This window comes from Hippopotamus amphibius, chromosome 11 (genome assembly GCF_030028045.1).
Source record: "Hippopotamus amphibius kiboko isolate mHipAmp2 chromosome 11, mHipAmp2.hap2, whole genome shotgun sequence".
Lineage (NCBI taxonomy): Eukaryota > Metazoa > Chordata > Mammalia > Artiodactyla > Hippopotamidae > Hippopotamus > Hippopotamus amphibius.
The window spans coordinates 8,014,892-8,303,249 of record NC_080196.1 but is presented as its reverse complement, the minus strand read 5'-3'; the positions used below and the strand labels follow the sequence as shown (position 1 = coordinate 8,303,249).

The 288,358-nt window shown below is 43.3% G+C and overlaps 1 protein-coding gene, 1 long non-coding RNA gene and 2 pseudogenes across 5 annotated transcripts; 2 read left to right on the top strand and 2 right to left on the bottom strand.

Annotated features, from left to right (window-relative positions):
• Window positions 1-12,498: 12,498 nt before the first annotated feature.
• On the bottom strand, window positions 12,499-22,274 carry LOC130831049 (uncharacterized). 3 transcript variants are annotated; one of them, XR_009047947.1, is made up of 4 exons: window positions 21,428-22,274; window positions 20,645-20,828; window positions 20,375-20,471; window positions 12,499-14,309 (listed from the first exon to the last, which is right to left on the bottom strand). It is a non-coding gene; the product is annotated as an uncharacterized LOC130831049 (long non-coding RNA). The 3 variants fall into 3 exon arrangements; XR_009047948.1 differs by having other exon boundaries at window positions 21,574-22,272; XR_009047946.1 differs by lacking the exon at window positions 20,645-20,828 and having other exon boundaries at window positions 21,574-22,248.
• A 5,768-nt stretch (window positions 22,275-28,042) lies between these two features.
• On the bottom strand, window positions 28,043-29,257 carry LOC130831580 (52 kDa repressor of the inhibitor of the protein kinase-like; annotated as a pseudogene).
• An 84,136-nt stretch (window positions 29,258-113,393) lies between these two features.
• On the top strand, window positions 113,394-114,718 carry LOC130831579 (tubulin alpha-1C chain-like; annotated as a pseudogene).
• Window positions 114,719-116,071: 1,353 nt separating this feature from the next.
• Window positions 116,072-288,068, top strand: NEDD9 (neural precursor cell expressed, developmentally down-regulated 9). Of its 2 annotated transcripts, XM_057699912.1 has the most exons (8): window positions 116,072-116,263; window positions 181,640-181,827; window positions 260,595-261,044; window positions 279,325-279,426; window positions 279,914-280,015; window positions 280,806-282,035; window positions 283,414-283,503; window positions 285,774-288,068. In XM_057699912.1, exons 2-8 carry the CDS (start codon window positions 181,816-181,818, stop codon window positions 286,281-286,283), a joined length of 2,496 nt encoding a protein of 831 aa, XP_057555895.1. In that variant the 5' UTR covers window positions 116,072-116,263; window positions 181,640-181,815; the 3' UTR covers window positions 286,284-288,068. The 2 variants fall into 2 exon arrangements, with proteins under 2 accessions (XP_057555895.1, XP_057555894.1); XM_057699911.1 differs by lacking the exons at window positions 116,072-116,263; window positions 181,640-181,827 and adding an exon at window positions 241,738-241,879.
• The last annotated feature ends 290 nt before the right edge of the window (window positions 288,069-288,358 follow it).

Genomic DNA, 288,358 nt, shown 5'->3' with positions numbered 1-288,358 from the left:
GACTTCTCACTTCAGATGTAGGGTTGAAGGAATAGCCGCTCTCTGGGTTCATGCTGTCATCATGGTACAGGGCAGGAACCAGGATCACCAGTGGGGCACTTGCCTTGGGTGCAAAATTTAAGAGGACTCCAAAAAACTCAGTGATCAAGATAAATAATTTTCTAATGCAATATTTTTAAAAATCAAAATTAATACAAAATCCATGATGAACAAATATCAAAAATTTAAAGTAAAAACAGAATCTAACCCTGCACTTGCATGACCCTCCCTCACCCACCTCACCCACATTCTTGTCCTGGTAGCAACAAGAGTAGCAGGGCAAAACATGCAGGTGCATTTAAAGTTTCTGCTCCGATGTGGTCCATGTCACATATACTCACATTCCTTTGGCCAGAGGAGGTTGCATGGTCAAAACCAAACTGGACAAGATAAAGTATTCTGCCTGCAGGAAAGGATGGCAAAGGGGAAGTGGTGGAGGCAACAAATAACTTGAACACATAGTGCAGTCTAGCACAGGCTAAGTGAGGTCGGTCTCCTACAGAGGATATATTTGTGCCTATTTCTCTTTTTTTTTGGCGGGTGGGAGCTTTATGAACTTTGATTCTGTATTTTTTGATGACTAGATATTCAAGTATGCTGGATTTTAATTATGATTCTACTTTTTAATTTTAAATACCTTAATATGTATCATAGAATGCTTTATAAATTTAATTTAATCTCATCGAATGTAAAGGCCATGACTTTAGAAGAAATAATAACTTTCTGTTTGCATTAGCCAAATATATCTTGGTTCTTTCTTTTTTCAACCTTTCTGAATCAGTTTGTTTTAGGGATTCTCTTACTGAATTTAACTTTGTGATCCAATATGAGATTCTTATTTTAATAGAAGAATTTATACCATTTCTATTTGTTGATATAATGGGTATGTGGTAGCAGTTACATCAAAGTTATATTATTATTTATATTTGTGTTGCTTCTTTTAAAAAAGTAATTGGCATGGTTTATGTTTCCTTTGCTTGGTTATGTGTTCCTTATAATTTGAAAGGGTTGGTTCTGTTTTTATTTTTCATGGTAATCTCTATCACCAACAGTGCTAGACACTTCATCCTCTGTTTTCAGTGTCTCTGTTGACCCACTCTAAGCAATTCTAAAATTGTATACCTTCACTTCTTCACATCTCCTCTTTTCCATCAAATTCTTTCTCCTCTTCTCCATCAGGTTGTAGTAGATTATATATTTTTTCTACTCTTTACATCTACTACTAAATTTCCTGGGCCTAATCCTAGCTTGACTGCTTTTCCAGAGGTGAACATTTAACATTAGGCAATTTATATAACCTCTCTAATCTTCCATTTCCTCATCTGTAAAATGGGAAATATATGCATTTCATATGCATTAGATATTTCATTTTAATGCTTCCTTGTGCTGATGTGAGAATAAGTACATGGTATGATGTCTGGAGCCATAAATAATAAATGCTAGCTCTTATAATTGTTTCACTTAAATATTAATAGATATTTAAAACCAGTGGGAATGCCAACCTTCTGATGAATATTTTTTTCCAAAGAACAAGCAAAAAGGACTTGTGAAGGATTCTCTTGACAGTCAAGCATCTACCTCTTTTTTTCCCACTGGTTTTGTTTAATGTAATACATTCACATGGCTAGAAACTCTCATCGTATAAAGTGTGTTCAATGAAAAATCCCCCTCCATCCCTGTTCCCTAGAAACTGAGTGCTTCTCAGGCAACCATCATTATTAGCTTTTCTGTGGATGCTTCCTGAATTTTAGCCACATTAAATATCTTTTCAACCCCAGCTCTGAAAGATGAGGAAATCAGCATATTTAAACTTCCTCCCCTTCTCCCTTTCCCCTGTTAGTTACAAGATATTATTTCATCAACGTTCAAGGCAACTATAGTATATTCCTTGAAGTCTTTGGTTGTTCCTTTTCCTTTATACCTGAATCTAAATTTTAGCAAATATAAAATTAATAAGTCAGGGTCCAGTTCAGGGTAAAATGGAGTAAATGTCCCTCGCCCAGTGTCTATTGTGGAATGTAGCTACTGAACTTGAAGGGCAGGGAAGACTTTGAAAATTAAAAAGTAGTGGACAGGGACTTCCTAGGTGGTGCAGTGGGTAGGAATCCGCCTGCCAATGCAGGGGATATGGGTTCGATCCCTGCACCAGGAAGATACCACATGCCGCAGAGCAACTAAGCCCGTGCGCCACAACTATTGAGCCTGCGTTCTAGAGCCTGTGAGCCACAACTATTGAGCCCATGTGCTGCAACTACTGAAGCCCACGCACCTAGAGCCTGTGCTCTGCAATGAGAGGCCACCGCAACAAGAAGCCCATGCACCACAATGAAGAGTAGCCCCCGCTTGACGCAGCTAGAGAAAGCCCATGTGCAGCAGTGAAGACCCAACACAGCCAATAAAAAAAAAAAAAAAAAAAAAAAGTAGTGGACAGATTGGAGAAGATGACGAGAATTTGAAATGCCACAAAATAGATCATGAGTTTCCCATGTTTTTCCCTCTGGTGTCCCCTGGCCTGACCTCAGGACAGCACAGAACCTGGACATGGACCAGATACCAACAGAGATTGCTCTAGAAGTCCTCCTGTTTTTGGAGATCAGGAAAAGAGTCTTCCAACACCCAGGTAGAGTGACAGAAATCCCCTGCTTTCTTTTTTTTTTTTTTTTAGCTCTTTATTGGAATATAATTGCTTTACACTCTTGTACCAGCTTTTGAGGTACACCAAAGTGAATCAGCTGTATTATACATATATCCCTATATCCCCTCCCTCCCACAACTCCCTCCCGCTCTCCCTGTCCTGGCCCTCTAAGGCATCACCCATCATCGAGTTGATCTCCCTTTGTTATACAGTAACTTCCCACTAGCTATCTATTTTACAGTTGGTAGTATATATATATTTATGCTACTCTCTCATTCATCCCAGCTTCCCTTTCGCCCCCCTCCCCCCACAAACCTGTGGCCTCCAGTCTGTTCTCTGCATCTGCATCCTTCCTCTTGCCCTGTCACTGGGTTCATCAATACCATTTTTTTTTAGATTCCGTACATATGAGTTAGCATACAGTATTTGTTTTTGTCTTTCTGGCTTACTTCACTCTGTATGACAGACTCTAGGTCTATCCACCTCATTACATATAGTTCCACTTCATTGCTTTTTATGGCTGAGTCATATTCCATTGTATATATATGCCACATCTTCTTTATCCATTCATCTGTTGATGGGCATTTAGGTTGCTTCCATGCCATGGCTATTGTAAATAGTGCTGCAATGAACATTATGCTACATGTTTCTTTTTGGATTATGGTTTTCTCTGGGTGTATGCCCAGTAATGGGATTACTGGATCATATGGTAGTTCTATTTTTAGTTTTTTAAGGGACCTCCAAACTGTTTTCCATAGTGGCTGTACCAACTTACATTGCCATCAACAGTGCAGGAGAGTTCCCTTTTCTCCACAGCCTCTCCAAGATTTATGGTTTCTAGATTTTTTGACGATGGCCATCCTGATTGGTGTGAGGTGAAACCTCATTGTGGCTTTGACTTGCATTTCTCTAATAATTAGTGACGTTGAGCATCTTTTCATGTGTTTGTTGGCCATCTGTATGTCTTCTTTGGAGAAATGTCTATTTAGGTCTTCCGCCCATTTGTGGATTGGGTTATTTGCTTTTTTGGTATTAAGCTGCATGAGCTGCTTGTATATTTTGGAGATTAATCCTTTGTCAGTTGCTTCGTTGGCAAGTATTTTCTCCCATTTTGAGGGTTGTCTTCTGGTCTTGTTTATGGTTTCTTTCTCTGTGCAAAAGCTTTTAAGTTTCATGAGGTCCCATTTGTTTATTCTTGATTTTATTTCCATGATTCTAGGAGGTGGGTCAAAAAGGATCTTGCTTTGATGTATGTCATAGAGTGTTCTGCCTATGTGTTCCTCTAGGAGTTTTATAGTGTCTGGCCTTACACTTAGGTCTTTAATCCATTTTGGGTTTATTTTTGTGTATGGTGTTAGGAAGTGTTCTAATTTCATTCTTTTACATGTTGCTGTCCAATGTTCCCAGCACCACTTATTGAAGAGGCTGTCTTTTTTGCATTGTATATTCTTGCCTCCTTTGTCAAAGGTAAGGTGCCCATATGTGCTTGGGCTTACCTCTGAGTTCTCTATTCTATTCCATTGATCTTCCTTTCTATTTTTGTGCCAGTACCACACTGTCTTGATCACTGTGGCCTTGTAGTATAGTTTGAAGTCAGGAAGCCTGATTCCACCAACTCCATCTTTCCTTCTCAAGATTGCTTTGGCTATTCGGGGTCTTTTGCATTTCCATACAAATCGTAGGATTTCTTTTTCTAGTTCTGGGAAAAATGCCGTTGTAATTTGATCGGGATTGCATTGAATCTGTAAATTGCTTTGGGTAGTACAGTCATTTTCACAATGTTGATTCTTCCAATCCAAGAACATGGTATGTCTCTCCATCTGTTTGTATCGTCTTTGATTTCTTTCATCAGTGTCTTATAGTTTTCTGCATACAGGTCTTTTGCCTCCTTAGGCAGGTTTATTCCTAGGTATTTTATTCTTTTTGTTGCAATAGTAAATGGGAGAGTTTCCTTAATTTCTCTTTCAGCTTTTTCGTTGTTAGTGTATAGGAATGCAAGAGATTTCTGCACATTAATTTTGTATCCTGCTACTTTACGAAATTCATCGATTAGTGCTAGCAGTTTTCTGGTTGAACCTTTAGGGTTTTCTATGTATAATATCGTGTCATCTGCAAAGAGTGACAATTTTACTTCTTCTTTTCCAATTTGGATTCCTTTTATTTCATTTTCTTCTCTGATTGCTGTGGCTAAAACTTCCAGAACTATGTTGAATAATAATGGTGAAAGTGGGCACCCTTGTCTTGTTCCTGTTCTTAGAGGGAATTCTTCTAGTTTTTCACCATTTAGAACGATGTTGGCTTTTGGTTTGTCATGTGTGTTTTTTATTATGTTGAGGTAATTTCCTTCTATGCCCATTTTCTGGAGAGTTTTTATCATCAGTGGATGTTGAACTTTGTCAAAAGCTTTTTCTGCATCTATTGAGATTATCATATGGTTTTTATCCTTCAATTTGTTGATATGATATATCACATTGATTGATTTGTGTAAATTGAAGAATCCTTACATCCCTGGGATAAACCCCACTTGATCATGGTGTATGATCTTTTCAATGTGCTGTTGGATTCTGTTAGCTAGTATTTTGTTGAGGATTTTTGCATCTATATTCATCAGTGATATTGGCCTGTAATGTTCTTCTTTTGTGACATCTTTGCCTGGTTTTGGCATCAGGATGATGGTGGCCTCGTGGAACGAGTTTGGGAGTGTTCATCCTGCTATATTTTGGAAGAGTTTGAGAAGGATAGTTGTTAGCTCTTCTCTACATGTTTGATAAAATTCGCCTGTGAAGCCCTGGGCTTTTGTTTGTTGGGAGATTTTTCATCACAGTCTCAATTTCTGTACTTGTGATTGGTCTGTTCATATGTTCTATTTCTTCTTGGTTCAGTCTTGGAAGATTGTATTTTTCTAAGAATTTATCCATTTCTTCCAGGTTATCCAATTTATTGGTGTATAGTTGCTTGTAGTAGTCTCTCATGATCTTTTGTATTTCTGTGGTGTCCGTTGTTACTTCTTCTTTTTCATTTCTAATTCTGTTGATTTGCATCTTCTCCCTTTTTTCCCTGATGAGTCTGGTTAATGGTTTATCAATTTTGTTTATCTTCTCAAAGAACCAGCTTTTAGTTTCATTGATCTTTGCTATTGTATCCTTCCTTTCTTTTTCATTTATTTCTGATCTGATCTTTAGGATTTCTTCCCTTCTGCTAACTTTGGGGCTTTTTTGTTTTTCTTTCTCTAATTGTTTTAGGTGTAAGGTTAGGTTGTTTATTCAATATTTTTCTTGTTTCATCAGGTAGGACTGTATTGCTATAAACTTCCCTCTTAGAACTGCTTTTGCTGCATCCCATAGGTTTTGGGTTGTTGTGTTTTCATTGTCATTTGTTTCTAGATATTTTCTGATTTCCTCTTTGATTTCTTCAGTGATTTCTTGGTTGTTTAATAGTGAATTTTTAGCCTACATGTGTTTGTATTTTTTATAGTTTTTTTTCCTGTAATTGCTATCTAGCCTCATAGCGTTGTGGTAGAGAAGATGCTTGATATGATTTCAATATTATTGAATTTACCAAGGCTTGATTTGTGACGCAAGATGTTACCTATCCCAATGTTCCATGTGCACTTGAGAAGAAAGTGTATTCTGTAGTTTTTGGATGGAATGTCCTATAAATATCAATTAAGTCGAGATGGTCTAATGTGTCATTTAAAGCTTGTGTGTCCTTATTTATTATCTGTTTGGATGATCTGTCCATTGATGTAAGTGGGGTGTTAAAGTCTCCTACTATTATTGTGTTACTGTCGATGTCCCCTTTTATGGCTGTTAGCATTTGCCTTATGTATTGAGGTGCTCCTGTGTTGGGTGCATAGATATTTACCATTGTGATATGTTCTTCTTGGATGGATCCCTTGATCATTATGTAGTGTCCTTCCTTGTCTCTTGGAATAGTCTTTACTTTAAAGTCTAATTTGTCTGATACGAGTATTGCTACCCCAGCTTTCTTTTGACTTCCATTTGCATGGAATATCTTTTTCCATCCCTTACTTTCAGTCTATATGTGTCCCTTAGTCTGAAGTGGGTTTCTTGTAGGCAGCATATAGAAGGGTCTTGTTTTTGTATCCATTCAGCCAGTCTGTGTCTTTTGGTTGGAGCATTTAATGCATTTACATTTAAGGTGATTATTGACACGTGTTCCTATTACCATTTTCTTAATTGTTTTGTTGTTGTTTTTGTAGGTCTTTTCCTTCTCTTGTGTTTACTACTTGGAAAAGTTCCTTTAGCACTTGTTGTAAGGCTGGTTTGGTGGTGCTGAATTCTCTTAACTTTTGCTTGTCTGGAAAGCTTTTGATTTCTCCCTCAAATCTGAATGAGATTCTTGCTGGGTAGAGTATTCTTGGCTGTACATTTTTCTCTTTCAGGACTTTCAGCATCTCCTGCCATTCCCTTCTGGCCTGCAGAGCTTCTGTAGAAAGGTCAGCTGTTATCCTTATAGGTTTTCCCTTATATGTTGTTTGTTGCTTTTCTCTTGCTGCTTTTAATATTTTTTCTTTGTGTTTAGTTGTCGTTAATTTGATTAATATGTGCCTCAGTGTATTTCTCCTTGGGTTTATTCTGTATGGGACTCTCTGTGCTTCTTGGACTTAATTAATTATTTCCTTTTCCACATTGGGGAAGTTTTCCACTATAACCTCTTCAAATATTTCCCCAGACCCCTTCTTTTTTTCTTCTTCTTCTGGGATGCCTGTGATTCAAATGTTGGCGCACTTAATGTTGTCCGCAAGGTCTCTGAGACTGTCTTCCTTTCTTTTTATTCTTTTTTCTCTTTCCTGCTCTGTGGCAGTTATTTTCCCCATTCTATCTTCCATCTCACTTATTCGTTCTTCTGCCTCAGTTATTGTGCTGTTTATACCATCTAGAGTATTTTTAATTTCGGTTATTTTGTTGTCCATTACTGTTTGTTTGCTCTTTAGTTCTTCTGAGTCCTTATTAACTGTTTCTTGTATTTTCTGTATTTTGTTATGGAGATTTTGGATCATCTTTACTGTCATTACTCTGAATTCTTTTTCAGGCATTTTTCCTATTTCCTCCTCATTTATTTGGTCTTGTGGGATTTTTTCCTTCTCCTTTGCCTGCATGGTGTTTCTTTGTTTTCTCATTTTGTCTAATTTATAGGATTTGCTGTCTCCTTTCCCTATGCTGCCTAGTAGTCATTCCTCTTGTTTCTGCCCTCTGCCCCCTGTGGTGGGGTTTGTCCAGTGTCTTGAGTAGGCTTCCTGGTGGGGCGGGGCAGGGGGTCTGGTGTCTGCTTTCCGGTGTGTGGCTCTGTGTCTTTTCTCTCTGATGAGCAGGGCCGTGTCAGGTGGTGTGTCTTAGGGTATTTGTGAGGTGAATATGGCTTTAGGTAGTCTGTGTGCTGATGGGTGGGTTTGTGTTCCTGTCTTGTTTGTAGTTTGGTGTGAGGTGTCCAGCACTGGCAGTTGCAGACAGTTGGATGAAGCCGAGTCTTAGACTCTGAAACAGGGCTCTGTGAGAGTTCTCTGCAGTTAATCTTCCCAGTGTCTGAGGACTCCCTAGTAGTCTAGCATCCTGGATTCAGTGCTCCCTCCGCAGAGCCTCATATTTGACTTCTGATGGAGTAGTCCAGACTTCAGATGTTGCTTGCCCCGGCAATAAAGGGGTTTAAAAAAGACTGTCCAAGCCCCAGACTAATGGCAGAGTGTTGAGTCAAACATATACTAAGTCAAGGAAACACATACATGTATAAGACACACAAATACTGAATCCAGTAGAACATCAGGCACTAGAAAGACCTGACAGAAGAACCCCAGTATGCCATCAGACAATCAAAGAGAAAACCAACAGAAATTCAAAACCAAAAAAAAAAAAAAAAAAAAAAACCACACAAACACAAATCCAGAGAGATTTTGAAAGCTAGGATCAAATATACTAAAGAGCAAGAGTACCACCAGGCAGACTGAAGATTCTCAGAATGAAATCAGACAATTATACTTAGAACTAAGATAAAGACAAAACCTAATAATAAAAACCAAAGCAGTGTGTCATCTGGAGAAAAAGCAAGGAAACAGAGCAGACCGGTAATATTGCTTATAAGTATATTAAGATAAAATAAACTAAAAAAGGATAGAAGACAGGGTAACAGAAGAGCGTAGTATGACTGGAAATATGAAAGAAAAAGAAAAGAGAGAAAAAAATAGAAATGTATAAAAGATAGAGAAGGAAAGAGGGTAGAAGAGATAAAGTTAGCACTACAAAAAACTTAGATAGAAATAGAAATATGTAAAAAGTCTAAAAATAAAAATGGAAGAAAAAAACAGAATAAAAGAATAAAAAATATATTATAATACATGTAGATCCCTTAGGACTAAGATTGTAGTTAATTAAAACACACACACACACACACACAGCACATATCCAGGGAAATTTTGAAAACTAGGATCAAATATAATAAACAGCGAGAGTATAATCAGACAGACTGAAGATTCCCAAAACAAAATCAGACAATTACAATCAGAACTAAGATAAAGACCAAACCTAATACTAAAAACCAAAGCAGTGTGTCATCTGGAGAATAAAGCAAAGAAACAGAGCCAAGCGTTAATATTGATTATAAGTATACTAAGATAAAAGAAACTAAAAAAGAATAGAAGAAAGGGCAACAGGAGAGCATAGTGTGACTGGAAATATAAAAAGAAAAAGAATGAAATATAAATGTATAAAAGATAGAGATGAAAAGAAGTTAGGAGAGATACAGTCAGCACTACAAAAAATTTAGCTAGAAATAGAAATATATAAAAAGGCTAAAAATAAAAATAGAATAAAAAATAGAATTAAAAAATATGTTATAAAACATGTAGATCCCTTAGGACTAAGATCGTAATTAATAAAATTAAAAAAAAATACAAAAACCTAGAACTGACCCAAGAATGGACCAGATCAATAGAATTAATAATAATATTTCTGTTTCCTTGGGGTGTCAGCTGTAAGTGTCCTTCTACCCGCCTTGGGCATTTTGTATTACTCTGCGACCAGCAGAGCTTCCTTTATGGTTCGTCTGTAAGTGCTGGTGTGTGGGGAGAGAGAGGGTACAATAGTGACTCCTTCCCCTGGGGGAGAGTGAGCAGTGGCACTCTGCCTAGGTCGCAGTGGCTCGGGCGGCTTGGGCGGTGCTTGTTGCAGAGGGACACAAGTGGCTCAGGCCAAAAGAGCGACAGCAACCGTGGCTCCTCCCCCCACTACGGCTCCGCCGGGGTGCCCTGCCTGGGTCATGGCAGCTCGTTCGGCCGTGTTGGTGCCTGTTGCAGAGGGTTACAGGTGGCTCAGGTGTAAACAGAATGTCTCCAGAGCTGGGCCACTCTGTGGACTTTTGGCTCTCGGCTGCAGGCACTCTAGGCCAGCCCTGCCCGGGGGCCTTTGTTATCCTTGAGTGCATTAGCCAGGCCCAGAGGGGTCCTTCCTTTGTCTGTCACAGGTGCTGAGAGGGAGAGGCTACACCCCCGGCTCCTCCCCGCTGCTTGTGAGTCAGCAGTATCGAGCGGCCGCCGTGGCCGCCCAGCTTTCTGTGGTAGGCATTCTTTGCTGCAGATTTCTTCCCTCCTGTCCCCTCAGTCCTTCTCCCCAGTGCCAACATGTTTCTCACCCTGAACCAGTTCTCTGGTTCCCACGTTCCAGCTCCCAGACCTCCTATTCAGCTGTGAACCCACGTCTCAGTCTGGATATGCTGAGCCACGGTGCAGACCCTCCTTGTGTTTCTCACTCTTTCCCATCTGCCACAGATCGGTCGTTTCACCCTCTTTGAACAGTCCCAAATGCCTTCCTTCTGACCCAGGGAAATTCCCTGTTGGAGAACGGGTTTCCCCATCAGATAAGGGACATTTCCCCGAATTTGGCAATCTCCCCTCTGTTTCATATCCCCCCACCCCAGGGTGTGGGACCTGTCCCTTTCCTTTCTTCTCCTCCTCTTTCTCCTCCCCCCCCCCCCCCCCGTCCTACCCAGTTATGTCAGGATCTTTGCAGTCCTTTCTGGTGTCCGAGGTCGTTTGCTGGTGTTCAGCTGGTTCTCTGTGGGAGTTATTGCATCTTTTGGTGTATTCCTGATGCATCTGTGGAGAGGGATGCATTCCATGTCCTTCTACTTCGCTGCCATCTTTCTTCTCCTTCCCTGCTTTCTTTTCTCTTTTCTTTGTGCTCTCGGTCCCATCCTCCAAGGAATCCTGTAGCTGTGGCAGCAGCAACAGCAGCCCATAGAGGTCTGGAGGAGGCCAAAATCCTGAGGGCATTTCTTCTGTGGTTGAAGGAGCTGTGGTCCCAAGAGCATGGGACCAACCCTTGTGCTTTCTTTCTCTCTGTTTGTCCTTCTGCCATGTGGCAAGTGCAGCCACGGGAAGTTTGCTACAAAGCAGGATAAATAAAACTCCATGCTTTGGCCAGAGGCCCAAAAAGGGGAGGCCCAAAAAGGGGAGCCCCAGGGAATCAAAAATTTGGGGGGAGATCACAGAGAAGGAAGTGCTCATGAAAGCAGTTCCATAAAGTTGCTAATGAACTTCTGGACTTCTGGAGTTGTGCATGCATGTCTCTGACACTAAACAGCATGCAATAGCCTTGGAGAACTGAACTGCAGGATAGACCATATTACGGGCTATGCTTCTGTCCCCCTAAAATTCAGATATTGAAGTCCTAATCCCCAATGTGATGGTATTTGGAGTTGGGGCCTTTGGGAGGTAATTAGGTCATGCGGGTGGAGACCTCATGAATGGAATTAGTGCCCTTATAAGAGGAGGCAGAAGACAAATGATGTCCTTCAGCCATGTGAGGACATGGCTGAAAGGTGGCCATCTACCTTGAAGAAGCCCTTCCCAGACATGGAATCTTGCTGGCACCTTGAGCTTGGACTTGACAGCCTCCAAAACAGTGAGGAATAACTGTTTACTGTTTAATCTGCCCAATCTATGACATTTATTATAGCCACCCTCGCTAACTAACATGACCACCATCCAGGTACCAGAGTGACACCTGGTTAGTGTGCATCTGGGAAAGCTCCAAATAGCACTGCAAAGGACTTGAACTACAACCCTCAGAAGGCTGATCTGAACTTGTGACCTGAACTAGGCCACCTTAATTGCTTACTTTGAAATTAAAAAGTCAATATTATCCATAAAATTTAAACAAAATGCAGAGTCTTACAGTATTAAAAATACCCAGGAAACAATCCAAAATTACTGGACATATGAAAAGCCAGGAAAATTTCCATTCTCATGGGAAAAGACAATCAACAGGTGTCAACTCCAAGATGACACAGATGCGGGAATTATCTGACAAAGACTTTAAAGCAGCTCTTATGAAAATGCTTAAGCAAGCAGTTGCAAACAATCTCAGCAAAGAAGTGGAAGAGTATAAAAAAGAGCTAAGTGGAAATTTCAGAACTGAAAAATATGGTAACATTCATGGGTTGTAACAAGGGCAGCAAGTGGGGAAGGCTATGGTGTGTGGGGGAAGGGAACACATAGAAACTTCGTACTTTCTGCTCAATTTTGCTGTGAACCTAAAACTGCTCTAAAAAATAAAATGTATTAAAAAATATATATATATATCCAAAAATACAATAGCCAAAATTAAGAACTCACTGGATGGGTTTGATAGCACAAAGCTTACAGCAGATCTGTTCCTAAGCACCCAAAACTGGAAGCAACACAAATGTCCTGCAGTGGCTGAATGGATGAACCAGTCGTACCATACATGCCGAGACCAGCTCGGCGACTCGAGGTGAGTGACGGGTGCCGCAAGCTTGAAGAAGACACAGACACAGACTGAAGAGAAAAGTGGGACCGGGGGGCTCAAGACCTCTCGGATCAAGAGCCCTGCTGACTCATCCCAGGTTGCTTTTATTGAGTTCGTGGGCTAACATTCTCAGGTTACACTCATAAACAATCAAAGGCCTCACATGACTGAGGCAATTATCTTTGTTTACTTCCTGGGTCCGAGTTGAGCAGGTGTGGATTTGAGCTGGGGGTGGAGAGCAAAACAGCCCTGGGGGCAGGAGACCTCTCTCAAAAGGATTAAGGGTCTGTGCCCCACCCGTGTTGGCCCCTCTGCGACTGTGCCTGTCTTAGGTTGTTCCTCCCTTGAGGAATCTTACCCGTCTCTGGCTAACCAGTCATCCTCCAGGGCCAAACACGGTGATATAAGGAAGGTTCTATGCACCACCCCTGTTGGCCCCTCTGTGGCTGTGCCTGTCTTAGGTTGTTCCTCCTCTGAGGAATCTTACCCGTCTTTGGCTAACCAGCCATCCTTCAGGACCAAACAGGGTGATATTAGTCTCCACGCCCCGCACCCTCAGCTCCTCCACTGCTCAAGCAGGACATTCTGAATCCCATCGCTCGGCCCACATACTTCAACATTTTCAATGTTTCAAAAAGGTTCCAGAATGTCTTCCCACACATACACTGTGCACAAACCAGACAGTCAACTACTACTCAGTAATAAGAAGTAATTAAAAAACCACTGGTGCACTCAGCAACTTGGATAAGCTTAAAGGCATTGTAATTGTGTGAGTGAAAAAAAAAAGCCAGTCTCAAAAGGTTGCATATTGTATGATTCCAAACCTCCATGCTTTGCCCAGAGGCCCATAAAGGGGAGCCCCAGGGAACTAAAGACAAAACTGTAGTGACTGAAAACTGATTTGTTCTCAGCATTTGGGGTAAAGGGTGGGTTTGACTAAAAGGGGACAACACAGAGTATTTGGGGAGGTGATGGACTTGTTCTGTATTTTCATTGTGGTGGTGCACACATGAATCTATATATGCATTAAAGTCCATAAAAATGTGTATCAAAAAGTTCAATTTGAGTGAATCTTAAAATACAATTTTTTTTAAATCAGTGAGCCACATTTTCTTCACTGAGGAGTTTCAGATATTTCTCTACTGTCCTGGAATGGACTGTGGCTAAGAGCAGCTGACTTTCTTGTTTTTATAGGTACCCAAGTTTCTATTTCAGATAAACCCAAGTTTATAATTTTCATCATTTTTCTTTTATTATACTAATCATATGTGTTAAAAAATAGAAAACATCGTTCCTATCCTTGAAGACCTTAGCACTGGCTTAAGAGAATAAAATATACATTAGAAACAATAAGAAGACAGTTAACAAACAACCTGTGACTGAGGATACATTAATGTTATACAATTACATATACATATGTATGTATGTGTAACATGTATACATGTGTAATATAATACATAATATGTGTTATTATACATGTGTATAATATACAATAATATTATTTTAACATGTATTATATGTAACACGTATAGTAATGTGTATAATCATATACATTTATGTATTGTATATTATAGGGATAATATATATTTTATATATGTTATATAATATATGTGTGTACTCAGTAAATATATATGTGTATATATATATATATACATATAATGTAAGTGCGTACTCAGGTACAGACATACATATATACATACCATAAATGCTGAGGGTATTAGGGTATCATAAGAATAGAATAGGATGAATCAGAGCCTTCCTCATAACCAAGGTCACGTGACTGAATTCCAAGTTTCAGAAAAGGTTGTATCAGCTAGGGCACTCAGCTCCCACTCTTAGTTTCCCCATAGCTCCTGAAGACAAGAAGAATGGAAGACTCTGTCTTAAAATCAGATTAATAGATACTGATTGAGCGAGGAGTGAGTTGGGCAATTGCTGAACAGATGTCATCTCTCAGGATTAGACCAAGAGTTCTGTGTAACCAGCAAGTTGCACAACAAAATGCAACTTCCTCTCTGCAACTGGGGCACGTGTTTTTGTTTCTCAGAGTCGTGGCCTCCAAGGGAGCCCCCTCTTTTATTTCAGCCTCCTTGTATTTGTCCTGGATTTGCAAGCTCAAATAAAGTACAGGTTAGTATTTCACTGTGAAATATGATGCACAAAATACAATAGGAAGATGAATAAAGAATTTAATTTACTCCAGGGTGAAGATTAGGCAGTGAAAAATGCATGGTTCATGTGTACTAATAGGCCCATTTAAAAAGACCTCGTTTCAGACTCCAGGAGGGCTCACACCAATGAGCACTTCCCAGAACCCCCACCGCCAGTGTCCCCATCCCTGAGGTGAGCCACAGCCACCCCCCACCTCTGCAGTAGACCAACACCAGCAGACTGAATATTCGTCTAATCCAATACTTGGACATTAGTCTGAGGCTTGGACAGTCTTCTATAAACACCTCTATCACCAGGACAAGCAACCCCAAAAGCTTGGACAACCATGAGGAAACAAAGAAACACCATGCAGGCAAAGGAGCAGGAAAAAAACCCACAAGACCAAATAAATGAGGAGGAAATAGGAAAAATGCCTGAAAAAGAATTTAGAGTAATGATAGTAAAAATGATACAAAATCTCGATAACAAATTAGAGAAAGTACAAGAAACAGTTCATAAGAACTCAGAAAAACAAACAGCAATGGATAACAAAATAACTGAAATTAAAAATACTCTAGATGCTCTAACCAGCAGAATGACTGAGGCAGAAGAACGAATAAGTGAGTTGGAAGATAGAATGGGAGAAATAAACGCCACAGAGCAGGAAAAAGATAAAAAAATAAAAAGACTAGAAGACAGCCTCAGAGACCTCAGTGATAACCTTAAACGTACCAACATTCGAATTATAGGCATCCCAGAAGAAGAAGAAAACAAGAAAGGGTCTGTGAAAATATTTGAAGAGGTTCTAGTGGAAAACTTCCCCAACATGGGAAAGGAAATAATGAACCAAGTCCAAGAAGCACAGAGAGTCCCATACAGAATAAACCCAAGGAGAAATACACCAAGACACATATTAATCAAACTAATGACAATTCAACACAAAGAAAAAATATTAAAAGCAGCAAGAGAAAAGCAACAAACAACATATAAGGGAAAACCCATCAGGATAACAGCTGACCTTTCTACAGAAACTCTGCAGGCCAGAAGGGAATGGCAGGATATACTGAAAGTCCTGAAAGAGAGAAACCTACAGCCAAGAATACTTTACCCAGCAAGAATCTCATTCAGATTTGAGGGAGAAATCAAAAGCTTTCCAGACAAGCAAAAGTTAAGAGAATTCAGCACCACCAAACCAGCCTTACAACAAGTGCTAAAGGAACTTCTCTAAGTAGGAAACACAAGAAAAGGAAAACACCTACAAATACAAACCCAAAACAATTAAGAAAATGGTAATTGGAACACACATGTCAATAATCACTTTAAATGTAAATGGATTAAATGCTCCAACCAAAAGACACAGACTGGCTGAATGGATACAAAAACAAGACCCTTCTATATGCTGCCTACAAGAAACCCACTTCAGACCAAGGGATACATATAGACTGTAAGTGAAGGGATGGAAAAAGATATTCCATGCAAATGGAAGTCAAAAGAAAGCTGGAGTAGCAATACTCATATCAGACAAATTAGACTTGAAAGTAAAGACTATTAAAAGAGACAAGGAAGGGCACTACATAATGATCAAGGGATCCATCCAAGAAGAACATATCACAATGGTAAATATCTATGCCCCCAATATAGGAGCACCTCAATACATAAGGCAAATGCTAACAGCTATAAAAGGGGACATCGACAGTAACACAATTATAGTGGGAGACTTGAACACCCCACTTACATCAATGGACAGATCATCCAAACAGAAAATAAATAAAGACACACAAGCTTTAAATGACACATTAGACCATCTCGACTTAATTGATATTTATAGGACATTCCATCCAAAAACGACAGAATACACTTTCTTCTCAAGTGCACACGGAACATTTTCCAGGATAGATCACATCTTGGGTCACAAATCAAACCTCAGCAAATTCAAGAAAATTGAAATCATATCAAGCATCTTCTCAGACCACAACGCCATGAGACTAGATATCAATTACAGGAAAAAAACTGCAAAAAATACAAACACATGGAGGCTAAACAATTCACTATTAAACAACCAAGGAATCACTACAGAAATCAAAGAGGAAATCAAAAAATATCTAGAAACAAATGACAACAAAAACACAACAACCCAAAACCTATGGGATGCAGCAAAAGCAGTTCTAAGAGGGAAGTTTATAGCAATACAGTCCTACCTTAAGAAACAAGAAAATGATCGAATAAACAACCTAACCTTACACCTCAAACAACTAGAGAAAGAAGAACAAAGAAACCCCAAAGTGAGCAGAAGGAAAGAAATCGTAAAGATCAGAGCAGAAATAAATGAAAAAGAAAGGAAAGAAACCATAAGAAAAATAAATAAAACTAAAAGCTGGTTCTTTGAGAAGATTAACAAAATTGATAAACCATTAACCAGACTCATCAAGAAAAAAAGGGAGAAGATGCAAATCAACAGAATTAGAAATGAAAAAGGAGAAGTCACAACGGACACCTCAGAAATACAAAACATCATGAGAGACTACTACAAGCAACTATATGCCAATCAATTGGATAACCTGGAAGAAATGGATACATTCTTAGAAAAATACAATCTTCCAAGACTGAACCAGGAAGAAATAGAAACCATGAACAGACCAATCACAAGTACAGAAATTGAGGCAGTGATTAAAAATCTCCCAACACACAAAAGCCCAGGACCAGATGGATTCACAGGCGAATTCTATCAAACATTTCGAGAAGAGTTAACACCTATCCTTCTCAAACTCTTCCAAAATATTGCAGAAGGTGGAGCACTCCCAAACTCATTCTATGAGGCTACCATCACCCTGATACCAAAACCAGGCAAAGATGTCACAAAAAAAGAAAACTACAGACCAATATCACTGATGAATATAGATGCAAAAATCCTCAACAAAATACTAGCTAACAGACTGCAACAGCACATTAAAAAAATCATACACCACGATCAAGTGGGGTTTATCCCTGGGATGCAAGGATTCTTCAATATACGCAAATCAATCAACGTGATACATCATATCAACAAATTGAAGGATAAAAACCATATGATCATTTCAATAGATGCAGAAAAAGCTTTTGACAAAGTTCAACATCCATTTATGATAAAAGCTCTCCAGAAAATGGGCATAGAAGGAAATTACCTCAACATCATAAAAGCCATATATGACAAACCAAAAGCCAACATTGTTCTCAATGGAGAAAAACTGGAAGAATTCCCTCTAAGAACAGGAACAAGACAAGGGTGTCCACTCTCACCACTGTTATTCAACATAGTTTTGGAAGTGTTAGCCACAGCAATCAGAGAAGAAAAAGAAATTAAAGGAATCCAAATTGGAAAAGAAGAAGTAAAATTATCACTCTTTGCAGATGACACGATACTATATATAGAAAACCCTAAAGACTCTACCAGAAAACTGCTAGCACTCATTGATGAGTTTAGTAAAGTAGCAGGATACAAAATTAATGCACAGAAATCTCTTGCATTCCTATACACTAACAATGGAAGAGCAGAAAGAGAAATTAAGGAAACTCTCCCATTCACCATTGCAACCAAAAGAATAAAATACCTAGGAATAAACCTGCCTAAGGAGGCAAAAGATCTGTATGCAGAAAACTTTAAGACATTGATGAAAGAAATCAAAGATGACATAAACAGATGGAGGGATATACCATGTTCCTGGATTGGAAGAATCAACATCGTGAAAATGACTGTACTACCCAAAGCAATTTACAGATTTAATGCAATCCCGATCAGATTACCAATGGCATTTTTCACAGAACTAGAGCAAGAAATCTTACGATTAGTATGGAAACGCAAAAGACCCCGAATAGCCAAAGCCATCTTGAGAAGGAAAAATGGAGTTGGTGGAATCAGGCTTCCTGACTTCAAACTATACTACAAGGCCATAGTGATCAAGACAGTATGGTACTGGCACAAAAATAGAAAGGAAGATCAATGGAACAGAATAGAGAACTCAGAAGTAAGCCCAAAAACATATGGGCACCTTATCTTTGACAAAGGAGGCACGAGTATACAATGGAAAAAAGACAGCCTCTTCAATAAGTGGTGCTGGGAAAATTGGACAGCAACATGTAAAAGAATGAAATTAGAACACTTCCTAACACCATACACAAAAATAAACTCCAAATGGATTAAAGACCTACATATAAGGCCAGACACTATCAAACTCCTAGAGGAAAACATAGGCAGAACACTCTTTGACATACATCAAAGCAACATCCTTTTTGACCCACCTCCTAGAATCATGGAAATAAAATCAAGAATAAACAAATGGGACCTCATGAAACTTAAAAGCTTTTGCACAGCAAAAGAAACCATAAACAAGACTAAAAGGCAACCCTCAGAATGGGAAAAAATAATTGCCTATGAAACAACGGACAAAGGATTAACCTCCAAAATATACAAGCAGCTCATGCAGCTTCATACCAAAAAAGCAAATAACCCAATCCACAAATGGGCAGAAGACCTAAATAGACATTTCTCCAAAGAAGACATACAGATGGCCAACAAACACATGAAAAGATGCTCAACATCACTCATCATCAGAGAAATGCAAGTCAAAGCCACAATGAGGTATCACCTCACACCAATCAGAATGGCCATCATCACAAAGTCTGGAAACAACAAATGTTGGAGAGGTTGTGGAGAAAAGGGAACTCTCCTGCACTGTTGGTGGGACTGTAAGTTGGTACAGCCACTATGGAAAACAATTTGGAGGTTCCTTAAAAAACTACAAATAGAACTACCATATGATCCAGTAATCCCACTCCTGGGCATATACCCAAAGAAAACCATAATCCCAAAAGAAACTTGTACCATAATGTTTATTGCAGCACTATTTACAATAGCCAGGACATGGAAGCAACCTAAATGCCCATCAACAAATGAATGGATACAGAAGATGTGGCATATATATACAATGGAATATTACTCAGCTATAAAAAGGGATGAGATGGAGCTATATGTAATGAGGTGGATAGAACTACAATCTGTCATACAGAGTGAAGTAAGTCAGAAAGAGAAAGACAAATATTGTATGCTAACTCACATATATGGAATCTAAAAATGGTACTGATGAACTCAGTGACAAGAACAGGGAAGCAGATACAGGGAATGGACTGGAGAACTCGAGGTATGGGAGGGGGCGGGGGGTGAAGGGGAAACTGAGAAGAAGCGGGAGAGTAGTACAGACATATATATACTACCAACTGTAAAATAGTCAGTGGGAAGTTGTTGTATAACAAAGGGAGTCCAACTCGAGGATGGAAGATGCCTTAGAGGACTGGGGCAGGGAGGGTGGGGGGGAATCGAGGGGGGGACGTCAAGGAAGGGAGGGAATATGGGGATATGTGTATAAAAACAGTTGATTGAACCTGGTGTACCCCCAAAAAAAATAAAATAAAATAATAAAAAAAAAAAAAAAAAAAAGACCTCGTTTTAAGCAAAGTGACTTTTTGATTAGTGATCTTATTTTTTCCTGTCTGGAAACTCTGGGAAAGTTAAAATGGGGACAAATTAAAGATGACCCCTTTTCCCCTTTGCACGTCCTTCCTTTCTGAAAATCTGAACATGATGTGAATAGATTATTAAGCATTTTGAAATCATTGTTTATTCCTTTCTGTTCTTTGTAAGTCTTTGAAAAACAAGGATATTTCCTTCTCATGCACACTGAGGTATAAGATACAAGGAGGAAAAAAATAAAGCCATGTGTTTAAATGTACTTACTTAGAAATTGCTGAGTGGACCTCAGACGGAAATTCACCAGTAAAAATTTCATCATTGCTTCAGTGAGTAGCCAGTTAGGGCTTAACTATTGAACTATCTGGGAAGAAAAATTGGTATATAACATGTACTTTAAAAAACTTCTGTCAAAAAACTTACCTGGTTTGAAGTCATCAAGCATTCATACCAACAAGATTGATATCCTAATTGAAATCAGAATGTTTTCTTTCACATTTGGGTATTTAAGATTACTTTGATAAATATTTGGCATACCTTTTAAAAATGCCCTCAGTGGTGCTAATGTTTGTAATTTAAGGGTGGACTTGGCATTTGGAAATAGTCAGAAGTTGCTGGGTGTCATGTCAGTTGAGTGGCCAGCCTGGGAAGATATGTCTTTTGATCAAAAATGAGATGTGTCGTAAGTGGTGAAAGCTTTGTCTGTGTAGTTTGGAACTACCTGGTTTGGAAGAAAATTAAAATGTATTTAAAGTAGTGGCAACACCAGTAGAATAACAATCTACCTTCCAGAGTGTCTTCTCTGAAGGATACTATCATTTTGAACTATAAATAGTAGTAAGTCATTAAAATATGTTGTCTATTACTTTATAGTCACATCTCTTGAAATCTTTCATTTGCACTGGATCTGATCTTTGACAAAGGTATATATTATCTCCAAATTCTTTAGTCTGTCCCTCTCTCTGGAGATTTTATTTATTTTCTGTGTTTAAATATGCACACATAACTCCTATTTAAAAAGAAACAATAACAACATTTACTTCACCACGTGTGGTTTGTCTAGGACCACTTTTTCCTTTCTTCCGCACCAAATTATTCAAAGAAAAACATAATATATAACAACACATTAACTGAGCTCTTCCAATGGGGCAGACACTGGGCTAAGCGTTTTTCATATTATATTCCTAACCCTCCCTATAAGGAGAGTGTTAGTATCCTCACTTTAAGGATGAGGTTAGCAAAAATATTAGTTTACTGGAGCTGCCATAACAAAGTACCACAAACTGGGTGGTTTAAAACAAGAAAAATGTATTTTCTCACAGTGCTGGAGGCTAGAAGTCCAAAATCAAGGTGTCAGCAGGGCTGTATTCTCTCATTTTTAGGAGAGAATCTGTTCTGTGCCTTTCTCCTAACTTCTGGTGTTACCAGGCATCCCGAGCTTTCTTTGGCTTGCAGCTACATGTTACCTCCAGCCTCTGCTTCCATCTTCATGTGGTCATCTTCCCCATGTATGTCTCTCTCTGTGTCCTTCCCTCTTCTTATAAGGTCATCAGTCGTATTGGACTAAGGGCCCACCCTACTTTAGAATAACCTCATCTTTACTATCTGCAACAACCCTATTTCTAAATAAGGTCACATTCTGAGGTTCTGGGAAGGATGCTATTCAATCCAATGCATGGGAACTTAGGTCAATTTCTGCGTGTTAAGTTGCCCAGTCTGGGTGGAGCCAGGATTCAGGTAGAGCTGCCATCAGAACCTGTCCTCCTAACTGCTTCATTGTTCTACCCGTGCCCACTGGCTCATCGCATCTGGTTTCCCATCCCAGATCATTATTAACTCTTCCCCTAAGGTCCTCATCTTCTCGCTGCTTCACCTTCTTCCAGTGCTGGTGACAGCGTCCTCCTCCTTAACCACTCTACTGCCTCAGTTCCCTGGCAACACTGTCTAAGTCTCGCCCACATCCCAGGCCATGTGTTCCCTCTTGCATTGGCTCATTCTGTTTGTCCTGTGCCCTAAATGTGGGTGCTTCCCAACTTTCAGTCCTCTGTTCTCTCCTTCATATTCCTTCTTGGGTGAATCCTCCCTCATTCTCTTGGTTTCAGCTGTAACTTCTATGTCACTGACTGCTAAATCTGCATCAGTGTACTTCTTCATGCTGTCCTTTTCCCTAAGCTCTAGCCTCATACCTCCCAACTCCTTTAGACAAGAAATTCTGCCATCATCTCTGACTCAGATTGCTCAAGATCAGATAGTTTTCCTTCTTGGAATGCTCTTATCGGTCCTTCCTGTTTACGATGACACTGCCCTCATTGCCTCATGGAAGGATCACTACAGCAGTGACCTAGTTACCTTGCCAGATGCCAGTCTCTACCCTTCCCAAGCACCTTTCATAACCTTGCCTAACTAATCCTCCCAAACCAGTTTTCATCCTGTTATCCCTCTGCTCAGCAATCCCCTATGTTCTTCATGTTTAAAATCCTTTGACTTCTCTTTTTCCACCATGTTCACCCAGTATTATTTCCTATGGCTTCCAACACTAGTAAGGTTAAGTGCTCCTCTGCAAAACTGAATGTATCCTCATCTCCATACTTTGGCTTATGTTGTCTACTTAGCCATTTATCCTTTCAAATCCTATCTTTCCTTCAGGTCCCAAATCAAATCCAACTCTCTGGGAAGTTCTCTCTGACCATTTCAGCCTCATTTCATTTCAGTAGAGCCCCAAGAAAGGAGTGACAAAAAAATTGTCATAAGTGCAAGATGTACTCTCTCTCTGTATCCTCTGTTCTTAGTGTCTTTGTTTACTTTTTTTTTTTCCATTTCTCTCTCCTCCATCTCAGAACTTCTAAAAATCAGCATACATATCACTCTACACTGTCTTATTTTATTACTGTTGCTATCTCTTCCCAACTACTTTACCAGGTAAAGGAGGGCAAAGGCCACATCTGTGTGTGTGTGTGTGTGTGTGTGTGTGTGTGTATAACACTCATATCACCTAGCAAATGTTGAATATTTATTGAATAATTTTTGTTTGATTCACTTAATTTAATAAAGTTTCACAATAGTTTGAGAGTGTGAAGAAACCAAGTTTCTAAAAGCTAATGTGTTCTACAACTGGTTTTCTAAGCTAAAAATATTTCAGCCAAGGTAGAAAGAGTCTGCAATATGAATAGTAAAGATAATTTTCTAAATCATGTGATGAAAAATTAAGATTAGGACATTTTAGGGTTGTGTTAATTCTCTGCTGTCTTTGGTTTTCTAGACATGTCCTTAGAACTACACTACCAATACAAAACATATTGGTAATACTGGAACTTTTTTATTTAGCAATGTGAGTGAATTTTGCCTTAGTCACTAAAATATGTCATGTAAATTTATGCTTCACCCGAGGCCAATTTCTGAAAACAGAACTTATTGACATTTGGAAGCCAGAAAAATCAAGTGCTTTATTCTCACAGTATTAAAATTATTGACTACCTTGGAAATAATAGTAAGACAAATAAAACTTGATTTCCTTTCTAAGAGCAACACAAAGGAATTTGAATTAAAAACTCATCTGAAGGAGTCATTGAATATCAAATCCTATGCATTTTCTGACAATGTGATCTCTCAGATCAAGAAAATATACATAAAAGTTTGACATTGATATTTCAGAAGAGCAGAGATGATCTAGGTAACTCTATAGGCAGCACCTTAGTGAGTGAGCAGGGAAAACTACAAGTTTACAGCTAACATGGACCCTCCGATGGAGGGAATACTTCAGAGAAAGGCCCTCATCCATGGGCAAAGCCAAAGGATATACTGATCATGAATATGTTAGTTGTTTACGGAATAAAACTTCCCATAGTCTGTATTCATTTCTGTGTTATTTGGGCGTCTTTAACAAAAACTTGATTTGACAAAAAACAAACAAAAAGACCAAAGTTAGAAGTTAGGTATTACACTGATTGAGGGGTTTCACAGAATCCAGAGGCAGGAATGCAACTGGAGTTCTGGAAGGAAGTGAAACCAGCAATTAACAGCTGGCAAAATCCAGGAAATGCTCTTGGTCCATATCTGCTTCTCCTTTTTGCATTTCTTCCTGTCATCTTTCTCTTCTGAGACTCCATTTTTCTGGCTTTCAGTCTACAATGTGGGCTGTAATTGCAGGCAAACTTTATTCTGTACTTAATTTTGGAATTCCTGGGTGAGAGCATAATTGGCCCATTTAGTTCAGGTTGCCAGAACTTTAACAATCACTTGTGGCCTTAGAACAGATTATCTACTGTATATTTGGCTGCCTGGAGATTGCTTCTGTGGTTTTTCTTGTAACAGGATACTTAAAAATAATTTTGAAATGCTCAGTTTTGTGACCTGCCCTAAATTTCATCAGGGGCAAGAGAACAACTAAACATACAAAATGAATTTAAAGTAACAGTTTAAATTTAAAATAAAATGTGTTCCAGGGTTGCTTTCCTGAGTCATGCTTGTTCAATAGTACAGGTACATTTTAGGTAGAGGATTGTGAAATAGGCGATTTCCATGGAATAAGAGTCATTATGAGTTTGCCAGATACTCCAGAAATAGATGTCTGTTGGGAATGCATTTTGGATGTAGCTTACAGTTAAAATTTATGTCTTCAGGAAATGAAATTACAAGTGTCATAAAAATATGTTAAAATGAAAGCTAATATTGTCATATTACATGCAAACAAAAATAATAAAATCTCAGAGTCTTGAAAAAAGAAAATTACATGCAAAATAATATTAGGTTAAAAATGCATTACACAATTTTATGACACTATATACAGAAGATTAGAAAGACCAACCCAAAAGGTCAGTTTGGGTGATTTCTGGGTTGTGTAATCATGGATATTTTTTGTTTACTTTATACTTTAACATGAGTTGTCATAAATGAAAAACTATTGCTTTTATAACTCAAAAGTTACTTTTATAAAAAGAGAAAGAACATTTTTGCAGTAGGAATGTTATTATAATAGTGGAAACAGTGTTTGGTTAGCTGATGCTACATTACTAATGTGTAAATAGAAAAGGACAACACATCAGATTAGTGTACTGAACAAGAGCAATGCTGAAGAACGTCTAGGTGCTTTTTGAATAAACATCTCCCAGTTGAATATCTAATTATTCCAGTACCTTTCATTGAAAAGGTTTTTCTTGCCCCCCTGTATTGCTTTGATACCTTTGTTGGAAATTGATTTTGTGAGTGTGAGTCTATTTCTGGGCTCTCTATCCTGTTCCATTGCTAGTTCTCAGTCCTTATGCCAGTATTACACTGTCTTGATTAATGTAGCCTTAGTAAATTTTGAATTCAGATAGTGTAAATCCTCCAACTTTGTTCTTTTTCATATTTACTTGAGTCTTCTAATCCTTGAACATGGTACATATGTCTATTTATTTGGGGTTTTCCTTAATTTCTCTCAGCAATGTTTTGTAATTTTTAGTGGAGAGGTCTTGCATATTTGTTTAATTTATTTCTAAATTTTTGTTTTAGTTGCTATTGTAAATGAAAATTTTTAATTTTGTTACCATCAAACCAGTAAATTATAAAAGAATAATTGATTTTAGAATATTGACAGTGTATCCTGCAACATTTTCAAATTTGCTTATTAGTTCTCATAGTTGCTTATAGGTTCCCTCGAATTTTCATACAAACACATTATGCTCTTTATTTCATTTTCTTGCCCTAGTCCACTGGCTGGGGCTTCCATTACAACATTAAGAGGAGACATCTTTGCTCTGTGTCCAGTCTAAGAGGAAAAACACTTATTCTCTCACAATTGAGCTTTTTTTTTTTTTTTCCCCGCTGCACTGTGTGGCATGCAGGATCTTAGTTCCCCTACCAGGTATTGAACCCATGCCCCCTGCATTGAAAGCATGAAGTCTTAACCACTGGACCACCAGGGAAGTGCCCCATAAATATCCTTTATCAGGTGGAGGAAGTTCCCTTCTATTTCTGATTTACTTAGAATTTTTTTTTAATACCATGAGAGTTTTTTAATTTGTCAAGTGCTTTTTACACATCTATTGAGAAGATCCTATGGTTCTGTTCCTTTAGTCTGTCTGTATGATGAATAATGTTTTATTGTTGTTGTTGTTGTTGTTTTTATGAATAATGTTGATTGACTCTTGAATGTGAAACCAACCTTGCATTCCTGGGATAAACTCTACTTGGTCATAGTATATCATTCTTTTAATATATTGCTGGATTCCACTTGTGACTATTTCATTAAAGAGTTTTGCATCTATGGTTATAAAGGATTTTTTGTAATTTTCTTTAAAAAAATAAAATTTACATTTTATTTAGATTAAAACACGTACAAAATTTTTCTCATCAAAATAACAGCAATAATTTCTGTATTATTTTTATATAAGCAAAAAAATCCTGTTTTTCCCAGGTAATTTTTATAAATCAAAACAAGGCAGTAGATATGGTCATGGAGAGAAAATAGTCAAATAGATGGTCAGTAGCCTTGGCTTCTGATTCTATCTTGACCATGAAACAGAAGTGTTCAATGTACACCTGCTAGAAAGACTAGACTCAGTTAAGGTGTAAATTCAACAAATGATTCTAAATAATATTCAGAAGTAGAACCACAGTGGATCACTTTCTAGTCAAACTTCAGTTTTCTCTTTACACTCACTTAATGGAGACAAAATCTACACTGCAGTCTCTGTTTGGTGAGCTCCAAGTTTATTGTACTTCTTGTAATTTCCGTAACTGTGTTACAGATTTTTAACCACATACTAGAACACCTACTAGTCAATGGGCAGTGCTGAGCTTCATTGCAGTATTTTATGAAATATATTCCTTCTCCCCACACCTCTCCAACATTTACTTCCCCAAAGAACTGGAAACTAATACCTAATAATTTGATTCATGGCAATAATAATGTTCTATTTCAAATGACTCAACTGAAATGTCCCCAGAGCACCACCAAGAGAAATCACAGAGAAATGAAATGTTCTTTCAATGCTGTCTTCTGAAATGAGAGGTCTTCAGAGAATAAAAGTTCAAACAGCGGCCATTTAGCAGGCAGTTTATCAATGTTTAATGCATTCACTGGAAGGCCCAGAAGCAAATATTCAGTGATTAAATGGCCTGTATACACCTTAGAGCTTTTCCTCCAAATATCAACTGTAAGGATAAAACCAATTTTTAAAACTTCTCTTAGGTATTTTCAGTGTTTTTTTTTTAAAAAGTGCTTGTAGGAAACTCTGGCTTAAATTCATAGTTTGATATATGTGTCTACCATTAAGATCATAGTTTATGTCAAGATTTATGTTAAAGTAATTTGACCTCTGGTCTGTTGAAATATTTCTTAATTATGCTTAAGATGCTTTCATCTAATTTCATTGCTCTCATTCTCAAGCTTCATCAAGGAAGAATATACAGGACCTTCAGCCATGCATAGACATCAAGAAAAAATTTGAAGTGAGACAGATAGGGAGCTTTGTACATCATTAATGGAAGCTCTATGTCCTTTCCTCTGTGTTTTTTGGTTTATTTTTGGTTTTTAGCTGCATTTGGTCTTCTTTGCTGTTGCACAGGCTTCTTCTCTAGTTGCAGCGAGCTAGTCTTCATTGTGGTTCATGGGCTTCTCAGTGCTGTGGCTTCTCTTGTTGTGGAGCATGGGCTTCTAGGTGCCTGGGTTTCAGTAGGTGTGGCACTCAGGCTCAGTAGTTGTGGCTTGTGGGCTCTGGAGCACAGGCTCAGTAGTTGTGGTGCACAGGCTTAGTTGCTCTGAGGCACGTGAGATCTTCCCGGACCAAGGATCGAACCAGTGTCCCCTGCACTGGCAGGCAGATTCTTAACCACTGCGCCACCAGGGAAGTCCTCCTCTGTGTTTTGTTTGATCCCCCAACAATGAAGGTTGGCATAGTGTGTTGGAAATGGATAAGTCACTTTGGTATGTGTTGGGATGGTGTTGAATGTGAGCTATTCCATGGCTGGGGCTGTAAGAGATAAGCGTTTAAGAACTGTGAGGTGCTATTCTAAGAAAATATCCTTAAGGTCCCAAATAATGTGCTTCATTGTTGGGATACTAAGGATTTGTTTATAGTAATTCTCAACGGTTAGTTGAGATTATCTTGCTGAGCCCAGAGGAATTTATAGGAAATTCCATTTAAATATCAAGTTAGGTACTGAATCGTGGCTTTCTCAAATCAAAATTTATGATAAACATAAATATTTTCCATCTCTTCATACAATGCAACTCTGCTGCAAAGAAATATCAGAAATATAGCCCTGGAAATTTTTTCCAAAGGCTATTTTAAAAAATAGGATATTTTCATAAACAACAATAATTAAAACAAAATCTGTTAACACACTACAGAGAACAAAAGCTCAACCAGCTATAAAGTTATTCTAGCTAACATTTGTATAAATTATTTATACCATCTAAACAAAAAACAAGTATTTACAGGAGTTCTGCAAAAATTTCAAAAGCATCATACCTGCCTATTCATTGAGACTGGCAAATTTCCTTCAATTCATTTGCCTTTTATCCTTCACTGTTCTGAAAGAGGACAGATACTACATTGTTAAGTTCTAACGTAGTTGTGATCAACAGAAAAAGGAACAAACACCTTTAATTTCTCCCAAAGCAACAAGTACTCCCATAACAGACACTGCTTTTGACAACTACGTATTTAAGGCAGAGGAAGAATAGACTGTGTAGATATCTTGGGGTTATTTCTCTAAAAGTCTAGTTACCATAAGTTGCATTTGAGAGAAAGCCCACTAGACATAATCTAAGTCAGACTATGTCAGTGCTCCATATTTGTCCCCCACTCTTCCCATTATCACAGTGTGAAATTTCACAGCCAGAATTTCTGCATCAGCTTCAGAAAGTAGAAAGCCCATATTCCTCTCTCTGGCCTTGAGATTCATTGATGAACCTCAGCAATCCTTGTTCTTCCCCTTCTATGTCCATCTTATTATCAGTGATAACGGAAGAGATGAATCTCTCACTTTCCTGTTTCTCTCCAGTGCTGCTCTTGCAGTCTCCAGCGCCTGTTTCTGCTGTGTTTTCAAAAGGCTGGATGTGTCAACTGCTATTGTCTCAAAGCACTTTCTCAGAACTGCCTCACCAGAATATCCTCTGCACTCCTGCAGGAGAAGAGAGATCTTTTGAGATCTTGTCGGCTTCATGTTAATCCAGACATGTGCTTTATAAGAAGCAAACTTCTGGACTTCTTGGGTGGCGCAGTGGTTGAGAGTCCGCCTGCCAATGCAGGGGACGCGGGTTCGATCCCTGATCTGGGAGGATCCCACATGCCGCTGAGCAACGAAGCCCGTGCGCCACAACTGTTGAGCCTGTGCTTTGGAGCCCGTGAGCCATGGCTATCCAGACCATATGCTGCAGCTGCTGAGGCCCGCGCGCCTGGGGCCCGTGCTCCGCAACAAGAGAAGCCACGGCAATGAGGAGCCCACGCGCCGCGGCGGAGAGTGGCCCCCACTCACCGCAACTAAAAAGAAGGCCCGCGCACAGCAAGGAAGACCCAACACAACCAATGAAATAAATAAATAAATTTTTTTAAAAAAGTGTTTGTTTAAAAAAAATAAGAATCAAACTTCAAATAAAGAGTTGAGGCGCTCCTTACTTTCATTCTGTGCAAAGTTTAAGGATCAAATGCCTTCATCTTGTTCTTTATCTTCCTCTGCGTTGGAGTTGTGAGGATTGCTATAGTTTCTTTATTTCTGTGTTTGTTCCTGTTCAGAAGTTTTACCATTTCTTTTTGTGTTTGTGTTCTGATCTGATTTCACCATCACTCAATTATTCATTTTCATTGTCTCCATGCGGATTTTTGAGATGACTGGTGAAATCAGCCACTGCGGGTGTAGCGTAATCTCAAAGAACTCTCTTTAAATACTCATTCTACAAACCATAATTTTCCTAAAGCATTGGCAATAATGTTTGCATAGCAGATCAGGTGTTTTATCTTCGAAGTCACATATCTTACATTTCTTCGTAAGTCAGATTGGACTGCATCATCTTCCATGTTCAGTTAAGGGTTGTGCGCAAGTTTGGTATTGTTACCCACTAGCCAGCCAGCCTGCTCTTCCTTCCCCTCCCCCCAATTCAGTGAAGCTTGTCTGCCTGTTCATAGTGGGGAAAGGAAACCAAACTAGGTGGAAAGTTTAACATGACTGGTGTTTTAATTTTCTTTTTTTAAAATGTCTTTGTGAGATTTAGTATCAGGGTCATGCTGGCCTTGTAAAATGCATTGCAGAGTGTTTCTTCCTCTTCTGTTTTGGAAAGCATTTGTGTAAGATTGACATCTTTTCTTACCTAAATGTTTAACAGACTTTAGCAGTGAAACCATCTGACCCTGATGTTGTATTTGAGCAAAGATTTTGATAACAAATTCAATTTGCTTAAAAGATATGGGGCTAGTAAAATTTCCTATTTTTTTCTTGTGTCTGTTTTGGTGAGTGGCAGTGTTCAGAAATTTCATCTAGTTGTTGAATTTATTAACATAAATTGTTTATAATATCTGTAGCATCTATAGTATATTCACACATTTATTCCTGATATTGGTAATTTTTCTTATTTTTTTCCTTAATCAGCCTATGTAGGGCTTATCAACTTTGTTATTCTTTCAAAAAGAAAAAAATTTCTGTGTGTTAATTTTCTCATTTATCTGTTTTCTATTTCATTGATTTCTCTTCTTTATTATTTCCTTCATTCTACTTTGGATTTACAGATCTTCCTCAGCTTACAATGGGGTTATGTCCTGATAAGCACATCGTGAGTTGAAAATATCATGTCAAAAATGCATTTAATACACCTAATTTACCGAACATCATAGGCTACCTTGAACATACTCAAGACACTTAATAATAACCTACAGTTGAGAAAAATCATGTAACACAAAGCCTATTTTGTAATAAAGTGTTGAATAGCTCATGTAACTTATTGAATACTGTACTGAAAGTGAAAAACAGAATGGTTGTAAGTGTATCAGTTGTTTGCCTTGTGACTGTGGTGCTGAGTGGAAGCTGCAGCTCGCTACCACTGCCCAACATCACAAGAGTATCATACTACATACTGCTAGCCTGGGAAAAAAACAAAATTGAAAATTCAAAGTCTGGTTCCTACTGAATGCACATTGCTTTCACACCGTTGTGAAGTCGAAAATTCATAAGTTGAACCATTGTAAGTTGGGGACTATCTGTGCTTTGCTCTACTTCCTCTAGGTCTTACTGTAGAATCTTAGGTCGTTGATTTTATAACTTCATCCTTTCCTTACCTAGGCATTTAAAAGCCATAAGTTTCCGTTTAGCTGTAGCTCACAAATTTTGATGTGCTATATTTTCATTATAATTCAATTTGAAATATTTTCTGATGTATCTTGTCATTTTTTTCTTAACCCATAAATTATTCACAAGTATGTTGTTTAATTTCCAAATATTTGGTTTTATCCTTCCTACATATCTTATTGTTGTTGGTTTCTAACTAATTGCATTGTGGTCAGAAAACACAGTCTGTATTATTTCCATCCTTTAAAACGTATTAGGATGTGTTTTCTGGCCCCGCATATGGTTTACCTTGATTCATATGCCATGTGCACTTGAGAAGAGTGTCTGTCCTGCAACAGTTAGGTGTAGTGTCCTATAAATGTCAATTGGGTGAGGGCAGTTATAGTGTTATTCAGATCTTGTGTCTGTTTATTCTGTCAATTGCTGAGAGGAAACTCCAACTATCAGTGTGGATTTGTCTCTTCCACCCTTTAAATTATGTTACTTTTTCATCTAATGTATTTGAACCTCTTTTATTAGGCACATATATGCATGATTCTTATGTCTTTTTATAAATTTATCCTTTTTTATTGTTCTAGTATGTCTCTATCTTTGGTAATACTCTTTGCCTTGGCATCTGTTATATCTCATGCTAATCTACCTACTCCAACCTTCTTAGGTTTTCTGTTTGCATGATTTGTCTTTTAATATCATTTACTTTCAATCTGTTTGTATTTTTATATTTAAAGTTGATTTCTTATGGAGAGATTATGTTGGGTCTTATTTTTTAATCAATTCTGAGACTTTCTGACTACTATTTGGAGTGTTTAGTCCATTTACATTTAATCCAGTTATTGATATGGTTGAGTTTGTACCAATCATTTTACTAGTTGTTTTCCTTTGGTCCCATTTGTTTTCTGTGTTTGTATTTTGATTCTCCGTTCCTACTTTCTGAATTTCTTTTGATTTAATTGAATCTTTTTGAGAATCCCCTTTCAATGGGTTCTGGCTTTTTACTTATATTATTTTGCATTATTTCAAGTGGTTGCTCTAGGGACCACAATATATATTCTTAGTTTTTCACATTTTTCTTACATTTAATGTTGGATCACTTCATACAAAGCATAATAACTTTTCAAAAATACAGGTTTTTAAGTTCCTTTATTTCTTAGTTGTCATATATTTCATCTACAAATATCATAAATCACACAATAATGTGTTATAATTTTTGCTTTAAACAGTCATACATATTTCTAAAAAACTAGGGGAAAATCTTTTATATTTAGCCACACATTATCATTTTTGTTGCTTCATTTTCCTCTGAAGATTTGAATGTCCCTCTGGTATCAATTCTTCTCACCTGATGGACTTCTGCATTTTTTTGTACTGCAAGTCTGCTGATAAAAAATTCTCAGTTTTCAACTATCTGAAAATGTCTTTATTTTGCTTTCATTCTTGAAGGTTATTTTCACTACATTGAATTGACTGTTCTTCTTTCAGCATTTTAGAGTTGTCATTCCATTATCTTCTTGTATCCATTATTTATGACAAGAAATCATTGATAAATCATATCATTCCACTGCATGTAATAAATTAATCTATAGCTAGTCTGCAGTTGCTTTCAAGAGTTTCTTTTAAACTATGGTTTTTAGAAGTTTGACTCTGATGTGCCCAGATATGATTTTCTTTGTATTTTTCCTGCTTGGGGTTTACTGGGCTTGCTAGATGTGTAAATTTATGCCTTTTGCCAAATTTGGGGAAATTATCACCATCGTTTACTTAAATATTTTTTCTCTCTTTCTCTTATTCTAAGACAGCAAGTACATATATTAGACCTTTCTATAGTGCCTGCATAGCTCACTGACACTCTTTATTTTCTCCAATCTTTTCTTTCCATTTTTCAGCTTAGACACTTTCTATTAATCTGTTTTCAGATTTGCTCACTCTTTTCTCATTTCAGTCTGCTGTCAAGCCACTTTGTAAATTTTTAATTTTAAATATTATATTTTCCAATTTTAGAATTTTCACCTGGTTCTTTTTTGTACTTTTAGTTTCTCTACTAAGATTTTCTATTTGTTAATCATAAGCATGTTTTCCTTTAAATCCTTGAGATAGTTATAGTAGCTGCTTTAAAACCCTTATCTGCTAATTCTAACATCTGGGTCATCTCAAGGTCAGTTTCCACTTATTGCCTTTTATCTTGAGTTTAGATCATATTTTCCTGTTTCTTCATAAGTCTAGTAATTTTAATGACTCGGACATTATAAGTAATTCATTGTAGAGACACTGGATTCTATTATTCTATTATGTCTCTCTGAAGAGTATGTTTTCATTGTTTGTTTTTATTTTTAAGCAGGCAGTTAATTTGACTTCGACTCAAATCCGAACCCTATTTTCCCTGCAGCAGAGCAGCTGAAAACTCAGTTCAGTTCTTTTAGACTTAATTGGCCTATTTGAAGTTTATCCCATGTGTATATAGTTCAGGGATCAACCGGAGATTTGGGCCAAGTTTACATACAGAATCCCCCTCTCCCCACCATGTCTATTGCTTTCACCTTTCCAGGATCCCCCCCTCACTTTACAGCTGTGTGGTCTCCCCAAACTCTGCCCTATAGCCCTCCAAGCCAGTAAGAGTATGGATTTCTATTAGAACTTTAGCCACTCAGCAAGCTGAAACTAGAGCTTAGCCTCAAACAAAAATCTGATCAAAACAGCAAAATTACCCTTTACCATTTACTTCTTTCAAATATAGATTTACTCCCAGTTTCTTTTAGTTTCTCTGAGTGCCTTCCAATTATTATATTTTATATTTCAGATAGAGTTTATAGTTGTTCTCTGAGAGTGAGTTGACTGATAGAAGCTACTTCTCCATTACTGGAAACCTATTTGCATTACATTTTAATTCACTGAGAAATCGAAGATTACTACTTAGTTTCCCCATTATCTCATGTAGCAGTTGTCTGGTGTTCATGGTAAGTAGCTTTTCTTCTACTCTACCACTGGAGAATATTTAATTTATTCTTTGATTGATTTGCTGGTTTACCCCCCACATATTTATCAATGATCTGCTATGTTCTAGGTACCGGGTATATAAAAGTGAATAAGATATAGTCTCTGCCCTCACAGAGCTGAGTCTAGTGCTACATCCATCATCCAGAAAGTTCTAATGGACTATTTTGGTGTAGTGGAAGAGAAAGATATGAAAATGTATCACTAAAACATAGCATGAGAAAGTATAAGAATAGAGTTATTTATAAGGTATGGCGGCTGAACAGAGATGATACTACTTAACTTGTTATTGCAAAGATCCAAAGGGGAAATGATTCTTAAGCTGAATTTTTATTGATTAGAAAGATTTGGTCAGTCATCCTAGGGAATATAAATAGCATATCAGTAAGCTCTGAAGACTTGAAACAGATAAGGGAACTACAAGAAAACTCTGGACTATATATATATTTTGGGGTTAGTTTTACGACATAAAACTATTCTATAGTAATTTCTCACAGGAATTAAAAACAATTAATTATATTCAAAAGAGTGTATATTTTCTTTGTTTTTTTTTTTTAATAAGAAAAAGAGCAACTCCAGACATGACTCGGAAGCAACTGCATAATCAAATTTCAATTCATGTAGCCTATCCCTTTGCCAAGATAGTGATATTGAGGAAATACCTGTCTGTCACCAAATTTGATTACCCACTGCTTTTAGACAACTGAAAATAGTAAATCTCAGGTGTCAGAATATCAACCAGGAACTACAAAAAAGTTCTTCTCCATTAGGTTTTGGACAGGTAATGTATATTTGCTTTTAAATATCATGTTAAAACTGAAGGTTTTACTATATAAATACAGTAGTAGTAATTTGTACCATCCACCAATTTCAAAGGCTGCATGAATGATTAAAAGAATTTCATGTCTTTGTGAAGAGTTGTAAGAACATAATGATTTATTAGTGTTCCAACTGCTGTCTTTTTTTCCCTTTCATGTCTTGACAGTGCTTATCATACATTCCTTACTGGTGATTCTGTAGAAGTAGTACTCAGATCTTAACTTTAAAATTACACAACTCCCTTATTTAAAGCTGCAGGCTATTTGTTCCAATGCCATTTTACTTATTTAGCAAACTTTTATTGATACCTCGTTATATGCCAGATATTGTTTGAAATTGGGGGCCCCAAAATGAAGAAGCATAGTCTCTTTCTTTGAGTTCATAATCTAGTGAATGTACAGAGAAATAATTGCAGTAAATTTTCTAATAGAGGGTTGTTCAAGTTGCATGCGTAGGCTAGCCTAGGCAGTCTTCAAAGAAGTGGTTAAATTTCAGTGTGATATTAGGAGTATGTAAATTTTTAAGCTCATTAAATCAAACACTTATAATTTATGTATTTCAATTTATTTAAATTTTACCTGAAAAAAAACTGTAGAGAGATATTGAGCTCTCGTTAATAGGATTGCTTTTTACAGGGGTGTGGGTTGGCAATTCTGAGAAGTCCTTCTGTGTATTGTAGGCTTTATATATATATATACTTTATATATATAAGGCATATAGATATAGAAATATGTTCTTAATGTTAAGCATATTGATTGTGATAAATGTACTATTGATAGTAAGGAAAAATCCTCACAAAAATAATCATTAAAGTATTTAAGGTAAAAGATACAATAACTCCAACCAGTTCTCAAATAATTCATAAGATATATAAATACAGATGTAGATAGATAAATACATATAAAGAGAGAGAAAGGCAGAGAGACAGAGAATGATAAAGCAAATGAGGCACATATAAATAATTGATGAATCTGGATAAAGATTGTTTAGGAGTTTCTCTTACTCTTTTTGCAACATTTATCTAAATTTTAAATTATAGCAAAATTAAAAATTATGGTAAGTTTCACTTATCCTCAAGATATAGAAAACTAGGGGATTTCCTTGGTGGTCCAGTAGTTAAGACTCTACACTGCCAATGCAGGGGGCTCAGGTTCTATCCCTGTTATGGGAACTAAGATTCCATAGGAAACTATATTTTAGAAAGAAAACATCACTTCCACAATAACAAGAAAATGCAAGATAAACTGTAAAATTATAACTCTTTTTGAACCCATCAGAGAACTAAGTTTTCAGGATAGCCAAGAGGTCTGAAATTTAAAGAAGACAGGCCCTTCTGAGGATGTGAGCACTGGGTCAGAGCATGAGAGGAAGAGAAGTTGATGCCATAAAAGCAAAATAAAAGAGAGAGAATGGGACAGACAATATTTGAGGAGCTAACAAAAATAACATAAGAAAAGACTTCTAATACAGGAAGTACAGGAAACCTCAAGCAGCATAAATGTGAGAAAAAGACATCCACCTAGACAAATCACAGTTAAACTGCTAGAAACCAAAGATAAAGAGAAAATCTTGAAGCCAGTCCAAATAAAATGACAGCATATTTCTCATTAGAATGTATACAACCCAGAAGATAATGGAGTGACATCTTTAAAATACTGAAAGAAAAAAGATAAACCTACCAAGTTAGAATTCCACATGGATTCAGAGAACTGCCATTTCAAAGAAGTTTTCAGAAGTGTATTGTCAGGTTCACACTGGATACCCGCTTCAAAGCAGAAGATGAACTGCTGCATCTTGTATCCCCATCTCAGAAAAGGAAGCTTGATACCTGTAGGCAGTTCCTTCCAAGCTAAAAACACATTGGCTGACATGATGGCTACCAGCTTTGAGTGGTGCCTTAATTAGGAAAGGGCTCTGTAGTAGATGCAGACCAGGATGCAGGTCTGTTATCTGTGAGAGGTTAGTCAGGAGGCAGAAGAACATGTTAGGAAGGGTCTCAGATTGCAATGTTGCCCTGCAAACGTCTCAGCCAGCCCAACAGGAGCTCCAGAGCAAAGATTGCCTGGTGGAGGGTTCCACATTGATCAGAAACGGCCAGGCCCTGGTACCTACACTGGGCTCATTCACTGGCTCGAGACTGCCTAGAAAAAGCATGGCCTCAGCTCAAATGCTGTGGTGGACCCCAGAGGCACTTCAATCAAGGCTATCAGCTAATTGTACCTCTCACAGCTCATCTGCTAGTACTTTCTCGAAGGGAGACCCCAGTAGCACCTCTCCATGACGGCCATACCTGCCCTCTGGAAAGAATTGTCTCTCTGCTTTCTACCAAGATGCTGATGTGTGTGTGTGTGTGTGTGTGCGCGCGCACACGTGCACACACGCACATGCAACAACTGACAAAGATTTATTTAATGCATTAAAGAAGGAAGTAGCGTGATGACAATGATAGTTTAAAGAAGGAGAGGAGGAACTATTATATCTAGTCAGTGGGTGAAAAAAATACTGAAATAAGATTATAAATTAGATGGAAACTGATCAATGCCCTATAAAACAATAAAACCACAATCTGTAGGATTTTTTTTTTTCTACTGGACAAGAATAAATTGCACTATATAGATCTTCTATAAGTGAACGTTAGCTTTACAGAGCCTGGCCTAATCAATAGTAAATAATCAAACAAAGTTACCTTCCCCTAAAACAGTGGTACTCAGTGGGGCCAAAGTTACCCCCCCCCCACCAAAAAAACACACACACACACTGAGATATTTGACAATGTCTGGAGACATTTTTAATTATTACAACTGAAGGGAGGGAGGGGATGCTATTGGCATTACGCGGATAGAGGCCAGGGATGCTTCTAAACAGCCTACAATACACAGGAAGGCTCTTACAACAAATATGAGGGTGAGTCAAAAATTATCTGCACTCTGGCTGTAGAATTTATCTTAATTAACTTTTAGAAAAGACAAATATATCATTTTTTGACATAATCTCCTTGCTTTTCAATACACTTTGTCTATCTGTCAGCAAGCTTTCGTATTCCCTCGTTAAAAAATGTTTTAGGCTGAGCTGTGAGCCATGAATGCACTGCTGTCTTCACTACTTCATCAGAAGTGAATCTTCATCCTCGTAGGGCTGCTTTCAGGGGACCAAACAGGTGAAAGTCTGATGGAGCAAGATCAGGACTATAGAGAGGATGCTTTAACACCTCAAAACGAAGTTTTTGCAGAGTGTCAACAGTGTAGGCAGAAGTGTGCATTGTCATGCAAAATCACAACGCCCTTCGATAGCAGTCCTCTGCGTTTAATCCAAAGTTTAGGCTTCAGCTTTTTAATAACCATCTCACTGTAACAAACCCTGTTGATTGTTGAACTTTTTTCGTGATAATGTTCCAATACTGGCCCTTGAGAATCCCAGAAAACTGTAAGCATCCATTTTCCAGCCGATGGTTGACTTTTGAACTTTTTCTTGGTTGGTGATTGAGGATGTTTCCATTCCATACTCTGCCGTTTACTCTCAGGCTCACAGTGATGAATCCATGTCTTATCACCAGTAATGATTCTCTTTAAGAAACTTTTGCTTAGAGTATCGTCCCAAATTTTGTTTGCAGATATCCAAATGCTTCTATTTATGCTCTTCTGCGAGTTGTTTCGGTACCCATCTCGCACAAACTTTTCGAAACCTAAGTCTGTCGTGGATTACTTTGACTCACCCTCATAATTACCTGGCCTAAAATGTCAGTAGTGTCAGAGACTGAAAACCACATACAGATAACACTTCACGTGGCTGATTAGGCAATGCCCTAGTATGATGTTGAAAGGACATATGAAGCAAAGTTTTAATGTCTCTCAACCTTATTCCCTTAACTATAAAATTGGGATAATGATAAGCAACCTCATGTAGTTTGGGGGAGAATAAAGTAAAACAGTTGTTGATTGTATTTTTATAAAAATGGATGTCCAACATATATCCCATCCCAGGTGGGGGTTATGTTCCCTGCCCTTGAACCTCTGTAACTGCCTCTTTCAATGGAACACAGCAGAGTGATGCTGCTTGACTTCTGAGCCTAGGTCATAAAAAGCAGTACAGCTTCCTCCTGGCCCTCTTTGTTGGGACCCAACCAGAAAGAAGTCTGGCTATTCTGGAGAATCAATGGAGGGTTTACAGAGAGAGAGGGCTCTGCAAAGTTAATGTTCACTTACAGAAGATTCACTTACATATTACAATTTATTCCTGTCCAGTAGAAAAAATAAATCCTACAGATTGTGGTTTTATTGTTTTATAGGACATCGATCAGTTTCTATCTAATTTGTAATCTTATTTCAGCATTCTGTTCATCCACTGACTAGATACTGTGTAATAGTTCCTCCTCCTTCTTTGAACTGTCATTGTCATCAAGCTATTCCTTCTTTAACGTGTTAAATAAATCTTTGGGAGCACAAATACTAGCATCTTGGTAGAAAGCAGAGAGACAGTTCTTTCCAAAGGGCAGGTATGGCCGTCACTGAGAGACAGGGAGAGGTGCTGGAAGTTCTGGCCCCACCACTTCCAGTTTTACCAGCTCAGCCACCAGACATGTGAGCAAACGAGGCTTGGAGATGCCCCAGTCACCATCTGACTGCAATCTCATGAGGAACCTCCAGTCAGTGCCATCCCACGGAGCTGCTCTGGAATTCCAGGCTCACAGAAACCGTGCGAGATAATAAACGCTGATTGTTTTAAGCTACTGCATTAGGGGACCATTTGTCCCACTGCAATGGACAGCCAAAGCACCAATACTCACCCAGTCCTTAGCATAGTGATTGGCTCATAGTTAGAGAATAATTGGTCACTTCTTTATTGTAGTGTTACTATTTTGTAGTTTTAATATTTTTCATGAGTATTTAGTAATTAAGCATTTAATTTATAGCTTCACTGCTTCTATGCAGTAGAGGGCACTCTTACCTGTTGATAGAGGGTCTCAGACATGCAGGTGCAGTTCTCCAACCAAGGCACCAGGGGGAGCCAGCCCCTAATTTTTCACTATCCCCTTCGGAAGGTGAACTTGAGCGAATGGAAGAAGGCTTCAGAACCCATGAATCAGCATACATAAGGAAGACGTTTTAGAGAACCCTTGTAAACACATTCTAAAAAACAGGAAAGCTTATTTTCATGAATAACGCTGCCCCCGGACCATATGTGCAAAGCACAAGAAAATCCACCACCCAAACATTGTTTTTCCATTTTAAATGTGGTAGAGCAGGTTGTATTTCTAAACAACATTGTACCTAATAATTATCATATCTAGAAACAGCAGAAGTAGTCTCTCTGTCACAGTTTCTGATGGCGAGAGGGTAATTCTAAATACTGTTGCACAGTATCCCAAATAATATCTGTACCATCACTTTAACTTACAGATTTCAAAGTTCTCATTTTTTTCTAATTATTTATTTTATATACACAGGATTTGATAGTCTAGTGACTGTGAAAATGGGCCATGATTATGATTACAGGAAATTTGGGAACCAAAACCCTTAAAATGAATTGCCTGAACCAAATACATTGTAAGTCTCCCCCTTTCCTAACAAATTCAAAGCAGACTTTACCCGTAATCATTCATAGTAACCTGAGAAGGTTGGCAGCCTGAACAGATGATGACAGTCTGCCTGTCTCCAAGTAACTTTTGAAGGCTGGCGCTACCCCGAGGTGGCTCAAGTATAGCTGGGGCTTGAATGGAGCAGGGTTTTGAGAATAAAGAAAGGTTTATGGTGAGCTTATCTGATTACAGCCTTATGCTGTGAGGTCAGGACTCTGCAGCCTGGTAGAGTATAAATCAAAGGGGACTGGGGTGGGAGAGAACTGAACTCCGAAGAGCTGATTCTTTGAGGATGTCCTGTAACGGACTCAACCCCAACTCTAGCTGACCTACCCTCTTGATGATCAACCACAAAGAGGTTTGATCAACTCAAATTCTGTTGTTCCAAAACAAACATAAATGTATGGTAAACGTAGTAGAATGATGTTTCTACCTAACGTGTCTGTAAATGATGAGACTGGTTTTCGGGTATAACTTATAGTAGTGTCTGATCATTTGGTGTTCAGAGGATGTATATGTAACATAGTTTTCTATAACACACGAGTAATAGCAAATGCTGCCCTCTTTGACTTAACCACAAATTGTGGATTATGAGAACCTCAGAGCATCTCCAATCCCTCCCAGCTAGTCATGGAAATTTCCAGAAGGTTTCATACACGCACTTATAATAAGTCCTAAAGCTCCCCAAACCACCTTGTAGACCTGAAGTAGCAGATGTGACACACCCACTGTACTCTTTAGCGACTGCATGGCTGGGTCCCCAGGTCACTGATTCTGGCTGTGAAGAAATGGTGGTAGATGACATCAGGGCGCATCATTTAAAATCCTATGAGAGTCACAGGACAAGAGAATGACTTCGAGTTGGGGAACTTTAAAGGACTTCATGGAGGACAGCCCCCCAGTGGGGAGTAGGGGTAAGCATACAGTGATGGAGTGAAGGATACTCTGGGCAGGGCTGGGTGAGCTGAGGCAGAAAGTGAGTAGGTATATATGGGAACAGTTCAGTCTAATTGGAGCATTACATGAAGGAAAATAGCAGCAGAAGGGCCTAGAAAGGATAGATTTAAGTCCTAAATCAAGGTCAGAAATGTTTATATAGTGAGCTAGGCCAACTCTATCCAATATAAATTTGTGTAATGGTGGAAATATTCCCAATACAAGCTGTGCAGTATGGTGGGCATGGCTGTCAGGCACTTGAAACAGGCTAGTTCAACTAATGAACTGAATTTTTTATTTAGTTTAAATTAGTTTATTTTTTAAGTATTATTTTTTATATTCGGGTTTATTCTTAAAATTTTTATTGGAGTATAGTTAATTTACAATGTTGTGTTAGTTTCTGCTGTACAGCAAAGTGAATCAGTTATACATATGCATATATCCACTCTTTTTTAGATTCTTAATAGTCATATATGGCTAATGGCTACCATATCTAATAGTGCATTTCCAGACAATGGAAAAATGACATGATCAGAAGTGTGCTTCCCTTTAAATAACCTGAAAGCGACTACAAAGTGGATTGTAGGGGAGATACTCTGAAGACAAAGAGTCTTACAATGTGAGAGAATCAATATGTGGATCAGTAGCTTTTTTTTTTTTTTTTTTGGAAAATAGAAAATGTTTTCTCCAAAAACAAAACAAAACAAAGCACATAACTGATCCTTTTTAAATGAAGAGGCAGGAATGGACCCTGTGAGGGGCTGTACCACTTTCTTGCCTACCCACCTACAGAAGTCCTTGTGGAATCTCCCTGGGATTTCCAGGAGCTGCTCAGAGCTCAGTTTGTTAACCATTAAGCCAGGTCAAAGGTAGTGGGGAATTCTACCAGGGTAATAGGGATAAAGAAGAGGAATAAATGTGGCAATATCATGGAGGTGGAATCAATAGATCTTAGTGTCTTGGGTATAAGAACTAAAGTTTAAGTGTGTGCACATCTATTTTTTCATTTATCTAAGTCCAAACACTGATGTTATCTGGACTTCCTCTCCATTACTCAATCATCACAAATATAATAGGTACACAAAAAGAAATGTATTGAATGGAATAGAATTAACACACGCAATGCTGCATTGATGTTGACTCATGGGGAGAATCAGGGTTCATATCCAGGTCCACCGACTCCAAGGCTTTCCCTACGGCTTGTGGTCCACCTTCCACCCCTGCATAAACCAGTCGCAGAAGCCTTGCAAGTAGGGGTGGTCAATCAGTGGTTTTAAGTGCAGCAGCAAGTTGGAGGAGAAAATGACAAATGGATGTTAAAATTGGAAGGCAATTTCAATTAGAGTTAAGAGATGGAATGTGGGCTCAGAAGTCAGTGTGCAAGGATTTCAAGGATTAGGATTGTAGAGGATGAAGGTGAGAGAGTAAAGGCAATGAATATAAACTACTCTTTAGTTTCTGGTAAATGGAAGGAAAGAGGTGAGATATACTGGGATATACTGGGAATAGTTAGTGAGTTGACTGCTGGCTCTATTTTCTACTAGTCCAGTATGACTGGTGTCCTTTTAAGAAGAGAAGATTAGGACACAGACATGCACACAGAGGGAAGACCATGTGAAGACAGAGGGAGAAGACAGCCATCTGCAAGCCAAGGAGAGAGACTTCAGGAGAAACCAAACCTGCCAATGCCTAGACCTTGGACTTCCAGCCTCTAGAACTGTGAGAGCATACATTCCGCTGTTTAAGCCACCCCATCTGTGATACTTTCTTATGGCAGCCCTCGCAAAGAATCTAGTCTAACTCTTTCTCTTTACTCCTGAAGAATCTGAGGTACAGTGTCACACAGCTCGTATCAACAGTAGGCCCAGGCCCCAGGAGGTCCTCATTCTCAGCCCAGAGGGCTTACACCAACCACACCCCTGAATTTGACTTGTGCATGTTTCCAGAAAGTAGAGAAAAGGATGATGGAAAGAGCAATGACCAGAGTTGAAATCTGGTCCATTATGCGAAAGAAATGGATGGGAAATGATGCGCTGATCTAACAGCTTCTTTTAAAATCCTGTGACTTTTGGGCTACCTTACTGATGCTTTTTGTTGTTTTGTATTCTTAGTCCCACTCTGTGCTTTGTCCTAACTGGGGAAAATGGTTGGTTGTAGACATTCCACAGTGACTTCAGCATGATTTTTAAATACGTGAAACTATGTTGGACTAATGGGCCTAAACGTAACCAAGGAGATCTTATTCTTTCCTTCAGTGTTTACATCTCTGATTTGCTGAATGTCTTCCAGAATCTGCTTTGATGAGAAAAATCTGGGGCAGCTGGAGGATTCGTGGTGGGAGAGTTTAAGTAATTTGTAATTCAATTTTATTTTAGTTTTAGTATCTGTTGTTATTTTCATAAGCACATGTACCCTTTTAGTTTTTTTTAAGGCAAGGGCCTCAGAATGCTGACTAATTTTCTCTCTCAACCCCATGTTGGTTTCAGATGACAAGCTTTTAAAAGCACAGCTCTGTTAGTTCTAGGGAAGCTTAAGACTCATTGTCTTGTCACCTTCCTGTCCCCTGCTACACTCTTGTTGTTGCCACATCCCAGGCTGTTCTAAATCTCTGATTGCCCTCTTTGAGTGGTTGTCTCCCGTTTGTTTTATTTACAGATAAGGCAGAGCTTTTGAATCTGAATAAAGCATGGCTAACTGAGCTTAGTCTTTTGGTATCTCTGGACAATCCTGATGCTAAAATCCTGATGCTTAAAAAGGTGGAAATGCCTACAGGCTATTTCTCAGAAAACCCATCGTTTTCTCCACAACCGGTGGTGAAATTCAAGCCTCCCCACCTGTTCCCACTGATTGGTGTGATTGACGCAGTGCCAGGGATTATGCCGTGGGCCTGGTGGCCTGGACTGCCTGTCACAAACCCCAGCAGATGAATGTGAGACTGCTGATGAGGTCTGCAATGAGGTGTGCGAGTATCCTGCTCCTAGACACTCCAGGTCAGAAGCCGGGGAAGGACCAGGGTGGGGGGACGTGGAAACTGTGCTTCACATTCATTTGCAGCAAACGGAGAAGAGAGAAAAACAGGCCGGATTCATAAGGACCAGTGAGGGACACAGAAAGTAGTGCTTACTTAAAAACAGGATCCAAAACAAACATTCTAATCAAAGATTTGACGTTGGCACCACAAAATAGTTTAACTGCCAAAAAAGATGTATTAGGAAACAAAATTCTACATTTAATTGGTGCTTTGTTGTATTTGTTTGCTAATCGTTAACAAGCCTTTAGAGCATCTTTTAAGTTCTGGCCCCTGAAAATTTTTCTTAGTTATGTGATTACCAGCAAATGATGTGTGAATTAATTCATATTAAGCCTTTCCAATTAGCTTTTTAGCAATGATAAACAAATGCATTTTGTTCTAATTAAAAATAGAAACTTCATACTGAATTTCTTTTATAGTAACTGGACCCAGATGAAAAACCAATCTCTTCCACTCAATTCCTTATTAATCTACTGCTTTCACCCTAATAAAATGAAGTTATAAGTTAAAGAAAGAAACTGTCTTCCTGGGATTTTATTAATCACAGGCCTTTAGGGGAAGACAAGCAAAGTTCTTGTTGCTCCTATTCGCAAAATCACTCAAAGCTCCTTGGAGAAGTTTCTTCAATGTGTGGCTCAACTATTTGGAACTCTGGAGAACTTTCAGGGAAAGAGAGCACAAGTGATAAATAGTTTGGAAATTAAGATCAAAAAGAAAACATTGGGGGAACTGGGAATGTTTAGTCTAGAGAAAAGAAGGAGTAGAGTCGTGCTTTTCCTAACTGTCATAAACAGGACAAGGGCCGTTCTTCTTTTTCACCAAAGAGTTAGGAAGAACAAGTGAATATAGGCAGGAGCAAAGGACTCAATTAACATATTTTATTTTATTTTATTTTCAAATAAGAATGGAATGCTTAGGGACTCAGGAAATCATCCTAGAATCATTTCAGAATACTATTCCACAGATCATTCTGGAGATTAAGAATGTAGCAATACCCACCAAAGGGGTGGAGAAGTCTCATTCACATAACAGAGACAAAAATACTTTCCATTGATAATTGAAATAGTAGTGGTGTTTACTTCCCACCGGAATGTAACATTCATCACACATTGATCAAAGGCCTATTTGGCCTTGGGCATTGAGGAATTCATCAAAGCTAACACTTGCAGAAGCCTTGGTCTGTGCGTACTGTTCCAAGTGCTTTGCACATAGTACAGGGAGATCAGATTGGTGCTTTATGACAACCTAGAGGGGTGGGATAGGGAGGGTGGGAGGGCAGCTCAAAGGGGAGGGGATGGGGATATATGTATACATATAGCTGATTCATTTTGCCGTACAGCAGAAACTAACACAACATTGCAGAGCAATTATACTCTAAGAAAGATGTATTTAAAAAAAACCACACAGTACTTTGCATACAGGAATTAATTTAATTTTTGCAACAGCCATGTGAAGTTGGTGCTATTCTTTTCCTATTTTTGCAAGTGAGGAAACAGAGGCAAAAAATAAAAATTAATTTTTTGCCCAAAGTCACATCTTAATGGGTTCTCTGAGAACAAATACCAAGGTGAGATTAGACACAGATGAGGTTTACTGGGACAAACATCTATGATGGATAAAGAAGGAAGAGGCAGGAGGAATGGGCAGGAAGAGGCTTCAGACCGAGATGCAGATGTAATATCTGTGAAAGGCAAGAAGGAAGGAAGGACTGTGTAGCGAGAGCCTCAGACTCCTGTGCAGATCTAGGAAAGTCTCAGACGGACTAATGGACCGGAGTCCCTGGGTCACGGTGGGAGAATCCCTCATGCAGCATGAATGGTCGAGTTTCGTAGCTGGTGTTGCTCAGTCACAGCTGGGAGGAGTCTAAGAGAAGTGTGGTCAGCCACCAGCGCTGCAGGGGATTCCAGGCAGCCACTGAGGCTCTGCCTCCCTCTTTTGAAGGGAGATCTGAGTGGGATACTAGGGAACCCAGGCTGTCTGGCCCCAGAGCCCATGCTTTTACTCATTCTGTTGGCCTGCCGTCTTCATACTCTGAGGGTGTGCAGTGAGGGATGGAACTCTGTCACAGTGAAAGGCCTCAGTAGGAACAGGGCACATTTTGTTGCAAAGATCTGGGGCCTCACTCACACAGAGGGCAGTGCCAGCAGCACCCTGACGTCGTGCAGAGCCATGGCTCCAGTAGTGGAGAGCTGAACAGCAACCTTCCAATCCAGACACACTGTAGTTTTACTCTGGAAGAGGCACCTTCATCACATAAAAATCTCATAAAAATTTTCCTCCAATATTTAAATATTTGTTCGACACTTACTAGATACAAGACGTGTTAAGTGCAATAGGAAGTATTAAGATCTAAAAGGCTGAGCTCTTCCATCCAGGGTTTACCCAATAGGGAAGTTGTCATTAATAAAAATAACCACATATCCACGAGGACAAGTAAAGTGCCACATGGGGCACAGATATGGTGCTATGGGTGTTTAGGGAAGAGAGAGATTACTTCCTGCTGGAAAGATTGGGAAAGATTTCCTGAAGGAAAAAGCAGTGGTATTGCTTCCTCGAATGAAAATAATGAAATTAGAAATTTGAAACTGTCTTTCAAATTTGTATGTATCTAGTCCACCACACTCACCCCAAGCACGGTCTTTAGGAACTGGTGAGAACATATATCTTAGGTTAGAAAATGGGGTTTGGATCATAAGATTGAGAACAGGGTTGTTCTGGTGGTGATGGAAGGTTGGTGAGAGATCAGAGACGGAAATGGAAACTTACCAGTGTGACTGTTTATCTGTTTATTTTTTGGTAGCAGTGTCTAATCTTTGAATCCATTTCAATCTCCTAATTACACTTAAAGTGCCAAGTTTTATAATCACTGTAGCCAAGCTATACCATAAACATACAATTTTCTGTGTACCCTTTAGTCCCCAAACAATACATTTCCTTCTGTATATTGTCCTGATGGCCCAGTAGGATTTTTCCAGATTCAGGTCTCACTCTTATTTATATGGTGAAATCATGATTTAAAAGTACACTGTTAATTTGTCAGAAGTTTTTCAGTAATTTTTCTAAAACTGTACTCCTGCCTTGCATTTTATTCACTTTTTTGTTTGTTTCCTCGGCTAAGTTCATGTTTAATCACTCTCTAAACTTAGAGTCATTTCCTTTGAGAAAATAAAGTTCTATTTTCTGACGTTTCCCAAGGTGGGAGAGGGTCTGGGGAGTGTGCTACCACCTTTAAGCTGGAGTAAGCTTTGAAAACACTTTAGCAAGTTCTGGATTCTTGTCTGATTAAAAGCTGCTACAAATAATAAGTGGAAGAAACAGAAACAGAAGGTAGACAGGTATGAATATGAGTGTTAAAGATTCTTCTTTATATCCTTGTTTTGTGATTTTAGGAATTATAGAAAAATTGCAACCATCTTACTCAGACTTTATGTTTTTATTACAGAAGGCAGAAAAATTGTCTTAGAATACACGTTTCAGATCTGAACACTTCCCAGGCATGATAGTTCCTGCTTTCACTTGGGTAGTATAATTAACTCCACCACTGAGGGCTCCTTCCTGCATCAGCAGGCTTGCAGCCCTTCTAGATCATTCCCTCTGAAATACTAAGCACCTGCCTATCTCTCATCTTAAAACAAAAGTAAACAAAACATACAAATAAACAAAAACATCCTTTGGCCCCGCATCCCCTTCCAGCTTCTGCCATTTTTCTCTTCTCCCTTTTGTAGCAAAATTCTCAACAGCGTCATCTATGGTTTCTGTATCCATTTCCTCACCCCTACGGATTCTTTCTAAGATATTCTTGTCCACATCCCAGAAAACTTCCATGTTGCCAAATCCAAGACTCTTCTCAAGGTCCCTCTCTGACCCAATCCCTACATATCTTTTGCCACAGCTGACCGCGTCCTTTACTGGAACCTCTCACATCTCTTAGTCTGTATTTACCTGGTTTTCCTCATGCCTCTCTGGCAGTTCTTTGTATCTTCTCCGGTGGATCCTCCTTTTCAGCTTAGCCTCTAATATATTGGAGGGCCCCCAGAGCTCCAGGCCCTCTTCTCTACCTACATTGTCTTTCTAGGGAAATAATCCTATCCTAAGGCTTGAGATGTCATTGGTACGCCATGACTCACAGATTCTCATTTTCACGCCTGAACTCTCTGCTGAGCTCCAGACTTGGATATCCAATTTTGTATTCATCACCTCCAACTGGCTCACTAAGAGATATGGCAAATATAGTTAATTTTTCCCCTACCCTCCATCCTGTTCCTTCCTAGTCCTCCCAGTCTTTGATAATGGCTTCATTACCCACCCGGGTGTTCAAGCCTTGATTTTTTTTCTAATCCATCACTGAGCCTTGTAGCTTCATCTTCAAAATAGATCTCAGATCCATCCACCTCACCTTATCTTCATTGCTATCATGCTAATCCAAACCATTGTCATCACTTTGATGACTGCAGTTGCCTCTGAATATCTCCCTACTTCCACTTTCTCCGCCACGAACAATCCACTCCCACACAGCAACCAGAGAGATGTTTTAGAAGTATGAATCAGAGCATATCATTTACGTGCTTTAAACCAACCAGGTATTTCCTTTCCAAAAGTGCTTGGAATAAAATACACCTCTGTTCCCTATTTTGCAAGACTCCGATTGACTTGGCCCCTACCTAACTCCGTGTCACCTTATGCCATTTTCTCCCTCACGTCCTCTCTCCCAGCCATGTTGGCAGTCTTCTTGCTCCTCCAATATGCCAAGGTGCTTCCCCTTTATCCCTTTCCTCATCTGGCACCTTCTTATTTGTCAGGTCTCAATTTATACGTTACTGTTTGCTCCTTAGATCAAACCTCCCTGACGACTCTGTTCAAAGGAAGTGCTCTCTCTCATCAGCACACCCAGTTCATTCCCATTAAAGCTCTTACTACAGGTTGTAATTATAGGCTTGTTTGTTTTCTCATTCGCTGTTGCTCATCTCTCACAAGAATGTGAGCTCCATAAGAGTAAGGACTTGCTCTGTCTTATGCATACCTGCATTACTGCTGTCTAGAACAATGCCTGTCCACAATCGATGTTCAATAAGGATCTGTTGAGTGAAGAAATCAATTTTTAGATTATTCAAGCCATTTGTCTTTCCTTGATTGTCTGCCAGTCAACCCTTGGTAAAGTATCTGACCATTAGAATAAGGAACGTGTTTCATTTACAACTTCTGTTCAAAGAGGATGTGGAACTTTAATAGATTAGAGGGAGACCCTAAGCTTTTAAGTCTTAGCTTTTCAGCAGTATATTCCTTAATGATGGCAAAAAATCAAAGATTAAGTTATGTGAGCTATCAGAGTTTCACTAGCAAAATTTAATTTTTTCCATTTTCTGTCTCTTTTGTGAATTTTGTTTTATCTGAATTTAGAATGTGAGCATAGCTGTGGAAGGGTTAGGGTTGCTTGTATGTGATTTTCAGTTACTGAAATTCAAAAAATAGTACAGAATTAACATTTTTGCTTATTTCAAGTACATAGATCCAAAGACTATGTGATACAAACTCTTCCTCTTCTCAAGAATTACAAAATAAAGATGCTGATATGGAACTCATGGCAACAATATCTCAGGATATGAACTTGTATTTATGAAACACTGATGTAATGCTATGAGCTCATAATATAAATGGATGTTAAACCATCTGTGTTTTGTGACACACTGTATCATCAAAAAAATTTTGTGTATAATTCTAAAGTGAAAAAAAAAACCAAATTTTCAACTAACAGATGTATTGCTTCAAACATACAACTCAGTGATTCTAAATCCTGACTTGAAACAATGCCTGAAAAGCTGAAGGTCAGGTGAAGATATTACATTTAACACTCTTGAAAATGTCAAAGAAGTACCTCTAAAATGTAGGAAAAAATGGTAAATTCAATAAAAGATGTTGCAGATCAGAATAAAAGAGTCAATACCTGCATCACTGCTGTCTTTAAAAATAAAGTATTTAAAAATACTTTAAAATGTATATATATGTATATATATTATATATTTATTTAGCTGCACCAGGTCTTAGCTGCAGCACGCGGGATCTTCATTGAACCATGTGAAATCTTTGTTGCAGCATGCAAACTCTTAGTTGCAGCATGCAGGATCTAGTTCCCTGACCAGGGACGGAACTCGGGTCCCCTGCATTGGTATCCCCGAGTCTTAGCCATTAGACCACGAGGGAAGTCCCTAAAATACTTTTTTACTGGAGGAAAAGAAAAAGAGGGAAGAAGGAAGGGCAGGGAAAGGAAGGCAGAGTTTGCTGAAGAGGGGCCATTCCTGAGCTAGTTTAACTGCTTGAGCTCGGTCTCTTGGGCTGTGCAATCAAGAAAATGATAGTCAGTATTTACCTGTGTGTCGTCGGGATTTCCATATACTGCTGTGTGCCTCTCCCATGAAAAGTGTGAAACCGTAATGAGGACTACCAGGGCAATCAGAGTTCAGCAGGAGGCTAAAGGTCGGCTAAAAGACTAGAGAAGCAGGACTCGCTCTATGGACCGGGTCGTAATTCAGCTAAATCTTGTTGGATGCAGTGGATTTTGATAAAGAAAAAAGACGTGAGCACTGTGGAGAGAGTGTGAAGAGAGACACATGCGCAAAAACGAAACAAAAAAAGTTAGGAAAAATAGGTTAGACTTCCCTCTCCCTAGGAGAAAGTTTTAAAGGGTACCCTGATTGAATTGGTAACATTTAGAATAGTGATAGGAAATGAATGGAATGAAACAGCTGTGCGTTTTAAACTCCAGGCTGCAGGGCAAGAAGGCAGTAAGAAGCTGGCGAAAACCTCAAGCAAGGGTGACATGAAGGAAGTGATGTTTTAGGAAGGGAAAGGCTTGATGGCATAAGGCAAGATGGGTTGTAAGGAGGTGAGCCTGAGGTCTTACCATGTTGCCATTTCTACCATAAGGATGTAAAATGTAATAAATTAAAGATCTGCACTTTGATGATGGTAATTTTATTTTATTTTATTTTAATGTTATTGAATTATAGTTGATTTACAATGTGTTAATTTCTCCTGTACAGCAAAGTGATTCAGTTATACATATTTTTTTTTTCCTATTCTTTTCCATTATGGTTTATCACAGGATATTGAATATAGTTCCCTGTGCTGTACAGGAGGACCTTGTTGTTTATCCATTCCATATATACTAATTTGCATCTGCTAATCTCAAATTCCAGTCCTTCCCTCCCCACCTACCTGCCTTGGCAACCACAAGTCTGTTCTCTATAGTCTATGAGTCTGTTTCTGTTTTGTAGATATGTTCACGTATGTCTTATTTAGATTCCACAGATAAGTATGGTATTGGTCTTTTTCTTTCTGACTTACTTCACTTAGTATGATAATCTCTAGATCCATCCATGTTCCTGCAAATGGCATTCTTTCTTATGGCTGAGTAATATTCCACTGTATATATACACCTCATCTTCTTTATCCATTCATCTGTCAATGGACATTTAGGTCGTTTCCACATCTTGGCTATTGTAAATACTGCTGCTGTGAACATAAGGGTATATGTATCTTTTCAAATTATAGTTTTGTCTGGATATTTGCCCAGAAGTGGGATTGCTGGATCATATAGCAATTTTAATAGAGATACAGGAGTAATTCCAAGAGGCAGTTTGAAGGGAACTGAAATAGACATTTATCAAGGGTGACATGCTCTGTGCTTTACATACTTTACTTAATTCTCACAACAACCCTTCCATATAGGTATTATTATTCTAATTTAGAGGTAATTGACTTATTAAGTAGCTTACGATCAGACAGTGGAACCAGGTTTGAGAACTAGCTGATTGGATGGGTGGTGGACTCAGATGAATCAAAGCATTTTCATTTGTTTGTTTTGTAAAGCTGTATTTCTACATTATTTTTTTTCTCCTAAGTCTGGGAGTCTAACATTCATTTGTGTTTAATTGTATATCAAAGACAAGGGCTGAGTAGGTAATACCCGAAACAGAGAGTGATGCCCAGATTTGTTTTAGTTTTGCTTCTTCATCCTTAAAACTAGCATTTGGTTTTAGGTGACTGAAAGATGAGTTCCTGGTAACAAATAACAGTCTAATAAAGACTTACCATGAGGGCTTACCAGCTGGTTAAGGCAAGCAGCCTTCACTAGGTTTGCCCTCAGCAAGTTCCTTTGGGTAGCTGTGCCCCTGGGCTGGAGAGGAGTCACAAAGCAGAGTATTCTAGCAAAGGGAGGCCATCCTGCATATGTTCCAACCAACATTCTGGTGCTGCGTGGAACCACAGTCACCCACTTGGGCCATTTTGAAGCAGCATAAAATAAGCTTGCAACACCAGGGTTAGAGAATGAGATGGGCTGAGAGTCGAGGACACAGCACAAGTTTTAGATTCAGATTTTAAAACCTGGAAAACTCTCTTTTTTCTTTTTCTTTTTTTATAAAGAGAAACAGAAGTTTGCAGTCTCATTTCATTACCCACAGTGCTTTCGAGCCATGAACTTTCCCCCACTTCGGAAACTTCTCTGGAAAATTCATTTCATGCTTGTCTACTCCAGTAAAACCCTTGACTGAATTGTTACAAAACAGGAGGCTTGGCCAAGGGAATGGGAGAAATCACCCAACACAGCGAAGCCAGTTGGCATCCTTGAGAGCCCTGTGTGCCTCCGACCTTTGGTTTGCCTGTCTTCTTGGACTGTGACCTTCTCCCAGCAGAGAGGGCGTTCTGATTGTTCCTGTGCCAGGTGGCTGGGAGGAGGTGGTCACAGCACATGCATCACGTTCTTTGACACACTGAAGAATGTCTCTTAGGATGAGGGGGGCTGTGGATGTCCTGACTTCAGGGCTCTGCACTCACCAGCACGTGAGAGGAAGTCTTTGGAGACTTCTTGGTAACTATCAAATGTCTCTGAAAGCCTCAACTTGGATTTTTGCTCTTATAAGGTAGTGCCTGCCTCGTTACCTTATCGCTGCTAATGCTGCTGTTAAAGTAGTGTGATAAAACACCCCTGTCTCCTCCTGAGCAGATTTTTACCCCGGAATCCTTATACTGACCCTTCACCAGTCACTTTCCCATTCCCCAGCACAGTTGTTTCTGAACTGAACTTCTGTTCTCAAATTCTCACCCTATTCTTACCCCTTTAGTTTCAGAGGATGATCTAAGTTCTTCTTTTCTGAAGGAAAGGGAATATTTTCAACAAGAATTCATTAGGCACCTGCTATGAAGCAGGACTAATGCTGTTTTTGGAACATGAGGACAAATAAGTCGTGATCTCTACCCTGGAGGGGCTTATAGCTTGGTAGAGGGAGATAAATAGACAGGAAAACAAGGGCAGTCAAACCATGTAGGTGAATTGATGGATAGATATACAGGGCAAAGGGAGCGTATTGTAGGGCAGGAGTCATCAATTCCACTTAGAAAGCAGGAAAAGCATCACAAAAACCATCTGGGATGAACTTCCTGAATTCCCTTCCCTCTACTTCCCAGCTCGTCTGGTGTCTACTCTTTTCTAAGGCTGTCATTTCAAATGACTCTTAAAAATAAACTTCATCTTCCAATATAAAAGTGAGATAAAAGAACTGCAAAAATATGTAAAACAACAACATGCACTTTGAGATAGGATCTGCACTTTGAGATAAGGAAGAGACAATATCTCCCGTAACCCAGCCAGTTTCTTAACACTGCTGCCCTCATTCATTTTGTGTATTTTAATCTCCTTTCTCGTCCTATGCATGTTTAAATAGTTATAATCATCCCTCTGTGGCCATCTCCATCCTCTACCCCCTCCTCTGGGACCTGACTCCTTCCAATTCTACACCTTGACTGTCTTTTCCATTGGAAAGTCCCATTCACTTCCCCACTCACTTAAATCTCACCCATCTGGCAACACAGGAAGCCAAATCACTTCCTTAGCCGAGCTGGAGGGAGACTGTTCTTGTAGATTCTTCAATGACCCGTTAAGGAGGTCAAGTTACTTTTTTTATCGATCCCTTCCTTCTTTCTGCAGCTTTTCTCCCTTGACTCCCTTAGTTGTCCATTTTTGCAGTGATTTTAGTTTTTTCCCCTACTGCTCTGATAACTCTTTCCTCCTCCATCTCTAAATTAGTTCCTCTCCCTCTGCCCACCCTTTAAAGACTGGTGGTTCCAGGGTCTCACCACTGCCAGTTTCTCATCCCTTACTCCAGACTCTCCTTGGGCCCCTCTTATGATGTCACATAGTCGCTGAGTACTTCCAGACCTGTGTCTCCACCCTAGACTTCTTGCCTGAACCTCAGCCCCATTGGTACCTTACTACTGGGCATACCTCCAGCTCAACAGTTACCAACTGGATTCCTCTTCTTATTTCTTAGCTTGGTCAGAAGCATTTCCACCCACTTCATCTACTGTGCCAGGAAAATGGACACCATCTTCATTTCCTCCTTTTGCCTTAAGCACTTAAACTCTCCCTGCAAGTGTATGTCAAATCCACCATCCATTCTCGCTGCCACTTTTTAAAATCAGACCCTGACTATTTCTTATCTGGTCTATTGGATAGCCCCACTAATGAAGACTCTGCTTTCCATTTCTTTTTACCACACTTTTTCTTCCATGCTGTTTCACAAATTACATTTCTAGAATACAGATTCTTTTTTTAAAACCTCTTTCCTTAAAATAAAAATTGTTGGGCTTCCCTGGTGGCACAGTGGTTAAGAATCTGCCTGCCAATGCAGCGGACACGGGTTTGAGCCCTGGGCCGGGAAGATCCCACATGCCGTGGAGCAACTAAGCTCATGCACCACAACAACTGAGCCTGTGCACTAGAGCCCGCGAGCCACAGTTATTGAGCCCACTTGCTGTAACTACTGAAGCATGCACACAACAAGAGAAGCTACCACAATAAGAAGCCCAGGCACTGCAATGAAGAGTAGCACCTGCTCTCCGCAACTACAGAAAGCCCGCATGCAGCGACGAAGACCCAATGCAGCCAATAAATAATTAAAAATAAATAAATAAATAAATAAATAAATATTGTTGGTGATTGTCCACTGCCTGCACCAAAATTCAAATTTTGTGCATAGCACTGAAGACAGTGTGTCCTTGGCCCCCAATCTACTTTTCCCGCCCTCCCTTCTTTCCTACTCGGTTCCCATACATCCCCTGATGTAGCCCCGTGTGATTTCTGCGTGCTGCCCTGCTTCCCCGAACATGCCATGAGTTCTTACACCTCCCAGGACCCACTGTGGTTTCCCCTCTACCTAGAAATGCCTCATGCACTTCTCGAAATCATATTCATGCTTCTAAGCCCAGCTTAAACGCTGCCTTCTCTGTGAAGTCTTCCCAGACCTTGTTTTCTCCTGCCCCCTGGAAAATCAGTGGCTCTCCCCTCTGTGTTCTCATACCAGAGTGGTTCCCAAACCTGGCTGTGCACTAGAGTCAACGGGGAAACTTTTAAAAGACCGTGATGCCAGAGCCTTACCTCATATCTTACACCAGACTATTTGAGGGTAAGCTCTGTGCATTCGTAACTTTTGAAATCAGATCTCAGGTGTTCAGAATTTGGTAAGTTCAGATATTTATTCATGATTCAATGCACAGGGTACGAATAGTGATCAAGGAGAACAAGACTCACTTTATTCTGGGTTAGCCTGGTCCTGGGACAAGGAATTACCTTAATGATCAGTTAGATTGTCTCCAGGGTCTCTGTCCTTGTCCCAGAAACTGAGGTTCTTTGAAAGACCAAGAAAGACAATGGACGAAGTGATCTGCTATGGTATTCACGACTTGGGAAAATTAGAAATGTACTTTGAAATAGAGTCGGATGCCCCATCCTGCTGTTCTTTGGTTGTAACATTTTAAATCTCCTGTCTCCCAGGCGAGTGTATGTGTCAGAATCTCTCCAGTTCTACCAAGCCCAGCTACCAATGTACCCACAGATGGGATGAAATGAATTGAAATGGAGTGTTCTCTGCACCACTAAACTGGGGTCTGAAGGTAAGTCTGCTGAATACATTTTTTAAAAAGATAGTGTAACATTTATAAGTGAAATATTCTCAGTACTCACAGTGAGTTTTTTATGGTTCCAATGGGAAGTATTGTTAACAGCTTACAGTTTGTGTCAGAAAATCAAAAAGGTTCTCATTTGAGAACCACTGCAGTAAGTTTGCTATTACTGGGATGGACTGGAAATCAGCAAGTTAATAGCACTGTTTTCTTGGAAGTTTAAATTTATTAAATAACATGTAACTATGATTTATAGGAATTTTCGAATCGTATAACGCTTTCCTGTATCACGGAGCCCAGCCATCATCCTGATCCTCAGAGATGTTAAACAATAAAGTATTTGTGTGTTTCTGGGCTGGGTAGTGCCAGAGCTCTCCACCTCTCCCCCACACACCTGCCCTTTGCGAGGATGTGCACACACCACACGTATATGTACATGCACGGGCATGGCAGCTGGCCTGTCCACCACCTGGGTCTAGCGGAAACCCTGACATTTAAGGTTGCTGTTTTCTTTTTCTTTTAAATCATGATCTTACTGTTGGATGCAAAACGCAAACAAACATGATGTCAGGGAAAGTCACAACAGGGTCCTTTGTGGAGATTAGATGTCTTTAAATTACAAAAACAGTGAGAGCAGGAGGTCCTTGAAAAAATCAACATTTTATAACCTGAGTCATGCTCGTGTGTTTGCTCCTTTGCTTAGACAAACAGTATCTCAGAGTTGACCTGAAACCTGGCCAGCAGTGCAGGGCACTGTTGGAGAGAAGTGTGCAAACACTAAGCAGCACCGGAGGAAGGGTCCTCCTGCCCTTTGGATCTGTGCCAAGACTGAAGTTCTGAGACTCTGGAGAAGAATCCTCTTCTTCACTCATAGAAAAACAGTTAAACAAGAACAAGTATTTTAAAATATTTTTATTTAAAGATTGATTTTAAGGTTCACTGTTCTGAACCCGAAAAACGAGCATCGGTGAATAGACATGCCACCAGTCCCCTACTGGAAAACTGTCTCTTAACTATTCGAAGTTCTCAAAATGTGGTCCCCAGACCAGCAGCAGCATCACTCCAGAACTTGTTAGAAAAACAAATACTCAGGCCCCACCCCAGACCTGCTGAATCAGAAACTCTGAGGGTAGGACCGGGAAATGGGTGTTTTAACCAGCCTTCTAGGTGATTCTGATGCAGGTTCAAGTTAAGGACCACTGGCTTCATGCAGTTCACTCTGTGAAAGACCATCAGGTGTTGAATATAAGCCAACCGTGTGGCATTGCTTACTGCTAATGTAGAAGAACCAGCGGAGTCTCTAGAGCGCTTGAGCCTTATCCCTAACATTTTTCTCACGTCAAAGAAAAGGGAGTAATGCAGGCATGAAGAAAAATGGGACTTTTGCACTCAAGTCCCATTGATGTAAAAAGTGAAAAATTAATTGTGTCACATAAAGGTACAAAAAATAAACCCACTCAGATTATCTTTTTGTTCCTTCCAGTAAGAAATAGAACATGTTCAATTTACCTTTTTTTCCCCAATTAACTGTGAAGAACAAAAGACAAAGCCAAGAAAAAGAACTGTTTTCTATTGTGGTTTAACTGAAGGAGAGATACGAGATTCTACAGAAGGGCTTATTTTCTTGAAGGGCAAAGGCTTTCCCTCTGTGTCTGTGTCTGTGTGTGTGTGTATATGTATATATATTTGGCTGCACCACGTGACATGTGGGATCTTAGTTCCCCACCAGGGATTGAACGTGCCCCCACCTCCCTGCACTGGAAGGTGGAGTCTTAACCACTGGACTGCCAGGGAAGTCCCTCCCTATATTTCTTTATGTACCTAGTGCACTCCTTAGTCTGAAATAGGTATCCAGTAAGTACTCGTTAAAATTGAGGGGAAAGGCAACTAGGCAAAAAGAAAAAGTAAAAAGAGAAAAATAGAAAAACACCACTGAAAGAAATATAAACCTGAGAGAGACAGAGAAAAAGATAGAAACATCTACAGGCGAAGAAGAGACCAGGCAGAAAACAGAAGAAAATGACAGTGGTCAGAAGCAAAGAAATGACAGCCTGAGAAACAGAGAACGAACCTGATGTATCTGTTATACGAATACGGCTCATTTATTTCAAATGCAGTGATCTAGCTACTCAGGCAGACGACATTTCCCCTTTTAAAAATTATTTCTAGAACTCTTTGACCCAAAATGCTGGCCATGTTTTAAGGACCAAGACTCTTAGAGACACAGGGTTCTACCTAAAGGAGGAACACCTTTTGTCAAGAAGAGGTACTTGGACCTGAGATGGTTGCTTGTGAGACAGTGAGCACCTCATCACTGGTATTCAAGCCAAGGGGGACAGGTGAGATGCTGCGAGGAGCGTGGCAGATGCTGTATCAGAAAAAGAGGGGGAAGGGAGAGGTTGGTTCTTTTAAAATCTTCAACTTTTCTGAGAATATTTCTCAGAGTTTCAACTCACAGCTGCTGTTTCACAGATATGCAAGCATGGGAAACATGGGTCAATGGACCCAAGGCTGTGAATTCTCACTTTGAACCAAAATTCACCTTAACCTCTTAACCAGTCACTACCCTATCTCACGCTTGGTTTCATCTCTGCAATGAGAATACGCACTAATAGCAGACAGTGCAGATAGCTAAGAAAATTGGTCCTGAGAACTTAAAAAATGCAAATGCTCAGTAATTACACTTTAAAATTCGTGAATAGTGCTTTATAGCAGTAACTGAATAGTTCAAGAACAGTAATAAGCAGAGTTGGCCTAAGGGAAAAACATGATCTGACTTAAGTGTTGGCGGGAGACATTCTACCCACTCCCAAGGAGGGACCTGCTTGTTCAAGAAAAGACATCAGAAATCATGAACTACCACAGCACACAAAAACAGAGGTGGTGGCCACATCTTAAAAGCCAGAGATGATGATCCAACTTTGGAAAGTGGTAGTTTTTGCAATTAATTCTTCCATTCAGGAAAGCACCAGCCCCTCCATACAGCATTTTTATCAGGACCTACTATTAGGTATCCAACATAGCATGTCTCTTGTATTTCTGAACAAACTCTGTATACACTCATGTCATTATACAGTTGTCCAAACCCACAGAATGTACAACACCAAAGGTGAACCCTAATGCAAACCTTGGGTGTCAATGATGTGTCCTTTTATGTTCATCACCCGTAACAAATGCAGCCCTCGGGTAGAGGAGGTTGATGGTGGGGGAGTCTGTGCACGTGTAGGTTATAAGGGATGCCTCTGTAGCTTCTTCTCAGTTTTGCTGTGAACCTTAAACTACTCTAAAATAATAGAGCTGGGGGAAACCACTTGAGACATATATTTATTTCAGATGTGTGTGTAAGGATGCGAGTATGTCCACATGGAGACATACGCTCTCTTTCAGTCTCTGTGAAGAAACTCCTTTCTGCTGTCTGGAAAGTCTTCTTTTGAGAGGGGCAAGCCTGGATATGTGTGTCTCTCTTTGGTCCCCTTGGTGTCTCACTGCATGTCTTCAAAGCAGAGCATATTGGGGCATTTTGAAGAAGTCTTTCCTTGTGCAGCACTGTCCTACCAAGTAGGATCATTCTTGAATCCACTGAGCTAACTGGACAGATAATATCTTCGCTTCCATGTTTTATTGTTTGTCTTAGCTTCCACTATTTTATTGACAAAACAATCAAATAGTGAGTTGATAGGCTTTTCTACTAATCAAATTGTTACACCATTAAAAAAGTCAAATCAAAGGAAGAAGCAGGACTTTAATGATAAGGCTGTCAAGACGTGATTACACGATGGTCTGAGGTCAAGGCTGGGAGGCAGCTCCTTCTGTGCTGGCAGTGAAGGCTGATTTATGGCGAGTGCTCAGAGTCATGGTATTCTGGAGCAAAGGGAAGAGGGGTACAGGTACAGCCTGTTAACTGTGCCCCTGATCCTGGCATTTGGAGCTCCTTCCCCACTTGAAGAAAATACGGGGTTGATTTTTATCAGGACCTACTATTAGGTATCCAACATAACGTGTCTCTTGTATTTCTGAACAAACTCTGGCAGAGTGCAAAAGAGAGAGGAGGCCATCTAATTCTTAAGTGCCCTGTACATAGAAAATTAAAGTGGTAATTGATGTGTTTATACAGTGCAAGTTGTTATGAAAACACATATCTCTTTTTTGAAATCACATTCTTCTCTTGCCTCATAAGAATTAAGAGACGAGGATGGAAGATGCCTTAGAGGACTGGGGCGGAGAGGGTGGGGGGGACTCGAGGAGGGGGGAGTCAAGGAAGGGAGGGAATACGGGGATATGTGTATAAAAACAGATGATTGAACTTGGTGTACCCCCAAAAAAATAATAATAAAAAAAAAATTAAGAGAACTAGCATTTATTGAGTACCTACCAGGAGCTAAGTATTTTATAGACATTGTTTCCTTAAATGTTGACAACTAAGTCAAGTAGATATTTATATTACTCCCATTTTCAGGTGAGGAAACGAAGGTCAAGAGGATGAAACACTTGGTCAGTGCTACCAGATGGTTGATGGGAGAGCTAGGATTCAAAGTTGTGTTCAGTTACAAAACCAGAGTACCTTCTATCATATGTTGTTGCACCATTTTCTAGAAATATCAGTTTGGAGTTCTAACGTTCCTTCTTTCATTGCTGGCTGTCAAAAGAACAATTACAGACATATACCCCCACACACCTATCCATATATGTGAAAAAAAATGAGGTACAGTGTAGTGTGGTGGTAAAGTGCAGGAATTCCGGGGCAAAGCTACTGGGGTTCAATTACCTGACCAGCTGTGTGCCGCTGGGCCAGGTGCTTTGCCACTCTCTGACTCACTTCCTGTTTGTACAGTAGGTGTCCCAATAGTGCAGTCGCTAAGAATGGTGTTTGGAACATTTGAAGCCCTTTGCAAGTATATTAGCCCATACTGTTGTATCAGTAAGGGTGGAACACTTGAGTAATATGTATCACTCAGGGCATCTTGGCTGGAACAATGAAAATTTAGTGCTAAGGAGACAAAGATTAAAACTGAGATAGATTTATAGACCAATTAGCTTTATTTCTGCTCCATGACCATAGATTTCGTAACCCTCAAGTCATATCAGTGAGGATCATGGGCCAAAAGGGCTTCCTGAAACTGAGTGATTTTACACTCTCTACAAAACACCTCTTCTTGAGGATCAGACAGTATGTTAGTCCGAGGTGGCATAGGCATAAGTAGAGTACTGTGCAGCCTTTACAAGGAAGGAAATTCTAACACGTGCTATGACATACGTGGACCTGGAGGACATATGCTGACTGAAATAAGCCAATCACAAAAGGACAAATACTGTATGACTCCACTTATGTAAGATACCTAGAGTCGTCACCTTCAGAGACAGAAAATAGAATGGTGCTTTCCAGGGGCTGGGGGAGAGAGGAAATGGGGAGTTATTATTTAATGGGTACAGAGTTTCAGTTTTGCAGCATGAAGAGCATTCTGGAGCTTGCTTGCACAACAGTGTGAGTGTACTTAAAGCTACTGAACTGTGTACTTAAAAATGATTAAGGTGGTAAATTTTATGTTACATGCATTTTACCACACTTAAAATTTTTTTTTAAAATACTGATTTCCATCAAACCAACTGTAGCTACCATGGTGGCCACAAGTTAGGGGAAGGGTGTTCTGTTGTTACTGATCTATACGATCTGATGAAATTGTTCATGTTTTTTCCTGTCAGCAGCCAGTCTCAGTGATAGGCCACAGCTGCTGTCTGTGCTCTGCAGTCCAGACAAGAGTCAGGGCCACCCACTCTTGGCCTTTGATTCTTTCCTAGGGGAGCTACAAATATGACTCTTAAGTTAAAAGGAGTGTGTGAGGAAAAGGCGTGTATGGATCCCTAGGTGGTCACCCCGTTGAACCCCTTTACATATGGGAGAATAAGGGCCAGTACTAAAATCTTCCACATAGGTCAGCCGTGTTAGATCACACAGTTGTCAGATGTAATCTTTGTATTTCTGATGCCATCGTTGGAACTCTAGACAACATCCCACGGTCTCTGTGTTTGAACCCATGTTTCTGCACGCTGTATGAACGTCAAGTCTACATTTGGAACTTGGACCATTCCCCCCGAGCAGGGAATGCTGGAGTCCCTTCGTTAATTAGGATCACTTAGATTTTTGTGATCAGTGGTTTCAATATGAGGCTTTTAAATTAGATGTGCGGCCTATCGATTTTTTTAAAATGTGTTTGAATTTCACAAGTACGTGTGAATTGTGTATCTTTTATTTTTCCCAGTTGGAAAGGAGGAGGGTGGAGGACATACATTTTGTGTTTCAGTACAAATGAGAACCACTTTCAAGTCTAGCATATTAATTAACATATGATTATCCTTCGTAATAGTAGTATAGTATAGACAAGATCCGACTTATTTTACTCATGATCGTAATAAATTCTTTATGCTTCCCTCTGTATTTACACACTTCCACATGTGTGTGTAAAGGTATGTGAGACAAAGTATGTGTGTGTAGTGTATCTATTATGTGGTATCCTGAAATTTGAAACAAGGGCAACTCACACTACTGAAAGAGCAGAAACTTTGTTTCTGAGACCTATGACACTTACTCCTACAAGCTTATGTCAAGAAGCCAGCTGTCAGATAGCTTATAGAAAAGAAGCTTTGCAGAAAATAAAAGCAGCGTGACAGTGTTTTACCCTGAATGTCTCTTGATTCAAACTCTCTTGGAAAGTAGAGGCCAAATGCCACCTGTTACTGGAAAGAGGCCAGATGACCTCTGACCAGACTGCTGCCGGGGAGGTTTGGCCACATCTGTGATTTCCATCAGCATCTACCTTCTTTGGCCCATGAAGGGACTGGGGCAGAACTTGGTAAAAGAGGGGAAGTTGCCTTCAAAAGACTCCGATGAAAGAACCGCTGGGATCAAATGGTTATAACAAGGACTGATTCTCTTCTGCACAATCCTAACAACTGATTCAGCCTTGGCCTTTCCAAAATGTGGCTTCCAGAATTCCAACCTGTCAGGACCCTGGAGAGAAGCCACAGCAAATGGTGAGACCACTGGGTGTGATGAGTGGGTCTTGGTGGTAAAAACAAAGTGACTCTTCCTCTCTCTCAGCCCCAGACTCGCAGGTACAGTAGGACACTGTCAGGGCTGAGGCTGTGCCCTAAGATAACTTGGATGGCCTGCCTCAGAAACCAAGAGTGGCCCTGGCAGGAACTATCTTAACAAAGATCGCAGACTTTTAAAAGAAGGGGGAGCAAGAGGTTTAAACCAAGTTTCCCTTTTGCGTTCTACCAAGAACAGGTGTTTGTTTTGCTCCAAGAGAGATTTCACAGAGTGATTTCATGCATATCTAAGAGCAGTAGTAGGATTTTTCGCCTGTCATAGCTGGGATTGTCTTATATCATGAGGGCATTATCACTCCAGTGGCTTTCTATGAATATATTAAACATGTACATGTGTGTGTGTGTGTGTGTGTGTGTGTGTGTACATACAATGCCTGAATCAGATACCCCCCACCCCCATTTTCCCAGCATTCTTGGGTATATTTGCAATATTAGGGCAGCTCTCCTATCCTCAAGTACTTTATTCACACCATCTCCTCTGATTTTCATCACAATGCCATGAGACAGGCATTAGGTCTCCATGATGCTTAAACATGATGAAGAACATGCTAAGGTGGCATAGCTGGGACGTGGCAGAGGGGGGATCTGAGCTGAGGAAGTCCAGGGCTCTGCTCTGAACCCTGCTCCCACAAGATAAGTAGCACACGTTGTATCAGAGGCACAAAATCACTAAAGAATCCGGGGTGACCATCTGCAAAAGCCATTCATTAATCTTCCTCTCCTTTGCAGAGCTGACTCGCAAGCACGAAGGGCAGCATTACCTCCCTCTCCACCTCGCCCAGTGTCCCTCTGCTTATGCTGCCTTCAGTCCTTTCCAAAATTAACATTCGACCTTCCTATTTTCCATGGCCCTGATGGCCAGCCCCGACAACAGTGTGTCCTGAATAATAGAATGAGGCGAAAAGTCCTCACTCATCTTTCTTAGCGGAATTGCTATCCCTCTGTGGACTTCTGAAGAGGTACCGCTTATGCAGCCACAACTAACCACCCAGTCTCCTCTAACCACAGTTCCCAAATATCAAATGCTCTTGACAGCTACCTGCGAAGGAGAAAAAAGTCAGTTTAGCTGATGATCATCAACTGACTCTTTCCACTCTCTCCTGGGTTTCTTCATCCTTTCTCTTCTAGCTCGTCAGTTGTGTATTCTTTAAGAAGCTGCACTGTGTCGCTGTGTTCAAGATGATAGATAGATTAGATAGATAGATAGATGATAGATAGATAGATAGATAGATAGATAGACAGATAGATATAGATTAGTGGGTGGGTGGATGGATAGACAGGGAGAAATGTGATAGGTAGGTAGATAGGTAGATAGAAAGACAGATAGATTAGTGGGTGGGTGGATGGATACATAGGGAGATATGTGAGAGGTAGATATGTGAGAGGTAGGTAGGTAGATAGATAGAAAGAACCTAAATAGATAGATCAAGTTATGGATAAGTATTGTATGTGTATGTATTAATATGTTATTGATTTGGGTTCCCCCAGAAGCAGACCCTGAGATAAGGGTCCACATGCAGATAGGAAACACTAGTAGGAGAATAAAGACGTGAGAAGCAGGGAAGAGAAGAAAACTAAAGGAGACTAATCAAGCAGCTTCCCATGGAAGGCGAATAGAACTTAGCTCCTCTGGGGAATTCTGGGAGACTCTCAAACTTCCTACTCAAGGTGGATTATCACCTCTCTCTCAAGCTCCACCCCAAGTCTACTGAATCAGAATGTGAATTTTTAACAATACCCCTAGTGATAAAGTTTATACAGAACTGGAGCAGAGTATGCTTCAGAGTTAAGCTAACCAAGGAGCAAGAAAGTTGTGAGATTTATCCGTCCACTCCCCGATTTGACATTGGTCGTGGCATATTTCTGAGGGCTTTAATTCTCCGACACCTCTGGCTTAGCCTTTGTATTGTTGGAACAATCAGACTCCAGTCACCAGAAAGAAAGTCATCAGACAGAAAATGAAAGGTATTAGCAGTGAGCAGCCCTTGGCACATACAGCTCTTACAAGTTCAGCTATGATTCAGCTATGTATAAATACGATAGTAAAGCTGAGAATGGACTGCAGTAATGATAACTACCACAGCTGTAGCACTGATTCGATGCTAATGTTGCATTAGGTAGACTGAAGTAAGCAGGATTTCGTCTGGGCTTTCCTTCTAAATAAACCAATTAATTTACCTAGCAGAGAAATACCATTATCACAATTAACTTTAGAAGTACTAAAATAAATGTATGTCATTTCTTTCTCAGAGTTATTTCAGGCTCTCTGGAGGAGGCCATGAGGGAGGTCAGGAAATGGGCTCCATATTTTGTTTGCTCGTTATAATGATAACATAACCCTCCTGAGGGTTAATATTGGAAGGCAGACAACCCGTGTTCTTCATTGCAGTGTCAAACAGTGCACCACACATACTCTGGAGTTCGTTCAAGAGCTGAAATTATGGTAAAAAAAAAAAAACTTCTATTATAACATTAAACACGGTAAAGACATTTGGATGATATCCAGAAAAATCCATCACTGCTCCCAGACATAATAAAGTAACTACAATAAAGCAATTTCAAGGAAAATGTTAGTTCTGTTACTCATCACTTGCATTTTAAAGAGGTATTAGGGTATTTCATATCACACAAGGAATAATTTTAAAAATTCAAAATATATCAAAAGTTTCTAAATCAGCTTGGGAAAAAAATTAGAATAGTAACCTCTTAGAAACATCACACTTAAACAAAAATCCTAAATAAGATTTTTATGTTTAAATAATAGGGTTATAGAAAGGTGTGAGTCCAAAATTTTTGTGCCTCACAGGACGTATTAATTATGAGCTCCGATTACAAGTTCAACGTGAACTTCATGAAATTTACAATAAAAATGATGAGCTACATATTGTGTTCTACATTTTTTGCTCAATACAACACCAAATGAATTTTAAAATACTGTAAAATTACACTTATTATTTATTAACCAAACACCGAACTAGAATATATTTAGAAAATAAAAAGCTAATTCATGGAGTATATTCTTAACATTCTTAGGTGATGAAATCCTACGGAATATATTCTTATGCCTCCTCCTCTCCCCTCTGTTTCCCCTCTCTCTGCCCTTTAGCTTCCAGCAACAAGACCAGTTTTGTGTCTATTAAATAAGTCTCTCCTGAATCCACTGAGCACAGTGTTTTCTGTGCACTTCCTCGCACTGTGAATTAACTGCCTTTTTTTAGAATCAAGTCTAGTGAAATCCTGCTTTTGCTGACGTCTTCTCTTTCTCTTCATGAGCAGTTCCTGCTCCAGCCAAGACACTGAGGACGACATCAGTGGCTTTAAATCATGTATTTATTTATAGTACGGTTGACAGACTCATTGGTGTTAGAAAGAAATGTCCTGCCAAATTTGACAATTCACTCCTCACTCTAATGCAAATTTCAGTTAAAAAAACCCCACAGTGTGGAATGTCGGTTTGGATTGAGGAAGGGGGTATTTTCTTCAAAGAAATAAAATGACTTCTCCTTAGCCGGAAGTCTGTGTAGGAAAAAACTTGTAGAGGGGTTGAGGGGAGTCTGCTGGGGGTAGGCTAGGCTCACTCACCAGCAAAGGACTCACTTCTGAGACGCAAGTGCAAACTGTGATGGGTCTTTGGGATGAGAACAGATCCGTGAACTCCAAAGGTCCAAAGCTAAGTGGGTTGGTATCAAAAACGAGCTGGGTTCTGGACCAGTGCTGTCTAATAGAGATGTAACTTGAGCCACGAAAGCGATTCTAAGTGGTTGGTAGCCCGTTAAAAAAATAGAAGTAAAAACAGATAAAGTTCATTTAAATAGTATATTTTAACCCAGTATGTACAAAATACTATCATTCTTAAAACTGGTGAGATGTGTAAGTGCTTTTATCATACTAAGTCTTCAAAATCAAGTGTGACTGTTACCCTTGCAGCACATTTCAAGGGTCCCAAAGCCACCTGTGACTAGTTGTCACTGTGCTGGTCAGCCCAAATCCAGACAATCTGAACCAAATTATTTCTAAAATACTTGCAGGATCTTTAAGAACCAGATCAAAAGCACTAGCTGAAATCATGAAGCCAGACTGCATTCTTTTTATGGTGATATCTGACATCTTTCATTTATACTTAGAACTCCAGCTACCTAAGAGACTTTTCTCTAAGGATTATTTTGTCATCCAGCGGAATTTCACATACTCTCATTCACCCTAAACACATGTTATGAGCAGCCCCCCCTCCCCCACACATATAACCCTACAGTATCCTCTCCTCTAACCCCTGGGAATCACTTTAAATTAGGAAAATACTTTCATTCAGATTTGCTTTTTAGTACAAAAAGCAGTGTCAGAATGTTTTGTTTAAATACGTGATGTGCCTAAGGTACAGAAAAACCCTTATGTCAAAGCTTCATCTAGGTTTTTGTGTGACCAGAGGAAGGACATCAAAAAGCAAATAGTTCTGTTGCTTGAAAAAGTTATATATGCTAGGGCTCATTTTTAGCATGCTGTGGGCCTCTGGTCAAGCTGTGGATTAGGAAGGAGACTAAGGCCAGCCTGTCTCTTCAGTGCATCATAATGTATATCGCCGTCCCCTTGGGGGGCAGTCTGAGCAAACTCTTCTGTAATTAGAAAAATGTTTCTCATCCTCGGTATGGATCTTGATTGTGATGTTTCTGAGACTTAATGTCTCTCCTGAGACAAGAGTTACTTCTGAGATGACTCAGAAATAATAAGGCATATTTGCACATTATACTACCGGGGAAATCTCAAAGAGCACTGAACTTGGAGAGCCAACATTTATCCTGGGTTGTCTTCAGGAAATCCCCTACCTCCCAGTGAGAGTCTAGCTTAACTTGAGAAATGGCTTGCTGCAAGTGGTTGTCCTAGGAATTGCACTGCTTGAGGTGTAGAAATGAGTAGGAAGGGAGTTCTAGGACATAACTGCTACCAGTGAGTAGGGGACAGGTTTCTCCAAGGGGAGAGGAAGAGTCACACTATTGGTTTGAAGAAGGAAGCCCTCCTTGCAGAGAGGTAAAACCCAAGGATCAGGAGCCAGGGCTGGGTACACTGTGTATCTGTGAAGGGTTTAACTTTCTGAGTGATTCACTCTTGAACTATTGGAATAGTTTTGTGAAGGGCACACTATAAATTTCTCCTCCTATATTCTTTTACAGCTTTTCAATAAAAGTTTTGTGTGATAGAATAAAAGCAGAACTAGCTACATAATTGCTGGGCAAGTGCAAAATGAAAATGAAGGAACCCTTGTTCTAAAATTATTAAGAATTTCAACAGAATGTGGTATACACTTATAAGGGAATATTACTCAGTCTCAAAAATGAAGAAAATTCTGACACATGGTCAGTAGCAAGCAGCAGGATACTAAAGTCAAAAGAAAACAGAATAAAAAGGAAATTACTTACAAAGGAACAATAATTAGAGTAACAGCAAAATTCTTATTAGCGTTACTAGAGGCCAGAAAACAATAGAATAATGACTTTAAGTATTGGGAAAATATGTCAACCTGGAAGGTTCTATCTAGCTAAATTATTATTCAAGAGTAAAAGTGAAATAAATAGAATTTCAAACAATTCTGCCTGAGAGAGTTTATAACTCATGGTCTTTCCATCACTGCAAAAACTTCAAAAGAATGTACATCAATAGGAAGAAAACTAAACCCATTAGGAAGGACTGGCACACAAGAAGTATTTTGTAGTTTCTCATTCTACCCCTATGTCTCATAACTTTCCATATTCTCTATTTCTTATTTTTCTCTGTGTTGGATTCTGAATAATTTCTTCAGATTTTTCTGGTTTACTGTTTCTTTATCAAGTTGCTAATAATTTTCTGTGATTGTTAGGATTAAGTTCAGGTAAAGGAATAGAAAAATCCAACATAGCCATGGCTTTAAAAAAAAAAAAAATCCAGGGTTGGGGGTGGTGCGGAGAATTCAGTTTTCAGTGAAGATGGAGCAACAAGGCCTGGATTTCTCCTCCTGTCTGGGAAAAAGAAAAGAACAAATATAAGAATCAACAGTTTTGAAGACACTGGACATCAAGTTACTTAGGATAGTGATCTTAATGAGAAACAAATAAGTCCTGTGATTGCTCAAGCTTGCTGCTTTTCATTTGCAGGCTGTGTCACTGGGAGAGGGAACACAAGGGGAGCCTGCTGATCTTCTTGAGTTGAGGAGATGGAGCTGAGAGTCACAGATAGAGTTCTCAGGACAGAATCCTGAAGAGAGGAGAGCTGCACAGAGAGAAAACCCAGAGATATACAGCAGGGTCTCCATCCGGAAGCAGTTGAGTAATCATTAGTGTATGTGTGTGAGGAAGTTATCTGAAGCTAGGGAAAGAACCACCCAAAATGATTAGAGGAAACACAGGAATAGCGCCCATTCATCTGTTGGTGGACGCTTAGGTTGTTTCCATGTCTTATCTACTGTAAAGAATGCTACCATGAACATGAGGGTGCATGTATCTTCTCAAATCAGTGTTTTCATTTTCTATGGATATATACCCATAAGTGGAATTGCTGGATCATATGGTAATTCTATTTTTAATTTTTTGAGGAACCTCCATACTGTTTTCCTTAGTGGCTGCACCAATTTACATTCCCACCAACAGTGCACAAGAGTTCCCTTTTCTCTACATCCTCACCAACCCCTGTTGTTTCTTGTCTTTTTGATAGTAGCCATTCTGACAGGTGTGAGATAGTATCTCACTGTGGTTCTGATTTGCATTTACATAATGATTAGTGATGTTGATCACCTTTTCATGTACCTTTTGGCCATCTGTATGTCTTCTTTGGAAAAATGTCTATTCAGATCCTCTGCCCATTTTTAAATTGGATTGTTTTTTGTTTGCTTGGGGTTTCTTTGCTATTGAGTTGTATGAGTTCTTTATATATTTTGGATATTAGCCCCTTATTAGATATATGCTTTACAAATATTTTCTCTCATTTAGCAGGTGGCCTTTTCATTTTGTTGATGGTTTCCTTTTCTGTGCAAAAGCTTTTTAGTTTGATGTAATCCCATTTGTTTATTTCTACTTTTATTTTGTTTGCCTTTCATGTCAAATCTAAAAAATCATCACCAAGGCTGATGTCAAGGAGCTTGCCACCTGTGTTTTCTTCTAGGAATTTTGGTTTCAGGTTTTACATTCATGTCTTTAATCCATTTTGAGTTAACTTTGTGTATGGCATAAGATAGGGGCCCACTTTCATTCTTTTGCATGTGGCTGTCTAGTTTTCCCAATACCATTTATTGAAGACCCAGCTACTTCTTTAAAAGACTTCAAGTAGCTAGTAATTACCTAGGAAAATAGCCAAAGATTTATTACCCGACGTATGCATTTTATACCCTTGTGTACTTTCCAAGTTTTCCTTCAATTAGATGGAGATTATTGAGTGACTTACACTCTACAGTACTAAATAATGGGGAAAGAAATCATAGATCTTATATATGGTTTCCACTGTCTAGACTTGCTTATTTTAGATCCATCTAATGCATGAAGGATAATGGGACATTTTCCAAGACTAGGAAGAGCAACATGTAAGTGGAGCTGACGTCATGGTCCTTCTTGTGTTAGGAAATTTCCCATCATTGTTCCAAGAACACCAACACTTGGAAACCACACTGCAGGAAATGAATGGTTTCACATAAATGGTCATTTGCCACGTAGCCTGCAGTGTCATAAAATGTCTTATAATGATGGCATCTCCTACTCTATCTTCCCTTCCTGAGGAAAGTTTGATTCTTTCTAGAGAATAAATTGGTGACTGGGGATTTACATTTTCTCTTAGAGAGAAGTTTTTCTCCACATTTATGAAAAATTATACGAACAATAAATGATGCTGAACATTAGGCGTTAGGTTGATGTTTCCAGTGTGCTTACTGCTTTTTATAGGAATTAGGAAAGTCTTATATGTGTGATGAAGATGCTATATATTGAGGAGGGGGAGCTTCTAAATCCATGAGTCTTCAGTATGCTTCTTTGGGATGGTGAAGAGGACTTGCCATTTACATTTTTAAAAAAATTTTATTGGAGTACAGTTGATTTACAATGTTGTGTTAGTTTCAGGTGCACAACAAAGTGAATCAGTTATACATACACATATATCCACTCTTTTTCTGATTCTTTTCCCACATAGGCCATTACAGAGTATTGAGTAGAGGACCTACTGTATAGCACAGGGAACTCTACTCATTTACATTTTTAAAATAGTAATAAAGGAGACAAGCACCATGCACTTTCATCCAAACAGGCAAATGAAGCATCCTTATTTTTTTTCCAGAGTCTGGGTTTTGGTAAATTACGGGCTGCCTGCATTTGAATTCTGTTCTCATTTTTATGCTGCCTGTAATGGCCTTTCTATCTACAAACAACATTTCTTTTCCCTTCCCATTAACTATTGTTCAAACTCCCTTGTATGTTTCCCCAGAATCTTCATGATCTGGCCCTTGATTACCTCTCCAGCTTCATTTTTCATCCTCCAGAAACACACACATATACACATGCTAACTTCCCTCCACCACCTCCATCCCGTCCTCCCTACGGGGCACCACACTCACACACTGCAAGGCAGCCATATGGAAACGGTTTCAGTTCCATATACGGGTAGTTCCCGCCAGCCTCTGGGCCTTTGCCCGTGTTGTTTTATTTGCTTAAAATACTGCTTCACATACAGTTGTTGTTTCAGACTTTGCATGTCTGAATGGCTCCCAAATTCAAATGTTTAAACCCTAACCCCCAAATGAATGGTATTAGGAGACAGGGCCTCTGGAAGGTGATTAGGTTTTGAGGGTAGAATGTCCATATGGAATTAGGGTCCTTATAAGATGAGGAAGAGAGTAGATCTCTCTCTCTCTCTGCAGTCTGAGCATCTGACGAGAAGGTCTGTAAACCTGGGAGAAGACCCTCATCAGCGCCTGATCATGTGGGTGCCCTGACCTTAGACATCCAGCCCCCAGTACAGTGAGAAATCAATGTTTATTGTTTAAGCCACCCCACCTATGATAATTTGTTTTAGCAGCCCGAACTAAGACAGTCTTTCGCTAACTTCCCCTGAGCCTCCATTTCCGCTTAGTAGGCACTCCCTTTGAAAAATTATTGGTTAATGCTACCAGCCGAGATTAGGTCCCCTTCTGTGTCCTCCTGTCCTCCTCAACCAGAGTGCTTATGTCACTGAATTGTTGGCAAATTGTATTTTCTGCAGGTGGCCAAAATCCTGTCTTCTCTCCCACACACTCTTACGTTGTTCTCCTTCAGCAAGAGGTTGGGGGCAGTGGTTGGAGGAGTCTAATTCTCCTTTCCTGGGACCTAAGCTGGCCTTGGTAACCAATAGAAGGGGGTGGAAGGGATGGCCCGTGATTTCCAAGGCTGGTTCAGGAAAGGCCCTGAAGCTTTAGTCTGTTTTTGTTGAGACACTTTTCCTGGGGGAGGCTATCTGCCATGTGAGCAGTCTCCCCTAAGGCAGTCATGGTGGAGATGACCCATATAGGTGTTCCAGGCAGTAGCTCCCAGATGACAGCTCAGCAAGGACTGCCAGCCAAGTGAGTGAAGATATCTTCAGATAATTCCAGCTCCCAGCCCTTAAGTCACCCTCAACCATGAGTCTTCTCAGCTGAAGCCCAAACATTGTGGAATCTTGTACCCTATTCAGATTCCTAAGTTGCAGAGCCATGAGTATAATAAAGTGGTTGGTTTAAGCTGCTAGATTTGGGGGTGATTTGTTACACACCACTGCTAACTGAAACATTATTGTATAAATGGATGTTTGCTTATCTAGGCTGTAAGACTCCATACCAGATTCTACAAGCATGAGGGCAGGGTCTATATCTGATTTATTTGCTATTATAACCTTAGCTTTTAGCTCAATGCCTGGCACATAATAGGTATTTAGTAAATAATCTTAACTAAATAAGTGGATGACCGGATGGGTGCTTTCTTTCTCTAGCTTTGTGTTTTTCCACCACTTTCTCACACCTTAAGTTTGGTGATCTAGTTACAGACAGCTGGTTTGCCCCAAACACTGTTTTTTTCATCTGTCAAGTTCTACGTCATTAATCCCTACCAGGTTTCTCTTGACTGTTCCTTGTCCCAGTGTTTGGAATAACAAAGCAGCCAAGTGAAAGGCCTTGCACCATGTGGGTCGCTAAACAAGTCGATAAAAGCAATTCCTGGCTCCCTTCCCCAGCCTCTCTCTGGCTTTCTTTTCTGTCACCTGGATGCTTCATCACAGCCAGAAGAGTGCCTGTATGTTCCCCATCTGTCTTCAGGGCAAAAGAGGCTGGACACAGGAAGAACGGGCTGTCACATCCCTGCCTGGAAGGGCTGTCTCACTGCACTCACTCCTGGCTCCATTCCAGTTCAGTGGAATCTTGCTTTGGAATATTCACCCCTGTCCTTTGCAGGCTATAGTACTGGCCCAACGGTGAGCAGTAGCTGCTGTGCGAACACAAAAATGAGGCAGCAGCTGGCCTGGTTTCGGCCTGGCACTCCAGCCTTTAACAGGTTATATTCAGCTCAGGCCACGTGCACTTAGGCATTTGATAATGTTTTGATGAAGAAGGCCTCTGGGTCGCCCCACTTTCACCAGAAGGTGACTGCGGTGAAGGGAAGGGTGACTGGAGGCCAGCGACCCTCTGAAGCCCGTGAACTTGAGAGTGGTCTTCGTGAGGGTGCAGAACCATCCGTTAGAAAGATACTGCCTCTCTCTTTCCACACACCCTGCAGGGCATGGGGATTGGAGAGACTACAGAGTTAGCGATCATATCAGAACAGCATGTCATGCGCTCTGGCTCAAGGAGCGTTAGCTGCGAAGGAGGGGGTGGGGAATTCAGGCACTGGGCTGTATGAGATAACATCCTTGCCTAAAAAGTCTGTCAGCTTTCCCCTCCATCCCAAACCCTTTCCCTGCTCTTACACATGCACGCATACAAACACACACACACACACACACACACACACACACACACACACACACACAAGGCCAGGAGAAGGCCCGGCATCCTGAACCACACCTGGTTCTGTGCATGGTGGATGCAGCCTTCTGTGCTGAGTATTTGCTCTGGTTACAGAGACACGTTAAAAATAAGCAGACGAAAAATAGGAAGGGTAGGAAGAGGAGGTGGAGGGGAAGAAGGGCTGTGTTTTATTTGGTATTTGCTATATGCCATAAACTGTAAGAACTTTTTTGGATATAATCTCATTTAATCTGAAATAACAGCTCACAAAATGGAATACTTTCTAATTCATAGATGGGGAAACTAATGCTCAAAGAATTTAAGCGATTTACCCAAGATCGCGTAGTAAATCTTGGAGCCAGAATTTTTAGCCACAACTGGCTGCCTCTAAATTCCACGTTCCTTCCATCCAACTAGGCTGTAGGTGGTTCTGTTATCACCTGAAAGTAACCAAATAGCCCACAGGGAGCCTTGTTCAAACAGGAGCATGATGTGGGGCGCACGGAACTGGGCACCTCAGTATAACCTCTGTTTGAATTCCACTGCCTCTCACATGACTACCTTGATGCCTAAGCACAGCTAGGAATTCCTCACTGACCTGGAGTTCAGTGTCCTGGCCATGCCTTGAGGATCAAGAATTCAAGCTATGGGATTCCAACACAGTGCACTGCACCATAGAGAAGACGGTTGAGAAATCCAGCGGATGGCCTTAAGCCATACATTGATTTATGCCCAAGAATGCAGTTCTGTTTCTGGCAAAAGAAAAGCAACTCCCTAAGATTTATTCTGGTTGACCACATTAGCTGTTCTGATCATAGCAGCCACTGTGACTTGAGTTGGCTTTGTTAATTCCCCGCCATGCAGTGCATATGCAAGCTCTGTCTGCTGAGGCAACACAGAATCAGTAATTTCTTCAAAGTTTGCAGTAAGTGATAAGAAAATGAAAGACTAGAATCAAGTGCTTAGACTCTGGATCAAGTTACTCAAAGATTACAAAGAATTCCCCAGAATTCAAGGGAAGGAGAGAAGAGTCTATTCCAACAGGCAGCTACAGATTTGATTTTGATCAAAGGTTTACTCCTTTAGTTTGACTCAGTTTGCCCTTTGAAGCCTTATTGTGAGCTAGACATTAAGCTACAGAACAGAAGTAAATGGTCCCACACCCTGAGTTAACTAGCTCACTACACCTAGTGATTACAGGAAAAAAGTTACATATTTCAACAGATTGCTTTGTCATTTACTGACCTTTGGTGGGTCAGAATAGAATTGCTTATAACATATGCATGCTGATTTTGGTTCTCAAAGTCAGAATATACAGTCTAATATGTAATTATAATAGATGATAACTTACATATAAGTTACGGTGCCAGTAAGTGGTATCTGGATCCTTCAGTTTTAATATACTTCCTGTGACCACTTTCTCCTACATTGGAAGAAAAAAAGTTTTTGTTTGTTTTTTAATTTATTTATTGGCTGCGTTGGGTTTTCGTTGCTGCATGCAGTCTTCCTCTGGTTGCAGTGAGTGGGGGCTGCTCTTTGTTGTGGTGCACAGGCTTCTCATTGCAGTGGCTCCTCTTGTTGGTGGAGCACAGGCTCTAGGTACGCAGGCTTCAGTAGTTGCAGCACAGGGGCTCAGTAGTTGTGGCCCATGGCCTTAGTTGCTCTGCGCAGGCGGATTCTTAACCACTGCACCACCAGGGAAGTCCCCAATCCTACTTTTTAGAATATGAGTAAGAAGTTGAATTTAACCCTCAGAACTGGTTGGCTGAGCGGCATTTATCCTCAGGATGGAAAACTCCGGACTTCCCAGTGGTGACAGTTTACATTAACTTCAGAAGAAAAAAGGGGAAAGTTAGAGCAAGTGAGAAAGAAAGAAACAAAAGAAAACCAAACTTTAGCTCCTGAAGAAAAGACAGAGGGAGTTCAGGAATTTAGAAAGAGGAAAGAAGGCAAAAGAAAAGATAGACCAAACACTGTTAGGAAAAACATATTTTTAAACTGAATAGCCGGCGGATTTACTATAATCCTTCATTTCTTTGCTTATATACCCAAAATAGGATTCAACTTAGCTTCAAGTAAATGACATCAAACACCAAAAGTACCAAATGACTCATAACTTAGAAAATCAGTTGAATGAGTTATAAAAATGGTTCCAAGTTTATTTTTAGAATTTAATAGAGCAGTTTCATTTTCTTCTAATAACATGTCAGAATATACAATGGCATTCTCTAGGGTCTAAAAAATATATTTAAAGACATCGTCAATTCTGTTTTAACATGGTACTCTCCTCTTTTGATTTTTTTTTTTAAGTTAGGTGAGTAGAACATTACAAAAGCACTCACAAAGCTATCTAACCATGATGCTTACGAAAGACTTGTGAGGAATGATTGTGTATGATAGGAGGATGAATTACAGAATTGGCGCAGAAAAAATGGTATCAGAGACGGTGCTTCTCACGTTAGTACCTTAGTATTTTCCCAGTCTTCGAGAGTTCACTGTCAGCACCCCCGATTGTGGTCCATTGCAATGGTGGTCACATTTTTTAATGGGCCCTATTTTATTGAGTTTGTGTTTTATTTCTCCACCAGTGCCTCTCTCGCTTGACTTTTAGCTTGTAGTCATTCACCACATAAAAATACCAAAACTAATAAGATGATTGGATGAAAATGCAGAGTAATAACCATGTAATATGAAATATGCCGTAAATGCGGTGTACACATATTATATATTATGGCAAAACCTTGGTAATTGCCTGTCTGGTTTAATTTTCAGCTGAGTAAAGGGAAAAAATTCTGAGGTTGTGCTATCTTTTGCTCTATTATTATTATCATTGTTACACATATCTGTATTGGTCAGGGAACCACATAAATCCATCACTCCAGTTTTATAGTTTTCAAAGTTTCTGGAATTGGAAGCTAACCTAAGGTAAAATATTTACTCAAATACAGATGTCCAGAGTTTTCATACTTTTCTCATCAGAAATGAATTTCAAGTTAACCTTTAAATAATAAGAAACCAGAGTTTCCTGTGCAATTGTGGGGTAGCTAAACCCCAGGGTAGGAATGGGGGCAGGACCCAGGGCGAGGACATTGTGTTCCTACTCCTCCTTGTTAGTGATGGCTTTAAACACAAATGGCCTTCTTGGATCTTGGAGTCTTGCTGGAGTCTCTGTACAGAGAAGGAGGTGTCGTGATTCAGGGGTGGAGGGTGGGTGGTGACAGTAAAAGCTTGGGCAAAATTCTGGTATGTACCAATTACAGCCTCTCATTTTTCTATCCTTTTTAGCCTCTGTCCTCCGACTTAAAGTCTGAGGAAAGCTTGCCTTAGAGGGTACTTCAAGCCTCTGTCATGGCAAATGAATCCTCAGATTTCTGCAAATGTCCAGTGAGTATGCCAGGTGCTAGAGTTTCCAGGATAAATAACCCCAAGTCCCTGTCTGCAGGTAATTCAGAGTCTGGTGGAGAAGTTTTTACTAGTTTCCAAGGGCCACAAACAGGGTGGCTTCAACAACAGAAATTTATTTCCACAGTTCTAGAGGCTGGAACGCTGAGATGCAGGTGTCTGCATGGTTGGTTCCTCCTGAGGGCTGGGAGGAAGAATCTGTTCCGTTGTTTTCTCCTGCTTCCGGCAACCTCAGGCATTCCTCAGCTTGTTGACAGCATTCTCCCACATCTTCACACCATCTCCCTTCATGTGTTTCTATCCCCGTGTCCAAATTTTCCCTTTTCATAAGGACATCCGTCATATGGGATTAGGGCCCAACCTAGTGACCTCATCTTAACTTGATCATCTGCGAAGACCCTATTTCCAAATAAGGTCACATTCACAGGTACTAGGGGTTAGGACATCAACATCTTTCGAAGTGACACAACTTAACTCATGACAGTTGTTCAGAGGGGTAAAAACTGTAGAGTCTCTGACTCTCCATATTGAACTTCATTACTTCCTGAGGTACAGAATTCTAGGCTTCCACTACTGACCCCTCTGTTACTTCACTGCTTTTGTCTCAACAATTCCAGCAACATTTGAGGCCCTATTTCGACTTGGAAGTTCACACTACACACCAGGCGGCTCCCTAGTCTTTGCCCAGCCTATCCCCCCCACCCCCGACCCCCGTCCTCCCCTGCACACTGACCCTACTTTGTATCACAGACTTCGCTCTCTGCTCCAAGGATTTCACTGAAAAACATCTTTCACGCAATAAGCATATTCTGTGCCTATTGCTCTAGGCTCCACTCCTGGAGCTCAGTACACACTCTTGCCTTCAATAAGAAACGCAACCTAGTGAAGGACAGTAAAGCGTAAAACACAGAGGAACAGAGGTTTTGGTAGGAGCCGCCATGGGGTGCTATGGGAGTGTGTAGAAGCAGCCCTGAATCTAGGCTGGGATGTAGAAAAACAGAGCAGGAAAGGCTTCATGTAGGAGGGACACCTGCGCTGAGTCTTGACATACGTGCAGTAGGATTTATCCAGGTAATTATATAAAAGCAGAAAAGATAGGCAGTGAGGTGGAAAAGGATATTGGGACAGATAAAAACATAAAAGGAGAATACATGAAAAGATGCTAATGAAATTCTACAATTATTAGGTGAATAAAGAGAAAAGAGGGCAGTGTGCTTAAAAGAGTTGGGTGTGAGCAATTTCCTTTTCAACAAGTATAAACAGCTTGTCTTGGGCAGCTTGGGTTGCTATAACAAAACACCATAGACTGGGCAGCTTAAGCACTAGAAATGTTGCTCACAGTCTCCCAGTTTTGGAGGCTAGGAAGTTCAAGATCAAGTTGCTGGCATATTTGGTGTCTAGCGGGTCTCTCTTCCTGGCTTGCAGGTGGCTGCCTTCTCACCATGTCCTCGCATCATGGAGAAGTTGTCTCATCTTGTAAGGGCACTAATCCCATCCTGGGGGCTCCACCCTCAAGACCTCATCCAAATCAAACTACCTCTTAAGACCCCACCTCTAAATACTGTTAATTTGGGGATCAGAGATTCAATGTATAAATTTGGAGGCATACAAACATTTAGTCCATCGCATAGCTCTTGCTGATATTAAGAGGAGAAAGGAATGCATGGTGCAGAAGAACTGACTGACAAGTTCTTCCAGCTCCCCCCCACCCCAATGCCCATGGACTTGATCACTGAAAACCATAAGACTCCTCTTTAGTCAGTCAAACCTATGATCCGTTAGCAGGACTCTAATGATGGTTCATCACTCAATATAAGCGTAGACTTATCTGAGACAGTCTTTTGTTATTTAGCCATGCAAACAGATGCTTCCCCAGAAACCCACAGGTTTGCCCAACTCAGGGCCACAGAAAGGTGATGCAGCTCTTTCCCAGCCTGGGTGTTAACAATCTCAGCTAGACGGAAGAATTGTTCCGTTTCCTCCCCAGCCATCATGTGACTCATGGACTGCTATTGCTCTGCTGCTCTTGTCACCTGATGTCCTGGGGTCCCAGAAGCCTATGACCTAATGCTAATTTAAGACAGCAAGCCTATTCTGTGTAGCCTCCTTCACCTCAGCACAGAACTCATGCCCTGACACCTTACAAAGCACAACCAACCCTCAGGTAAGTGTGAAGTTTCATCAGATTGTCAAGTAAACCACAAAGGTTAAGGAAGATTACACAAGGGCTGAAATTTTTAATTGAGTCTGTAATAAACAAAATATGGTGAGAATGTAGATCGCATTGGTTATGTAATCATCAGTGTATTTTTATAGACAAAAACTTCAGCGTTCCTTTAAAGTAGTGTAGTTATCAGGAAGGAAGTAGCTGATGTCATTTGTTTTTCATTTAAGGCATCAAGAGTCTTGACTGGGTCCTAAGCTGTAGAAAAATGCCAGTGTACCTGCCCTTTGCTATCTTTTAGTAGAAACTATGTTGGTGGGAAGGAGGAACTGATTAGAAAAAGATACAGTGTACACATGAGAATATGTGTATCAGAGAACAAGGTCAATAATGAAGCAATCTGTCTAACCATAATTAGGCTTCTAGGATCCAGATTCTGGGTCACTGAGCAATTGTCTTCCTTTCCTCTGAGTCCCATCTGTCTTTTTTCAACCCCTCTGCTAGTGGTTTGTGGGCTGAGCAAACCCCCAGTCCTGCAGCAGACATCACCCAGAGGGTCTAAACATACCAATACCCTCTGGGCTTAGCTTCCACCCTGGGGAGGAAGAAGAGAACTGGTATTTCACAGGTCAGGCTCTGAAATTCCACGGTCTCTGAGCAGGAAGGGGAGATGTTTACAACTGCTGTCTGGCTTGGAGGCTGGGGTGTTTCTCTGAGATGTGTTTGATAAACCGGAATTCTACATTTGATACAGAAAACAATTACATGCTGTTTTTAATAAGAATGAAATGTACTCCTCTTTCCACATTCGGCTTTGGTTATTCAGAAGGGTCATTTATAGCATTGACTCAAACTCTGTATGGCATTGCACGAAAGAAGGAATGACTTCATTGGTTAATCAGTTCAGTAAACTCGACTCAATTCTTACTACCTTCTGGCGGGGTACAAGGAACTGTTAGACCCAGTCTTCCCGTACAAAGAAACTACAAGTAGTCTGGCGACCAACAAGAGGACAAAAAGCTTTGTGTTTTGTCTATCGCTGTATCTCCCACACGGAGTGTGGTGTTTATCTAGTGCATACTAGCTGTTCAACAAATATTTGTCAAATAAATGAATGAGATCAGCATCACTTGAGTACGGAGAGTCCTCTCCAAGCTGAGAAGTGAACGGTCCAGGCCCAGATGATTAGGGCAGGCTTCGTGAAGAAGGTGGAATTTCAGCAATGCTTTCTGGAAGGGTAGGACACGATGCAGTGGGTGGAGGGATGACGGGAAGGGGTTACTCTTTCAGGTCAGGGGGCAAAGGTGAGTCAAGCCAGGAGACTGGGAGGCCCAGAGCATTTTCAGGGGGGGAATGGCTGGAGTGCAGAGGCCAGGCACTGGAAGAACAGCCTGAGAAGGATGGGTTCAGTGTGTGGGCAAGGAGGGCATCTGAAATCACCTCTGAGTTGACTCCCCATGTAGTTGAGGAGGATGAACCAGGGATAACCTGGAAAAGACACACAGACAACCCGCCCCAGCTGAGCCCAGCAGAGAGATGCCCTTCTGCTTCCTGTCTTAATGTTAACCTTTTAGAAAAAGTAAATTAAAAAAAACCTGACTTCCTGTGTCCTTTCAAGTGAGTCATAAGGATTATTACGTTCCCAGTGGGTTGCGATGGAAGGGTATGAATAGGAACAAGAACAGATCCCAGAAAACCCCGGGAGGATGCTCTTAGCCATAAAATGTCTTGGGGGGAGAAACAGCTGCCCAGGGTCCCCTCCCCCCACGGCCATGTTATGCAATGGAAGACTGCGAGGAACCCGATAAGCCCAGGTCACTGCCTTTGAGGACCTCCCAGCACAGAGCTGTGTGTGTTCGTGTGTGTGTGTGTGTGTGTGTGTGTGTGTGTGTGTGTGTGTGTGGGGTGTGTATAGGGGTGTGGGGGCACTGAAAAGGTTTAAGAAAGAGTAAGTGGGGTTCAGGCTATGCCAGGTTTCTCCTGAGCTGACCCTGTGTATGGCAATGGCAATGACAGTTACACACACACGCACACACACACGCTTGTGCAAAACCCAGAAAAACAAATTAGTCAGGAAAGGGACCAAAAAAAACCCCTCATGAGATTAGATTTCTCAATAAAATAGTTACAGGAAATTGTTTATACTCCAGGAGAGAGGAATTTTCTCTAGAATTAGCTTTCACATCAGCATCGTAATCATTTTATTCATCTACATTGAGCCATCAGCTCTTCCCCCCTCCCCCACCGCACTAGGTACCCTCTGCCTTTGTCTCCTCTGGCTTCCTGGCAGGCTGTGACCTCCTGGGGGTGGGGACTGATTCATTTACATAGAACATTGCTTGGCACAGAGTAGGTGCTGGATGCATTTTTTGACTTCATGGGATCTGGGAGAGGCTTTGAAGTACAGTCTCCGTGGGGGTCTCCCGGGTGGGCCACTGAAGGAGGGCCTGCTGATGACACACACACCATGCACACTCACAACCTCCCAAAATAGCCACTGCTTTTAACACTTATGTGATGTACTTCAATATCCAGGAACCAGCATGTTTTCTGAATACAGCATGAACCATTCCACACTAATACAGCGTAATTCTATCCTGTGGAATTCGTGCTTTACATGGATGTACTGAAAAGTGTCAAGTGTCATTGCCCCTCCTCTCCACCCCCAACTCTGCTCACTCTCAGAGGGACTCCAGGCTGCCCTCTGGACCCCTGATGCCTGTTTAAGAAACCCCAGAAAAGTCAGGGCCGGCTAATCATAGATGGCTGCTGGAAGCCCTGCAGAAGCTCTGAAATGCGGCTTTTCTGTCCGTTGGGTAAGGCTTTCCATCAGAGGAAGAGGGAGTGTGAAGATTTCTGACCCTCTGGGCAAGAATCACACCCTGCAGCCCCTGCCTTGTTGAAGGTGGGCAGAATGGGGAGTGGAGTGCAGGGATTGGTATATTCCACTCTTCCAGTTACAAAAACAAATTTCTGATTATAGAAATGGGACAACACAAACATATCACAGACATTTAGAGAAAGTAGGCTGTGGACCACCGTGAAATGCCTAGGGAAGAATTCTCCAGGCGCTGGGGTTGGAGCCAATGATTTGGGTAGGTGGGATGGCATGGGGCGGGGTGGGGGGGAAGACATTCCTAGCATTCCTGCAGGGGGGGTCAACTGAGGTGGGAGCTGGGAGTGGGCAGAGTCTGTAGGGTCAGGGCTCCGCATGACCACTCTCCGTCTAGGAGTCAGAGAGAACGGGAAGCTTGCAAAGGCAGTACACCGGCACGTCTGTGTGTGTGTGTGTGTGTGTGTGTGTGTGTGTGTGTACAGGCACACCCATGCGTGCACATACGTGTTTTGATAGAACTCTGTATTTGTGCACCCTGTTTCTTAAATCCTTTTACCTCCCTTTTCTTAATCGGAAAAGTACAGCCTGAGGATTAGCAATGATAACAATAGCTCACGCGTAGAAGGGCAGACGACTCCAAAGTGGCTTTTCACATCTTTGTCTCACTTATTACATTGTATTATGAGCTCATATGAAGTGATCCTACATTTACCCACTCCTGGAGCTTTCAGGAATGCTTATCAGCTTAATATTGCATTTTTGCGATGCCACTTATTTTAAATGACCGGTAAAGTATCCTTTCTGTGCTTTGAGAAGCAGATAAGATTATGCACTTAACACTCACTTGATTTCAGAGGTATGCCTCCTCCAGGAGAGCCAGGAGGTAAAGCAGGAATGCCCGGGTATCTCTCTTTCCAAAGATGAGCGGTTGGGCTGTGAGTCAGCTGTTGCCAGGCTGACTCTGCTTTTCAGCACTAGCTACCAGCTAGAGCCGGTGATCAGGAGTCTAGGAAGGACTCCACCCCAGACTTTCTTGCGTGCCCCGCTCCCCCACTTCTCACCCCATCTAAACAAAGGCAAAGCACCTTTTAGCAAACCAGCTTGATAACCTCCCAGCCAGAGGGGCCTGAACCAAATTTTTACCCTTCTGTTTGTTGAAAGTCACGTGCTGTGGGGCTTCACCATCCCCTCCCCTTCTCAGCAACTGTGCCCACTGGGCTGGGGTACGAAGCCAGTCTATGGCCCCTGTGTGTGGAACAAGGTATTCTTGAAGACTGTGTTGAGATTTGCTGGAAAACCCCTAAGCACATTCTGCTGCCCTAGAGACCCTGGGACCTGTGACAGGCCCAGGTCTTTGCCCCATCCTTGACAGAATGTAACTTAGGCCCGAGGCTTAAACCTCTGTGGTTGAAGTGAGGGTCCTGGGTTCCTACAACTTTCCAGGTGAGGGACCACTGGAATAGTAATAGCCCCTCTTTGTTGAGTCCTTACTGCGGGCCAGGGACTTGGCTGAGCGTTTGACATCATCTAATCCTCAGTTGACCTATAAGGTACATATTATTGCTTCATTTCTCACCTGAGACACCTGAAAGCCAGAGAACTTGCTTGAGATCTCACAGCTCACAAACCACAGCGCAGTGATCTCAATTTAGGCTTCCCTAACTCCATTTAACTATTTGAAAGAAGGCGTGGAAATTCATTCTTTCATTCAGTAAAGATTTACTGAGCTCCTACTAAGTGCCTGGGGCAGGAAACGCACCTGTAAACAAAACAGACAAATCTGGGGAGTCCATGGAGGTTACATGCTAGTGGGTAGAGGCAGAAAATTAACACGTATGTAACATTATGTGGTGATAAATGCCATCGGGAACAATAAGCCGTGGTAGCTGAGATAGAGGGAGCTGGGGGTGGGGCAGGACCACTTACTCCTGACGTAGGAAATGACGCATTTCTGACACTCAGACAGAAGAATGCTTCCCATCATGTCAAGAACAATTTCTGAATTCCTGGAACCTGTCATATCCAGCTGTGATGACAGCATGATGGTTCCCCAGCCAGCATCAGAGGGATCCCTGCCAAATAGGTGCATCTCCACTCATCAGATCATTTGGTCGGATGGAAATGTTACAGCACAGATGGGCTGAGCAACATGGGAAACGATTCAGGTTTCTCTGGAACCTCACTCCCCACCACCTTGATTGGGAAACTAATTGCCTCCCCTTCTTTTTTCACAAGGAGCTTTTGAAAACCACCACCCCCCACACCAATCTGGAAACCATTTAGAGATTCCAAAGAGAAAAGGGCTATGTACCAATGTGATTACTGGTATTGTTCTCATTAAATGTGACATGATTGGGAATTTACTGAGGAAAAACCACTCCCCGTGAAGAAAGGGGTTTCAAAAGATGTGACAAATTAGCATGTCTAAAGATGGGCCATAAAATCAGGAGGTTGATGAACTATCAATGTTTCTAAGCTGTAAAAATAAACAATTTTACAAAGGAGTGTGATTTTGAGATCCTAAGAGAAGGTAGTTCCATGGTTTAGAAAATAAGTGATTTAACAACGTAACCAAGTACTTTGAAAGGATGACTTTCCCTGGAAGTAACAAGGTTTATTAATACCCACACAGGGGACAGTTCTTGCACCCAACAGATCTACCTAGGTGCCTCCGGTATGTGAGATGTCAGACTGTAAACAGCCTTTTACAGTTATTGTTAGAACACTCAGAAAAACCAAATATGCTTTGTCTAAGGGAGAATTGAAAATTAGTCCTAACTGAAAGAAATCCATATAAACTCATAAAACTCAATCATGCTTTACACTTCTGACTCCTTTCTAATTCTTACTAGCACGTTCAAATGCTTTTCAGTAGTAAATGGAATTTAACTTCTTAATTAATTCATTAAGTAATGTAATGACCATTTCAAACTATATATTCTCATTTCCTGTCACTCAGAAAAAAAAAGACTGATTTTTCAGAAACCAGTTTTTCAAGATTGAAAGCCTAAATGGTCTTATTTCTGTTGTAAATTTGTACACATAAGACTTTTCACTATCTTTCCTGAGTTCAGATAAAGCAGCTAAGGAGAGTTCTCCAAATATACGAGCATTGTGATGGTGAGTATAATATAGAGGACCATATAGCTTTTGAGGCCATCTAAATTTTTCTCTGTGTCTTAATTACTTAATGAAATTATTGGAACAAAAAAGTTTAAAAAGTCCAAAGGGGACTTCCTAGGTGGCACAGTGGGTAAGAATCCGCCTGCCAATGCAGGGGACACGGGTTCGATCTCTGCCCCAGGAAGATACCACATGCCGAGGAGCAACTAAGCCCGTGCACCACAACAATTGAGCCTGCGCTCTAGAGCTTGTGAGCCACAACTGTTGAACCCATGTGCCACAACTACTGAAGCCCACACGCCTAGAGCCCATGCTCTGCAACAAGAGAGGCCACCGCAATGAGAAGCCCGCACACCACAATGAAGAGTAGCCCCCACTCGCTGCAACTAGAGAAAGCCCATGTGCAGCAATGAAGACCCAACACAGCCAATAAAATAAATAAATAAATAAATAAATAAAAGTCCAAAGGGGTGGTGGTGGTGATTAGATTTACTGTTATTTTATAAATACTGTAAATTTTCACCGTCCAGTATGGAAGCCACTAACCACATGTGGCTATTGAGCATTTGAAATGTGGCTCCTCTGAATTGAGATGTGCTGTAAGTATAAAATACAAGCTAGATTTCAAAGAATTCATGTGAAAAGTAGAATAACAATATCTTATTAATAATTTCATGTTGATTTTATTTTAAAAAGGCAATATATTGGATACATTGGGTTAACTAAAATATATTATGAGTTCATTTCATCTGTTTTTTAAAAATATTTTTAGTGTGGCTGCCAGAAAATGTAAAAGTATATATCTGGCTTGAATTTTATTGCTATTGGACAACACTGCTCTAAAATTTAAGAACGCATTAAGAAAGTGTTTATTTCAGTTGGCCTCAAAGTGTTTTTAAAGCAATTTGAAAATTATATTTAAGCAAGAATCACCCTAAGGAGGCATTAAGATTATATTAGTAAGTACATGCTTTCTATACTCAATCCCCCCACCTTCAGATAAGTACAGTGACAGGCAAAGTGTACATAAAAAACTAAAACGATATAAGCAGGTTCAAAACACAGTAAGCAACTACATGGACCAAGTATGCGTACCAGAAAAGCAAAGTGATCAGTTGCATATGGCGTGAAGATCTGGGCCTGCTTCTAGCTCAGGAAGCAAGCAGAGACATCTGGGAGTTTTACTCATCTGAGATTATGCTGATTAAAATTACTCGATATGAAGTGGCAATGGGACTCAAGCTGGAGACTAGGGTGGAACGTCCCCTTGTTAAAAAATAAAACAACAACAACAAAACAGTAGTAGTAGCAGTAGCAGTAGCAGTAGTAGTAGTAAAGGTTGAGAAGAGCTCTGCTAATTGTTGCCTGGGAATATTGCCTCTTTGAATTCGTAGGACATAAAAACAGCCTCATCTCCAGGAACCAAAAGGAGCTAACTGCTGGCTCTGTGACCAGATTGGCCATAAACCTTAATCCTTGAGGCCATAATCCTTAAGGTATGTGAGCTCCAAACCTGTAACATAAGACTTGTTTGGTCGGCAAGCCCCAAGAAGCCAGATGGAGGCAATCATAAAAACTAGAGAGAGAGAAATAAGCAAAGAAGGAAAACAACAAAAAGAAAAACTTCAGTCCTTCTCAGAATGAGCCTAGAAACCGTGATACCAAAAACAAAGAAAAGAATGCTAAGACATAGCCAATATAAATCAGTATAAAGAAGGGTATACATTTAGCCAAACAAAATTAAAGTCCAAGAATAGCCTGACAGAGGCTTTCAGGATGATAAAGGAGACAGTGAAAGAATAATATCCACTAAAAATAGAAGGCAGAATTGGCAAGCAAAATCAGGAAGAAATTAAACAAAAAAGGTGGATCTAAAAGAAACAGAGTGAAACATTTAGACATGAAAAAAGCATTTATTCAAAAAAATTTTGATAAACAACTAGGCTGTACAGAACCAAGGAACTGGAAGATAGCCCTGAGAATTTTACTAGACTGCATCACAAAAAGACAAAGAAAGAAAAATACAACAAAACGGTTAAAGGTCTTAGAGGATAAATGGAAATGTCTAATTTATTTAATCAAATTTCCCAGAAAGGTAGAAAAGCAATATTTGAAGAGAGATTTGCTAATGTTTTTTTAGAACGGAAGGACATGAGTCCTCAGATTCAAAATTAAATCTAAGGACCCAGGGGGATAAATAAATATTAATTACTACAAGGTAACAACTGTAGTGAGACTACAAATCATTGAGAACAAAAGGAGGGGGAAAATCTTTAAAATGACTAGAGTAAAAAGACACTTTACTCACAAAGGACTGACAAATAGACAGCAACAGTAACTACGAGGAGCTAAAAGAATAATACCCTCAAGATGCTAAGTGAAATGATCTCCGTCTAGACTTTCATACCCAGACCAACTATCATTAAAAAAAAAAGAAGACAAATAAAGGTGTTTTTAGATTCATAAAGAGCAAGGGAGTTTACCACCAACTGATGCTTTTGAGCACAAATATTAACGGATGTATTTAAGTTCAAAAAACATGGACCCAGAGGGAGGGCATGGTATACAAGAAATGGTGATAAACATAATATTAACAAAACATGTTGATTAATTTAATGTAATATCAACAATTTAAAAAGCTACATTAGTTAGCAATTTTGGGGGGAAACTTTAAAAACTCCAAGAAGTAGTTGTTTAATGAGTAGTTAAATATGCCGGGAGAGTTGGTAACATTCCAAAATTTTTTGAATAAATTTGGACTTTGGAAAAAATATTATGGTCAAAGATTGGAGATGGTAATTAAAGTAATAAAAATAATAAAATTAAAATAATAAAAATACTTCCAAGCCAACAGAGTAGAGAAAAGATGTGTGGAGAGTATTTAAAACAACAGCAACAAAAACAAAAGCAAAAACGCAGCAACTTTATCCAAAAAGAACATGGAAATATATATATATACACACTGTTAAAAAGCAGGTGTTGATTCTGTTCATCTTCTCTCTATATATTTTTTAATCCAAAAAAATAGATAGTAAAAAAATAAAGTGGTATAAATAAGTGCAAATATATCAGTGATTGTAACAATGAAAATGGAAAACAGTCACACCGAAAGATCAAAAGTTATGGGAAAACTGGTGTCCTTCAATTAATAACCAAAGAAATTTTGTGTAATAATATCAATATTAGGACTTCCTAGGTGGTTCAGTGTTTAAGAATCTGCCTGCCAATGCAGGGAACATGGGTTCGATCCCTGCCCCAGGAAGATCCCACGTGCCGCGGAGCAACTAAGCCCATGCACCACGACTATTGAGCCTGTGCTCTAGAGCCCGTGAGCCACAACTACTGAGCCCGTGTGCTGCAACTACTGAAGCCCACATGCCTAGAGCCTGTGCTCCGCAACAAAAGAAGCCACCACGAGAAGCCCAATGAAGAGTAGCCCCACTCACAGCAACTAGAGAAAGCCCATGTGCAGCAACGAAGACCCAACACAGCTAATAAAAAAATAATAAATCCAATAAATAAATAAGTAAATTTATTAAAAAATCAATATTAGACAAAATAGAATTTCAGGCACAACACACTAATAAAAATAAATTTGGGTTCTACATAATAATGAAAATAAAAGTCCATCAAGAGATAGTAAACACACAAAAAAAATTAAAAAAAAAAAGAGAGATAGTAAACACAGGCACATATTTTAAAAACTTTTATATGTGCTTCTGAATAACTCATGGGGAAAAACAGAAATCACAGCACACATTGCAAAATATTCATACATTTTATGTATTTGGAAGTTATAATTTTAGGGACATGGAAATGTATGACAGTTACAAAATATTTACAACAGGATAAAAGTATTACTTTAAAACTTGTTAGAGGTAGCTAAAATGTTTTTAAAGATTAATATATAACTTTAAGTAAACTAATCAAAAATTGAAAATGAATGAATGAAGTTTACAACTTAAGCCAGAAAAAAAGGGTAAACTTAAGGAAATTTAAAAGAGGGAAAAAAAGCAGAAATTAATAATATACTGAAAACAGAAACAGTAGAGGTGATGAACAGTATCAACACCTGCTTTTAAACAGCTTTACTAAAATATAATTCACATACCACAGAGTTCACTCACTCAAAGTGAACAGTTCAGTGTTTTTAGTATATTCACACAGTTGTGCAACCATAACCACAATCTAATTTTAGAATATTTTCATCACCCTCAAAAAAGAAACCCTCAGCCCCTTAGCAGTTACCAGGCAATCAGCCACTACCTGGTGGTCATCAGAAAACCACTCATCTACTTTCTTTTTCTCTACAATGTAACAATCAAAAAACTTTCCAGAAGGAAAAGCCCAGGTCCTATGGTATCACTGGTGCATTCTACCAGATGTTTAAAGAAAAATACCTATCCTTCATAAACTTTCCCAAAAAAGTGAAGATAAGGGGACAGTTTTCAACTCATTGTACTAAAGCTAGTAGTACCCTGACAGTAAAACCAAAGACAACACAAGAAAAGAAAACTCTCTGTGCAAAGTCTGTGACTTGACAGGAAGTTTTTGCATCACTCCCCCTCAAAAGTCAAATCTGTAACCAGAAGCAAGAAAGTTAGCCGTGAAGACTGTGCGATGGATACAAATGCCTAAGATTTCTGAAGTCATTTCGATTTGCCCACATTGACATAGATTGGTGACGCCCACAGATTGGTGACAGGGCCTCCAGAGATGGGAACTGGTCTTACATTCCATTCCTAGTTACAGAAAAGTTTGGAGGCTCCTCCTTTTGGAGGAATTGCACTAGTTTCATGACTGAGAGCAAGGCCAACTCACGCACAACTGTTGCATTAAGCAAAGTCAGGATTGATTCATTTCCACCCTCAATGAATCTTTCTTCAGCATCATGAAACAGCACCCAGTAACCCCGGCTCTCTTCTCCACTCTAAGTCACAATCTCTCAGAGTCTTCTTCATTTACATTCAAGTTGAAATGAATGATAACAATATAAAGAATGTTTCAGTCAGGCTGTGTGCATTTTATCAGAGATTTGAGCTTATACCTGAAGACTGGAAATTGATTATTTCTGTCATCAGACAGTTTTTTAGGGAATAGTTTAAAGGGCAAGATCACGTGAGTACAGAGGGCCTCTGGGTTTTCCTGGCCCCTGAAAGCAATACATATACTAAGAATCTACTTCAACTCTGATGTCAAATTCTAGGTTGTTAGAAACACAAAGAAGAAAGCACTATAAGTATGCCTGTTTGCACAGAGTTCCAGAAATTTGTCCAGAATATACACAGGAGAGGTTCTGTAAGCAAAATAAACAGGACACACTAAGGAAACATCTATATCCGTGTCATGCTTTCTAGAAGAAGTAAGTTTGTCTTTCCTTCCAATAACCAAGGTTATTGACTACCTCTGTAGATGCAGCCTCAGAAATATAATAAATGACTTTAAAACTCATTAATTTCAATAACATGGGACCATCAAGCAGACCTTTAAATCCTTTAATGATTTAGAAGATGTTTTTAGTATCTGATAACCAGTCACTTTGAATCATGACTACTATAATTACCAAGGAATGAGTGGCCAGGCCTCAGAAAGCCGTATTTCCCTCGTTTACCTCTGAGATTAAGAGCATCCAAAAGACAGGCATTGTGTTTGCTCCAGGACCATGCAGTCCCTTAATTCCCGTTGGCACCATCTGGACTAATTCCATCTTAAGACCAAGTAGGTGAAGTCTTCTAATCATTGGCAGATCTCTTATCACAAAGCCAGATCTCTGTAACTACCAGTGGCTTAATCCTTCCCTTGCAATGCCATATAAAGTGTTAGTCCTCAACTTTTTCATTAGAAAAAGAGCAGAGGGCTGAAATGTAGGAAATCTGATGAATCATAAGGGTGAGCTCATGGGTTAAAAATGTTGACAACTAAAATACTAAATGAATGGTGGAAAGAACTTAAATTTCTGTTAATGTCTTTAGGTTACAAAAGTAGGGCATATGAAAAAAAAGGAAGGGCGCTCATATGAAGGTAAACATGAAGATGGAAGCAGAAAAAAGACATTTCAATTGAGGAATGTGTCCAAGAGACAACACTGGGAGATGGCTCATTTTATTTTATTATGTAATAAAAAGGAAAAATGGAGACTTTTTTTAAGGATCAGGCCAAGGAGTTTTTAGCATGTGTTATGAACTCATTCACAGAGGCACCAACATATTTTAGGGCAAAATTGTCTAAAAATAACTGCTTCATCAGTCTGGGACATTTTTTCAGTCTTTTGCCAAGAATCCAATTAATGTGGGTTGTTTTTTTCTTTCAGGCAATTTTATGTGGCTTTTTATATCTCATTCTCTTTATATAAAAGAGTATGAGATACATGCCAAGTTGATGTGAATCTTATGATATGTGAGTAGCTAAGATGCTAAGGCTCGTAATGCGATTACTTTATTTCCACTGGCCCAGGACATTTATAAAGATCAACTAACTCAGTTAAGCTACTCTTGCAGCTCCCTTCCTCTCTATCCCCAGGTTCTACCATATTTCACTTGTGCAGAGAGCTGGCGCTCAGACTCTCTGCCTCTGGGAAGCTGGTAGTGAGTGGGCAAATGAAGAAAGACCAGGAAGTAGTCTTTCTTCATTTGCCCGGAGCTTATGCAGATAACTATATGGAAATACCTAAATCTACAGGGTGAAGCTGGCTCATCTTCCAGGGGCATCAGTGAATAACAACATGCTTTAATAGTAGTCATGTCAAGTATAATATATTAAGGAATAGGCTGTACATGACCCGTTAAGGTAAAACACAGTAGACTTCAAAGATATTTCATGATTATTTTTTTCTAAGGGGACCACTTTAGGCTGAGCCTCCAACCTCCTGGAAGCCTTACAATATAAAGCATAATTTCAGGAAACAGCTGCAGTGGGATATTCATTTGGGAAATTATTGTTATCAATCTAACAAAACATTCTAAGACAGATCACCGTTAGCTATGGGTTTTAGTATTGGAACAGACTTTAAAGATGACCTGGCCTAACCAATTATTTTAAAGATGAAATTGAGAGTGAAGATAAAAGCTAGAAAAAGGCCTTGGATGGATTTTCCTTTCTTCTACCATAGTCCAGGGCTAAAATTTTCCATGCTCTGAGCTGTTGACCATTCGTTAAGCACAGCATTGTGTGTTGGCTTACAGTCTCCTTTTGCATGCAATGCCTTCTTCCTGTGGAAAAGTTTTACTCTCTCTTCAAGACCCAGCTCAATATTATCTCCTGGGAGAAACCTTTTTCTACTCACTCAAGCAGAGTTACCTGCTTTCTCCTCTGTGCTCTAATAGATCTTTCAATATAATTTTGTTTTAGTGTCTCTCATCTTCAAAAAAAAAAAAAAAAAAAGGTAAACAGTATCCCTCTCTGATCTCCCTTTCCAGTGCCATCCCACCCATTCCTCCCCTTTACAGCTATGATTCTCAAAAGAATTGCTTCCAAACTCAGGCTTTATTTACTTCCTCGCCTCCATTTCCTGCTCAGTCCACTCCACCTGGCTTCTGACCTCTCCACTTCACTGGAGTTTTTCTTAGTAAAGGCACCAGTGACATCTATGCTGCCCAGTCCCATGGCTGCTTTTCAGTTCTTATCATATTTGTCCTCTTTGGAAAATTCTACATAGTCGATCACCACCTCTTTAAAACACCCTTGGTGGACTTCCCTGATGGTGCAGTGGTTAAGAATCCACCTGCCAATGCAGGGGACATGGGTTCGAGCCCTGGTCCAGGAAGATCCCACATGCCACGGAGTAACCAACCCTGTGTGCCACAACTACAGAGCCTGCGCTCTAGAGCCCACAAGCCACAACTACTGAGCCTGAGTGACACAACTACTGAAGCCCGCGTGCTGAGAGCCCGTGCTCCGCAACAAGAGAAGCCACCACGCTGAGAAGCCCACACACCACAACAAAGAGTAGCCCCCTGCTCACCGCAACTAAAGCCCGTGCACAGCAATGAAGACCCAATGCAGCCTAAATAAATAAATTTATTTTTATTAATTAATTAGTTAAACACCCTTGGCACCTGGGACACCACACTCTGCTGGTTTTCCTCCAGTGACTTAGGACGTTTCTCTCAACCTCCTTGGGAGTTCATCCTCCTCTCCTGGATCTTTAGTGACGGAGTTCTTCAGAGCTTAGACCTCAGTACTCTTCTCTCTCTTCCCTTTCTTTCTTGGTGACCTTGTCCACTCCATCTTCCAACTCTCTATCAACACGTCTCAGCAATATGTCTATAGCCAAGATCTTGCTTTATGACTTCTAGCTTGTAAATCCAACTGTTTACTTATATTGCTAGCACTGTCATGATTATAAGGGATGAAATCCTACCCAGAACTAGCTTAAGATTGAAAAAAACAAGCAAAAACAACAGAGAGACAGACAGGGAAATAGAAAGAGTCGGAGAGAGTGAGAGATTAATAGACACATACTGACTCTTAACTCATGCAACCGAACCAGGGGCAGAAGCAAGAGGACAGGATTCTTTCTCTCCGACTCTTGTCTCTCTGCACATTATCTTCGTTTTTCTAAGCCAGCATAATCCCTGTAATCATTAACAGCTCTGAACATGTATCCTCACAGCTCTGCAACCAGAGCGTAAAAATCTCTCTCTGCCCACTCAGACTAAGAGGAGGAACTAGATTGGTCCATTGATGCTCACGTGACTTTTCTATGACTCAGTCGTCATGGCCTGGAGTCAAGATATTACGGTTGATTTAGATTGTGTCGCGTGCACACCTCATAATTATACTAGAGGAAGAATGCTGGGCCTGGCAGTCGCACAGCGTGTATCTGTTAAGCTGGTCAACATTTCCCTTTGCATCTCTCACAGGTATCTCGAGGTGATAGTATCCAAAGCCTAACTAGGTTAGGAACCTACTGTTCCTCCAGAAAACATGATTCTCCTCCAGTATTTTCAGTCTCAGGAAATGACACCGACATTTATGGGACTGACAAGAGTTGTGCCTGACGATCCCTCTCCTTTCCTGTCCCCAGCACCCCACCTGCAATCCAATGGTCATGTCCTATTGATTTTACAACCAAGATATATTTTGGATCCATCCACTTTTTTCTATCTCCAGTATCACTCTCCTAGTTCAAGTCAATGTCATCTCATGCCTAGATTACTGCAATAGCATCCTGATGGTCTCCTACCGTCCATTCTTGATCTCCTCCCCTTCTCTATCTGCAAAGCAGAGTGATTTTCTAAAAATTAAAGTCCATCATATCTTGCTCTTGCTTAAAATCTTAGAAGAGCTTCTCACTGCTCTTGAGATAAGCACTGGCCCCTTCGCTTGCCCTCACACCTGGGGATCTTGCCCTAACACCCTGGGGATCCCATCTCTGCTCTCCTTCCTAGCCTCATTCTTTCCACTCTCTCCTTCCCCCACCCCTCCCCCAACCCAAAATGTTTCAACCATATCAATCTTTCAGTTTTTCAAAAGTAATTTTGAGCTTTATTGTTACAGGGCTTTCTCATGAGCTCGGTAAACATATCATGTTTTATGCTCTCTAGACCCTACATTTCTTCACATACTTATCACAACTCTAATACTTATTAGTGCAGATTTTTAACTGTAAGGTTCATAAGGGCAAGGACTGCATCTGTCTTGTCTGACATATTATGTAGCACTTAGGAGATATTCAATCAATATTTACTGAATGAATGGTCATCCCACTTCATCACGGTTCTTTATATATCTGTCTTTTCAGCCAAAATACAAATTCATTCTTTTATTTCACAGATTTTTATTGAGTTCCCACCTGTGCTAGGGAGTTACATATTGGGGACAGAGTCATGAAGAAGATAGATGAAGTCCTTGCTTTTGGAAATTTATAGGTTTTTTTTTTCACTATGCAGAAACTGTGTTTTTCCTTTTTATACCTCAATTCCTGGCAGATACCAGCTATATAATGCTTGCTGAATGAATAAATGAATTAATTAATGGATACTCTGGAGTTACACATCATCAACTATTCTCTATTCTTGACACTATTCCTAATTCTGTGTGTTTGGAATGACCAAAAGTCTCGTGGCAGATAAAAATGGACCACAAACCATGGAATTTCTGGCTGGCAGTGAGCGGACCAAATGTAATAATCACCCAGTAGGCAGACATGAGATAGAAAAGTCCAAGACGGGATAATGGCATAAGGGTAGAAGGAAGGTTCTAGAACATGGTATCTGGGAGCCTTGGAGCAAAAGGATGGGAGAAAAATTACAGTGTCAATGGAGTAAGAAAGGAAGAGGAAGGAAAAGGACCAATGGGAGATGAAATCTGCCCATTTTTCATTGAAGTTTCTTATTTAATGTCTATTTCCCACTCTGCACTGTGAGCTCTGTGACAATAGGAACAACGTCTGTCTCGGTAATCAGAGCATCGCAGGTGCCAATCAGAACAACCATGCTTACTTGATGAATGAATGAATGCTCAGGCAGAGTAGGCTCTGTGTCTCAGAGTCACAGCTCCTGGACCTAAGGAGGCCAGGACATCTGTTCCTGTAACTCACATCACCCAGAGAACACACTTCCTGTGACTGGTGCTGGAGCTCACCCTCTCCAGATAGGAAGGAAACCCTTGAGAGGAAGTTCTTACACCTCAATATTCCAACCAGTCACCAGCCCAAGACATCCCCAAACCATAGTCAAGAGACAAACGGATCCTTTATCCCTGAGTTGATAGCTGAAAATTCTCAGAAGGGAAAAAAAAAACCCTCTTTATAGTTAGAGATAAAACGTTCAAAAATACACTTATGCCTAGAAGGCATAGATAGCATCAGTAGGAATGAGTGAATTATACTAGGTAATTTTTTCAGAAAAAAAGGTGGTAGTGTAGTGAGGTATACAATACAGGAGGGCTGTAGGTGCTTAAGTGAAGAGAGGATGCCTTTAAGGAGAAAAAAGAGGCAAAAATTATGGGACCTGAGGACCTCAAACATAAACCTAAGGGCAAGTTTTACCGAGAGCAGGTGTAATTTTATGCCTTTCCTGTCTCAGTAAAAGGTGATATCCCATAAGGACTAAACGTGTGATCTCAAAAATCCGGTGGCCTGAGTTTGAATCACAGCACTGTTGATTTTGGACAAGTCACTTAGAATCTCTAGCGTTCAGTTATTTTTATCTGGAAATGAGTATATGAATGAGAACCAACTCCTAAGGTGTAAAGAGTACTAAATAAAGGACCTGTAAAGCACCTGGCATGCATTATATGCTTGATAAACATTAACTATTACTAATACTCACATAAATGACTTGGCAGGAGGTGTGTTCACCATTTGGGCTCATGTCTAATACTGGAGATTCCAAGGAGAACCAGAGGAAAGGAGGAGCCCCTGAGAGAACCTTCTTGAGACGCGTCCAAGAAGACCTGGGCACACAGTTGGCTCTTAGTAAGTGATGACTTCCCTTTCTTCCACTTTTGTCATCTCCCTGTTTCTATGACATTGGATGTCAGGTGCACAATTCTCCCTGCCCTACCTTGTAGCTTCCCTGTGCCCGTAAGACCTCTTCTGGTCTGGAGATGGCTGAACACAGCCCAGCAGGGACACCAACGGAAAGTGGTCACATGCAGATCAGAGTTTTCTTTTTAAAGAAATGCATATTTTAAGGTCACCATCCAGATGCACGGTGAGAATCACATGAGAATCTAATCAAGCACAGATAATGCAACGTTATAAAACCAGATTTTTTTTCTTCTTCATTGAACATTTTCAGAGCCCTCTGGCTCAGGAAGGGAATGGGCGGTTGTTTCCTGGCTCCGAGCAAATGCAGGAAGGAAGTGAAGCTGAGCGCCCTTGTGCCCCCTCCTTCCCCTTTCCCCTTCCCCTTCCCCATTCTACTCCCCGAGCCTTTTGCCCCCAACTCTGGGCACAGAACCCTCCATAGTTTCCCAGCCAAAATTTTCTCTCAAGAAGGATCTGAAACTCATTTACATTAAAATACAAATGAGGACTGCAACTGAGAGCACGACATCATTCCTTTATCTTAAAGCCCCAGCAACGAAGCAACTGACAAAAGATTAATCTCCAAAATATACAGGCAGCTCATGCAGCTTCATACCAAAAAAGCAAATAACCCAATCCACAAATGGGTGGAAGACCTAAATAGACATTTCTCCAGAGAAGACATGCAGATGGCTAACAAACACATGAAAAGATGCTCAACATCACTCATCATTAGAGAAATGCAAGTCAAAGCCACAATGAGGTATCACCTCACACCAGTCAGAATGGCCATCATCAGAAAATTAGAAACAAGAGATGCTGGAGAGGGTGTGGAGAAAAGGGAACTCTCCTGCACTGTTGGTGGGAATGTAAGTTGCTACAGCAACTATGGAAAACAGTTTGGAGGTTCCTTAAAAAAGTAAAAATGGAACTACCATATGACCCAGGAATCCCACTACTGGGCGTATACTCAGAGAAAACCGTAATCCAAGAAACATGTACCATAATGTTCATTGCAGCACTATTTACAGTAGCCAGGACATGGAAGCAACCTAAATGTCCACCAACAGATGAATGGATAAAAAAGATATGGTACGTATATACAGTGGAATATTACTCAGCTGTAAAAAGCAACGAAACTGGGACATTTGTAGAGACATAGATGGACCTAGAGACTGTCATACAGAGTGAAGTGAGTCAGAAAGAGAGAAACAAATTTTGTGTATTAACACATATATGCAGAATATAGAAAGATGTTACAAATCAACCAGTTTGCAAGGCAGAAATAGAGATACAGATGCAGAGAACAAACATATGGAAACTAAGTGGGGAAAGCAGAGAGGGTTGGGGGGGAATGAATTGGGAGATTGGGATACCAAATTGTACACCCTAAATATATGCAGTTTATTGTATGTTAACTGTATCTCAATAAAAGTTCTTTAAAAAAAAACCAAACAGATGAATGGATAAAGAAGATGTGGCACATATATACAATGGAATATTAGCCATAAAAAAGAATGAAGTTGAGTTACTTGTAATGAGGTGGGTAGACCTAGAGTCTGTCATACAGAGTGAAGTAAGCCAGAAAGAGTAAAACAAATACAGTATACTAACTCATATGTATGGAATCTAGAAAAAAAAAATGGTACTGATGAACCCAGTGACAGGGCAAGAATAAAGATGCAGATGTAGAGAAAGCGCTTGAGGACACGGGGTCAGGGGGGTAGGGGTGCAAAGGAGAAGCTGGGATAAAGTGAGAGAGTAGTATTGACATATATACACTACCAAATTGTAAAACAGATAGCTAGTGGGAAGTTCCTGCATAACATAGGGAGATAAACTCAATGATGGGTAATGACTTAGAGGGCCGGAATAGGGAGGGTGGGAGGGAGTCACAAGAGGGAGGGGATATAGGAATATATGTATAAATACAGCTGATTCACTTTGGTGTACCTCAAAAACTGGCACAACAGTGTAAAGCAATTATATTCCAATAAAGAGATTAAAAACAAAAAGCAAACAAACAAAAAAAACCCAGCAACGATTCACACCAAGCCCAGTAAGGAGCAGAGACTCTTCTTTAGCAAACTCCACGAGCTTGCTTGTTGGTATTTTCAATGTGGATTCATCCTGGAATCCTAAAATCTCACTGCTTAGATTGTAAGTTAATCAGCAGAGTTTAAAGAAAAGCTCGAAGGGTTAGGGAGAGCTATTGGTACTTACAAAATTGTCAGCATCTTCATTCCTTTTGACAGAAGGAGGTGGAGATGCAGTAATTCAACCCCCCCTGAATTTAAAAATCACCTGAAGCATGTATGTACTGACAACCAGATGCCCTTGGATCTCTCTTTCAATAGGTCTGGGTTAAAACCTCAGAAGCATATTTTTGTAGCCAGCATTGTGCGGTTGTAGAGAGGATTAAACAAGGGAGTTAATGAGAAAGTCCTAGCTTACGAGTTTTGAGCATGAATTCGAATCTCTCATCTCACTTCCTGTAGCCTCATTTGGAAGTGTGTCTCTGATTTCCCCAGTTCATGATGTCCTTACCTCTCAGTCGTACACATTTCTGAACAGCTTCTCTTCTCGGAACTATTTTATATGTTGTTGACAGATTCTTCTTTCTAAAGTACAGTTCTGAGTACAATTCACATTCCACCCAACCTCACAAACGGAGGGAAAGTACAATCTACACAACGTAGCAAAAGTTATCTTTAAAAAAATTGGATTATTTCATTCCCAGGTTAAAATGAAATGCAAACTCTTCAGAGCAGCTTTCAAAGCCACCACATGACCTGGCCCCTCTCATCTTCCCTGCCCCATCTCATACCATTCCCCTCTGTCATTAGGCTGCAGTCACACCAACCTGATTGATCCTCCTGCTTTACCGCTCACTGCTGCCTCAGGGCCACCACCTTGCTGTTGCCTTCACCCAGAATGCTCTTCCCCCAGGACCTTGCAGGACTGACCGCTTCCACGGCATGGTTAGCTCTTGGCTCAGCAACTACTTCCACTGGAGCAGGCCCCCCAGGCTCAATCACATGAGTCCTTTTTTATTTTCTTTACTGCACTTCTGCAATCTGAAATGTCCTTGTTTATTTGTTTGCCTACTGTGAACTGGCTAACCCCTCCAGGATGTAAGATCGCTGGTTTCCCTGTTCACGGTTCACTGTGTTATCACCACCATTGAGGTAGCAACTGACACATGGTTGACTTTCAAAGAGCATTTTGCAACAGAACCGTGGTATCCTCTGTTCAGCTCCTTCCATGGTTCTACATGCTTCTCAGAATGAAGAACACATTCCTTGGCCTGGCAGTGGACAGTCTCCATGGTTATGCCTTAGTCCTTATGCTAAACTATGTCCGTGTATTTTATTAAAACTCTGAACACATTAAATTCATCTGCATGGGTTTCTGTCTCCTTTGCCCCTCAAAGTGAGGTTCGTGAACCTGTATTGCTGGCATCACCTGGAAATTTTTTAGAACTACAGACTGTGAAGCCTAAATCTACTGAATCACCATCTCTATTTTAACAGGAGCCCCAGATGAACTGGGGTCCTATGCACACCTCCTAATTACTGAAGGAATCACCAGTCAGTCACCCAGTGTGTGTCAACTGAACTACTCACCACTCCCAATTGGGTCTCTCACAGGTATCTCGAGTTGATAATGTTCAAACTGAACTGATAATGGTCCTTCCAAAACATGATTCTCTTCCAGTGTTCTCAACCTCAGGAAAATAAGAAACGTTGTCCTACACTAGTTTATGAGCTATTCAACGGCTTTATTATTCAGCTTTGGAAACCGGTGGCCTGGGAGTGACAGTCGCTGAAATAGGGAGCACAGGAGGATTGGCTGGAGGTGAGCAGAGAGAGAATGGCTTTACATTTCCCATGAGAAAGCCAGGGGATGGATATCAGTGGCAGCTGGATATGTGAGCTTGGAGCTCAAGAGAGATACCAGGGTTCAAAATTAGACATGGGAGCCAACATGCTGTAGCCAGTGTTGATCAATGACCCTACCATGTTTCCCTAATTCATTCACTCTTCAAGATGACCACCTCACATCCCTTCTCCTTAAAGCTCCATCACCCCCTCCCCAGACTTCAGTCTTGGCTGATAACCTTATTTTCTATTTCACAGGAAAAAACAGAAGGGTCAGCAGAGGTCACGCCCCCACTCCCACCCCCATACCTGTAGTCCGCCCTTCCTTTTCACGAGAAGCTGTTAAAGACTTTGTTAACGTTTGTTAAGGGAAGCATAGGGTATGGGATGGTGACTGAGGTTCAACAAAAGACCACAGGAAACACTGGAAGAGGTTCATTACTCATCAGTCCTGGAGGAAGTGCAGGGCATGCCGCCAGGGGCCACGTGGGGAGGTCAAGGCATGGTGCCGGCGGAGAGAGTGACAGGTCCTGGGGCACATGCCTTTACTAGGGTCATGGTGGGAGTGCCTTGGATTTCCCGGGCTAAGGCCAGATTGGTCAATTCAAACCAACAGGAACATGGTTTTGGTAAGCTCCACGGGGGCTTATCCACAGGGCGCACAAGAGGGAGGCCCTGGGAGGCAGGGGAGCCTGTTGATCACAAGGGCTGCTGGGGAAGTCACATCAGGAACTTACATTTGCTTGTGACTCTGCAGGCTACTCTCTAGGCCATGGGCTTGTATGAGGGGCTGGTGTCCGTTTAAGGCCCCTGCAGGTCACTTGGCCGAGCAACATGAATGCTGAGGCAGCGATGCCCCAGAGTAGTTTAACTAAATTCTTACAGAAGCCAGCCTCTCCACTATTTCCTATACCCCACCCCTTACCCTTTCCAAGGACCTCACTCCAACGATGCACTCCCCTATCCCGTGTCATAAAAGTTTTCCTATTAGATTGTCAACAATTGAAGCATATTAAATCTCCTATCTAAAAACCAAGAAAAAAAGAAAAGAGGAAAAAAAAGCCTCCCTCAATCCTCTACCCTCTTTCCACTATCACCCAATTCTTCTGCTTTACAGCAAAGCTCGTAAAGAAATTGTCTACGCTGCAGCCTCCAACTTCTCTCATCCCCTCCCACCCACAACTGAAACAGCTTTGACAAGGTCGTGGGTGGCCTCCGCATCCCGGAATCCATCGGGCAGTTCTCAGCCCCCGTCGTGCTTCCCCTTTCCACAGTGACACACTTCATGTCCCCCTGGATGGTCTTTGCTGGCCTTTCAGGACACCATACGCTGGTGGAGGTCCTTCCTCTCGGGCCACTCCTCAGTCTCCTCTGCTGGTGACAGTCCTCCTTGTCGCACGCCCAGTGCTCACTTGTCAGTTTGCTTCCCTTTTTGAGCACACGCCCTTGGTGATCTCACCCAGGGTTGCTGCTTCAAATGTCACCCTGCATGCTGGTGACTCCCGGCCATCTATCTCCAGACCTCTCCCCTGGCGTCCACCTTCCTATGTCCTACTTCCTTCTCAACAGCTACACTCAGGGTCTAAGAACTGTGTAGAACTTATCCTGCCCCAAATCTAACTCTCTGTCCCATCCCCACCAGGTTCCCCACAGCCTTCCTCATCTCTGAAAATGACCACTCCTTCCACTCGCCAGAGCCCAAACCTTTGGGCTTAACCTTGGTTTCTTTCCTTCACTCCCCACAACCCACAGAAAATCCTGTTGATCTCCCCTCAAATTAGAACCAAAATTCATCCATTTCTCACCACTGCATTGCCACCACCCTGATCCAAGCTCTTATCATCTCTTGCTTTGATTATTGCAGTTGTCTCCTAATGGAAATTCCTGCCTCTGCTCTGGCCTCCAGGGTCTCTTCTTAACAGAGACGCCAAACTGATCCTCTAAGAGTGTAAGGCAGATCCTATCACTCTTCTCCGTAGAAACCAGTGGCTCTCCAGAGTTGGAGAACACAGTTCTGGGGAAGGACTTTGTAAGGGAGTATGGAAAGGAGTTACTAGAGAGGAAGGCGGTTAAACCCAGATAAAATCGGCACAGAACACAAAGGATGATAGAGTTCCAAAGGAGAGGGGATTGATGAGAGTAGCAATGCTGCAGAAAGGTAAAGTAATGGGAACAAACAGAAAGGACCCATTGGATGTAGCAAAAGCATTTTGGGGACCTTAATGATTCCTAGCAACTGTGATAGAAACACCTCCCCCAGGAAGCGTCTGTAAATCCCACTGCTTATCAATCAGAATACAAGCTTAATGACAATACAGTTACCCAGCCATTTAGCCATAAGCAGCCTGAGGGCTTTGAGGAAGGAAATGATATTTATGGTGTAATTCCTATGAGCCAGACAGAGTGCTAGGGATTTTGCAAGTACTAATATATTTGGTCCTCAGAGCAACCCAGTGACATAGGTATGATTTCCCATTTTACACATGCAGAAATTGAGGTTCCAAGAGGTTAACCCAAGATCTTGTAACTACTAAGTAGCAAGGCGGATACTGGAGTCCTTTGGACTCTTTATGAAAAACATGTAGGTTGGGGGTTTTTTCCTGTCCTTCCTGTGTCATCTGGAAGTTCCACAATGAGGCTGACTTGCTGGTTTCTTGTCTAATAGCTGATCCTTTCTTCCTGAATACAGAATTGAATCTTCTTTGTGTATGGGGCAACCCTGTGCTTGAGCAAAGACTGAGTCCTTTCCTAATCCCCAGAGGCACAATTTCACTAGTCTAAGCAAATTATGACCATTTCATTTGTCTGGCTGTTGATGGGTTCAGGAATAGGCTTGTGACTGCAGTTCTGCCTCCTAAGAATTGAGGGCATTTCTTCTAGGAAGTGGGGCCTAAAAGGGGGAGTGTTTTCATTTTGGCTTTATTTATTTATGTATTTATTTGCATTTGGATGTGGTGGAGAAGGTACTACCTAGAGCTCTTGCAGCCACTTTGCCATTATGAGGGAACCAACAACCTGAGAATACAACTGACATGAAGATATTTGTTGATCTACCCTCAGACTTCTTGCTTGATGAGGCAACAAGTATTTATTGTTCAAGCCACTTTAGGTTCTATTTTTACATTATTTGTAGCCAAAGCATCCAATATACACAATATACTGTGTATATTTTTACCCACTGGTTATCCCCAGCTCCTAACACAGTGATAATTGCTCAAAAAAAAATGTTTTGATTGCTGGCATGAAGAATGTTGTGTATTTCAGAGGAAAGATGAATGAATTCAGTGAATTATTACGGGGCATAGAAAACTGAGGTGACAACATTCCATTGGCATTCTCTCTAAAAGCACCAGAGGAGGCGGGAAAAGAGCATACCACATAGAAAAAGCCCCGGTTGTGTGTACCATGGCAGCATCCCAACACTCTGCCACCAGGGAAACGTTTATGCTGAGACCTCTGTCTGTCAGACGGCCACTTCCTCCTGTGTCACTAATTGAAATTTGAAATCAATTTTTGTCCCTGGTTACCGAGGTCCAGACTAAAGAACAGCCTAGATTGTGTTCTCAGTCGGGAGGTGGCTGCGTTTGAGATTTATGTTGGCATCTTTGAGCTGTGACCACAGCACACATTTTTGTGGGAAATATCAGATGAAACTTCCACGGCAACATTCTTCCATCAGGAAGGGGGTGGGGGGGAGGGGGGGGTGGCGGCGGGCTCCAGCATGCCCAAGAGAGTTTTTCTCCTTCTGAAACGTGTTTTGACTCATTCTTTCCAAATTAATGAGGCCCCGTTCCCCTTTCAGAGCAAATGGCGATGGAGAAACAAATGGGTGAAAATTTAGAAACATCAGGGCCCCCTTTCCAAAGCCTTGTTTCACAAGGCCCTATGTGGTTTGGGGAAGCAGCTTGAGGTCCCGGTGACTGATAAATATGATATAATTTTAGAACTTTCATAAGCCGATGTGGCCTCTTTGTTGAAGATCAGCAATTAGGGCCTTAAAGGACTGAAAACAATTACTTAAACTGTTTTCAAAATGTCCATATTCAGTGTTAGTTCTGGGCACTGTTCCCTTCCTCTTGTTCAGTCCCTGCTTATACACATTCGTCCAGCTAGATTATTCCGGTTGTGGCTCCCAGATATGGTTCAGCTGCAGTGCATGCAGGGGTGCGTACGGCAGACATTCTGGCCTAGGCTTTGGAGAAGAGTGGCTTCGTGCCTACTTGCTCATGGCCCTATTCTGAGGGAAGCGACCCTAAGCGATTTCTTACATACGGATTGCCACATTTGACCCCCTGATCCTGGCTGATGGAACCAGGAAGGGGCAGTTGTTTTTGAAGATGGCCATCCGTAAGCTGACCAGCAGCCGATGAGGTATCCCAGTGGGAGCCCTCTATGGGACAGGGGTGTCCAGTGCCATGTAGTGACCAATGGACTCTATCAGACCCTTTCTCTTAAGAAGCATGAAGGTGACATTCAGAGACACACACAAGTGACAGAAGGGTCCAAAAACCAAGAGACTCACGGAGAGGAGGCAGTGGGCTAAAGCCATGAATCTGTAGAATTTAAGATTAAGAAGCTCAGCGGGACATGGGAGGGGCTCGCAAGGTCATGAGAGTGTCAGGAGTGGCACAGAAACAGGCAGGGGCCGCCGCCTGAGGTTCCGTGGGGCTGCTGCTGGGAGCCAGTGGGATCCGGGGGTCTGTGCACTGAGGAGGACGTGCCCGTGCCTGGGAGGCTCGCTCCTACATCTATGCAGATTCTGCCGTTCTTCCTTACATGCCTTTATCATAAATCTCCATTTGTTGAGAAAGTGATGGTGTCGAACTCTGGCAATCTGAAAGAATTTAACTACTAGGTTCAGTATTTACAAGCCTTGCAATCTTGAATAAGTCACTTCACCTCCGCGAACGTTAGATATTCAATCTCTACGTGTGATAGGCAGAATAACGGCCCCACCCTGCCCATGTCCTAATTCTAGGAACCTAAGAATATGTTACTTTACATGGCAGAAGGGATTTCTGAGTGTGGTGATGAAGTTAGAGACCAGGAATGGGGCTTCTGTATCATCCACGAGAGTCCAAGCTAGTCACATGGGTCCTTAAAATCAAACAGGAGAACTTTTCCCAGCAGAGGTCAGCGGAGATGTAACTGTAGAACAGTCATAGAGATTCAACATCACTGACTTTGAAGATGGAAGAAGGGGCCAGGAGGCAAGGAATATGGGCAACCTCTAGAAGCAGAAAAAGGCAAGGAAACAGACTCTCCCCTAGACCCTCCTGAAGAATGCAGCCCTACCTACACGCTAAGGAGCCCGGGAGACCTGTGCTGGACTTCTGACCTACAGAACTGTAAGACAATTAATGTGTTTTGTCTTAAGCCATTAATTTTATGGTAACTTGTAACAGCAACAATAGTAAACTAATCCACTATAATATCACTCTACATATATATGGGAAAATGTTTAAAGGAATACACACTCCAGTGTAACATTGGTTATGTCGTCTTTTTTGAATTACTTACTTTTTCTGGTTTCAACAATGAGTATATGTTACTTGTGTAATAAAGAAATTGTTATATGTACTTTTGGTAAGATTTATTTGGTAAATAATAAGTCCCACAAACGTTTGTTGAAGGTACTTTGTGTAGTCCTGAGGTGGTTTAGTTAACGGACACTTTTTAGTCTTTGTTGGGTCTGGTGTGGTACATTGTGACAGATCTCAAGGTCATGTTGATGGGGCTCAAAATCTACTGAAGAAATTTTAAAAGGATGTTTTAGAGACCCTGTGGCTTCACAAGTCCATCAACCTCACCCAAAGTCTAAAACCTCTTAGGCACATTCACAACTCACCCAATGTCAACAGGGAAAGACTATTAACTGATATTAGAGTTACCAATACTGGTGATAAGCACAGCACATGAGACAGGGAGTCTCCTTTGAAGGCTCTTGTGAACCACTTAAGCTTAAGAACTTGGCTTCGGTAAGTTAAAAATACAGAGCATGCCTGCAATGCCAGTTCTCACTTGAGCAAGAATTTGTTAGCTCTTATCGCGACCAACCATCTTCAGGGCTTTGAATGGCCCTAAACCTAATTTGGCATTTAGACAGGACAATAGGTGCTTTGCATGACCTGATTAGAGAATAATGCAAAGCTGTTTCCCATTAGGTCACTCTGACCCGTGGCTGAGCCAAATTCCCTGGACCTGTCTCCAGCCAAAATCCACCCCAGAGGAATGAAGGAAATGGAGCAGATTTTCAGGAGTAGAGGGCTTAGCACTTTTCATCATATCTTTATTTATCAAGCATTTGTTGGATATTGTGACTGTGTCCCCAAATGTTCGTGTGCCTAAGAATTACCTGGGAGGGTTCCACTCTCCAGAGAAACTGATTCAGGAATTCTAGGGTGGGGATGGGGGAATCTATATTTAGCCGCCTTGTGGGTGCTTTTGATGCAAGACCTCTACAGACCTTTTTGTAAAATGTTTAGTTTGGTCTAAACAAAATGAATAAGCAACAGTTCCTTGCCATCAGAGCCTTGAAGTCCCAGGAAACAGACACACTATTATAATACTACGTGATGAACACAAAAATAGATGTTTTGGGGAAAGATTCTCTGTCCAGGGGAGTGCAGTCTTGAAAGATGTGGCCAAAAAGAGAAGGAGGAAGTGCATTCTAGGTAGGGGAAGAGCTTTTACAATCCCAACATCATGAGAAGACATGAAATACGGGAAGAGTGAACAGTGCACGGTGAAGGGAAGGTGAGAGGAAGTCTTGGTGTGGATAAGCAGGAGGGAATCTAAAAAGAGAGCATGGATCTCAATTCACCAACTAAGTCATTTCACTTCATTTTGTAGGCAACAGGGAGTTGGTGGAAGTTTTTAAGCCAACAGTGATATGAGGAGATTTGAAATTTTTCTATGAGAACATCTAGTATTGTGGAGATGCTCTTTCAACTAAGATCTCCTGAGGACCCACCTCCTGCCCTGTCACAGTTAGAAATTGTTGTGACAGTCCAAGCAATGGAAGTCTAAACTAAGGTAGCAGTGGGCATTACTGAACTGGTCAACAAGATTTAAGATTTAATTTTTTAAATAACAGGATTTGGTGACAGGTTGGACTTAAGAAAAAAGGAAATGTTTGTAATGTTTTAGGGCAGAGAGACTGCTGTGGACTAAATGTTTATGTCCCCCCCCAAATTCATATGCTGAAGCCTAATCCCCAATGTGATGGTACTAGGAGATTGGACGTTGGGAAGGTAACTAGGTCATGAGGACGGAGCCCTCATGAGTGGGATTAGTGTCCTTATAAGAAGAGACAAAGAAGGATCGTCTCTCTCCCCCATGTGAGGATACAGCAAGGAGAGAGACATTTACAAACCAGGAAGAGGACCCTCACCAAAACCCAACCGTGTTGGCACCCTTGATTTCAGATGTCTAGCCTCCGGAACTGTGGAAAACAAATGTTTGGTTGTTTGAACCATCCAGCCCATGGTCGTTTGTTAAAGCAGCCAGAACTGAGTAATACAGAGACTGAGGGTATGGTAATGACATTACTGGAGAGTCAGGAGGAGAAGGCTTGCCCCAGACCTAAACGGGAGTAGAGGAGCCCATCCAGAGGGAGAAGTAGAGTGAAAATGTGTGAGGTCCAGGGTGAAACATGGGTAGCGATAAGGGGAGGAGGTGTAGTGAACTGTGAAGGAAGTGAACTGGGCTGAGCGGGGTCCCCCAGAGCAAGAAAGAGGGGTCTGAGAGGAAAGAAGTGATGGGTCATTTTAAAGGCAACAGAGGAAAGTCGTTGTGATGTCTTTTGGTTTCACCATCTAGGATGCCACGGGCAACATTAACAGGGACTCGCATGCAGAGCTGGGAGCGGGAGCCAGAGGTCAGAACAGAAGGAACTCTGTGAGGAAAAAGGGAATGGAAGATGTGGCAGTGGAGACACACAGTGTAGATGACTCTTTCAGGAAAGCTGAGCACGAGAGGAAGGAGGCAGCATAAGAAAGGTGGACAGAACCAAGGTGCTGAGTGTTAGGGTTTCCATGAACCTCTGGGCACAAGGCTTTTGCTTATACGATAGGAAAAGTTGTGGTGAGAATAGAGGAGGGATAAGTTGGATTTCTTTTTAGAATTTCCATTGTCTTAGAGTAAAATACTCACATAAAAACTAAAGGGAAAAAGCATGCTGGGGTTTTAAGTGCCAGGAGTCAGTAAATATTTCTGTCTTTATAGTAGGACTCTCTCAGCATGGGATTGTGAAATGGCGTCTGCTCTGAGAGTCAGAAGGAGGAAATGTGTAAGGAAACGAGAAGATAAAGAACCAGCCACTTTAGAGGAAAAAAGGGGCTATAAATTATCATAACCCTTGGCAGTGCCTCCCTGGGCCTGGGTCACTGTCAGGGCAGGAGACCTCCCTCGGGAGAGGCGTGATTTGACTTGATTTTTTGATTAAGTGATTGTGCAGGCAAAAAGGAAAATCCAGAAAAATGACTTTATCAAATGACCAATCAACCTTTGGTATTTGATCTGGGAATCTCTACTCAGGGGCAAACCAGTTGGGTGTAAATCCACATTTTTGTATATTTAGGAAACAAATGGTCAAAAGTCAGATAGACGGAGGAGTCTAATCTCTTCAACCACCGAAAGCAGTAGTGTAATTTTATCTTGTATATTCTCATGAATAAGATGTTATTTTCAAATTCCTACTTCATGTGAAACCAGAAGAGCAGTTTGTACGGTTCCCTCAGAAACTGAGCGTAATGCGGTGGTTTCAGTCTTGTGTTCTGTTTGTGCACAAGAGCATGCTCAAGGGCGAGGTTGCACATGTGCACGTTGCAGATTGACGGTGGTTACGTACATTTGTATAAATGCCTAGCAAATGTCTTGGAAGAGTACATACCAAACAGACCGCAGGGTTTCCCTGTGGGCAAAGCTGAGGAGAGAACTGAAATTAGGGCTCATGGTTGGAAAGCACTTTAGTTTTACCTGCCATGTTAGTTTTTTTTACAATATAAATGTATAAGTTGTACATTTTAAAAATTAATTAAAAAATTATGGCCAAATCAACACTAACGAGATTTTCCTAATTATTTTTTGGGAAGTCAAATGTGGTTATCATTCAGTAGACGGATAGGTGATCAGGATATAAGTAACGGAGAAGTCAGTCCTTGGTGTTTGCCAGGTGTTTCAGTGCAATGAATGCCTCCAATAAATCAGAATCTTTTATGTTTTTTATCAGTTCTCTCTTAAAAAGAATTCAGTCTTTCTTCCTTTTGCTCTTCTTGGAACCCATGTTTCTTCTAACAGCTGTTCTGTGAACTAGGAGAATGGTTTCATCTATGAAAATGTCATTTTCCTCCTAATGATAAATATCAAAAATGGTAGCTATTGCTATTTGTATTAACGCAGTGGTGATGCTTGAAGCTATAATTCAAAGGATTGAAGAATGAGCAGAGAATGAGGAGCTGGATGGATGAAAGAGTGAAATTCTGCAGGGCTCACATCAGCACCTTACCTTAGCAAGGCATGAGGTGAGGGCTGGGCTCAGAGCTTCCCGAGAGGGAACTTCCGGGGAGTGAGGAAAGTTTGGAAAGAAGACGTGACGGAGAGTAGGAGATGAGTGAGACGATTCCTGAGCAGCAGAAGGGCCTCAGTTGAGGTTACTGGGGGAGAATTTGCCAGGAAACAGTTTGGCCTTTGTTAACTTTCCCCAGCGCGTGTGGGTAGCTCTGAAGCATGAGAGAAAGTAGGTTGAACCTCCATCCAGGGCTAGGAATGGGTGAATACCCAGAAGAACAAGAACAAGGAAATCACCACTCACGCGTTGCTGAAATCGCTTTCCATGGGGTTCTGGCAATGCAAGAGTGCGGCACGCCAGGGCCTGGCTGATGGACCAGGAGAACAGAAGAGATGGAAGACAATGATGTCCTGTTACAAGAGAGAAAAGGAGGGTTTTAAGCAGCAAGAGAACAAAAGAGGAAGGTGAATAAGGTCCATTTCATCATGCCTACTAGGCTGTAATTTCTCTTAGGAAAGGAGCTGATTTTCATTCATTTTTTGTTTTTTATAGCACTTGTTCAATGAATGCTTTTAATATCGTGAGTGAACCAATTAATGGGAATAGTGATCTCACTGGATAATCTATCCACTGAGCTATGAGTTTCTAGAGGGCAGGCCCTCTCAGGGTCTTGTGAACTGATATATCAAAAATGTGCAGGAAAGCTCAGAGAGGTTTGCAAGTCCACAATAGTTATTGAATGGACAAATGAGCTGGATCTTTTTGAGCCTGATTTCTTCATCTAAAAATGAAAACCACAAGACTGACTCCCAGTCCCGAGAAGGGAGGAGGCATACGTTATAATACTAGACAGCTCTGCTCGTAAAACGTGCCAAACCAACGCTTCAGCATGTTTATTTAAATTCCTCAGTGGGCAGCTGATTCCCCAGGGCTAATACTGTCTTCAGTCGTGGAGAAAATGAGTCAAACAAATGGAATCAGAAGTACACACACACACACACACACACACACAACTTGGTCATCGAGTTTTTAAACTTTTTATTTTCTCAAATTCTCCTCACTTCTTTCGCCTTCACCCCTCAGCCTCCACTCCATCCTTGCTTGCACCAAACATCCATGACAGATTCAAAACACTTACTGGGAGGTTGGCTACTGCTTAACAGGTAGTTATAAACCAGTCTGTGGTGCTGAGATTCCAGCTAACTGAGATGGCATGAAGAAGCTAGCTAATTAAAGCAGTCAAGAAGACTGTTTAAATAAAGATGAAAATGTAAACACAGTCATCATTGGATATAGTGATTAGAAATTACACTTGTTTGTATTTTGTCAGAACCATCTGTGGTTTGCCAAAATTTTGATATGTGGCATCACCTGCCACTAATCAAAAAAAGAAAACGAACCACAAAAAGAAGAAGAAGAGGAAAATCTAAGACTATAAGTAGGAAAACAGACGTAGAAACCTTCCATCATTCCAAGTGGGAAAAATATTTAACTTGTTTTTTGAAAACAAATCTGATCTGGTTTTGGACAAAATCTGAGCTCCTTAGTTTGCCTTGACAGATGTGCGCTCTCTCCATCCTGAAGAGCTTAGCAGTGGAGGTACGGGCAGCTCACAGTGGGGAAAGAAGCCATGAGGATGTAGACAGAATAACAGAGTTAAGGATAATCAAGTTGCCAGACTCAAGAACTTTGTTTAAAAGAAGCCCAAGCTTAGTTTTTTTTAGTACATCTAGCGTATCATTGACTTATTGATACAAATTGATGGCATTAATCTTCAAATTATACTATGTAACTGTAAAGTATTTTCTCTAAAAGTTAGCCCTTAAATTTATACTGCATAAACATCAATGAAAAAATATTTTACTCATAAGGTATTTTACTGATATGGGAAATGCATAGAGGAGCATTTTGAAAAAATTATTTGCTGTCTATACTTCTCCTCTACCTTTATTGATTTATTATAAAAACTCTACACTATAAAATAAAAACCTAGAATAATTCTGCCTCAAATCTGGAACAGTTCCTGATATATAGCACATACTCAAGAATAGTTTTTTAAGGACAGAACAGAGAAGCAAAAAAAAAAAAAAAAAAATGGAGTGCCTTAATTATATTTGTACCATGAAGACTGCTAATTATGTACATGCCTAAAGATTAATATAGATCTTCTTGACTATTCCTCCGGACTCCTTGGTAGTCTGTCAGTGGGAGGTCTTCGTGGCTGTCCCCTTGCCTCCTCCAGCCCCACAGAATCCTACACGTCTCAGTCATGCATGAGTGCATCTCCATCCACGTTGGCCAGGCTGGTGTCCAGGTTGGCAATGCCTGCTGGGAGCTCTGCTGCCTGGAACACAGCATTCAGCCCAATGGCCAGATGCTAAGTGACAAGACCACTGGGGGAGAAGATGACTCCTTCAACACCTTCTTCAGGGAGACAGGCGCTGGCAAGCATGTGCCCAGGACAGTGTTTGTAGATCTGGAACCCACAGTCATTGATGAAGTTCACACTGGCACCTACCGCCAGCTCTTCCACCCTGAGCAGCTTATCATGGGCGAGGAAGATACTGCCAATAACTAGGCCTGACAAGGAGATCATTGACCTTGTCTCACACCGAATTCAGAAACTGGCTGACCAGTGCACAGGGCTTCAGGGCTTCCTGGTTTTCCACAGCTTTGGTGGGGGAACTGGTTCTGGGTTCACCTCCCTGCTGATGGAACGTCTCTCTGTCAATATGGCAAGAAGTCCAAGCTGGAGTTCTCCATTTACCCAGCCCCTCAGGTTTCCACAGCTGTCGTTAGCCCTACGACTCCATCCTCACCACCCACACCACCCTGGAGCACTCTGATTGTGCCTTCATGGTAGACAATGAGGCCATCTATGACATCTGTCATAGAAACCTCCATGTTGAGCACTCAACCTACATAAGTCACCTCGTAAGCCAGATTGTATCCTCAGATTGTGCTTCCCTGAGGTGTGATGGAGCCTTGAAAGTCAATCTGACAGAATTCCAGACCAACCTGGTGCCCTTTCCCTGCATCCACTTCCCTCTGGCCACATATGCCCCTGTCATCTCTGCTGAGAAAGCCTACCATGAACAGTTTACTGCAGCAGAGATCACCAGTGCTTGCTTCGAGCCAGCCAATCAGATGGTGAAATGCGACCCTCGCCACGGTAAATACATGACCTGCTGCTTGTTGTACCGTGGCGACGTGGTTCCCAAAGATGTCAGTGCTGCCATTGCCACCATCAAGACCAAGCGCAGCATCCAGTTTGTGGACTGGTGCCCCACTGGCTTCAAAGTTGGCATTAATTACCAGCCTCCCACCGTGGTACCTGGTGGCAACCTGGCCAAAGTCGAGCAAGCTAGGTGCATGCTGAGCAACTCCACAGCCATCGCTGAGGCCTGGGCTCACCTGGACCACAGGTTTGACCTGATGTACGCCAAGCGGGCCTTTGTTCACTGGTACGCGGGTGAGGGCATGGAGGAAGGAGAGTTTTCTGAGGCCCGTGAGGACATGCCTGCCCTCGAGAAGGCTTATGAGGAAGTTGGAGCCGATAGTGCTGAGGGAGAGGAGGAGGGTGAAGAGTGCTAACCTGTCTACTGCAATTTTACACTCTTATCTTGGGACTGTCTTATTTGTGTTCTCTGAAACTGCCTATTGAGGCCCTATTTTGTCAATAAAGATCATATTTCTGTTAAAAAAAAGGTTAATATAGATCTTCTTATCATTGATGTATTTATTAGTCCCATTTGCACGAGGCATTGAGCTGAGTGTTTGTTTCTTTGTTTAAAGGTAGCATCTGCTCATGGGCAGAGTATTCCTTAGCATGACTCAGGCCAGCTCGACATTTAAAAATAAACATGGATCTGAGTTTCAGAGAAGTATTACAGGAAATTAAAACAACAGCAAAATAGAAGTCACAGGAATGCAACAGACAATGTGAGCAGAGTGTGAAGATGAGGGGAAGGTCAAGGACAGCCCTGTCCTTGTCTCGGGGATGGAGCAGGCAGGAGCAGAAACATCAGGCACCACCGGATCATTTCAGAGTATCCGTCATTCACGCCATCTCCCTCTCCCCTCCATCCTCTATGCCCCCAAGTCATTTTCTAGGCACTAGCAAGGGGTGGGAAGTGGGGCAAAAAATGAAAACTAGCAAAGGACTGAACTTAAATATAAGCTGCCACTAATAATAAAGGTAAGCACGCATATGCTGCTTGCTTATTTACTGTCAGGTACTCTTTGAATACATATACTAACTCACTCAATTCTCACAGCAGCAGCCCTTTTATTATTCCCATTTTACAGATGAGGAAGGTGAGGCACAGAAGGATCAAAAGTGTTTAAAGACTAGAGCCATGATTCAAACCCAGGTGGTCAGTCTCAGAGCACACCCCCTTGTCTGCTACTCAGGTGCCCACCTGGAGGAAGGCAAGGGTTTGGGACGAAATACTTTCAGATTCCCTTTCACATAATCAAATCTAGGCTTCTGTGTCATATTGTAAATAGGAATGATCTGTTTGGGTACCCCCCCCACACAGAGTACAGGCTCAATAAATACTTGTCAAATGAAAGGATGTTTCATGTGAATTTACAGTAAAACTCTTTAGAACATATTGAGCTCATAAAACCACAAAATCCTAAATTGACTGGTCTTAAATAGCCTAACTTTTGCCTCAGTGCAGCCTAGAAAGGTGCTTGTGCCACTTAGAAAGTACATCCCACAGAATTTCATGGCGATAGTAACCTAAAGACCACCTCTCTTTCTCAAAATAGCGAACAGTGCCTATCAGAACTAGGCAGGTCACCTGTCCCTAAACAACCCACGGTCCTCAGTGTATCAGCAGGTCTGACAGAGGGGGAGAAAAAAAAAAGACGCACAGAGAGGAAATGAACTGAGACAACATCACTTCACAGCCACCGGAAGGAAAAACACACACACGCTCGCCACTCAGTCGACGTGTGCGGTTGTTCAGAGGAGAAAGGCGCACAGCTGCCTCCAGAAGCTAGGCCGGTAGCTGCAGCAAGGCAGAAGCACAGTCATGAGGCAGGACTGAGCTGCCACCTCCTGCCTGCCTGCCCAGAGGGAGGGCAAGGACGCCAGGGCCACCAGAGGATCCCACAGCAGCTCCACCCTGGGTGAGTTCCCAGACACTTGCTGTGGCCTGAGAGGAGGGGCGGAGGCTCGCTCCGACTCTGACTTCCTGAATTGGTGTCAGACAACGGGCTGTGTCCCCGCTGTGGGCACCCTTATCTGCAGCTGCTGGGAGGGACTCAACAGGCCCCAAGGAGGAAAGAGTGACTCCACGTCTCCTCCTTCAGGTTGACCTGGAGGCACTGCTTTAATGCAACTTAAAACCTACGTGATGCTACGTCTCAGATCTTCCTGGGTGGGTGCTTCCTGGTGTGTAAAGTACGTGACTCCTCCCCCTTCCTACCGGCCTCGGAGAGTTTACCTGGAATGACCCTGAGCTTTTACTTTTGCTAAGTTATTTCAGAACCTCTAAATGTGGACCGTCAGTTACTATTTATGCTGGATTAGAGTCATTCGAATGTCGTTTTCGGCCTCAGTGGGGATGACGGAGGGGCAAGAAGCGGTGACTGAGCATCGGACTCAGTGTGTGTCCAGCGCTGCAGGGGATGGGTCATTAGGGTCCCCTGTGAGGGGTTGGGGCAAATTACACTGCTCTCCGTGTCCACGCTGGGCCACCCCAACAGCTCCATCCTTACTTTTCTCTGTGTTTATTAATTCATTTCATGTGTTCATTCATTCAGTTACCTTTCTTCCACAAAGGACTTGAGGCAACCTTTTTATCTTCTGAAATTACTTCAAAAGGAAGAGCACATACAGCTTTAAAGGGAAAGCCCTTCTAAAAGGGTCAGACGCTGTCTAAAGCTGCCGGGAGGTTAGTGAGCGGGCTAGTCCCCAAGCTAGTGACCAGAGGTGAGGGTGGGGGCTCCGGTCTTTTCAGTTCCTGCTTGGAGAGCCCCTCCCTTTGCTCCAGAAGCTGGTTTCCCACCCAGAAGTGGGTGTGAAGAATGACGGTCCACGACAGAACCCTGGGATACAGCCAAGCGGTCTTCCTCCTTGTTTCTGTTTCCTCCCAAGTTTGCTTCTTTTTAAGGACCTTCCTGTTCTAAGAATGGAGCAGAGGGGAGTGGTGGAAAGGGCAGGGTGAAATCAGTTTCATGTTAGAGCTCCACCGTTTCTTGTGAATTAGTTCACTAAATTATCGAACAAGTGTCTAGTGAGCATTCACTGTGTGGAAGCCACTTTTAAGTCAAAACCTAAGTAATATGGAACAAAACTGACATTGCCCTGCCCCCCCAAAAGCTTGCAGTCCAGGGGAGAGGCAGATGTTGATTAATCATTACACAGATGTGATGAGGACCAGAACACATCGCCAGGGAGCCTGATCTGTCTGGGCTTCAGGGAGGTTTCCTTAGCACGGGGGCCATAAGAACTGCAGAAGGACAGGCATGCACAGGGCAAAGGGCTGGCTGGGGCCAGGTGTGCAGGGAGCAGCTTATGGCATTCCCTGAGGCGGGAGACCAAGATTGTCCCACTAAATTAAGGCCAGTGTGGCCAGAAGGAAGAGAAGAGTGGCTCAAGACGAGCCTAGAGAAAGAGGCAGTGCTGAAGATGCTGCTTATCCTAAAATTGGTGGAGAAGCTTGGGGTGTCGCAGTCTGATCTGCAGTTTTAAGGACTCCCTTTTGCTACCGCGTAGAGAATGGATGGGAGGAGTCACACCTGCAGACAGGGAGGCCAGTTAGAAGGCTGATGAAGTCAGTCAAGCAAGACTATCGGGGGGGATACAGACAAGACAAGGGTGGTCGCAGTGGAGGCAGAACTAGACAGATGACGAATCAGAGGGGAAAGAAAATCAACAGTCTTGGGGGTCGACAGGAGAGGAGACCCTGTGGGGAGTGTGGAAGATGATCCCCAGCTTCTTTCCTGGTTGGGGCACCCGGATGGATGTTGATGCCCCTCGCTGCTCACAGAGACCAGAGCAGTTGATGGACGACTTGGCCCGGGTGCATTCCGTTCTGGACTGGATGGTTTTGGAGGGTCTTCAGCACATCCAAAGGCAGATGTCAGCCAGGGCGTTGATTTGCTGGTCTAGGGATCCTGAGCATATGGATGCTAACTGATGCAGTGGGTGAGGATGAAACATCCTTGAGAGAGAATATCAGCGAAACAAGTGGGGGGCTTAGGATGGAACCTCAAGAAATCCTAACATTTAAACAGAGGGAGAGGAGGACTTCCCTGGTGGTGCAGTGGTTAAGAATCCACCTGCCAATGCAGGGGACACAGGTTCGAGCCCTGGGCCAGGAAGATCCCACATGCCACAGAGCAAGTAAGCCTGTGCACCACAACTACTGAGCCTGCGCTCTAGAGCCCACAAGCCACAACTGTTGAGACCATGTGCCACAACTACTGAAGCCTGCACGCCTAGAGCCCGTGCTCTGCAACAAGAGAAGCCACTGCAATGAGAAGCCCACGCACCACAATGAAGAGTAGCCTTCACTCACTGCAACTAGAGAAAGCCTGCATGCAGCAACCAAGACCCAAAGCAGCCAATAAATAAAAATAAGTTTATAAAAATAAATAAATAGAGGGAAAGGAGAATGAGCTTTCTAAGAAGACTAGGATAGTTTCTTGAAAAGTTAAACACAGAATTACCACATGACCCACCAATTCCACTCCTAGCTACATACCCCAAGGAACTGAAAACAGGGGCTCAAATAAGTGCATGCACATGTGTTCACAGTAGCACTATTCACAATCACCAAAAAGTAGAAACAGCTTAAATGTCCATCAACAAATGAATGGATAAATAAATTCTGGTATAGCCGTACATTGGAATATTATTCAACCACGAAAAAAATGAAGCTTTGCTATGTGCTACAACATGTATGAACCTCAAAAGCATTGTACTAAGTAAATGAAACAGGCCCCCAAAGTGTATGATTCCATTTAAATGAAATGTCTGGAATAGGTAAATAAATAGAAACAGAAGGCAGATTAGGGGCTGGGAGCAGGGAAATATGGGAGACAACTGCTTAATGGGTGTGGGGTCTCCTTTTGGGGTCATACTTTGGAACTAGATAGAGGTGGTGATTGCACAGCACTGTGAATATATTGAATGTCACTGAATTGTTCTCTTTAAATTGGCTAATTTATATTATGTGAGTTTCACCTCGATATTTAAGAAAAAGGAAAAAGAAGACTAGAAAGGTATAACCAGAGGTGCAAGAGAACACAGACTGTATGACTTTGGTCAAATGATGTAACTTCTGGTGCCTCTTCCTCTATATATAAATAAGGGGAAATTAGTTGCTATCGTGAAGGGCTGTGGTAAGGATTAAATGAGAACAATTTTTTTTAAGTATCTAGCAGGGAAGGGGTATGGTAGAAGCAGTCAGAGTCCTGCCTACATCCTTCAGACCTCAGCAGGACTGGGCTGACTTCTAACAGCCTGAATCTTTATCTTATGACCTGAGGGCTTTCTCCAGGCCAGGTAGGGCCACTGTAATTGCCCAAAGACAAAAATGCCCAGGAATTAACTCTCTAATGGGCTATAAATATCCTAGCTCTCTTGGGCCTGAGTGGAAAAACTCTAAGACAGTCTTTTCTCAAAATTTCCACATGGACTCACACTCCAGTTGCCCACAGTGGTAGCTGGCTTGCTAATGTGCCCTTTATGGCTTTCCTCTCTTCTCTTTTCATCCTTCCCTCCCCCCAGCACATCTCATATCCATTCAAGGGTCCTGTGGGGGAGGGTCCTTCTCATCCCCTTGTGAGGTCCCACTTGGAGAAAGGACCCAGGTACCAGCACCTGGGGAGCTCCTTTAGATTTGGAAACTACACCACATGAAGACACATCCTACTGCAAACCGCCTCCACTTCCCCTCTGCCTCTCTGTCTCCCCATAACTCATTTGATCAAAAGTTCCAAAGTGTGGGGCACAATATGATAATTTGATGTGGTACCTGATACACAGATGTGGCACTGAATCACATTGAGTCACAGGACTTTGTCATACAGAGAAATCTTTTCCATTTCACTGTTTTGATCTTCTGATGTAGGCCTAATCTAAAGACCCCTCAAACCTGTGGCCATTTACCTTTTGCACAAAGAGAAAGTAGACCTCAGGCTATGAGCCATCCACAGGCAGTGGTAGCCAGCTAAAATTTAATAGCATGGTTTTTGTTTTCCTATATTTATTTTTATGACTGCCTCTTAGTAACAACAATGGCTCTAGTTTTTTATTTGCCAGAGTGGCATGAAAGTTGTTGTTGTTTAATTTACATGTCTTTAAGTTTTTAAAAAGTGTCTACTTGTTATTATTTTTCTTTTTTTGCTTTTGTTTTCTTTCAGTTTTATTGAGGTACAGTTGACATACAACACTGAAGAATTTGAAGGGGTACACTATAATGATTTGACCTGTATACATCATGAAATGATTATCATATTAGAACATCCATCATCTCATATAAATACATTAAAGAAATTGAAAAACATATTTTTTCCTTGTGATGAGAATTCTTAGGATTTACTCTCCTAAAAACTTCCCTATATAATGTAGAGCAGTGTTCATTATATTTACCGTGTCATACAGTACATCCCTAGTACTTGTTTATCTTGTAACTGAAAGTTTCTACCTTTTGACTACCTTCATCCAATTCGCTGTCCCCCCACTGCCCTAAAAGTGAGTCAATTTAAAGAAAAGAATCATGTGACTCATTGTACTGGCAGCACTTGATATGGAAACCCTGGCAGGTGGGACTTGATTGAGAGAAGACTGGGCAGGGCTCCACTAGAGCGGGTGCCCCTCAGTGGCACGACCGTATCCCATCCCACCCAGTCTGCAGGGCCAGGAATAGCGTGGACATCCTGGGCAGGGGGTGTCCACACCACTCTTGTGTGCTGCAGGCTTTTTGGTCATCAAAATAAGTAACTTCACTGTGCCCACAATGGCTTCCAAATGTCCAGGCAGTGATGGGAAAGACTGCTTGAAATTGACCCCCCCCCCCCCCCCCCCCGGCCAGGCTCCACTGTAGGGAAGTTCTGCCCTAAGGACCAATTCTGGGGTTCAGGAGTAACTCAGCAGTGGTGAAATGAAGTGACAGGCTGAGATGCCAATGCATCCACATTCCTTTCCACATTCACTTCAGATTAGAAGCTTTGGTTCAAGGAGATCTGTAACTCAATGTATTTAATTTCTTTAGGCAGCTGGTCTTCCCCAAGACCCTCCCTCCACTTTCCAAGGAAGGTAGTAAACGAGGGTTAATAATCCAGATAAATTTCACTTGAGAAAAATTTTTAAATAATGTGAAACATTCCATACCACAAAGAGGTATATATAATGTGTACAGACATTCCAAATAGTAGTAGAAATAAGAAAACAAATACATGTGTACCCACTGCCCACCTTCCCAATCCTTGAAGAACCGCCATCTTAAATTTTGTGTCAATCACATTCTGTTACTCTTCTTTTAAGATGGGCCTCATGCGCCTATATGTTTACATATATGCATATCTGTATATGCAATTTACATGTAAACTAACTTATACATAGTTTATGTGTATATGCAGTTTATTTTTCCTGTTTGGGAACTTTAAGCACATGGAATCATACCATATGCATTCCTCCATAACTGGCTCTGTGGCCAAAGGGTTATCCGTGTTGATGCCGTTAGGTGCTGACGATTCATTTTCCTGGCTGTAGAGCATTCTCTTCTGTAAACAAGTGACAATCTATTTATCGTCTCTATCAACTGACAGTGCTAGGTCATTGCCAAAGATGAGGCTCAGGGTATGATTTCAGGAAGGCACAACACTCCCCAAATTTCTCCCTCTCTCATGCACAAAATCCTACCAGCAGAGGCGTGAAGCTTTGCCTCGTGTTAGAAACAGATTTTAACTGGGGATAAAAGGTGAATGAATGAGGCACCTGAGAGCCAGAAGGAAAAAGACATCAAAGGAGGAAGGGGCCTTCAATGGAGGGAAAAAGGAAATAAAAGTGACTCCTGGATGGAGAACTGTGCTGATTGTGGGCACATTAAGGAAAGCTTTCACTCTCACTGTCCATTTCCCCTACCACGTAAACCCTTGGTACGAGGATGCATGTGAAAGTTAGTTTTCAAAAGCATCCTCCGTCCAAACAGCAAACAGCCACCAGGAGCACTAACCACTTTGCTCAATCTTGAAGTGTCTACATTTCATACAAAATTCCCCTGGAGCCTTCCCACTGATGTATTTTTAGATTCATCTTTTCCTTAGAGTCTAATGGGACTAATTAGCACGTAGTCATCAAATGGTACCGTGTCCGTGAACCTTTCATAACCTTTTGACTATTTCCATGACTCTGAAATTCCCCACCCACAGCTTCACTTGTAAAGAGTGGAAATATTTAGAGGAAGTGATACTATCAGTGTCTCAGCATCACCATGGGAAATATTTTCGCCTAAAAGCGCAGTAGTAAGCCTGTGTCTCACGTAACACCATCACAACATGGCTTTATCAAGTTCAGTGTTCTCTCAGCACCTGTTTCTCTAGAGGGAAAATGTGCAGGTGCTTTACATCACAAGAGGAACAGAGCATTGAGGAGGTAATGTTCTCTGTCCCTCCACCAGAGTGGAAAACTTGAAATCAGTAGCTAGGGTCAGGGGTTGTGTTACTGGTCTGGCTTTGGTGACTGTAGGGCCTCAGTGGGTAAGAATCCGTCTTGGTAAATGACATTTATATATTGACTAATTGAAAGGGTAAATGACTAAGGGATCCTGCAGAGAAACAGAACCAATAGGATGTGTATACATGTGTACATATAAAGAGAGATTTATTTTTTAAGAAAATGGCTCATGCATCTATGGAAGCCAGCAAGTGCAGACCAGCAGGCTGGAAACCCAGGGAAGATGGTGTTGCAGTTGAGTGCAGAGTTGGTCTGCTGGCAGAACTCTTGCTCAAAGAGGAAGTCAGTCTTTTTTCCCTTAAGGCCTTCATCTGATTAGATGAGGCCCACCCAGAGTCTGGAGGGTTATGGCTTTACTCAGAGTCCACTGACTTCACAGTTAATCCTCCTAAAAAATAACTTCACAGCAACATCTAAAATAATGTTTGACCAAATATATGCGTATCTTTTCTTAATTTGTTTTTTTATTGAAATACAGTTGATTTACAGTGTTGTGCCAAACTCTGCCGTATAGCAGAGTGACTCAGTTATACACATATAGACATTCTTTTTTTTATTTCTTTTCCATTATGGTTTATCACAGGATATTGAATATAGTTCCCTGTGCTGTACAGTAGGACTTTGTTGTTTATCCATCCTATAAATAATATCTTATATCTGCTAATCCCAAACTCCCAGGCCTTCCCTCCCTCCCCCTCCTCCCTCTTGGCAACCACAAGTCCGTTCTCTATGTCTGTGAGTCTGTTTGTGTCTTGTAGATAGGTTCATGTGTGCCATATTTTAGATTCCACACATAAGTGATATCATATGGTCTTTCTCTTTCTGACTTACTTCACTTAGTATGATAATCTCTAGTTGTATCCATGCTGCTTCAAATGGCATTATTTCATTCTCTTTTATCGCTGAATAGTATTCATTGTATACATGTACCACATCTTTATTCATTCATCTGTCAATGGACATTTAGGTTATTTCCGTGTTTTGGCTATTGTGAATAGTGCTGCTTATCCAGATATCTTGGGCTGGCCAAGGTAACACACGAAATTAACCATCACAGATAACATATCTCCTTTTAGAAAATAATTTAATAGTTATTTATTCAACAGTTGTTAAGAGCCCAGTTTGAGCCAGGCACTGAGGATTTAGTAGTAAAGCCAAGCAGATAAAGTCCCCATCCTCAAGGAGCTCCTATGTGGGAACTGGTCAAGTAATTAAAACCATTTACAGGTCCCTGGTGGCACAGTGGTTAAGAATCCGCCTGCCAGTGCAGGGGACACGGGTTCAGTCCCTAGTCTGGGAAGATCCCATGTGCCACGGAGCAAGCCCTCATGCCACAGCTACTGAGCCCACGTGCCGCAACTATTGAAACTTGCACGCCTAGAGCCCATGCTCCGCAGCAAGAGAAGCCACTGCAATGAGAAGCCCACGCACCGCAACGAAGAGTAGCCCCCGCTCTCCACTACTAGAGAAAGCCTGCACACAGCAATGAAGACCCAACACAGCCAAAAATTAATAAATACATCTTTAAAAAAATATTAAAAAAAAAAAAACGCATTTATAGTAGGTTTCATGCCTTCAGGAAGCACTGCAAATGTGACTTGAGTCAATCAAATCCAATTTTCCTTGTAATATCATATTGGGATTTAGTGAGGTTTTGTCTTCATGGACTTTATGGTCGACAAGGGACCTCAGATGTGAAAGATACGATGACCATAAACACATGTCAACAATTGTACACAACATGCTCTCCATTATACAGCTTTCAAAAGCATATATAATTCAGTTATAAATCACAGTGAGGATTAACAAGTTGCATACAATTGTATTTTAAAAAAAATAGCCAGGGTATTTAGTACATAGTTATTTAATTTTCTCATAATTTCTTCATTTTTATGGCAAGACAGATATAAGAACAACTTAATGAAGGCATTATGATCTTAGAAGGATTGCTTTGGGAAGACTTAAGACCACTAGATAGTGTTTGCTTCTTTGCTTTAAGTTGTTTACTTTCTTGGTTTCTCTTTTAGTTGCATTTTTGGTTTTTTGTCTTAAGTAAAGACAGGCATTAAATAACGCATTACTTCACACTGTTAGGAACTGAGAATCCGTTTTCCTAAGATGATGAGATTATCTGTGCTGGCTTACTAAGTGCTGTCCTGACGACAGGCATAGGAGTGTCACAGCCTGACCTCCACTCTAAGAACATCAGTATTTTATTAGGATATTTAAGCACCAAAAGCTGGGGCGGGGCGAGAGGGCCCAAGGATGTATACTACAGATTGATGTAGCTCAAAGAGTGGAATTTTACTGAAGAAAGAAAGAATCATCAAAATGTGTCACCTATTATCTCCAGAATAAAGCCCCATTCTCAAGAATCTTACATTTGAGTTGAGGAGACAGCATACATTAGTAAAACAAAAGCACATTTAAAAAGTAGATACATGGCCTCCTTGAAGTTCCCCCAAAGGCCAGACATGTGCCCAAATCAGCATTTTTTAACTAGAAGGACCTTCTAGGAGATACATGCAAATTTCCTCCCTTTCCTCAGTAGGCTCTGCCCTTTCCTCAGTAGGCTCCGCCCTTTCCTCATTCAGCTCTTGAGTCACTTCGCCTTATCATGCAACCCTCCCTTTGCATGCTTTATAAAATAGCCCCATCCCTATCTCACACACCCTCTGCTACCAGCACTTATTATCACCTAACAGAACTACCTGTATATTTGCTTATTGTCTGTTTCCTCCTCTGGAATGCCAGCTCCGTGGATGCAGGACTTGTTTTGTTCACTGTTATAGCTCTGGCACTTGATAGGTGCTCAGTAAATATCTGTTGAATGAATGAATGAATGAATGACCTAGTGAGTGCTAGAGATGAGCCTGCTGTGTGGGGGAAGAAGAACCATTCAAGCCAGGAAGTCTTCTCAGGAGAAGCAGACTCAGGATGGTCCTTGTAGAATAGGGAAGATATAGAAAAGCATGAGGAGATTGTGATGGGAAGAACAGGTGGCCTGAGCAAAGAAGCAAGGCATCTGGGCACCAGTGCACTTCTGGGGACCTGCGAGCTGATCCTTTTGGCCCGAGTGCAGGTAATGGGAGGGCAGAAGGGGAGGTCATCCCATCCCATCCCAAGCCCCGGTGGGAGCTGCCACCAGATGAGTGGGCAACAGGCCTGGCAATCCTTTGTGAAAGCAAGCAGCCCACCCTCTCGGACTGCATGCATTGTAGGCAAAACAGACTTTTCCTCAGGAAAGCAAATTTGAATCTGCTCTAGTATTTTAATAACAGCTTGACTGAAAAGCAGAGTTTCACTTAACATAGCAGAACAAAGAATATTTTTGGCATGAGCATTTTTTCAGAGAAAATGTTGCTGGCTGTTTGCTTTAGCCATAGGAAAACTTCAGTCATGCTTTTGTGTAATATCTTACTCTAAGCAGGCCTGTGATGCAGGGATTGGCCCTCCTAGGCTCTTGCCAGGATGATTTAGCAGAGAGATATGGCTATTTCATAGTTAAACAAAGTAGTGCAGAGGGAAAAGATTGTTTCACAGACACCAGTTAACATCCCCAACAATAACATTCCTTGAATACCCAATTAGAGAAGTGTTGGTCTGTTCTATGTCATATTTCCTCTCTTTTGAATAATTTATTTCTTAATAGCATAGATGACCTCCTTGGCCCAACACTCTCTATTTGAGTTCAACCTAGCACAGGTTTCTTTCTTTTGAGCCTGAGATGAAATTGTGCATGTTACTGAAAATGTGCACACAGTTGGAATGTCCATCAGTGGCGTCCTTATTATAATCTGGTGATCCATGCCTTGAAATACTGTGTTCCTGTTAAAAAAAGAATAAAGCTCATCTAGACACTGAGATATGAAAACATGTGAAGTAAATTCAAAGCAACAAATACAATGGAATGTATAGTATAAGTCCATTTTTATGAAATGGTCCTTATTACCTAGCTCATAAAAAAAAAAGATAATTGGAGTTCAGGAAAGGGGTGATCCAGGTGGGCTGCAGTAATTGGTAAAGTGTTTAAGAGCACAGCTCTGGAGCCAACCACCTGGGTTAGAATCCATCCTCTACCACCCACCTGCTGTGTGCTCTTGAGCAAGTTACTTCACCTTTCTGTTTCTCAGTTTCTCGTCTGCAGAAAGGAGGTAATAACAGTCCTACCTCACTGGGTGGTTTTGAAGTTTCTGAGTCAATATGTGGTTTTTTAAACATTATTACTTTTAAATTTTATTTATTAACTTTATTTATTGGCTGCATTGGGTCTTCATTGGTGCTCGTGGGCTTTCTGTAGTTGCGGAGAGTGGGGGCCACTCTTCATTGCAGTGCTCAGGCTTCTTGTTGCGGTGGCTTCTCTTGTTGTGGAGCATGAGCTCTAGGTGCATGGGCTTCAGTAGTTGCAGCACATGGGCTCAATAGTTGTGGCTCATGGGCTCTAAAGTGCAGGCTCAGTAGTTGTGGCACATGGGCTTAGTTGCTCCGCGGCATGTGGGATCTTCCTGGAGCAGGGATCGAACCTGTGTCCCCTGTGTTGGCAGGCAGATTCTTAACCACTGCGCCACCTAGGAAGTCCCCGGCAGGCAGATTCTTAATCACTGCGCCACCAGAGAAGCCCAGTACATGGTTTTGAGGGGTCAATATACACCAAGTACCTAAAGCAGTGTTTGACACATTAAATGCTCGACACTTATTAGCTGGTAGGAGGAAAAGGAGGAGAGAGAATAGGTTTTGAAAAGAAGAAGGAACCTGAAAAATGAGTAGGTTTTGACAAGAAATGAGAATTCCAGCACAGAAGAATATGGAAATATATATATATATATATATATATATAGAAAAGTCTTCTTCTAGGATGAGTGAAACAATCCAATTTAATTCAACCCAACCTCTGTAAAGACAGTCAGAATGGTATATATCTCATTATCTAGGTGATAAACAGGGTCACAAAGGTACCAGTATTAAAAGGAAATATAAGAAGGACTTTTTAAAGTTAGCTTTCCTTTGTTATCATGTTAACCAACCTGTGTATCAGTCATCAGTCAGCAAGTATTGGTGGAGTCCCTAAAACAGTCCCTGTTGGAAATTTTTTTCAAGTGACTTTAAAGTCAGAAAACTATTGGAATCATTTGTTTCATTTGTGTTGATTTGTAAGGTATCCAAGTGTTAGAATAGCTACCTCAGAGTGACTCATTAATAAATAGGAAAAAAAATCATTGTATTACCTTTTTTTTTTTTTTTTTTTTTGGCTGTGCCACACACCTTGCAGAATCTTAAGTGTAGAATCCTAACCACTGGCCTGCCAGGGAATTCCCTGTATTAGCTTTAAAACATAGACAACTCTTGATTTCCTGTGCTAATAAGGAATCACAGGAATAAATATAGTTGATAGATTAAATTATGTTTATTTTATCTATAAGTTAAATCACCATTGTTTGCCTTTTAAGTTCAAAGCCTTCCTCCATCTGTTTGGATTTCTGGTTGTCCTCCGTCCCCATCTCTCCTTCTCAATTTGCAAATGGCCACGTGGGCCCAAGGGAGACAGGAGAAGCAGCTGTGAGGTTATCCACAGTAAGTTCTAAGCAGCCACTTGGTCACTGAACGGGGCGACCTTGGCAAATACCTTAGCACTCTCTCCCCATAAGTAAATGCTAGTGGGTCCCTGAAACATTGAGGCTTTTGCTTACTACCCTTGGCCACACTGAAGAGGCCTCATAAGAGCCAAGATCCTGTCTTGTAAATCTCTAGTTATTCAGACAGAAAAGCCAGACGTTTCATAGTTCGGCAGGATTAATTTGCAAGGGATGCTGTGTGGAAGGTGCCAAAACAGCTAGTAGCTAAATTTAAGAAATTATAGTAATTAGTCGGTCCAAAAGGGTATGGTATCATTTACTCTTAGAATCGCATTGCCAAGGGCTGAGCTGAGGAGTTTGGTCTCCAGGGAAGAGTTAAAAAATCAGACAGGAACATTACAAAAATTTCCACTGAAAAATAATTTCCTTGGAAGAGAAGCTGAGAGACTTGCTAATTGCAGCTGACTGTGAGCCTAATGACGGTCTGCAGCACTGGCTGAGAAAGCACAGGACGTTTGGTGGTGGTGACAGGAGAGGGGACCCCAAGCAGATGGATGGGAATCCCACAGGGCAAAATGAGTCCTTTAGACAATGATCCGCTTTAGAGTGAAGTGCATTGGGAGATGAGTCAGACTTGCTTTCTCCAAGATTCTTACCAACAGAAAAGATCGATAAAACACATTTGAGCTGCTGTGTTTTTCAAAAGTTCAAGCATATAATAACTTTAGCAGGCACATCATACCACGCTGCCTGCATTTCAAACATTTCCTTGATGTGGGGTGATCACAATAGAAAGGAATGTGATTCTTATCCAGCCATTGGTAAGATTTTTGTCTTCCTTAATCCCAGAAACTAAATCACTGGCTACTTCAGAGGCTCTGACCTAAATCTTAATGGATGCCATTGCCTGTTTAGACCGCTGTATGTGATTTCAACCAGACAGACCCAGGAGGAAGGATTAAGGTGGCTGCAATGGGGAAAGGCTAATATTTTGACCAGTCATGTAGTGAGTTTATAGCGACACCCTTTCCCTTTCTAATTTAGCTCCATGAGGCTCTCCTCCTGAGGTAACCCTCCTTTCTTGACGTCCAATACAGTGAAAACTAGGTTTTTGTTTTATGTTTGATTTTCCTCTTCAGTCTTTGCGCTAGTTAACATTTGATCAAAATATTAATAGCTAACATTTTGGTACTGCACTATCATAATTCTGTCAGCACGTTGACCCACATCGACTTATTTAATGTTCACAGCAGTCCTGGGGAGTGTTATTATATCCTCCACTCTACAGATAACGAAACTGAGGAGACCGAGATGGTATAGATAAAGTGACTTACGTGAAGTCAGGCAAGTGATCATATGATAACTGCTAGAATTGAAACCTCGGTCTTTTAAGTAAGTCATTTGCCTAAAGACATTCGTCTAATGACTAAGCAACTCCTTGTGGTGGATCCTTACAGCATAGATGCCTTTGGTGTGAAGACATTGATTTTTCTTAGAGGAAAAACTCATTTATTTAAAGATGGGAGGCTTTCAATTTTATTTCTGTCTCTCCCATATTGCTTCTAAAGTGCTAACCACAAAGAGCCAAGGTTTCCCGTGCAAAAATCTACTATATTCATGAAGTGATCCTTGGGTACCACCAGTTTTTCTTCCTAAATCCCATTTCCTTTTTCTGGCACTTGTCATGACAAAGTCCTCTTTTCAAACACCTGATATCCATGGGCTCCTTCCAATTTCACTTTCATCAAAACTGTACTTGTAAGGAAGGATTTGATCTCATTGATTTCAGTAGGTGGAATGCCAAGCCATTACTCTCCTGCTAGTTACAGTTTAAGTCATATTCCTTACTATGAAATTAGTTTGCTTTTCTGGTAAAGGGGATTTCAGGGAGTGGGTGGAGATGAGGTTTTAAAACAGGGACATCTTCCTTTACCCTCCAAATTCTACCATGTAGACATACTGTGCTTTAGCCAACTTCAGCTCTAACTAGGACGTCTTGATCCCCCAACTACAGCATTCACAGCAACTTGCCAGACATTTGCTGTGATGCATAGAAAACAGGCATTTAGCAGAAAGTTGTTTTTCTTTGAAAGCAGTGCGAGAATAGGTCTACGGAATGCTGGGGTCATTTAGTTTCCTCCATGGAAATAAACAGGATGTTTCTGCATTAATTAGAAGGTTTGAAAGGTAGGAAGGAGTGAGGGTGATTGAGAAATAATTTCATCAAACAGAATGTTAACTATTCTGTTGTAAGACAATGTGTTCCATTTGGGGAACGCGTGGTAGAAAACACGGTTACTGTAATGAAAAGGGCTCAGCTAAAATCACCCATCCCTGTCCAACTTCTCCCCCAGTTCTTCTAAACACTCAGCCTGCTGTACTGATCCCGTCACTGTCACCACAGTGTCCAGTGTCCAGTGGACACAAGGAGACCACAGAAGAGGTGAAGAGAGAAGAGAGAAAATGTCGAGGGTCCAGTTAGCTTGAAGGAAAAAGGATTATAATAAATAATGTTTAAAAAAAAAAGTGGGATGAGTTCCATACCATTCTCCTCTCTTTTCCCTCCTCATAGAATTTTCAACTTCTTGGAGACCTTCTACTTGCCATTGGGCTGTGGGAAATGTATGGTAGATTTCCTGATTAGGAGGTGGAAGGGATAGATGGCTGATGCGTGGTAAAATAATAGTTGTTTTATTGAGCACTTAGTATGTTCTGCTCAAACACTTCTCCTTTGACTCACAATTACCCAGTGAAGGAGGTATTATTACGATAATTCTAGAGCCTCCATGGGGTTAGAACCAAGGGCTCTGGAACCAGCCTGCCTGGGTTCAAATCCTGGTCGTGCCATGTGCCTGCTGGGAGACCTTAGAGGGTTACTTAACCTGTCCATGAACCAGCTTCCTCACCTTTAAAACTGAGGTCATAACAATGTCACACACCTGTGTCAGGGTCTCCAAGCCCACCCCCAGTTCAGTGTCTCACTAGGAGGACTCACAGGACTCAGCATACAATCACACCCACAGCTAAGATTTGTTACCTAAGATGAATACAAAACAAAATCCGCAAAAGGAAAAGCACATTGGGCAAAGTCCAGAGGAAACCAGGCAGAAGCTACCAAGGTTCATCTCCCAGGGGAGTCACATAAGACATGCTTAATTCCTCCTGCAGCAAAGGTATGACGGGTGTGGAGCAGTGTCGACCAGGGAAGCTCACTGGAGACTCAGTGCTAGAGTCTTGACTGAGGGCTGGCCACCTGGGTACCCTCTGTGTGGCACATACAGAATTCCACACTCCCAGGAGGGAGCAGGTGTTCAGCATAAACCCCACTGCTTGTACAAACAGTTAGGTACAGTGAGCAATTATTCTCAGGGAACAGTGGGGACCCTCTTGAAATCCACGTCGCCAGATGCCTGCGAAGGGTCAGCCTTGCAAGCAAGGCTTTTTAAGGAGAGCAGCCTCCGGCCAGCTGTGTTAACCCCTTTTTTGCACATCACCTCATTGGATTATTGTGAAATTAGATGAAGTAAAATATCTTCACTGCTTACAACAGTGCTTTACGCTTAGGGAGCCCTAAAAATTTGTTAGCCGTTATTATTAAATGGAAAGAATTACTGAGGTTTAGAATGACGACAGAGCTAAGAATCTAAATTCACATCTACCTGACTTGACATGCATACGTTTATTCACTCCTGCAAGCAGGAACAAAATAGTATCCTTCAGGCCCCATCTAGGAAAGGAGAGCCCTGCTTTCTCAGACCTGTAGCTGATGGACCCTTTTTAAAAAAAATTTTTTTTAATTAATTAATTTATTTATTGGCTGTGTTGGGTCTTCATTGCTGCGCACGGGCTTTCTCTAGTTGCAGTGAGTGGGGGCTACTCTACATTGTGGTGCTTGGGCTTCTCATTGTGGTGGCTTCTCTTGTGGAGCATGGGCTCTAGGCTTGCGGGCTTCAGAAATTACGGCACACAGACTCAATAGTTGTGGCGCACGGGCTTAGCTGCTCTGTGGCACGTGGGAATCTTCCTAGAGCAGGGATCAAGTCCGTATCCCCTGCATTGGCAGGCGGATTCTTAAATACTGTGCAACCTAGGAAGTCCCTGATGGAACCTGTAAGTTAGCTGTTTTGAAGACATAACTTCCTCCAGCTACAAGTGATATTGCACTATGGTACAGAATCCTCATTGATGAAACCTACTCCTAGAGTGTAGATGTGGTCTAGTACTTTAATGCCCTAAATGAGCATATTTTGGGTTGACCAGAATCTTTCCCTCCTACTCAGCTGGGCACGCTTTGTTGATGTCCCTCATTTTTTAGAATATGTATCTGTAATGTGCTAAGAATTGTATTTTATAAGATTTAGATAGTGAATCTTCACTTGATACTTGAAATCATCCAGTTGTAAATCATTTTTAGGCTTCAAAAAATTCTGACAAAGACTTTTCCCCTGCCCACCTGCTCCCAATACAAACCAGTTCATCAGTCTCTTTAAATCACTGAATTCCCTCTACTTCAACATTTACCAGGTTTTCATGTCTTTGGCTGTGTCCATGGGATAGAAAGCAGATGTATCCATCAGCTAGCTGTGAAGGTGCTGCAGACAATTGTGGCACACGTTTATTAGGCTGAACCAAAGGAATCTCTGAATGGAGCTGGAGTCCTTGACTGCGGCCAATTGAGAGGGATCTTCTAGTTTAAAAAAAAGAAAGATTTAGAATTGGGACAGGGCTAGCAGAATCCTTTGAATTTTGCCTCAATCCTTTGATTCTATAAGAGAAACTTTGCAAGGAAAGTGATTTACGTTAAAAACTATGCATTATCCATTATCCGTGGTGATTGCAATACGGTCATACAGTATGATGAGAGGAAGAGTCTTGGAGCGATGATTTATTCCAACATTAGCATAGTTCGTTGTTATGCATCTGCCTCTTCCAATAAATGAAGGTTTTTGTAAACTTCTTAGTCATTTCCATCCCCCATAGAGACGCCTGTGAAATTTACGCGTGGTCAATAGTCAATAAAGGTCTGTTCCTTTAACATTCAATTCCTAATGTATTGCCATTTAATAAAAGAGATTCACCTTTGGGCTTGGTGGTTTATGACTTACCCCATGTGTGTAGGTGGGTATTTCCTGGATGACTATAGTCAACCCAGTGCCAGATTTTCACACCTACACAAATCTTTTCCTCCAGTGAGAATAGCAAGCTGAGAAGGGAACTAAAGTGAAAGAATAATGTGGCTGGGGTTATTCAATATTATAACTTGAGGAATAAATAATGGGCTCTAGAAAAGAATAAGAAGCGAAACTCATAGAATATGGAAGTCAAAAGTATTCATCATAGCTCTAGTTGCTAGTAGCTGGGCCCCAAGGGTGGTACTGAAAGTCTTAAGATAGGCAGAGGAGAAACAAGAGGCAGAACAGACAAAAGGGAGCGAGAAAAAGAGGAAGATGGAAGGGAAGAAGGCCGGCATAGCCCCATTCATTAAGATTTCATTTTCTTCCTATGCAATCTCCCAAATATTCCTTGAATATCTGTCCTCTGCCATAGTTCAGACTAATTTCTCCTTCCTGCCCGTGTACCAGGCTCACATTTAGATTTTACACACACACACACACACACACACACACACACACCCCTACAAGAGAAATACACATTTTCCCCTTGGAGTAACTTGATTCTGCAAATGGAGAGTCAAAAGTTTTAAAAAGTCCTCAGTTTTATTTATTACCGAACATGATATTTTCCTGTCAACCAGGGAGAGATGTTTCCTGAAAGATAAATGTCATGAACACAGCATCAAAACGGTTCAGGAAATTCCGGGGCACCCATGGCCAAGCCTCCCAGGCTAGTTTGCACTGGAGAACAGTTCTGCACCAGCAGCATCTCTGCCAGGGATGGCATCAGAGGAAAGGCACTGCCCCTGTCATGCCGTCCACGGTGTGAAATAGCAGAGTGGTTGCTCCTTTCGTTGTTGACTAGTCAGCTCTGGAGGCGGGACCCACAGTGACTGACCTGCCAGGGGAATGAATGGCTTTTGCTCATTGCCACAGACTTGGCCATTCAGCTAGGCTGATGCTGTAGAACTTATCTAGAAGGGATTATTCCTCCCTAGGTATAGATTCTGATCAGAACCAGACCCTCTTTTCAGGGAGGAAAGTTGGGAAGGTTCTCTGGGGCCTGCCCATTTGGACACTCCTTTTCTTAAGGGTAGCAAGACTGTATACCAACTAAGCAACTGTTTGCAACATCATTATGGTAGCAGGAATCTGAAATAAAGAGGAAACCTTTAAATTCTATTATTAGTATTATTAATGTTTTTCTGGGTGCTGTTTCTTATTTCAAGCACTTACATAAAAGTTGCAAAGCCACTTAAACACCATTTGAATGTTCCTGCAGAACTTGGACAGGATGCTCCTCTGTGTAGTGACTAATAATGGTCAGTGGCTTTCTCTTCCTTTCTAACTTTGTTTGGGGCGTGTCTGAGTTGAGGTCTGGGTTGCAGCCACGCATAGCTCTCTGTAGTCCAAGAAGCATTTCTTGTGCTGATGAAGACGTGGGGGAACACAGTGCCCAAGTACCCGCAGCTGGGTCAGCACCAACAGGGAACGAACAGGCCAAAGGATGCGGGGCTGACTCGGGGCCTCTCACAGCCTGAGCAGAGATTGCACTAGTCCTTAGGCTTCCAGAGGGAAAATGACACGTTACCCACAGGAATAAAACATTATAGCAACCAGAATACGCTTGGGTAATGTCCCGGCAAATCAATTCAAACACTTAATTATGACGACAAGCTAAAGAAAGCCAGAAAGGAGTTAGTGGGTGAAAAATAAACATACCAGCCTTAGAAAGTGACAAACAAGCAAAGTGGCGTCTTTGAGGGAGTCCAGTGGGCGTGGCTGGCAGCCCCAGGCAGCCCTCACCTTAGTGTATTCAGCACGAAGCCCCTAAAGCCAAGAGCAGGAAATCCTGCTGTTCCCACCCATGACCTCCGCTGAGGTCCTGTGATACAGCCAATATCCCTGAGATAACCAGCAGAAACCTTTCTGACGGGCTAAGGGGTGTAGGACACAATAGCCTTCAGAAAGTTGGTGGAAAGATCACTGTCGTTGAGGCCAGTAAAACATTTATCCACACATGTATCTAACAGTAATTTACAGAGCATCCTAGGGGGAGAGGAGAGAGTCACGATGATAACAAGGATTAAGGAGAGCCCAGGAGAGTGGACACTCAGCTGAGCTTATGGTCTGCAACAGCGCTGCTAAAGGTAGCTGATGGCCTCCTGGGAGCATCTGAAAAATGCAAATTCCCTGTTGACACCCCAGCACCACAAAAGCACAAACCCTAAGAGTGGGGCCCAGGGAGCTGTATTTTCACAAGCCCTCCCAGTGCCTGGAAAGTTTAAGCTGAACTGGAACACAGTGTCTCAAACAGTGGCGTGTCTTAGCCATTGGTGAGGTGTGTGGAAACTAATTTATGATTAATGACAGTTAACATACCGACATTTGTAAGTAAGTTATATATATATATATATTTACACACACACATACATATATATCACTTGCAAAGATTTTTTAAAATACATACCTCTGGCTCCACCCAATTCCATCTGAGTTGGAACCTCAGGGTGTGGCAGCCAGGAAAATATATTATTTTTGTTTGTTTGTTTGTTTTAAGCTCTATACTGGAGTATAATTACTTTACACTGTTGTGCCAGTTTCTGATGTACAACAAAGTGAATCAGCTGTATTTATACATATATCCCCATATCCCCTCCCTCCCGCATCCCCTTCCTTCCCTCCCTAGCCCACCCCTCTAAATCATCCCCAATCATCAGGTCTCGTATATCGTTTTAAAGTTCCTCAGGTGACACAGGATGAGCCAGGTGTGGGAACCACTGGTCTATAAGAGTCAATTTGTCCTGTAACAAAAATAAATAAATGATGGAATTCTAGAGGGAGGTCCCTCCAAGAGCAGGTTTCCCTACCCCCAATGAATCTCCAACTTTAAAAACATAGAGTAAAAAATAAAATAAAATAAAATAAAATAAAAAAACAAAAACAAAACAAAACAAAAAGTAAAAACATAGAGAAGAGAAACTCTGATGACTGAAGCAGAAGTCACTTAGTACCCCTCCCCCTTCGGCAAGGACTGCTATGACTCTTTACAAAAACCTGGAGCTCCCCAAACCATGGCATAACTCACCAGCCAGGGACTAAGAGAGTCCCGAGAATAGAGGACTTCAAGTTTTAAAACAGGGACAGTCCCACTGGACAAACCTGGATGAGTCAGTAGCCCTAGGTCAGAGCCTAGACAAAAGCCACACTTCTTGCCTTTGGGATGGGATGGGATGATGATGGTGCTGGTGGTGTGATGCCATATGACTGCAAGGATTCAGATTATCATGTTTTTTTAAATTTTGTCTTTATTCCCTAATTCCAGAAGGATTTAAAGAAATAACACCATCATTTTGTGTTTCAAAATACTCTAATAAAATACTCTTGTAATCATTCTTGTGTTTATATCTTCTCTATTTTACAAGCCCTCAGGTCCAATATGCCTTGTGCATACAGGTTGAATCTTCTATCTGGCTTCGATATACTTTTGTGGTATTTCCTGTGGTCCTATTGTGTCTTGCTGAGGTCTGTGTATTAGTCAGAACTCTTCAGATTGCCGGTAAAAGAAACCTAACTGCTAATGGCTGAAGAAAACAAAAGGATGGAGTGTATTGGCTTATGTAACAGAAAAGAGCTTTGGGCATAGCTGGATACAGGGGCTCCCTCTCATCAGGACTGAACCTCTCTCTCCATCCCTGAATTCACTCAAACTGGCTCTTCCGACGCGGTAACAGGATACCCCCAGCAGCTCCAGGAGCACACGCTCTGCTCGCAGCCACCCAGCTGACTGCACCTCATTCCCGATAGTTTGTGCAAAAGTCCCTAGACTGACTCTCTTTGGGCTGACATATGCCCCCTGCCCATTCCTAAGCCAATACTGGGGCCAGGACAATGGAAAGCTCTGGTTGGCCGGTGGTGGGCATATGCTTGTCCCCATCAGATCTGATCACACCTTCAACAGTGTGTACTTCAGTTTCCTCCTCCACCCCCACCCAGCTGAGCTCTAAGTACCGTTTTCCCTGAAATATGAGGCTATGTGGGTCCAAGGCCATTACCATCCATTCTAATTTTTAAGATGTATGCACATTTGGTTGAAGCTCGCAGCAGCCCCAGAACCAAGAGGGCTCTATTAGAATCATGACCAGCCTTTGCTGGGCTCCCAAATTTGGAGCCCCTGCAAGTTGGACACTGGTGACTCACGGCCCTTCAGCCCCACCTGGCCCCATGTTTTCCAGCTGTGACATGTGACTTGATCTTTTCTTCAGTGTGTCCCATAGAAAAGGAATAAATAGCCTTAGAGCTCATTTTCTTCCTTCCTTTCTTCCTGTAATTCATACGCAAGCCAGCTTGGTTTTATTCAAACCACAGCATCTCGTGCTGGTCTGCAAGTTCTGACACAGCTGCTTGCTTTATTCTTTTGGTCTTCTGTTAAGCCAGGAGCAAAGTTGCACCTTGTGGCTAATTTTTAGTCTGTAAACCTCATCCCTTCATAAGCTGAATTCGTAGCTCAAATCAGCACAGAAATGCCAGCTCCCCAGAGACATCTGAATCATGACCTCCTGTTACTCTTCCTACCCTGACACTCACGTAAGACCCTTCTAACTCTTACAGGAAGTTCTTTTATCCATCGGTAAGGTAGATGTTTTGAGTCTTCTTAAGCAGTTTCTTTTTTCCCTTCTTGATCAGCCTAACCCTACTCCATTTCATTCATCTTATATTATACATAATCACATCATATATCCCTAATTTGGATAAACAACTAGCTAATACCTAAGGTGGGCTTTATGAATGTTGTTTTACAAATGAATAAACTTCTCAGTCATGTGGACTCAAACTCGGAATGGGGCCAGTGTGTTAGTTTCCTAGGGCTGCGTAAAAAAGTACCACAAACTGGGTGGCTTGAAATGACAAAAATGTACTCTCTCACAGTTCTGCAGACGAGAAGTCTGAAATCAAGGTGTTGATGAGGCCATGAGTGCTCTGAAACCTCTAGGGGAGGAGCCTCACTTGTTTCTTCCAGCTTCTGGCAGCCCCAAGTGTTCCTTGCCCTGTGGTGACAAAACTCCAATCTCCCTCCATCTTCACACTGCTGTCTCCTCTCTGTGGGTCTCTAGCTCTATGTGGCTTCTCTTCTCTTCTTATCAGGACCACAGTCATGTTGGGTAAGAGGCCACCCTGATGACCTCATCTTAACTTGATTAGATCTACAAAAACTATTTCTAAATAAGGTCACATTCACAGGTACTGGGCATTAGGACCGCAGGTATCTTTTGCGGGGAGACAGTGAGGGACACAATTCAACATATAACAGGCAAGAAAGAGTGACCAAGAGAGAAACGAGGTACAGAAAAAATGACTCTTTGATCTTGGGCAACCTGAAAAGGAGAACCTCATTTCAGGGGCTGTTTGCCTAGAAAGCGCTGGAGACCCCTGCCAGGAGCATCTCCAGGTAGAGGGAGAGGGCCTAGTGATGGATGTGACAGCTACAAATGAAGGGAGCCCCTGGAGGGCAAGAAGGCAGAGCTGTCTCCATGCTCCAAGAGCCTACTGTGCGTTGTACACATTTGTATCCCTAAGTAACTCTACCAAATCATTGCAGTTATCCTCATTTAATAGATGGGAAATAAACTGAGATTCCAAGTAAGTCAGTAGACACAGGGCTGTGAGTAGAACAACCAGATCATCATTATTAGTGCTATTGTTTTTATTATTAATAGCTATCAGTTCTCACATGCCTACTATGCGCCAAGGACATTACCTAGATAGCTAAGCTCTTCACAGCTCTGAACAAAAGGTATTGTCAGCATTACACAGGAAACTAAAGCTCAGACAGGTTAAGTCACTTGCCTGAAGTCACACAGTGAATAATTAGCTGAGCAAGCTTCAAACTCAGATCTTTCTGACTCTGAAGACGCTTCTTACCCTTGTGCCATGTTGCATGGGGGGAGGGGACGTTACGACACCCACACTAACATTGACCTTGCTTCAGAGAGTGAAGCTGCAGGAAGAAGCTGAGTAGCTATACTTGAAGCATAAGGAAACAGAGCAACATAAAAAGAGCATATTCCTGGGGAAGAGGCAAGAGTGAAGAGGAAGTGGTCGGTGGCAACATTAGTTACTCCACAAAACAAATGCCAGATGTTGATTGTTATACAGCACAGTAAGCTGGCCTCAGTGTCTGTGTAAATGTCTATGCTGCCCACCAAGAGAGGATTCGTCTGCTGCATCTGTGCTTGGATGGCTCTGGTGTAGACGACTCGCTTCTCTAAAGGAGAGATAAGAGGGGGAAAATGGGGGTTTCCTAGCCCCATACTTCTGGGGAGAAACTCGCCTGTATCCTATGAGAAGTAGCAGAAGGAACTGGGCTCGTTAATGCTGCAGAAGAGGAAACTTGGGACATGGGCAGGATAAGAGAGTCTTCCCCTGTCGAGAGCCCTGCAGGTGAAGAGCAGGTTGCCTAGTGAGGACAGCCCAGGCCATGTGCTCGTGGGCAGCAGCTTTGGCTTCCATTTGAACACACGTTGTGTCAACCAGTTGACCTGCCTCACAGTGGGGTGGGCTGTCTGCCAGGGGCCTGCTGAAGAAACATTGCAGTTCATCTGCTGTTCCCTAACTACCATGCTGTTTAAGACATTCAGAGTTCCCTTATTGTCTTTGGGATGAAGTCCTGACTGCTCAACAAGGTCCAGGAGGCCCCTCCTGACCTGGCTTGGGCTCCAGCCTCATCTCCCCCCACCCCTGACCTGGAACTGGCAGGTCCCCAGACATGTGAGGGCTCAGCCACATCCCCGACCCTGGCCCTCCCTTACTCCTTCACTTTGCCCTCTTGGTCTCCCTTGCTCTCTTCCCACCTGTTTTCCTTTCTGGCCTCTGTGCCCCACACATGCTGTAAACTCCACCTGGACCTCTTTCTGTCCACCCCTTTGGTCATCTTCGGGCTCACTCCTCTTCTTCCTTCAAGACTCCACCCCTCCTCCAAAACTTTTTCTGATTCTTCGGAGCCTGGCTGACATCCCACCCTGTCCACGAGCCCCCGAGCATACAACTACACTCTGCTTATCCGAGCATCCCAACTGCTTGTCTCCTTACCTGCCTCCCTCCCTCAGGATCAGTGAAGGGTCTTGTTCAGCATCTTGGTCTTATCCCCTCTGGCCCCCACTATAGCATCTGGCACAGAGTAGGTGCTCAACAAACATGTCACTGGCTACAACATTGAGGATGGTCAGGCCCACCAACCCCTGAGTTCCCATCTACTCTGAGAGCCTGTGGGTCTCTATTTCTGCTCCCACAAGTTAGTCACAGAGGACAGGAAGTTGCCAAAGCCAGATGATAACACTTCTGTGTGGGGTTGCCCAGGTCTGCCTGGTCTTTGCAATTTGTAATCAGGGTATTTAGAAGAGAAACTGAACCAAGAAAAAGAAAAAAAAAACACAGTTTTAATGAGGCAAGAGTTGCAAAATAGCAAGTGGTGTAACAGTGACGGTGGCCTCTAAACCAGCTGTGGCCCTGTCCAGATTATATGAGACCCTGCGGGGGTCGGCTTTGTGTATGAGCCTAAAGGACAATTGTTAAAACTATGATTTGAGTGTTTCAAAACCCCTTCTCCCTCAAGGCATTGCCTCTAGAGGTCAGCCTGACACCTGAAATCCTCACCTTAAGGCTGGATGTATAGTAGAGATTGGACAGAAATGAAAATACGTTACCCAAATGTGTAATCCTTGCAGCCACTTTTGGCCATTAAGAGCCATTTGTAAGTTAGTTTATTTTTTACTAGATTAAACTGTATTGCCCAGACTAGCTCCTAAAGTACCATGAACTTCTCATTTAGAAGGTTGGATAAGACTCTGCACGCCATCTGTCATCTCTTCTGAACCTAGAGATATTCTGAGCCATGGGGGATTTTTTGTCATAGATTTACAAGGAAAGAAACTGATTCTTGGAGAGAAGTGACTTGCCCAAAGTTGCAGCTCATAAAGAGGAAAAGAAGTGGCCGGGCATCCCCATCTTCATCCCCATCTTCATCCCTCGGCGCCCCTCTTCACAGGCACCTCCTGGCTCTGCTCCTTGGGTGGCGAGGTGGGGTGGGGGCTGGGAAGAGCAGGCTGGCTATGCTGTGGCCCCTTTGCCCAAATGGGGATCCGCGAAGGGCGAAGGGGAGGGGGGTGGGAGGTGGATAGGCTGAGGTGAGGAGAGGCAACAGGGAAGACTGGCTCACCCTTCACACCTCAGCTCCGGGCAGCCCCAAGTCAGTAGCTCTGGGCTGAAGCTGACTGTTTGGGGTCCTAGAGAGAGAAGAGGTTTTCACACCCTCTCTAAGCGGGGCCCTGAGCACAGACTCAGGGCTGCTCCCTGCAGCAGCTACTGGTTGAGTGATCAAGGCAAGTCAAGGAGCCTTGGAAAGCTGAGCAGTGGCACTGCGCCAGCTGCAGCCTGGATCCTCTCTGCAGTGCCAGTGCTCCCAGCCCAGACCTCCTCCCCAGCAAGAGTCCACGCGGGCCTCTGGAGAGAAGTCAGAGATAGAGGCAAGCCCTCCCTGCCTGCGAATTCTAGCGTGTGCCTCAGAATAAGACTTATTCTACCCAGCAAACAGAGGGCACTTTGAACTCACCTGGGGGCCTCTGAGCCTTCTCGTGACCACACAACAAAAGTGAACGACAGATATTTGCTTCCTCAGTAAAGAGCATTGCTCTTTGCGGTGGGTCTTTAACTCCTAACACTGGTCCCTTGTCTCTGAAGGACGGTGCTCATCGTTGTATGAAGTGGTAGAGCTGGGAGAGTGCTGAATCAGTACCTAGTGCAGAAAAATGCCTTCTACATAACATAAAAGATACAAACACTATATCAACGGGCATGTTTGTTCATTCAGGGAGGACTTACTGAGCACTTCTGTGTGCCAGACACTGTCCTCGGTGCAGGAGAGGATGGACAAGGTCCCTGTGCTCGTGGAGCTTAGATTCCAATGGTGCGGACACAAATAAGCCGAGTAAATAAATAGAGACACTAGGTTGTGCCAGAAAGTGCTAAGCGCCATCAAGAAGCGAAAGTGGGTGATGTGTCAGAGGAGACCCCTCAGATACAGAGGTCTCAGGGGCTGTGACCCTGGAGGTCAGGGGTCAGAGCCTTCTGGCAAAGAGAACGGGGGGGGGGGGGGGGCAGCAGAGGTCGTGCTTAAGGAAGAGCGAGAGGCCCGTGGGCTGGAGGGCATGAGCTGGAGAAAGTAGCACGAGGTGAGCTGGGGAACTGTTTACACCCCCTTCCATCACAGTGATTTGGCCTTTTGACTTCAGCCTAAAATAGCTTTCACGAATGCTGCTGTGCTGACTTCTATATATTGGTATTTACAACCAATGCGTGATGTTGTGTACTTTCAACTTGGAGATAAGTCCTCAACAGGTGTTTATAGGGTTGAAAAGAATAACATCTCTCCTCCCTAGAGTCTCTTTGGAAACTTGGGGTAGGGGACAGGGGACTAAGGACAGGGTCAGTCTTGGGCAATCTGAGGTTCCCCTAGAAATGAAGCCGTGACAGCAGGGGAGGAGGCAGATTCTTGCTCCACATACAGAGCTAAAGTTGGCTTCAAGTGTAGTGCGTGCTCACACACACACACACACACACACACACACCCTACTCACACCTGCTACTTTGATGTTCCCTTTTCCGTCTCCTCCACTGCTGTCCTGCACACCAAGGTTACCAAGATAACATCACAAGAAACTTGAAACCCCAAAATTCCCTCACACTGTCCCAACCTACATACTGTTGAAATAAGTATGTTTCATAAATGTCATGGTGTCTCGTTACTCAAGACAAGTAGTCTCGACTTGGTTCAAAGCATCAAGCAGCACATCTTCTCCATTCCCCATCTCCCATCCCCCACTTCCAGCAACTCTTCGTTAAATCTTAGATATTCCCTTGGGTGGATTTCTTGCCCCTCTTTCTTCTCTCAGAATCTCTCCAGTTTATTTCACTCTCACTCCCGTCCCTTCTCCATCCTCCATCCTGCCTCACGCTGGTCCCACGTTCCAGGCCCTCCTCCCAGTCACCCTATTCCAGACAAGATCTCTTACACAATGTCTTTCTTTTTCGATATCTTCTCTGCTTTTACAAGAATGCTCCCAGATCCCTTTTCTTTCCACTGGAAGGGCTGACTCCTGGCATTTATAACTCTAATAGTCTAAAGGTCATGGAATGAGAAGTATGAGTTCTCCCCTCCTCTCCCCCATCCCTGAGTCTCGATCTCCAGGTTCTTTAAATACTAGCTCTCTAGTGGGGTTGGGGAGAGCAGTCGGGGAAAGGAGAGGGATGAACAAGAAGAGAAGAAGGTTGTTGTTGTTGTTTAATGATAAGAGGAAACAAAGGTCCCTGTTTTCTGAACTTTGGAGCTGGAGAGGCTGATAGTCATGATAGGAGGAGAGAAGGGCGGTAGTGGCTGACATCCAGGGGCAGCAGTACCAGCGGAATGTGGTCGCTGGAATGTGCGCTAAGTAATCTCGGTGCAGTAGAAGTCAAAGCGAGGCCGCCGTTTGCCTTGGAGGAGGTGACAATGAGGGCATCCAGGTGGCTCTGGATGTTGGAATCTTATTTTATTTTATGTTATGTTATCAGCTATGACCTGGAATAAACATGCCCTTACCTGAAACTTGGAATCCAGTTTGCTTTTTTCGTTGGAAGAGTGTGACCCTTAGGACGGGAGCATGAATGGTGCTGTTGGCTGTTGTGCACACATGCCGCTTCTAGATGTTCTCCTAACTTGTATGAGTTCCCTCTCCTCAAGGTAAATATCTTCGATAAGGGTGGACCAGGTGAATGTTTCTCACATGTCTGGAATTTGATGCTAAGTGAGGTGCCTCACTCTTGGGAATTGAGGCCACACATATATTCTAATATTATATCCCTCACAAGCACTTATCAGTACTTTTTGTAACCAGAGGTGTGCCAAGCCCAGGTATCACAATATCTGTACATTTAAGAGAGTTTACTCCTTTCTTTTGGTCGCACCATGCGGCATGCAGGATCTTTGTTCCCCGACCAGGGGTCGAACCTGTGCCCCCTGCAGTAAAAGCGTAGAGTGCTAACCACCGGGCAACCAGGGAAGTCCCAAGAGAGTTTATTCTTAGTAATTTTCTGAAAGACCCAAAAAGAGGCCCTGAAGTGGTAGGTCTCGGGAAGATAAAGAGCAGCCTACCCACCTCTATCCATCTCTTGCCAACTACAACCACACAGCCCTCCCCATTATTATCCTAACTCCCAAGTTATACCTCTATCTTCTAGTGGATGAAGTAGGAGAAAAAAAAAAGCAGAGGTAATGTTTATTGTCAACATCCACCGTTCACCTGAGAGCCTGGGTAAAGTGTCCCACATGGCGTGCCAACTCTTTGTGTATATATTTAGTCCATGGTACTTTTTTACGCAGGTTTTTTGCCTTTTAACTTTGAGTTAGACTAAAATATAGTGTCATGATTTTTCATAATATTTCAGCGTATCTTTGTTTTAGCCTATCTGCTCTGTCTTACCTTTGATAATAGTAAAGGAAGTGAATTCATTCATTCATTTGTTCATCCATCCATTCATTCCTTCAGCAGTTATTAAGTATGTGTAACGTGCCAGCTACTGTTCTTGGCAGTGTTCACAGAAATGAAAGAAATGGGCAGAAGTCCTTGCCCACATGGAAGTTACATTCTAGAAAGGAAGATAAAACAGATAAATAACATATACAGTGTGTTACACAGTGATATGTACTAGGGAGAAAACAGAAAATAAGTAGTATTTGGGTGCAGATTTAAATAGGGGTTAAAAAACTTTAACCCACCTTATTAATTTATCTGCTGTAAAACTCACACATTTCAGTGTACAGACTGATGACTTTTGACCAACGTGTACACTGACTACCCTAATCAAGCTATGGAAAATTCCCATCTCCCCAGAAAGTTTTGCCTCATTCTTCTGTAATCATTCTTCTAGCCCCACCCCAAGATAGCATGGATTTTATTTATTTATCTCTATAAATTTTATGTATCACTATAAATTAGTTTTTCCTGTTTTAGAATGTCATATAAATGGAATCATATAGCATGAAGTCTTTCTGTGTGGCTTCTTGGTCAGCTTAATCCATGTTATTGCACTTATCAATAGTTATTACTCTTCATTACTGAGTATTAATCCATTGTACGAATATACCACAATTTGTGTATTCGATTATCACTTCTCCTCCTTTCCATTCTTTCTGTAGTTTCTATCTGATATTATTTCCCTTTGGACTGAAGGACATCCTTTGGCATGGTCTGCTGGTGATGAATTTTCTCAGATTTTGTTTATCTAAGGATGTCTTTATTTCACCTTCAATTTTGAAGAATATTTTTGTTTCATGTAGAATTCTGGGTGGATGGGATTTTTCATCCAATACTCGAAAAATGCTGTTTCATTGTCTTCTAGCCTCTATTGTTTCTGAAGGAAAATTAGCTATCATTTTTAACTTTGTTCCCCTGTACGTAATTTGTCTTTTTTCTCTGGCTGCTTTCAAAATTTTGTCTTTATGTTCAGTGTTCAGTAGTTTGACTGTGATGTACCTGTGTAGGATTTTCTTTATCTTTATTCTTGAGCTATTCTTGTGGGTTATAAGTCGTTTTTCAAAAAATCTGGGACTTCTTGGCCACTGTTACTTCAGATGTTTTTTTTCTGTCCTCACTCTCTTCTCTTTCTGGGACACCAATCACACAGGTGTTAAAGTGCTGGGTATTGTTCTGCGGGTCCCTGACCCTCGGCTCATTTTTCCTTCATATTTTTTCTCTCTTTGATAATTTCTACTGATCTGTTTCCAACTTCACTGAGTCTTCTACCATCTTCACTCCAAGCCCCTCCAGTGAATGTCTCACTTCAGGTATTGCACAATTCTAGAATTTCCACGTGATTCTTTTTACGGTATGCATTTCTCTGCTAAGATTCCTTACCTAGTCACTCATTGGGACCTTTCTTAAAAAATTAATAAACATATTTTTAATTTTTAATTATTTGGATATATACTATAAAACATATGTTTTAAAGTCTTTATCTTCTAAGTTTAACATTTGGTGTATCTTAGAATCAGGTTTTTGTTTTTGTTTTGTTTTGTTTTTACTTCTTTTATTGTCTGCTGTGGATGACACAATCCTGATTTGGTTATTTGTGTTTTTGCACATCTAGTGATTATGGATTGACTACTGGATATTGTGAGTTTTTCTTCCTAGGGACTCAAGATCAGCAACAAAATTTCCTACATTGAGGAAAATATTCTGTGTCTGCACCATGCCGTGTGGTAGCAGCTATGAAACACTTGAACATGACTGAAGAACTGAATTTTAAATTTCATTTAATTTTTGTTAATTTAAGTTTAAATCCTCACATATTCACCCCCCAGAACTGCTCGACCTTTGTTATATTTGTTTCAATCTCAACCCCATAGCAGCTGGTATTTGGTAAGGCTAGGATGGTTCTGCCCGGCACGTGTATGGACCAGCCTTCAGCCATAAACTCATGAGGGACCACCCCACACATCTACACAGACTTCTAGGGCTTTCTTTCTGCACAGATCCCAGCCATTTCAGTTGCCGTGAACTCTGATCCCTGCCTTTTCCGCTCCACAGGGCTACTGTGCCCTGCGCAAATTCAGATCCCCAGGCAGAGAGCTGGACAGCAGTGGGGCTCCCCTCTTTCTCCCTTCTTCCAGGCACTCAAGTCTTGTGCTGGTTATTTTCCATTGCCTGAAAAGTATCTTACCATACTTATCTTGTCCAGTTTCCTAATTATTGACAGGGGATGAGCTAGTCTGGAACCAGTTACTCCATCAGAATCAGCCCAAGAAGTTTCCTTTTAAGTAACAATTCGAAGAAGATGAGGAATATTTGGGGGAAGAAAATTCCAGAGAGAGGAAACTTCAGTGGAAAGGGCTGTGAGGCAGAAGCATGCCTGACTTGTTAGCAGAACAGCACGGAGTCCACGCGGCTGGCGTATGTGAGCAAAGGAGAGAGAGTAGGAAATGAGGTCAGAGAGGCTGTGGGGGGTGGGAAAAGATATTGTTTAGCTTCATAGGCCATTATAAGGACTCTAGCTTTTACTCTAGTGAAATGCAGAGGCATTGGAAAGTTTGGGGGCCAAAAACTGATTTGAGTTATAGCAGGATCACACTGCCTGTTGAGAATAGACCTCTAGGACAAAAGCAAGGAGCTAAAGTAGAAGGCTGTGAAATAATTGGTTGACAGAACTTTCAAATTAATTAAACTTCTATATTACACAAATTTGATGGCTAGATTTTTATCGATTTTGTAGACTTTAGGGCTCACTAAGAGAGGGGCAACTTCGTGTCTAAGAATACATCATCTAAAGCCAAATTGGCTGTATGATTTTAGGCAAGGGGCTTAAAATGTCTCTATTTCTATAAAATGGAGATAATAATAATAATATCACATAAGCTGCAGTATAGCACAGGGCGATCAGCTTGGTGCTTTGTGACAACCTAGAGGGGTAGAATGGGGAAGCGGGAGGGAGGCTCGTGAAGGAGGGTTATATGTATTCACAAAGTGAATCAGAAACTAACACAACATTGTAGAGCAATTATAATCCAATAAAGATTAAAAAATAATATCACATAAAGAATATTATGACAATTAAATGAGATAATTCATGTAAAATTACTTAAATGGTGCCTTATGTGTGTATAATAAATGCTCTATGAACGTTAACTGTTGCTCTCTGATAATCTGAATGTGTGATGGTCATCTCTTCACCCAGTGGCTGTACTGACTGATCTACTCTGTGACTGAGGGGCATGGAGAGCCAGCTCTTGTCCTCAGGACATGTGGGGGGCTTAGGAAAAGAAGCCAGCAGGAAAACAATATCTTAAGCAACACCAAAAGATACAAGAGCTGGGTAGGTAGAGGTGCACATTCTTCTCTTAAATCAGGAGGGAAAGCTATTCATTAAGACAGGACGGGTCTTGGAAGACTTCTGGGGGATAATCAGTTAGACACTGAAGGATGAATGAGATACGGATACTTTGAAAAGGAAGGATATTTATTTCCTGCACATGGGCTGCATGGCCATTTCAAAACTCACAGACCCACTAGGGACGATGTTTCAGGCAAATATGGCTTGTGAAGATCGTCTGAATTTGTGGCTGTGGCTGATGTTTATAGAGTTGCTTAGATTCCAGGTGAAAATTAATGAGTTAGACATGGCCGTTATCTCCTTAAGCGCACGTGCAGAATCAACCATACAAAGTAGCATGTAGTTATATGACAGTTGAATGGCTTTATTAACTTATTTTGGGAAAACAGATGATGAAGGCAAGCGCAGTCTTGCTGAACCAGAAGCATTTACCAATTGTCTCTGTAAAAAGGTAGGAAAGATTCAAAAAATGCAAGCAGAGAGAAGTCAGGTGAGTCCTGAAATCCCAATGCAGTAACATTTGGGAAGTGAATGATGGCCCAGGAGCCACAGGAAGGTAATGGATACATTACTCAAAGCTTTGATTAATGCATGTGGTCTCACATTTCATCTGGCGCAACATGTAACTAATTGGTTATTTCTAGCAGAGCCCATGGGAGAAGAAGAACTTGTTGAAACATGATCTAGTGAGCCAAGATGGGCCAGTCCTACACCAAGCATACCCTACTGTGCTTTGGGGATACCTGCATAAAACATGAGGAAAGCCAGCTTTCATGGGTTTTAAAGCTTGTCTAACAACCTCTGGTGACAAAGTATCCATCTCTTTAATGGGATAAGCATGGTGGGCAGGCTCAGCCCTGTCCAGGCTGCAAAGAGAACTTTGGGAGTGCTTTCTGTTTGTTTTGATTAAGAAAAGCCAGCTGAGAAGGTGTTAACAACAGGCAGAAGATACCCATCAAAGAAGCACAATGCAGTCCTCAAAAAGAATGAGGCATGTCTGTGTTCTCTAATAGAGAATTACCTCCAACACTGAAAACTCAGCAGCCAAATCAAGATACAGACAGAATGATGTTTATAGTATATGATCATTACTGTAAAAAAAATGAAATCTACATATGCACAGACATAAAAGAGGTTGCCTCTGGGGAGGGGAGCTGAGTGAGTAGCTGAAAGTAAGCTGAGGACTTTTTGTTCAGTCTATTCTTTAACTCTTGAGTTTATTTCTATATGTGCTTAAATTCAGATAGGTTGTTTTTCTCAGCTGAAAATATTTAAAAGTTTAGGAAAAAATAAAACAACACCCATAAAGAAATTTTCAAAAGAGCTAGACTAGGTCCTTCCCTTTTCTATTTGCAAAATGAGCCAAAATCATGCTGCATGCTGGGACCAAAATGAGCGTTCAATAGTGAGGTTTAGGGACTTCCCTTGTGGTGCAGTGGTTAAGAATCCGCCTGCCAATGCTGCGGACACAGGTTGGATTCCCTGGTCCAGGAAGATCCCCCATGCCTTGGCGCAACTAAGCCCGTGCACCACAACTACTGAGTCTGTGCTCTAGAGCCCATGAGCCGCAACGACTGAGCCCGCGAGCCACAACTCCTGAAGCCTGTGCGCCTAGAGTCCAGGCTCCGCAACAAGAAAAGCCGCTGCACTGAGAAGCCCGTGCACCGCAACAAAGAGTAGCCCTTGCTTGCTGCAACTAGAGAAAGCCCGCCATGAAGACCCAATACAGCCAATTAATTAATTAATTAATTTAAAAAATAGTGGAAGTTTAGGATAAAGCGCTCCTTTTTGATATTTCACTCAAAGGGCCCTGAGTGTATTCGTTTGCTAGAATTGCTGTAAAAAAAGTACCATAAACTGAGTGACTTGAACAACGGAAATTTACGATCTCACAGTTCCGGAGGCTTACTGTCTGACATCAAGGTGTCAGCAGGTTGGTTCCTGCTGAGATCTCTGAGGAAAATCTGTGCCTCTCCCCTAATTTCTAGGGGTTTTCTGGCAATTCTTGGCATTTCTTGGCTTGTAGAAGCACCACCCCCATCTCTGCCTTCATCTTCACATGGCATTCTCCCCCTGTGTGCGTGTGTGTGTGTCCAAATGTCCCCCTGCTATGAGGACATCAGTCGTATTGGATTAGGGGGCCAACCCTAAGGACCTCATTTTAACTCAACTAATTACATCTGCAACAACTTTATTTCCAAATGAGGTCACATTCTGAGGAACTCGGAATTAGGACTTCAGTGTATGAATTTAAGGGGGACAGAATTCAACCCGTAATACCAAGTAACACTCACTTACCTGGAGTTACATTGCTATAGAGGGGAAGTATATTGAAGTGTGTCTATAAAGCACAGCTAACTGGATATATCTCATGTCCCACGTGGATAAAGTGGGTAAATGCTGGCATAGTTGAATATCTTAAAAGTTTGAGTGCATTACCATCCTCTGAGGAAAGAAAGAGCCTAAACTTGGTTAACGAAGAATTAACAGTTTCTCTAGTCACAGCAATAAATCAATAGAAGTGATTCCCTCAGCCCTCTTTCTCCCGTCAGTGCCAGCTAAGGGTGTAGCCTTTCATTCATGTCTGTTAAGAACCTCCTAGTGGGAGCTGAGCACAGAGCTGGACAGAGGTCCCTTCCCTGCAGGTTGAGAAAAGAAACACACAAAGTGATAATTATGCGATGTTGTAAGTGCTCATATAGTGATATGAAGAAGAAGCCCTAACTCCAGGCAAGGAAGGCTTCCTGTGGGAGATGATACTGGGGTAGACTCTTGAAGGTTCAGTCACAGATAAATGAGGTGGGTGAGGACAGGGAGAGGCAAGAAGGAGGAGAAGGGGGTCCCAGGGGACGTAGGGTTCAAAGCAGAGAAGAAGACCCAGATAGCCTCCAGTGACCCGGGATGGAGACACAGGAGTCAGCATTGAACCTCAGGCACTGATGAGCTTCTGAAGCATTTTAACCTTCAGCCTGAGGGTTTTGGATGTCCTTATCCTACAGGAAACCCTGGAGCATTTAGGGGAGCTTCTTGGTCAGATTTCCTTTAAAGGAAAATCTTTCTGAGAGAGAATGGATAAAGGTGGAAGAGTGGGGGTGACATGCAAAGAGATTCTTGTAGGTGAAGGAAAAAAGTGTCATAAACTATGGCAGTGATGACAGGAACCAAGAGGATAGAAAATTCTTGTTTTCCCTGATTTGCATGCATTCATTTTCTTAAATGTTTGTATTATTTTTCAGATTATAAAAGTTAATGCAAGCTCATTGGAAAAAAATTGGAAAAGAAAATTAACGTGTGTGGAATAATATAAAACGACCCTGAATTCCACTCTGGGAATAAGCATTATTATTTTTTATGTGTATCTTGTCAGTTTCTTTTCAGTATCACATATACGAACGTATGTAGTCATTTACTCAAACTATTTTGGTAACCTGATTTTTCCACTGTATATTTATTTCCCTATTCCATTAAGTGACTTTTTACAACTTGATTTTTAATTGATGTGCCGCATTTATTTAGCCAGTCTAGGGGACCGATTTGAAAACTGCTAAAGGATTATAAATGTACAGTATACGGAGGTGACTGATGAGCTGATGAGGTACTTATATGGAAAAGGGAGAAAATCGGGAAAACCCGACTTCCGAGCTGAAGTCTTTCTCCCTTACAGTGGTCTCCCTGTTTAGGCCTGAACTGGAGGAACGGTCAGAGGAAAAAGACACCCAAAAGGATCCGTGAATACACGTTTCTAGTCAATCTCAACAAGAGTGAAAATAACCACTCCTCGGGGCATGCAGACACAGCCCCGTGTTCAGAAACTGCCAGGGTATTCATTAAAATAGATAAAATGGCCTGCCCTGAAATCCTCAAAGGATGTGGTAGATAAAACAAATGCACTCCTAAACACAGCTGCGGGCTGCCCGAATCCCACCCGCACCTGGAGAGCCATCTCAGAGAGAAGCAAGCAGAGACAGCCTCCTCCACCAGGAGGGCGAGCCTCTCCAGGCCTGGGCCCTGCTGGCCTCTGCACCTGTCACTCACCTGACGCCTGCCCCGCAGCCTGGGAGGCGCAGGTCCTGGCACTCCCTTTCCCCGGTGCTTTGTCTTTCCCCAGCCGGAGGGGGAGGAGAGGGAGTGGCTCTTTCCAAGGGGGCCTCAATCCCTGGGAGGTACAATAAAAGTCCAGTGGAGGCAAATAATAAAGCTTATTCATTTCCAAAAAAAAAAAAAAAAAAAAAAAATGAACAGGGGAGGTATTGGGAAACAGACTAATTAATCAAGCACTTGGTGTTAAGTGCAGCTTGGTTTCCATTGTCTAATACAACTCCCACACTTCTGAGCTTCTTTAGAAAAGGTTTATGATTGAAATATACCTTGTGTCTTTTGACCAGTCAGGAACTGAAAGGCATTCCTCTTTTAATCTTATGAATGGAAAGTAATAAATTGCAATCACTTTCTTCTTTCTGTTCATGGACCAAGCCTCAGAGGAAGATACACATAATCTCTTCTCCTGCACCTGAGGCAGACTTTCAGCAGCAACGCCCTTCCTTCCCTCCCTCCCTCCAGTCCTTCCCTCCCTCTTTCCTTTCCTTTTTCTAAAGTGTATGAACTATTTCTGTTCTTACTTTTTCTTTTCATTTGCCTTAAGGGAAACCACAGGGTTAGAGTATATCTTTATGTGGAGCTGATAGGAAGGTTCTCTTATATTAGAATTTATTATTGCATCGCTCTCCTTTAACTCGTCTCTTAGCGGTTATTCTGCCGGAGAGAAAATATGGGACGTAGCTTTGTCAAAAAGCTCTCCATCATTGGCAGTTCATTGAAACTCACTCATCCCCTCATTAAGCATGTGTGGACCTGCTACTACTTTCGTGCCTAGCATTGCGCTAGGCATTGGGAAAGCGGGGATGACTGCAGCATGGCAGCCAGTCCCAGCCGCAAGAATCTCACCGTTGAGTCGGGAGGTAATTTCAATAGGACGCGCTGGGTGCTATAATGAAGTGAAGCACAGAGTGCAAAGGAGAATCTAGTTCAAGGGTTGTTGAGGTTGGTTTTGCAGGGAAGATGCCTATGATTGTGAGGGAACAGCATGTGCAATGGTGTGGGGTTACAAGAGAATGTGAAGCATTTGGAGAACTGAAAGTACCTCCTTGAGATGGGAGCAAAGGCAAGAGGTGTAGGTACTAACTAGGAGGCCCCCGCCCCCATCCTGCTGGTAATGGAGAGCATCTGATGAATTTTCAGGATTTTAAGAAGAGGCATGATATGGTCAAATGTGCACTCAGTAAAGTGTTCCTTGAACCTTTATTCACTGCACCACTATATATGAGTGTCATCATCTTATTAAGCTAAAAGCTGAACGTCCCACTGGAAACCCTACCCTATGGTTCTTGTAATGGAAACATGAAGGTAACCCTGGGTTGAGAAAAGATCAAGGACATTTCATAGATCTTATTGCTTTACTTTTTGCTCTTGGGGCAAAACACACATAAAAAAGACCCTCAAATGGTGCTCGCTTTACCAAGATTTTCTGTTTTAATCTTACATCTTTCATCCTAAATGCTCATGAAAGACATGTTGCTTCTAGTTCAAACTTGGGCCAGTGACAAAGCTTTTCATGTTTGTTGACCCAATAATCAGCCATTGCACTCAAAGACTTAGAGTGGATCAGTTTAAAAACAGCTATTAGTGCGTTTGAACTACAGCCCCCCACCCCATATGCCTGGGCTTGCTGCTGCTACAGGGAAGCTCCCACTTCTTCCCAGGGAGGTACTGTGTTTCTCAGCCTGTTTTAACACTAACGCGTAAAAGCTGCTTGTGTCAAACACGGGTAAATGGCAAACTCACTTAGGAGGTTAGCTCACCTCTATTCCACAGCAAGTGTACTGTATGAGATAAACCCAAAGGCTTGTGGCAAGACTGGTCTAGTGTCCCGTTTTGGAGAATGGCACGGGGGTCCTTATGGGAAGGAGATGGAGCTGTCTCTATGCTTATCTCAAGAGCTTAGCTTTAAACACCCTCGTCTCCTCCAGTTGAGAATTCATTATGGAACGGTCAGTTTTCATTTAAACATCTTTGAGCTCTTCATTTCTGCAGCCTTTGGCATTGAGATAAAAGGCTCTTCAATCCCCCTCCCTCCCACCACTACACTGTGCGAAATAATTGCCATAGAGTAAATGTCTGTCCCCCCACCTCCCGTTCATATAGTGAAACCTAATCCTCAACATGATGATATTAGGAAGTGGGGACTTGGAGAGGTGATGAGGTCATGAGGGTGGGGCCCTCATGAATGGGATCAGTGCTCCTTTAAGAGAGCCCCCTTGTTCCTTATGCCACGTGAGGACACAGCACGAAGACGGCTGTCTGTGAACCAGGAGGAGGGCTCTCAGCAGGTTACAGATCTACTGATGCCTTGATCTTGGCATGACCAGCCTCCAGGGCTGTGAGAAATAAATGTTTGTTTATGAGCCACCCCGTCTGTGGTATTTTTGTTATAGCAACCCAAACAGACTCAGACAGAAACTGCTGCTGAGAAGTGGGGTGCTGCTGTAACAACTGTTTGAAAACGTGGAGGCATTGGGTAACGAGGATGTTGGGTAGGGGCTGGGAGAATTTTGAGGCACGTGCCGGAAAAATCCTACATCGAGAGAAGTGGACCATCAAGGGTGATTCCGGTGAGAGATCAGAAAGAAAAGAGAACTGTAGAGACAGTCTCAGTCTTCTTAGGGAATACCTAAGTAGTCGTGAACAGAATGTTGGTAGGAATGTGGACAGAAAAGGCCATTCTGAAAGGTCTCAGATGAAAATGAGGAACTTGTTATTGGAAACTGGAAGAAAGGCCATGCTTGTTATAAACTGGCAAAGCACTTGGCTGAAATGTGCTTGTGCTTTAGTGTTTTGTGGAAGGTGAAACTAGTGAGTGATGAAATTGGATACATAGCTGAAGCGATTTCTAAGCAAAGTGTAGAAGGTACACCTTGGCTCCTCCCGACTGCTTATAGCAAAATTCGAGAGGAGGGAAAAAACTTAAAGATGGAATTGTTAAGCAAAAAGAAAGCAGAGCTTCAAGATTTGGAAGATCATCAGCCAGTCCATGTAGCAAAAAATGAGAACATGAAGTGTATGGCCAAGCGACTGTTTACTAAGGACAGGACGGTGAATCGAGTGCTGTTCTTCAAGACTCCAGAAGAATGACCCTGAAGACAATTCAGAGGTCATTAGACACCACTCCGACCACCGGCCCAGCGTGCAAGGGCCTACAGAGCAGAGTGATTTCAAAGGGTGGGGCCACCTTTCTGAGTCAGGTGAGGCAAGATGCCCCTGCAGTGCTCCGGGTGTGAGGTCCCTGCAAAGAGATCCCCTCAGTGGAAACATGGCATGGACAGGGCCGCTTGGCAAGACAGTAGATCCCAGAAGAGAGCCATGGTGGGGCAGAGTCCAGCAGAGAGCTGTGGTGGGGACAGAGATGGAGCCCTAGGAGAGAGCCACGGAGGGGCTGTCCCTCCCACTGAGACACGGGGTGACATTGCCACCCCAGTGGGCCTGGAAGGGAAAGCGTTGAGCCAAAGAGTGTTCTCAAGCCTTAAGTTTTTTTTTGTTTGTTTTTTTGTTTTTTATTTATTTTCTGTGTTGGGTCTTCATTGCTGCACACAGGCTTTCCCTAGTTGCGGCGAGCGGGGGCTACTCTTGGTTGTGGTGCGCAGCCTTCTTATTGCGGTGGCCTCTCTTGTTGCAGAGCACGGGCTCTAGGCGCGTGGGCTTCAGTAATTGCAGCACATGGGCTCAATAGTTGTGGCTCACAGGCTCTAGAGCACAGGCTCCATAGTTGTGGCGCAGGGGCTTAGTTGCTCCACGGCATGTGGTATCTTCCTGGGGCAGGGATCGAACCCATGTCCCCTGCATTGGCAGGCCGATTCTTACTGGGCCACCTAGGAAGTCCAAGCCTTAAGTTTTAATACTGTTTATTTCGTTAGGTTTTGGATTTACTTGGGACCTGATATCACTTTCTTCTTTCCTTTTTCTCCATAGGAATGGAAAGGTCTATCCTATGCCTGTCCTACCATTGTGTTTTGGAAGCACGTAGCTTGTCTGGTTTCAGAGATTCACAGCTGGAGGGGAGTTTGCCACAGAATGACTCACACCTTGAATCTCACCCATATCTAATTTAGATGATATTTAGATGAGACCTTGGACTTTAAAGATTTTTGAACAGCTGCTGAAATAAGTTAAGACTCTGAGAGTTATTGGGATGGAATGAAGGCATTTTGTATGCAAGAAGGATATGAATTTCAAGGGGACAGGGGCAGAATGCTGTAGACTGAATGTTTGTGTCCCCCCAAAGTGCATATATTGAAACCTGATCCCCGGTGTGATGGTATTTGGAGGTGAGGCCTTTGGAAGGTTGTTAGATCATGAGGGTGGAGCCCTCATGAATGTGAGTAATGCTTTTATAAAAGACACCCGAGAGAGCTCTTCTCCCTTCCTCCATGTGAGGACATGGAGTTAGGATGTCTGTAAACTGGGAAGTGAGCCCTCAACAGTCACCGCATCTGCTGGTGCCTTGATCTTGGACTTCGCAGCCTCTGGAACTCTGAGAAATAAATTTCTGCTATTTATAAGCACCTGGTCCATGGTATTTTGGTTATAATAACCTGAATGGACTAAGACAGAGATACTTCCTTCCGCTGTCCTAAATTTGCCTACCTTCCCCTCTGCACCCCTCTCACCACTGCCATATTCAGACAAACTAGGAACTTGTACAAAGTCAAAGTTTGCAGTTCTCTCTTCTCTCAGTCATGTATCTCTCTCAATTTGTGTCATTCTAGACAGAAGAATTCTCATATTTTTAGCTCCCCTTATATCACAGTTCCCAGCCCCTGTCTCCATTGTCCCCCTGGGGAAGGACCAAAATCCATGCCACCAGGAGCTCCATTTTGAGCCCTTTAGAAACATTTAGGAAGAGAGGATTTGTGTTTGGTTTGGTTTAGTTATTATTCTTTCTTCATCTCAAGACACGTGGATAGATGTAGTTTACCAAGTAAGGTTGGTGGCTTCCATCTCTAGAAATCTTTAAAGTTCAGTACACAATATTTCCTCAAGGAAAATTTGTACAATAAGCTAGCTGTTCAATGGATTACGTAGACTATAGGCCCTACAACTCAGACCCTAAAGCAGAGCTAGATTAAGAAGGAGACACTTACTTGCTGAGGGCACCAGCAGAAATCACAACAATACAGCTTTGATGAGCTTATCCAAAATTTTATAATTCGATCAAAGGGAAAAACCATTTTGTGTTTTGTGGTTTATTACTGCTTTTATTTGGGCTAATAAGGGAGGGGGCATCATGATACCTTGGTGCTTAGAGGCTTGGCCTAAGGGCCAAAGGCAGGTAGAGAAGGAGCAGGAAACAGGTCCGCCTTTGTGATGTACTTGGTGTTTTCTGCTTCCCTTTGGCTCTCGTTTTCACAGAAGGTATATCTGAATGGAAATTGTGAGTACAGCGGTTCCACTTCCGCGGGTTCCGCTTCAGGTTTTTGCTTCCACCAGTTCCGCTTCTGTGGGTTCTTCCCCCCCACCCCCAAACCGAGTTCCAGTTTCCCTGGCATCCTCTTCCCCGGGCTCCACAGGCCAACTCTATTACACCATTTTATAGAAGGGACTTGAGCATCTGCTCGGTATTCGTGGAGGATCCTAGAACCAGTTTCCTGCAGACACTAAGGGACGACTGTATTTGGCTTCTGTTCTTAGCAGAGTTTATGTGAGTAAAGTAGACACAGGTGGCCTTTGCTACCTCTAGCACATGTCACCACCCCTCTGGTTTCCTCTAGATGCCACCTCCAAGTCCCCCATCCCACGGTGGCCTCTCCTTCACTTCAGGGCCCCCCAAACATTTTTCAGATCTATTAGTCATATTAAATTATCATCGATTCTTGATAAAGGTCATCTCTCTCCCAGGGTAACATTATATCAATATGGGTCAAAGTCTTAACTAAAGAAGGAGTGTCTTGCTGTGGAATTTTAATTATAAGCCAGTGGAGTCGATAACCAGCCAGGACCAGCTATTCCAGTGCTTCTAAGCTCCCCTTACAGGGACCTGCACTGTGCAAAATAGTAGTCACTAGCTGCATGGGATGATTAACATTTAATTAATTAAAAGTAAATAAAATTAAAAATTCGGTTCCTTAGTCACACAGACCACATTTCAAGTGCTAAATAACCTCATGTGTTTCCCAGCTAACGTATTGGACAGCACAAATCCTAAACATTTCCATGATCATGGAAAGTTCCATCAGACAGTGCAAGTTTAGAAAATCCCTTCCTTGGCCTGTGCAGAGGTGGTCTACCCTTACCCAAGTGTAGGGTTTCTCAGGCTTGGCACTACTGACATTTTGGACTGGATCCTTCTTTGTTGCAGGGGGGTTGACCTGTGCATTGTAGGATGTTTAGAAGCATCTCTGGCATCTGTCCCCTACGTGCTGGTAACACGTCCCATCCAGCTGTGATCATCAAAAATGTCTCCAGGGACTTCCCCGGCAGTCCAGGGATGAAGGCTCTGTACTTCCATTGCAGAGGGTGAGGGTTCAATCCCTGGTCGGGGAACTAAGATCCCACGGGCTACACAGCGTGGCCAAAAATAAAAAACAAAAAGCCTCTAGACATTGCCAAATGTCCCCCATGGGGACAGTTTGAGAACCACTGCAGTCAAGCTGGCTGACGCTTTGGGGGTCAGAGAGGACATCTGTGAACACACTTGTGAACAAGATAGGTTCAGGGAGTTTAGAGGGCAGGAAGCCTGCAGGGGCAAGCCATGCACATTTCACGTGCTCTCGAAACCTCGCAGATGAGAAGAATTTCAGAGTGACATTTATAGCCAAGAAAGATATTCTTCCCCTGGTCTTGGGAATTCCCTTGATGCTAAATTGTCATGTGTGTCAAAGCTGTACAGAACTGCAGGGAGGGCTGTAAACCAGAGGGAGGCAGAGAAGAGGCCCAGGGGTCAGATTGTGGGGTGAGTAAACTTATCCCCGCACGGGTGAACGGGGCTGCCCCCACTTCGCTCGGAGATTTCCAGCCTGGTGTGCTAAGCCCCCTGTTCCCAAAGTGGCCATTCATGCACTAAATGGCCATAACTGCCTCAGCAGCAGCTTGCCAGCTGTAAATTCTAATCCCAGGCCAGGTCTCTCTTCCCAGGACCAAAGTCATAAAGACGTTTGCCCTTGCACGGGTCTCTGGCATGTGCTAGGCTGCATTCCTGTATTTGTCTCCGGGCCCCCTCAAGAGCTTAGCACTTCCCTCTGAGCCAGGCGAGGCTTTATATGCTGTGCATTCCTCTGGACCGTGATGTCCTGCTTGTACCTCGCCACTGGAGGTTGAATCCAAAGACCGGAGAACTTTAAAAGTCTTAAACAAGCAAATGTTTTCCATTATTTAAGATGTTAAGGAAAGCAAATTCTGAAATATTTATGGCCACAGCCTCCTTTGCGGGTCGTCAATGACCTCTTCCCTTTCAGGAGGCATCTGAAGGAGGGGGAGCCCTGGCCGGCGTCCCCTGGAGCCACTAACTCACAGCAGAGCTGAGTCAACCGTTCCACGGGATGACCGGTGACGACTTTATTCGCCGCACACTTCTAGCTGAAGTGAATGAAACCTAACTCAAGAGGAGTCCAGGTTTACCAGAGAAGGCAAAGCGGAGACCAAGGACCGCCCTGCTGGCTGCATACATGCATTTTAGATTTAGCTCAAGCTGTTTTGCTGTTTTGAGGGACGATGTCAATCATCTCATAAGTCAATGAAGACAAACTCCACAATTCTGTGAACATTGAGAGAAAAAAGAAACCGCCCCACAAAATACTTTGTGTACTTTAGACAGGTGGGGATGAGTTACACGGTGCCTTCGGGTGTCACCTCTGCTCTTTCCTTTTATTCAGGGCCTTTCAGAACTGAGTGCCTCTGTTCGGAAGTTCTGCCCAATGCTCAGGCACCCTAGGAAGTTGCCTAGTGTGATCTGAGCCCTCTTAAGAGGGTCTAAATCATTCTTTCCAGGTAAGAATTAAAAGCCCATTCTTGTATTCAGTGTTTCTCAGTGGGGATGCTCTTAACATTTGGGGTGGGATGACTCTCCATTATGTGAGTGTCTCAGGGCGTCTAGCATCCCCGACTTCTAGGCATAAAATGCGAGTGGTGTCTACCTTCTGTCATTGTCACAGCCAAGCACCCCCTAACACACTCATTTCCCAACAGCAATTAGAGGGCCACACTGCCTCCGCTGGGCGCATTGCAAGCCTATTGCTTTAGAATCTAGAATGTTAATGCTGCCCATGGAGTATTTAGGTAGCGGACTTATCCTTTGTTTACTTTGCCATCTGACTCTACAGACCTCAGATCTGACACCCACTTTGACAGATCTGCAGAGTGGTTTGACTGCCCCATTTCTTCCCCTAGATGAGATAGTACAGGTGGGAGACAGGAAAAGAGAAGGACCAGCGGCTCAGTTATTCCATTCCTGCTCCCTATTCATCTCCTAAGGTGAACTCTATGAGAACTCTCCCAGGTGTGGAGCAAGAGGTCTTAAGTTAGGAGGAAAATTGCACCAAGACAAAGGATTTTCTTTTGCCTCTGCGTGAATTTTATCCGGGTGCCCTCAGATTAGGAGATCCTCTCCCCAACTGACATCCTCATACAGGTCCCCTACCTGGACCCTCCCAGTAACGGCCAGCAGCTTCAGACTCCTAGCTGGCCCCCTTTTATTTCCCATCTTCTCGCTCTCTCTCCCTGTTTTTCACAGAGGGAGGCACCAAAGTTATCAGGGGATCAGAGAAGGTCAGAACTGGGGAAGAGTGAATTGGTCATCCAATCGAGCAGTTTTCAACCTACTGATGTGTGTTGGTTGAGAAGATACTGGAGGAGCTCCACAAGCTATTATCATTTTCAAAAATGATGTCAGAACTCTTCCATTTACTTTAAATACGACTCATGGATGTATTAAAATATCAAGGGTCCCCCCCTTTTGTCTCAAACTGCATTAATATGGTTCAGTAACTGACAAAAAATGGGGATTGACAAAACTTCTACTCACATATGACTCAATATTACTTGATATGATGCTCCTGAAAACATGGAGATTGATTGTGGGAAGAAGTTAGAGAAGAGGTCCTTCATGGAAAAAGGCTGGGGAGATTGTAGGTTGTCTCTTTTTTCTTTTTTTTTAAATTATTTATTTATTTATTTATTTAGGCTGTGTTGGGTCTTTGTTGCTGTGCACAGGCTTTCTGTAGTTGTGGCGAGCAGGGACTACTCTTTGTTGCGGCGAGCAGGGACTACTCTTTGTTGCGGCGTGCAGGCTACTCATTCGGGTGGCTTCTCGTTGCGGAACACGGGCTCTAGGTGCGCAGGCTTCAGTAGTTGTGGCAAGCAGATTTTTAACCACTGCACCACCAGGGAAGTCCCTAAATTAATTTTTATTGGAGTATAGCTGCTTTACAATATTGTGTTAGTTTGTACTGTACAGCAAAGTGAATCAGCTCTACATATATAGATATCCCCTCTTTTTTGGATTTTCTTCCCATTTAGGTCACCACAGAACACTGAGTAGAGTTCCCTGAGCTATATGGTAGGTTCTCATTAGTTATCTATTTTATACATGGTATCAGTAGTGTATATATGTCAATCCCAATCACCCAAGAAGCTGAGGCCCAGAGATATTTAGTGACTTGCTGAAGGTTAGACAGCTAGTTAGTGTCCTGGAACTATGGTGACCACGCCATACCAGGACAGTCCCCATGTGTGCCTGTTGTCCCCAAGGAATTATCAGTAGTAATCTCTCTCATCCTCAAAGGAGCCCCAATATAATAAATGACATGATCACCCTATGTAAAACCCAAGTCCCTCTAACTGTCAATTCATCACTGTCTCCACTACACAACCCTTCCTCTTTTTCTTCTTTGTGGTTCTCAAAACACTTCCTCTTATCTGAGTCCATTTCTCATGTTTTCATAACTTCATCATCCTCAAAGTTGGGTGGCTGTAAATGACAACTCCAAGTCCAGATTGCGTGAGCTACAGGGCCTTTGGTTCCTAAGCGAATGAGGAGGCAAGACACCCCAGGAGCAGGCTCAGTTGGGCCCCAGGCAAGTCTTCAGCCTTGACCAGCCTTGGAAAGCCGCCCATGTGCCCCCACATCCTCAGTGACCAAGGCTGGAGGTGGGTGGAGGCAAGGAATGTGGTGAACTTCTATGATTTTATTTATTTTTTATTTTTTTATACATCTGTATTGGAGTATACTTGCTATATAGTGTGTTAGTTCCTGTTGTATAACAAAGTGAATCAACTATATTTATACATATTATCCCCATATCCCCTCCCTCTTGAGGATTTTATTTTTAATGAATCCAAGATGAATTGAAAAGAAATACAGTGTGAAACGCCACCCATTAGTCTACAAAAGTCCAGTATGTCTAGGTGACTCAAGTATGGTGTTCATATTTGGTAATAGTTTGAAATCCTTTGTGGGTGATAAAGTTAAGCAAGAAAGTGTTTCTGATAACAAAGTAAAATCCCCTTTCCACGTCGGCCCCACAGGGCCAAAAATATCAGTGTCTTTAATGGGTATATCAGTACCACCCTCAAGAATTTCTTCAATGTGGTAAACACAGAATGCAATTTCAGTAGAGTCCTCCAGCAAGCTATAATCATGAGCTGGGTGGAGCCTGGTTCTGCAGCTGTGCGTGGTTTCTTTATTGCTGTAAATCTGCAACAGAACTAAATACCTGTGCAACAAGACCTTCCCATATCAAAGCTCAGTGGACTTGGGAGAAACTGGTTAAAATGAAAATTGGTTCCATATAGAGTTGGGAAATTGAAATGGCTTTTTTTCAAATGTAAGGAATTTTGCTATTCTGTATAAGAGGCCATTGTACAGACAAGTCTGCCTTCTAACGAGCTCTTTTCCTGACAACCTTGGAAATACCTATTCACCGACTTCATTTATTCTGTGGTAAACAACACAGGCTCTGGTGCTGCGTTTGGGTTTGACTCTGTTCTACGGCTAGGGAAGCTGTGTGATCTTAGGCAAGATCTTACTTAATCTTCCTTGGCCTCGGTTTCCCCAGTTGTAAAACAAGGACACTAGCACCTACCTGATAGATCCTCACCATGTTGCTGTGAAGAGGGAAGCCAGCAATGCCTGTAAAGTGCTCAGCGTAGGGCCTGGTTCATAGAACTGCCATTATGGTTATTTAATCAAATGCTTCCGAGATCAATTATATGACAAGTGTTGCACCAGGTTGTGCGGCTTCAAAAAATGAGTAAGATGAAGATTCTGACTTTTTTTTTTTAATGAATAAATTTATTTATTTATTTATTTATTGGTTGCGTTGCGTTGAGTCTTTGTTGCTGCATGTGGGCTTTCTCTAGTTGCGGAGAATGAGGGCTACTTTTCGTTATGGTACACAGGCTTCTCATTGCAGTGGCTTCTCTTGTTATGGAGCACAGGCTCTAGGCATGTGGGCTTCAGTATTGGTGGCACACAGGCTCAGCAGTTGTGGCTTGCGGGCTCTGGAGCACAGGCTCAGTCGTTGTGGCGCAGGGGCTTCGTTGCTCCGCAGCATGTGGGATTTTCCCAGACCAGGGATCAAACCCGTGTCCCCTGCATTAGCAGGCGGATTCTTAACCACTGCGCCCCCAGGGACGTCCAAGATTCTGACTTGAAGTCCTTACATTCTAAGGGGATGTCGCAACCACACACACGACTACTTACGTGTGCTATGATGTGGCAATGGAAAAGAGAGCCTGTGGACATTGTGTTGAGTTTTGAAGCATGGATAAAAATTCTCCAGGCAAAGAAGGTGAAAAGGCTTTCCAAGGTTTCTCAGGATAAGTAACCATGTACCTGGATGCGTGGAAAAAGATGATACCACTTTTGGTTCCAGCCCAATTTTTACAGACTCGATTACGACTAATTTAAACAGGTAAAACAAAGCCTGCTGTTTGTAAGTTTTATTCTCTTTTCCCCCAGCCAAGCAAGCAGAGCTGGGGATACTGTGACATCAGGCAGCTTGTTAGGTAAATAGAGCACATTTCCCTGGGGTTCGCGCCGTCTGCTCTTCTCTCACTGGGCGCTTGGCGCAGACCTGCCCAGAACGTCACTTGCATAGAACGACCCATGATGGAGCCCATTCTCCAAAGTACTCTCCAAATTCCCTCTGATCTGCACGGAAAGATTTTTGCATAAAAAGTTTCACTGTAAACCTTCAAACTCAACATTCCTAAAGGACTCCTTTGGGAACCTCCACGGTGTTGGGCTTCCTGCCATCTACCATTGACACCTCACAAAAACAATGGCCCTAGCAGAGATAGATCACAGAACTGAGAAGGACAGGTGAGTTCATCCACAGCCCTCGAATGCTTCAGCTGGCTGGGCCCAGATTTCCAGAGATACGGACACAGTGTTTCAGGCTGAACGAAAGTGATCGTTCAGAAATCTTCCCGGGAAAAGCTGGTGAGGAGTGAGGAAGTGAGACCGTGAAGGTAAAGGGCAAAGAACGCACACTGCCCAGAGTGAAGCTGGATAGAGAGTGATGTGGATCAAACGCACAGGGAGCTTGGAGTTGGTCCAGGCCACGTCCCGAGGCTGTCCTGAAGGGGCAACACAGAAGCCAGGAGAGGGAGTGTTTACACCTCCCATTCTGTCGGTCTTTGCCACTCCTTGGGGACTTCAGTTCCTGGGCACTGCCTGTGCACACAGGCTAATGCATTCCTACAGCCTGACGACGGTCCACTGTGACTGTAGGAAGAAAGGTGTACGGGCAGGGCCTGGTGCAAAATGAAAATGTAGCAGCCCTTATTTGAAAAGCAGGGAAAAGGTGCCATTAGAGGTACTAAAATAAAAGCTTTTTCCTTTCTTCCGCATTCTCTGTCTTCACTTGTCATGGTTTTTTTTTGGTGTGTTTTTTTTAAATGCCACTATTGAATACCACTCTAAGTAAAGGAAAATTTAAATTTTAAATTGTTAGCATAAATTTTACCCCTTTCATTTCAATATTGTGCGATGCCTGTTTTAAATGCAAATATAAGAGCATTTAACAAGTATGCTAATCGCCAAAATTACACAATTTGCATATTTCATTCTTACTGTAGTGGTGGAAAAGCTGCACAAAGCTAACTCATCTGCTTTTATTCCATTTCTCGAGGCATGCACACTTTACCAGCCGTCCCTACCTTCAACTTACTGATGAGTAAGGAAGGACTGAAAGGGAAGGGACTGTGGGTGGCCTTATCTTTCCCTTTCCTTCTCTGTCATCATTTTTAGCATCGGTCAAGTTGTTGGCGAACACAGGGAAGTAACATGAGTAAGAAGGAACACGAGAGGGCTCTTTGGTCATCCATGTTTCTTAGAAAACCACTGCCTTCTTTCTGGGTTAGAAGCAAGTCTTGGTTCAGATGGCAAGTGTGGCCTCTTGGAGCTGTCAGCATCCTTCCCCCTCCTAAGTCGGCTGGAGACAAAACACACTTGCCTTGTACTGCGTTCGGGGCTCCGTGAATTCCCACACATTGAGCTGTCCGCTGGAGTTCTGTGCTCGTGGGAGCACCCGTGAGCGTGGGCAGCAAGAAAGGACAGACACACAACCGTGTGCATCTCCTGTGTTCGTGTGCTTGCTCTGTTGCCCCATCAGCGTTCACTTACAAAATGCAAGTTCAAAGCAAAAACGTCTAAGAATTTTTTAAAATGATGACAGGAGAGCATTAAACCCAGTCTAGGGTCCTTCGGAAGTCCTGGTGACCCCCCAGGTCACACGCCATGACGCTGGCCTTGCACGCAGGAAGGCCGCGTGCGTGGAATGGTCACAGGATCCCAGGGGATGCCGGTGGAGTCCTGAGAAAGAAACGGGAAAGCCAGCCCTGCCCACGGGGAGTTCGTGCGGAAGGAGTCCGGGGCACTCAAAGAGATTTGTTTCTGGAGCTACAGCCGCGGGCACAAGCCATGCCAGGAAAGAGGCGACAAGAAGAGACAGGGGACGAACCAGAGGGAGAAAAGCCAGAGAGCTGGTTAACTAGCCACGGACCCAGAGGCACCGGGGAGGAGCCGCAAAAGGCAGCCGAGGATCATAGAGGGAAGCGAGATACTAGCGCAGGATTGTCATGAGCCAGCCGCCCCTGGATCCGATCCCAAGCCTGATGCCCTCCCCGGCATCCCTCTAAGCCTGTGAGCGGCACTCCACGTGCCTGGGCGTGGCTCCTCAGAGGGGCAAACCCCGCTGTAGGGCCGGGCCTCCCAGTTCCTTTTTGTTCTACCCTCTTGATAAGAATCAAGACAATTGCCAGAGAACAACACTTCTGCTTTGCAAAGCTCTAGGACCGCTTTCCCTGATTGTTTCATTGTGGAAACAAGCAGGAAACTGGCTGTGCTGAACACGAGACATGAGAAGAGGTCAATGGTGAGCCTCCAGCGTGCAGGACACTGGGGCCCGTGGTTCACCTGGGAGACTTTGCAGTCCAGCAGCCGGAACCTGTGACTTGGGAGGTGTTTAGCCACCTGGAGGCCACTTCCATCATCCGTGGCTCAGTCCTCTGCATTAGCTGAGAGTAGGGTTTCTCAGCCTCGGCTCTATCAACATTTTGAGCCAGTTAATTCTCCCTTATGGGAGACTGGGCTCTGGAGGAGGCACTGGGGGTGCCCGCTAGATGCCACAGCACCCCCGGTTATGACAATCCAAAATGCCTCCAGAATTTGCCCCCTGCCCCGCTGGGAGGACGTAATCACCCTTGGTGAGAATCAGTGACTTTGAGCACATGAGTCCTTGCTCTCTGCCTGTAGAAGACACTGCTTTTACCCTATGCTCTTGGCTGGGTGTATTATTCCACTTTTTTATATTAGCCTGTGTCTGCTTGTCTGAAAGCATCTCTTGGTCACATTGTCTTCCTTGTAGCACCACATCCCCAGCTCCTGGCTGTGTTAGTAAGGCTTTAGTGGGTAGTCAAGCCACTTAGTGTTGTCTCCATGCTCTGTGTCCATCCAAATGGAGTTATATGAGCTTTTGAAGATTGCTGCCAAATATATACATCCTGAGGCCTACAGATATTTTCGTTTCATCTCTTTTCTATCTTGCTTGGGGTCTTAGGTACTAACATCTAGCAAGAGCTCAGCCTTGTCCTGTGTCTTATTGCATTGAATCCTCAAAGAGAAAAAAAAATCAATCCTGTAGAATAGCATATCCATGTTTACAGGTGGGGAAATGAGGCTGGGAGGTAATAAATAACTTGCTCAAGACCGTCTAGGTAGTAAGTTGAACTTGGGTGTTTTGGCTGTTAACTGGAAACCCTTTTACTTCTGCTGATGTTTCTCAACTTTGGTGCCTGTAAGAATCACCCGCAGGGGTGTTTGTAAACAGGGGTGTTTGTGGGCAGTGCAGTTTCCCAGGCCTCCCCCACAGAGATTCAGCAGGTAGGTCTAGAGCAGGTCCCAAGAAGCGGGATTTTAAACCACCGTCTCCAGAGATTCTGATGCAGGTGGCCTGTGCATCTCACCTGATAACCCTGAACTCCATCCTGCTCCATTTGGCCATGATTTCTGGTGAGCTGTTGGGGTGGGAAGAAGAGGAAAGATGGACATACAGGAGCAGGCAGGTTCCTCCAGCTCAGGCCTCAGGTGCCAGGACCCAGGCCATGGTCAGCCTACCTGCCAGTAATCCACAAAGCACCTTCATCAGCTTGGCTGAGTTACGGGAATTAGCCCAGTAATATTGCATCTGTTGGTCCACAGACACTTTCAGAAACCCTTGGCCTTCCCAGGAGACTTTTCCTGGGATCTTTGCCTGCCCTGGCTTGATTATGAAAAACCTGGACCAGCTTGGAAGTTGGATGTCTGCTCACTTGAGCTTTCAAATAGTCTGGCAAAGGAAGGAGTCTGAGACATCTTGGTATGATGTGCTTCCAGCAAAAGATATTAGCACAACATAATAAGAATAATATTTGGAGGGCTCAGTTCCCATTAGAATTCAGCAGGTAAAGCCAGAAGATCTCCTAGGTTCAGATCTAGTTTAAGGGAAAATAATGGCCGAGGCAGGTTTGAGTTTCCTACTTGGGTTTCTCCCAGCTCCCTTGAGAGACCAAAGAGAAAACATACAGAGAAACACAGAACGCTGATCATTGTACCTTCTACTTGCTTGCAAGCAATTGTGTGTCTGCCCTAAAAACCCCACTGGGTTCACCACACTTTGAAATCAGTCTCTGTGATGTAACACCCCCGGCTATTCGCCCACACTATGTGCAGGGTTCAGTGTCTCTGAATCACGACTGCAGTGGTTGCCCTTCTCTGTTCACACTGTGGCTGCTGGTAGCTTTGGCTTTTATTTAGTGAGCTGCAGCTCCAGGAAAGAGCTAGTCCTCTTCTGTGGGCCTGATCTAGCACAGCTATTGTCTTCTGTGGGCCCACCTTTTCCAGAAAGCTAAACTGGAAGCTTAGCCTCCAGTCCTATGGATGGTTCAGAAGACAGGCTGTCAACTCACCAGCTGGGAGGACCGAGTTCAGAGAAGACAGGCCTACCATTTGTGGGGTTTACACATCTCCTCTGTCCCTGGGAGGTGGGATTCTGGGACCCGTGTTCACTGTCACTGTGTGTGTTGTAATCACAGAGCTGGCCGCACATGTAGACTGTGGGTAACCCAAGAGTGTACATTCCAAGAGGTCTTCCCATGCACGAGCTTTTTGTCTTTGATGGAGGAGGGGAGCTGAGCACGGTTGCGTGACCATGTGCGGTGAATCAGTGAAGGGCAAATAAAGAGCTGTCATCTCTGAGGCCAGGCTCGCGCCCCTTCTCTGATGGGGATGACAGTCAAGACTTGAGCAGGCCACTCATCATTAGAAAGATGGTCTCAGCTGTGGGGGCGGGGAATGTTTCATCAGAACCCCCCTCCTCCTCTTAGACGAAGCCGCTGTCACGATGGTCCACCACCTTCGAGGCTTACCAGATACCGTGACACCTAGAAGGGGCTGCCTCGGACCATATTCTGGTTACTAGGAGGGGGTTTCTTGACTCATTTCACCATCATTCTGTCTTTTTAAGTCATGAGAGTGGGCAGGCCAGGTGAGAAACTTTGGGAAAGCAGCACAAATATATATTTCCTATTAGAAGCACAAGGTCCTTCAACTGTGACGGTGTGCACGTCACCCGTCCAAGTGAAGGGGTGTTTGTGCTTTCTCTGTGGGACCTGGAGCAGTAGCAGAGGCTGCATGGTGGCCATTTGCTAGGACAGGGAGTGGCAGAAAATTCAGCAGGGGTCTTCATGCTTGGAACCTGGTGTCGGGGCATCTGGCTGGTTCTTGGATCAGTGGGTGTCTGGTTGTCATTTCCTTGAAATGATGGGGACCAATGCGCCTTCCCCCTTGTGTCTTAAACCATGGAGGCCAGAGCTTCCACTAGGGGAGGCCAGCCTTGGGGGCCTGGGTGGAAGAATTCAGCAAAATAAAACAAGCCACCCAGTTAAGTCTGAATTTCAGATAAACAACAGATAAATTTTAGTAGTTTTAGGGTATCACTTTAGCATACAAAGTATTTATTGTTTCTCTGGAATTCAGATTTAACTAGGTGGGCTGTTTTCTCTTTGCCAACACCACCTCAGGCAGTCCCAAGTAAACTCGGAAGTTGTTTCTCTGCAGGTTTAATCATCAATAAAGGGGATAAGGAATCCTCACTTTCAAGGAAAAGAGCAATTTCAGGTTACTTACCTTAGTTTTGAGCCGTGGTTTCCTCTCTCTCAGACATGGTAAAATTTTAAGCTTGTTTTCTATTGTGGGATATGAGGAGTAAGAGACTTTGTCCCCAGGGAAGGAATTTCCAGTCTCATTCCTATAGTGCTTCATGGAGTTGTGGGTTCCTCTCGCTCATCAAGGGCAAAGGCTGTTGTTGACTGAGGTGGAGGTAGCTGGAGATGGTAGAGAGTCTACCTCTGTGTGATTCCTGCCGCTTAGGGACAAGTAAGACACAACGCTATTGCCAGAGCTGTGCCCGGTTCACAAGCATCAGCGTTTCTTCTGCTCAGGAGAAAGCAGTTTCAAATATTTTCTTCACTGAGAATAACCAACAGATTCTGGTAAAACAAAGGTATCATTTTTTTTGATAGCCATGGATCCCCCCCCCATCTCTTCCATCTTCCTTCCTCCCTCCCCTTTTGTCACTTTCTTTCTTTTGAATAGTTGACAACACACAATATACCGTTGCTTAAAATTGCATAAGAGGTATCCAGGTAAAGTCTCCTTCCTACTCCAATCTGAGCTCCCCAGCCCCAACTCCCTGCCACATACACATTCATAGACACAAGTAAACTACTGGAGTTAATGTATTTGTTTCACTTGCCAGGGGTTTTTTCAACATATATATAAGCAAAGTTGAATCGATGTCCTTATCTCCCATTATAACCTACAAAACCTACTCTCCTGCACTGTGCTCTTTTCACTGAGCCATCTTGCCGTACATAAAGCCCTTATTCATTCCTTTTCACAGCATCTTAGTACTCCGATTGTGTGGATTTCTATAATTTATTTACCCAATTTGTGTTAATAGGAATGTAGATTGTTTCTGATGTGTTGCTCTTACCAACAATGCTTTACCAAGTGACTTTCTACTGTGTCTTTTCAGCACTTGTACAAGTATATCTGTATGCTTTTTTTCCTGCACCTGTACAAGTATATCTGTAACATAAATTCCTGCAAATGCCTTTGCTGGGTCAGCAGGTATATGCGTGTATAATCCTGATGGATTCAGACAAGTCACCTATCATAGATATTGCACTGGCCACACCTCCTCCAAGGGTGTGGCATTGCCTGGTGTGACTAGTTCTTGGACTTTCTTGGGGCAACGAAGGGATTAGAGTGGGTGGTTATTTAATGAGAAAACAGGGTTCCCCATCACACCGTTCGCAGCTGTTACCATTGAATTTCTCATACAACTCAAGAGGGGGATATTTTTATTTTTTAAATTATAACTAAATAAATTAGGACTCTTTTGGCTGCAAGTAATAAAATACAGTTCAACTCAGCTCAGTGGGGAACGGGATAGTGAGAAAGGAAGGGAGGTGGTCATCGTAAAAACATGGAGGAAGCTCATGGTCCCAGAAGCAGAAAGGCAGCCGTGCGCCCAAGTTCACACTTGGAGAGGGACTGCATGAGTGACTCAGTGTGTGTGTGAAGGGCTTTGACTCTGAACTTGGGTCAGGCACCCACCCCGGGTCCAGGCAGCTGTGAACAGTAAACTACCGTGTTGTGCAAACTGAAATCTGGAACCTACCTCTCTGAGTGAGCAGAGCGACTGGCAGAGATTCCAAATGGCATCGGCTACAACCACAAATAAAATGATTTATCCTAGTCACTTTAATAGTATAACAAAAAGGATTACAAAAATAGAGGAGATATGAAATAAATTCTGAGTTCCGAATAAATCTCACTTAAATCCCCCCTAGTCATTTCTGAGGTTATCGTGTCACTGCGGCAAAAATGAGTCGAGTATGAAGTGGACAAATTCTCACCTCTGCTCCTGTTTCTATTTAGCAGGTAGTTTCCTAATGACTGGGTTATCAGAGAAACTTTTTAGAGTAAAAAAAAAAAAAAAAATTTAACATTTTTTTAAAATAAAAGTTTCTCTTTCATGAGTTTCCAAAAGAACAAAACAAAAAATCCCATAGATTTCAGGGCTGGCCTATAGAGCATATTTCAAAGCGATGTGTGATGTCACTCTAGGAAAGTGAACTCTTTCTTTTTTCAACCTAAAGACAAAATGGCCAAGGAGAAAGCAGCCAAGCCTCTGAGTAATCTTATTGAGGGTTCAATTTTCTAAGTATGACCTGATGCTAGCAACAGCTCCTAAGCAACAGGAAAACAGCCAACCTAGGAAGTCTCTCTTCTACGAGACGGGAGACTCCAAGACAGCAGAGTCTGAAGGCTAATTCTAATTACATAACAGGAATGAGTCATCAGTGCCATCAGAGATTACAGACAGCTGAACGGTCACCCGCCCTCTCCCTACAGTTTTGAAGCACGTAGACTCTCATGGACTTCATCCATCCCACACCTTCCCTTCACTCTCCTTTCCTTCCTTATTTCCTTTTTTTTTTTTTCCCTTTTATTTTCCATACTATGCTGTATTAGTCAGGGTTCTCCATAGAAACAGAAGCAATAACATGAAGACATATATATATATATATATATGATTTATTACAAGGAAGTGGCTCATGTAATTAGAGAGATGGGCAGGTCCTAAGATCTGCAGGATGGGTGGACAAACTGGAGACCCAGAAGAGCCAGTGATCTAGTTCCCGTCCAAGTAGGATGGCCTGAGAAGGAGGAAAACTGATGGTGGAGTCTGAAGCAGGTCCAAAGGCTGACAGGCCCAGGAAGAGCCAGTGTCTCAAGTCAACAAGCAGAAAAACACCAATGTCCCAGTTTAAAGACATTCATGCAGGAGGAATTCTCTCATGATCAGGGAGAGTGAGTCTTTTTGCTCTATCCAGGCCTTCAGCTGATCGGATGGGGCCCACCACATTAGGGAGAGCAATCTGCTTTACTCGATCTACTATCACTTAAATTATAATACTTAAATGTTAATCTCATCCAAAAGCATCCTCACAGGAACACCCAGAATAGTGTTTGACCAAATATCTGGGTACCCCATGGCCCAGTCAAGGTGCCCTTCCAGCCTCTTGTGAAAAGGCCACTTGCAACATGCTCCGAAGACAGTGGTCTCGCATGTCATCACTTCTGTGTCCCATTTCTCCTCTTGTTTTTATGGTAAAGTTTATAGAAAGGGAAATCTAGACTCACTGTCTGAATTGTCTCACATCTCGCTGTTCATCCCAACGGCATTTAGCATCTGTCCCCATCACGCCATTGAAATTGATTTCCTTAAGAACATCCAAAATCTAATTGCTGAATTCTTTCCTCTCTTGCTTTCTGTTACAGCACAGCTCCCTGAGTTTCCTCCTACCTCTCCAGTCCCTTCCCCTCTGGGGTGTTCCCTGGAGACCCACCACCTTCCTTTCTTACGTTATAAGCTCTGTCCAATAGTGTCACCCATTCCCTGACCTTAACTACCAGCTCAGACGCAAAATCTGTGTCTTCAACATTAACCTCCCTCTGAATCCCAGACTTGTATGTCACTGCTCGTGGATTCTCTCTCCACGTGACATTCCCCACATGAAACTGGAACTTAACATGTCACATTAGGGTCATCATTTTCTCACAGACTTAATTCTTCATTGCCTCTTTCTCATAATGATACTATCATCCACCCAATCTCCTAAGCTTCTACCTGGGAGACATTTATGAGAAACAATCCCTGTCCCTCACCTTCTAATTCCAATCAGTTACTATGCTCTATCCATTCTACTTGCTAAATAGCCACCTCCTTGCCTCTCCATCGTCTCTGTCATGGGCTTAATCTGGACCCTCCTCATGGCTCATCTAGACCCTAGCACAGCTCTGTAATGGATTTCTCTCCACCAGCCTTCCAGCCGCCTTTCCAATTCATCCACTAGATTCAGTGTGATTTTTGTGACAAGGAAATGTGATCACTTTACTTCCCAGTTATAACTTTTCAAAGTCTTCCCCATTGTTTTGAGGATGAAGTGTGAAGACGATTCAACAGCCCAGGAGAGAAGCAATGAGCTAAGACAGTGGTGACTGAGATGGAGAGATGGGGGGAAGGGAGGGCTACGGAGGTCCTAAGGAGCTAGAGAGGACAAGCTCCCATTGCGGATCAGATGTGGGGAGTGGGAATAATGGCAGCGCTAAGGAAAACTCTCCAATTCTGGCTTGGAAAATTGAGTGATCGTGGCCTCGTCCTCTGAGACTGGGGACCGAGAGCTTCCTTTCCTCATGGACAACAGCAAGTTGAGTTACCTGGGTGGGGCACCACGTCTGGGGAAACAAGGCCTCAGGAAACCTGTCGGTCTGGGTGGAGATGAGTCAGAACCTAGTAAAGAAGATGAAATAAAGATTAATACCAGATGGGAGAAGGCGGCAGTTGCAAGTCCCTAAAAATAGTCAGCATCTAAGAACTCGACAGGAGTGGAAGGTGCAGCAAACAGTGTCCTATCTTCTGCCAGGAGGTTCCTAAAAGTTTGCTGGCAAAGACCAGGAAAAGAACCAGGGCCATGTGCTCAGCAAGACATTACCTAAGTGCAAAAGGGTTTAAAGGCCTTAGAATTCTGACTTCCATCCTCACTTATTTCATGAGCATTGCCATTCCCTCTTTCTTGGTCAGGATTTTGGCTGTAGTTTGGAATATCTTGCTGTTTGCAGAAATTTTTAAACATGAATTATTTAGTTGCTATGCCTCCAGGGTGCACATTTAGATGTGCACGTAGATGAACTAATAGGAAGTTCTTTTCACCTCACTCTCTATACTGAGTCTTACCAATTTAAAAAAAGGAAAGGCTTGTTTTGTAGATCTCTGAGACATACCTGAGCATTTCCAATTCACTTAAAAACCAATCGCTTCCAGGGATCACTCTGAAAGAACCAAGGTCATTTGAAAATCTATATACCAAGGATATTTAAACTAGCTAAATTGAGCCAAATCACCCAATTTGACTGTTTAGTCACATTCAAGTATGTCCAATGCATTAGGGTATTAAATCCTCAACAAATTCTTCCTTGGCATGGCCAGATGACATCAGTGGTGCTTATTTATTGTTTTTACACAAATGGAAAAATATATATATACCATAATTAAGAAGTTTTCATAGGTAACCTGGTAAGAATCCTGAATGCGACTCAAGAGAAGGCTGATCTTTCTGCCAAAGAACAGGAAAAAATCTGACTTTTTGCTCTGTGAGCAGGTGGCTGATGGACTGTTTTATGAAGGGTTTAATTAACTCTGTCTTTCTGTCTTAGTTACCTAACAAAATAAACTGTGCAAATCCCAATATGATAGAAGGACTCTATCACCAGCTGGCAGTCAACATCTCAGTAAGGCTCCACAGCCTAGGGAAATGAAAATACTAAGGAAGACAAGTCAGGAAGTGTGTAGTGTCAAGAGGCCTCTGTTTCAGGTATTGTCAGTGGCCGGACGCTAATAGCCAGTGTGCTCTGCTGGCTGCCTTAGTCCTGGGCCCAGAGCTGTCCTCAGAGCCATAAGGGGGGCCCAGCTGGTTTCAGCCCCTGGGCTCTGCTCCTCCTCTTCTTGGTGTCCTCCTCTAGGAAACATTACCTGGCCCCTTGATGAGGGTCTTTCTGACACCTTTTCCCATAAATCTGACCCAGGCCAAGCCCTATTCCCACAGGACACTACCCAGGTGATGAAAGGGAGACCAGATAAATACACTCTATGATATTCACGACTGATAAATGCTTAGCTTCTGTGCCTTTTAATTAAATAGCACCGCATTTTCAGCATCTCCTTCAAGGCCTTATCTCAAAAGCACAAGCAAAGTGGAAACATAACACAGCGTGACAGGGTCAGAGACAGAGAGTGAGAGACAGAAAGAGAGATACTATCTTAGGTTAATAATGGCTTTTATGGTATCCCACCAATTATATAGCCAAGTGAGAACCCGAATAAGACACAGAATTGAGGACACAGTTTTGTCTGAGCCCTTCATCCCACACATGAGGAAACTGGGGCCTAGAAATGGCTGAGTTGCCCAAAGTCGCACACCTGGGACTAGAGCCCAGGTCTCCTGATTTCAGGCCACTGGTCTTCCTGCCATGAACATCCTACCCCATTGCCAGTGTGGCCGAATAGAAGATTAAGAAGGCTGGAGAACCTGGTTTATCTTAGTAGCTACCCAGGTCCCTTTCCATTAAGGACCTTAAACATAAGGATCAGATACCAGGCTAGGGAAACACCCAAGAAGAAATGGGGGAAGTATAGACTCAATGGTCCACTGGCCTCTGTGTAGGAAATGAAATAGGTTGCCAGGAAACCAGAAACTTAGACTGTCCTGAGGGAGCCATGAGAGCTGCCTTCCTCTCCTGTGAATACCCCATCCCACAGAAATAACCATCCTACACACAGAAGCCCTGCCGCGTTTACCCATGCCTAGGCCAAAAGCACTGCCCCTCTTCCGGATTCCACTCCACCCACCCCTTCCTTTAGAAAGAAGTTCTTTTTCTTTCCTACCACCAAGAATTCTCAGTGAGCTCTGGGGAATGAGTCTGCTTCATCATATGTCTTCATTCAACAAACACTTATTAAGCACCCACTGTGTACCAGATACTGAGCTAGGTCCTGGGGAAACAAAGATGGAACAGACACAGTTATTGCTCTCAAGAGGGCATCATCTGAAGGTCTCATTTGTGTACAAATGCTTGCTTGCACATGGCTCTAATAGCCCCATGTGGACAGCGAGCATGTTTCTAAACCCCACATCCCAACATATGGTCCAAAAAAAAAGATTGCTTTTCTAATTTGTGACTGTTCTATATGAACGTCTTTAAAGGGCTTAAAGATTAAATTGCTTTCATAAGTCCTTTAACAAATTTCCTTTACTGAAAAGAAATAAATTTTATTAAATCAGGCTTTTTTTTGAGAAAAATCTGTACTATATGTTCATCAAACCCATATATGTTAACTTGTAAAACCTTGTAATCATAGGCTATTGCAGTTGGAAAGGATCTGAGATATCACCTAAGCTGGTAGATTTGAATTTTAAAATTTTATGTTTTAGACAATGAAACACTTTTTAAGCCACATATTACCAAAAGCTCCCAGATATAAAACAGTTAAAACTGGACCTGCTTTGGTCAAAGGGGAGATGGAGAGGTCAGAGCCCTCTCCCCTAAACTCTCTCTCCCATTCCACCACCTCTAGTCGCACAGATTTTGGAACTACACTCCACAAAAAGGACTATCCAGCTACCCACCCCCCCCCACCCATGTCCCAAATGGGGACACTGAGATCCAAAGAGAGTATGACCTCATTTTATCAAATTACATCTGCAATAGCCTTGTTTCCCAATAGGGTCACATTCTGAGATTCTGGGAGTTAGGACTTCAACATATGAATCAGGGAGTCAGGGGTGCGGGGGCTGGGGGGTGGCAGGCACAATTCCACCCATAGCACTGCTTCCTGCCCTGTCTGGATGAAGGTCTTGGTCAAGCCAAGGAAGTCCCTGATACCCTGATACCAGGTCCTTAGGGAGACACGTGAGCGTATTTGACCACTGTTGGGAAGAAGCCAGGGGAGAGCCGGTGCATAGGGAGGTGTCCCTGGGAAGGCAAGAGAGGATGGCCCCGAGGCCAAGTAGAGGGATTAGCTTGAGCAGGAGGGGAGATACTTCCTGTGTTATCACAAGGAGGTGGGAAGGAGAAAGGGATGAGTTTGGATGCAAATACAGATATGGAGGAGGGAAGTCAAGAGAGTTGCTTCAGATAGCCCAGCCTTCTTTGTGAAGCAGGAGGAGACACTGCCTGTTGAGGCTAACAGTGGAGGTTAGGGTTAGAGCTCAGTAGATGGACAGGAAATGGACCCAGAGACTTGAGGAGGGCAGAGAAAGTTTGAAATTGCCCTGTGCATAATGGACAACATCCAACTCTGTCTTGAGTAGGCACCCAATACATCATTATGGAAGGGGATCTGTTATCATTGTATTAGAAAAATGGGAGGATGGGAGGTGAGCTGACCAGGGAAACAGAGAAGGGCTGCCTGACAGTTAACAAGGGTCCAGATGGTGTGGGGACCAAAGTTTATAGTGGCACTCTCTGCAGGGTGTGAGGTTTTTCCAGCAATGCTCAACAGCTGGGAGGTTGATGTAGAGAAAGCAAGCAGTTGAGTTGATCCAGAGCTGGGCTTTGCCCATAAGGGTGTATTAAAAGGACAAAGGGGCAAGGAGGCTGAAGAGGTTAGCAAGAAGAGAGTCAAGGGAGGAAGCTCAGGGGCCCAGGTAGGTAGAGAAGGAGGTGGACAGTGAGCCAGCTGTGCCTATTTCTGCGGAAGAGCCCTGCACATGCCCCTTGCTTTCTGCTGCCCAGAGCGCACGGTCCTTGCTGCCTCCTGGAAGAACAGATGCTGCCAGATGTGGCACACTAATGAGCTGTAAGCCGATGGGCTCCTCAGCTGATCTTTCCCTCTAAGGTGGTCCTGACTGGCGCCAGCTGGGAAATTCAGCAGTCTGTACCCAGCCACAAGGGTCCGAGCATGCTCTGGGAACACATACCCCTGTGAAAGGATGAGATCAACACCAGCTGCGTATCTGGTGTATTGATTCAACCCTTGCATCATGTTCTAATCTCTGTGTTATTTTTAAATGCTATATGGACCAACTCTGTTTATTTGGATTTTATTACTGTGAATCTTCCAAGGCCCCAGATCGTCTTAATATACATCTACCAATATTATTAGCAGTCAGCTCAGAACTCCAAGTTACTAGAATCACTTTAGTATCTTCAGATACAAAATAACCCAGGGCGGGGGTGGGGGAGGGGAGAAACTCTGTAGTGGCATACTAAAAGTATTCCTAACACACAATGATTACAACTAAAAACAAGTACCAAACTTTGTCAGGAGCAATGGAGACTCTCATGCCCTGCTGGTAAGAATATAAATTGCTACAGCCACTTTGGAGAACAGTGTGGTATTTTCCATTAAAACTGAAGATATGCTTATTCATCATCCCACAGTTCCCTTCCTAGGTAGATGCGCAACAGAAATAAAGAGCTGCATAGCATTCATAATGGTCTAATACTGGAGATAACTCAGTTGTCCATTGACTTTAAAATGGAAGGATATCCACACAATGGAATACTATACAGCAGTGAAATTGACAAGCTACAGCCATAGGCAACAATGCTGATGAATTTCATGAATGGAAGGAAGCAACATAAATACATATTCTTCCCTGTGTTTGAACTCTGTCTATTCAGAGTTCAAACACAGGGAAGAGTGACTAGTAATAGGAATGCAGACTTAAGTGGGTAAAGTATAAAGAAAGGCAAGGCGGGGTTACTGTAACAGTCAGGAGAGCTGCCTCTAGACAGGCTCACCGCTAACAGCTGTGGAGCTTACATGGAGAACTGCATATCATAGCCCTAAATATTTAAAAGTTGTAAATCAAACTAGCAAGCTATTAAAAAGATGTTCTATCCTCCTACCTTGACAAATGTATCTTCATGGCAACATGGAAGACCAGGTTGGATCTGAGAATTCTTGGACGGCTTAAAGCTTCTTGCTGGAACCCGTGATGTAAGAAGAGCCGCCCCCAGACCCTCGGGTCATCCGCCTTCTCCTCCCATCCCTGCTCTATCCCACACTCAAGGGCCTTGTGCTCAAGTGTGTGCACTCCCTAACCTTCATCCACAGCATCCCGCAAATATCCACCCCTGGGCCACCCCTCAGGAAACTGGACCTGAGGAGCAGCCCTGGGAAGATCTGGGAGTGGCCTGGGATCACGTGGACGTGGAATCCCAACGCCCCAGTGCTTGCTGCCTTGTCTGGAAAGGGAGACGTGGGTTCCAAGTGGACATGGCCTCTTGGCCCCAAAGGCCCCTCTCCCCTTGGAAAGGGGCATGGCTGGAGGAAAGCTAGAAGCCCTGAAGCACAGGCCCAGCAGAAAGCCCCCGTGTTGGGCTTAGGGCAGTACTACCTTTGAAGGAAACAGAGGGTTGTATTAGGAAAGGCACTGGAAAACTTCTGGGCTCCTGGCAGTGTTCTATATCTTGACCTGGGTGGTAGTTACATTTATAGTAATTTATTAAGCTCTACATTTGTTTTATACAGTTTTCTGTATGTGTGTTATATTTCACAATAAAGAATTAATGAAATCTTTCTATATATATTCTCTTCCTGGTGCTGCAGTTTATGGGATCCCCATAGACAAATCAGCTCTGAGTGGTTGCGTTTAAGCTCAGACACCTTGTGCAGTTAAAATGCCTCATGGTGTGAAGACCTAAGAGGGAAATGGACAGATGCTGGAAACACAGTAACTCTCACTGCTAGTTCGCTCCACTCTCCAGACCAAGATCCTTGAGTGACATGGATGGATTCAGGCAGAGTGATGAGTCATGGGCCCGTGTCCTCCGGCCTAGTCACTGCGAGTGCCTCAGAGGGAAATTCCTTTTCGTCCCTCTACCAAGATTACAAATACTGTGTTTATCAAACCAAAATTAAAGGAGGCTGTTCCCATCCTAACAGAAGCTAGAGGAGACCAACTCCAATTATCCTCTGGAAAGCAGTTCTAGGAAGACTTCTCTCCATTAAGGCAACTGGATGGGTTCATTACACAGTTTGCTGAGCTTCTATTATGTCCCAGACACAATCCTTGTTTTTTCTGCTCTGCATTTTAAAACATCCATTTTTCAATCTTGATAGGAAAAACACTTTCCTTTTACAAAGATTCAGATTGCTGATTTTCAAAAAGATTCCAAGTGCCCCACATGGTTTAAGTATTAGGGTTTTCCTAAGAATATATATTTCAACTACAGTCCATAAAGATATACACAAACCTCATCCCAAAACTGAACCTTATGGCTGAGAGATGATGAAGGGGAAGTGAAAAACTGGCCAGTACTAACCAACAAAAAGCCCAGGCAATTTTTTTTCCCGAAAAATCAAATTTCTGGGCTTTGCATCTAAGCTGTTTAAAAGCCACATTGCCAAAGTACCATTTTTCCTCATTGGGGGGAAACAAGAAAAGCATCTGGTTGCAGGACCTTCACAATTGCTGCTGAAAAGTGGAGCCAGGCACATTTGGTGGCTTCAAGATCATCAAAGTAGAAACATATTAGATGAGTTTAAAGGAGGATGATGAGGCAGTGAGGTAGAGGGGTAGAAAAACAAGTTAAATCAACAACAGGACCAAAGTTGTAGATTACAGAGGATGAAAGATGGCTCATTTCTACCATTTTGACCCTATAAGAAACACCTGACAAACATCTACCCATCGCTCAAGACCCCATCCAAAGTTTACCTTCTCCCTCCTTTGTGCCCTCACCAGACCCACTTCGTATTCTACCAGAGTAGCTGTGACATTTACAGGACTGGATTGTTTGGTTTGCCCTCCTAGACTGCGGGCTCCCTGAGCACGGGACCATGTTTTATGCATCTTTAAAGTTCCAGCTAGTGCACCGTAAGAGCTGCATAAATGTTATCCTTGACTGCATGAATAAATGATGGGTTCCATTAATGAGACTATAGATTTGGCTTTTCCAGCTGCTCTGATGCCACCCTTAAGTGACGAAAAGCATCTCAGCCTCTGCCGGAGTTTACCCACTGTTTCTAACGTCTCTTTTCAGGTTCAGGAAGCTGTGAATTCCTTAATGCCGTACACTGGCCTGAGAACATCGTGCGTACTCTAAGGAGAGTTATGAAAGCGAAGAACCTGGTCAGCCAACTGAAACACTGGAATCGTCCTTTTCGAGACCCAGAGCTCCAACGTTCCTTGGCTTAACAGACAGCAGCACCTGGGAGAATGTGGGCGAGGGTGAGTAGTAATGAAACAGCCGTACATTTCGTGTGCATCTCTCTCGTCCAACTCAACTCGGACACATTCCTTAGAAACAGTCACACAAATGGCATTCCGTTCCCACCCAGGATTGCAATTAACACTTGAAATTGAAAGCTTGATTTTAGGCCACCAGATTTTGCTCTGTTAAGTGAATCTTTTTACCTGGGTATGCTGGTGCCCACGGGAAATCCTCTTCCATTCAGAAATCTCAGGGGAAGCAGTCTTCTGAGACAGAGACAGAATATTCCACCCAGTGTAATGAGTGCCCAGCAAGTCTGGAGGTCACGCGTCTGAACTGTTCAGAAGCTGATCACCCAAATTACCGATTAGCCAGTTCTCTGGTGCCTCCTTTCTCTGTCTGCCAATCATCTCTGAACCATTCCTTTCCATTCAGCCATTCCACAAGAAAGCTACCTTGGCCTGGGGTGGAGGTTATGGTTAAAAGAATCAATTCCTCTATCAGACCAAAGCTTCCTAAAGGTTTTATGGAAACTAAGTAGAAGAAGTGATGTGTAGTTGCACCTATTAACTGACTTCTAACGGAGGCAGGCAGCACAGCCTCGCGTGGTGCCCTTGGGGGCAGACCTGGATTTAAGCCTCACTCTTATGTGATCGTGAGCTACTTACTTGAGCCTTTTGAATCTCTGTATTCAAATTTATAAAATGGTGATGGATGGATTGTCTAGAGGATGAAATGAGAAAGTGCACATAAAGTAAGTTGTGCTCAACAGAAAAAAAGTTAATTGCCTTATGTGCTGAGATCAGTAATCCGTTGTCTGTGTCACGTGGAGAATTAACCGTCAACACAGGTAAGAAAGCACCGGGCGGCCACGTCAATCCAAATAGCACCCTATTTCATTTACGGGAGAGCAAAACGACAAGTGGTCTCTTAAAACGTTTTGATATGTAATGAAAGGATCTCCCTGGAAGTCTTTCAAAACCAGTTACATTGTCATATCGCTGTAATGTTTTAAAGTAACGACATCTTGAAAATTCCTCCTAGTCCTAGGATTCTATGACAAAAATCTGTCACAGAATTGGGCACTTTAAGGCTTCAACCGAACCAAAGCATGAGTTCAAACTGGAGCAGATTACATGTATGTGTGATTCCTTAAGTCATTTGGTATGAATAGTAACTTCTTAGTGAAGAGTGAAACAAAAATCACCTCTTCTCATTGTTTTATATGTACTCAGCCAGTTTTACTAAACAGAGACAAAAACAAGGAAGGAAGGAAGGGAGGGAGGGAGGGAAGAAGGGAGGGGGAGGGGAGGTAGCATTCTCTAAAGGAAGCCAGTATTTCATTTCATTTGAGTCCCTGCAACGAATATTAGGTCTGTGGTATTTCAAATATATGTTGCTTCTCAACTTTTAGTACCGTAAACCTGAAAACCAGACGATCCTGCCACCTGGAATCCTTAATTTGCTTTAGAATTATCTATGTTTAGAGTCCAAGGGTCCTTTAAGACCATTAATTCCATCACTTCTGGGTGGTTTTTTCCTCGTTGTTGAATTTTATTTAAATAATACACACACACACACTCACATGTAACCTTATACTAGACTACGTAGAATGTAAATATTTGGCAGTTATTCGCATCACTTATTAAAAAATGGTCATTCCTTCCCCGTTGTCAGTGCTTGCTGAGGATATATTCCTTCTGCTCTTTGTGGGGAGTGTGCTGGTTACACCTAAGGCCGTGAAGCCATGCTGTCAGATCTGAGTCCCAAGCCCTGCCTCTGACGAGTAGTAAGACCTTGAACAAGTTACATAATCTCTCTGTGCCTCTGTTTCTTCATCTATAAAATGTGGGTGAGAATAGCACCTACCCCGAGGGGTTGTTTTGATGATAAATTATGTACATTGCTTAGAACTGTGTTTGGCACATACCGAGCCCTCCAGTGAGACCTGGAGTTCTATAGCACAGGAGAAATAAAGTCTATGCAGCTAAAAGAAACCACTCAAGCGGGCAGATGGGAGACGCAGCGTGTAAGGAAAGGCCTGGAGAGAGAACGGGTCTTTAAGAGTCGCGCTTAGGCTCGCGTGGCTGTTCTCCTGCCCCTTAGGCTGTGGTTTTCTGGCTCTGGGAGCAACAGGGAAGACACCGCGGGGGGCATGGCCAGAAAAATCGTGTGGGGAAACCTGTGCTAAACTCATAAGCTCTGAAAAGAAAGCCCCTTACAAAAACCTCAGCAAATAACAGCAAGCCCTGAGGTAACCTCGCAAATATTAATGTGAGGAGAAAGTGGAGAACCCAGCTCCCGCCTGGAGGGCCACCTGAGGGCCGCAGAGGCCACCGGGGGGCTTCTCCTGCCTTCCAGCGGGCTCAGTGTGTGTGGAGGAGGCTGGTCCAGCCCCCAGACCCGCTGTGCACTCTCACCTCCGTAGCTTGATGCCAGCCGTAGGGGGGGTATTTACACCACAGGAACCGACAAAACCTGCTTCATTCTGTTTCATTTTCAGAAAGCTGGTAGTTAAACATTCCCCAGTGCGCCACGGGGGAAAATACAAAGGCTGGCTGGGAAAAACTGAAAGAAAAATCTTTTCAACTGCAAAGCTTTTTTTTTTTTTTTTTTTTTTTGGCATTTCTCACTCTTCCCCTTTGTATGAAGGCAGGAAGCTGGCAGTTGGACATGGTCTGTTAAGGTTTATCTAAAGAAGAAAAGCCAGAATGAACTCTTGCTTCGCAGAGGGCCAGAAAAGTGTTGACGGACAGAACTTGAAAGTGGTGTCCTTTTTTTCCCATTAAGTATACGTTCCCTCCAGGTCCAAAATAGTTGTCAGACTGAAAATGTATAGGCTTGTGATGAATGTCCTAAAAAGGGAAATGCAATGAAGGGGGGTAGTTCACATACTCTTTTTTCACCTCTTTAAAAATATGATCATTTTGACGTATGTTAGAGAATATGAAAACTGTCTGCTGAGACTTATTACCTTGCCTCCTTACATCTAAAAGATAATTTAACCTGTTCAGATTGCTGGGGGTTTTCCTTGCGAGTGAAGTTGAAAGGACAGGGACTGAAATGAAGAAGAACCTCGAAATCTGCCTTTATTAGTCTGCTGGGCTGCCATCACAGAGTCCTGCAGCCCAGGTGACATAACAGAAATGTGTGTTCTCACAGGCAGGAAGTCCAGGGTCAAGCTGTCAGCAGGTCTGGTTTCTTCTGAGGCCTCGCTCACTGGCTGGTAGTTGGCCGTCTTCTCCCTGTGTCCTTTACACGGTCTCCCCTCCGTATGTGCCTGTGTCCCAATCTCTTCTTATAAGGACACCCGTCTTACTGGAGCAGCATTCACTCTAATGATCTCATTTAACGTGAATCACCTCTTTAAAGACCTCATCTCCAGGCACGGTCACATTCTGAGACAGGGGAGTTGGGACTTCAACATGGGAATTTGGAGGGGGACCGGAGCCGTAACACTGACTAAACATAAGCATTATTTATCCGCATTATTTTTCCACATTATTTAACAAAGCATTATTTGTTGTTTATTTGATTTCACAACCTCCCTGGTCGAGTTCCCAGAGACGCAAACTCTGGAAAGACGGAGACTGGTATACAGGGGGTTACGGGCAGCGCTCTCGGGGAACACACACAAGCATCGAAGGAAGCAGGATTAGGCAGAGGGAGAGCTGGACCGCAGGGCAGTCCACAGTAAAGGCCCCGGAGAGTCATGCAGACCCTCTGGGGTGGCCGTTTACAGGTGTCTGGAACTGAGGCAAGGGGGTGGACGGTCACAGGATGTGGGCTGCCCCAGGGAGGAGGCGCGACGTGCCTGAGAGGCTGCCTTTGGTTGAGGACAATCTCAGGAGGACTTGCGTGAGAGCTGTCAGTGGCCGAGCCTTCAGGCGCTGACGGCATGATTGCTCGGTCTCAAGGGGTCAGTGCACTGCAGGGTCCACAGCTATACACGTGAACAGAAGCTCCCTGTGTGCGTGGAAGAATTTAGTATCTTCTTAAGAAATTTGTCATTACGTTTCCCAGTAGGTTAAAAGGCGACCTATTCTGAACCCTAAAACAGTGAGCCTAATTCTGGGCAAACAGAGAAAGCCCCGCAGGGTGGTCAGTGGGTGGCTTAGTGGGAAAAGGATAGATGCTCTTTGGAGCCAGAAAGATCTGGGTTCAAATCTCTGCCCACTATTTACTAACATTTCTTACCCTCTCTCAACCTCCGATTTCTCCTCTGCAAAATGAGGGATAATAATGCCAGCTTTGTTAGACTGTTGAAAGATTTAAATAAAAAATGTATACTTAGAGCATCTAGCACAATGTTTTGGACAAAGACGTCATCCAAAAAACATTAGCTCCCTTCCCTTTCTTTCAGCAAGTAGTTAATAGGTGGTAACTGATTACAAACCAGAAACAGAGGTTTGATCTCCTAACTTGAAGGAGGATGTTTCTCAAATTCCGGTGTGATCTAAAGATGCCTGAGGACATTTCTTTCCACTGTCCTGACTGTCACCAGTTCTGTCGACGTGGAAATATACATCCCCATCACAAAGACCTCTCCCCTTTGCATAAATACCAAGTCTATTCCAAAACTAAAACATGCATAAATTATGTCAGTTATACAATCAAACCAATTCTCCTTTTCAAGATGTAGTTTTATTGAGGTATAAATCACTACTATAAGGCAATTTAATGCAGACAGGAATTTTATTGGGGGATGCAGATCCCCTGAGCTTGTCTGGAAAATAGGAAGCATATTCCAAGATGAAGTGTCCTGCAGGTATAAGAGTCGCTGTGCCTGCAAAGAAGCATGTCTGGACAGAGATTTAACTTTCTCATCTAAATCAAGTCAAATTGAGCTCCCCTGGATGGGATTGCTGAAGGTTTACTGTGTTTGATTATGAATCACAAAGCTCAGATGCATTGCAGAAATTACGCTATCCAGAAAGTAAACAGGAGCTGGAATACAGAAAGTGACCCCTGAGCTTGGACCAGCTTTCTTATCCCTACCAGACTTTTCCCCTGATTTAACACTGGGCCACGTGATCTTCCACTGTCTTCTGTGGCTTTCTTTTCCCACAGAGAGGGCTCATTTATTCTAAAATATGAAGCTTTGGGGGTTTCTTGAAAATGGTACTTTCACTCAGTAAAAATAAGTCAAGATGAAAACACTATCTGTGGGAATCTGTTCTGAAAAAAAGATTAAATGAAGAACATGGAAAGAACAGTCTGTTTTCCCCCAAATGATCAGTAGCCACCCAGAGCTAATCACTTTCCATATGACAAAAAAAAAAAAATTCTAGAAGCAGCACAACAAAAATATCATGATCACTGAGAAGTCTGAGGTGACTATACTCACCATCTCCACACAAACATCACATGTTCAGGAATCAGTGAGCTTTGGGTCCTTAGACCTATTCTGAGTTCTCTTATTGATGAGGGACGTTTCTGTCATCATTTTCCCTCAATTGTCCTTTATTCTCTTTTTAAAACTATTTCTCCGGGTTAGACCAGGGCCTTGTAACACACACAGAGTCACCATTACTCCATAAAGAACCATGCATCCCCTGTCCTTTAAGTATTATCCACAGCCCCCTCTGTCTTTTCACTGGTTCTTTGAGAGAAGCATCTTTGAGCATGACATCCAAGGAAACAGTAGGCTTACATCTAGTGCTTCCTTCCTATGTTCAGATCTCTTTCTGCCTCTGTCCTGCACTTGCCATTCCTTAGACACAGCATTTTGGAGCTGGAAGAACACACCAGTCAGTATACTGTTGCAGTGAGCTGCAGTAACGAGTAAGTCCTATCACCTTGGTGGTTTGGCACAATATAGTTTGGCCCTCACTCCTGTGACAGTCCGTGGCTCTCTTGAGCAGCTATCATCAGGAATCTGGGTTTTCCATCATGTGGCCCCACCATCTCAGGGTCCCTCCCTTCCAGCTGAGTAGATACGAAGAGAGAGAGTGTGTGGAACCTTCTAGGGAGCAGGCTAGGAAAGTAGAGTAAATTGCTTCCACCAGCATGCTACTGGCCCAAAGAAGGCTGAGAACTAAGAAGTGCGAAGATGATAATAGTGTTTACCTCAGAGAGTCCTTAAATGCCCCTTGCTTTCAACCCCTTCAAGTCTTTTTGCTTTTTTGTTTTTGTTTTTTTTTTAGTTGAGGCAACAAAGACCCAAAGAACATGTTACACACAGCTAATCAGTGACAGCTCAGTTCAGTAGTCAAGAGGCCTGTTGGCCAAGAGGCCTCCTGCCCATTCCTGTTGCTTCCAATTAATGTATAAAAGGGTACAAAAAAGTCTCAAGATACAGTTGGAGCTTTGTTTCTAGAACCTTCTATCCAGGACTCCAGGGTAAGGAGGACTATGATCACCCGGCTCTGAACCCACAATTCCGGCACAGGCCTCTCAGTCTGAGAGCTGGACGGATGACTGTTTCAGGGAGCAAGTGCCAGTAGCAAACCCTAATTACAGGAAATGCCTCTTGGCTCCTGAGGGATATAAAATTACTTTGCGGAAAGTCAGGAAAAATAGAAACAGAATACCCTGTCATGCTTTATTCTGAGGCCAAAGTCACCTCTTAGGGCTTGTGTTTTGTGCTTGACTCTGTCAAGGGAGCTTAAAGAGTGGAGACGGAGTTTGTAGGGAGAGAAATTCTGGATGGTGTCAGCCTGGTTTGCGACCGTCACTTTGTCTCACAGAAAAGACACCTTGATGACCTCGTCACAGTTGAAATCAAGCGTGAGAAGACACAGAGATTTCCAAAAAATACCTGATGAAGAAAGTGGGCCCAGGGAAGGCTGGTCTCCCTGCCTGGTTCTGAGTCTTGTCTGGAGAGCAGTGCTTCGCTCGTGGAAAGAACTCCCGTGTGGAAGTCTGGATAGACCTTGGCCACACCTTTGAACATCTATATTAGTGTCAGTTAGTTATATACCTATCTTTTAAAATTGTGACTTTACTATCACAAAGTTTCTATAGCTGGATTTTTGGCCTGAATTTTAACATTCTCATCTGGAGATCTGACATTGAGTAGTTAAAGGCCACACATTAATTCTCTTAGTTTTAAGAATGTTAGTCAAATTATTTAACATTCTGAGGTCTCCCTTCTGCCACCATAACAGCAAAGGGGGGAAAAGAAATAAAAATAAAAACTGCCATTTGGCTGGAAATTAAGCTGATGATTTAATCTAAATATTATCACATAAAGTTAAGTAACAATAATAATAGAATTAGATTTATAGCAGTGCCAAATTATATTACTTTAGCCAAAATACAATCACATTTCCAGGCTTACAGATCAGATATTAAAAACAGTACAGAATTTAATTACATGTGCCTTTATTTTATAATCTTTCTACCTCATTCTCTTATCTCCATGCACACTGCTCCCCTTCTTTAAAAAAAATTATTATTATTGTGAGTTGGGGAAACATTGTGGCCATCTTATTAAGACATTGAGATGAGTAGGTTTGTTGAACCCCAGTTTATTCTATGGCAAAGCTTGAACTCAGATCAGTGGTCAGTATGGAGAGCAGGAGAGATGGAGTCAGGTTGGTTAGGTATCTTTAAAGAACTTGGAAATAAGGTCATTTTCAGAGTGAAACTAGTAAAATGCACAGATAAGATGAATACAAACTGGCCAAAAAAAAAAAAAGAATGGATATAATTAGCCAACTGTGGAAGTAAGCCAAGAAACTATCTGATATATAATATGTAAAATAGAAGTGGGGCTTCCCTGGTGGTACAGTGGTTAGGAATCCGCTTGCCAATGCAGGGGACACAGGTTTGATCCCGGAAGATCCCACATGCCTCAGAGCAGCTAAGCCCGTGTGCCACAACCACTGAGCCTGCACTCTATAGCCCGCGAGCCACAACTACTGAGCCCACGTGCCACAACTACTGAAACCCGTGTGCGCCTAGAAACCCACGGTCCACAACAAGAGAAGCCACCGCACTGAGAAGCCCATGCACCACAACGAAGAGTAGTCCCACTTGCCACAACTAGAGAAAGCCCACGTGCAGCAACAAAGACCCAGTGCAGCCAATAAATAATAAAAATAAATAAATTAATTAATTTTTTAAAATGAAGTGTATGGGAGCATCTCAAACTTCAGCCCCACAGATCTGGGGGGTGCAGTAATGAGGAGGATATACATATGATTTTAAGTTAGTGAGTAGAAAACTAAGTGGCTGCATCATGCCTGTTTGGATGAAGGCTATGTAAACAGGAGTTGGTTAATCAAGGAAGCAGTAAAAAGAATCAGAGGGTCACAGAAGCCCTCTGGATGGCAGAGCCCAGCAACGTGAAAGCATCTGGGGAAGACACATTCTTGGTGGTGTTGCCCAAGAATTACAGTTCTCTTGATGAGACGATCCCTGTTGTGGGAACAAGTGCCTCAAACCATTGACAATAACATTCTAAGACCCATTAAGAGCCTCTTTTATGATTCTGTGGACACAAAGCAACCTTGTCATAATTTGGCTCCTCATGTAGTAAGCCTACTGACAGAGCTGCCTCAAAGCTTTCTGGCCTACTTGCCGGTTGTATTTATTATTGTAAATTACTCTAACTATATCTGATGCTGTGAGCCAGTTCCATCTTGAGCATGCCAACAAAATCAGTTTTATGAACCTAACAGATCTTGGACCATGGCTGTATACTTCTTGGTAAACATCACCTTATGAGGTGCACCTGGGCAGGCAGTACTATTACCCAGCCACAGCTCAGGCTCACTCTACACTCTTCCTGCACTGCACCTGAACCAGCCTCATGCAGTTTTGACTGAACCATGTATAAAGCCAATGTCAAAATGTTCTAATGATATGACTGCCTTTAGTGATCTGACAAAACAATTGCCATATTGTAAGCCAGAAGCAGTTCCCAGAATGAAGGGATGGAAAGGACCTAAACCATTTTAACAGGCTACGTGCTGATTTTCAATAATACCTGGGACCCCACCATTGACGGCTTCATCAACGATACCAAGGTCCTTGACAGGTAATGTTTTCCAGGTTTTTTCACACCTTATCCAATTGCAGTAACTGTTAGGTGATAAACACAGTGACAGCTCATTACAAAGTTCAGCTTCTGGAAGGTTAAGTGGCACCTCTCACCTGCTGGGTGATGGGTTAGCATATAACCCCTTGTCCCTTCTCCCTACTGCTGTTGTTCTCCACTCTCCACCCCACATCTTTGTCTGGAATCTTGTGCACTCAAGGCTGTAGATTTCACACAAACCCACTGAAGTGAAAATAAAGTCAGAAGGCTGTCCTACAGAACCTCGGGAATACATAAGACAGTACATAAAGGGAAGAGATGGAGGGGATAAAAAATATGGCCTGAAAACTCAAGAGCATGATCCCTTGTCTCTACAGGTGTTTTAATTAGTGTGTGTACGTGTTTGTTTCTGTCTGCCTGTCTCCTGTGTGTCTAGGGAGAAGGGTTTGTATACTCTATGACTTCATGCCAGCTTGTCACACATGTATCAACCTATGTCCACAGATGTTGACTACTTGGTTTTTTTAAACAGCTTTATTGAAGTATAAATGGCATACAATAAACTACACATATTTAAACCATAAGTTTTGATAATGTTGACATAGGTGTACACCTGTAAACCCATCACTAGAACTGAGATAATGAACGTATCAATCACTCCCGCCCCCCAATTTCCTCCTGCTCCTTTGTAATTCCATCTTCTGCCCCTTCCTCCTCCTGTCCCAGGAAACCATTGATCTCCTTTATGCCATCGCACATTAGTTTGCAATTCCTAGAAAGTTATACAAATGAGGCATACAGTACACACCCTTTCTTCTGGCAAAATTAAAAGTCTTCACATGGACATGTGTTTTCTTTTCTTTTGGCTAAATAAATACATAGGAATGAGTGAACAGGTCATATGGTAGGTCTATGCCTAACTTTCTAAGAAACTGACAAGCTGGATTCCAAAGTGCTTGTGCCATTTTCCATTCCCATCAGCAGTATGTGAGAGTTCCAGTTCCTCCACATCTGTGCCAACACTTGGTATGGTCGTATTTTTCTTTTAATTTTAGCCATTCAAATAGATATTCAAATAGTGATAGCTTACCATGGTTTTACTTAGCATTTCCCTAATGACTAATGATGTTGAACATCTTTTCATGTGCTTATTTGTCATCTGTATGTCACCTATATCTATAGTCTTTAATAAACTGTCTGTTCACATACTTTGTCATTTTTAACAGGTTATTTTCTTATTGAGTTTTGAGAGTTTTTTATCAATTCTGGGTGCAATTGTTTTGTCAGATATATGTATTGTGAACATTTTCTTCTAGGCTCTGCTTGTCTTTTCATTCTGTTAACATTGTCTTTGGAAGAGCAGACAGTTTTAATTTTGATGAAGTCTTGTTTATGAATTTGTTCTTCTGGGGATTGTGCTTTTGGTGTGGTATCTAAGAAATCTTTACCTAACCCAAGGTCACAAACATTTTCTCCTGCATTTTCTTCCAGAAGTTTTATACTTTTCTGGTTTTACATTTCTCTCTGATCCATTTGGAGTTAATATTTATATGATGGATGGTATGGATTGAAGTTCATTGTTTTATATGGATATCCAATTGTACCAACACCATTTATTGGAAAAACCATGTTTCCCCACTAAATTTTATTTGCGCCTTTATCAAAAATCAGTTGTCTGTATATGTATTTGTTCCATTGATCTGTTTGTCTATATTTAAGCCCAAACCACTGTCTTGATTAGTGTCGCTTATAAGGCTTGAAGTCAAGTAGCATTAGTCCTCCAACGTTGTTCTTTTATCATTTTTGTTGTTGTTGTTTTTAAACTTTTGTTTGTTTTATCTTGTTTTTGCTATTGTAGGCCCTTGAATTTCCATATGAGGTTTAGAATCAGTCTGTCAATTTCTACAAAAAAACTCACTGAGCTTTTGATTGAGATGGTGCTGAATCTATAAATCAGTTTAGGGAGAGCTGACATCTTACCAATATTGAATGTTTTGATCCGTGAAGACATTATATCTCTCCACTCCTTTAGGTCTTCTTTAATTTTCTCAGCAATGTTTTATAGTTTTCAGTGTACAGAGAACTGGAACATTTCTCAATCACAAACCATAAGGGAGGAAGACCAATTTCTTCAAAACTAACAACTTAAAGGCACCAGAGGCTTAGGCCCCTCTATCATTTTACAACAGTTCAGTGTAGGGACTATAAAGAGGGTGTGATAGTATCAATTTCCTAGAATTGTGATCGCTTAAATGAGAGAGCACAATTGTACAGTTTAATATAGCACAGGCTGTGGGTCATACTGCCTGGGTTCAAATCCCGGCTCCACCGCTAACAGCTGAGCACTCTTAGGAAATTCAGAGTCCCTCTAGAACTCAGTTTTCTGATCAGCAAAATGCAGAAAATACTAGCACCTTCCTTATAAGGGTTCTCAAGAGGATCAAATGAGCTTGTCAAACACTTAAAACTGTGTTTTCTTGTCATGTAATAAGCAACAAAGCAATGTTAGCAAAGGGTATTGATTTTATGATTAATAGCACTTAAATAACATCTGGAACATAAGCACCCAATAAAGGGTAGGTTTTATTATTAGCTTATACAGCTAAATTAGGCTACTTGGTTAACACCTTCAGGTGTGCCTCTCATCTGATTTGAATATCCCAAACTGAACTGAATTTTCTAGAAGGAGGTTTGTTCTTAAAAGACGTGACCCTGATACGAACACAGACTCCCCATTCTGTGATTCAGATGTTACATGTCATTTTCTCTCATTGCTCTTAAAATCCTGAGAAAGCTGACTTCTTCACGAAGAGGCATCTACTTGCTATAGGATAAAGAAGGGTCCAGGTTACATCCCAGACTGATTTTATGGTGTGATGTGATATCTAAGTCCAGGAAGACTCTATGCACCTCTTGTCACCCAGCACCACTCCCCTCCACCCCTGCACGTGCACGCGTGCACACACACACATCTCCCTGATAGCTTGCTGGTACAAACTGCCCAACTGGAAACACATTTTTCTGCTTGATGACTTTGTTCCCTATAGAATCACAAATTACATTCGAAGGAAAAATAATCATTAACTCACTCAGGTAGGTGACAGTGTAAAGTAATAGAAAGAGCCCTGGACCAGAAGAGGAAAGGTTTGGGTCCTAATCCTAGCTGCCTTTTTTCCCTCTCTGTAACGTAAGATTCCACTTAAGCTCTCTGCTATACAATAAAGGGATAATGGATTTGAGCCATTCATTCATTCATTCAGTAAATCTTACATGGCCAGGTGTTGTTGAAAGTGCAGAAGACACAGCAGTGAACAAAGCAAAATTCCTGCTCCCACAGGGCTTATATTCAAGTCTGAGAGACAGATAATAAGCAAATAAACACATATGTAATCAATTGTCAAGGCGTGGGGCATTATATGAATAAAAATAAAGCAGGGTAAAGAGATGGAGAGTGAAAATAATGCTAGTTTGGTAGAGTGTTAAAGGAAGTTCTTTCTGAGGCTGTGGCAGTTCAGCTGAGACTTGAAGAAAGTGAGTGGTGTCAGTTATAGAGAGCAAATTAGTGGTTACAAATGGGAAGAGGGAAGAGAGTGGGGCAAGAAAGGAAGAGGGGATTCAGAGGCAAAAACGACTATGTATAAAATAAATAAGCTACAAGGATATCTTATACAGTACAGGGAATAGAGCCGATATTTTATAATAACTTTAAATGGAGTATAACCGATAAAAATTTTGAATCACTGTGTTGTACACCTGAAAGCTACTATAATATTGTAAATCAAATATACTTTAATAAAAAAAAGTAGTGAGTGATGTGACATGAGGCTAGCTGGTAGAAGAACATCCCAGACATGGGGAGTGGTCAGTGCAAAGGTCATAAGGTAGACATGTGCTCGAAGAAAAGAAAACATGTTTAAGGAAAATGAAGGAGGTGCATATGGTTGCAGTAAAGAGACAGTTGGAGGGGCGTCTAGGGGCCAAGTCGTACAGGGCATTGTAGGCCAGCACCATGACTTTCGAGTGTATTCTAAGCAAGACAGGAAACTGCGGGGGGCGGGGGGGGGGGGGGCGTTGAGCAGGGGAATAACAAGATCTGACTTAGTCTAGAAAAATCCCTGGGGCTGATTGCTGAGGGCAGACTGTAGGGTGGCCCGAGAAGCAGGAAGAGCCAGAAGGAGCTCTTTTGCTATGGTGCAGGACAGAGAGATCTGTGACTTCAACTAACGGTGGTGAAAGGGATGAGAAATAAATGTTTGGAACATTTGTTAAACAGTTAGATGTAGGGTGTGGGTTCCATGTGGTGGAATAAGAAAGGAGTAAAGGATGACTCCAATATTTTGGCCTGTGCAAAACAAGGATGCCATTTACTGAGATATAGAAGCCTGGAGAAGGAGAACTTTTGAGGGGGCACCCCAGGAGTTTGTTTTGGGCATGTGAGGTTGAGGTCGTCCATTAGCTAACAGGTGTATATCCAGGGCCGGGTGACAGGGGAGCAAGCAGGGCTAGAGATGTAGTTGTGGAGCCATCAGTGTCTGCATGGTAATGACATTCATGGCACCAGTGACGGCATCTGTGTGGTGACTGTTGCTGGAAGACAGAAGAGTTCCAACAAGGAGAGGAAAGTCCAAGAAGAGAGTAAGATGGGCTAGCCAATGGGCCAGAGGAAAAAGCCGGGGAGCACGGTAATGCAGAAGCCAGATTTGAAAAGATTTTCAAGGAAGAAACGAGCAGAAGCTGCTGCGAGGCTTAAGATGACGTTTTTAATCTCTTCAGTTCATTACTGGATTAAATGAGATGAACTCCTGGAATGGTGTATTAGGGTACTTTGGGCTGCTGGCCAAGTACCAGAAATCTCATGTAAAAGTAGCTTAAACAATAAGAACATTTATTATGTCACATGATATAACTCTGGAAGAAGAGTAGTTCTAAGTTTGGTCAATTCATTGACTCAAAGATGGCATCAAGGCCCAAGATCCCTTCATCCGCGGGCTCTACTCTCCTTAGGGTAGCAAGAGGGCTGCTGCAGCTCTGGGTGTCACAGCCCTCACAGTGTCCAGAGGTGGGGGAAAGGGAAGAGCCTTTTATTGTGTCTCTTTTTATGAGTGAGGAAACTTTACCAGTAGCCCCTCTGAAGAACTCCCTTTCCAACTAATCCGGAAGGTGTCACAGACCCAGGCCTAAGCCCATCTGAGCAAGAAGAGTGAAGTAAATCAGTATTCACACCTGGGGGCTGAGGAACAGCCCAGAGCCTCTTGAAGGACGCAGCTACTCTGAAGAGAGCGAAAACAGTCCGAGGTCTGTGAGAGAGAAGGGCTTGTAAGTGTGGTTCTTGGTCCAATGACTGATACCATCTGCAGCACAAGGCCTTGGCGTTCTAAATATGCCCGTCTTTCCTCCACCGTGATGACACGCGTATAGACAGTCGTGAATAAACATGCATTACCTCTCAGCCAAGAAAGAGAGGTTTTTCTCCTTGGAGTAGGGTTCCAGCAACTATTGAAACCTGTGCCTACCATAGCATCGTAGATCTGGGGGTCAGAAGAGGCCTTGACGGTCTGTGTATCCTCAACATAAAGTCCCCACGACTTTGTGTATTAGATAAAGTCCCAGCAAGAAGTATATGATATACCCAAATTATCCTAATTTAACAGGAACTCGGAGGATTTGATGCCAGGACCAGCAACGAGTGAGGGCTGGTCAGAGCAAAACCACAGGGTGGTGCGGCCGCTGGGGATGGTACCAGAAAGGCCTCCCTCACCATGCGTGGGACCGAGGAGGCTGAGCGCACTGAAGGGCGGCCACCCAACTGGAGCTGGAGCCCTGTCAGAAGCGCAGCCAGCCCGCAGCAACCTTGCGGGATGAGGGCACATAGGGCATGAACGCCCTGCTCTCACCTCCTCCCTCCCTCCAACTAGAAGCCGGAGGGCCAGGAAGCCCATCCACAGAGTCCCTATAGGTGAGAGTCTGGGCCACAGAAGAGGAGAGGAAAGGTGGAGATGGTTTTGGAAGAGCAAATAGAAGATATCCTGCCTGCCCTGTAAGGGAAGACCAGCCACTCAGAAGCAACTCATTTCACCTTGGGACAACCCCGACTGCTGGAAAGCTCCCTGTCAACCTGAGGGCCCATAGAGAACAGGTCTAACTCCTCATCCCCATGACGATGCTTTGGAGGACAGCGTCCCACACATCTCACAGCCAAGTGCTGGCGCGAAAGTCATTGACACTTTAGTTTAGTCCTTGATGCCAGCGTCCAGTGGAAGTTGAAAGTCAGGGTCTACATATGTGATTCTCAACTAGAGGTGATATTACCCCCCAGGCAATGTCTGGGGACATTTTTCATTGTCACAACCTGGGGGAAGGGATGCTACTGGTACCTAGTGGGTAGAGGCCAGGGATGCCGAGAAACATCTTACAACACACAGGACAGCCCCCATGAGATGATGTGGCCCCAAATGTCACTAGTGTCAAGGATGAGACACTCAGCAGGAACTGTCTGCGCAAGGCTGTCATGTAAGATAGTCCCCAGGAGCCACACCCTGAAGTTCTCCCCAAGTATAGCCAGGCTGAATCTTTATTTTCATGGTGACCTAATGAAAAAAAAGAGCACTAGGGCCCTTTGAGAGCAGGGAGAGAGGAAGAAGCGTTAGTGGGAGTAAAGGTGCAGAGGTGAGGCGGGTAAAAAGAGAAAAGGGGCCCTTGCTTGCATTAGGAATAGCCACTGGTCAGTGCCCCTCTTCTGAGCTCCTGGCGGGTGGGGTGGGGAGGGGAGGGGGTGCCGTGAGTGGACCAGCGCCAGCTGCTCGGCAACGTGCGAACCGTCATCACGTCCCACATCAGCGTTGTGCAGGCAAGCATGTAAACAAGAAGACCAGCCATGAGAAACATAAGAAAGGAATAAACGTTGTTTGGTCTGCTGTCAGGAACAAATTGTTGGAATATTCCAACCCCAGTCCAAAAGGAACAACCAACAATAACAACTAGGAGACCGCATCCGACATTCAGATACACGAAGCCTGCGTTTTCCCTCTGCTGACCGTTTCCAAGAGGACCAGCCGCTGGCAGCACCCTCGGTCTTTACCAAGGCCTAGTGAGCACTGTCCAAGCATTCACGTTAGGACTGAAAAATATAACGATGTCAACTGTGACCATGAATCAAAAGGTCAGCAAGTGTATTCTGATAAATCTTTGCTGTCAAACAGCAGTTCCTCCTTTACCTGGCATCTATAGGTCAATCAGAAATATTGTATTTTAAGTGTATCTTCCAGGTATCTGGCTCTACCTTTTTTAAGAATAACCTTACTGATGTGATCTTTGGGGGTAAAAAGTTTCCTAAAAGGTATACATGTCCTTTGCTTCAATAAACAAAGTATATTGATAATAATTCTACGTTTTAAAGTGACTCAGGACAATTACTGTAATATAATAAGAAAATAATAAGATGTCTTCAGACTTAGGAGCAGTCTGCCCAGGCACTAGGTGAACTCAGATCATGCTTTATATTTTATTTATTTTTTTGGTTCTTGTGCAAACTCTCCGTGGCTCTTCTTCATCCTCCATTTGGATAGCTGCCAGCTGTCAGATGTAAGTCCCCTTTAGTTATGTCACCAGGCCTGTCCACTCATATAGGACAGTGGTTCTCCGATGTGGGCAGCGTGCTGAAATCTCCTGGGAGCTTAAAAAAATATCCATGCCCGGGTTCCATCTCCAGAGCTGTGAGAGCGTCAGGCTGGGCATGGCCTGGGCGCAGGGATAGATGAGAACTCCCCAGATGATTCTGTTGTACAACCAAGGCTGAGAACCACTGTGATGGGACGTGTGATAGCCTGTCCCGTCAAAATTAGGCATAAAACAAGAGTGAATTGTGACCGGAGAGATTTTCCTGTGAATAAGCTTTAGTCTATGACTCTTTAGGCCATGTATTTTAGAGGTCTTGGGGTCTCACTTTCTCATTTTTAACTGTGCTTCAGGGAAGTGACTCAAGCTAGGAGAGAGGTAGGATGAATCAGTGGTTAAGTAGTCAGAGTCTAGAGTTCAAATACCCTGGTTCAAACTTGACTCTGCCACTTACTGTGTGACCTTGGGCAAATGTCTTAACCTCTCTGTGCCTTGGCCTCATCAATAAAGTTCGGAAGGATTAAGTGGGTCGGTGCACACAGGGGACTGAGAATAGAGCCTGGCACATAATGACACCCAACAAAGTTAGTGTTATCAGTTCAGGGTTTGGCAAGAAACAACATTTACTTCCGATGGTCAAGGTGTGGGATACAGGTGTGGGCAGGGCTAAAAGAGCAAACCAGGGGTGTCGTGGCACCCAGAGGCTGGCCACAGTGGGACGGTGTTGCTAGTCTAGTCTGGAAGGGGAAAGGCAGCAGCAGTGTTACCAGAATCCAGTGGAAGCTGAGGCCGTAGAGAGACAAGGCAACTGCCAAAGAGGAGGCACAGAAGCAGGGAGGGAGCGGGGAAGACGTGCCAAGACCTCTCTCTCCTTCCAACCTCTGAACCCAGTGAGAAGCCAGGGAGTGGAGGGGAAGCGGCCCTCGGGGGTCAGCCTCCCAGGGCACAGAGCTGAGCAGAAAAGGGGGGAGAATGAATCTGAGTGGGTCGGGAGGCAAACAGAGAAGAGCCAGCCCACGTAGCTGTTATTAATTATTACTCGGGCTGCAAAGTCACCGGAGAAAGTCCCTGTTGCCCTAGCGTGGATGAACTTGACACGGTAGCAGCTGTAGAATCAGAAAGAGCATTGCCCCTCAAACCACACTCATTCTGGAAGAAAGGTGCCATCACCACAGACCTTTCGCAGCAAACTGAGATGGTTACACATGACTGTGAGCAAAAGTCCAACTTTTAAAAAACGTCCTAACTCTTTGGGTGTTTCAGGGCTCCACGCAAAGCCCCCTCATCGCTACGGACTAGCTCATGCTCCTGCCTGAGCCCTTTTCTCACTTGCTCACCCGGGTCTGTGTACCATCCCCTGCGCGTGTGCTTCAGAAAACAGGGCTCCTGGCACTCTTCCTTCGCTAATTGAAACACATTCCTGAGCCTGACTGGAGCACACTTTGGAATGTCTTCCTCCATCTCTTCCCCACCCCCAAACACCACCTCTTTCTTCTCATTCGTGAATGTTGACCTTTTGTCCAATAAAGACTCCAGTCTTCCAACCGCCCACTTTCTACTTAAGTAGCCATTCTCGGATGTGTTTACATTTGACCTACAAAGCAGCCCTTGGAGTCTCACTACCTATGAGTACTGAGCTGCTTAAGCAGAAGCAGAAGGCTCTATCTGCCAGCCGCTTTCGTTCAGAGTGTACGGAGTAAGAGCCATTGCTCTGGGTGACTTTCCCCATAGACGTCTACTCAGTGTGACAGTTTCCTCTTGGTGTTTTGCTACCACCCCATACGGCAAATGAAAATGATTAACTTGCAGATTCACGCCTGGGTGCATCTGGAACATTCTCGTACCCAGGCTCCGTTACGCTGAAGACCGTGCCATGACCCTGTCCTCATTTCCGTCATCAGGTTTTTTCCAGACCCTCTAACCAGATATTCCTTGACCAGATGTAATTGAACTATTTGTTCTCATTACTCCATTATGTTCATTCTAAATTCCTTTGGATTCATGCTTTCCATCACATACACACTGTGCTATCAGAAGAGCCACTCTTTGGCTCTGTTCCCCCTTGGGAGTCTGGCAAATGTTACTACCAGGCTCGTCTGAGTAAAGAGAGAGATGAAACCATCCCCCCCGCCCCGCCCCATTCCTCTCCCAGCACATAGGTGCCCTTAAGCAAAAGCCTCACAGGGGTGGTGCCAATGCCCCTAAGAAAGAACTGGGGGTAGAAGTTAAAAGAGGCCTGGTGAGATGTGAATTGGCAGGATTTTGACCACTGATTTGGGGTCGAGTGGGCCAGACGCATTAGTAGCAGAAATAGCAGTACTCATAGACACACAGGCCCTGGGGATTCAATAAATCCTTACCCTTGAGGAGGTTACATTTCAGATAAGGAGGGAGGACACAGCACACACACACACACACACACACACACACACACACACACGCCTAATAATGCAGGCTAGCATAGGTTGAATGCCAAGTAAATAGTATATAAATAATAATAATTGAATTGCATTTTAAAAACCCGTAATGTAGGCTTTTCCCTTAATCAAGATTGGTTTTCTACCCAGGTAATTTCCATTTCAATTGGTATAGGTAGGATTTTTACTATACTTCTTAATTCGTCTCCGTTTTTATATGCGTAATTTCAGTGACTGAAAGATGTCTCCCATTTCCAAATCTAGTTTATTGATTGAAATTTTGAATTCACATCACATCTACAAATTTACTCAAGATGTATCCATCAGTATCTGAAGACTTGTCTTGAGATGATGTCAAGATTACTTTAAAGTAGAAATTATCTAAAAATAACTCCATTTACGTTGCAGCATATGTTTTATATCTTCAGTTCTCATTTTTTTCAAGGTGGGCTCTGTTTTAGCAAAGCCAATAACTCCAAGAACACTCCCCCCGCCCCCCATTTCTCCACTTGTGTCACTGAGAAACATGAGTGATTCTGAAGAATGTCTCAGCTTTCGGGTCATAGTGATGAAAGTTATTACACGTAAATGATGAACTTGTCATAGTGACATCTGCTCTGCTTGCCTCGATGCTCTGTCTGCGTTTTTATCACAGCACCTCTCACAAGACGCTGTGCTCGCTCCCTGTGCACGTGCTGTCCTCCTCCCTGGACCGTGAGCTCTTGGGGAACATGCATGGGTCTTACTTAGCGTGGCCTTCCCAGCGTGGAACACGGTGTTTTGTGTCCCGCAGGCCAGGGAAGGGTGGATGAATGAATTGATCAAATCACTCATTAACGGCAAATGGGAAAGCATAGGCATTCATACTCTTAGCAGGAATAGGTTTAGGAGCAATTGTGGGAAAGGAAGGAGGCGTCCATAAACTTCCCTGGCAAAGAGGCCCAGAGTTCGGCAGCACCCAAAGCCTCGTTTGCACCAAGGGGTTAACTGAGCCTGTGACTGGGGACTGGGGAATCTCTTCCTGGGCTGGGGAAGGATCTTAGGGGCAAGGCCTTCATGCCCCTTCAGATACATGGCACACGCTCCATGATGACGGGGCAGCCTAGGCAAGGACCAGAACACTTAGCCCTTATCACGTCCCTTTATCATTCCCTCATAGAACAGTTATCGTGATTACCATTCTATCATTACTCCTATAAAACTCGAAGACCAGATTAGGTGTGAAACTAGGGTACCCTCAAAAAGCTCCTAACAAGTAATAATTCAAATTCTAACCTGGTTCTCAGCCTTCACCTAGAAAGAGTTGAAGAATGTGGTCTCAAAAGGACATTTGGATTTGAAAAGATTTCAAGAAAGTTGTTAAGGACAGCAAGCCCCGTCATGTTGTGTGATTTAACTGGAGCTTGTGGCTGAACGCTGTTACTACACAGGGAGGAAGCACGTTTGGACACTGAAGGGTCATTAACCATGAAAGCAGGCAGCCTCCTCTCTTGGCTCAACTTGGGGAGATGCTACTGAAGAAGGAACAGACCCAGCACACGTGGTCAGAGCCCTTGAGGACAGGAAGCACATCCATGGAGGTCAGCCTGTCCAGATGGACAGAGTCGTTTTCCAGGGAACAACCCCTTATTGAACAACGTGCCGAGAACTGTGGACAGGTGCTCTACAGGTCATGGGGTGTCAATCCTGCCTCCAGTTGTAGCAACAATTTCTTGGTAAATGACGTCATGCTGAGTCACTGGCAGAAAGGAATTTGCCAGCAGGAAAGGAGCAGCGAGTTGATGGCGGGTGGGGACCACATCAGAGGCAGTGCAAGTGAGCAGACAGAGATGTGTGTACACCGCAGCCTTGGTGGCTCTGTGTGACACGTGGCATGGTGCTGCTTGCCCTTACTTTAAGCAAATTCAACCTTGGTGTACTTGTCTTTATGGAAACTAAATTAGAGAAGGGTTATTCATTTATTAACTACTTTTTCATTTCACCAGAGTCTTAAATAACATCTCTGCACTAGTAGGTATAATAACTTTTTAAAATTTCAACTTCAGTACCCGTTTTCAAGAATATAGCTATTAAGACTTTTGTTGGCGCCGCAGATAAGACTCCACGCTCCCAATGCCAGGGACCCGGGTTCAATCCCTGGTCAGGGAACATCCCACATACATGCCTCAACTAAGAGTTCTCATGCCATAACTAAGGAGCCGGCCTGCCGCAACTAAGACCCAGCGCAACCAAATAAATAAATATTTTTTAAAAAAGAATATAGCTATTATAAAACACACGTATATAAGGAAAGGTAAACAGGTAATCATACGGCTGTTTAATCCACAACACCGTAATCTCAGATACCTTGCCTACCCTGAAGAAACCACTTCCTTGACTGAGTTAAACCTGGCGACAATGAAGCAACAGGGATATCTTTCATACCCCAGCACAAAGCCAGCAGTCCTTCTGATGCTCTGTTCACAAGGAAGACTGGGAAACAAGGAGAGCTGTGTGACAGACCCGCTCACTCACCAGGCCCCACGGCTGTGGGAGTCAGCGTGTTGGCTTGGACAGACCAGTGGTTTCGGGGTCAAGAGAGAAGTGATTAATCAAACAGGCAGGGAAAGAAATGAAAATGGAGCAGACAGTTATGAAGAGCAGATAAGAAGCACAACAATCTGATCTCTGTGTGGATCAACAATGCTCCCCTTTGCACAGAGCAGAATGTGCAGTGAGGGCGGGAGAGGATGAGGCCCGAGAGAAAGAAACGGTGCTTATGACTGCAGTTCCCCAGCATGGCTTTTCTCTCCTTCACTTGGAGAACCCCCGCGGCTCATTCCTGGAGCTCGACACCTAGATCACACACCTCCAAGGTCCATGGGAGCGCAGGCCAGTGCACGCGGAGGCAAGGGTCGAGCCTGGGGGTTAGGGAGGAAGGAAGGAAACATACTTTCTGTCATGGTGAAAAATGGAATTTTCCCAGTTCATGATCTCAAAGTAAGTTCATGGGACAATGGTGTTCTTCATTTTTTTTACCCAGTGCTCACACATCCTACCTTAATTTAAAACATTGCAAACCAAAAGATACATCTAGGTCATCCTGCGTTCAGTTGTACTTGTAGCAAGAAACCTGAAGAGTAGGAGGTGCTAGTTTTGTTTCATTTTACTGAAAAAACAATTCATAGCTTTTGGGAAGTGCTGAATGTTAAAATCTCATCTCACATCAGTCCCTCCTTCCTTCCACGGTGCTTGGGCAGGTGGGAGGAGCCACAGATTGTGACCAGTGAAGAAAGATGTGAGGATGGAAGGAGTGACTAGATTTCTTATCTTCGCATAAGGAGCGATCAGTGAGACGTGGGGATGCCATGTCTTTGGCTTTGGGAGAGGAGGGTAAACTGAGTCCTCGGGCTCAGGGCCGTGGAGGAAGCAGAGGGGTAGCGTGTCCTGCTCTGACTCACCAGGTCTTCACTGGGCTGTCCGTTGATACGAAAGCTGCCTTCTGCAGTGGGACCACCTAAGATGAGCTCAGGGAAATGTCTCAATAGGAGAACCAGACAGAAATATGCTTCAAGGGAAGGGATGTGTCTTGTTGCTCATTGTGGTTTTACGATACACGAGCCTGGTTTACACAGCAGTGGCACAGATGCAGCTCTGTAGAGCACTGTCATACTTAAGCTATGTGCATGTTTATTATTTCCTTACCAATGACAGCTGGAGGAAACGGCCAAGCAAGGTTGGGGAGGAGGGAGAATTAAAACATCGGAACAGATGACCCACAACTTCCTTGATGAATGCAGCTCCAGATTCAGCCGTAATGTAATTGGTGTCAAAGTGTCATGACTCTGTGTTTTTCCTTCCAAACAGGGAAGTAAGGGTGGACATAAAACAGGACTGAAAATAAAGCAGATGACATTTTACCTTGACTTCTTACAATACACACTTCTTACGGGGTGTATTTACCCCCTCTCTACCCTGGGCCCCGTTTTTTACAGGTGCAGTATTTTAACTGCTTAGTATGCACCTATTGGCCCTTCTCTTGGGGGGCAGGTGTCCCCCAAGAAGTACCAGAGCTCAGATTGCACCTGCTAACTGTTTATGCCACCAAATCACGTTGCAACCCAGGACAAGCCCACACTGCCCCAGCAGGCCTTTCTGCCCTACCGAAGGCTCCAAAGCAGGGAAAATGCATCAGTAAAGGATTCTACAGTCTTAGGAATATGTCAACCACGAGCACTGCTTAATTGCTGTTTCTTAACAGCTTGTCTTGGCTTCGCCATCACCTTGGCTCGGAATCCTCTCTCTCCTATCCCACCCCTCACCCTCCAATTCTCTTCTGTCAGCGAATTCCTCTTTTTTTTCCCCCAATACTCAGCTAAGGTGTTACCTCCTCCTAGAAGCCTTCCCTGAAATCCTCAAGCAATTCTCTTTCATTGATTCCCCCCTTTGGATTCCTAACTATCCCTTTGGATTTTTCTGTCCAACTAGACTGAAAAGCGCGTGGAGGCAGAAACAATGTTTTTTTCATGGCTGTGTTTCCAAATCACCATGGTAGGCACTCAGCTAATGAATAAATGAGCAACACTAATATATATCTGCAGCTGCTTGACCTCCTGGACTTTCAGCTCGTGAATGCAGACGTGACATTGCTAAGGATGCTGCCGTTCAGGATACAGTTAAGTGCTCAAGACTTTCCTGGCTTCACAGCTGCGTCGCTGGAGGCTGATAAGCTGTGGCCAAGACTGTTCAAGGTCTCTGGCTGCCCTGAAAGTGTCTGCTTGTTTATTTTAGGTAGATAAGTGTTGCTGTTATTCCTGGGAGGGTAGGAAATGCGGGGAGCTGGAGATCACTGGAGACTTTTAAAATTAGAACAGCATAAAGATACATTGGCATCCCTGGCAAATTAAAAGGGGGAGGGGGGAAGACAGCAGGTACTCTGCACTTGGTGATGCTGTAATTATAGCTTCCCTTAAGAGCAGCTAATAACTACCTACTATGTTGTAACCTCAGGGTAATGAGCGCTGTAGCCTTGCTTGTTAATTGAAATTGACAGAAGGCTAGGAGGAGCCGCATGGCATACCTCTTACATCAGGGGAGTATTTTCTCTTTGTTTATCAATAGGGAGTGTTTGTTTTTTTTTGTGAGTATGTGAGTGGCTTACTCTAGGTTTGCATCAGAGGAAGTAAAGAGATTATTCTCAGGAAAATCTTTGGTGGAAAAGTCAGTTATTTCTCCTGAGCACCACTTCAGTATTTAGCCCGGCACAAACCAATAATAAGTGATCCATTTTGTCATCATAATATGAATGTATCCCTGGGAATGAAAACAAACCAAAACAAGCGGGACAGCTACGATTCTCTCAATCTTCTTCCCAAAGGTCTCACCAGCTCTCTAAATAGCCTAAGACTTCAGAGAAGGTCAGAAACTAATTGTTCAGGTTGTTCCCAGCAGCAAGAATGCCCCATGACCTAAGCAAACAGCACAGGACAGAACTGTCAGGGGTGAGGGTCCAGAGGCCTAGCCTGCTATCACCAAATTTTCCCCCATCCCAAAACCTTCGTCACATACCCAGCTGGTAGTGAATGGGTTAGATTCACTGAATACAGTTAAATTCAGACACTTAGACTTGCGTTAAATAATTTAACGCTAGAAAAGAACAGCACTTTTGCATGATAAGAATCTCAGGAATTGGGGCCTTTCCTTTAAGTTCATAAATTCTAATTTCAGTTTTCAACTTCACTGAGGTTTCTTATAAACAAGTAAAATTTCTCTTCCTAATTTCAAGCAGATTTATATAGCTCTGAAACTAGGTTAAGGAACTAAGATGAAATAAAAATAAAAATAAATGTGGTCCCTTTTTTCCAAACACTGGGAAATTCTTTATTATCATTAAAAGCCACCAACTTTAACTCAGGCTTATTTTGTATATCTGCTCTTTTATTCCTCTCGTGTTAGCGATCGAATGCCTTTTATAAGTATAGTGATTTTATTGTTTACCTTGATGGAGAGACATCCAATATTAAAATCGCTACCTTATAGTTCATAAATCAGAGAAGAATTCAATGTAAATTAATTGAAGATCTGTTTGCATTTTCTGCCATGTTTCGGCAAACAAAATAGCAACTACTTCTCTTGTCATGAATTTCCAAGAAAAGACATCCTTTCATTGTCTCATTTGCCACATTTCCGTTAGAGGTCAAGGAAACAGAGCTGTAATAAGGAGAGAACAGCCAGGCAGTCGAGCCACTTACCTCCTGTTCCCAGACATCGCCACATTCCAGGATTTGCTCCTTGAAGTCTAAATAAGTACATAAATAAATAAGTAAATAAATTTTCTCCTTGTCCCAGAACTAATCAGACTCTCAGAAACTTCCTCACATGAACCAAATGGATAAGAGATTGATGTACGACATATAGAAATCAGATGAGAAAGAACAGGTGGGAAAGTCAGGTGGAACCCGAGCTAGGTAGCACCCCACAGGTTGGTACTTCTAGAAGGTATTGGGTTGGCCAAGAGGTTCGTTCGGATTTTTCCATAAGATGGTACAAAAAAACCTGGACGAACTTTTTGGCCAACCCAAATAGTTATATTCTAGAAGCTTCATGCTATGCTTTGGAATTCCAGAAACTTGCTCGTATCTGTGTCCGGGGTGACATCAGATGTGCTTAAGGAATCCTCTAGAATGCTTAGTGTATTCAAAATACAGTGGACCAGACCAAGCAATCGTGGGTGTGATTAGCTCCCGGTTCTCAGGCCGCTCGAGAAGCTCAGTCCTAATCTGGAGCTGCTCAGTTGGTTCATCTTGAGAAACTATTCTCATAAGAAGCAGAATGCTGGCATTTCATGTGATCCCTACCTGAAAACTTATAGAGAAAGCCAGGTAATAACCAGAAGGCGCCATTTGACTGGTATATTGTCAGCTCAGGAGTTTTTCATCACATTCTTCAAAGGCTTAAGCCAAATATCTCTCCAAACTTGAATTCAAGTTCATTTTCCCTAATTCTGTACCTATTCCTGATACCTGATTCTGCTGCCCACATGCCCTGCTCTGAAAAGGGAGTGTCCCAAACAAGTAGACAAGTCACTGAGCATCGTACATTAGTAAATTGACATATTGGCTCATGTCTTGAGTATGTGGGAGCTCCTAAAATGTGCCCTAGAATAATAGGAAAATTGAAAAAATAAGATTTCCACTTGAGAGTTAAATCATAAGTTCAATATATAGAATACTTGAAAGTATGCTTATTTCTGTGTTCTCCAGAGACTCACAAGAATAGTTTGAAGATGCCACATAAGATCGCCTTTCTCCCCAGCTGCCAGGGAATGGAGCTAGAATGGCAGTGAGGGTGCGACTGCCTGATCCCAGGGCAGGTGTGTTTGCCTGGTACACACACCAGGGCTGATGGAGGAAATCAGAGGATTGTTCTACCTTCTCCCCTGATTTCCTTGTACCGGATACAAAGTGGCCTGCCTGTGAAAATGATTCATAGATGACACAGTGCTATTCAAATGTAATATGATTAATGATAACAGAAGTCTTTGTTATTGCTAGTATAAAATACCTAAAGTTCTGAATATAACAAGTGCTTTATACCTTTAGTGTTAAACTAACATTTTTTTGAGAGCTAGTCAGGCCATAGAGGACGGTGATAAATGAATCCAAATCAAGGATAAAATCAGGAACGTTGATCCCTTAGAAAATCTAGTGAAAATCAACACAAAATGCACATATTTATCCATGACCGGGGTAACCATCTTTGCGGTGCTGTGTGAATGTGTGCTAAGGGAAATTTAGGAAATACATAAGTCCCTGTCAAGGAAGTATCACTTTGCAATAATTTGCAATTACATTGCAACTTGCATGGGTAAACGGGTTCGATCCCTGGTCAGGGAACTAAGATCCTGCATGCAGCGCAGCGTGGCCAAAAAAAAAAAAAAAAAAAGGGTGTCCAAATCCACATGTGGGCGAGGGGCGTACACTGAGCCCTAAGGATTTGTTTTAAGCTTCTTCTCTGAAATATGACTAGAGAACACTATGCTAGTGGTCTTCAGACTTTCCAAGTAAGGGGGAGACTTTCAGGGGAGGAGGGACTTTATTTTAGATCTAAGAAAACGCTGAAGATTCTCTCCCATGTAATATAAATAACTGGTTTCTAAAAATGGTATGCAAAATTCCCAACCTTAGACCTGCTGAGGCCTGACTGCTGGTCAAAGGCACTGTCGGGCGAAGCCTCAACGGTCAATCGCTTCCCTTTTTACATTTCTCTACTTAAATTCAATCTATTTTTATGGCATAGGCTTACAAATAAACCTTATTATAAGCCTTAGATATAACATTCAAATATAATTAGCTTACGGAAAATTGAAGAATGGTGACTCTTCTCCCCCAGATAAGATCCATATCTCAATTAGTGCCACATCTACACACCCCCACACTCTTTCCCCCTAGGATCTCTGTTGTAAATGAATAATATATGCAGCAATCAGCATATTGAGCTGAAAGCCAGTGCCTCTAACAGCCCTTGTGCCTAGCTTGCTCTCCAGTATCGAAGGATTCTCTACTACCATAAAGCCAGTTCTGCATTTCTTAAGATATATACATTAGAGTCAAGTCACAGTACAAGTCTTAAGGCATTATAAAAAGATATTTGGAAACTACACTCCTGCAGCCAAGGAAGTGGTAGCTTTTTATTTTTGCAGAGACGTCTGACCTCATCAAATCTTCAGATCAAGGATTCAGTTCATCAGTTCATCTGGCATCTAATAAGCCCAAGAGTCATTTGTTCTTGGCCTGATAAAGTTAGATGGCATGTCACAAGCCATTTCCAGGTTGAGTTTTCTTGAAAAGACACATTTGCAGGAAGCATTGCCAGAGAAATGATTGTGCCTGAAATAAAATAATTGACATCAAGGGATGCTGACTTCAGAAAGAGCTGTTGAAAGCAGCAGCCAGAGATGCTGAGATTTTCATAGGAGGGCTGTTTGAAATCATAAGCCAGACAGGTAATTCCAGCATGTGTAGATTTTCTTTGGCATGGGTGCTGTAAAAGCTGTTGGGCTGAGAGCAAAATCTCTACTCCACTGAAGCCGTCTCTGCTCCCATCTGTGGATGCCTGCTCCTGATTCACAGCGATGAATGGTCCTTATAGTGAATGAGGGGAGGGGAGCATGCCTCCATGCTTATGTACCAAGACGGGTCCTGTCTTGCTGCATTAACTTCCTGCTTAGTGCAGCTGATCCAGATCATCACCTGGTTTCACAGAGACTTCGAATAGCCTGGCTGGGCTTGAAGGACTGAGATCAGAGACCAGCTCAGTCAACGTACCCCTGGAAATTACATCTGCCCTTGGCTTAGACTTAGACCCCTGATTCCGATGGCAATTTTTCATCCCTCAGTGACAAACGAATCAATACTGTAGTCGAAGACTAATTCGAGATAAGACAAAGCAGCATATTAGTTTTTAATAAGCGTATTTGGCTAAAAACCCTCATGTCCGGAAAGAGTAAACTCAGCTCGTTGGAGAGCTTTCAGCTCCAAAACAGGATCCTCAGCCTCTGAGCTCACTCTTGTGAGTGAATTCCTTGTCTCTACGATGGTTTATTTTCTAAGACTTTAAGGCAGGGTTTCTCAGCACTGGCACTGTTAGCACTTGGGGCCAGAGAGTTCTTTGTAGCGGGTGCTGTCCTATGCGTTCAGTATGTTTAGCAGCATCCTTAGACCCCACCCATTAGATGTCAGTAGCACTTCCGCACCCCAGTGTGACAATTATACATGTCCCGAGATGTGGCCAAATGCCCTGGAGGGGGAGGGCGTGCAAAGTCACCCCCAGTTGAGAACCACTGGATCAGGCCATTTTTTAACAAACACATTTCATCTGTACCCATGACACCTCTCCCCCAGCTCCTCACTGCCAAGACTTATAGAAGAATTGCCTCTTGTTCTGTGGAAAGGTGACCAACTTTAGTTTATACAACTTACCCACTGATATTACTGGTCGTAAGGGAGATACGAGTTGATGCAATTGTTCTCCCAAGACAGAGTTCCTAGAGAAACGTGTTTCCACCCACACATCCTGGAAAACTAAAATCGAAAATTCTAAGTGTAGATTTATTGAAAGAATAAGTTAAAGCCCAGCAAATACTTTCCAAAAATTCAAGTAATAGAGAATTTTTTAAAAATAATATTTAAAAATCACCCAAAATTCACCATGCAGAACTAACCATTATTGAGGTTTTGTGAGTGATCTTCCAGACACTCTCCATGAACACGCGTATAAAGCCTGATTCTATATAAAAGTTCTTCTGTAAAGTAGCCCAGGGTTAATTATCCCATGAGTCCATGTTGAAATTTACAAAAATGAGATTATACTCATGCAGTTTTAAATTAAAAGAATTATATTTAGTTTTCAGATGAGAAACTGAGAACTGAGGAAACTGATGCATTTCAAATAAATGAAATTAAGAAAATGTTTATGCAAAATTTTAAGAGCTGAAGTTATCGCTGTTTTTGAACTGTCTCTTTCAACATTAAATGGTATGTACTGACTCCCTAACAGGAAAGATGAGGAAGTTAGCTAACTTATATTTTTCTCCTACCCCTGTCCCTCCCCATCCGTAATTTGATTTGTTATAACATTTACATGTGACCTTTAAGTTCTCTTCCTCAGCCATACGTCCTACCGTTGTTTGGTCTCAGTTCCATTTTAAATGAATCCGCAGCCTCTCAGTTCCTGAATTCTTTATTTTGAGGCATTTTTTTAATTTGGCTGCATTGCTTTTTTTATTGACGTACAGTTGGTTTATAATGTTGCTTTAATTTCTGCTGTAGAGCAAAGTGATTCAGTTATACATATATATTCTTTTTCATATTCTTTCCCATTATGGTTTATCACAGGAGATTGAATATAGTTCCCTGTGCTCTACAGTAGGACCTTGTTGTTTATCCATCCTATATATACTAGTTTGCATCTGCTAATCCCAAACTCCTCCCTCACCCCCACCCGCACCCCCACCTTGGCAACCACTCTCTATGTCTGTGAGTCTGTTTCTGTTCATAGATATGTTCATTTGTGTCATATTTTAGATTCCACATGTAAGTGATATCATATAATATTTGTCTTTCTCTGTCTGACAACTTCACCTAGTATGATAATCTCTAGGTCCATCCATGTTGCTTCAAATGGCATTATTTCATTCATTTTTATGGCTGAGTAATATTCCATTGTGTGTGTATGTGTGTGTGTGTATATATATATCACATCTTCGTTATGGCTGGATTGGTTTTCAAGACAATTTTTATTTGCAAAAAGGACCCATCGAGGCTGTATTTCTTGAGTTTCTGAACCCTTGATGATAGCTATCTGCCACTTTTGTACTCCAAGGACAACTTGGCTGGAGATTCGATTCTTGAGTGACTGTTTCTTGCCCTCAAGCTTCATAGATGCCCCTCCAGGATCATCCTGGCGTTGACGGCCAGTTCCCACTGCAGCGACCTCTGAGCCCACTGGATACTGGGTGCTGTGGCTCCACGTGGCTCCCTGGCTCCTCGTCTCTGAGCATGAGGCCGCACCTTGGCTTGTTCCAATCACCTAAAGGTCATTGTTGCCCTTCAGAGGTGGAAGTGGTGGACTCCTAGCTCTGGGCAAGTCTCCTGTGGCCTCTCTACCCTGTGCTGAGCTCAGAGCCACCTGTTCCTCTCTCACAAGGACAGGAGCAGACCCAGCTTCCTCTCCCACTGCCCGCCTTCCACATGCAGGGAACTCTGGTGGCCCTTCCTCCTTCTCTCTTCCCATTGGATCTAGAGCGCACGCAGACACCTCTCCCCATTCTTTCCCTGAATAAGCCACTATTTCTCTCTCCAGTCTTCTTTCTGCTAATTTTCCCCACTTAAGATCTGCAATGGAGTTCTGCCCTTTGGGAACACCTTGTCCGTCTAGTTCTTCTAGTACTCTGGTGGGTACCAGAGAGGTCTCCTTATATTCTCTTAATACCTCCACTTATTCCAAAATTGTACGTATGAAATAAGATTAATTATCCCATGACTCCATGATGATGTTTTGGTTTGAGTACTTATCTATCCTTCAAAGGCAGGTAAATCGCCAGCTTATTCAAGTGTCACTCAGTTCACTCTCGCCTACCCTCTCCCCGCTGAATTCTGACTGCGTTTTTAATCTTAGCACATGAAAAGTACAGACTATATGAATAGTTATCCTTTTAGATTGTGTCCAAAAGCCTCTCAAAACAGAATACCCTACCTATAGAGGTGTTCAGTAAACATTTCTTGATAAAGGGGATGTCTTGAGAATTCTATTAGCATGCTCCAGGACTCGGAAAAAAAGGATGCAGAAGGGAATAGCTAAATAAGTGAAACATCAGGATACAGAATTTAATCGTAATAATAATTAACCGAGTGCTTCCCATGTACATGGCACTGCTTTAAGTTGCTTACGGAAGTGATCTTGTTCCATCTTTACAACAACCCTAGGAGAAAGGTACTATTAGTGTCCCTGTTTTAAAAACACGGAAACTGAGACACAGAGGAGGTAAGGAATTTGCCCACATCACACAGCTGTTAGGTGAGGAAGTCTGAACCTGAACCCAGGAAGACTAGGAGATGCTTTACAGTGAGGGAAATGGACTGTCCTCCATCTTGACTTAGGTTTGCAAAGATATAGGCTTAACGAACCATGAATTAAAATTTTGGTTAGGGCTAATGGACTTTCTTTCTGTGAAAACAATGGCGCTCCATCCCCAAGAGGTCACAAGCTCCCTGTGTAAGTGTCCCAGACAAAAATGACACCTATCCATGTGTGACCTTAACACACACTCTTCCAGTCCAATCAAACGATGACCTCATGCTGTCGGAGGCCAGGAATGTGAGTTGAGGAGGAGAAAATAACAGCTTGCTTTCACTTTCCAAGCACAAACACTGCCAGCCCAAGACAGCTCTCCCTGCCCTGCACTCTCTACAGCTCAGGAGGGCCATCCGTGTGCCAGACAGATTAAACATGCGGGGAATTTGATACAATCACTCCTGGGAGGGGGTTTTTCCACTACTCTCTAATACAATGAAGTCTGGGCTGGCGAAGGCAGTTGAATTGAGAGAGTGACTAAGTAAGCAGAGTCCTTGGAGGTTAGAATACAGTCTGTCTACAAGCGGAAGGCGTTTTTGTCTTTAGTCTGTCTGGATTTCTAATATCTACTGCAGACTATTAACCATGCAGACCAGACTCTTGAACTTCTTTGAACTGTTTGACATTTCATCAGAATCGAACCCCCCCCCCCCACCGCCCCACCTCCCCCCGCAAAAAAGCTGCAAAATCCCGCCTGGTTATTTGATTTAAAGGATTTGAAACATTTAAAGGATGGTTCACCTGGAATCCATACCCAGCATGGAACTTATGCTTAATAGTCTTGAAATGGACTCAAACAAAACCGAAAATGCAATTGCTGTGCATATCACGAAATCATGAGAACTGAAAATTATTGCTCATTCATTTAGATTTTCCATTAAAACATTGGTTATCCTAGATTTCATAGAAATACTATGGGAAAAATGGAATAACTTATTTTCTATAGGACCGTTTTGATCAAATTTATTAGGCGAGACTGTGGCCCAGCATTTACACTTTAATGTAGGAGTCTGTGTGTTAAAATGTCACCTGCTTTTATTCTTCACCTCCATAAAGCAGATGTCGTGGTTTACAAAACCACACCTATCTGAAGTCCAGGAATCTCTCTCCTCCCTGCTCCTCCACAAACATATGTTCCATGTATTTGCTGGGCTTTCACTTATTCTTTATTATGTTTAACTCAGAGTTTTCTATTTCAGTTTTCTGGGCTCTGTGGATGGAAATGCTTTTCTCTAAGAACTCTATCCTGGGATAACAGTTGAAGCCAAATTGGAAATGTGGAGTGGCATGCAGCTTCCAGAATCACCAACTCCCATTCCAACCACACATAAATTCCTAAACTTGCTTCAAGCAGAGAATCCAGGAAGTGAACAAAGTCTGTGTGTTCCTTCTTCTATGCTCAGAAGGGCAGGTGGCACGTTTCCACCCTGGGGCAGGGGAGGAATCAAGACCAACATGCTGTTGATTGTGTGATCTGGGAGGGAAGAGAAAAGAGCAAACATTTACCTAGGCCAGGAGAGTGTTGCCACAAACCTGTCACCAAGATAGCCGCCAGAATTTTTCAAAGCGTGGAAAAAAAGTAAATCTTTAAAGCGAAGCCTCTTTGGTGCTTTCTTTTTGAAAGTTACTTGTTAATTTCCTCTTGCCCTTTTTCTGGCCATCTGAAAGCTGGAGGTTCTGTGCCCGCAACTCACAGCAAATAGAACCCGGGCCAGGGAGCTGCAAGATAAAAGGCCTCAGCAAACCACAGCCCTTTACAAATCTAGTCTGGACACACGTTCGGCACCAAACTTCCACGTTGGGGAATACTGAATACTTGAGGGTTTTGATTTGTCTATTTCTTTAAAAAGATAATGCTTCAAAGTCAGATGAAGTTGAGGAATTTGGGAGGTGGTTAAGATGGAGGTTTCTTCCAAGGAGATGAGTTCCACATTTGACATCCTCAGGGTAAGACAAGAATCTAACACATCCCAGCAAAGACTGTGTGGTGGCCTGCAGGCTTCACCACTGGGCCAGTGTGATCTCTCACTGCCCAGATTTCACCCATTTGGGGTTTTCGTGGAGCAAGCATAAGGGGAAGCAAAGAAAACGAGCTAAAAACAAGACATAAGTTATCAACAACCGCCATATATCTTGGGTTTTCTATCATCTATGTTCAGACTCTCTCTCCAGTTGTTCCCATAAAGGTAATCATACTTGCCAGGTAGTATGTGTCTACTTTTAATTAAGAAAATTAAAATTGTAAACTAGGTACAGTTTGTAAAAGACAGGATACAGTTTAACTGCTCCTTGAGGGCAATGATTGTAACATATTTCTCTTTAGATTGCTAATGCCTTATATGACACACGGCAAACAAAAAGGGCTCTGTATGTGTTGAATGAGTGAATAAATTGAAAAATGACTAAGCTGATGAAAATCAAGATAAGTATGGGCGTGTGTGTGTGTGTGTGTGTGTGTGTGTGTTTGCTTTAAAGGGGCAATCACTGAGCTCCTAACACTATACCATCAGTCAACCATCTGATCTGATCTCTCATAGTTCTGATCTTATTGGTGTCATGGCTCTCAATGTCTTTATCCTAGATGTAAAAATGGCTAGTTACTGACATTAATATTTGGTCAGTCTATCTTAAAACAATATCCAAAAGATCTGGCTTTTTTTCTAACGCCAGGGAGGGGGAAGGAGTATGTTTCAGACCACTCATGTCTGTGTGTTATTTTTGCAGGGTGTCATTTTTTGGCTTTGAATAGGAGCATACAAGCAGAACTCCACTGTGTAAGCCATCAATTTTGCCAATAATAATGCATGCCCAGAGCTCTAAGATTGAAGGATTATACACACTCACAAGATGGTTATTGGAGACACCCTTTGTCATGCTGGTCTGGGGGGAGAGGACAAATACTCAGCTTCAAAATCCATTTTTTACATCAAGTTTTCTTTCCTAAGGATGTGATCACATGCTTCACTTATAGACATCTGAACAATGGTTTGCCTTTTAAAAAACTTGGTATTTGCCATTTCTGCCCCTCTCTCAAGTTGGCCTTTGGAGGTGGAAAGTCTTTAAGCTTAGGTTAACTGGAAAATGCTTCTGAATTACCAGGTTCCAGGTGGGGGGTGCCTTCCAGGAATACGTTCACTGGCAGAAATCGCCCTCCCTGCAAGGCTATCAGAGCAAAGGTGGTGGGAGGAGACCTCATCCAGCCACTGTGTCTTATTTTATAAGCCTTCTCAGCTAGTCTGGGGTCAATGGGTGAGGAGAGGCAGGGACACCCACTTGGTGTAGCACAGAGGCCAGGCATGTTTGCCTCCGGACCTAGAAGCCACATCCGGGTCCATTGCATGAACTGCCCAGAGCTGGGTCATGCTTCCAGGTCCCCCACAATCCTGCACAAAGAGACTCCCCTGAACCCCGAAGAAGAACAGCTACAGCACCAAGTGCCAACAGAGAGAAATGATGTGTGTGTTTTCTGGTTTCACATTGCAGCTCTTCTTATGACAGGATAGCATCTGCGATGCCAGACACCTATGAAGCAATAATTAACTTTTCTCCCAGATGCTCACCACCTTTATTTTGCTCTGAGACACAATCAGTCCTGAAAGTTGATGACTTTGTGCCCTTGCACCCAGATCGACATCACCCCTTCAAAGGGTGGAATGACCTCATCATCTTCACGCTCACGCTGGGAGGGAAGTGTGGGCACGGTCACCCATGGGCTGTCACCACTCGCATGACTTCAGATGGTTCAGAACCTGTGACCTTCCGTCCAGAGTCCTGGGAAAGGGCACAAATGGCAAACTGGCTTTCAAAGCAGGTGGAATAGCAAAAACGCAGCTTCAGATCAATACGTGAGTGACCCAAAAGTTAAATGTAAAAAATGCATTAAAACCCACAAAACCACTTCCCTTCAAATTCTTGATAGCAAACATGTTAGATCATTAACTAAGCAAAGTTCAGAGAAGAGTATTCACACCTTTTACAGCAGAACCCATCCGGGTGCTGGGGCCCAGCTCTCACACTGTTCTTCTGCGAGGAAAATGCTGATATGCAAGCGGGGCGGGGGGTGGGGATTCAGCCCCTGAGCCTCCCTGGCGGGCACATGCCAGCCTGAGAGCATTCCATAGCTGAATGCTCTGAGTCTTGTAAACATGTAGTTATGCTAGGAGATTGTTGTATATGCTACAAGATGCTGGGATGAAATTTGATTTCGTCTGCACTCTCTTTGGACTTTGGTTTTAGATGATTAATTTAGAAAAAGGTCCATACTTAGGTGCTACAGAAGTGTCACCAGTCACATAGTTGCAACAGAGCCTCTGCCTCTTTCAGGATATGCCAACTCTGCAGAAACTTATTTGCGGTTATTATCAGCTATTCATATCTTCATGTGAATGAAGGCTGTAAGATTCAGTTTTTAAAGCAACAGATGGACATAGGACACTTGTCTATGAGCAAGAGACTAATCACTAGAATAGGAGACAAGGAATAAAAAAGATAACCTTTTATGCTCTTCAATTAAAACTCTCTCTCTCTCTCTCTCTCTCACACACACACACACACACACACACACACACGAAGCATCTACGTTGTGCCTGGCGCCCTGCGGGCTGGGGGAAGGCAGAAATAAAAAGCCTCAGTTCTCATCAGTTTAGAGTTTTGCCTGAGACCAGCTCTTCTGTTGACTTGGAATCTGACTTTGCGAATCTCCTGATGCTTCCAGGCAGACCTGAGGAGCAGGAGGACCCAAGTAAGGAGAAATCAGAACAGAGGAGAAGGGGAAGGAGCCATGTCTGAGCTGAGACAGTGACAGAAAGAAGCAAAGTTCATAAACTGGTCTGTTTTGGAGGCAGATCCAAGGACTAGTTCCACGTTGTCCCTTTGAATCGTGTCCCCTCAGGAGGCATCCTTCTCTCTCTGGGTCCTAGTTTTCCCGTCAGACAAATAAGGAGGGTATACTCCACCAGGGGCTCTCAACCAGGGGCCAGTCTGCCCCCTGGGGGTATTTGTCAATGTCTAGAGACATTTTTGGTTGTCAAAACTGGAGAGAGTCGGGGAGGGTGGGGGGAAGTCGAGGGAGGGAGGGAATATGGGGATATGTGTATAAATACAGCTGATTGACTTTGGTGTACCTGAAAAACTGGTACAAGAGTGTAAAGCAATTATATTCCAACAACAACAACAACAACAACAAAAATGGAGAGAAGAGACTTCCTAGGTGGTGCAGTCGTTAAGAATCTGCCTGCCAGTGCGGCATGGATTCCATCCCTTCTCCAAGAAGATCCCACATGCCGCAGAGCAACTGGGCCCACGCGCCACAACTGTTGAGCCTGCACTCTAGAGCCCGTGAGCCACAATACTGAGCCCATGTGCCACAACTACGGAAGCCCGTGCACCTAGAGCCCATGCTCCCCAACAAGAGAAGCTGCCGCAATGAGGAGCCCGTGCACCGCAATGAGGAGTGGCCCCCACTTGCCGCAACGAGAGGAAGCCCGTGTGCAGCAACGAAGACCCAACGCAGCCAATAAATAAGTAAACAAGTAAATTAATTAAAAAAAAAACAACAACGGAGAGGGGGCTGCTTCCGGCATCCAATGTATAGAGGCCAGGGATACTGCTCAACATCCTACAATACACAGGACAGCCCCACAGCAGAGGGCTCTCCTGCCCAGAATATCAACAGTGGCAATGGGGAAAAACTCTGGGTTGCCTCATTTGAAGGGTCTGTTAAGATCCATGGGGTTGACAGCCCCTCAAAAGAGGATTGGTTTGGAACCAGGAGTCCAATGGCCATCCTTTGCATTTTCCCAGGGCCTAAGAGCCAACATGACCCATTCATTGTACTTAGAAACTTTGCCTTGTTTCCTGGCATTCATGAGCACAAGTCCAACATACTCAGTTGACCACTGCTACTCAAAAAGAGGTTCGGCCTGTGGGAAAGTTGGAAGGTGCGTGAAAGCGGACCGGTCAGCAAATATGCCATCCACGTGGGGGCTGCTCTGAGTTTGCACGACGTATAAATCACCTAAATCAGTCCATGCTCGTTGGTCCTAAAAGGCTCCTGCAAAGGTCCTTTTGAATCCACAGAGTTTGTAACAAGCATATGTATAATATAGGAATTAAATACCAAAGAATACTATGGAAGAGATGCCACCTACCCTTCTTGGCAATTGTCTGGTGAGTACAGCCAACAAGAGCAGAGGTGCCCTTGTGGTTTTAGAGTGGGCTGGAGAGGTTCCAAGAGTTTGCCAAGAATTATAGAACCATTCTGCCCTCCTGCCACTGACACTGGCAGGAAAGGAACCAATGGGAGAAGAAAAATGTTAGTTCCCTGAAGGATACCACCGGAAGACCCCTGCTTGAGCGGCTGGGGCTCTGCTTTGTCGTGTGCTTGGCACAGGAAAGGAGGTTCCAAACTGCCCAAGTCAGTAGGCTTGTCAGCCTGCTGCATTCCACTACCCCTCTGAGGCCTAAGTGCATCCCCTCAGCACTCTGTTGAACAGGTATGAGACCACACGCCCTACCACCCTTTAGCAATAATCGCACACAGTGACTTGTAATTTCTTCTCATTTGCTGGACCATCAAGATCCAGATGCTCTGAGATGTGCTGATTGGAGGCCTGGTGGTGCTCTTCCCAGATCCCTCTGAAGATGTAGTGAAAAAAATCATCAGGAAAGATGGAGAACACAGGTGTCCCCCAACTCCTGCCCAAATTACTGCAGTCGCCTCCTAACCGGTCTTCACACAGTTATCTAGTTCCCCTCCAATCTCATCTCACCACTGCATTCAGAGTGATTCTATCAAACTCAAAGCTAATTATGTTTTACTCCTACTTAAACACATAGAATGGCTCCGTAGTACTCTGGAGATTAAGATAGATTCCTTAACAGATCCCAGAAGGGCTTGCGTGGCTCCAACTGCATCCTATCTCTCAAGCATGATATCCAACCATGGTCTCTGTGCTCCAGACACACTGGCTTTCCTTCAATTCTTTGAAGGCTTCCTGTTTACTTCTGCCACAGGGCCTTTGCACATATTGTTTCATCTGCCTTATGTCCTCTTCCTTCCAGGCCCTGGTTAATTCTATTCTTCCTTCAGAGCTCAACTTGATCATTGCCTCTCACAAAGATCTTGTCCTCCCTCCCTCACTTGGTCACGGCGCCATGTGCCTCTTCTTCACAGCTCTTTACACAATTGCAATTGTCCCTTGAGGTGTGCATAAGTGTCCAATAAGCGTCTATGAACTAACAAGCAAAAGAATCATTCTCTCCTGGGTGGAATACTCTCTCTGACCACACATTCTTATATCTGTCTCTTTAGTGGTTCCATCCTCTTAGCATGGGAAGCTGTTGGCTTGTAACTCCCCACTGAGAATTTTCCTTCCCTGCCAAGCCCAGTTCACCCACTCTTTCCTCCGTGAACTCTTCTCTCATCTCCCAGTGATCACAAAACTTATTTGTCCTTCTCTGTGATCCCTTAGCTCTTTATTTGTATCTTTCAATTTAACTTGTATTCAATTAAATATGTCTATAAAATATATATTTCATTATTAAATGTATATTTTAATTAGCATCATTATAGACAGGTTAGTCTCCCCCTTTGAATTATAAACTCCTGGAGAAAAGAGATTCATCCTAGCATACTGTTCTGCAAAGTTGTATGTGCTTAATAAATATTTGTTGAACTGAAATGCCACTTTTTAAAGCTCCAGTGATAGGGATAATCTCAAGTAGCCACTCTAAGATAACACTAATACCAGTGACATTCTACCCACTTGAGCTTCTAAGAGAGGATACAGGGTGCAGATGGGAAGAGGTGCTTTCTTCACAGGGAGAGAGAAACTAGGTACATTGTGAGCATCTCCCAATTAACAGTGAGTTACTGTTGTCTTTGGGATTTCTCTTCTTGTTCCAGATGGCTGTCAGGGCAGTAACACTATTTCTCTGCATGTAAGGTTGTCAGATTTAGCACATAAAAATATGTGCGTCCCAGCTAAATTTGAATTTCATATAAACAAATATTTACTTGTGGAAATACATCCCAAATATTTCATGGGATATACTTACACTAAAAAATTATTCTTCTTTATCTGAAATTCAAATGGAACTTATCTTGTATTTTATCTAACAGCCTTAACCACATGCTTTTAACATATGGTTGAAGACACTATGATATTAACTGGTAGTTCCAAATAACAATACACACACACAAACACACGAATGCCAGTACAAAATGATCACGTGAATGTAATTCCTTCTCAGTGTCTACTGGTTTGTCTGTAAGGCTGTCATAGCACTGCCTGAACCATCACTGTCCTAAAGGGCAGGTGCTGGACCTATTTTACTGTTTGTATACAATCCTTAGGGTGATATTACGTCATATGTGCACTTAACACATAATTGTCTTGCTGCCTGTTAAGTTCAGGAAGAAGGAATGGACTTTGTTGACAGTTTTTATAACATTCTCACAGGTTTATAGTTAAATTGCAAAATAATACCATAATTTCCCATACATAGAATTATACATTAAAAAATTCGGAAAGCAGAAATCAATTTTGAACATTTTAAATAAGTTAACCTGAAAGTTCAGAATGTAACTCACCATCAGATGTGAGTTTGTCCCAGGGCGTGGGGATGTGCAGGGAAAAGAAAAAGCATATAGTCCCCTGCAGTTTTCTTGGAGACTTACGACTTTTCATAGAGGAGGAAATAAAAGTGAAGAATGAGACAGGGACTCTGATCAAATTTTCCCTCCAGAAATACCGACTGCTACAGTACACTTACTCCCTGTGACCTCGGTGGAGGAGGCCAGATGCTCACAGCCGGGACGCTCTGTTTGATTCCATTATATCTTTTCTTCCCCTTAGAATCCTGCAAGGTGAGACTTTTATTATTATTTGTAACAAGAATTAAAACTCAGTTTGATTTGATTAGTTCTTTTGAGTTGAGGGACCATGAGCATGTGTGAACGTGGCAAAACCAGCATAGGGCATTGCCTGGAGAACCTATTAGGGCTAAAGTCTATGCATTTTCTTAATGACCATAATCTGATCCTTGTCTAGAGGTTTTCGCAAGACTATGTCCTGGCATCCTTGGACTCAGTTGTTTGCAAGAATCTTAGATCATTAAGACAAACTTAAACATTCTTGTGTCCCTACTATTGCCTCAGAAGATAATGTTTTGTTCCTAGGCGACCATCAGGAAGCGTCTAAAATATCTTGCTCAAGCCCAATTTTCCAAAAGAATGATTTCTGTGTTGAAATGGACCGGGGGGATGCATTCCTATCATCTCTCTCTGTCTAATTTTTATTTCTTTTTTTTTTTTTTAAGGATATGTTGACTCTAGGATACAAAGCCAATTTACACACAAAAGCAAACCATGTATTTAACAGACCGAGCTTTTTCTGGGAAAACAAAACTATTCCAGGCTAAGAATGAGTTTCTCTCCAATATTCACCATTTCTGACTTTGCATACTAAGATAGTAATGCTTTGAGTGTGCAGAAGGCTCTGTGTAATCAAATAGTGTAAGTGACATGGAACAAAAGTGTCGATTTCCTAGAAGCTCCTTTCTGATCTCTGTGGTGTTTCTTTGACCATGGAAGGGGTGCTTTCAGGGGGCCTGGGAAAAGGTCAACCATAACTTCCAGGGTCTTTAACGCCAGTCTGCACTGAATCATGTTTTAGTGTGTATCTGTGTGTGTGTGTTTTGTGTGTGTGTGTGTGTGTGTGTACGGTGGGGGGGGGGGTGTGCCTGTGTGCATGTGTTAATTTGTTTTGCTCTCTTTAAAGGAAAGGAAGGGACCTCTCAGACCCATAGAGAGTTATATTAACACAAGGTTTGCCGAGGCACTCAACACAAGCAGAGATAAATGAGTTACAACCAGGTAGGAACAGGAGAGCTGGTTTGGATCTTTCATTGGGAAGCTACTGCTCCTTCACTTGATTGTCACCTTCTTAGAGCCTCCAAAGCCCTTTTGTGACTTTTGCATTTGTCTGTATTCTCAGCTTCAGTGGGCCAGAAAGTTCATGACACGCTCAGGCTGGTAGAAAATGAGAATACCAGTTGTTTCCGGAGAGGCTTCCACTGCACGGCTAAGAGCCCAAGGACAGACTTGAAATGAAGGTCTAGCAGGGCAGAGCTACAACACCCAGGACCGGAGATTAGGCTCTAATTCATATGGCTCACGTGGGGAGAGCAAAATACAGTCTGTGACTGACAGGGGTCAGATAACATAGCCTCAAACCCCGGGGCAGAGCAGAAGCACACCCGTTAGTGGGGAGAAGTCAAAGCAGGAGGTAAGGGGAGAATTCTGCCCTTCACCCCCCGACACACACACACACACACACACACTCACTCAGGCTGAGATACAAAGCAGCACGGAGTCCACAGCAAACATACCCTGGAATTGATCCACAGAGAAATTAGTCAAAGACTCTGAGGCAACTAGAGTACAAGAGTTATTTCTTTGTAGAAACACTCAAAAAAGAACCATACTCTTCGGTTAAACCTTGCCTACGCCCAGTTTTGCTCCGTTTCCCCTGTAGCACTGTCCCCAAATCCCCAGAGTGGTTGGGTGTCTGTTGCTGAGACATTCATGGGTCACTGGAAACAAACCTGTCAGTGGGAGGGAGCTGGATTCAAATGGGGAAGCCTGGAGTCAGGCTGAACTGGCTCGGCTGTCTGGACAAATCACTTCCACGGAAAATGAGCAGCCTCCGCTTTTTCCTTCCAAAACCAGGCTCTTAACGGGGGTCCTGCCCACCTTAGAGGGGAGGGGACCAGGAGAGCTGGTGGTGCTTCCGGACATAACTTCTCCGCAAGGAAGGCTGATCTTTTCCTCTACAGTATGGATTGAGCTCTGTACTTAACTGCCTTAGACTCCAGTATCCCCATCTGTTTAACACCAAACCCTCTGAGATGTCCCCATCATAGGCGTCCAGTTGATACAAGACAAGAGACCCAGAAAGGTGATTCAAGCAAAACAACCACCACCGCAACAAAACATCTTTGTTGTTCCCTGAAACCTTTATCTTCCCTGAAATGTTAGAATGGGGCTAACTATATTTGTTAAATTTGAATTAATGTTTCTATGTTGAGAGACAAGATAAAGAGAATGAAATACTAGGCAACCAGTCTTGATAGGGCTTTCTTTTTTACAGGATTTCATTTACTCTTTCCATTGTAGGTTATGTTTCTTTAAAACCCAAATTAAACGGCCACTTATCCCATACTCCATCGTCTTCTTCAGTTTCCTTATAGGAGCAAAATCCTGGAGACCTCTCCACAGGTGGAAAATCCAGGCACGGTACCTAGAGAAGTTAAAATACGGTACACTGAGCAGCAATTAAAGATTACAATGAAAGGTAGTAAGGAATTTGCAGGTGTGTGGTTTTAGTCCCCAGTCTAGTCAGAAGGACCATTTTAATGCTGTTAACCAGGGGGTCCCACCTGAGGCCTTGTTAAATTGATTTGCAAATGAGAACTTTGAAATCGGGCAGGAGGGTGAAGTTTACAGGTGCTTCAGTGCTCAGAGAGGTGGGAGGGGTTGCTGTGCCCACTTCTGGAATCTCAGAGCTGAAGTCACAGTGCATGCCCCAACACCTTTATCCCAAGGGAACAATCGTAGTCAAGCCCAAAGACCCTCACTGGACTCAGCTGGTCTGTCTGGGATCTGGGGAGAAAGGATCCCTCTACGGGGTGAAGGATCCCTCTACTGGGTGAAGCATGTTGGGAGGGTCCCAGGACTGTCAGCTAAAACCTCCTCGGTAGATTCGGAATGCGATTCTGGGCACCAAGCAGCCTCTCTCCTCTTCAGGGGCTAAGGACACCGAGGGATGCTTTCCCTTCCCATTTGTGATGCTGAGACGAAGGAGAGGTGTTGGAAGCCACCCTGAGGAGGAAACTAATGGAGGGTGGCGTTTGGGGGTGCCAGCATGGCTAGGGTACAATTGTCTCGTTTTCATGGTGCGTCACATTAAATGTAGGCTTTCGCTACTATGCTTGTCACAGGGCTCTAACTCATCCAGAGTCAGCGTTTCACAAATTTTATGACTTCACACCGTCTTTGACCTCTAGGGACAATAGCCAGTTGGGAGAAAGAGCAGCAGGGGCTCTTTCCTCTCCTGGTCTCAGCTTTTCCCTCCTTCCTGCTTTCTCTGAAACACAAGCTGGGCGGATGTCTGGCTCTGTTTTGGCCATACCTGTCCCTTCACACACCTCTTCCTATGGAGTGATGGGAAGAAGGAGGGCTTGTGGCCCAGACACCTCTGTGGGTTGGAGAAGGCTGGGAAAGACCTGGTCCTGGCAGGAGAGAACAGAGGGAGGACCGTACCCTGAGCAGCGTCACTGCTGAATCATCAGCCAGAAGACAGAGCGGTAGCTGGCAAAAGAGACTGCAAAGATACTTGGCCAAGTCCTCAGAGACCAGCCTGTCAGGAAGAGCCAGGAGCAGCCGGCAGGACCACCTTGGGGGAAGGTGGAGCCCCTACTTCCCATTGAGTAAGTCAGCAGAACTGGAGAAGGTCAGAGCAGCTGTGGCCTTCAGGAGGCTTATGTCAACCACAGAGTGGGCCTCAAGTGCCTGACATTGCTGCTCCTAGACGAGACTGGCCTCGGGGATGCAATAAGCCAGAGGATCCGACGGTTTCCAGGGTGAAGAGCGGAAGCCACAGAGGCCGGGAGTCTGAGCAGCCTAACAGAGCAGCCCAGGCCCTCTCCTGTGCATACTGGGAGAATGTTTGTAATACCTGTCTCTGTGTTCTGGCTGTTTTCCATAGTCTGAGGATTTATAGAAGCACAGTGCTGAAAGGGAATAACAAGGTTATTAAGAGAGTGAGATTTGAAGCCGAACGAACGAGCCTTGGTGAAACCCGGCCGTGTGACCCTGGGCAAGGCGTTCACCTCTCTGAGTATCAGGTTCCTGTCTCTTAACCCCTACTTGATTGGTTGTCATGGAGATTAGATGATGCGCTTAGATGTGTCTGGCACATGATGAGACCTCCACGTGGTAAATACAAAGAGAATAATCTCCCTGTCTCTGGGAGAACTTATTTCTTCTCTTTCTCTAAAGACGTCACTCCCCAACTCTAACACTCCCCAGCTTGTGCTTTTCCTTTCTATATTGAAATACCATTTTTTGCTTATCACTCTATGTTCTCTCACAAGTACTAAATGTAAACCCTGTGTTCATACAACTGATGCCATCCTTTTAGATGCATACAAAAAATTTCATAGCCAATCTCATGTTTGTGTTGGCCTTCGGAACTGCACTAGGAGGAAATGCATGAGGTCAGTTATAAATTGTTGTTGCTAGACAGAAGTTAGAATGGTGGTTACGGTTGCCAGGGGTTTGGGGGGAGGGGTGGGGGAGGAGGGATGGAGAGTGACTGCTGATGGGCTTGGGGTTTCTTTTCAGGGTGACAGAAATGTTCTGGAGTGAGCTAGTGATGATGGTGGTACAGTTCTGTGAATATACTAAAAACTACTGAATAGCACACGTTAAAATGGTGCATTGCATATATGTGAATTGCATCTCAATAAGTTGCCTGAGTCAGACAGGGGGTACCTACTTCCAAGATCAACTGTTATGCAAATGAGAGGCCTCGCCACCACGCAAGGCACCATCAGAGGTTCACAAGTCAGACACAATGGCGCCAGGATGCCACTGTGAGAGGAGGCGGCAGGCTGGTGAGCATAGCACGCATTCAAGAGAAGGACTTGTCAGTAGAGCCTGGAGTACATTTCAAGAAGGAGGTGAGACTGAAGCTAAGGATGAGGGAGGAATGGATGAACTTGAGGAGGTGAAATAAGAGACCTTCCAAAGATGAATCCAGATGGAAAACGAGATCGTGGTGTTGCCTTGACTTTGTTGTCGTCTTTTTTGTTTGTTTTTGTGTTTTGTTTTTATAAATGTATTTATTTGTTTGTTTGTTTATTTTATTGGCTGTGTTGGGTCTTTTTTGCTGTGCGCGGGCTTTCTTTTAGTTGCGGTGAGTGGGGGCTACTCTTTGCTGTGGTGCACGGGCTTCTCATTGCAGTGGCCTCTCTTGTTGTGGAGCACGGGCTCTAGGCACGTGGGCTTCAGTAGTTGCGGCACATGGGCTCAATAGTTGTGGCTCATGGGCTCTAACGCGCAGGCTCAACTGTTGTGGCACACGGGCTTAGTTGCTCCGCAGTATGTGGAATCTTCCTGGAGCAGGGATTGAACCCGTGTTCCCTGCATTGGCAGGCGGATTCTTAACCACTGTGCCACCTAGGAAGCCCTGTTTTTGTCTTTTTAATTTCATTTCTTATTACAGTGCTTTCAAGGGGAGATGGGAAGACTGGTTTCCAGGGCAGAGGGGTTGGGAGAGCAAATCCTGGCAGGACAGGGCAGAGTAGACAGGTCTACTCTGATAAAAATCCGGCCTTGTCTCCATGTGGGAGGACCTGGGACGTAGGCATCTGGGGCCCTGGAGCCCGGCAGTCACTCATCACTCTTTCAGACGCCTTTGAATACCTGTATCCTAGGTCCTCTAACCTGATGTGAAGATGGCCTGTTGGGATGAAAACATTTTGACTAGCCTGGGCTTTGCAATTGTTCGTTGTAAGAGTTGTCTAAACTCTGAGAGAAATGAGGTTTCTTTGTTTGAAGGAAGCACAGGGCTGCCGGGCCCAGGGGGAATTCCTAGGCAGCCATATTATTTTATGTGGGTGTGAAGTGAAAAACCTCTCATGCTTTGTAAGCCGAGCAAAACTGGGGTAAAGCAGGAACAAAATGAGTATGCACAGGCTTAAATACCACTTTGAAAATTCACGGCAGACTTCGTTGGCTACACCACAGCACATCTGGGAGGTTTCAGTGAAGAGGTTGGTACGAGGCCTTGATTTTTCTGTAAAATGCCATGGGGTAGTCGCCAAGCTACCATGCCAGGTAAGCTGGTGGAGCCCAGGGCCTGGAAAGCCACATAGAGGTACAAGTGGCCACATCCCTATATTCCACTTCCCTGGGATATTTCGCAAGTTCCCTCTTCGGGGTGATGGAAGTCTGCTTCTCTGGCATCCTTTTATCCTTTGGTATTAACGTTATTATTATTTTGTTAGCAGTGTAGTATGACTGCTATTTAAACATCTCTCCCCCGTCCCCAAGTATCTGTCTGCCATGAAAAGAAGTGGTTTGGCATATAGTGAAAGTTTTTAAACATCCATTTTCCAGATGGACCTCTCTGTTAAATTTATATATATATACCAAAAAAGCTAAACCATGTGGAATGCTCCTAAGTGAATATTATTGTTTACTGGACTTCTTATTCCATCTCACGGCATTTTATAATAAAATATCCGCAAGCTCGTAAAGAGGGCTTTTTTAAGGTCCATAATCTTTCTAACCATAACAAAAGGGTGGTAAATATATTGAACAAGAGTGCGATGGAAAAATGTGCTAAAGTATTTCCATAAATCAAATGTAGCACTTTGGCATTGACTCTAAAGCATTACATTTAGAAAATTAGAACCAGATGATTTTAAAATAGAAACTTACATAACTTTACGGTGTGCTTTTTTTTTCTATACAAGTTTATCTTCATGAAGTCCCCTTGGCTGCTACTGAAATAGGTATTCAAGAAGTGAGAGCCCCGTTTGGGTGTTATACGTCCTTGTAATCCCATGGTGCCTGGCATTCTGTTGAGCAATTTCTTAAGTACTGGGGGACAGATGAATGAAATCTCAGCAGTGATTAACAAGTACAAGTTCATTGGCAAAGGAAATGTAATATAAATATTTATACGGATCTCCAGGTAGACAAAACACTGCTACCCCTCACTTAGCAGTAAAACTATGCCTTGCTTTTCCTTTCACTGTTAAGTCTGTGTATCTAAATCAATGAATTTGAAATAAAAGGTTAGATCTGCTTCTCATTTGGGTCACCAAATTCCCAACTGGAATTTTCCTAATACATAAGTCTCCATTTTATTTCTGCCTTCATAGGAGCCAAGGAAGAATGCTCCTTCCTGTCATCTCTCTCTCTCTTCTCAATCACACACAATCTCACAAGGTAGCTGGTAGCTTCTGGACAAGCTGGGAATTCAGTGCAACACATAGACTGAGAAGATCCTAAATGGGTTGCCAGAGGGAATACAAATGAATAAGGTCTCGTCTATGCCCTTTAGGAGAATGCTTTCTGGCAGAGGGTTAGTCAGGACACTGTATTTACAAGTGAAAGAAGCTCAACCCCAACTAGGTTAAGCAGAAAAGTGTGTTTATTGCTTTAGAAGTTGGGTGAAGAGCAGGGGTCAGGCATGGCTGGATCTAGAGGCGCAGACAACAAGGTCGGGGTTCTCACCATTCCTCCACTCCAAATATCTTTGCTTCTTCTGTGTGTGGACTCGTTCTCTCTTGCTGTAGACACTCTCTGCAATGAGGAAAAGACGTTTGCTGTCAAGCAGACATTTGCCGTTTATGATCCAAGGGAACAAATGTCCTCTCTTTCCCAAGCTTCATTTATAAAATCTCGAAGAAGATCGCACAGTCACTCTCTCTGGGTCACGTGCCAATTGCTTGGGCCAATCACTGTGGACAAGGTGGAGACACATTCTGTGACAGACCAGGCCGGTCTGGTGGTTGGGGATCTCCACTTGGTAGATGAGTGGAAAGAAGGGTATTTATGCCAGAAATATTGACATGGCTGATTGGATGTGGGAAGAAGAGGGAAAAAGAAAAAAAGATCAACCTGAACTTTTGATTCTAGGCACCTGGGACAATGGTGGCTTCATACATAGAAACAGAATAGTTAGAAGTAGCCACAGTTTTAATGGGAAGTTCATATGCCAACTAGCCATGGTTCTCCAAAGAAACAGAACCGATGGTCCAAGAGGAGGGGTGTGTGGGTGTTTGTGTGTGTGTTTGTGTGTACGTCCAGAGAGAGACTGATTTAAGGAATTGGCTCACATGATTATGGAGGCTGAGGAGTTCAAAATTTGCAGGGCAGGCTGGCAGGCTGTAGACCCAGAGAAGAGCTGATGTTACAGCTCAGTCCAAAGGCAGCCTGGGACTTCCCTGGTGGGGCAGTGGTTAAGAATCCACCTGCCAATGCAGGGGACACGGGTTTTAGCCCTGGTCCGGGAAGATCCCACGTGCCGCAGAGCTACTAAGCCCATGTGCCACAAGTACTGCACCTGCACTCTAGAGCCCATGAGCCACAACTACTGAGCCTGCGTGCTGCAACTACTGAAGCCCACTCACCTAGAGCCCGTGCTCCACAACAAGAGAAGCCACTGCAATGAGAAGCTCACACACTGCAATGAAGAGTAGCCCCTGCTCACCACAACTAGAGAAAGCCCACATGCAGCAACAAAGACCCAATATAGCCAAAAATAAGTAAGTCTTAAAAAAAAAAAGAAAGAAAGAAAAAGGTTGTCTGGAAGTAGGGGGATGTTCGTCTTTTTCCTCTTAAGGCCTTCACCTGATTTCTCTTAAGGCCTCCCACCCACATGGTGGAAGTTTATCTGCTTTACTCAAAGTCTACTGATTTAAACATTATTCTCATCTAAAAAATACCTTCACAGCATGTCTAGACCAGTATTTGACCAAAGAACTGGGTACTGTGGCCTAGCCAGGTTGACACATAAAAAGTGCCGTCACAATCTGTGAATATGGGAAGTTGATGGGAAGCCTTTGGAATATTTGGGTGCAGGAGGAGATGAGAGTTTGGAACTCAGAACACAGGTCAGGGGATGTGATTGTCATCAACACAGAAATGAGAGCAGAAGTCATTGGAGAGGATAAGATAGACAAAGCAGAAAATACAGAAGAAAAAGGGCTAAGGATGCAGCCTGGGGGAGAGCCAGCCTGAAAAGAAGAGTGAAGTGCAGTGGTCCTCAGTATCCTCAGCGGGACTGATTCCGCTACTCTCCCGCGGATGCCAAAATCCGAGGATGCTCTATGCACGGGCTCCACATCCACGGATTCAGCCGATGCTGGATAGAAAACACTACACCATCCGCGGTTGGTTGAACCCGTGGCTTTGGAACCGATGGATACCAAAGGCAGGAGTGTCCACTGTACCTATCAGTGAGAGAGGTTGAAGAGTAAGAAGAGCCCACCACTGTGGAAGCCGAAGGAGGAGGCCACTTCAAGACAAGTGGTGGTGGAGAAAGTCAGGAGCAAGGGGAGGCAAAGGACCGAGGAAAGCCCCCAACTTGGGCAAAGGAGGGCGAGGGTCTCAAGCCATGCTCCTCAAAATGCCATCTGCAGACCCGCTCCGGGCCACACCCTGCACAGGCCCACAGATAGAGTGAAACTGAGAGTGAGTACTTTGCAACCTGACAAATTAGGAGTCGTCTTATACCAGCTGGATTCAATAATAATGACAACAAACAAGACTTGTACTTCCTACGTCTTTTTCATTCCATTTTTCTAGTAATGTATTTTTAAGGGTGCGTGATGGCTTGGGAACAGAGAACGCTGGCACTTTACAGTGGAGAGCTGGGATGCGCTGGCCAGGATGGCGGTGGGTGGAGAGGATGGCAGAGGCAGAGGCCAGGAGGGGGCGGCCGGGACTGGGCGGCTCACTGGCAGGTGGTGGCAAAGAAAAGAGAAAGCCGAGTGCTTGGTGTGGGGTTGGGGGAAGGAGGGGTGGTGGGGGGAGTCCTGAGGACTGGAGGGTGTGTTAGTGGTCCAAGCTTGTTCATCTGCGTTTATAAAGTATTAAAATATGGACATCTGGGACTTCCCTGGTGGCACAGTGGTTAAGAATCCGCCTGCCAATGCAGGGGGACACGGGTTCAATCCCTGCTCCAGGAAGATCCCACATGCATCCCCTAGGAGCCACTAGGCTGGGTGCCACAACTATTGAGCCTGCACTTTAGAGCCCGTGAGCCACAACTATTGAGCCCATATGCCGCAACTACTGAAAGCCATGTGCCTAGAGCCCGTGCTTCACAACAAGAGAAGCCACGGCAATGAGCAGCCCACGCACCACAACGAAGAGTAGCCCCTGCTCACTGCAACTAGAGAAAGCCCGTGTGCAGCAACAAAGACCCAACACAGCCAATAAACAAATAAATAAGTTTACTAAAAAAAAATCTAGGCTTCTTTCATGACTCATTTGGCAGCAAAACCTGATGGGATTGGCCCAAAGTGATGCATATTCTTCATTTACCTGCCTCGCTATGAGTATTCGTACATCTGCCGAAATCTGAATGAGTCTGCATGCGGGATGCTGGCCCGGGTCCCGCTGGGAGTTTTGTAGCATTCTGTATAGATGCGAAATCTGTTTCTAAAAGCTGAAATAGTCTGAATTCCACAATTCGTCTGGCCTCCAGGTTTTTGAACAAAGAACCGTGGATCTGTGTTTAGGATCAGGGAGGCCTGAATGTCCTCATGGAGGGGGGTGCAAAGATCAGGGGTGGGAATGAGAGAAGGGAGAGGTGGGGGGCTGAGTCCTAGGGCGGGCTTCAGAGGGGAGGATGGAAAGCACAGAGCTGTCGGGTAAGGCGGGAAGATTTTTCTCCTGGTGACCAGAACTACACAGGGATTGGCTTTTGAAGGTAGAGAGCGATTCTGAATGGGAAAATCTAAAGGTGGGGAGCGCGTGGCCTCCACCTTCTAGGGACAGGAGGGCCATGGCCTTGCTGCTACTCCCAACCCTCCACCCCTCCGAAGACCAGAAGCTCCGCAGGCTGTTTAGAGCATGAGTCACGAGAACCGCAGGCATCGAAGTTCAAGAAAACCCTTGCAAACCTCCCCGCCCTTGTCTACATCTTCTGGTCTAAATCACAGGGTGCCAGGACTTAAGCAAATTAAGGGAACCTCAGTGCTGTGAGTGAGGGAGACTTTAAGTCCTGGGCTTGCTCATTAGCTGGGCTCCGCTTTGGCTTTCCTTACAGAGCAGAGAGCTGCTCTTTCTGTCCCAGCTCAGTGGGCAGGAAGGAATGCGCTGTCCACACGCGCTCGGCAAGTCAAGGGTGGACGCTGGCTGGTGTCTCCACCACCGCCCCGTCTCTGGCCCACACTGGAAAGGCATTCCTCCAGCAGACAAAATAAAAGATTGCTGATAGCTGGAGCGCTTTGTTTGCTTTCTAAAATGAATCAAACTCTTCAAAAGCTTGGATTCAACAGCGTCGGGTGTGCTGTGTCCCCACATCACATTCCTCCCATCCTGCCCTCCCCTCTCCGACCCCAGGCCTTGCATTACTCGGATTCCTCCGACTCACTCATCAGCGCCAGCTGGCGGCCGCCTGGGCCGCTCAGACGGGCCAGATGCCCTGGGACAGGGCCTGCTGGACATTCACTGGCCTCAGCTGATGAGGGCAGCGGGGGACAGGAGGCAGGGGTTCTTGAAAGACTGGGCAGCCAGGCGCTCATCGGGCCCCATATGGGAAAATGCATCCCCAAACCCTAAAGAAACGGTTTACCCTGGCCCTCCAGGTGTTCAAAATACCTACCCCATGCCCCCCCTTTACTTCCCCACCCACCTCCACCCTGGAGGCCGGATGGGGAGGGTGACTTGTAGCGGCCCTCGTGTCTGGAGAATGGTAAAGCTCAGGAGTAGATTGGAAACAGAACATCCGGCCCCATCTGGGAATTTAGAGCACGCAGTCCATAAACCTCTGCTCATTCCACCTAGATGGTAGCAAAGCCTGGAGAGTGGGAAGGGGATGGCAGAGCTGTAGCATAACATGCGTGTTATCACGTTCTAGCATCTAGACAGTGATGATGTGTATGCAAGGAGGGGTCAAGAAGATGTTTCAAATGTAAGAATATACAAAGGAAGAACAAAAAAGTTACCAAGAAGGAAGCACGGTGCCTTTGTCGCTTATTTAATACATATTACATAGGAATATCACTGTGTTGGACCCTGCCATCAGAAAGAGTGGAGGCCATCCTGCATCCAGTTGTGGCACTCCTGTCTATTGGGTCTCAGCAGATCACCTTGACCTTTGTAAAAACCCACAGTCCAAGTTTCTACCAGCAGCGGAGATTTCCATGACAGTTTCATATAACAGATTGTTTATTTGGACAAACTAAAGCATGCAATAACAGAACACCTCAGGGCTGCAGAAAACAGGAGGGAGCCTTCTCCAGGAGCCTGCACAATTTTACTGTTAGCTCCTTCTGTTCCACGGAACTGCATTCCTTTGCCCAGCTGGAGACATATAAATAGTAGCAATCTAAGCCTTTGCACATTTATAACGCTAAAGAAACCTAAATCTTTATTATGTGTTTCTAACTTTTCTTATCATTTCACCCCTAAGTTAACTCCCCCAAATCCTTCACATAAAGAAAATACTAAATGCTAAGACGGAGCCTCACAAATGCTTGTCATATTTCACCAGAGTTGAGTGGATTTACTTAACATATAATTTAATCTGTTACATTTTTTTAGTTCTTTGGGGGGTGGGGAAGGTAGTAATTAAGTATTCTAAAGTTATAATAACAGTATTATGTAGGTATATATATATAACATCAGAAACTTTACAGTTGCACAAGTTTTGCAAAAATCAAATATTGCCAACAATCACCCCATTTACAAGAGTCTTTGTCGCACGTTAGCGACACGGTATTACATATATTCTTGCAGGGTTTACCAAGGGCTCAGAGGGGCCTAAGACACTCGTGACCACTTCACCCCCTGAGAAAACTAAAAGCCACCTCGAAGAGTCTAGGATGGATGGCAGAGGGCAGTGGGAAGGGGGGGTGGACTTCTAAAAGGATGGTGGCAAAGACACACTTATAAACTTGACCGAGGCAAAAGGGTCCCTCAGGCCTTGTGCAGTCCTCAGAGGGTGGGAATCCACATGTCATGCGGTGACGAGAGATCTGGAGGAACCCTCTCCAATCTCTTTAGAGCCCCACCCCACCCCAGGTGGCTCGTCACCGAGTGAGAATAAGAAGTATGTCAGGGAGGAACCAAATCAGAAGTAATTCAGGGATCGTAAGTCAACAAGCCTTTTCAGTAAACACCACCCTCCATCTGCAGAAACAAATGTTCCAACAGTTCTTTTAACAGCTCTTTCAGAAAACAGAGATTCTTCCCAGGACAGTGCTGTCTGCGGAAAGGGGAGAAGATGGGGGGGGCTTTGGGTGGCCTTCATGCAGTCTCTTGTGCCAAAATATGAGTGGAGGGAAAGTGAATGAAGGCTCCACCCCACACACGGGAAAGAAGCATGGAGACTCTTCTGAGCATCTCTCTAATAACGGACTTGCATTCTTTCCAAGAGCTTGACCAGCTCAACAGATACAAGAGGGCGATTGCCTAGAGTGAGAGGTCGGTGTTGATGCTGATGAAGGCTGGGCGTGTGGACAGGACGTGGGGCTTTGAGAAGCCACAGGTGCGATGCAGTTACCTACACAGGTGCAGAAGGAAAGACGGGATCCTTCTCTACCAGTCGCTTAAAATCTCACTCTGGGGGAGGCGCTCTCACTGGTGAAACAGTGCAAGGCAATATAACACAGCACTAAGCAATGTGCCGCACACGCAATGCTGTGCGCAGAATCCATGACGGTCTTTCTTCATGTGTGGATTCCAAGGCCTCCCACCCGGCCTACTGAGTCCAGCGGAAAGGGGAGAAGCCGAAGCGTCCACGACTGCTTTTTAAGGGGGGTCAGATGTGGGAAGCCCTGACCTAGGCCGTAGGTGATGAGAGACACAGAGGGGTGCAGGGGCGGGGGAACAACGATGGAGGGATTTGCTAGAAAAGGTTCCATGTGGGAGATGGGGGGCAAACTGGAGGGGAAGACGGGATTTAGATAAGCAGATAATGAAAGGAAGGCAGTCTGGGTAAGAGGAACCCTCCCTGCCACGTGTGCGCACGCACGCGCGCGCGCGCGCGCGCACACACACACACACACACACACACACACACACACACACAGGCTTGAAAGTACCAGTGAGCAAGGCGTGTGTGTGTTTGCGTGCCCACTGTGAGCCTTAGTCATGACACCAGAACAATACCTGTTCCTCAGGTAGGCTTAGTCCCACTGGGGTGGAGATGCTAATTCATTGAACTGACACATGAGGGCTCAGATAACGGAGGCACCCAGAGGAAGCCGGGCAGCACGTAGCTCACAGACCCAGGAGCCAGAAAGCCTGGATTCATGTGCCACACCTGCCCCTCCCCCGCCTGGACCTCTGTGCAAGTTGTGGAAGGTCTCCAAGTCTCAGTTTTGTTACTTGTAAGACTAGAACACTGCGGCCCACCTCGTTACGGTTGTTAGACGCCCATTAGAGGGCCTGGTACCTGGGACAGTCTCCATCAAGGTTGAGGGAGCCAGTGAACTGAAGGAGAAAACTCTCAGTGGCTCATCTTTGTTTGGGGAGGTTTCGGGAGACTTGTAGAATTGAAAAGTTGCTGCCTTGGGTTATTTTTTTGAAATATCTTTGGTAGAACGTAGGTTTTTTTTAAAAAGAAAGCTGGTATCAAACTAGACATGGTAAAACATAGCTCTAGAGTGGGTATTTCTAGGTTGTTTCTCTGTGGATGTGGACGAATCTATGCTTTAGTCTGAACTCAGGGATGGGTATATCTTATACTGTTCTAGAGCGTGGGTTGGCAGACTTTTTCCGTGGAGGGTCGGATAATACATTTTTCCGTCTTTCAGCTTTTAACCACCTCTGTCGCAGCTGCTCAAGTCTGCTGTTGCAGCTCACAGACAACGTGTAAACAAATGGGTGCGCCTGTTCCAATAAAACTTTATTTATAGACACTGCAATTTGAATTTCGCATAATTTTTTTTCACATCTCACGAAATATTATCCTTTAGATTTTGTTCCAACCACTTAAAAATGTAAAAGCCACTCTTAGTTCGTAGGTCATATAAAAACAGGCGGCCCACAAGCCGCAGTTATCCGCCTGACCTGTGTCCAAGAACCTGAACTGGCAACAGGCCTTGAGCTGGTTCTGAAGAGGTGCATCCTAGCTCCACATCTAATAAATGTAAACAGCACTACCACCCTCAAACACGAGTTTCCCCCACTGCCTTCCTAGGCAACAGGCAGCCCCTCAAGATAACACAAGTTCTTTGAAGACGTGACGGTCCTCTTATTCATTCAGAAAGCATTTACGTTTCTATAAGGTATAAGCCTCCAGGGAACCAGATTTGAACAAGATACCAGCTCACCTGGAAGCTGGGGAAACAGGCATCAACAAATCATCACAATACAATGTGGCAGAGCCTTACGCTAGTGCCGTAATGCCGCCACCCAAGCACATAGTAAAGGAAGGGAGGAATTCCTTCTGAAAAGGCGAGGTGGGCAGGGTGGGGGTGTAGACAAGGAAGCACAAAAGAGTTAGTGTTGGGACCGGGCTTGATAGCAGAAGAGTGAAGGGAGGACATTCTGGGCAGAGGGACCCGGCTCTGCAAAGTCAGGACAGTACAAGCATCTTGGATTCAGTGAGTCCGCCCCCTGTTCCGCCCCAACCTGTGGCTACAGTGTGGGAGGTGGGTTGGGGCTGGGGGTGGGAGATAAGGCCAGATAGCGAGGGTGGGCTCGGATTATATGCCAAAGTGTGTGCATTCTGTTTTTAAAGCATTGGAGCGTTCCTAGAGATTTTTAAACATAGTAGTAACGTGATCAGCTCTGTATTCTAGAAATTAAGCAGGTGGCAGTGTGGAACATAGACCAGAGCAGGGAGAGATTTCAGGCAGGGAAACTACAAGGAATGACTGGAATAAATCAGACGGGAGATACAGAGGACTGACCTAATCTGCGGTTAGGGTCCAAGCTGGTGCCCCCTGGGCAGGGCACCCCCAGAGCAGCAGCTCTGTCCTCTCTACCAGGGGCTGGACTGGATGATTCCCGAGGTGGCTTCCTACCCCCGCAGGCTCTGACTTTCCCCTTCACTCTTAGCGAGCAGCCACATGGGCTCCTCCCAAGTTGTGGACGGAAGAATCTCTTCCCTCTAGCATCCTCTCTGATTTTTTGCTGTATCCACACTAGTGGCAGCTGGAAAATGGTTTGGATGGCATCTGTCCATTTCCCTTGCTCTGGCCTGCATGAGCATCTGGGGAGGCAGAGCCCTTGGCAGACGAGCAGGCAGGTGGCAAGGCGGACAGGCCGAGAGAGTGCTGATGAGCGCAGGGTAGTGTCTGAGCCCCGGGGGCCTGGCCAATTTTAGGAGGATATCCATGGGAGCATTAGGGTGACTGCATAAACCAATCGACACTGTTTGTCTAGCACAGTGTAAACAGTATCCTTGCATCCAAAAGCTGAGGTGATAGATGGGGAGGGGGCTGCTTCTGTATTCATCGAGAGCATTTGTTTTTCCCCAAAGGGTTTTGAAGGAAACATAGCAGATGACCCTAATGAAGTAACAGCAATCAGCATTATGTAAGCTGCATTAAGAAAGAGCTCAATATTTTTTAACTAATAGTTTGCTGTCCTTGAGTGTTTAAACAAACCAAGGGTAAAAACAGAGAAATAGATCACATCATTCCTTGCTCAAAACACTCCCGTGACTTTGGGTCATACTCAGGAGAAAATCCAAACAGCTCCACCTCCCTCTCCAAGCTCACCCTCTCCATCCCAACCCTGGGTACCCTGCTCTGGGCATCCTGAACTGCTCGCTTTCTTAATCACACCAAGGTCATTCGTATCTTAGGCCCTTTCCATGGGTCTGCCTGGAACATTCTTTCCCCAGATCTTTGAATAGACCCCGCACGTTATTGAGATTCCTGCTTCAATATTACCTCCTTAGAGGGGCTTACATGACCACTTGCTCTAAAGTAAGACTCTCCTCACCCACCCTGGTCTGTTTTCCTCTAGCAATTTTTCCTGCTTACTTTTTCTTCGTGGCATCTACCACGCCAAAACTGTACTATAATTCCTTTAATTCTTGTCCTCCACGCCTGCTAGACTCTAAGCTTCACGTGGGTAAGAACTTTATCTGGGCTGCTGTTCTACGCTCCCTGCCTAGAACAGCCGTGGCACGTGGTTGGCTCTGAGTTGATACTTGTTAAATTAGAAAGCCGCCCACTGACCGGATGGCACAGAGATGGGGGGATTCTTCCACCTTTTTGTGAATGCCCACCACACATAATATCAATAACCATCTAATAGAGATAATAGTTATAATTAACATAATAAATTCAAAATTAATTTATATCATATAACAATAATATAATGATATGACAGTGTTATATGATTCAGTAATAAAATAATATATAGTAAATTTAATATTAAAATAATAATTAATAACGATAATAATACTAATAAGCAACCTGAGGTCTTATGATGTGCCCAATACTATTCACTTCTATCCACATGATCTCCTTTAATCCTCATTATAACCCTAGCATGTTGATATTATTGTCTATTTTACACTTCAGGACACCAAAAGTAGGAAGTTAGCAATTTGTTGAGATTCTAACACATGTTTACCTGACTCCATCACCTTCGTGCTTTTCTTTATATAACTACCAATACAATGACCCAAACCACCTTGAAATGAACTTCAGGTAGGTTTTCAGGTATATTCTGTACAGGACAGAAACAGAAAAGCAGGAGAGCCACTTGGAGTGAGTTAAGCTTTTTACCTAGAGAATGAAAAAGGCCTGACATATGCTTTGGGAAACTGTTTGAAAGCATTGAAATGAGATGAGATAGTGTTCACTATTCAATGGTACTCATAGAACAAAACAGAAGGCAGATTCAGCTTTACTGCTTAGGAAGCCAAAGGAATGTTATCTAGATCTCCTGGAGGCCACAAGACTCATCTTACAGATGAGAAGGCCTTTGACTTATCCAGGCAGACACCAAAAACAATTTCCTGCAAGCTGACGACTCTCTCATAAGTCTGTGGGACTCAGGAAGATCCTTGCAGTGTAATATGTCATATGCTTAAAGACCTTGCAAAATCACTCAGCTCATTTTCTCTCTAAGGCTAAATGAGGGAAAGAGGGCAAGTGGAGGTCCTAAACCTATGTGTCAATTTCATTATGACCACCTTTGGCGGTGGGGGGGGGGCGGTCCAGGGAATAGGTGCCACATTAAACTGTGATCTAAACTGTGAGCCCTATATCCGGAAACTACTTTTGTAGGACAGCTGCTCTCCTCTTCTTTTTGCTTAGATCATAAAAGTAGAATCTTAATCCATTGGGAATTGGGAAGGAAAAAAATCAAACTGATTCTGATCCAACTCGGTTATGAAAAAAATAAGGTCTGATTTTTCCATCCAAGTCCTGTAGTCTGGTTGGAGTCCATTCAGGGACAGCTATTGCCTGCACTCACCAAGTCTCAATCCTGAGGTCCCGTGGAAAGGAATTTTCCCCTCACTGCTCCATCCCTCAGAAGAGTTGCTGAAGGTGACCATTTCTGTCCTCTCCTGGGTGATCTCTCTCTCTACAGAGAGCATGAAGCTGAACTGAATGTTCTGTGCTTCACTAGGAAAAGACTGGTCTTTTTAACCAGGCTCATGAAACAGTGGGCATTTTTTTGTTCCCTGCATAATAAGTGTTGGTGGGTTAATGGGTCATCTTCAGGAGAGAGGTCAGAAGGAAAAACTGCAGTGTTCAAAGCTGGAAGTAGAAATGCCAGCCATCAAAGAACACAGTACTTGGTGAACAGTGATGATGTATAGGGCGTGCGTTGGCCAGCCCCATCTGAGAGGTCACAGCTAACCTTTATCCTCAGCAAAGCCAGAGAAGGTCTCTGAATGTGGCAGACACAGCTCTGTGAGGCCCTGGTGAGAAGCCGGCCAGGGAATCCCTGGTGCCTGAGCTACCGAGTTCCTTTTCACTGAGGGAGAATTGTATTCTGGCTCCTTGCAGACTGACATTGCAAATACTTTGAACACTGAAAAGAACAAAAAAAAAAAAAAAAAAAAAAAGCGAACAGCCACAAGAAAGGGGAGGGGAGGGAGGAGAGAAAGAGAGAGATGTCAGCAGGGGTAGTTAGTAAAAAGGGGCCCGGAGACAGAAAACCTTTTGTTCCCCGAGTTCGTTTCATGTAGAGATTGTGAGGTGAATGGCTGTGAAATGAAATGGGTTTACGAAGGAGTTGCTAGGTCACAGGAAGCACGACTGTCAGACTGCTTTGTGAATTCGATTTCTTTAAAATTTGGGTTAATCTTAAAAAAAAAAAAAAAAAAAGAATTTACCTCCTTTTCCCGGGGTTATGGGAGGGGAGTGGAGAAAGGTTCGGGAGGAGCCCCCGACTCGATTTTCCACCCTCTCGGACCCTGTAAAAAGAAATGATCACGTGACACGTTCTTTGTGGGTTCTCAGGAGCGGCCTCATTATCTTGGCCCTCTAGCCAATGGCGGGGCGGTATGCAAATGAGCTCCGTGCCCGGCCGGCCCCGGTCACAACAGTGAGCTCAGAGGCTCGGCGCGCGCAGCGGGGCCGGAGCCGGGCGCGTCTGACTCTGCTTTAGCCCAGCGCTCGGCGGAGGGGCGGGCGCGCCGGTGCCCGATGCAGTCTGACTAGTGCAGGAAGACGGCTCCGTTCCCCGCTGCCGAGATGAAGTATAAGGTAAGAGAGCGCCTCTCACGGAAGGTTTCCGTGTGCGTGCGTGTGCGCGTGTGTCCCCTCCGCAGGGACCCCCTCCTGTGCCCGAGACTGTCCTGCTCGGAGCTGGGTCTCAGCCACGGGGCTTGGCGCACGAGCGGGCAGAGGTCCAGCCCCCGAGGCCCCCGCCGGGAGCTCGCAGCGCGCCCGGCCCACCTGCCCTGGAAGCGGTGCGCGGCTGGTCTCAGAGCCGCGCTGCGGCGGCCGCCGTGGACCAGAGCGTGTCTGTCCGCAGGCGGAGCGCGCTGCTTCGCTCAGGGCTCCGCGGCCGCCCCGGCTTGGCCTCCACGGTCCCGGGAGCTGCGATGAGGGAGGAATCGGAGCTGCGGAGGCTCTCAGCCTGGCTCTTCCAGCAGTTCTCAGCGTTTGCTTTGGGGAGCGGTTTGCCATGTGTTCTTTCAGTGGGAGAAGGTAGAAGCCCCAGGTACTATTATTTGGCGGATAATGGAGCCTTTCGACATCCATAAGTGATGTTGGATTCAGAACCAATGAGTGTTTGCCATTTATTGAAGACACTTTCATTGGCGTTTGAATGGACGGAGGGTACGAAGGCTCCAGCGAGCTGCCTGTGCCTGAAACTCATCATAGAGTGTCGGAACACTCAGCAGCGTATTTTGCCATGCACTTCGCACCTTTGTGTGTGTATTCTTGGCAAGAGGATTATACGTTATTTAGAATATCCCATTTTGTCTAAGTTGCCCCAGTCTTACCAGGCACGCAGCTTCCAGAGACCGTATTCAGAGCAGACTGCAAGGAATTGGATGTGAATTTTGCTTGGAGGATGAATACTTCTGTTCCAGAACAGACAGTCCTAGTGCGTTTAAGCAAACATGCTGTTATTAAAACGCGTTTAGGCAAGGTGGTTATGCTTTGGGATTGGCAATTTGAATTACCTGTCTGACCTTCAGGATTGTCCTAGCTGGGAGCTACTTTGCTTTCTTTCTGAGTTATCTAGCTTCTGGTGCAGCCTTTTTTAATGTGAGGTTGTAAATAGTCAGTTCTGGCTAATAGCCACTGGCTAACCTCAGTGATAAACCTTTTATTCAAAAGCTATAAATCTTGTTCAGTAGCTCTAACTCTAACTGTTGAAAGTCTCTATTGTGATGCATGAGTTATAGTTCTTGAAAAGGCTGGAACTCTCTGAAGGCAGAGGTATCAGTTATCACTGTACTATCAGCTTTCCATTTTCTGCCTCAATAAGAAAGATCAGCGGAATGGGTAATCCTGAAGCTTCTTAAGATTTTTCACTTTAGGATGCAACTAGAAACAAAGCTTTCTACCTGGCAGGAAAGCTCTCTTTCTTGAAATGGTTCACCCTTACTTCCACAGTCCCCTTATTTACAACAGTGATAGGATATCACTAATATTATATCACCAGATACTACTGAGCCTTCAGTGAATCGTTGCCCCTCCTCTCCCCATTGTGAATGCCTTCAGTTTCGTAAAAACTGGCTTGAAGGGGAAAAAATAAGATACATTCCTGCATTTATTATTGGAAAGTATACATGGCTGATTTTAACACTGAGTGCTGCAATCTGGAAAGTGACAGAAGTGACAAAGTCTAAAGTCACTTTTATTCAGTGACCTCATCATGTTTAGTTTTACTTTTGTGGAAAGAAAATATCATGGCAGCTGACGATGTGAACTGTGGTTGGCATTCATGGGGAAAACCTGCCTCTCTGCGGGGTCTTACCGATGTTGAACACCCTGCCAAGTGTTGTAAATATATGATTTTTATTAGCTTGTGAACATCTTCACCAGCAAAACTACTGACTTCCCCAACCAACCAAAGAGATTGACACCTTGTGGTGACTATAAAAGGAACCAATAGCTGAAACAATCTACTTTCCCTTTCTTATAAAGCCTATTTTCTCTCTAGTTAATAATAGACTTTATTTCAGGAGAGGATTTTGTGATTTTAAGTAGAGGAGGTGATGCAAAGGTACAGGAATGATAAATAACAGTTCTTAAGGCTCACAATGACAATACAGGACTGTCATATTTAACTCTCCCAATTAACTCCATGGGGTGGTGTTAATACTTTATACTCATTTTCAGATGTGGAAATTGTGGCACAGAGAGGCTAGGTAACTAATCCAAAGCCACACAGCTAAAAAGTGGCAGAGCTGGGATTTGAACCAAGGTAATCTGGCTCCAGAACTTATGACTTTAAACTACTGTTAAAGACAGAACTATCTGTGACCTCCCTAAAATGTCCCATGTGACTGATGTTTTCTTCTCCCAGGAAGTTTAAGACTGTGTCATCTAAAGTATTCCTGCAGAATAGATTTTTTTTTTTTAAGACAGAAACTCTGCAAAGCAAAGTGAAATGCATGTTTGGCAGTTATTTGTTTAATTCGAGCCACTTAGGTAGTAAAACCAGATAATTATTAGATTGTAAAATCCTGGAGTCAGGAATTACCTTTTAGACACTCTGTTGCTCTAAACACTGTAAATTTAGCAGAGTCAGACTTAAAATGCTCACTGAGAGATTTATCATCCAGCCACTATAAGATTATCTGGTTTGACTACTTCGGGGATCATAACTAGAGAAGAACCAAGCCTCCACACATTTTGATCCTACACACAGCTCCAGGGCAGCCAGCCGTGGATTTGCAGTAATCTTGAGCACTGTGGAATGTGAGCTATTACTTTGGTGAACTTTTTGTTGGTCAGCCTATGTCTGGTCTATTTCGATTGCACCGTATGTGTTTTTATTTGTTCACAGAAAGGGGTGCAGTGACTCTCATATGCACTTAACGTTCCATTTCTTTGTACAGGATTCCGTTTGAGGTTCTCTGATAGGACATTGTGGGGGGCTTCATTTATTAAGAATTTTCCCCAAGCTCCTCTGAATATACACAGCATGTTCTGAAATACTGGGGGGGGGGGGGGGGGTATGCCTCGGTGGCTGTGGCTTGCTCAGTGAAGGCTTCCCTCCTAAGGGTCTGGGGGTGTCTGTTGTCGATGCTGTCTGCCAGCAGGGTAATTGAAGGGTGGGTGCACAGCTGTGTTTGAGCAGAGGCCTGAGGCCCCGCCCACTTTGTGCAGGCCCAGGCCTGGTCAGTGCCCCACAGGCCTGGCCTGTTTGATCTCTAATAGCTGAGCAGCTTTTGTGGCTTGGCCAATTTTCTGTATCCTGTGTGCCTACGTTAAAATTCTAAATTATTTATGTAGCCTGCCATTCAACAAATTCATTCTTGAATGTTTTGGTTGGAGAAAATTACAGATGGAACTTTTCAGAAAACTACATTCTGAAATTCAGATTCTTGTGTTCTGGTTGAACGTGGTAAGGTAGGTTAGGAAAACCAGCAAGTATGTACTAGGAAAAGCTTTTAAGGGGACTTTGAAAATATTTTTATTTTCTCAAGGTAGCTTGAGAACATGTGATCGAGTATCTTTGACTTAGCATGGTCATTTTTAATCTGTGTAATTCCTGATTCTTTCCTGGCTTCAACATTTGGTTTTAAATTTTTTATTCTCTTCTAAATGATGTGTCACACACCCTCCAAATTAGGGACTCCTGTCCCCTGCCTCCTTTTTAAATCTTATGCAAGATCTATGCGTTTAAAAGCACCACAAGATGCTTTGAAAAAATTAGCTGTTTGGTTATGTATTTATTTATTAATTGAGAAATCCATTTTCAGAGCTTAATGATCTACCTACACAGAGGTCAAAGTCTTTGTAGGACTGAGGTGTTCTGAGAACACTGATATAGCAAGTTTGCACAGTAACAAAGATTCCTTTAGCATCCTTTCCTTGCTGGAAGATACATCAGTCCTCTTCTGAGAATTCATCAGTGGCTTCCTGTCTGCATCTCCCCCCCCACTTCTAAAAAAAACTTCCTGTCCACTTTTCAAGCCTCTTTGCCAATCCTCTCCCCTTTTGTACCCTTATGATCTCATCGTCTCTCATTTTTTTCATTCAAGCATTCTTTATACTTCTCTAACACCAGACTTCTGTAGGACTTGCCTCCCCCACCCACCCAGACATGACACACTTAAAGCACATTCTGTACCCCCTGCCTCCCTCCTCTCTTTTGATTCTGCTGACCAGGAAATCCTGGTCTCTTGCTGCTCCCATTCATTTGCCCCTGTTTCTGTGCCTATGTGACTTGGTTCGTTTGTCACTCCCCACAAGTCAAGTCTCCTCATCCATCCACTCTATAAAACAATCAGAAGCCTAAACCTTTGTCTCCCTGAGTGTCCTATAATCCCTACCATAGGCTTTCTGTTTTTCACCTCTGCCCTACTCTGTTAGCACTACCTTACTCAGTAACCCCTTTTTAATCGAATCACTATCTAAATGATACCTGGAACTCACACAAGTTGCCCACTGGGGCCTTCCAGTTTTAGGTAAGCCCCACTGAATACAAGAGACTCACCCTTTATACGTATGTAGAGGCAGATTGACAGACAGGTCCTTGAATAAAAAGTATGATCTTGGATCTGTTATGGCCTTGGAGATGGGGGGATGGAGGTAGGAACTTGGTCTTATGTGTTCTTGTAGTAGAGACAAGAGAGAGTATGAAGTTTGGGGAAAGGCATTTCTGTTTCCTGTGACTTGATGCTCTGTAACCTTGGGCAAGTTCTCTCTGAGCCTCAGCTTTCTTATCTGTAAAATAGGGATAACTGCCTCATAGGATTGTTCTAAAGCCTAAGGAAGGTATTTTCCATAGTAAGGTATTTACCGTGGCTCCTGCATAATGGAAGTAGACAGTGCTAATCAGCCCCAGCTCTCCTATAAGTTGATGCCCAATAGATGTTGAAAAGATAGTGTAGACTCAAGACTTAGTAATGGGATTATGTCAAAACCCCAGTCACCAGGTTAAGATGGTCAAGTATTATTGAATATTACATGGGCCTGGATGTGTCTTGTAGAAATGCAGATGCCAGGCATAGGGATTTGCCAGCACACCTGTGTCTCCACTTGCAAATATATTAATGAGTTGGTATCTTCATTATTATTAATAAGATTCGATATTCCTGAAATTATAGGACCTTGCTCATTGTAGATACTCAACAAACATTGAATTGAATGTTGAATTACATAAAATACTTTACACAAATAGCCATTAAAAGAGTCTCGCTGTGTGACATAGTGGAAAGAACATGGATTTTGTTTCAAATCCCACTTTCATTACTTTCTAACAGTATAATTATAGGCAAGCTACTTCAGGTCTCCCTTTCCTCATTTATAAAATGCGAGTAATAATTCCTGTCTCATCAGATAGTTGTAAGGATATAATACATGAAAATCATCTGTTTCTAGCACACAGTAGGCATTTTAAAATGCAGCTATTATATGATGCATTACAAGATATATATAATATATATACTCAGATATATAGGTGTAGAAGCATTTTATACATAAAAATGTAAGAGGAAACCTTTGCTACAATTGTTTATCCACAACAAAAATATTACCGAGGAAAAGAGAAAGCCATAACTATGAAAAGTCAAAGTTGAAATGCACAAGAGGTGGGTGCGGCCCAGGGTAAACCCTATCCTTTATCCTACTGCATTCAGTTAGCGTGACGGATGTAAAGGAAGAGGGCTTGGTGATCTATTCTTAGATCATTTTAGGGTTAGAAAGAAACCTAAACAAAATGATCGGAAATCCCATCCGCTGGGACGGTGGAATTACTCTGCAGTAACATATAGACTTAATTACCAAGCCTCTTTGCCAAGATAAACAAAACAGGGCCATTGGGAAGAAATCCTCTATTTCCAACTTAAAATGCAGAGAACAGCTACCAGTTACCTAGGCAATGGTTGATTGCAAAGAGTATGGACATGAAAAAGGGACCCAGATTAAAAAAAAAAAAAACCCTGTTTATACTTTGTCAACAACACCCCCTCCATCTTATTTACTTTGAGCACTCCAGTCATCCCCCTGCGGGAATCCTGACTAGTTAATAAGGACTCCGCGTGCCTGGGGAACATTACAGCTTAGTTGCAAGAGACTGCCTTCCTGAGGAATCTTCGTCATTTATTTTAAGATAAATGCCTTGCTGGTGACCTTTTCCACCCTCCACTGGAAAGATTCTTTCAGAAGGTAGACAATGTGATCTAGGTGACTTGGGGCATATGCTTTAAGAAAGATGGGACCGGTAGTCCAGAAAACACGGGGAGTGATGGTGTGTGGCCCCTGACTTCTCATGGTTGAGGTGGGGTGGGGCAGCTGATCATGGAGACAGTAAAATTGCTGATGGAATGTTTTCAACTGCATATACTTGGGCCTCATCATAGACTACTAAATACCGATTTGTTCCTTAAAAAAAAAAAAAAGGCTGGTCCCTTTCCCTCAACCTCTTCCCCGGTTAATGCAGCATATTACTTGTGCTAAGTGGTATTTAAGTAGGTGGTTCCTTATTCAAAGGCTGGGTTCACTGATTTGGGGGCATCTTATTTCTTTGTAGATCTTGGTGTGTATGTTGCAGATGAGGAATTCCTCCTGCTATTTCTAATATGTCAAGGTAATAGTTATAAGATGTTACCAGAAATGTTCCTTATGTGGAATGTTGATGTTTATGATTAGCAGAAATAAAGACTGAGCAAGCATGAATATGTAAAATTGCAAGCACTGCACAAAAATGTTTGGTAGCCCGTTTTGAATGTAATTCCTTTCTTTACTCTTTTGGGGGGGGGATTATTTGTGAGACTCAGTAGAAAGTTGCAACCACCAAAAGGCATATATGGTTAAGATTTGAACCACATGTTTATATTTAATGAAAGCAATATGTACTTAGTATGCTGTGTCATTAATATGTTTCCTAATTTATTCTAGTTATGCTGTCTCATGTATGAACTAGCCTTTTTTTTTGGGGGGGGGCACATGGGCTTAGTTGCTCCGTGGCATGTGGGATCTTCCTGGAGCTGGGATCGAACCCGTGACACCTCTGCATTGGCAGGCAGACGCTCAACCACTGCGCCACCTAGGAAGCCCAGAACTAGCCTTAATATTAGTGATTTGTGGTAGTCGGTTTGTTACCCTTCATTTAGCACCGGCCTCCCACGGAAGATGGGGCTGACTCAGGACTCAGGCTCCTCTGCCCCCAGGCTCCGTGCTCTACCGGAAGATGGAGCTGGGATTCCAGCCCCCAGCCCCCAGTAAGCAACGGAAGCAGCGCCAGCAGACTGCGAAGGCAGGAAAGTGGACTTCTAGACACTCCAGCCTCTTCACAGGACATGGCAGTGATCTGTCAGCGAGCTTCTTGTTGTTACGGTTTTCTGTTTGTTTGTTGTTGCTAATCCCTCCTGGTCTGACTTAGAGTTAGCAGGCGAGGGCTGAGCGGACCGCCAGTGCTGCAGGACCGTCACCACCGCATTGGCAGAGCGAGAAGTTGACGTTCTTTTTCCCTCGAGTGCTCCTCTGGGATGGAACTTCCGTGTTATCCTCCCATCCTCCAACCTCCTCCAGCAGAGCTCAGTGCCATGAGCGGCCCCTTAAATGGGGGGCAGAGGGGGGTACGGGAAGGGGGTGACAGGAACACAATTAGCCCAGCGGCATTCGCTGTGAAGCTGGACTGCTCAACCGTCTCACAGAGGCCAGGGTGCCCTCGGAATAACCTCGTTTCCTTGTAAAGATCATCTTATCAATGAGAGAACGTGCATTGACTAAACCTAAGACTCTTATCCGTACCTATCTTTTTTTCTCCCAAATCCTAGAATCAGCCAAGGCACATCCATTAGCAAGATATATACCTGGATGCCTAGCTTTTATTTTTACTTTAACACATATATCATTTTTGTGGGTACGTATCCATGTTTCACAGACCCAGAAATGGGACAGATGGTCTGACAATGGGAAGGATATTTGAAACGGGGGCCGTCTTGGAAAGTTTAGGAACACATGGTCGTTCTAGACAGTCAACACGAGCTTCTCCAGAAATCAGTCAACCGTCGAAGGCATTATCGCTTTTGCCTTATGCCAGCCTTTTATCTGACGTTTTTCCAGCTTTTTATCAGGAAATTATCTAAGAGGCTTTTTTTTTAAGTGGATGCTGGCAAGTTTTTCATATTTACTTGTAAATAATGTTTACAACATGACATTTACTTGTAACTAATAAGATAGTCCTTTTCTTCCTCCTTGCAGAAGTAGGCGTCTTTAGAGATGAAGGAAAGCCCACTGTTAAGGGTGGGTTGTGCAGAGAACACCTGAGAGCGTGAAGCAGCCAGGGGGATTGTGTTTCAGCTGTTCTTGTTGAAACCTGGCAGGATAGCTCCGTACCTCGCAGCCTGCAGCGTCTGCATTAGGCCTCCTGCCTCCCTTATTAAGATCTTAATTACAGACGCAGCTTACTTCATTGCTGGAGGGAAAAAATTTAGTTTCTCTGAACTGTGTCTGTTTTTTGTTGTGGCAGGTGTAATCATGATGAGATCATTTCTGGTTTGTTTTCTTTCCCTGGAGGAATTTTTTTTTGAGGTGGAGGAGGAGCACGGTTCCTAACACACAATTTCATGAGCTCCTAACAGTGCAGTAATCTTAACTGTGCTTTGATTTTATAGACCTTTTCTTCTGAAGAAATCAGACTGTTTTGCATATATAATTTCATGGCTTCTCGTGATATTATTATAAAGATCGTGTTCATTATTCCTGTTTTGCAAATGGGGAAACAGAGGCACAAAAGGCAGCAATTTCATTGTCATTAGCTTGATAAGATGACTGAGATTACACTCTATAAATTTAACAGTATCATGTCCATCCCTCTATCCGGGGTTTCTCCACCTCAGCACTATTGACATTTAGGGCTGGATAATTTTTATTGTGAGGACTGTCCTGTGCTACCAGTAACAAACATGTGTTTGCACACACACACACACACACACACACACACACACACACACACACACACACACACACACACACACACACAATATGTGACAACCGAAAATGTCTCTGAACATTGCCAGGTATCACCTGGAGGGATAAAATCCCCCCTAGTGAAGAATCACTGGTATAATCTCCCCTACTTCCTTCTGCTTAAAAATAATTGTCTTACTGGTTTTATGTAATAGAAGCACAAAAATACAACCATAGCACTGCTTGCCATAATTTTACCATGACTGAGGTTGGGCTTAATGTAACAGTTCCTAACCAAAAGGAAGCTTCCTCTTATATGCTTAGGCCCAATTTGTTCAAGTGAATACCACAAAATACTAAGAAACTTAGGGTCTCACTAGGTCACATGTAAAACCATCAGACCATCTCTAAGGCAACCTGAATTCTCTGAAGTCTTCCTTGACTTCATTTTCCTAACAGTCTTCCTATTATATATAATATATATATATATTATCTTTCATCACTAGTTTCATTAAAGTATAAAAACATGCAGACAAACATCTTAACGCTTGCTTTTCTGTTCTCTCCTAAAATTAATCTAGAACATGTAATTTCTAATTTAGGTTATCATCTAGAGAAAGGACATGCTTACAGGATAACTGACTTTGCTATGCCCACTTCAACTGCCTCAGATGCCTTATATAATATATAGTTCCAAAGTCCTAGAACTTTTAAATATATAAATATATAAAATAAAAATATATTTAAAGCTTTCTTCAGGGCCCAGTTCTAAATGCATGTTCCATTAATAATGGCCTTGAAGAAAACTGTTTTATTCTCATAAGCTGGTGTATCCCATGTATTCGTCGGAGCTTGCCTATTATCCGTAACCGCTGAGCAGTTTCATCGGTTTCATGTTGAGGTTTTCTTCTCCTCCATTTGCTCCTGCCATTGTTCCTCTCTCTTCTAGCCGAGAAGCTGCAGCTTCTAAACGTTCTTTCTTGAGGCAACTCTGCAACTGCAGTGCTGACAGTATGTGATTGTACACACCCTCTCAGCCAAGTGTGCAGATGCATTTTTTAAATCTCTTTTGAGGGCGTCACAAGTTTAGTAGGATAAGAGCAGTCAGGCAGCAGACCTAGGTCAGGGATCACCTGAAAGAGCTCCAGAGAGGGGTGGCATCCCAGTAACATCAGCTGGGAGGCAGGCGAGAGTTGCTAGTATGTGCACGTATTGGCACTCGTGCGTTTCGATATACCGTGATGCAGGAAGGTAAGGTATATGGGAATATAATAGGAGGATCTTTCCCTTCTTTCAAATACTTTATTAGATATTACAACTTGTGTGTTTCCACTATTGAGAAATAATGCAGTTTTTGGAATATACTGTAATATTTGTGAACTAGAGTTTCCTACTCCTTTATAACTTAATTCTCATTTCACTTCCCCAAGTACCTGGATGTCAGAGGGATTTGTCTAGACAGGCGAAGAGACGTCATTCGGTGCCAACTCTGTAATGTTGGCTGAAACCCAGATGGTTGTTTTACCGTTAATAAAACCTAGCGTTTGGGTGAGTGGGTGTCAGGCCTTCATCATTATGTGGCGTCTGTCAGATTTATCTGGGGACAGACCCTGAAAAGCGTTTGTGCCTGCCCCGTGTTTCTGATCCTTTGCCAATACGCTATACTTAAGTCTATCAAAACCAGGCAACCTGGGACAAATGCTTATAAATTCCGAGGCTTAATAGCAACAGGACTAAATTCTAAGATGGTGAAGGCTCTCAGAAAGCACACCCTAGTCCAGTGGAAAAAAATCCTAGATTCAGAGGGGATCCAGATGCTAGTTCTGGCTCTGCCGCTGATCTGATAAGTGACCCTCTGGACTGTAAAACAAGAAGATGAGGCTAGAGTGATCTCTGGGGTCCCTTCTTAGTCTAAAATTCTAGCCGAGTCAGTCTGGTCTAGCCATGGGTGACTTCTAGTTCTGCGTACCCACAGAAACCTACGTGTTCTTCCACCTTCTTTCAGATCCGCAGGAGCTTCTCAAGAAAACCCCAAAGACCACAGAAGAGTGGAGGATCGAGCTCTTAAAGACACATGTATTATTTATGATCATCAGACTTGTGAGGAAAAGCTAATTTATTTTTCTCAAATACTGTTAGCAATCAAATATATCCCTGATAAACAGCCAAGAAGTAGCAGAAGTTGGCTGCAAAGTCACACACACACACACGCACATGCATACCACCTAAAAACCCCTTTGTCATTTTTCTTATATGAAACAGAGGGTTTGCTCCATTGGTTTCTCGGTAAAAAAAATCACAGCATGTGGATGTTTCTGTCCTGCATCGACCTTAAATCGAGGGTGAATACATGGCATGCATTCTAGGGAAGAAACCCAGCACTTGAAGAAATACTTTTTAATCTCACAGCTATGCTGTCCGTATCGTGTTACCAAATCTGGTCACATAGAAAATTTTTTCTGAGATCCAAATATCCAAATCTGCAATGAGCATCAGTTCTTCCAACCAACTCTCAAGAAGTAATGTCCCTTTGGTCTATGAACCACCAAAGTAATGCTGGGTTCTGAATGACCCCTCGCCAAACAGGAACAGGTCAACATGGAAGGGACGTTAAGATTCCCAAGCCTTATGGGCGACCACGCACAGGACACAGCCCCACCTTGCACGTCAGGGCTGCTGCATGTCAAAGAGCACCTTTGGGAGATGAGTGCCCAAGGTCACATTTTTTAAAGCATCTCCCATTCAGGGATGCTTAAAAGAGAATGCTGTGGCGAACATTTGCAAGGCTGGAACATCTTAGAGGCTGTGAGAACTTGGGGCAAAGTAAATGATGTGAATATTCAGAGAGAGAGCCCAAGATACTCATGTAAGCTTTGTGACCACCATAGGGGTTTAGAAGCACTTTCTAGAAAATGAAACTCATCGGCTGAAATGTGGTCCAGGAGCTAGAGGGATCTTTGGTGGCACGTGTTGGACACTCCTCCCCACGGGTTAGAAAGTATGACTAGGGACATGACTAGACACCTCGCAGGATGTGGCACTGCCTTTCTGTGGCTAGTTCAGATCACATGGTGAAAAGGGTGTCAGATCACAGTGCACAAATATTGCTGAGAAAAGACTTGGCTGTGCTTGGCATCATATCGAAAGCCTAGTGTCTACTACTTAACACTCCCCAGAGGATTTAACTCTTAAAAAAAATTCAAATTCCAGATATCACCTGATGAAAGAACCCAGGTGTAAACCAAGTATTCCAAGAATCAAAATCCAGACGCTTGTAGATATCCATGTTTTCTGACTATGGCTGTGTCCTTCTTTGGGGAAATTCCACATCCCCCTGTAAATTGAAGTAGAGTTGACTTACAATATTGTGTTCGTTTCAGACGTACAGCAGAGTGATTCGGTCATACATGTATGTATATATCTATATTCTTTTTTTTGATTCTTTTCCATTATAGTTTACTACAAGACACTATATTCAAAATCTTGTAATAAACTATAACGGAAAAGACCTAAGCTGAATTTTGTCAGCAGACATAAAAACACGGGATCCTTTCTTTCTCTTGTCCGGTGTGTCCTGAGACTGACCTTGCTGCTTCTCATCCTTCAGCCCCTTCCTTTGGGACCGATTTTCTTGACAATAGCCATTTCCTCCTTTACTCTGTGTGTGTGTGTGTGTGTGTGTGTGTGTCCCTGCCAGAGTCCAGGGCTAAAGTTTGGGGGGTTGGGGACAGGAAAGTCACGTTGTTGAGAATGTGGCAGCCCCGAGGCTTGGCAGGAGCTCTTGCATGATAAATATAGAATGAAGTAAAAGAATAAGAGGAAGCAGGGCCATTGATGATGCCATCAGTCCGGGGGAAGGGGGGTGGGGGGGGTGACACACCAGCCATTGTGTCTCATTTCTCTTCAAAGAGCAGCATGAATGGGTCATGGAAATTATGTCACACCTCTCTGTATTTGGAATAGCAGATAGTTTCCCTGGCAATAGGAGTAATAAGGTTTCTTGACATTTTGATAGTAGTGGGGAAAAAAAGGGCAGGGAAGAGCAGGGTGGTGTGGAAACGATCACGTGACCTGGAGCTCTCTGTACTTGCTCTACTACTGCACAGCATTTTCTTCCCAGTCCTCAGGCATAGCCTGGGAACCAGGAACTGCAGGACCCAAACGTTCTGGCAAAGTGTGAATGGTACTTGGTCACCTACCGCCAGATGTAGGTTGTGACACTGAAGGGAGAAAAGGCGCTTACAGGGGCCATTGTATTTAATCAGACGGGACTGGCCGGCTCCTCTTGGCCTTCCTGTTTGCTCAGTGTTTGTGGCACTAGATGCAGGCTCCCCATCTACGTCATCGTCCTGTTTTAACAGGGAGGGGCGGGCCCTTTCCTGCTCGCCGTGACCCACGTTCTCTGGTTGTAAGGCTTAGGTGACTTGGACACACTGTTTACCTTTCTGGTTCCATTAGTTCCTCTTCCCGTGTCCATTAGAAAATTTCAACCAAATATCTTGCTGACATCTCTAGAAAACCATTTCACCCTCTCTGTAGAGAACCAGGAAATCAGAGTCCAGAATCCATTTCAAGTTAGCAAACACTTAATGAGTGTGTATTTTGTTTCAGACACTGGTTCTGAAAATGCCAAAGAAAGAACAGCTTCCCTGAACTTAAGGAGTTCCCAGCCTTGAATGGGACGGTACAAGTCATACTATAAGAAATACTATTACAGAGAACTAGAAGGGGAAACAAGAGATAGATTTTGGGAAGAGAAGTCTTCTGGTGATGTGGACGTTGGGTTTGGAGGTGGGAAGAGGTTGAACGCAGGAAAATCAGTTAGGAAGCAACTGCCATAACCCCCCCCCCCCCCCAAAAAAAGAAGTTGCTGAGGACCTGAGCAAGGAGTGGCAGTGAGGAGGAAAAGCAGGGTCCCAGCTGATCTGGGTTCAGGTTGTGAAATGACTCAGCAAACCTCTGCGGCTCCGATCTTGGGCAGCCGTGTGCATGCTGTCAACTGAGAGAGATCAGGAGAAAGGAGTTTTGCACTTGTCGAGTGAGAGGTGGAGATACTTCTCAGACAGTTGGGAATATGGGACTGGAGGGCAGAGGAAATATCGAGACTAGAGCCATGGATCTGGGCCATGGATCTGAGTGTGACCTATGTGTTGGGATGCCGTCGGCGTGGATGAGATGTCCTGTAGAGAGAGAGCTCATAGAGAAGAGAGATCCCTTTGGAACATGGTCACTAAAGGAACAGGAAAAAAAATTATTCTGTGAAGGAGGAGGAAGATGAGCGGTCATGAGAACAAGGGAAGAGGGAGAACGGGACGTGGAGCCACTGAAGCCAAAGACAGTTTCAAGGAAGATCAGGGTCGGGCCGATGCTAGAGGCTGCTGCAGTTCGGGTCCATCAAAGAGGACTTACGACTCTAAATGCGGGTTTCCAGCCTAATCAGCACCACAGCTTTCGTAGCACATGCCTCTGACTTTATTAAATACCGTCCTAAATCTGGAGCTGGAGACAAGAGGCCCGGTGTTCTTATCTCAGCTCTGTGACCTTCTTGCCAGGTGACTTGGCAAATCATTAACTTCTTGGGCCTCATTTTTCTCATTTGTAAAGTGAACACGTTGGGCTATAGCTGTTTGAAGTTCCTCTGGCTTTCAAGGTTTGTGCCCCAACTGTTCTGGTGCTTTGCCAAGCTCTAGCTGCATTTCTGACTGCCAGCCTCTGAAGGCTATCCATGCCGCTGGATATAGAATTACATAGCTCTCTTATCTTCCCTCACTGTGTTTCTGTGTTGACCTTTCCTGCCCTGGAGATAAATATCCCAGGGAGGCTGGGAGAGAGAATAGGTCTTGAATAGACAAACCACTTCTCCTGGGTTTTTGTAAGATATTCAGATAATCACCTTCTGACTTTGTGGTCTTACGGAATCACTGAAGGAGAGGGTCCCTCCATCTTGTCCTAGCCAGAGAAATTAACTCTTCATCTGCCTGTGTAGGTGTTGCCTGTGCACTTTTGAATGAAGTCACTTGTGTTCTGGTTGAAGTTAATTTTGCTGTTATCGTCTTACTAAATTCTTGTCTCAACACACCAAGTATTTTCAAAAGCCAAGCTCTTAGCCCATGTTTTTCTGCACTTTCTGATGGATTGTACTCTTCTGGAATCTAATGAGATTTATCTATAATGTGTCCAGTGTTATTATTAGTTTTTTCTCAGAACGTCTATTGAGTGCAACCAATAGTTTCATTATTATTGTTTGTAGGCAAATATTCAACAAGAGGTTGCAGTGCCCAGAACTGATTATAAATTCAAAGAAATACGCTTCAAGATTCAGTTCTCCTGAAATATAATTGTGAGCAAGAGAAATATCAGATGTGTATAAAAATACATCTAATAGCATCATTAGAATAGGACCAACCCTTGACTGACAACTCAGGAGGTGACCCGCTAGGGAGCTTAAGGTCAACGTGCCATCAGCACATTCAGTAAAGAGTCCTCCTGGCTTCCCAAGCCTCCTGTGATGTTAAAGTACTTGACTTGAAGTAACTCAGTCCTCACTGCAAACCCATGATGTAGGTGTACTATCCTCATTCCCATTTTACAGATGAGGAAGTTAAGGTGCAAAGGGGAGAAGCAATCTGCCAAAGTCACACAGCCAGGACCCCAAACCCCAAGAATGGATTTATTCCATAGACACGACAAAAAGAATTGTCATCTTCAGAGCTTTGCTATAAAATGATAGGGCCCAGTTCGGAGGACATTGTGTAGTAGAGCTAAGGTGGCTTACGGTTCTGGAAAGAGAACTGAGCCAAAGACCACAGTTCCGTTCCCATCTCTGACTCCAGGGGTGTGGCCTTGGGCAGATGATAAACCGCCCCCCACCCCAGGTCTGTTTCCTCATCTGTGAAACAGGGAGGTTGGGTCCAGGTGTTCTCTGAAGGTCTCAGGAGCCGTAACCTCCAGTGTGGGAGAGTGGCTGGCTGTAGACACTGGCTCCCTGTAGCTGGCACAGATATTAAATAACTTATTCCCGTTCAGCTGAGGCTGAGGATAACTGTTGGCGTGTGAGATGTCAGGCTGGCACTGGTGCCTCCGCTAGCAGCTGTGCCAAGTTCTCTGAATCTCAGTCTGTTGGGGGCGGTGGGAAGGACAGCTAGAAGACACCCATGGAGCGTCCCCAAGAGGCTCTCCAGGTTTTCCCTGAGAAGCAGCTCTGGAGGGCTGTCTAGAAACATTACATGCTGCTGAGCTGGTGGTGGGAAGGTCACGGGGACAGGAGACAAAGAACATTCAGAACAGCCCTTGTACAGGGATTTCTGTCTGCCTGGAGTCGGGCGTGGTCCAGGGCTCTACTTCAGTGCTTCACCGAGCTCCATGGACGTGAATGCCTCAAGCTCACGTGTGCTGATGAGGTCTGTGGTCCTCTGCCTTCTACTGTGTTCTGTTTCTTTTCCTTCCCTTCTTAGTAGCCAATATAATTGCACAGCTCTCCACCCTCAGCTCCCACAGGACTGGTCCCAACCCTATCATTTCTGATTTCATCCTAGGGCTTCCTTACCAGCCATTCCTAGTTGTTGAATGGGCCCCAGAGAAAGGGACGGAGGCCAGAGTGGTCAGCTCTCCCCCTGCTCTATCATCACAGTACAGCTTTGGTGGAGTAATTTCCTTTGGATCATTTAGGCACAAGGGCCAGAATCTTGTCTTCTTCAACTCTACGACTTCTTTTTCAATAACAGGACACCCAAAAGATGGAAGAAGAGACACATAAGAGATTTTAGGATTAGGACACATGCTTCAATGGTTCCTCAAGCCAGGATACAATGCTGTATGGTTTTATCGTTCTGTATGTAAACTTCTAATTGTTAGAAGGAACCCAAAGCTTCCTAGAATATAAATACTAAGTAAAACCTTCACCTGGAACACAACCCCTCAGTATCCCTTTAACTTCCCTTACTGGTCCCCTGTCTACACCATAGACTTCCTGGATCAGAAAACTGTCAAGAACAAGGACGTCAAGCTTATTCTTAAAGAGCATCCTCAGGCTTCCTGGGCCCTGACTTCTAGGGCTTTATCTCCTTTCCTCAGGGTAAGTAGTTGCACTGCTAAGAGGAGCTTGGTTAACAGAGTAAAAGTGGGAGCCTCCCCAACCACTGACGGGGGGTAGATTCCTCACACGGCAAACCCCTCCAGCAGCAGAGAACAGCCCACAGCGCAAGCCCTGTGGTTGTGGGGAGAGAGTGTAGTACAGAGGGAGATGATTGATGTATGTCAGTGATAAAGGAATGAAAAGCATGACGCTCAAAGATCAACTCCATATTTTTAGAGAAGAAAACGGGGGGCAGAAGTCCGAACAACAGCAGCCCCAAATTCCACGAATGTGTCGTCACAACACACTCCGTCCGATGGGCGGTCTCCTCCCCCACAAATGATCATCACCGCGGTGACATCTAGTGCATCCCAACTTTCTCGTGAAGCACTGGGGAGATCACTCTGAGTTTTCCGACGGCTTGCAATGAGTTCACAACGGTCCCCGAATCCTCTGTGTGCCGGGAAGGAGCAGGCATGGGGCGATGGCTGCCATCGTGCTGCGAATCACGACGGATGCCAAGAAATGAAATCTTTGGAGCCTTTGAAAGGCTTCCAAGAATGTCAGCACTACTGCCTTCCCCGCGGTCTGCAGAGTGCCTACTCTGGCTGTCTGCTGAGTACTGAAAGTGCCAGACAGGCCTTCACACAGAGAGAAAGTGTTTGGGGCCCATGAAAGGGGAAGGCAGAGCCTTTCCGATGTGAATGGTGAGATTCAAGAAGTAGGAAATAAAGTGGCCGGGTGAGGAGGGGCCCTCAGGAAAGGTAGGAATAAAAGACCACAGAGGAAGAGATGGCATCTGTCTACCTACCTGGGATAACTCCTTTGCAGCTCCCCACCATCGCATCCGGAGACGTAGACTACCGTCATCCAACACTGTGCGTGATTTTCAAGGAAAGGTCACTTGTAGATTCTCCCCATAACCAAGGACCTCTTGATCAACGGAGAATAAGAATTTTTAAGCCCTGCCAAGATAGAGATCAGTGTACTTCTGTTTCCGGTTTTTTTTTTTTTAGACTTTATTTTATTTATTTATTTTTGGCTATGTTGGGTGTTCGTTGCCACGTGTGGGCTTTCTCTAGTTGTGCTGGGGCAGCAGCGGTGGGGAGCTGCTCTTCGTTGCAGTGCGCAGGCTTCTCATTGCGGAGGCTTCACTTGCTGTGGAGCACGGGTTCCAGGCACGCGGGCTTCAGTAGTTGTGGTGCACGGGCTTAGTTGCTCTGCAGCATGTGGGATCTTCCCGGAGCAGGGATCAAACTCGTGTCCCCTGCATTGGCAGGCAGATTCTTAACCACTGAGCCACCAGGGAGGTCCCCTCTGTTTCCATTTTAACACTGAATATAAATGCCATTTGTGCTGTTCATTATTGGGGATTTTCTTTGACTCTTTTTACCTCCAATATACTTTTAAAAATGTGAAATGTCTGTTGTGGTACATCTGAATATCTTGGAATAGTTTACCCCTTCAACTGGGTTTAAGAAAGGAAGAAAAATATTTTGTAGAATGAACCGTTCTCTGACTCCTTAACCGAGCTCCTCATTGATCCCGTGGCCTGGCATCTGCTGCTGGAGGAGAGCACTCTGCGGTGCTCTGAGCTCTTCCGAGGAGGTGGGCTGATGTCAGACACAGCATGTGTGGATCTGTCTTTTGTCTCACCATCTGTTTTTCTCCTTACAGGCTATTGTTCAGATTCTTTTCTTCTTTCCAGGAAGTGTGCCTTTCCACAAGAGCATGGGCTTTAGGTGTTAAAGGGACTGAGCTAATATTCTGACATGGGTTCCCCTCTTCTCTCCTTCCTAGAATCTTATGGCAAGAGCCTTATACGACAATGTCCCCGAGTGTGCAGAGGAGCTGGCCTTTCGCAAGGGAGACATCCTGACTGTCATAGAGCAGAACACAGGAGGCCTGGAAGGATGGTGGCTCTGCTCCTTACACGGCCGGCAAGGCATCGTCCCAGGCAACCGGGTGAAGCTTCTGATCGGCCCCGTGCAGGAGACCTCCTCCAGTCAGGACCCACCTGCTTCTGGACTGGTGCACCAGCCCCCCTTTGGCCAACAGATGCTCTATCAAATTCCAAACCCACAGGGCGCCCCTCGAGACACCGTCTACCAAGTGCCACCTTCCTACCAAAATCAGGGAATTTACCAAGTACCTACTGGCCATGGTACGCAGGAACAAGATGTGTATCAAGTACCACCATCCGTGCAGAGAGGCATTGGCGGGGCTAATGGTCCCCACGTAAGTAAAAAGGTGAGTGAACAACAGACTGGATTTGTGTTCTTACTTAATTTTTTCCACTGCTCTCAACACATGTGTGTATATGTGTGTACTCCTAAAATAAGAACCTGAAGTTTCCAAGAAGTATATCAAAGAAGTAAGTATATCTTCCAAGAAGTAAAAATATCTAAATACTCTCACTTGGGCATTATTTTTGCATCATTTTTCCATTCATTGGTCAGCAAAACCTTCTTGAACGCCCACCCTGTGCCAAGCACTGTTGACCCATCGCCATTACGAGGTCCCCAGTCGTGCCAGGTCATATCGCATCGTCAAGGGCTTCTCTCCATCTTTCTGATAGACTTGCTTTTAGAGGTGGACTCTGCCCTCAAGCACTTTCCAGTCTTTCCTCTTTCTCCCTTGAGTGGTACGAGGCACCACATTTTGCTCAAGCGCAGTGAGGCAGCAAGGACTCTCCTTTCCCCAGAAGCTGAGTCGTGACCCCCCTGGCCTGGCTGCACAAAGAACCCACCAGAGGTAGAGGCAGCAAGGAAGGTAGGAGTGGGTCGTGCCACCCAGCCTGTTGTGGAGAGCTGCCAGCATCCAGGTCGACTCATTTAAAACACGCAGGCTAGCGAATTTAGAAAAGAGCCATCCTCTCTTGTCCTTCCAGTCGTTCCTGTGATAATGCCTGAGGCAGTGGGTAAAAACAGTGGAGTTAGGGTATTTAGGACGGTGTCATGTTTAAAAAAGAAAACAAAAAAGGAAGGACCTCTTCAGTACTCTATATAATCCCAAATGCTGTAACAATTTGAGATACGTAGAAAATCGAATGAATTTTATGCGTCTGGTATATTTTCGATGCTTGTGATACAGTGATGAATTCAAGAGTGAATAGAGCCTCCGCGATACTCAGGCGGTAGCGAGGAGATGCAAGCAGACACTGAATGTCAGGTGGGGAAACATGCTGTGCAGAAAATAATGTCAGTGAGCTTGTGGGGGGTAATAGCCAACAGGAAGATGATGCTTCTGTGAACACTGCAAGGGAGGGCTTTTCCCTTCGGTTTACTGGCAAATTCCAAGGGTCTCCAAGGGGTCCAGTGAGGACTGGTATTAAGAGGGGGCTCATTGAACACAATAGGAAAAGACCCCTGAATCACAAGAGGAAAGATGCAGTTGGACACCAGCAACAGCTTGTTGATGCTTAGAACATGACGTATACATGTGCCCTGCCTTGCGAAAACCTAAGGCAGAGACTGAATTTACAATTCCAGGTAAATTATGAAACATCTATTTGCATGACAATGAAATCCTCCGTTGGGAAAAAAGTGGGGGGGGTGGGGGGTGGATTTATTGGATTCCTTAAATAACAAAACCATGAATGGATTCTCAAATCCCCTTTTATACAAACCGTGTGTTTTACAAAACACTGCTCAAGAGCACAGGTGTTGCATAAGCAGAGTGTACATACATTAGGAGGAATTCCTCAGGAAGTGAACAGGTTTCCGACTTGTGTTGCCTGGGACAGTGATCCCTGTCTGGGGATCGCAGACTGAGCCCATGACCTTTCAAAGTCCTTCTTACCCCAGGGATTTTAGATTCAAAGGGAGAGTCAAACCAGGCTTCTATCTCCAGAGGGGAAAAAGAACAGTTGAAAGGTGTAACTATAAATAAATAACGTCTCTCATTCTTTGTCCTGGTTGTTTGCATCTTAAAAATAGCCCTCCCTCATCGGAGCTGGTGTGAGGCAGACAGGGGAGGCCAGCACAGGAAATGCTTGGCTGAAAGGTGGTGGGGTCTAAGCTTTCATCACAGTTTATCTTGGCAGGAAGGTGACATGTTTTCCTTGTTAGACTCAACCTTTTTAGTTCCAAGTCTGAAAAGTCTAAAACTTCGGACCTCTTCCCATTTTGTTTGCTGTGACTGTACTGCAGGTTTGCTCCTGGACCCTCTGCACCCATTTAGTGGGGAGAGACTGTCACACATCTTCCCTTGGATGGAGGCTGGGGTGCTGGGGTTTAGTTTTTTTTTTTTTTTTTTTTAATTCTAAAACCAGTGGAAGGTTTTATGTTTAGCAAAAGGAAGGTGATTCCTGTAGGAGGAAGCCAGTTTCTGGAAAGGCGCTCTGCAAGCCCTTCCAGGGGATGCCACAGACCTGGGGGATGCTTGACGGGGGCTCCGGCGTAGACAGTGCCTGGGGTGCTGAGCTTCGAGCAGTTGGGGTCTGAGGTGGTAACGTGGTGAGTCAGGAGGGCATGGTGCTGGCTCTTCCCTGCCAACCACCAAGTGTTCTCCAGGACACCTGACCTCACCTTGAGCCTGCCACTGGTTCTCAGGCTGCCATCTCCGTCCTGTCCACTGGACCATTGGCTAACACCCCATGGGAGTGGGCGTGCCCTCTTCTTTCCTTTCCTCTCCCTCTCCTCCTTCTTTGCTTCTTTTCTCTCTCCCTCCCTCCCTGCTCTTTTTGCTTTTTCTCTCTCTCCCCCTTTTCTTTCTTCCCTCCTTCCTTCCTTCGTAGTGGAGATGGCTTGGCTGCTAACAGGTGATTTTAACCTCGTGAGTAAAAACTGAGCTGCTTTAAAAACTTCCATCAACATCTCCTTCGGTGATGTTTCTGACTCAAGATCTTCTCAATGGGGGAGAATCATAGTAATGACTAAGCCAAGGCTCCAAGAGTTAATCCCAGCACAGGGGGGATCAGGCAGGGGGGTTTCTGAGTTCTCACTGTAGTAGTGTTACTGACTTACTAAATAGCCCCATATCCATCTTTCGCTTTTAATGTCCCATCTGTAAAATAGTGGTGAACCCAGAACTGGACATTCCTGATAGCTAGTCCTTAAAAGCTATTAAAGTAGAGAAAGAAGAGGCAAAATGGAATCTTGTTCTGAACCACTAAAGTGTGGTTCTGAAATTTTAGGGAACATAAGAATCACCCGGAGAGACAGGGACGGTTAGCTGAAATGCAGATTCCCAGGCCTCTCCCCAATTCTACCCCAGGGCCTGGGAATCTGTATTTTAGAAAGCTCCTGGGATAGTTCTGGGGGAGGTGGTCCAGGACTGCACTTTGAGAAGCCCTGTGACGGGGCCATGAAGGGAGTTGGATATGTCCCAATCTGTGATTCGGGACTTTCCACGCTTAAAGATTCCCTTGATGTTACTACAGACTGTGGGCTTCAGAAGTTTTATCCACCACAGTTTTTTCTACTAGTGAATCAGAAAAAAAAAAAAAAAAAAAAAAGCCAAATTCTGCCTTGTATCACTCCAGTTTCGTTCTCCGGGAAACTCCAGCCCCCACCCACCTTCTTGCATCCCATCCACATAAAATGACATTCATCACTTATTAAATCAGTGGTTAGAGAAAGAAAGAGAATCATATAATCCCCACCCTTTCCTGAAACAAGAAGACAGCATGAGTATTGTGAAAAGAGCCTGGGCTCTGGGGTGAAGTCAACTCCTAGTTCTGTTTCTTTAGTAGCTGTAAATCCCTTGGCAAGTTACTGAACTTATTTTAGACTTTAGTTTCCTCCTCTGTCAAATGGAAATAATCATAACTACCTCCTAGGGTTGCTGTGAGAATTAAATGAAACACTGTATAGAAAGAACCTGGCTCGGAGTTTCACAGAGCAGGGGCTTAAAAAAAACCAGTGCCTTCTGCCTTGTGTTTTTCTTTCCTTTCTCAGAGTTTATTTTGAATTGATCAGCTGTGTCTGTGTTTTATACTCTGCACCAAATATGCAAACACCTTACTGCTAGCATATATGCTGTTCCCTTTGAGTATGTGGCTCTCTCTTTGGTTCTCCAGAAATTTTGCACAGAGTGGAAAGAACTCTCAAAGTTATCTGGAAACCATATACACTGACACCTTGACTTAATTTCATTGGTCTTTTTTACTCTGGGTTTTGTGTGCAGGGCCGTTTTATCCATTAGGCATTGTGGGCAGGATGCCCGGGGTCTACGAGAACATTGGAGCACTGAATAAAGACTTTTGGCTCCGAAATATGAAACACAAAAACTGCAAAATAGAAATTAATAAACACTTAGACAAATGTGCAGGAAACAACACAATGTCAGCCTCATTAATTGTTACCTTTAGCTGTCATAACTATTTCATTTCATGTGAAAACAATTTGTAGGTTAGATTTTTCTCACTTTGCAAAGACTTCTAAATATGCCCTGTGATTGCCAAGAACTCACAGGCATTTCTAAATTAAAAGAGTTACTCATAGTCCAGTAATTTGAAACGCTGAATTATATTTTTTAAAAGTGTCCTCGATTTTTTTAAAGGCAAAACTGTACTTAATATGGGACTGTGGTTTGGAGGGGACGATCTAGACCAAAACTTCAAAAGCAGAAGGTCTGCGAAGGTCTAAAAGAGCTTAATTTCTCTACTTCAAACATCAAAACCTGCCACCTGAGTTCACTGATTTTGTGCCTGATCGTCACTGGGAATTATGTGTGTTTCTCTGATTATCCTTTGGACACATCGCTTTTATTCTAACTGGCGGACTTAGATTTGCTTTGCATCCTTCTGAAGATTAGTTTGGGGCTAAATTATAAATTCCACTAAGGCAGGCAGGGGCCATGGCTGTCTCTTTACTGCTGTAGACCAAGCTCATAGCAAACCATCAGCACACAGATGACAGCCAATGAGTGAATGCACAGGCAGAAACAAGAAGCGAAGCATTTAATTTGAGTTGACCTTTAAATAAGCTGAAAAGTGGTTCTGATCTTATCACCCGTTCACCATCACATACGATTCAAATCCCGTGTCCAGCTCATTGGTCTGTTATGACATATGTCAGATTATACATGGTCATTTTCCCCCAGAAGGGTCTTGGAGAATGTCACCATCTGTTTTCAGCAGTGGTAGCTATCTGTTCACAACAAGTGATTTTGAAAGCATGATTGATGTCATGTTCAGCTTTTCTGAGGGCCTGACTATTATGCATTTTGCCAAATTTAGACAAGATTAGTTAGCACTTCTCTAGTCATCTAAAAAGGAGAACCACACTTTTCCTACTAAGGAACAGTGCTTCCTTTACACATGCTATTATTTATCTACTGCCTTTCTTCTTCTGTGCTGTGAACTCCTATTCATACTCTAAAACCCATTTCAATGTTCATCTCCTCTGTGACGCTTTCTCTGCACTCCAGCAGTTTCTCCCTCCTCTATGGTCCCAAAATATGTTGTACATTTCACTTCATCTCAAGGGAGCTCACAGGCTCATTAAAACTTTAACAGCACACAGTTATAGTGTGTATGATGGACTGGGCTGGGGCAAGTACTGCTTCAGGGGTGGCACTCAGACAACTCAAGTAACATTAGAATTTATCTAAACCCCATGACATCATCTATGAAAACCACTTCCTACCTTCCAAGGTGAGACATAGCCAAATATTGGCAGGAAATGATTCAAAGATTTTAGCCAGGTCTTCCAAGCCCATTCCTTGAAAGGTAATACAAGAACCATAAATAGTTTAAGCTGCAATGTTTGTGCCTTCTTAGACGCTGAGTCATCACAAATTATACACACACATGTACACACACACCCAAAGCCATCAGTTAGGGAACAGAGGACTTCTCTTATTGGGATGTGAAGCATTGTGAAATCAGGTTGCCCAGAACAACACTCAGATACCAGCCAACTCACTGCTGTATAGTAGCAGTATAATTTGTCTACCAACAAGTTAAAATAGATTAAGAGGAAATGAAAGCTCCCAGAGAAGATAAATTCTGACTTCACCTCACTTTCCTTTGTTCCCTTCACACACACACACACACACACACACACACACACACACACAGCCATACATACACAACCTGAAAAATACTGGGGAGAATCAGAGTTTGACAGGGCGGAGGGTACCTCCAGTTTCTTCACATAAACTCAATAAAATACGACACTCTTCCGGAATTGTACAATTCTATATAAAGATAATCCTAATGTAAATGAATTTTTTTCCTCAATAAATAACTCTTTGGAGTATGCAGAAAAGTAGACTTTCACCTAAAATCTAAAATCTCTACCTTCAAGAGTCAAGATAAAATTTAAATCTTACATAAAATTGGAGGTCCTTGAGCATTTCAAGGGCTCTATGACCTCACTTTAAAAAGGAAAAGTAACTCTTCCCAGTCAAGTCACCCACGCCAGTGGAATGATTAAACTGTACTACCTCCTTAAAAATGAACAAAGGTCTTTTTTGTTTGGTCAATGCCAAGGCCTTCAAACTCAGTTGCAATTGGTTATAAAGCTCATAGATAATGTGTATTTCTAGGAGCGATCTAGTAACTTCTTACAAACTCACAACAAAGCAAACAGAGGTAATCTTCCTCCCTTCCTGGGTGATTTCATGCTAAGTGACTGTGCTTATCGGGGAGAATAGGTCAGCATCATATGTAATATGTTGTCTGGCTCAGTGGATAATGCTCTGTGAGGGAGAGAAAAGAATACGTGAATTTTGGTGATTTGACGGTGAAACTAAGACTTACTATTGGTTGAACGCATCTTTAAAAGCAGACTTGTCTGAGAACGTTGTGCAAGACGCAGAGCTGGATGCCATCAGCATCCTAAACGCACTTGGGCCTAAACAGCTGTGCCTTCAGCCTTGCTGTCCAGGCCCCCATCTAGAGAGGCATGCTGCGCCTGTCTACGGAGCACAGGTGTGGCTCAGGATGGTAGGTCCCCTTCAAAGTTGTGACTCCAGCAACATGTGAAAAAGCACCAAGGAGAGTCCCCTCTTTAAAGGGACCCCACAGTAGTCAATTTTTGAAGCCAAAAAATCCTTTAGCAAGGCCACAATCACATCTGATTTATTTGAATAATTTTTGTAATATTTGGTTTATTTGAATAATTTTTGCAATATTTGGTTTATTTGAATAATTTTTGTAATATTTGGTTTTCTTAAAGCATGGTGTGCTTAAACCAGTTATTTCTCAGAGCAGTTATGTGTTTTCACCTTTACCACCAATCGACTGTGCAACCTTCAGCATGTTTTCAAGTTACTCACTTTTTTTATGATCACGTTAGATCTGAAGCAGGGGTGACCCCCAGGTGCCTCTGAGCTTGGTTGCACGTTAGGGGCATCATGTGCATAATCGCGTCTCATCCTCCCAGCAGCCTCATGAGGTGTTCGTCCCAGCAGCCTCTGCTTTACAGGGCAGGGACCTGAGGTCCGAGAAGTGAACTTGCTCAAGGACGCACCTCTAAGAAGAGGCAGGATTGCTGTTGGAGCCCACATCTGTCAGACCCTGAAGCTAACGACTTTTCCATCCCAGCTCCTTGTTGCTGTTAAGAAGCCCTAAGACAAGAGGCCACATGTAAACCCTTCACGAGCAATTCCAGCTCCCCAGAACCCTGGGTGCTAAAAAGCACCCCGTTGGCCAGAATGAAAGGCACTTCCGAAGGCTTCCACCTCCGATCCAGAGTGAAGCCTCAGTGCTGAGGGAGTCTGAGTTAAGGACCGAGGAGGTGCCTGCCGCCCCACTACAGTCATCTGCTCCAAGGCAGGCTGACCCTCCGAAGTTCTGAGCAGGTCATCAGGGTGCTGTAAAGACCATGGTACCTACCGCCGAGAACGTTGCTATGTTGGCTTGCTCTGCCATTGGAAACAGCGTCTTTTCGAATGACTTCAGACTGCTCCAAGTGGATAACTTCATTTAACCAAATACAGTCAAATCTCCCAGCACCGATTTGCCAGTGAAAGGGGCACCCCCAAAACATAAGATACCCAGATTTCAAGTTTTGCTTCTCAAGTAAGGAAGTAACTTTCTCTAGGAGTATTCATTTGTGAAGTTAGAGAAGTAGTAAATTTCTAATCTGTCTCACTGTGTAGCCTGTGAGCGCTGTGTAGCCAACGTGGCATGGGCGGGAGGCGGGGTGAGGGGTGTCTGCTGCTGGGTTGCTGGGCCCCACGAACCCAGGTGCTGCTTCATGGCCCTGTCATCATCGAGCTGAATAACCTCTGAACTTTGGTCCCCTCAGCTGTGAAATGGGGAGTAGGGTTGGATTATCGCTTAATGGTCTTGACTAAAATTTTATGACCCAGATATCCTTATCCGATTCCTTCCCAGAGTCACTTGAAAAGTGCAATAAAACGACCTGGCCTCAAGATCCTTAAGAAAGAAGAAAAGTCAGTCAGGCGTTGTTGTAGATGTCAGTTGACCCCTATGTTTTGCCACATCCTCTTACACCTTTAGGATCCCGTCCACCTTCCTATCTGGAAACCACAGTCTCCTTTAGAGGATAGAACCATGTCTTAGAAAGCAAGGAGCAGGCAGGGGCATCGGAGGGAGGTCGGGGGTGCTGACCAGGGGCAGCAGAGTTCGCAGACTTGGCCCCATACCTGAGAACACTTCCGGGGAGCGCCTCGTTAAGAACTCTCATTGCTGCTTTGCTACCAGGAGCTAAGAGAGTACCTCGTCCTGAAAGTCACTTTCTGCCCACTTTCCTGTTTCATCCTCTCGGCTTGCCAGAGGCCTGGATGGGTCTGATGCCTCTTGCAGCGACAGCCCTGCCGCAGCCCTGGGTCAGCGCGGTTCAGAGCTGGCACTAGGTTCTGCTGCGGGAGCTGCTTGCTCCATCTGCCGTCGTGTCTTTTCTCCCAGTCAAGTCACAGCGTCTTTCCTCCCCCATTTAGGAGGAAATGATACCCATAGGCATCTGGGTGCAGAAACTCTCATCCCTTTCCCCTTTCCATAATCACATAGTCACATCTGTGGGCATCTCTCCAAAATCCAATTCAACATCTAGATTTGGTGCTTAGCGTTTTGTTGAATTTATTGGAACAACAAAAGAACCAAAATGCTTGCGCCTTTTATAGTTTTCACTCAAAGAACATTTCAGTCCATGGAATGTAAAAAAACTGGCTGTGCTGTGTCCAGCTCTGTCACAGGCTGTTTTCAGCTTCGTCCAGAAAAAGACCTCAGACACTTGCAGCACCCAGACGTCATTTCCCACCATGTTCTTTCATGTTGAAATGCTTCTAGCTGCTCTTTGGCACTTGGTCGCTCCGTAACGAAATATTGCTTTAGCACTTGCTACACAAAGAGCTTCCTGAAAGCAGCAGGGGAGACATGCTGGAGGCCTGACAATTGGGGCACTGTTCGCATGGAGTGGTTTGCTGCCCAAACGCTGTGTCAAAGGAAAGTGACCCAAGAGCGCCGTTCCACCTCTGAGCTTTCAGCTGTGACTTTCTCCTCATTTGGAAAAAAAAAAGCCTGGCCGTGATTTAGGCATGGCTAGCAAAAGGCGTAGTTCTAGCATAAAATCAGACATCAAAACGTCTTTGAAGGAAAGAAAATCACCTCCCAAAGTACCGGAGGAGAAAACTTGATGCGCACGAGAGAAGCAGTGGGAAGGGTTAACCATGGATGCGGCCCATGAGGGTGTATTTTTAAGGGCAGACTCAGTTTTCATTATATTGTTGCTATGCAAGTAAATAAATGAGCTCACTGCTACACCCAAGTGGGGCAGAGAGAATTTATAGAGAATTAATAAATCCAGCGTAGGCAACATGGGGCTTTTCCTCCAGTCAGAGAAAAGAAACGAGTAATCTTAGATTTTAAACACACAACCTTCTATAACTTTGCAGTTTCTGAAAATGGGATCCAAGTTCTAATGAGCAGGCACTGAGAATACTTATGCTTCTTTTCTTAGGGTTTTCTTTAAAGGGAAAGGGTCATACAGTTCATGGGCTTTAAGACAAAGAGGTTATCATAAGATCGAAGAAATACTGTGGTGGCTGTTAATGCTTTTTAAGGGCATTTCTGTGAAATAAGTTCTTTCCAACAGGCAGTTTGAGAAATCGAAATACTCTTGTCAATGCACAAGTCTCAGAGATAATATAAATAAAGCTAGGTGCCAAGGAGTTAAAGATAGACAGGAAGCAATCGAATTTTACTTTCCACATATGTGTAGAAAAATGCAAAAAGATGCTGCTAGTCAGCGAGGCCCACTTTTGAACTCAGACACTCTTAGGGGCTGTTCACGGTGAGGTTATGAATTTGTAGTGTCACGATCATGGCACAGTGGCAATGTTTAACTTCTCGTCCATTACCTGTTACATTTCCTGAGCATCACCTGTGTTGCCCAGTTCTTGACTAGGCCTTAGGGCAGAACACCAGGAGCTGGTTACACACATTCCTGCTCTGCCGGATTCATGGGTAAACTCCACTGCGCCATTACCAAGGCCTTATCTAGACGTCAGAAGCAAAAGATTGTGTAACGCAGACCATTCCTAATGTTGCTTTGGATTGTAGAGACTTAGACACAGAATGAAATCATGGGATACAGAAACTAAAAGCATTACAAAAGACTCCTCCCTGCCCCTCCAAGTGGGATTTCTTATTACTTTTTTAAATTTTTGTTAAAATTATCAAAAATTCTATTTTTGCGATTTTGTATTTTTTTTTTTTGATATATACATGCATCCAATGTAAAACTATTAATAATAATAATACACTAGAACAGGACCAATTCTGCTGAAGTTCCCCGTGCTCCTCCCCGTCCCATCTTGGTCTCTCATCCACTCCACCCAGTTCTTTCTGTCAAACAGGAGAATTTTTCTGCATCCTTTTTACAGTTTTTGTTCTTCTTTCGGGTAGCATAGAAGGAGGGAAAGAGTCAAAACGGGCGAGTGCTGCGTAACACAGGGAGGTCAACTCAATGATGGGTGATGACTTAGAGGGCTGGGACAGGGAGGGTGGGAAGGAGTCGTGGGAGGGAAGGATATGGGGATATATGTATAAATACAGCTGATTCACTTTGTTGTACAGCAAAAACTGGCATAATAGTGTAAAGCAATTAGATTCCAATAAAGACCTTTAAAAAATGCATGAAAATAGGGGCACGTGTTGGAGGAGAGCGATGAGAATTTTTGATCAGTAGGTGAGCAGTAGGGCTGGTGCAAGGACCACAGACCTGGTGGGACCTGAGACCCTATTCATGGGCTTTCACAGGGTCGGGATGCAGGCAAGGAGCGTCTGCCTTCATGAGCGGCACAGCCTGCTCCCTTCCTGTTTCCCCCAGCACGCCGCTGCATGGACAGCAGCTTGCTGAAGCTCTCCTAACCGCGGGGCCTCTGCTTCTGCCCTGCCCCATCCCAGGCGCCCACCAGCCCTGCTTTCAGGAGGTAAAGTGGATGCCTCAGGGAAGCAGTGCCCCCAGGTAGACTTGCTGAGACCTTGGTACAAGTGATACCGTGTGAACAGAAGTTGTCTTTAGACAGTGTTTTGCTTCTAGACATTCCTCATGGGTACGCGTCCTACTTCTTAGTGAAATCCTCTTGACAAACCCAGCCTGTGATCTTCCACTGAAAAGAAATGCACCGAGGAGAAATTCAATAAAGTCTCTTGAGTTTGGGACTTTGCTGGCTTTCTCTTGGATAAATATCTTTATCTCTCAGATTATAAAGCACGTGTTCTCCTGGGGTTTCCCACTGGTGTGTCTTGTGCTGTTATGGTGATAACTGTGACAATGGCAACACTGATATGACCAGAGTGAAAGAGTAACCCAAGTAAATCCAGTGATGATCACCAAGGGCCAAAGTCTCTTGTCACATACTGCTTTAATCTGAAATTCCCATTGCCTTGTCGACCTCACTGGGAACGCTGTATACATTTGTGAAGATTAGTTTCTTTTTACGTGACTTAAATCTAAGAATGGGCTTCCTAGGTGGCGCAGTGGTTAAGAATCCGCCTGACAATGCAGAGGTCACAGGTTCAATCCCAGCTCCAGGAAGATCCCACATGCCACGGAGCAACTAAGCCCGTGTGCCAAAAAAAAAAAAAAAAAAAAAAAAATCTAAGAATGATTAATTTGTTTTCTCCTACAGTTTAATCATGAAGCATTTTGAAAGCAAAGAGCCTTGAGATCTGTGATCACTAAGACAGAGACATCCTCATCCTATTAGGAAGGAAGCAGGAATTGACTGTTTTGGTTCTTGTTTCTGTTGCCTTGTCTCCCACATTTCTGGTTATCTTTGATTGTGTGTTGGATGTTGTGTTTTTTTAAATATTTGTAGAAATAATATAAGGCCTGTAAAGATGTTCTCTGCTTCCAGACAGGATTTTACTTCCTCTGCTAGCCTCACAGGCACACATAAATCTAATTTCAGGCTTTGAGATGTTCTTGCCAACCCTGATGACTTAGAACCTAGCTTCAGCCTGTACAAGGGTAGGCTCACTTCCAGCTACTCCTTATTTTCACGTGCAGCCCTGAGGGTCCCAGCCCAAACTGGGGGGGGGTTGATTATTAGGGTCCCTACCTTGGTGAGCCCTAGAGTCCAGTGTTTCCCCTCACCCATAGAAGCTGATAAAGCACAGTGTAGCCCCTCAAACTTGTTTTAGATCGGCAAATGCCCCCAGAGAAAAAGCAGCCTCAAAATTTGGGCTTCTGTCTATGAATTCCTTCTCTACTTTTGAATTTTGACCCGGCAATTCTTTACTATCCTTTAACTTTTGATGTTATCAAGAAGCTTTTTCATATTTTCTCCTCACTTTTTTAAAGCTGTCTTCATTAGGATGGTTGATCTGAATTACCTAGTCCACAATTTAAGTCCAGAAGTAAAATCTGCCTAACCTAGGCAACAATTATGATAAAAACAGCTGAGGCTTCCAGGTTTCTGCTCTGCCAGGTACTTTATGTACCTGATCTCATTTCATTCTCCTAATAGCCTATAAGTATTATTATTTCTGTTTTACTAATGAGAAGAAAGCCTTAGAATGGACAAATACCTTTGGTCGTGTCCTCACAGCTACTAAGTGGTAGAACCAGGATCTAGATTCAGCTCTGCCTGGGTCCAGCTTAAGTTCTCAATCAGTCCCCCCATCAGACCCAGTCCTTTCAATGAGCCAAAGAGCCAATGTGGCCTTGGCCTTTGGGGCAAGACTTCATGAGACGTGGGCCTGTCACATATTTTCAGGACCAGAGAAAGTGTGATTCCTATTCCTTTCTAGTGTATTTTGTTTCTGATGTTAAGGTAAAATGCAGAGTTTGTTTTCATTTCTTTTTGTAAAACTCCCCCATGTGTTTCTGGCTTGTGGCTGAGAAGAACGCAGGTGTTGGGGTCACATGCAGGCTCTAAACTGGGGGAAAGGAAATCATCTAGTGGCCCTTCTTGGCCTCCATCCAACCGTGGTTTGCATCAAATAGTGGTGCAAGTGATAATTCTTCCATGGTGTCTGATTTCTCAGCTTAACATTCCGCCTGCTTTATTGGCTGCCCCACTTGCCCAGCACTACTCTGTGTGGCTGATAAGACACACCCCTTATCCCACTCATCCTAGCACTGACTTACCTGGAAACCAGCCTCATCCTCTGTAGGCAGACCTGTGTAGTATCCTCTCCAGACCCACACCAGTTTGCTAAGGAAAGACTTGAGTTTTCCTTTAGTTCATTAACAGATTCAGTCCGTACATATAGTAGATCTTATCCAAGATCTGCTGTATTCAGGGCACTGTGCTAGGCCCTGCTGTTTATATACAAATGGAGAAAAAATGGTCTCTGTCTCCACAATGCGAAGAGAAGAGATGAGATGGTCTGGAACAGTCAAACCTCAGGGGATAAGCAGTATTAGAGATGTATGTACCCACACGGAAAGTTCCAAGGACAGAGATGTTACATCTGACTGAGAAAGGCTTTGTGGGAGAGAGGCACTCAGCTTGGCCCTGAAACTTGAATAAAGTTTGCATATGAGGAAAGAAAGACGAGCATCTTGGACAAAGACACAGCATGAGTGAAGGTGCAGAGGTGTGGCATGCAGGGCACCTATGAAAAAATGGAGTTGGTTCAGCCTTGCCAAAGCACAGGACTGGTGAAGAGTTTTTGGGTTCTGCCCTCAGACTGAGGGAAGAGGGAAGAAATACACAGATGAGTACCGGCACCCTGGGGGCCAGAGACATGTGTCATCCGGCCAAGATGCTGTTTGAAATATTTGTGCCAATTTCCAAAATCAGATATCACATAAAAATCCAGGTTTCTGGCTTTTTGTGAAAATTGGAGAGATCTGGCAACACAGGGAGTATTTTTTCAGGATGATGGTTGGCCGCAGCTGAGGACTGGCTGCCACCTTTCAAAAGGGTATGAATTCTGAGCCCACAAAATAGGATCCTGGTTTCTCTCTCCCTTTACCCAACCTGCTTAGCCCACAGGCATCTAAGCATATGGCCCTGGCTCTGCTACAGGGGCAAACTCAGGCCAACAGAATGTGGAGACACGAATGACAGACCCCAGGGCTCTGTCCCAGTCCACTGACTCTCACACCTGGTGGTTTTCAAGGTCCCCTAGCCCTCACTGCTACCCCAGACAACAGACTCCCCATCTTTAAAATTTCAGTGTGTGTGGCTCTCAGAATTATGAGACGCAGAAGTCTGAATAGCATCTCTAAAAAGCTCATGCTTCATCAAAAAATCTAGAGACAATAAATGTTGGAGAGGGTGTGGAAAAAAGGGAACCCTCCTGCACTGTTGGTGGGATTGTAAGCTGGTACAGCCACTATGGAAAACAGTTTGGAGGTTCCTTAAAAAACTAAAAATAGAACTACCATATGATCCAGTAATCCCACTACTGGGCATATACCCAGAGAAAACCATGATCCAAAAAGAAACAAGTAGCATAATGTTCATTGCAGCACTATTTACAATAGTCAGGACATGGAAACAACCTAGATGCCCATCAACAGATGAATGGATAAAGAAGATGTGGCACATAGATACAATGGAATATTACTCAGCCATAAAAAGGAATGAAATTGAACTGTCATGAGGTGGATAGACCTAGAGTCTGTCACACAGAGTGAAGTAAGCCAGAAAGAGAAAAACAAATACTGTATGCTAACACATAAAGATGGAATCTGAAGAAATGGTACTGATGAACCCAGTGACAGGCAAGAGTGGAGACACAGAAGTAGAGAATGGACTTGAGGACACGGGGCTGGGGTGAGGGGCAAAGGGGAAGTTGGGACGAGGTGAGAGAATAGCATAGACATATTTACACTACCAGCTGTAAAATAGATAGCTAGTGGGAAGCTGCTGTATAACGAAAGGAGATCAACTTCATGGGAGATGCCTTGGAGGGCCAGGACGGGGAGGGAGGGGATATGGGGATATGTGTGTAGATGCAGCTAATTCACTTTGGTGTACCTCAGAGACGGGTACAAGAGTGTAAAGCAAATATATTCCAATAAAGAGTTAAAAAAATAAAATAAAAAGCTCATGCTGTTCAGAATCTAAGGCTCAAAATGGTGTGAATCACAGTGTGGGTGGGTGGTGGGGAGGGGGTAAGCCGTGTTTGTTTGCTTGTTTTTTATACAAGCCGAATAAGTAGAGAGCTACCGTAACTCTGGTCTCCAGACTTTTGATCCTCCCCTGCCGGGGTCCAGCCTCAGAGATTTATTCAATGGACTCTTCCATTTCTAAAAGTCTACAGTCTCTGCTTTTCTCTGCTTCATAGCTCTCCTCAAAGTGTCCACCTTCAGACTCTTCCATTAGTTGTCAAGAATGGTATACTGACGTCCGAGGAAGGTTGGATTCCTCATCTGGACAGAAAATCCATGTTTGGAAAATGCAGATCCTCTGCAGGGGAACCAGGAAAGCAGTCACAGGAGCAGTCGGTCTTAGAACCCCGGGCAGCCCACAGTTCTGCCCTCTGTGGCAACACGAAGGGACTAAGAGGTCAGTTTGGTAATTCCTAAGGCTAAGCCCTTGTAACTATAAATAAATACGCAGAATGAAAGGAATGCGGGAAAGAAAAACAAACGGAGGAAAAAAGGAAATGAAAAACCTGACTTGATGTCATTGAGAAAATTAGTTTTTAAGACGCCCTTTATGGAGCAATTGCATCGTGCCTTGCCGTGCAAATGCCCAGGAGATATCTTCCCAAACATACGTCCCCTTAGCTAGATCCTGGTGTTCCTCATAGGCTGAGGTTCAGTAATCCTGGGAGGGCGGAAAGGTTTTTGTGGACTATGTCAGGCAGGAAGAAAAGGCCTTATGAACCACAAAACTGGATACTTTGTAAGGTACAGAACAGTCAGCACTTTCCTCTGAGGAGAGAACACAAAATTGGCATGAAAGTGACCCCAGCAATGGGGTGAGGAGGAGACGGTCCAAAAGTAGACGACATCTGGCTCCTTGTTCTCTCCGGCGTCACAGAGGGGCTCACTCGGTGCCCTGCATGTGTCTGACCAGATGCACAACCCCGGTCCCATTTCCATGCCATTTGTGGACCGATGCGAATTGGATGGTAACATCGGGATGCTGGCATCGGGGAAGGTTGTATTTTGTTGGCTTTTCCCCCTGTGGTTTTCACCATCTGTTTCTTTTAATGCATAAACAAGGAAAATGACTGGTTTGGAATGCAAAGTTTTTAAAAAACCAGATGACCACAGGCATCCTCTAAATGAGAAAGAGAGAGCGCTCGCGCAGGGGTTCTGTGACATTTGTCAGGAAGTGAGACCTTAAATACCGGGAAGCATTAATGCTCTCTGCCAGGGACCATCCGCAAAGGCAAGGCAGAGCCTCGCCGGCGATTCGCCTTCCTGAGGTCGTGCCTTATGTTTACATGTCACCAAGGGCTATTTTCAGAGGCCAGCGCCACCCCATCTATCTCCCAGCCCCCCTTCCTTTTTTAAACTAAAGATGAAACCATTCAGCTGGCCTTTGGCATAACCAGCCTTGGTTTTCCGTTAGCATTATTACTAACTTGGCAACCTTGGATAGAACCCACTCTTAGAAACTTGTAGACTGAACAAAAGCGGCGCTGTAAGCAGGTTCTATTAAAGAGCCAAAACAGAGAGCTATAAATAGAGGAGCTGATGAGATAGACCAAGAGAAGATACTTCATTTCTCTCTTGGACAATAGTGAGTGGAAAAAAAAAAATTATATAAGGGCATTGGGAACACAGTGTATCTCTCATGGGCAAAGAGCATCCTGCTTTAAAAAGGAAGGTTTACTCTGCATGATACAGGAGACACTTTGTCAAATGGTTCCGTCTGTTCTGTGCCAACAAGCCTTAAAGCACGAGATTCCTTTTTTAACCCGAGGCAGTGGAGAGATTGGATGGGATGGTGGCTGCATACTAATCTCTTTTACCTTCGTTGCAAGACATCATCAGCTACAAGCACCAGGGATTTAAAAGCAAATTGAACCCGGGCAGTTAGAGCTCCCGGGGAGAAGGGCCTTGCTGCATTTGGCTGAGTTCCAACCATTTCGCGGTAAGAGGGATATGAGCATTTTTCGCATAGTTTTGTAGGCAGCCCGTCGCCAGAGTTTTCACATTAGAGAAAGGATAAAAGATGATGGTTTCTTAGGGAGCAACCTACTCTTTCCTAATCTGCAATGTCTGTTCTCACACATGTCATGAGCGGTACTGAGGTGGGTGCTGTTTAGCATTCGGGGGACAGGGGTGAGGCAGAAACAAGACCCTGGTCATTTAGACGCTTTGGGGGGGATTAAATATATTTTCAAAGGAGTTTAAGTTGCAGTCATTTCTCTACCGGTGCTTAGGACACAATGAAGTGTGCAGATATGAAAATACGAGCCTGTCGGGTGAGATTTGTTTCATTGGCATTGGTTCCAGATGCTTGAGGTGCGATGAGTGTATTTCGCTTTTGGCATCCCTTGGACACAGGTACCGGCTGGATGTTTGCCTCCCTGGTGGAAATGGGAGAATGATTAGACCCCAACTCTCTTCCCTGGTTGGCTCCTGGACTCAGTATTTCATATGTTTCTTTCGTTAGGATGAAAGGTCCTGGAGGCTTCTAAGGGCAGCACTGTGTGAGCTTTAGCTTCATAAAAGTACTCTAGTGGCCTATGGAATTTTAGTTATAATCATAATAATGTCAGATGAAGAGGCTTCCTGGGGAAGGTATGAGAGGAATTTTAAGTGGCTGAACTCTGTTTACATTATTCACTTTACAAATAGTTTCAGAGCCTTTTTTTTTTCATTATGCTATGCTTTTGATGCTCCAAAAGGTTGATCTAGGACTTTCATAATTTACATGATTACCCCTTCAAGTACCTTTTGGGAACTGAGACTTTATCTGACCAACTTTGAGGTGATTTTGTTACCATGAGGAACGGGGACGGAAATATTTCAGGGATTGGTTCTTCACTGGGATTCAAGAGGGATTTAAAAGTTTACTGGCCTGGTGTCTCCTTGTCTCCTTCCTTTGTCTCTTCCCTCCGTCTTTGCCTTTCCTTTCTTTCTTTTTAGTGGGGGGAGACTTGAGGGTAGAGTGTCTGATTGGGAGGCTAGGAGATGCCCTGAAGGACTCGGCTTGGAATTTTACCCCTGTGTCTTCCTGTCCACAGGTGATCACGCCGGTGAGGACCGGCCACAGCTATGTGTACGAGTACCCATCCAGACACCAAAAGGACGTCTACGATGTCCCTCCTCCCCAGGCCGCTCACGGGGTGCGTTTCAGGGGCACAGTCACCGGGGGGAGGGGCACCTCGGGGCAGCTTTCCTTCAGGACTACAGGGGAAAGGGAGGTTCACAAAATACGCACATTTCCTGTGAAGCTTTATTTAGGTTATCTCTCCAGGGGCCGTTTTAGCCAATGTTATTTGTTATATTTTCTGGATTCGCTTTATTAGGGAATCTGAGGCTTTGATCTAACAAAGTCTTTGTTGCTTGTCATTTTATCAGGGAGCGTAAAATTTAAACTACCATTGAAAGTACAGAGAGTGTAGATATTTCACCTAAGATTATTTTTATAGTCAATCTAAGTCAAAGAATAGGAAATTGAAAAATTCCATCAACCATTTATTACATAGAATTCAGCAGAAGAGCAAGGGAATACATAACGTGGTAAATAAATCCGTCCTGAAAAGCTTAGTACATAAAAAATGACACGTATACAACATTTCCACGCTGGGTAACTCAGGTGTTTCTCTTCAGGTATACGACATCCCACCGTCATCTGTGAAAGGCCCCGTGTTCTCAGTTCCAGTGGGAGAGATAAAACCTCAGGGGGTCTATGACATCCCTCCTACCAAAGGGGTAAGTGAGCTCCTACAGAGCAGCAAAAACATCGTGTGTGTGTGTGTGTGTGTGTGTGTACACGCATGTGTACTGATAAACAAAGAAGAAAAGCTAGTCTTTGTGAGAGAGTCCAGGGAGGGAAGGGGCAGGGAGAGAGGAAAAAAAGGCAATAAAGACAGTTTTAGGGATTCCATATTTGGCCTCCCCCCCCAAAAAACATGGGGTAGTCAATAAGGAGAGCCAGTAAGAAGGTAAAGTAATCAATTCCACTTGGCAAGCAACTCCTATATCTCATACAGCTCATATTTGTATAGGGTGTCACAGCTTACTCAGGCCGTATATATATGGGCACGCCCACACAGAAAGTACAGGTATCCTGATTCTGTAGGTGAGAGAACTGTGTCTCAGAACAGGTAAGCAACTTACTGAGCATCACACAGCTGACAGTCTGGGGAGAGACCTCAGGTCTCCTGTCGCCTGGCCTAGGGCGTTAACGCACCGTCCGCCTCCCAGCCTGCGGCAGCCGAGGAAGGAGACCCAGGGGGGGTCAGCGACGTGGGCCCCGGGCCCGGGAGGGCAGCCTAGGCAGGAGGGGTCCACACAAGGCAGCATGAGGCCAGGGACGGATGCACTTGTCAAAGGGCGGGGCGGGGAGCAGGGCCGAGCCTCGGGGGACACTTGGAGGGCGAGAGAGGGGGAGGCAGCACCGGGGACGGAGCTCGCTGGCCCTCCTGCTCAGTCTCCGTTTCCCCACCGTCACAAGAGCCAACTGAGCGAATAGCAGCTTCATTTTCCACTTGCTTTTCAGGGACACGCCCTTCCACCCTCCGCCTGCAGAGACGAGGCCGGGCTTAGGGAGAAAGAGTATGATTTTCCGCCTCCGATGAGACACGTGGGCCGGCCCGAGGGCGTTTATGACATCCCCCCAGCCAGCACCAAGCCCCTGGGGAAGGACCTTCACACTAAATACAACGGCGATGCTCCCAGAGCGGCAGAGCTGGCGCCCCGGAGACACCAAAGCATTTCCCTGACCCACCCGGCCCCGCAGCCGGGCCAGCCCACGGGCTCGCAGAACGACGCCTATGACATCCCCCGGGGAGTCCAGTTTCTGGACCCGCCAGCAGAAGCCAGCGAGAAAGCCAACCCCGAAGAAAGAGACGGGGTGTACGACGTCCCGCTGCACCACCCGCCGGATGCCAAGGGCTCCCAGGACGTGGTGGACGGCATCAACCGGCTGTCCTTCTCCAGCACGGGCAGCACCCGGAGCACCATGTCCACGTCCTCCACCACCTCCAAGGAGTCCGCGCTGTCCGCCTCCCCGTCCCAGGACAAGAGGCTCTTCCTGGATCCAGATACGGCCATCGAGAGGCTCCAGCGGCTGCAGCAGACCCTGGAGCTGGGCGTCTCCGGCCTGATGGCGCTGGTCACCACCGACTGGCGGGGCTACGGGTACATGGAGCGGCACGTCAACGAGGTGCGCGCCGCCGTGGACAGGGTGGAGCTGGCCCTCAGGGACTACCTGCACTTCGCCAAGGGGGCCGCGGCAAACGCCTGCTGCCTCCCGGAGCTCGCCCTGCACAACAAGATGAAGCGGGAGCTCCAGAGGCTGGAGGACTCCCACCAGATCCTGAGCCAGACCAGCCATGACTTAAACGAGTGCAGCTGGTCCCTGAACATCCTGGCCGTCAACAAGCCCCAAAACAAGTGGGACGACCTGGACCGGTTCGTGATGGTGGCAAAGACGGTGCCTGACGATGCCAAGCAGCTGACCACGACCATCAACACCAACGCGGAGGTCCTCTTCAGACCGGGCCCCGGCAGCTCGCAGGGGAAGAGCGGGCCCGAGAACATCACGAACTCCACTGAGTACCCACACGCCGGCCCCCAGGTGCAGCTGCTGCATCCCAGGGACCCCAAGGCTCCAGCCCTCAGCAAGCCCCTGCCCCCCAGCCTAGGCAAGGAGCAGCCCCCTGACTGCAGCAGCAGCGACAGCTCCGAACGGAGCTGGATGGATGACTACGACTACGTCCACCTCCAGGTAAAGAATCAGACTCCAGAGGCACCTGGGGCTATTGCCCGTGAGGCAGGTAGGCTAGGCCACCTCAGCGGAGACCAGGATTCACGTTCAGACACATGGTGAGCGGTTCGCAAATCGGAGGCAATGCTGTCCAGTAGGAAGAATACTGGCCTGGGAGTCCCGAATCCTCTAGACTTTTCTGTGACACTAATTGTGTCACCAGCTTATGTAACCTCACCTAATTTCCTCATTTGCAAAATGAATGGAGCGAATTTACTGAATTAGATCCGGTTGGCATGCTTCAGGCAAGCAGGCAGGAGACTCCCCACTAGGTAGTGGGCCCTCGAATAATCATAGCAGCTCCACTTCCATTTGCATTTCATGATATAGTTCTGCATGATATATTATTTGAAAAAAAAGTGGGGGGAGGGTGTTTCACTGTTAAGAAAAAAGATTTGAAAACCTCCGCACTAGAGAATTTCTGAGGTCCCTTCAGCTCTATACTCGTGTGTGTGTGTGTGTGTCTGTGTGTGTCTGTGTGTGTGTGTAATTGCTCACAGAGAAACTTAACCCCACCATAGACTTACTTTGAAGACCACTGGTCAAATGCCATTTGACCTAGAACTTATCCTGCGTATGGGAAATTGAGCTGTCACAATCTGCCTCCTACAAGTGGAAATTCCACCAGGTTGACCCAGGATCCTGAGAGTTTGCCCTTTCCCTTTGGAGGATTAAAACGTTCCACGAGATCCGTTATTTAGAATTCGGCTTACTATCTTATTCTGCCACTCTTTTCATTTGACTGACAGCCACGGATCATCCTGAGAATTATTGAACTAACTACAGTTCCTTTGCATACAACTGGGGAGGGGGGAGCAAAGCCACACCTGTGCTGAAGAAAAGTGGGGGGAGAGAGTCGACAGAGGCATGAAACATTTACCTGGCTGGTTGTCCAGCTCTGCCTCTTGGGAAATACTAATTTGATGTAGAGCTGTCGATGACTGGAAGAAACTAGAAATGCAGTGTGAACCACATTTAGACCTGCATTAGGAGACTTATGGCTTTGCATAAAATTCATGAGAAAAGAGCCCTAAGAAACAGTACCGCTTTAGGAGGTTTGAAGGAGGTCATGGGTAGCTCTCCAAAAACGGTGAAGTGGAGCAGAGAGCATGGCGGCCCACATGGAAATGGGCTTTAGTTTTCAATTCTAACCTACACAGTGACTCTGGAAGTCTGGCTGAGAACCCCTGTCTGGGGTTCACAGGGCCTACCTGGGCACTTCGGGAAACTGACAAGGCAATGGGAAATGGAAGCGTATTTATGTGCTTGTCAATGAAACTGTTAGCATAAGTGAATCATAATGGTGACGTCATGTTTTCTTTATGTTGAAAAATAATAGGGGAAGGAGGAGTTCGAGAGGCAACAGAAAGAGCTCTTGGAAAAAGAAAACATCATCAAACAGAACAAGATGCAGCTGGAACATCATCAGGTACGTTCAATCAAACAAAAACTACTTGGTACTGAAAAGATTTCCCACTTAATAAGGAAGGTGTAACTTAAAAAGATCGTGATTTTGATCCTTCCAGTACACTTTGGCATAAATAAGCTCCCAGGCACATAATAGGGTATAAGAACAAAGAGAAGGTTTACGGCCTTAATAATCCAGCTGGGTGTACTTGGACTATGTCCAAATAGCAGTTTTTCCAGGCTAAGCCGTACATCTAACATATTAGGACTATTTGGGTTAAGGCAGTTAGTCTCAAGGAACAAGACCCATTCAAGCTGGCCCAAGGAAACAGGTATTATAGTAAAGCCATAATAGGGAATTCAAGAACAGAAAATGAAGATGTAGCCACGTCTGAAAGGACTAGGACTGTCATTTCCCTCTCCTCCTTGTACTTCCTTTGCTTCTCTCTAAATTGACTTCCTTTGCCTCTATTTTCTGGCAGTTTCCTCTGCTTATCTACTCATTTGGCTCCCCTGAAACTTTACAGAACCCACAACTGGCCACTGAGAGCCTTTCCTATAGATAACTTCTCATCTCAGCTTCCTCATCTGATAGCCCCTTCTGTGGTCTATGAAATTCCTAAAAGAGAGTCTGGGCCATATCTATCTATCATCTATGTATCATCTATCTATTTTCTGTCTATCATCTATCTATCTATCTATCTATCTATCTATCATCTATCTATCATCTATTATCTATCTATCTCCTTCTGTCTCTCTCTCTCTCTCTTTCTCTTCCCTATAACACAAGGCTATGGCTTGCCTGTTCTTGGTCCAGTCTAAGTGTAGGAGGGCAAGATCCAATGTTTTCAAAATATATCCAAGTCCATTTACTAACGGCTTTGGGCATAGTACTTTCATTCAAAAGTTGGGCATGAGTAGGGCAAATAATGATGGGTATTTCTAATATAAGGGCATAAAAATATTGAGAAATGGAGTGAGGATTTGTAGGCCTTTTAGGATGAACTGAAGTGGAGTGTAGGGACATGAAATGGCATATTAAACTTAGGAAACCAGAGTTCTAATCTGTGCTTTCTGACCAACCAACCACATGTGACCTTGGGTAAATCACTTAACCTCCCTGAACGTCAATGATTTCTCTATAAAATGAGAAAATCCCTCTCCCCTCCATCTAATGAGATGATATATTTATGAACATACTTGGAAAAGCATAAGCTAAACTCTTGAAGCATCCCCCTGTATCTGTTTATGTTTGCTTTGGCATTTGGCCAAGTGAGACTGCAGGGCTTTGGGGAACTTGTTGAAATCATAGTAATTCCTAAGAAGAAAACAGAGTCTACAGAAAAGGAAAGCTCATTGTGCATTTCTCAGGGGAGAAGCTGGGTGAGGTTAACCTTGCTCAGACTCAATCCTATCTCAGGGCAGAAGACTGACTGAGTCCTAAACCACGGTGACAGATAGTCCTTGCCTGCAAAAGGGAGTCTCTCCTGACACTTGGTGCAATAGCTGGAAATTATTATCATTGCAATTTAAATAATACACCAGCTGGGGGCGGTGAGGAGAGAAGGAAGACAGCTCACTGAGTCTGACCCTGTGTGTGGTCCTTTCCTTTCAACAGGTCTAGGGGGCTAAGTGTTATGGTACACGAGCAGCATTCAGATTCCCTTAGAGGCCTCTTTCACAGTGCACATGTGTTTCTATGCAGTAGTCTTCCCTGTAGTGCTGGATAATAACATTTATAAGTCTGGACAGAAAGAGCAGGAGAAATAGAAAAGGGTCATGGATTGTCATTTCCCTAAGGGTCTTGAAGGGACAAAGTCAAGGCTTTCCTCCAGAAGGAGCAAACTCTCAGTGACTGACTTGACAAAGAGATCCCTACATTTGCTTTTCCCTGGCCACCACTCAACATTTAATAAACATTTACCCAGAGTCAACATTACACCAAACACTATTCTAAGCACTTTGAAAACATTAACTTGTTTAACCTTCATAGAGGTGTAGGTAACAGAGCTGGGTTTAAACCCTATGCTGCCTTCCAGCTTGAGGACAGAGGAGACCAATCATGTCCAATCACAGAAGTCAGAGCTGAAGGATTCTTTAGGGATCCTCTTTCTCAACCTCTACATTTTACGACTTAGGAAAGCCAGGCCACTGGACACAGCTTGGCATCTAATAAGCACCTGACCCTGATCAGGGATGAAAATCCCAGCCTTTTAACCGCAAGCCCTGGCTACTTTGCATTTCGGCACACTGCCTCATCCTTAACGAACTTGGCTTTCTCCTTCCCTGCAGCTGAGTCAGTTCCAGTTGTTGGAACAAGAAATCACAAAGCCCGTGGAGAACGACATCTCCAAGTGGAAGCCCTCCCAGAGCCTCCCGACCACCAGCAGCAGTGTGGGTGCTCAAGACAGGCAGCTGCTGTGCTTCTACTACGACCAGTGTGAGACCCATTACATCTCCCTCCTCAATGCCATCGACGCGCTCTTCAGCTGCCTCAGCTCCGCACAGCCCCCGCGGATCTTCGTGGCGCACAGCAAGTTTGTCATCCTCAGCGCCCACAAACTGGTGTTCATCGGAGACACGCTGACGAGGCAGGTGGCCGCCCAGGACGTTCGCAACAAAGTGATGAACTCCAGCAACCAGCTCTGCGAGCAGCTCAAGACTATAGTTTTGGCGACCAAGACGGCCGCGCTCCACTACCCCAGCACCCCCGCCCTGCAGGAGATGGTCCACCAGGTGACCGACCTGTCCAGGAACGCGCAGCTCTTCAAGCGCTCTTTGCTGGAGATGGCGACGTTCTAAGAAGAAGAGCAGGAAAAGGGGGACTGAATTGGGTTACTGAGGAAAACTGGAAATACGCTCTGGTTTTTGTAAATCTTATCTATTTTTGTAGATATTTTGTATGAAAATGAGATATTTTAACATTTTATGGGTTAGACGACATTCAGAAATTCAGGGAACTCCAGGGGGACTCTTTTTTTTTTTCTTGCATGGTGCTTATGTACACACGTAAGCATCTAAGACGTGAACTGTGCAGTGTCCTGTCCACGTGCGAGTGTATGACTGTGTTCATGTTTGTTCATAGATGTTTGTCTGATACATTCCATTAAAAACCATGAATTAAGAAGCACCTTAGTAAGCACCTCCTAATGCTGCATTTGTTTTTGTTTTTTTTAGAAAACATACCAGCTGGTTGTAATATTGCTCTGCATATACTAGTGATTTTTCTGAGCCTGTCACTCCCAACTCTGAGAAGCACAGTGTATCAGCAAGTGTTCACCTTCCAATGAGGAGGTATGCTATGCCTCGTTTTTGTTTTTGAAACCCATTCCAAAATTGGCCGTTATTGCAAGATGCCTCGCTTCTGGCTGAAAAAAGCCCTCTTAGAAAGTTTCAGAAAGTATATGTTAATCCAAACTCTGACGTGTTAGGTACTGGAGGAGGGACACGTGTACTTAGAGGCCGTGTCCCCACTTAGGGCTGTTTCAACACAGAGAGGATGTGTTTCCCCGGGGCTTTTTGCTCATCAGTGTTTATGAGTGATTTGGCCCTGAGATTTTCCAAAGGATGTTTTTAGAGTTGCAAAAAGTATATTATTTGCAGCAGGAATTCATAAAGATACGTCAGACTATGATCACCCACAAAAAGAAGGAATGTCCCATCTGCCAGCTGTAAGCGGGGACCTTTCTGCCTCTCAGTACTCCCTTAGGTGCCGCTACCCCCAGTACCTGAGCTCTAGTTCCTAGATCACCTAAATGTTAGAGCCACCAGGCCACATCCTACTGTAAGAGAATCCATGCTTGAGTCTGTACCCTCCCTAAAACAGGCATGTGTGGACCCAACACTCAGAGCAGCCGTACGGAGCCCATCCAGGCTTTACAGCGCTGTCTGGCCAGTGGCCCTGTGTACACCGCCCGCTGTGGCCTCCCAGCTGGCACGGCATCCATTCCATAGTCTGTCCTCTTGCACATGCTGGGGTTGGCACAGCACAAACACGCCACAAGCCATCAGATTCATCACAGGGCAAGTGAAACACCTGCTACCCGGTGGGGAGATGTATTCACAAATTCACCAAGTCATGAAGCAAAGTATTTGTGGTTTATCAGTCCGGTTTTTATTTAGTGATCCTATTCCGGCCACTTTGAAAACGTTTTGATGTGCAGTATATGTCTTGAGTTTATTAAGCTCGCTCGTTTCAAACAACCACATCATTGGAACGGTAAAAGGATTTAGGAGAGAAGGATGCGTGATCTAAGTGGGATTAAAAAAAAAAATCAGCGAAACTTATCCTAGAAGGTGCTTTTGAAAACAACCACCATTGTAGTTCTGCTCTGCCAAAAGAAGTTGTATTGTTATAAGACAAGTGTGTGCGAAGCAGGGGGGTTGCTGAAAATCAACAAAGAGGAGGCTGAAAAGCATCCGTGTAGATTTCATTGTCTAATGTGTATTTCTTTGGCGATGACAGACTTACTCTAAGCAAAGTGGTGACATGTCACACTTTCCAAACCAAAATGTTGAATCTGTATTACTCTCTTTCCCATATTGTATATACAGGCTATTTTTAAATCATTAAAATTTCAGATGTCTGTTTTCATAGGCATTGGGTTTTCTTTTTCTATATATTTCCTTGTCTCAAAATTAAATTTTAGCTTATTTTGGCGCTCCTAATATAGAAAGTTAAATGATGGTGATTTTATCAATACTATAGATCCGGATTTTTGAGTAAAATTGGGAGCTATTTTTTTCATTTTGCATCATGTCATTTTGCATCATTTAAAGAAAATTCTTGAGTTTGTGAAGATTACCAAATATCTGGAACAAAGCTTCTCTTCACCAGCAAGCCTATATATTTAAATGATGGGTGGAGCAATCTCTGC

What these genes read in the sequence shown, in the direction of transcription:
- NEDD9 (XM_057699912.1), top strand. An exon ending in GTCCCCACGTAAGTAAAAAG is followed by an intron (nt 261,045 to 279,324) that starts GTGAGTGAACAA and finishes TCCTGTCCACAG; the next exon opens with GTGATCACGCCGGTGAGGAC. An exon ending in ACATCCCTCCTACCAAAGGG is followed by an intron (nt 280,016 to 280,805) that starts GTAAGTGAGCTC and finishes CTTGCTTTTCAG; the next exon opens with GGACACGCCCTTCCACCCTC.